Source organism: Melospiza melodia, chromosome Z (genome assembly GCF_035770615.1).
Source record: "Melospiza melodia melodia isolate bMelMel2 chromosome Z, bMelMel2.pri, whole genome shotgun sequence".
Classification (NCBI taxonomy): domain Eukaryota; kingdom Metazoa; phylum Chordata; class Aves; order Passeriformes; family Passerellidae; genus Melospiza; species Melospiza melodia.
This window is the reverse complement of record NC_086226.1, coordinates 37,740,235-37,982,047: the sequence shown is the minus strand read 5'-3', so window position 1 is coordinate 37,982,047 and position 241,813 is coordinate 37,740,235. Positions and strand designations below refer to the sequence as shown.

General features: G+C 37.6%; 4 protein-coding genes across 4 annotated transcripts; 2 read left to right on the top strand and 2 right to left on the bottom strand.

Moving 5' to 3' along the window:
- Positions 1–23,490: 23,490 nt before the first annotated feature.
- ARSB (arylsulfatase B) lies at positions 23,491–85,072 on the bottom strand. The gene is made up of 8 exons (XM_063180489.1): positions 84,755–85,072; positions 81,828–82,014; positions 79,387–79,577; positions 78,639–78,846; positions 54,606–54,849; positions 46,842–46,912; positions 24,814–24,942; positions 23,491–24,269 (listed from the first exon to the last, which is right to left on the bottom strand). Exons 1-8 carry the CDS (start codon positions 85,064–85,066, stop codon positions 24,004–24,006), a joined length of 1,608 nt encoding a protein of 535 aa, XP_063036559.1. The 5' UTR covers positions 85,067–85,072; the 3' UTR covers positions 23,491–24,003.
- A 5,356-nt stretch (positions 85,073–90,428) lies between these two features.
- DMGDH (dimethylglycine dehydrogenase) lies at positions 90,429–129,853 on the bottom strand. Its single transcript, XM_063180488.1, has 16 exons — positions 129,818–129,853; positions 127,874–128,039; positions 122,996–123,094; positions 121,694–121,858; positions 121,052–121,256; positions 114,267–114,515; positions 112,849–113,047; positions 109,403–109,572; positions 109,084–109,237; positions 108,019–108,184; positions 105,458–105,588; positions 103,393–103,610; positions 102,367–102,524; positions 101,075–101,134; positions 91,930–92,064; positions 90,429–91,187 (listed from the first exon to the last, which is right to left on the bottom strand). Exons 4-16 carry the CDS (start codon positions 121,781–121,783, stop codon positions 90,972–90,974), a joined length of 2,151 nt encoding a protein of 716 aa, XP_063036558.1. The 5' UTR covers positions 121,784–121,858; positions 122,996–123,094; positions 127,874–128,039; positions 129,818–129,853; the 3' UTR covers positions 90,429–90,971.
- Positions 129,854–130,197: 344 nt separating this feature from the next.
- On the top strand, positions 130,198–147,448 carry LOC134431666 (betaine--homocysteine S-methyltransferase 1). The gene is made up of 8 exons (XM_063179766.1): positions 130,198–130,328; positions 134,069–134,201; positions 138,041–138,159; positions 140,175–140,366; positions 140,939–141,086; positions 141,930–142,112; positions 145,775–146,003; positions 146,477–147,448. The coding sequence occupies exons 1-8, from the start codon at positions 130,290–130,292 to the stop codon at positions 146,649–146,651; spliced, it is 1,218 nt and encodes a 405-aa protein (XP_063035836.1). The 5' UTR covers positions 130,198–130,289; the 3' UTR covers positions 146,652–147,448.
- A 29,983-nt stretch (positions 147,449–177,431) lies between these two features.
- JMY (junction mediating and regulatory protein, p53 cofactor) lies at positions 177,432–241,096 on the top strand. Its single transcript, XM_063180929.1, has 11 exons — positions 177,432–178,530; positions 195,638–195,811; positions 209,188–209,338; positions 211,159–211,328; positions 216,675–216,840; positions 220,133–220,320; positions 227,999–228,085; positions 230,596–230,691; positions 231,929–232,475; positions 234,068–234,378; positions 237,606–241,096. The coding sequence occupies exons 1-10, from the start codon at positions 177,691–177,693 to the stop codon at positions 234,373–234,375; spliced, it is 2,727 nt and encodes a 908-aa protein (XP_063036999.1). The 5' UTR covers positions 177,432–177,690; the 3' UTR covers positions 234,376–234,378; positions 237,606–241,096.
- Positions 241,097–241,813: the final 717 nt, after the last annotated feature.

Genomic DNA, 241,813 nt, shown 5'->3' with positions numbered 1-241,813 from the left:
CTGTCGCAGCCGGAGACAGAGGCTCTGGAAATAGCCCAAATAACCGCTGCCCGCCATTCTGGCGTTTGAATAACCAAGGTCCAGGGGTTCTCCATCTGCCCCGTCCTACATACAGGCTGAGAACGGACCGGGCAGCCCAACTGGCAGTGTCAGACCCGGTACTGCCTATTGCACGTCGCATCACAGTCTGCCCCACCGGACCTAGCCATAGTGGATGCACTGAATGGAAAGCAGGAGTGGTAAACAGCAACTCGTCCTATCCAAAAATTCCTCTTGGTGTAGACCTTCAGAAATACAATTCATATTGCAAGAGAATGTCTAAGAAGTCTACAATGCTTCTGTTTTCAAACTTTTCCCCCTCAGAACAAATAATTTCCCACCGATACCCCTTTAAAATCATATTTAACACTCTTCCAGTTTCAAAGCAACACTCTGATGACCCAGGCTTTTCCAGAACTTTGTAATTTTTAAAGTATCTTGAGATGTCTAATGCCAAGCACATACGTGTCTACAAGCTGTGACACTTATTTAAAGCATCTGCAGGGAAAATTAAGGTTTAGGCTTGGACATGTCTCTGCTTGCCTCTGCTATCCCACACTGTTGCACCCCTGTGTAATATGCTGCTCGTTATAAGTGGATGACAGGTGTCTAACTTCATATAGCTCATCTCAGTGTCAGCTTCACTTGCTAGATTGGAACTGGCTTTTGCAACAAATAAAACAAGCTGCTAAGTTGGTCAATAAAATAAATCACTTTGGGTATCTCAGAGACATAAATGAAGTGCTATACCAGTGCAAAATTTGATTTGCTGCAGCTTAAGCTGTCCTTCTGAAAAAAAGTAAGGTGCTGTTTTTTCACTGCTATCAGAACAGTATCTTTCAGAAACACTGGATCTATTTGAAGCTATAGCTTTTGACTAAATTATCTTTTTACTGCCATGATACAGAGCAATCAGTGCAGGCTGATCCTGTTGACTGCTTGGGACTCCAAAGTCTTCAACTCTGCAAGAGCACATTCCATCTGACTGGATTCCATTGCTGGATCTGTGCTTTTTTAATTGGCGTCTACTGCTCAGAAAATCAAAAGCCAGAAAATGATCTCCCAGGTACATAGGCTGAGGAAGAAAAAATAAATACAAAACTCCAAGAGTTATGTTCCTATGCCAAAAACAAGAAAAACAGAAGCAACTCTCTTCGCTTACTGAAAACAGAGCGTATGCTTTCATGTCTGATTATTGTCCAAACTTCTGTCCTTACATTACTTTTCCTCTTTCTGGACAAGTCATCAAATGAAACATTCTAAAAAAAGTTTTATTAGAGACATTTTTGAATGTTCCCATTAGAGAGTCTGAAAATCCATTTGCTACAAAATAAGGGTGTCTTTGTAAAGCTGAACTTTCTGTGACCTTTGAGAGCAGCTACTTTAACATACAATGGGAGACAACTCAATAGGTCTGTCCAAAAATAAACATCTCTTTACAGAATATTTTAACCCTAGAGACTTCACACAAGTAGCGTACTGACAGCATTATTCAATAACACAAACTTAACATATTAGTCATATTAGTTTTCAGAAAGCTATGAGGCCTTTTGCATTCCAGTTTTGGAGGGCACTTTGAGCGAACAGCCACAATACATAGGTCTGCTGCTTTTAGAACAGTTTTTTCTGAAATAGATACATGCTCTATGCTGTTTCAAAAAGATAGACCCATGATACTACAACAAAAATGTGAAACTAAAAAGTATAAAGTCTATATTGCAAATATGCACACGGCAAACATCAGTTTTCTCACTATTAACTTTTTAAAAGATGTATCTATTAACTCTTAAAAACATAAAGTTAAATGCTAATTGATTTAATAAAGCTTAGCTGGAATGAAGGGAAATAATTATTAAAGCATTCCTACTATCTTCACATATGAAGTCAGCTTTTAAACATAGACACCCACATGTGTCCAAATCACAGTTAACATCACAGGAATTAACAGACTGGATCTAAAGAGTGATGTTGTGACGTTTGCTGCAGTAGTGGATCCAGTGGCAGCTGCAGCTTTTTCTTCCTTCTCCATTAATTGTTTAAAAATTGTTTGCTATTTAAAAATACACAATAGGGACAATTACACAGTGCTGCTATCAGTAAATGGTAGTGTGCAGGCTTAGCCACTGGATAAATAATTACTAATGGGAAAGATGACCCCTGATAATAAGCAAATAACCTATGGAACACTAATAAAGTTTTTAAGAAACTTGTTACTGACTTACAGCACTGCATGTAACACAAAGGGCAACCGTGTCTTAGAACATTTTAATTTGGGCTAACAGATAGTCTGGACCTCATTGAATCCTGTCTGGTCCATAGCACATATTGTTACAGGTACTCTTTAGTATACTACCTGGATGCTAAAAAGAAAACTTGTGTGGCAAGCTCAGTGCATTGGGTTGTGGGGCTGAACAAGTCCGTGACATAGAGACTTGTTCAGCCCCAAAACCATGAGCGGGCAGTTTTCACAAGGAGATAGGAAGCAACACACTGAAATCCCCTGATGCAGTCTGAAGGCCAAGGATTGTGACCCTGGCAGATCTAAGCATAGCATAAAATTTTCTTAATTTGAACACTTCTTTATTTGGAATTGGTGTGAGGAACTTGGTATTTCCTTCTATCCAAGTAGTGGGGTTTTAATGCTAACTAATTATTATATTGTCTTTGATGTGCAGCTCTAAACATTTTTATTTAGCTTATCTTAAGCCAAACTGCACAAACAAATAACTCATCACCAGAACTTAGCACTTATGCATTATCCAAACAGGAAACAGAGATGTCAAAGAAGCACACTTTGGATTAAGTAATATATGAGATGAAAAAGATGATATAATATTTTTTACTCCTGCTCACAGATCTTTCCAAGTATTAACTTCATAGGCATTAATTTGTTTAGTCAGTTTTCCTCCCTAAATTTTGGCTTACTTATAACCCCAATAGTAATAAGTGATCTCATTTTGCTTGATCAATTTACATTCTCCATGGACTGTTAGAATGAAGGATTATTTTACCCTGAAATTTCCCGAAGTTCACCTGAACAAATACAGCCTTGGATGTGGCCCAGAAATCATTCTCTGAAGGTTGTAAGAATAGAATATAGACAGGACAGACAAAACAGGATAGCAGAAAGTACAACCAAAGAGACTACGACATCCAAATAACTAGCAAATAACATACAGGTTGGAAAGAAGAACAGAAATTATTTGGCTCAAAATTATGTTCTCACTTAGCCTTTGAATAGTCACTGGAAACTATTAAAATATTGGATAAGACACAAAAATTTATATATAGAGCCTACAAAAAGCTAAGAATGAACAAAGTGAATATCATGTGTACATACAGGAATTAGTAGTTAGGCTAAAGAGCAAATCAATCTCAACTTTTTAAGCTTCAGATATATTCATACTAAATTTGTTCCCTCGTTGCACTTACTCTTCTGTTGCTTTTTGTTGTTGATATTTGGGTTTTATTTTTTAAGTGGCTGTTGTTCCAAAATTTTCTCAATGTGGAGGAATGGAATAAATGTTAATATTCTATTGAAATGAACGATCTGATTACAGAAACACAAAGGGAAGAATTTTTTGGAGTAAAATAATGTTAAAGAAAAAGCTGCATTTGGAACTTGTTCCAAAACTCCAAGGAAAATAGGAAAAGAGGAGGTAATAGGCAGAAGATGGTGGGAAATATATAAAAGGGAGGACTCAGCTCTGGAAGAGTGAGGAAATTGAGTTGGGACATGGGTGTTATTTTATTGTGGGTTTTTTGTTCTTCTACCCAAAAGAAAAGTAAGATGTAAAACATCAGCTGAAATAAATCTTCGAGAATGTGTCCTTCTCAAGTAACACTTGTTTTGATTTGCAGCTTCAGAAATTTCAGTTTTTCTAAGCACTTAGCTATGATATTTAATTTTTCAGTAGTTCATTGCTTTAGCATCAACCAGTATATGGTGTTACAGAGAAGAATTTATCTATCTACTGTATAGCTGTATCAGTAGGGACAAAAAAATAAAAAAAAAGGAAGACATTTGAAGAATGGGAAAACCCATCTGTTCATACTGGAGACTTCAGGAGCAAACAAGAAAAGAGAAGAGGCTGCGGTTAAGCCAAAAAGGTCATTCAAAATTATCACTTAATGTTGTAGACAATGAAAAAGGTGCAAGAGCATCCACAGTGGATAACAGCAATACTATATTGAATGTATAGATTTCAGAGGAAAGGAATTTTATAGCTCAGGTAAAAAATAAAGTTAATGTGAGAATTGTAGCCGTAGATAAAGAAAAATTACTACCTCAAAGTTGTTATGTACACAATCAATGTACAGTATCTAGTCTTACCGGGATGTGATGACCTAGGGAAAGATCAGTGCTGAGCAGCAGAAAGCGTGGAGATGTCTGCAGAGAGAAAGGAAATAGGAAGAAGGTTTGGAAGGAAGGACTGGAAGCTGTCTTAAATCATACTGAATCTGAACTGATTACTTAATTCCAATATACCCAGAGACACATCTTGAGATTTTCATCTCTACAGAGATGAAGGAGAAAGAAGTCAAGGGTGACTTAGGAAAGCTAGTCTAATAACCTATTTAGATAGGAAGAATAAGTGAAAGGGATGAAGGACGGGGCTGCTTAAGCCTCCGTGGGAAAGTGATGAATAAAGCACTCTTCCAGACATACAGACCAATGCAAGGCAGCAGCAGGCATTCATCAAAATAAAAACAAATTGAAAAAATAAGGTCAGTTAAAACAGTGTCTCAGAGTCTGAGACCTTTAAAAAGAAAGAAACATGAGAAGAAACAAAGGCTTGTGGTGGGTGTCTGAGATATCTGTTGACCCTGGCTGAGTATTCTGGGGTCTCACATTCCATCTCTGAATCAAGCTTGGTGTTTTGGGGACACTAATTGGTAAACTAATTTGGGACTCTGCCAATGTCGTACAATAGAAGAATCTACCACTGTATTTTAAGAAGGCTTAATTGAATGCAGACACTCAGACTCACTGAAGGGATCCAGATTTATCACTTTGCCTAATCTCTATTTTTGAAACACATATTATTGTAACTAGTATGTAAAAAAAAAGCCGTCTAGCCAAATAAATGCTGCCTGACACAACAGCAGTAACAGCTGTTTTATCTCCTTTCCCATAATTTGGCGCTGTAGGATAGAGAGTATTTTAAAGTGCACTTTGATGCAGTAATTAATGCGAATTTAAATTATCAGTGTCCTTTCAACTGAACAAACCAAGACATCCATTAGGTATAAATAATTAAAGAGGTTGGGTTTTAAATAAGATAGTCAATTATTGAAATTCCCACATTAATAACTAGCTATGCTAATCTGTTTCTCTTCTAATGTCCTCAGGAGTGCTGAGAGAAATCACACACATTCAAATGACTGAGAAGGCTACTACGCATAAAACATTTGAAATTACTCTATCAACTCATATATCCAGTTGAAAAAAGGCAACTCTGATACCTTCTTCAACTACTAGCTTATTCATCCACAAATGAGGCATTTTCTAGGACTTTTTCCAAAATATCCTACAGTTCTACTGGCTATGTTACAAATTATAAAAGGAAATAGCGTAGTGCTATTTATAGGAATTATATATCTCAAAAATGTTTAATGTTCCATTCATCAGTGTAAACATCATTAGAGATAAATCTCAAAGATTGTAACATTGCCAATTTTTCAAAGCAACTTAATACTTGAAAAAATTGCTTAAGAACTGGGAAGATTCACCCAAACTATCCAAAGAAATTCAGTGAAACAGTCTTATTACTCCATATTCCCAGTTCTATAATAAATGCTTGAAACATTTTTCAGAATTAAAATTGGCATTTCTAAGAATTCTGACTTAGGAATAATTCAGAGATGATTACACTTAAGTTTCCTAAGCACCACAGCATGTCAGTGAGAACCAGAGCAGTACAAATCAGAGCAGTCATAGACACCCACTACTCCCGCTGGCAGTATGTGTTGGTTTTGAGCTAATTTCTGCACATTCCCCACATTCAATGATAGGAAGTGGATTCCTAACATATTTTATGCTTATCTGGATGCTCAGGATTTTACACACTGATCATGGCATTGCCAAGATCCAAAAGAAGGAACAAACAATGATGCAGATTGTTTTTTGTTGGATTCCCCTTTGTTTTGGTCTGGTTTGGTTTTTGTTGGATTCCCCTTTGCTTTGTTTATCCTGTAGACTATCGCATTTCCACACCTTATACTCTGATAAAACTGTCCTTACAGAAGATATAATTATGCCCTCCAGCCCAAGAGTGTGAATTAGTAGTTTATCCTCATCATCTATTAGTAGTTTATCCTTGTCAGCTATCGGTAATACTGTAATCTTTTAGGATGTTTTTGAAATCCCTGTCTTGTCTCACGTGGCTCTAGTTTCACTGTTTTCCTTTCCTGCTCCTATCACAAATGCATCGAAACTCTTCTTACTTCTAATACTGATAATATAAAATGATCACATCAACCTCTAAAATAGGTTAAATGAGCTTTCCAGGCAATGTAAAAGAAGGATAGAATTCTCAGGGTAAACTCTGCAGTCTTGAATCAACTTGGCCATTGTTTCAACCTTGATCATTGTTTCTCCCTGAGAAGTCTTTACTTTCTGTTTTCAGGCTTATTGATTATAAAGCCAAATTGGAAACCATGCCGTGTAGGACTTTTGCCAGCACTAAATATTTTGGTTTATCCATAACTCTGAAAATAAATTAAAAACAGCAACAAAATACAAAAGGAGTTGTTGTATGTTTAAATTTAAGCTTCCTGAGAAGTAATTCTTTTACCATCTGCTTGGACCTTGCCACAAGCTATTCCAATACGCTCAATATTTAAATGGCCCCTAGCCTTGGGAGGGCATATTGTACAGCAATATCTTTCATTAGCATAACGTATTTAATTTTTCCAGAAAGTAGTTAGCACATCATATATAATTTAAAAAGAAAAATAATAATAACATTAAGTCCATTTTAGCTATAGAATACCTGAAATACCCATCAAATATGAATTTTAAATTATAATCTTACAAGTCAGACATACTCTCTCTGAAAAAAATCTCCGACAGCATTAAAACATCCTGTGGGACTACATCATGTTTATGTGAATGGCCTCATAAAAGCACTAATCTGACAAGTGACAGATTAAAGAGATTCAGATGTCCTAAGAAGCCTGGAGGCACACAAATTCAGTGTCTTTCAAAGAACAAAAAAGATATTTACATACATACTGGCAATAATTTGGGGATGATCTTTTAATGTGGAGGATCACATACAGTCTACATAACCTGGGGAAACCTGGATCTTGCTAAAAGAAAATATTTGTGAATTGGAAAAATGCTGTTTAAGGTTGAGGCATGTATTTTTGATATGGCCTGCACACTAATTGACACCAGTAGGCTTTTCTTCGTCAATCACTAATCACAATTATGTACTAACAATTACAATGTAGCAATTTCCTTGTAACTGGGCAAACTACGGAGTATTATAATGTTAACTTCCTCAGCACAAGGCCATGTGTTCTGAATTTCAGCAGAAAAAAAAATGGAACATGTACAAAGAGGTTTAACCACAATTCTTAAAAAACTCCATCACTTTTGAAATTAGATTTCATTGTTCATTGCAGCACACAACACTAAATTTAAGTGACCCTTAATATTAGATACTTTCAAAGGATATATACACTGAATAAATTATGAAGATAGAAGCATTACTGGCTTAAAACTAGCAAACAAACTTGCTGATTTTACCCTACACAGAAGAGAACATATAACCTCAGAACTTTTTCAGAACTCAAAAAGGAATCAATTAAGAAACCCCAAATGTGTGTCAGCACACTTAACAATTGCTCCAGTATCTGTAGCTTTTAATGACACAGTAATGAAATATTTTTTGGGATAAGACTGTTAAGGCAAACAAATGCAATAAATGCTTTCTTTTAACATAACCCACTGAACTGTCTTCAGAAAGATGATAGTTCTCCATGAAGCTTCTTTGAAAGTATTGTGCCTTTTCATTAAAAAATGGCATTTCTTTAAATAACACTCTGACTTTGTACTTCAGCTTAATAACAGCTTGTATGTATAATTAAGGCACAAAAATTTCATCTAGTGTTTTGGCTTTAAATTCCATGTGATTGGGCTCACAAGGTTGCATCAGTAAAGACTTGTGTTCACCAGAACTCTGGCTAAAAGAAAACCTTAAAAAATAAATTTAATGACAGCAAAAACCCTGCTGAAGCATTTATGGTATTCTCTTGTATGAAGAATTTTCTTTCTCCAATTATTTACTGAAACCTGAATCAATCACTTTGTTTGATATGGTATCTCTATATCAACTTTAAAAAAAGGTGAAAATCGTACCCAATATAAATAAAGGAGACCTATTTAGGAGCTTTTGCTAAAAAGGCTTTTGCTAGAAGTTGAGGATTCTAGACAACAAGATGCTGAATTTCTTTAGGGATCCAGCCCTTTACTAAAAGACACATTTCTCACTAGTATTAGCTTTCCTTTTAATTAAAGACCATCATTCTTGTAGCAACTCCTTTCACCTTATTGCTCATTTACACTTTAGGTATATATCTGCATGTTAGCATGAGAGATTTGCTGGGATCTCTAACTCAGGATTCTACTGGTCACATCATAAAAACTTAGAATTTGAATCATTATCTTTAAATAGGATGATGGCCCTCATGGAAATTACACTTATTTTTCATAGCTCTTAAAGTCATCTACACTGCAAACACTCTTAACAAACACTCTTAAAGCCATCTATACTGCAAACCTACATCTTGCTATAGGGTGTGTAAATTTCTGTTCTATGCCATTGGTTTGTGTGTGTTCAGGGACAACCATGTCTGCTGATGAGTCAATTGCCTTGTGTTTCTGCAAAATAATCAAATAATCTTTCTCCCTGCTAATGGTCAATTCTGACTGCAGCATAAAACTTGTTTCCACAGTATCTATCCTTGTTAAAGACAAGATGCCTTGGATCACACACTTAGAAGCACAACAACAGCCTTTTATTTCTCATAGATTCTCTCACACACTAAGTTACACTTCATCTTTAACTATGTTGTGTGTAAGTAGGAAACTTTAAATAGCATTTTTATGTTTTTGTCTCTGAAATAATTAAATTACCTGTTTAAGAAGTGATGAATGATCTATATTAAAACACAAGTGAAAATAATTAGCTGGAGATAACATTAATAAAACATTACAGTGATTAGTCCTAGGAATTCATGCTTTCCTTATTTGAACAGAAAAGATAGAATCAAAACAATACTTTGGAAACAAACAATACTGATATTGCAAGGACATTGCAATTATTGAAAATAATTAGGAAAGAGAAGTAAGAGCTGAGAATTAAAATACCACAACTGATTAAAAGTAAACATTGCTAATGATGATAATTATAGGGCTACTTAAGAGAAGAGGAAAGAGAAAGGAAGAAATTAATTACGGAGAAAAAAATAAGGCACATATTGACCAAGAGTATTACATAGTTATTAATGCATGCTTTTCCTTCAATTGCAAAATATCCATAAAGAGGTAGTAAATAAAGAAAATTCTAATTTACAAAACCTAAATAATAGAAATTGCTATTTCAGAGTATAAGATCTTACTGAGCTATTACCTACACCTTACAACTTGGTATCACAGCCAAATTAAATAATTATACATCAACAGTAGTTCACAACATAGTACTAAGTAGAGAAAATATACGTGGTGGCCCCCATGCAATAACAAGGCTGTCTGACTGTCCCACAGAAACCTTTTAAAGATGGGGTTTTGCTAGTTGAATACATTTTTTAAAAATTGCAAATTTCACCTAGTACTGTTTCTCTTAACATTTTTTTTTCTAGCCTTTTCTTATGTGGTATTCACGGAATGGATACACAAGAAATTGGTGGGTACATTTGAAAAGTCACTGAATGACAAGTAAGCACAGGTCATATTTTAACATCAAAATTAATTCAACTGATGATCTTTCCTGGGAGTCACATTTCATTATGAATTGTTGCAACAACTGGAGCACTTGGAGAAAATCCTAAAGGAGAAAATTGGTCACTATAACTTAGTAAACTAAGAAGAATTACACTTTTTCTTTTGATGAAGTGATGCATCACGCTCTGTTGGGGAATTCACAGCATGTCCAGGACACAGTGCACAGTCATTTGTAGTGCTGCAGAAACAAAGTCAAGGTACAAGGTCATTAAGAAGTGGTTCCGTGAAGCAATTTCTGACCAACTTCTGACACTGAAAATTAGAATTGAAGTCACTGTCAATATGCAGAGTATATATTCTGGCCTTGAAACAAAAAACCCCTGCCTTGTGATGTAACAGCAGGAAAATTAATAAAACCCAAAGTTGAGGGTATATCAGGAGCTTTTATCTGCATCCTCTACTTACCACCTGTATGCCAGTCTCTGGATTCACACTTGTGGAACAGTCACTGTTCCTAACAAGTTAAGATTCTTGTGGTTTTGGCTATCTGATTTCAATCAAAACATGTGACTCAGAGCCAAATCGTGGTATTTTTTAAAGCGATTGTAGGCCAAGTGGTCTTCAGGAAGCACAGATAAGAGTACATGCAGTGAAAAAAAGTAAGAAGCAGCTTTTTATTTCTCATCTGTCATATTAATTAAAGAATTATAGTGGCCCCGAACCTCTATTAGTCCTATTCTAAACATAATAAGTGAATCACTCTCTCTTTAAAAAACAACGAAAGAGGAAACATTGTTTTATTCTTCATAGTCTGGTCATAAACAATGAAATCCAGTGAATAAATATTTTGCAAGTCATGGGCCTATTAGAAAATTTAAATGACAAGTATGTTACTTTTCTTATGTAAATACAGAGGAAGAAGAAAAGTGGATTAACTCACAAGAATAAAAATCAGGTGTTTTTACCCCCATACTTGGGGAAACCATATTTATTACCAGAGAAGTGGATGTTCTGTACCAGAATTTGAACAAGTGATAACCACAGCTTGAGGCACAGATCCAGATTTAGAAAAACTCAATAAATAAAAGGAGGTTACATATTTAGGCATGTAGTGAATCCCCTGAAATGTGCTCAGCTCCAAAATTAATTTTCAGTGGAATTATTCTGCATTTAGAACCTGTAAAAGAAAAACAAACATAATAAAGTGTTCAGCTAAAATAACTTGCAAATAACTGAATGCATAAATCCAAAACCTGGGTTAACAGGGTTGTACAATAAGTTGAACTACATTCAGCATCTTTATATTGCTTTATTTTTTCTCATAATGTTCAAACTAATAAACTTCAACTATATAATTAAAATTCAGTGTTACTGATCATAATTCATCATGCTAGCAATTTTAACTATGTAATTAGGATTTCCTGCTGATTTTTTCCTGATTACACTATTTCTTTGTTTAAATACAGCAGGCATTTATGTCTCTAACATCTTCCAGAGCTGCATTAAAAACTCCATATCAGAGACAGCAAAGAATGCATAAAAGAATGACCCTTAGCCTCATAAGTCAATGGAGAAAGTTGGTATCACCCTCAGCAACAGCACATTCTGTCAGCTCATCTGAAGTTGTCAATATCATCACATTTACGATAAGATGCAATTATGGCTGGAAGATTCCCACAGTCCTGCCAGATTTCTCAAGGATATTAGCACTTGTATGATTGCAGTACACAACAAAGACATTGTTAAAAAAATCAGTGCATCAATCAGGAGGAATTTGGAGACTTTGAAGTTTAAAAAAAAATAAAACACCAGTATGGGAAAGAGAAGCAGCTACAACAGTTAGGTGCAATTGTGTTTGTCAGGTTTAGTTAAATGACACACTCTTGGATAAGAGTTTCATTCTTAATTTGTTAGCAACATATGTAGAAATAAATTTTCCTTTTAAAAGAAATTCATTAATATCACTAGTTATTTGAAAGTACTTCAGCTTTATGTGATCTTTTCCCACAAGGAAGAACTAGCAAAATAGAATGGAACATTAATCACCATTAACCATGAGTCTCAGGTTTCTAATTAAGGGAGTGCAGAGCCTGAGACTGCACTTCCTTAACACTGTTGCCAGTGTTCCTTCCTCCCAGCAGCTAATTTCAAAGGGGTGTGCAGAAAGTCTGATGTGTTGGTTATCTATGAAGAACAGGGTGTAGTAAATGCATTCTCTTCTAAATTACACTCTGGTTTGTAGGCAATGCATAAACTTCAGATATACACAATTCACTAAGAGTGACCATGAAAAATACCCATATCATATCCTAGGAGTAAAAACATCACTGCGCTGGAATTTACTGTTGCAACCTCCTTACAGTAAACATAGGGAAATGTACAGGCTTTTATTTTTCTAATTTACGTTCATATTTTCTGTCACTGTTCGGGTGCAGATCCAAGCTAAAAGTCATATACCAGAGGAGTCAGCTATAGGTAGGTACTCAAATTCAAAGTGTAGAATTCACCAAAACCTTGCTATTATTTACCCAGAAATTTGTACTAGCTGCAGGAGTGGACTTCTCAGAATTTCTTCTGAAAGTCCAGAAAATATAATAGTTTTAAGAAATGTTCCAAAAATACTTATCTCTTAGGATCTTTAACAGATAGTCACAGAAATCACTAGAGAGGTTCAATATATGTGGATAAAGTGCAGCACATATATAGAAAGCACAGACAAGAGCAAAAGAGATTTCCTAACTGCTGTCCTTACTTCATTTGTTCCTGCTACAAACAAGTCTTATGGAAGTTTACACAGTTCCAACTGAGTTTGCAGTTTCTATCATGCTTGAAAATAATCTGATTTTTTCAAATAGCACTGAGGTCTTCCAATGAAGTCAGAGGGCATGCTGACACCAGCATGAACTTGAACAAATCCTTAATGAGAACAAGCAGCCAAAGCAACTAGATAATTTTCCTAGTCCAGAGTCCAGAGTCTTTGCAATTCCTACTGTAAAAATACATATCCATCACAGAAAGATGCATAAACAGAGATGATAGCAGCAAGTAAAACTGTGTGTCAAGATGTTTGTTCTTCCAAGTGTCTTACAACATATTCTACAACTGATGCAGCCATGGTCATTGGATGAGCAGGCTTATGTGCCGTTAGGACAGAAGTGTGCTTGAAGAGACATACTGTGCTTACAGAAAAATTGTATTTTAAAATTGTACAGTTGCCCTTAACCATAACCATACCATCAGCAGAGAAATAACGAGCCTGTCAGAAAGAAATTACAGACTGAGTAGAATTGAGTTACTCACTCTGAGCATGAAAAGATCCAATTGTTACCACTGCATACATATGCAGAAGCATGCCATCACCACATGATTGCTAGAGACCAGATATCAAAAAATAGAAAAAAGGGACTAATATCTTTCTAATCGCTGCATTCTTATTGGTATGAACAAGCATAGATCTGTTGGCTACAGTCAAGCTGTAGCAGCCTCTCAGTATGAAGATATTGGCTCTTCTACGACTTTTTATTCCTCATGAGTTTGGAACAATAGGGCTGAAATCAGAGAAACGCAAAAACATGAATTCTCAGTGAAACGTGCATAACTAGACAATGTGATGAGAGCAGGAACTGACAAGAGAAAGACCAGGTCATGAAGTTTTCAGTTTGTACATGCCAACAAATCATTAAATGTGCATGAGGATTTACAAATGCTACATGATCTGAAAATCTGTTCTGCCTTTAAGTTTTTGGTTTACTGCCTTTGAGAGGAGAGGAATGAAGAGTGTCAGATTACAAAGTGGAATTCCTACTGCTGACCAGAAAACATTGGATTTCCTTGTTCGGACCCTAAGGGAAAGAACAGTAGCCACTGTTATGGCTTTTTGGAAGTCAATTCCTAAGCAGTAATGTAAACTTAAATATGGGCCCATTTTAAAAATACAGAAATCTCCCAGATTTACGGGGCTCTCTGTCTCTGTGGGCTTTACTATGGGTCTACCAAAACCAAATTCTATTTGAAACGTATTTCTTTATAGGGTTTATAGCTGTAATTTATTCCTTATTTAAAAACTTTCGGTTTTTGAGCAGAAGGATGAGAAAATGGAGATCATAACATTTTCAATGCAGTAAATTTTATTAATGACTGCTCCTAAGGTCTAATCTGCAGGTCTGTTTAGAGACTGAAGTTCAATGAATAAATGTATGTTTGCTAACTTTCTCTGGAGTCATATCTAGATAACACACAATGAAAAAAACAAAAACAACATTAAGCAAGAATAGAATGTTTGTAATATGCATATATATGCATATTTTAATATGCATATAATATGCATATATTTAAAAACTGGTTATTAGCTGAGAGAGTAACTCAGCTGAACTAGAGTTATTAGCTGAGAGAGTAACTTTCTCCTCGTACAGCAGTGATATAGATTAAAGGTTGTCATCATATTTTCAGATTCATGTTCAAAATAAGCCATGATTCCACTACAAATATAACTTACTCAGTGAACAATAATCAAAGAGTTTTCCCTGAACTAAAACAATTATTCCAGTTCATATGATAAACAGGAGCATGTAATTCTGCTCTACAGCTTGACTGGGTCAGATTATAACGCAAACTGGAACCATGACTGCACTCAGGCTGAGTGACCAACGCCCTAAACAAAACTTTTCCAAGCACACCCCTATCTGTATTTCTCACAATATCCTGTCCTCTCCACCTTTTCACACGGGCAACTGAGACACACGGATGTATCTTAATCATTAATTAATTCCATATCTTCTGACGACAGCTCATGGGCAAAGACCTTTCATGAGCACTGCGTTCACTTGAATCTATGGCATTGAGTGAAATTATTCTGACTTTCCCTTTGATAATTCAGAGATCTATGAAGTAATCAGCTCCTAAGACAGGAGTGGAAGGAAATGGTGCTATAGGTGCACTGCAGTTGTGTGTGCATTTGGGGCTGACTGTTATGGACCTAAGCAATGCCAGATCTTGGCTGTATCTAGAATCTTGATGATTATCAGTGTATTATGGTCACTTATTACCTGCATAATATTTAGGATAAACAAGTGTTCCTAAATCCTTTCTTGTATTCTCGTGCATCAGCAGTACATTCATGACAAGCACAATGAAAATAACCTACAGATAAAACCAGCCTTTGCATTTAAAAGGAGGCCATTACTTATTTGAACGTCATCAAATAAATGTCATTATATAATATTAAGTAAAAGGATGGATAGTGGCTGCTGTTAAAAACTCTGCTTTTCTCACACCTAATGATGCTTACACTGATATAGGCTCTGAATGAATTAAACAGTGTTGTGATAGCAGGGTCTGAGCATCCCCACTGCTTCTGAAAAAAACAGATACTAAGTAATTTAATATCGGTATTTAGAACCACACGGTCAAAATATAAAATACAGAAATACAACAAACTTAGACAATGTAGGAGCTTGCTTTGTTTGGATTTGGGGTTTGGATTAGGTCCACACATTTAATGCATGTTTTGTCAGAAGTCAAATCTGAAACGCATAACTCACTGCATAATACAAAAATCCTCAATGATATTTGTGGGTTAATAATTATACTTGCCTCTTAACACTAGACTCAGTCTTTATTGCCAGGAATACAGATTCTTGCTATTATACTTACAGTCTTTATTGCCAGGAATATAGATTCTTGCAATTATACTTAATGCTATTAATAGTATAAACGTTTGCATAGAAACTCTTATGTTTGTAAGAAAATTCTCTCCATTTTAGAGTGTTGGAATAATAATTTTAAAAAATTCCTTTTAAAATTTATTTTCCATCGCCTTTTCTTTATCAAAAAGTACATACAGAAAAAGGTGAATTCTAAAAAGTTCTCCACGTTAAGCAATGTACATTATGTTCTTGTGTACTGTGGGCAGAAATAATTACCAAAAAATCCTGTTGTTAACAAGCAATTATAACTCAAAGGAATTTCAGACATCTTATACCTGCTGCCTCTAAGAGACAGTCTCTCAGTCATCCACATTCCTAAATGTTTCTTCACAGTGGGCTACTTTCTAGGGCAAACATAAACAGAAATGCAATTGTTCTACTCTATTCCCTCCTACATTTTTCAAAATCCAGCTGGGATATTTTCATAAGTTTCCTTTGATATTTTAAATATGTCTATTTTTTACTCAAAGGCTATGCCATTTCAGCTGTTCTGAACCTTTTTTTTTCTAATGCTGAATTTACAGCAAAAGAAAACTGTCAGTAAATTCCTAGCCAGGCTTCTCCATTATATTAGTTTTGGAGCTTTAGTTAGAAGCAGAGTCATGGTAATGTATATGTTGCTCTTATCCAGTTGTTTAATATACCATGACCATGCTCTCTTCATTATAGAGTAAAGTCAAAACAGAACTGAAAAGGCAGGAGAATGACTTTGTTTCTACAACATTTCACTGCTGGGGCTGCGGAGTATGACTAGACCAGACTAATAGCCACTTTGGGATTAGTTCAGACAGAGCTTTTTCCATCAAGTATGACTTGTAAAACAGCATATTTGAAAACAAAGCAAAAGGGACAAGAATTAAAGTGAAAATTCAGTACATCTATAGAGGCCACCTACAGGGCAGCAGTGCTTTCATGGCTCTTGTTCTGGCAGTTACAATGGTCACAGCCTTTTAAAAAAGGCTCCTCTTACCACACACACAAGGGAAAAGGGGAAAAATTATGATCTTCCAGGATTTGACTATTTTCCTGAATAACTGTACACTGATGAGCAACATCAAGAAAACAACTTGGAATCACAAAATTGCCCAGACTATATAGCTAAAAAAACCCCAAACTATTTTTTACTGTAAGTACAGTTAAGCTGGAACTGAGAGTATGTTTGCTAGAAGCTAAGTCCACACTTTGACTCAATGCTGTCAACATTCATCTTTTCATTGTCCAGACAGACTCATTAAAGTTTTTTCCCAGTGAAGCAGGATAAATGTGAAGGGTAAACTTAAGGGCTCAGATGTCCTTGAATAAGCTATTTCTGAGTTTTCTATCCAATAAAAATCAATGACTCCTAGTTCATGAGTGTGCTTGGAGAATGTACACAATCAAGAAAGACTTCAACATCCCTGGTTAATAGGGCCATTGAGTGATGTTTCTGGCAGATTTGCAGGTCCCATGAAATTATTTGGGCAGGCCACAGATGTCCTGATCAAAGTTTTCCATTCATTACCATGGGCTCTATGCCCAAAATTACTCAATAAGCATTACTGAATACCAAACACAGCTTACTTTGTTTGTACGTGTATTCACTGTGTTCTGACTCCTTGTTTGCTTGAAGAAATAGCAAGAATGCATAGCTGAAAAGAAAGACAGGGATTTTTTATTTTTATCACTGTCCTGAATGCCAAACTCTGGCAGCCCAGAACTGTGGCTTTGGTGCAGTACCTTGTTGTGGCTTTTGAAGATTTGTCCAAATAAACACTGCATTCCTTAGATCCAAATCTAGCCATTTGGACTATACTTTCTTTCCTAACTATAGTCCTTCAGACAAAATATAACTGCCTTTATTGCTATTGAGTTTAGCCAGGATTAGGGGATCCACATCCGGTAACTGCTTTGATGATGGCAGCCGGCAGTCACTTCTCTGAAACTTGGCAGCAGATACGTCACCAACCTTTCTAGTATCTCTGCGCCCCACCCTGCTAAAACAACACTCTCAGGAGGGAACACTAACACAAGAAGAAGTACTGCATCATCCTCCTTGCCTCTGCTAACCACGGCATGCAATTATCACAACGGCTGTCACTGTTCCCATCCATGGCTGGATGGCTGACTCATTCCGACTGCTCTGTGCCAAAAAAAAAAGTTTTTACTGTTCCTTGCAGCAGCTCTGCCCGATGTAGATGAGCTCATACATGAATTGCAATGCACTGGAAGAAGATGGGAGAGCACTGGATTCAGAAGCAGCAGCTTGGAACCCCAGGAAGTTCTTCACACCAAATGTTCAACCAGGATCTTCTCACATAATAACCCAGCTTGAAACAAAATTGAGTCCACTGCCTGCAGCTGACAAAGACAGTGAGCTGAAAGAGTTAAAACATCCAGCTGGAAACCCGCTGGCAAAAATATTGCTTAACCTCCTCAAACTTAGAATTGGCAGGGTTTTTTTCCCCTTCTCTTACCAAAAGCACTACTTCCCCATTACAAACCTCAGCTTATTTATAGCTGAGAGACATGAAACCTATGGGTCTGCTTGGGGTGGAGCTCAAAAAGGGACTGCCAAGGGAGGGCTGGGCTGCAGAAATGGTCCTCTGACCCCTCCACCAAGCTGAGGTTAATGTTATGAGAGCCTTGGGGTCTAGCTGGAGCAGGGCCTGTGGTGGGCTGCCAAAGGAGCAGGTAGGCAGGAAATTCTCCCTTAATAACTGCAATATCTTGGAAATGGTTTGGTGTTCCTATATTTCGGACAGCCCTAGCCTGTAGTTAGATTCTGGATCTCCTGGTAGTGCTTGACATGACATGTTCTTCATTTGTCAAGTAATCTTTCATTTTGACTTTAAGCGTTTTGCGATTCAGCTGCCTCTTTGTCATTTGGGTATCTCTGGACCCAGGATTACAAACATGGCTACACACATGGACTGCATGTCCTTGTGTGCCAAACTCCAGCACACGTGGATAGCAATGCTATCAGTGGTTCTATCACCATCAGCCCTTACATCCAAACCTGTCTGCAATAGGGTGGCACAAGTTTAACAGGATTCTCTGTGTAACTTGGTGCTCACTAACTGTTTGTTAAGGAAAGCATGGAACAGTTTTGGGTATATTGCTACCATTAAACCACTGTATCAGAAAGTAGGATGAGAGGCCATCAAGGACTGGTAGTGGAGTTTAAAATCCACACAGACCACAAGTGTTTAAACTCTGGGTTCGTCATGGGTTCTTCAATTCAGAGATTCTGAAGAGGATTAAACTCAGATCTTAATCCAAGACCCATTTATCAACCTTAGGAAAGTTGGACAAATTATTTTCATATATTGAATACATGGCCTTCGACTCAGGAAAAGATCCGGATCTTCTGTTTTGTTTATAAGATCATGCACTCTTTGACTGTGTACATCTTTTTTACAAGTAAGCAATGCAAAATGAGTAGTCAGTGTCAGCATTCTTCCTCAACTTGGTTACCTTTCTGAAGCTTAAGAAATTTCTAAAGCATAAAGATTAAGACTTTCAAATTCATAATGCTCAGATGTTTGCTAGATTAAGAATGAATCTGAAATTGGAAAGGGATGAAATGAAGCTTTATTCAGAGTTCAAAATACTTGCATTTTTGAATGTTACTCAAGTAACCACAAAACATATAAAGAATTCTCTATTTTCCAATTTGAAAGAACTTAAGAGTATACAACTCTTTGCCGATGCCAATCTAAATGTGTCAGCCAGATGTTTTTTTTCCTTAACACAGTTCAATTCAAATGTTTTATGAAGGACCACCCATGGAAAATAATTAGACAATTAAAAAAATAAAAATTAGGTCTACTGTAGCTGAGAAAAGAATGAATCTTTGAATTTTAAAACATAACAAGAGGAAACAGAGGATGAATTGAATACCTGTGTGAGACATTGATGTGTCACAGTCACTTCCTAGTAAATGAAATATATAAGTTAGAATATCAGCAAGACATTAAAATGCAGATTGCAGGACATAGAGAAAAAAGAACACATAAAAGCTCTGCTTACCTCTGAAACTAAAACTGGAATTTTTTTGATCTTTTGTAACTTCATCTAAGAAGCTGAAATTGATGGGAGTCAGGGACATTAATTATTGAGTTTTTACAATTTAGGTGACTTTTTTTTTTCTTTTCCATGAAACTAGCTATCAGCATAAAAATCCCAGTTAAAAATACCATTAACAGAAGTTTCTACTTCTGTGGGAAAAACGTCTTTCCTCATGTAATACAAGTGCTGAATGCTGAAGGACAGACAGGAATGTCAGCCAGAAATTTCCCCCACCCCCAAGTTCAGTCCCTTGTTATTGCAACAACCACATCTTGTAATGCCTACTGTAAATGAAAATGTTATATGTGATATTGACTGAGAACAGTTAGCTTTCTAATCTTACGTCTGCATTTGTACACAGGACACTAAATGAACATGCACGACGAAAAAAGAGAGGATAACACAAATACCTTGGATCTATTTGCCTTACTTACTTGGGAATACCTGTCAATGTCTCCATTTGCATTTGATTGCACAAATAAATTGTACCAAAACATTCTGGATTAATAAGAACTAACGGAACTTCTGTTCTTTGGATGATTTATCTCAAAAAGACATTTGAAGGACAACATGTATCATTATGACACACACAAAAATAGTAAATCCAAAGGTCACAAAGGTAATGTAACACTTCACTCTTTCAGAATCCCATACTTGAAACCATGTTACTAACTGTACGCTACAATTAGAATATGGAACTTGCAGTTGCGCCAAACAGGTCAGTTATAAACTAACATAAATAATTGTATCAGTATAAAACAAACGGACTGCAACTGCTAGAAAAGGGAATTGCAATAAAGGTTTTTTGGAGCTACTGAAGGAAGATCCAATCTTTGTCAATGTGATACAATAGCTTATAAGAAGGTTTTGTTGCTTACATTTTCCCTCCCTTGATGTGGTCAGCAAATAACAGAACCTAAGCCTCAGTTATCATAAAGAATCTTCAAAAGCTCAAAAGAGAAATGCTGCTGTACTCTGAAGCCACGATTGTCATGGTCTGATTGGATCTCTCTAATTTACAGAACAACCTGGTCTGTAAATTATGAGCTTATGAGCTCATTAGGAAAGGAAAGAAACACACAAATCAAACAAAGGCTCAATCTCCTTCAGACAAACAAGACTAACATGGGAATTCACTGATTCGTTCCTTAATTCATGAGGTTTTTAACTCACAAGTTGTCTAAGTCATAACTTAAAGGATATAAGCAGAATACTCGCAGAGCTGCTGCTGAGAGAGCTCATCCTTTCTCCTCTGTCACAGTACAGGCCTCCCATTATCCCATCAGGAAGCATGAAAACCCCAGCAGATTGGCTGATGCTGGATTATGCTTCAGAGGTGTTTTTGGGCAAGCTGTCATGTTTGCGACTTCCAGCTCTGACGTTTGGTCTACATGATTCCCGTAAGTTAGTGGATTCTGAAGGAACTGACCATCAGTAGGAAGCATTATGTCTGTAGCAGACGAGTAATGTCTTCATAATGACCTGAGCCCCTCCTGTAGGCTTCCTACGTGTTGCTCTCTCAGATCTCACAGCACTGGTCCCAACAACAGCAGGTCTCAACAAATGAGCTGTGTGTTAGCTAAAGCCTGAGCAGGAACTGAGTGAAGAGCCACATGACAGAAAGAAAAGCCTAAATGTATTTCATGAAATGGAAGGAGATATGATCAGGTGCCAGTTTGGAAACTGCTTCTACAGAATGTATAATGTTTTTAATTTAATATTTTAAATAAATTAGTTCATATGAAAGTTGCTAACTGTAGTATAGTAAGAGCTTTTGTCACAGCAGGTAAGTTTTACCAATGAAAATAGAAATTACCTGGAGGCAGGTAACAATCAGATGATTCTCCCAGTGTCTAGATAAGCTGTGGAAATGCATGTCTGTGTGAATACCAACAGCTTAGAAAGTATTTGCAAGGCTGGGCACTATGCCCAAGGGCCCCAGTGGAAAGGCTGGTGCAACCTAATGGAAGAGAAACTGGTTTTTGAGGCACTGAGTGACTGTTTAGAAGGTGAGGACCAATCTGAAGAGCTTGCCTTGTCATATCCTGCTGCAACCATTTGCTTTCAGCCACTGATGGATGAATGGAGAAGGAAATTGAAACTGTTTGAAACAGGATTCCATAGGAATGTATCCAATTAAACGACAGAGAAAATATATTGTCTATTATATGAGAATTACTTTTTCTGAACCTACATTTCTCTTTGTCTTCAAGGCTGAAGATAGTGAATGAAATATAATAGGGAAAAAACCGGATATAAAGGAGCAGAAGTGACAAAGGAGCGAGAGAAACATAAAACTCTTTGGGAGAAAGATAAAAAGCTGAACAGGTTTCTGGAGAATTTTATCTTCACTTCCACTCATAGAAAAAACATCAAAGGTAGAAAAGACAAGCTCTCAAGATTAGATTTAAGACAGTGTAGTGGTGAATCAGCTGTATTAGAAAGCATATGCATTTTCAGCTTTCTTGTTTCATCTTTTTTTCAGACTTCATATTTTATTTTTTTTTAATCCACAGATTTTTTTTCAAGCCTTTCTCTTCCTTAATCTATTTGCTAACAATTAGCATACGTCTCCCAAGAGAAAATTGGGAAGTTTTGCAAAATTTTAGTGCAATTTATATGAGTTGGTCCTGGAGCCAGGAAAAAGGCAATTAGATTCCTGCTTTCTGGAGATGATGACAGATTGAGCTCTGCATCCTGAGAACTTAGCCAAGGACACTGAGAAACAGTACCAGAACTCAGGGTCTGAGACACTAACAGAGAGCTGGCAGGTTATCTTGCATCAATTTGATGACTAACTGAGAAATGTTGCTTGGCTTGGTTTCTTCATGGCTCTGAGCCCACTTCAGGATGAAAACAGACTCCACTGTGGTAATAAAGACAGGGTACTTACCAGGCAGATAATAAAAGTAAGGTTTTGTTCATCACAGAATCGTTGAGCAATTCTTGCAGAGAGGGGCCTTTGGAGGTCACTGGTTGCTCCTCACCACCTCTGCTAACCGGGTCAACTTCAAATTTGATCCAGCTTCAGGGATAGAATTGTTCTCCAACCAAGGACTGAAGATGCCCAGGATTAGGCTTGCCACATTTCCCATATTTAATTAAACTCAGTGTGTGATTTTTTTTTCCTTTCCTTATATTGCATTGGAACTCCACATGTTCCCTCTGTGCTTTTCATCTTTGTGCGCCTCTGAGAAGAGTCCTACTTCCTCTTCTCTATGCTCTCACATTAGGCAGTTGAAGGTAGCAACTTCCCTTCTTCTCACCACCATAAACTTACCCATTTCTTTATCCCTTCCCATGATCATATTCATAGTTCTCCACTGAACTAACTCCAACATGCCAATACTTTTCCTGTATAGGGAAGCTCAAAATGTGATGCTGTGCTGTAGCAGTGATAGAAGAGAATTAAGACAACCCCTAGCTGCTGGCTACATTCTCTTATATGGAACAACAATGAGTTACTTTTCTTCACCTAGAGAGAAAATGGCAACTCTTGTCCTAATTATTGTCCAGAAGAATGCCTAGATGTTTTCCCCATGAAAATGCTTTCCATCTGGTCATGGCCAAGCATGAACTCCTGAATGCAGCTCGTCCAGCCCAACTGCAACTCTAGAAATTCATTAAATCTTTATTCACCCATTTTTTCAGCCTGTCAAGATCCTTCTACCTGACAGCCCTGCAATCCAGTTGATCATCACTCTCTACTCTGGTTTGATACATTAGAAGGAACAAGAAATAGAGATGTTGTTGTATTTATGAGGTTTTCTTTTTTTACTCTTCCCTTTTCTGGATGGAAGTACATGCAAAAGGCAAAAAATTTTATGCCAATACAGATTTATAATAACTTTCAGCAGAATTTGTCTTCTGGACAAACATGAAACCAGCATTCAGTATACTCCACAAGACTAATTAATTACGGATGTCCCTGCTGCCATGATTCCTGACAAGGAATTCAATTCCTTTCAATTTCTTTCAAGGAAGGAGGCAATGTTTATCTTCTACACTAGAAGTATATTCCAGACAAAGCATATTACAAAAAAACCCCAAACATTTCACATATAATTGTTGGGAATGAGAGAGTGGGAAAAGACTGAAATAAGATTCCCAACAGATCAAGAATAAGAAATACTGAATTATTCAAAGAATAAGCTCACAGTTAGCAACAGCTCATTAAAGACAGTACAAACTATGTCACTAGGACTCTGAGTCCATAAACCAGACTCTGCTACAGAGGTTTTATGCAGGGTGCAAAATGCACTATGCCCAAGGACCCCAAACCCCAGTTGCTGCTGGATCACAGGCGGGATCCTCATCAGGGTAGAACACAGGCACTGAACGTTTGTGATAATGCTGAAGCCGTGAGAGCAGTTTTTCCACTACATGAGGGTATTTTTCAGACACGTCATTTTTCTCTTCAGGGTCATGAACAATATCAAACAGCCAAAGTCTCTTTGTTGATGGCTCAGACGACTGAATCTGTGACTCATTGTACAAGGATGGTGGAGGGAACCAATGACTGCAGCCTACAGGAACAGGAACAGACCAAGGGTCACTTCCGAGATACAGAGCAGCAGTGTGGAGACACAGTTTTGCTACAATTGATTAATTCAGTAGGTCTCTTGACAAGCTCCTGGACAGTGACAGTTGCTGCAGACCTTAACTTTAGTTCTGCACCAGAGTCTCTCTAGTGCAGGGCTACCTAAATACGAGTCTCATTTATGCAAAAAACCACTGCACCACTGAGATCCAAAATTCAATGTAACTTTATTTCATATCAATTAATTAATTCAGTGGTCCTTCTTCTTGGATGTTATAATCCTTATGGATCCCTTCCAACTTGAGATATTCTATAAGTTTTTTCCCTACAGTTTAAGTAAGTTGCAGACAAAATATTTGGAAAATGAAAAAAATACATAGTTTGTATTTTAGAAGTGCTCATTCTAGATCTTTGCATGGGGTCAAAAACCTAAGAAGTTAGGAGAATTTCTATACATATGAAACAAAATTAAATTGTTTGTGGTGGGTGGGAGATAGGATACACTGTACAAAAAGGAGGTATTTTGTTACCTGGATATCCAGTTAGTAACTTCCATTTTCCATGTCTTATTGCCGCATGTATAGATATATTGAAAAGTGAATCATCCCAAGGAGAAGAATTGCTCTGTGGTAAAGATGTCCTCTTATCAATGCCAAGACCTTAATCAAACAATAAACTAAGTTAGGAACATTGCATATTCACAAGGTAATTTTTAGAACTCTGTTGGAAAAGAAAGCAGTATCACCCATTTATTTTTCCCTACTGGATAATTTCTTGTATATATATGCAAAGATCTGTGCTATGAATCAATGGATGCATTTAACTCTGAACTTGAACTCCATTTTAAAAACTTGCCAGTGGTAAGTAAAATGTCACAGCTGAGTTCAAATAACTGGATTCATTTTGTACACAGGTATTATATGTGTATCTCAATGTATCTGTATTAAGAACACTCAAAATTGGAATTGCTAAATTTGGTCATACAAGTGCCTGAATCTTTTTCCAGGGAGGAATATAGGATCAAAAGATCTCCTGAGGTCAATGTTACTACTGCAAATTCTCTTAGGTCACTTCAGGGAAGAAGTCCCAGGTTCTGACCAAAACAGAGAGCTGTCCCTTTGGGCTGAGCTGGCTGTGTTCACAAAAATCAGCAAGCTTCTTCTTTGGCACATCTTCATACTGTCTCTGGAGGAGCTGTGTATGATGTGTTCCCATATTCTGACACTATTGAAAACTGAAATGTCAACTATGCACACATTCCCTCTCACTAGAGAACCTGAAGCTCCTTATAGGAGGGAGCTCAGTAAAAATAATTAAAATGCATTGTCCAGGGATGATTAGGAGTCCACTTTGCTATTGAAACCAACAGGCAGGAAGCAAGTCAGACAGACAGCCCAGGAGCATCCAAACCAACTTCCATGTCAGCCTTCCTAAATAAAATAGGCATTCAAGACATAACATCTAGAAGTCTTATATTAACTGTATCAGCTGATAACAGTTTACCAATGACTACCAGAAGGCAACTTTAATCAGACTAGAAGACACATTCGAAGATGGAGAAAAACCAATGTTGATTTTCTAGCTTCTTTCCAAAGGAGATGGTTTTCAATCAGTTTAGGGAATCTGAAGGACTCAGCTGACAGATTTTTTTATGAGAATCCATGAGATCTACAACGGTCATGTAAGAGCCAATAGGAAGCAGAACTAGGTATTTCTAAAAAGAGTAAATTCTGCAGAACACAGTGGAGCAAATACACATCTAATGGAAAGAAGAACAGAAATTTGGGAAAGGAAATGCTAGACACAATTTCTCCATTTTTTAAGAAGGATTTGCAGAGTTTCTATTTTCTTGCTGGACTTTACACTTTGAGTTTATTTTCTTTAATAAACAGATTTGTGCATACCCAAGTTCCCCATCTACATCAGACTTGTATAATGTTCCCAGATTGTAAGGATATAGGATGAGGAATAAGGATATAAAAGGGGCTACTTTTTGGAGTATGCATACACAGACTGGGGAAGACTCAGCTCATCTTAGATCAAGAAGCACTGAAGCTGATCTAAAATAGAAAACAAACCTCAAAACAAGGAAAACCTCTTAAGTAACCCCAGCAGAAGTTCTTCTGGAAGATAAATCCTCACACAGCCATGTGATCTCCATAGAAAGTATGAAACAGTTTAAAGATTAATTCTGCTTACTTTTCAACATCATTGTGTTATGTGTTTTTTCTGTCATTTGCTTTGCTACTCCTCCTCGACTACTCCCCTTTGCCATTTACTTTCTTAAGCATGATGAAAGACATTCGGCAGGTCAAAAAAGAGAATCATGCTTTTTAAACCTTATGTCTCAAAACTACAATGTCAAGGCTTGGTCTAAAGATAAAACTATGTGAAGCTGCATTTCTGATTTTAAAGTTTATCATGAAGAATATGCTTCTGCTTGATGAGCTACATACAGTATATGTGGAACTACAACATTAGACAAGATAAACTATTTAAAACACTTCAAATAAATGGTATGAAAGATTGTATTTTTAGATATACTTTGCAAAACATCCTTAGAATGCCATATATGAGACTCAAAATAAGATTTAAGGAGATAAAATAGTTTTTAAACACTCTGATTTGGTCCAGGTAATAAAACTATACTCCTAAATGAAAAAAATGCTTTTACCAGAGAATGAAGCTCAAGTTATTTGGTGAAATACGGTGAAATACAGCAAACTTTCTTAAAGAAAAATGGATAAATTCCCTCATGTTGAGCTGTTATAAACAGAACTCTGTCAGTCAGGTTAATTCACCCATTGCAAGCACTTGTTTTGTGCCAAAGAAATATACTGTCTATTATTCAGGGAAGTGCACTGCTTTCCAGACAGTACAAGTCAACTTTCATCTGACTGGATGTATTGGTCATGGAACACAGACTGACGTTTGTTCAGATGCCCTCTACAAGGATACTTACAGGACTGTCAGTTTATTACATTACATAAGCACCAGACACAGAAGTATTATAAGTTTATAATAAAAATTTTGCTTGATATGAATTCTTTTCTTCCCATCCTATGACTTGCAGCTTAAACTCAGATATTCCTCCTCCTGCATTTACCCATCTTCCTCCTTCTCTTCTTTTACAGGGATGGCTTTTCTGATTTCGCAGACTGAAAAAGTCATATTGGTTTTGCTTCCTTTTCAAGACAAAATGTTCACTCCCATAACATCTAAGCAGGTTTTTTTCTGCATTTGTTCTATATTGTGGGAGAGGTTTTATTTATTTTTTTCCATTATGGTTGACAGGAACAACGGCCCTGTGGACTATTCTGCAGTCAAAGGACAGATGCCTTTTACTAAGCTCTGTAATTAAGCCAGGCTTCATAGGTCTGTATACTCTCCTTACAGATTTATATATTAAAAAATGTGATGCTTTTGCCTGTGTAGAGGCTAAACATTTTACTTTTTTACTATTGGATCAGTGTATCAGTGGCTAATGAAATAAGCCATTGTTTTTACCTTGAAAGAAAGTCTCACAGCCTTTCCCATGAACTTTATTATTGTCAAACAGAAGCTACTGTTTCCTGAAGCTCAGCTTTGGAGCCTCAGCAGCAGCTATATTTCTTTTTTAAGTAGTCTCTTGGGATATGACAAAACTTGTATTAGTTAAGAAAGCAGTGACCTTTCATTCAGATATTTATTTCCAAATATTTAATGCTAAAATGAATTATTCTAATTACTTCAGAGTAATTAGCATTCAAACAGCTTTTATATCTCTATAGTAAAAGAGATATAAATGTCTCTCAGAAGACGTTGCCCTTGGCAGATGATTTTGGAGTTTATAGCATAGTTCCAGATATCCTTTGTATTGACAGTCTTAAAAATGGTTTCAGGATCAGATTTTTAAAGGAGTTGAGGTGGCCAACTCTCACCAACCAAAAGTAAATACTTTAGAAGTCTGGCCCTTTGCCCTTTACAGAAACTTCAGTTTAGTTGTTTTACTTTTGTTATCATACATTGTTTCTATAAACATATATATTTCAAATTAGGATGAAAAATCCTATGTAATTTTCAACAGCTAACCTGCGACTTCAAGAAACCTAATTTTTTCAAAGGCCAATGTCATTAACTCTGAAAAATCTACACAAGATGCTCAGAAAGCATCAGTCAAAATGTGGGCTACTTTTGCAGAAATAAATTGACATTTTGATAATTTGAATATTCCATGGCATACTCTTCAGGCAGAAAGTTGGAAAATTTACTACTCGATAAGTACATAAGTAATATCCTGACTGTTGACCAGAGAATATCCTGGACCTGGAAAAGTGAACAATCTTTCAGTGCACTAAGTCTTGCTAATGCAGAAATATAAGTACAACAAAAGGGAAAGTAATGAAGATGGCGGGGAAAAGCCAACACTCCACATATATAACAGCATGTGCTCTGAACTAGCTACTGCTATTTAGGGAAGTGTTTGCAAAGTTTAACCTTTAAACTTTGTTGCAAATTTTTACCTTTAATGAACAAGTATGGTACAGAGGCTGTCCAGAAAAGCAATCCCAATACTAAAATTGGCAACAAACAGGACACTATGCCACCACTGAGATCCTTCTTGTGCCTCACATGGTGCACTGTGCAGTTTTGGCTCCCATGTTATGAAATAGACACAGAAAAGCCATGCAAGATACAAAGACCTGGGACAAGGAAGACTAAAGCTATAGAACAATTTCCATGTGAAGAATGACTGAGTAAATAGGACTCTTTATCCTCAAAAATGGTCAATAGACAAGAGAAAGGGCAGAGGTCTAAGAAATCGCGTGGCCAGGGGAACCTGAGTAAGGAACAACAAGTCTTTCCCAACAAGAGCATTGAATAAATTAAGATGTCATGTATTGAAAATAAATGATAATATATATTTCCTAATTATAAACCAAACTCAGGTGTGGAATTCCTTTACGTGGAATGCTGCGGGTGCCAAAAGTTAATGCAGGTTGCATAATGAAAGGATTCACAAAGCGGAATAAAAATCCCTCAAGAATTATTATTACATCCAAAATCCTGGCCTAAAGATTAAGAGCAGGCCATGGGGGCCACACAGGAGAGGTGTATTTATGCGCTTGCCCTCATGCACTTTGTGCTATATAACTGCTACTCTCAGGACAATGAACTGGACAGATTTTTGGTATGGTCTTACACAAGATGTGCTACCAAATTACTTTCAGTTCAGAAGAGGCAAATGAAAAATTAACAAAAGAGTGCTATATCGAAGTACATTCATACAACTTTTATTATATTAATCCCTGTATGCAAGGATTAATATAATAAAAGTTGTATGAATGTACATACAACTGACCTCATTCAGTATCCCATGTATACTTCTGATTTAAAACAACATTTATGTTAGGACGGCAGCTCTTCCAGAAAAAACCCCTGTTTTCCTACATATTTTTGCATATACTTACAGCAACCTTCTGCTTAATTCATTAGTTCAGCTATCCAACTGAAAGGGTCAAAATTTCCACCAAAACTAAGTAGAGAATCAGAGCACCATAGCATATCTCAAGTAGTAAAGGACTCATACAGATCATAGACTCCAACACTCTTCTCCTCACAGGACTACCCCAAACTAAACCTTGTGACCAAGACAGTTATGCAGATGCTCCATGCGCTCTGACAGGCATGGAGCTGTGGCACTCCCTGGGCAGCCTGTTTAGGTGAAGAGCCTTTCCATAATGCCCAGTGTGAGCTTCCCCTGACGCAGTTTCGTTCCATCTGCTCAGGCCCTGTCAGCAGTCACAGAGAGAGGGGATCAGCACCAGCCCCTCTGCTTTCCCCCTTGAGGAAGCTGCAGGCTGCCCTGAGGTCACCCCCAGCCTTCTCCAAGCTGAGCAAACCAAGTGACCTCAGCCACTCATCCCAAGTCTTGCACTTGAAGTCTTCCTGCACCTTGGTTGCCCTCCTCCCTATGTATATATGACTCAGATTCAGGTTTAACTATGATTTCACAAATCCATGAACACCATAAGTAATTTTTAGCACATCCTCTAGTTTACTTAGAGTGCTATTCTTTAAAGGAGGTGTAGAATAAAGCAATGATAATATTAATTTGGACTAGCAATGACTTCCAATGCACAGATCAGTGTGTGCAGACAGGTCAGTTATTTCCTTAGGGCTGTTTTTTCACTTACACCAGAACATAAATCAAGAGGACAGTAATTGAAATAATGGATTCACATTGAAATCAGAATCTGACAACTACATTATTTCCTGCTTTATTCATACAATTTTAAACTTTAGAAAAGTCCCTACAGTTTACAGAAATGTTACAAGATGACAGGTGTTGCCATACTGAGGTGTGTCCCAAAACATGGTTACTAACAGAAGATTCAACATAAAACAGAAAAGATTAACCAAAACTTCTTACTTGGCCTGGCAATCTGTTTTGCACTTCACTTCCTAAGCATAGGGAAGATCATAAAAAATGCTGCAATGTGCTTAGCCCTGTTTTATTCCTCCACACCTTTCATAAAAGCTCTCTGACCTCATTCAGTGTCCCATGTGTACTCCTGACTTAAAACATCATTTATGTAAGGAGGGTAGCTCTTCCAGGAAAAAAAACTGTCTTCCTACATATTTTTGCATACACTTACAGCAGCCTTCTGCTTAATTCATCAGTTCATCTATCCAACTGGGCAATGATTTTTGGAGGTGGAAAATAGGAAGCAAAATGTTTTCACATTTCTACCCTTCTGATAAATGTATGCTTGAGAATCAATCATCTGTTTCTTGGCTCATATAATCCTAGTTACCTACCAGAATCTTATCTAAAATTAAAAATATGAATTTATCTGACTACCATGAAAATCACAAAAATGTCTGAAATCCATTTATTTTCTGTACAACTCAAAACCTTTTAAATTCTTCTTCTACTGCCGCAAACCAAAACAACTGCATCATCCTTTCATGCCTGCAATGCTACATGGTAATAGAAGAAAAGAAGGGTTGATCCAGTTTTACTGCATTTTACAGCTTTAGGTGCCTATCAGAAGCTCTCATCTTCCTGTGTGGAGACTATAAATCCACTTTGTTTATCTGTTTAAGTCTTTTGATGTTTTCAACAGTTTCACTGATAATCTCTAAAATATTTAATATTCAATCAAGTGCAAATAATAGAAAAAAGTTTTCCTAATGCAACTAAAACCAAAATTAGTACAGACAACAGCAAAAAGCCACTGCAACATGGTAGGAGGGCTGGAAAATTCAGACCCGTAAGTTTCTTTGCAAATATTTCCTATGATTCACTTCAATCCTTTGCTTTTTACTTTGCTAAGCAAATAGTCCAAGTACCACGTAACTGCTATTTATAAAAACGGTTGAGGATAGTCCCCACCCACATTGTGCAAATTCACAAATCAAAGAAAATAAAACGTACAATCTGACCTGCTTTTTAAAGAAAGGCTTGCTTTTATAGTTAATTTAAAACACAAATTTTTGGTAACATTTTATTAAATATAATTAGTTTCATAAGTGTATACCCATTCAAACATTGATATCTAGTTTTTAACTGTCAGAAGGAAGAAGATAAACTAAATAAAGTGTAAATCTTCAGCCGTGATTTAAAAGAAGGACTATACATATTCTATATCAATATTAATGGTATTTTGCAGGGTCTAATAAACATAGATCAATTACTCTTCCCATTCCTCTAGCTTTCCTTCTTTCATCCACTGAGACCAGCTCAAGCAATTGGTAGAAACTTAAAAGTATGGCAACATAAATAGAGAGTACATCTAAAAATAAAATATACTCCCTTCAGTGTATGATTAAGATGATGAAAATGACTGATGTTGAGAACAAGTTTTCTTGGCTGGTAAGAGATCAAAGAGTACACAGTTCTCTCTAACATGCCACTTAGCAAGGTCCTGACCACAAAAGTTAAAGTGCCCAAAATGCTTGAAGCATGCTGTATTTCTGTACACTGTGGTCTACAATACAAGCATGTGGGGAGGCAATGTTGGGTACTGAGGAACAATTTTGGAGAAAGACAAAGGAATGTTAATTTATTATTTATTTGTGAGCCAGAGCCCTGACCAAAGAGTAATCTGAACAGCTAAGTGAATATCAGAGTGGCCATGCCTACAATTTTCCAATATCCTACACAGTAACAAAAACATTCTTTTATAAGCAGCTGCATATAATCAGTGTCCTTTAAGGAAAACAGAAGCAAATGAAGCTTCTACCATTATTTCTTCATCCGCAAAACAAGGATGTTAGAAGTTATCTACCTTTCTCAGTACATTTCCCAAAGGAAAAATGAAAAATATCAGCATTCTCTGTAGTTAAACTTCTATTTCTGATAATATAATGTAGCAGCAGTATGACAAGGAAAATAAACACAAAAGGCTCCAAGCTTAACTGCAACCTGCTTGACAGCAAAGACTGAAAAGTCTGTATTAAGAAAAGCCACCAAACCCAGGGTGAATTAAGATTTTAGGTGGCTCACACTCTTTGCAGTCTAAATAAAAAATACATCTGAACAAATAGTAAACAGGTGCTACTGCTTTGCAGGTGTAAATCACATTAAAGAGCATTCAGCCCAAGTAGAAATATCATCATTACTTCCAGGGACACAAGTGTATGGACATATTACGCTGGATGTCTCAATAGTTTGCAGCCTTGCAGTTTGTAGTGTCTACTGCACAAAGAAATTCCCTAGATATTTCCTTATTACTAAAATTTTTCTCTGTAGTTCTCAAGACGACTATTTCAGTACAAAATTTTGTCTGGCTATGCAACATTCCCTAGAACATTTTTGGTTACTCCACTCCAGTACTTGAATAACAGATAACAGGATCCACATAGAGCAAAAGTTTACTTCTCATACCACATGACCATGTAGGTCAAGAAACTAAGCAACAATAGGAAAAGAGAGAAAGATTCTCACGTGGATAGAAAAGCACCTAAAAAAACAGGAAACAAAACCAGTTTCAATTTCACACTGGAGAGACCACCACTGGTTTCCTAAAGGAATTTGTGCTGGGACGTGTAGCACTAAACATATTCCAAATGACCTGGAAAAGCAAATGTCATCCTGTGAATGATGACAAGTTACCAGAAGCTGGCTGCGAAGGATGACAGAAGGCCTCTATGAGGCTGGGTAGTAGGCATTAATATAGTTAGTGATTTTTAACATAGATGCAGGTAAAATGATGCATGTGTGAAAAAATAATCTGAAATTCATATAAACATATAAAATGATGGACTTTGTGACTCTCATAATCAAGAGTGAAACCCAGGAATCACAACAGATTGAGCTGACACTTTTTTAGAATTATGTCAGAGTTGTACAAAAAGAGAACTGAGTGAAAGGAATTATTAGAAAAGGACTTGTTAACAAAGCAAAAAGCCCCATGCAACTGGAAAATTGTAGTTTTGGTCTTCCGATCTCAAAAACAAGACTGAGAAAGTTCAGAAACCACTTGCAAGGTTAGGTGGTATGCAATCCCTTGTGAGTAGAACACCTCTGGTAGATGTACATTCTACTTAATTAAATTTGCATTTTCGAAGGAACTCCAGGGACCATGTTGCTTCTGCTCCCTCCCATCCTGTATAACATTGGCCAAATGCAATCATATATCAAAACTTTATTGTTTAAAATGACAGGGGATATATCATTTAAACATGCAGGCCAAATACTTTGAGTACTTTGAAACTAACTACATAGTAAGTAGTAAGTTATCTCATGAAGTATCCTGAGTGAAATCCCATGACCTAGGTAGTTTTTAGTATTTTTCAGGGTAACTTCAGCCTCTACCTGGCCTAACTAGATATCACCTACAATACAGAGTGGCACTACTGCACAGCGTGTAGCCACAGTGAGGAAAAATCAAACATGCTGAAACTCCGAGTGAGACATAAATTCTGTACTTAGGAAATTCATTGTCTGCTTTGGCTGGAAACGGCCATGTTCCAATGGGACAACATTATGTTTTCTGAACAAAATGGATTGGTGTTTTATTTTTTGAACCACACCAGAGATGTTTCACAGAAAATCTCCATGTTATTCTATCACTTTTAAAATCTTTTAATTACATCTCAACTATCAGAACAGCTAGGACAACTCTCTGAGCTGCCAGTCCCTTGACATCCTTAACTCCAGGTTATAAAGGTGATAAAAGAGATTGCATTTTATCAGTAAGCACAACTGTCACTCAGACAGCAATGCAACAAAGCCCTGTTTGTGTTCAGAGACTCTTGGGGGGATCACTGCAAGCGCTCATGTTGTCAGGCTTATCTCAACCAACAGAGGCTGAAGGAACACACACAGAGCTACAGGCGTGACAAGAAGCTCCCATCATGAGCTTCTGTCAGACACAGCCCCAGAGCGAGGGACACAGCCATTACAAGACTGCACCACACAGCAGACAGCAAGAAACTACTGAACTACAGAAACTAGCGCTGGCTGTCAGGCAGCTTTGGGGAATGAAATGGCACTTATGCATATTTTACAAAAAAAAAAGATATTGTAAATAATTTAAAATAATTCAATCTTGTGCATACTGGCTATCAGCTCAGTGAAGACTCTCACTCTTAACAGACAGGCTTTCAAAAGGTAGTGTCACCTGGCAATGGTAAGTCCCAAGGCAATAAATTAGATGTTCAAATTCTGCTGAGATTAAACTGTAAGACATTAAAAATTTTTCCTTATTTTGTAAAAATGTTTTTATTAGAGAGAAGTGAACAACTCCATATATCTTGCAGAGTAGAATTCTGCTTAATAGTTGAACCAAACCATGCAGACTACTTCCACTAGGACTTAAAACCAACAAGCAGTAACGAGTATTATTTCCATAGTAAGGTAATGTATATGTCACCCTGCCTCTTGTGATCTGACTAGTAGGCTATAAAAACCACAGAGGAGATGCCCAGACAGAAGTCTGGGACTGGCAAACCAAAACCCACTTATATATGAAACGTAAACAGAAAGAGACTATTTTCTAGCATTTTTATTATCATCTTCAAAATCAACATACTATTTTAATAATCCAGTGAAATCCTATTGTATCCACCATCTTGTATGTATTGCCAGAAAAATGGCAATTGAATCATTCTCCTACCACTTTCATTAAAAGAAAAGCTTCTTTTCTTAGCTAAGTTATCTGATGCCATTATCAAGATTTAAAATTTTAATTTACATGTTGTCCAGTGAAGAGAAAAAAGAAAATCCAAGAAATTAAAAATATCACACATGATTACTTTCCTAACAAGAGACAATGCAAAATCCTTATAATCATCTTGCCCCACTTTTGTGCTACAATGGCAGAAGTGTAGGTAAAAAAAAAATTCAAGAACTTTCTTAAATATTATCAAATTCCACATTAAAATTACCCTCATGACAGCAGACTTCAGCCTCTTAGAAATCTCACCACATGCATACACTCAAATCCTGTGTGATTGGCAAGCTTCCCATGCCTTACTAATGCTCAACTGTGGAACAGTGGGAAGTCAGAGCTTCAAAAAATCTACCCTGAAACAAATGGGAACCTTTCCATTAATTCTGCTGGGCTCTGGTTCAGACTGGTTAAGCATCAGCAGTAACAAACAAGGAATTTACACCCTACCAACTCCTCTTAATCAAATAAATGAAGCTAAATTCCCCTTCATCCATACAGTTCAGTAGACACAAAATGTTTTCCACAAAACAGTCATATGAAAGGCTTTTTGTTGTAAATTTTTTTGTTGTTGTAAATTTGCATTTGCAACAAACACTTCTGGCAACAACACATAAGCTTCAATCAACTCCTCAAATATAAGTGATTCAGAAATCAAAACAAAAGTGCCAATACATGATTTACTAATTCTCAAAAGAGTTTAAGAAAATAGGAACACACAATGCCATGAATTATACCAAAAACTGAGCCTTATGGATAAGGAGATTAAAATTAATTCAAGAGTAATTTTCCCTGCTCCAAAACCCATGTCACCATGCACTGAAGTTCTAAAAAATCAAGACTGTGTTTACTTAAATATATTTCCCTGCAGCACTGAAACAGCAGAATGAAGGCAGACCTCAGGTAACAGGTAACCAAACACTTTGTCCTTTACATGAACATGGAGCCACACATGGAAACACAAAGTCAAGAAATGAACTATAACTTTATTGCAGTAAAACTCAGGGAGCCACCCAGTAACTTTTCTTTGTGGTTAGCACTGCTTTCCACAACCACATCTTCTGAACTTTCCTCCAACAGCATTTTTCCAACTGTCCAATAGTTTTCTCCCTGAGGAAATTCCCAGGCCACACCAAGAGCACTAACCAACTGAGTTATTCCCTTTGTTACAAACAGTTCTTAACAGTGACCTCCCATCTTCCAGGAGAGATTTCTCCCCAGCTCTGTGGAAGTCTGTACTTTATGTTTCACATCATGTAATAAATACAAATATTATTAATGACAACACAGAAAATAAGTGATGGCATGACCGGATGGGTTTGGGTTATTTTGATTTCCATTAACACCAATTTTGTACATAAAACTTTCAATTTATATAAGAAAGCAAGGAAAGTTAGTGGGTACACCATTTGTAATGAATTCTCAACATTCTACTATCCTGAAGTAAATCTTACTTCAATGATATACATGTTTTTGAAGCATTCAAGAAGCAAAATATTCTGTAGGCACAGTGTGGTTTTCATTTGCAAGTGATCTGGCCTACAGTTTGATTTGCAGACAGTCTACAAATACTTTACAAATACTTTAAATCCCAGGTCTCTACATTACACCATAAAAACCAGAATGGTACACAAAAAAAAAATCCGGATTTCCTTTGGTATTTCCCAGTTTTTAAGTACCTGGATCTGGGGAAGAGAGAAAATGTTGCAGGAGAGCTGAATGAAGGAACAAAAGATCAGAGAAATAGATTTCATAATACACCATTTCTAGTGAAGGCCACTTCAGCAGTTAAAAATTGGTACCATCTACATTGTTCATCTGCACACAGAATATAAGTAGTATGGACCTACAAATTGTGTCACAAATGCCAATGGATTTCCATTCTGTTTTAATTTCTTGGCTTTATGTTTTTAATTAAGCACCAACATGCTCATGAACATGAGATACTTTTTTCCCTTCTGAATTTCAGGAAACAATATATTGAACATGACTGAAGTTTTCTATTATAGATTCTAGACCACAGGTTACAATATCAAGAGAAGTGCAAGTACTACATTTTTCATTTCCACTTATGAATATTGAATCAAGTCTCTTACATAGCCTGAAAATCTGGACTCTCTCTAATGTAGTAATATAATTTATTACTAAATTCCCTAAAATCTTAAACCACTCAGATGAATTAACTTCTCACCTACAAGATAAGACTACATTTTCAAAGAAAATTTTATGAAGAAATAGAAAAGCTAAAAGACAAAGGTCACAGTTAATATTTTTTACAGTTGGAAGATAAACTTGGACTTCATATATCTTTATTTATAAACATAAGGTTTTTTAAAATGCCATATTTGTTTGCTAACAGCATGAGGACACATGACTGTTCTCCAAAAATTTATAACTCTCCATTTATAACTTTCTCTCCTCTACAGCTACAGAAGCAGAAAAAGTCTTTAACACATCTAGAAAAAATTCCCCAATGAAAATTTTACCTTGACCATAAACAGAAAACTCTGCACTGTGTTTCACTTGTATTAACTATAAATTTGGTGGTGCTATACTGCAAGTTTAGTTTTAGCCTTTTATACAAAGGAAACTTCATGACAAGAATTACCTTTTGCTAGACTTGATTCTGTGCAGCAGCCTGTCACTTAGTTTTCATCAAGAAATGCACAAGACAAAGCAAATTCCTTCTGGTGTTTTAAGAATTTCTCCCTATTGCTTTGGCAAAGAGCATACTGTTATCTTAGCATTAATACAATTCATATTCTTCCAGCAGCTGATTTAGCTTGTGAATTTGGCTCCCCTCCAGCAGACTGCTCAGTCAACCGAAGTATAATCAGCTCTGGCTAAAAATGCCAGTCTCACTATGATCCGTTTGATACCCTCCAAATTATCATAAGGCCTTTATTAATAACTGCTGAACTTCAGCAAATCTCAGTCAAAGAACTCAAAAATGAAATTAGAGTAACTTTTCACAAAAATGCAGCAATTGTTTTTAATTTTGTTGGATAATGTTACAAATGTATAGACTGTTCTTTCTAAGGAAATATTCTTTCATAGGATATATGATTTGAACCAACTTCATCGTATTGTCTCTGAATTACCTCTTACTTACACAAGTAAAATCTTGGGAAGGGATGGAGAAATGGGAAGAGATGGAGAAACGGGCAGGAAAAAAATGTTATGGATACTTATCGTAACATTCAATAAAGCCAAAATTTAGAACTTACTGTATTTTCAAAAAATACACACAAAAATACACATTTAGACTCTTCATAAACATAGTGGAAAAGTTAAATATGAAAGCCCCAGCAGGTCACTTAGACTGTTTTAAAGAAAATATATATAAGAGTATCTTGTTTGGGAAAAGACTGTTTTTGTTTAGACACTGCTTGTTGTACATTAACAAACCTTTAATTATTATATTCATTAGTGCTTCTTAGACTTTTGCCTTCTTATGAAGCACCAAAGACAAAAAAATCTCATGGAAATCAAAGCTCAAAATTACAAGGTAGCTTTGAATAGCACTGTTAAATTAAGTAACATTTTCCCTCTTCACAATATAAAACAAACACTTATCAAAGGGAGAGCGGAACAAGTCCTTCGCAGCTATTTCTAGGCCTGCTGCAGTCAGTGGATTGCTGGTTTAGATGACTGTCTATACTACAGCAGACAGAAAATTCTCCTCACCAGAAAGAAGGTCTTGCACATATTTTGAAAAGGCTTGAAGTCACTTGAGGCACCTTCTTCCATCTACACTTTTATGTCTTCACCCAGATAAAGTAAATTCATTTTTGCTCTTCTGCTCAGTCTTCTAAAGCCGACAATTTTTCCTTCATATTTGTAGTGAATAAAATACTTATTCTACAGTGTTGTCTGAAAGATAGCTCATAGACAGTAGAAAGTTATTTTTCTATTTCAGTTATAGAAATAGAACCTTTATATTGGCTTATTCCATTTATAAGGTGCATTTCTGAAGCTACACAAGTATCTGTAGTTCTGATGCCTTAATTAATGTGAAAGTTTGTGAAATAATGCCAGAAGGAAGAACAATCTTGGTACAGCCACTTTGAAATGCAGATGACTCTGTGAGCTTACAAGACCATTGCATGTAGGTACTTCGTACTGATTCATCTTTTTTTGAACCATGATGAGTAGAGCAATTATTTCACCTCAAAAAGGAAACTCTGGAAATGTCAAGAGCTCTTCCAACCTACACTGTGACAATGAATTAACAAAGAAATAAAGGGCTTTGCACCTCACTGAGGAAAGACATTTTGTGACCTTTCGCTGCTTTATGGCAATAATGGGTTTTCTACAAAACTCTGAGTCTTTCTCTTATTTTTATAAAATAAAAACATTTGAGGAATAGCCTTGACCTTAATCTTGGGAGAAAGAACAGAATACTGATCTAAAAAAAGAGGATGAGCCGTGAGACACTATAACTTCCTGACATCTTGTTGACAAGGAGCAGAGCTGTGCTGCACACAAACTTATACAGTGAAGCTCACCTATCTTAATTCACTTAGTTAAATGCTATGAAGATCTAGATCTAGTATTATTACTTCTAATGTCATTTTTATCATAGCAACATTTGATTCCAAAGGAAAGATTTATACTAGAATATCATATTCAGTATCTCACCTTTCAAAATACATATTATATTTAACTTCAACAAGAGTAGACATTTCAAGCATTCACCTTCTCTTTTAGAACATATTATTTCTTTTCAAAAATACCACACCATACAAACAATTGAGTTAAATCCAGAATCATCAAGGGCAGCAAAAACTCCCAGGGCACATCAGCTAGGTGAATCACTTATACAGTTACTACATTCTTAGATAACCACAGAATAAAAAAAGAAAGTTATTCTAAAAAAGAACAAACTTAATTATAGTCTAGAATGTTAAACATTACAAAAAGAGACAGAAAAAGGAAATGTTAAACTTTCACTTCCAATGGGAAAATAAGGGAAACAAAAATCAAAATCTTACTTTTTCTAGGAAACAAATTTTTACTGACTGTACAGAACTTACGACTTATTGAAGAGAAGTCCTGTTGTGATGGCCTTATATGTGAAACACCCTGCATCACTGTAAGAATGCTGTGTTGAAGGTAAAAAGAACTGAACAGCTACTCTAACAACCTGTGCTCTGTTAAAATATTTCAGGTTTAAGGCTCAGAGATATTTAATTTGAAAAATGTAAGCTACCATTTACATCAAGACTTGCATAAAAACATAAAATGCTAGCATTATGTGCAAATAATTATAGAAGACAATGAAGCATAAAAAAGCAGTTTAGAGGGATTTCTGGATTGATACTGTCATGATACTTGCATTACACACCTAATCAAGTGACCTAACATTTCGAAATTCTAAAAAAGATTATCTACATCCCAGAGGAAACATGGACATTAGTATTTATTAGGCTCACCAAACATGCAACCCTCTAATATTAAATACTGCAGAGATGGATGGCTCATGCTAAGATGCAGATGGGCTAAGAGCCAAAGCAATGCAGAAGCACAGCCCAAACTTCTAAACAACCTAGATCATCAGTAAAAAAACTGGAGAAAAAGTAATTTCTGTCCTACAAACTCTCAGGAATCATCTTTTACCTGGCCAAAATGAGTAATAAATGGGACATAGAGGACCCTGGAGTGTCTACTCCTTAATTAAGATGAATCATCATCGTATATGTATGGATATAATACATAATGCTACAGGCATTATAATACAATTTTAATATCCACAAATGACATATCAGTACCAGAAGAGAAAAGATTTCCCTATTGTAATATATTATATGTTCATTCTGCATAGAGCAGATCTAGCCCTTTATAAGCAATCATTTATTTTGGCAATTATTAGCGCAATATATGAGGTAATGCCTTCTTTCAAATGTCAAGGAGAGCAATGTAAAAACTGATTAATTTTGCTCTAGGCAAATAAAGGCTTGGAGGAAAATCACAAAATGTTTTTACAAGTTCTCTGTTTTGGATGTCTCCCTCTGAATAGACATATCTTCTAAATAAATTGACTACAATTAGTAATCCACACTGTAATTATGCCTTTGAGTTTTAGTTTACGGTTAAGTCTGGAGTTTTAAATGAAGGTAAAAGTTTTTTCAGCCTAATCCAATGCCACCCAAAAGATATTTATTTTGAATACATCTTTCTAATTTAAATAAATTCAAGTTATTTTTGAAGAGAAAGTGATGTTACACATGTAGTCCACAAGATTTTGTGAAAGTCACCAAATTTATTAATAAATTTAGCAAGTCAGATTAAAGCTAATACAGTGTGTACTGACAGATTCTGATTAACAACTCTGAATTAAAGGGTACATTTCCTTTCAGCATGTCATTTAGTTTTGATTCTCAAAATAAAATTGACTTCTGTGGGATATAAAGTTTCAATGCTGCTTCAAGACAGGCCATCTAGCAATGACTGTGGTCAAAAATAGGTTTGGTTTAGCAGTTAGGGGAACTGAGACTTAAAACCAGTTGGGTTTTAATTTAGCTGAATCACCAAAACTTGATGAAATGCCATAAGGCTGTTTAAAAGATGAGATCTTTCCCAATGGAGGAGCTGATGTCATCCGCACAGCTGCCAAACCATCAAAAACTTGGCTATGTTTTTATTTTTAAGGAAAAATTCACAAAAATGGGACAAAACAATTTTGATTCTTTTCTCTTCAAATGTATGTAAATCTGGTTTTTTACTTATGCAATTTTTAGGTTACTTTATGCATTGTATTTGTGCTTTCTTAACCTATACATTACAGAGAAAATTATACTTTGAACATAATTTCAGCTTTCTGTTTTTAATTTTCGTATTTTACTACTGAATCCTTAAACCTAACAGAAAATATGGATGTTCCAGACCCAAATCTGAAAGACAGTAAATTTTTCATAGCAAATTTACATAATGGTGAACTCTCTAGTAAACTACAAGTCTCCACTGAGATCAGGCAATTGAGATGTATGTTCATCACTTCTGAAAAAAATCAACAGTGTGATGAAGAAACAATCAGAAAGATGAACACAATGGCTTTTAGTAGGGAGGGAGAGAAGCAACCATCTCTGAGGTGTGTGGGTCCAGCTCCATCTGCAGAGCTCACCAGACTGGTTTAGCAAGGCTCAGCCAGAAGATGTGGTTTCCCACTCCTTCCCCATGGGGTTCTTGTTCCAGAAGCAGCCAGACTAGGAGGGTTGCCTCCCCCTCTGCCTCCCCTCTTCCAACCACACACCCTCCTTGCCCCACCTTGGGTTGCCGCTGGCATCCATCAGCCCCTCCAAACTGCAGATTCAACCCACATGACAGAGGAAAACCAGGCTAGCAAGTTGGATCAGTTCACAGAGGTATCCAAGTGCCAAAATGAATGCAAAATAAGCACCAAGAGTGTGTGTCTGGGAAAGGGGAGGGGAGAAGGTAAAGCTCATCCCCAGGAGAAACCTGTTGGATCACTTAATCATGTATCATGAAACAGAAACCTCAGGGTTTAATTTCAGAGCCAAAGGAATCAGTCTCACTTGTCCCTCAAAACTCCTTCTAGTCTTTGTGCCAAAATGAGCATTTGGCTATCCAGCATACATCCAGAGGGAGGAAAAAACGGATTATTAAAATCTGAACCAGTATACTGACCTGGTTCATAGCCCAGCTCTGTGAGTAGTTTTGGTGACCCACGAGAAAGGGGAGCAGTGGTGAGGCACTGTGGGAGGCAGGATATCCTCTGTGGTAGCAGCAGCAGCCTACTAGCTTGAACTCCATGAAACTACTGCCTCTGGCTGAGGTTCCTAATGTGGTCAGAACTGATCTCAGCTAGTGAGTCCTGTGGCCAGACCCTCTATCTGCTACCAACCACACACTGATCCTCTGCTGCTCGTCACACAGCTACAGGGCAGGTTGATTCAGCTCACTGATGTGGTAGAAACCTTTCCTCCTCTTTTGACTGGCTACCCAAAACAATCTGAAAGCTGATCTAGCAGAAAAATCATCTTGTTACCATGTGATTTCTACATCTAACACAAGTGAAGGAGGAAGGATAGAGGAAAGGGAGAGGACAGGCTGGCCATCTTGCAATAGCTCACCACCAGAGAGGCTTTGTAAATACCAAAGGCCACAACCCACCCTCTTTTCATCCTAGTTTTGGAGATCACATCCTAGTTTTTTATTCCACTGTATGCTCTTACGTGAGTACATAGTTGCAGGTCTGCACCACAAACCAGATCAGTTTGTAAAGAGAAAAATTTGCTTTTAACTCCAACCACTCCACTGGGCTGCCACAAGTCAGAGGGAGGCTACAGGCAAGGTCTGTGGCCAGGGAGAGAATTGCCTTTTTTAGCACTAAAGATGAAAAAAATGAAGTTTAAAACACTGTCCATGTGTGTCAGACCACAGGAAAAGTTTATATTTCAATGAAAGAAGTCTGCCTTCTGAAAAAGATGATCTACTTGAAGGAGTCAGTGAAATAAGACCTAAGCATTTTTTTGTAAAATGGAACTGCAGACAAACTATTTTACAGTGTTTTTCCTCTTGTGCTCTTTACTATTAACAATAGGAGACTATTAACAAATGCAGTACTTGATAAAAGACTACTGCAGGGCTACAGTGTTTGCCACTGAACATCAGGTCCTGAAAAAAGGTAAGCAGATGCTGATCGGCAGATTCATCAGATCTGCTGGAGTAAGCCCAGCTGATGCTCAGAGATCAGAAACCAGCGCTCAGTCTGAGAAATTGAATATACACTGTTACCCCACAAGTGGTAAATAAACACACAGCCCAAGGTCAGTGCTAACAGACCACAGCAGCAGAGACATTGCTAGCTCTGCAATTAAGACATCGCGTCTTACTACTTTAATTTAACATGCTGTTGAAAATTTGGCTGTAACAGTTGACTGGTCACTAAACTAATTAATGTCTTTTGCACAAATTCTTCCTTGAAGAAGTGCTTATTTTGGTGTAAAAAAATCTGAACAGAACAAAGCTCAGTTTTCCTGTTTCAGTTTAAAAACCCTATTAATTACATAAGGCATCCCATTTTTCATGCTACTAACTATATTTATATATATATAAAATAATATTTTTCTGATAGAGATGAAGATAAATGCATCCATTAAATAAAAATATATTATGGTGAAAGAATGTATACATTATAGACAAAACCACTCAAGAGTTCAGGAACACTGAACTTGCCCTGAGTGCAGGTAAAATAGTAAGTTAATGCTCCACATTTGCCCAATTACAACAGTACTGTCTTCTTGCCTGATTAACCACAACAACCTGAAAACTCCTTTTTTGGTTACATTTAACAGAATCTTGATATTTAATTGAAAAAGAAAGTATTAGAATAATAACAATATTTCATCTGACATCAGATGATTTAGGTGATGTGATTTTTCAAAGCAGACTAGGACAAGAGAAAAATATGCATAAACCAGAGTTTAGAAAGAACCCAGCAAAACCTGCAAACATGCATTTTAGCACCACAGTCAAAAGAGTACTCCACTGTCAAAAAAGTTATGACATGGAAACAAAACAGTCAAGGAAAGAGCAAGACTGCAGAGTGACACAGTTAATCATCTTGGTGACATAAAGAGTGCATGGACAGTTTAAGATACTTAAAAAAAAAAAAAAAGGAAACCAACAAAACATGAAGAGAACTATGACTGCTGAAAATCTGAAATCCTTGTATATTCCAAGTTTTGTGTCTCACTAATCTATTCATAATAGAGACACTAGCATAATTTTTCTAGATATTAATTCTAAACTTACTATTCAGTTTCAATAAATGAAAAACAGACAGCAAGTAAAAATCAGCTGACTTACATACATATCCAATTACTCCTAATAACTCAGTCTTAAATAGAACTCAGGCCTATTAAATAGAAATTTTAATCCTTATATGACAAAGCATAATTTCACTAGGAGGCACAAAGTAATTTGCTGAAAGAATAGGCCTGTGCTGAGAAGAGACAGGGAAACTCTATATGGTGCATAAGAACATGTTGGCAAAGAGCTCAGTTTTTGTTTTTAATTACTGCAGTTTTGAAAGGCACATAAAAACATTGTAAATTTACAGGCATGCATATAACCTCCTCTGTTCCTGATTCTTCAAAACTGCATCTTATGCAGGAAAAGAGTCACACCAACTACAGCTCCTGACCCCCAGTCCCACTCGCCCACATTTCACACAATGCACACAACTAAGGACACAATACATGTAGCAAACAGTGAATGATCATCAGAGCACTGCATCATGGAAGCAGTTTAGGGCCACATTTCCTAAGAGTTCAGGTTCCTGAAAGTTCCTTTGCTTGTCCCCCATCTGCTTAATCCAGGAATTTGTCTATTCATGCAACTCAATCACAGGCTATTCCCACAAGGAAAATACTGTCTCTGAAGTAGGCCTGAGAATACATCACCAGGGCATAACATTGTACAGGAATTCTGTGACTCACTGAGCATTTTCTGAAGGGAAATTGGAGGAGCTACACCTTAATTCAATCAGTATGTAGGAACTATCTGCAGGCAGGGCTGCCCAGTCAGCATTAGATAGGGACAATGTTGCTCCTTCTCAGAAAAGCGTCACAGAACCAGATGTGCATGGCACATGGCCATCTTACCCATTTCCATCCAGTTATTGCAGCACAACATGTATTTGTCTCGTAGGCAACAGATCGCTGTCTCCATTGCACTGCTTTTTCTCTGCCTGGATTTACTTCTTCATATAATGAAATACAGAAATGCTATAAAAACACTGGAAGGGACCTCTTCCAATGTTCTGTATTAAAAAAAATGTCTGCCTGAAAAGCTTGTAGGCCTTAGCAAACTAGTAATGCTGAATCATAAAACAGATGGTGCTGAAAAAGAGCTACAGAATTAGCAAAGTTCAGCTCCAATTCATGTGATTGTGGCATTAGGGATCCAACCCACATGATTATGGAACAAAAGCAATCACACAGCTTGGAACTTCTCAGTTCCTCACAAACTCAAGCTTTCCATTTGCAAGGTCATATTATACAGTTGTATCAAGATGTATTAGGGCAAGCAGTTCATTTGGAACTTTGGAGAGAGGGTTTTGAAAGGGTTGTTGGCAGTGTGCCTCACTGTGCACCTCAGACACACAGCTGCTCCTCAACATTTCCATGTTCCAAAGTACTTTATTCATTACTCAGCAGTGTTTCAGAGCTCTATGGAACAGGAAGCCCATGCTGATCACGTTGAAGAATGTACACCATCCAGGGGATGATGTTTCTGTATTTTAAGGCTATTTACTTAGGAAAAAAAAGCATCCTACTGTATTTTGTTTCACCTGGAAGAAAATACTTCACTTACGGAAACAAGAAGTGTTCAGAAGGTAAACTGTGTGTTTAATAAATCTTCAGCATACTCACATGGGAAATCGTCCACAAACATGGGGTCTATATTATGCAGCAGTTCCACTCTGGGAGAAGGTCTTCCTTCACTAAGAGAGATTTCAAAAGGAAAGGTTAATCACCTTCTGTAGCTTATTAGGATTCTGCATCCTTTATTTTAATGTTTTTGTCATCTTAATAGAGAGTGAGCTCATAACTTCGAATTTATTACTATCAACTTTAATCTGAATACTCCTTCTGAGCAGCAACAACCTTTGCCTCTACAAGTTTTCCTTAACTTCAGTGGTGTTTATTTAGATTATTCATAAGTTTACTGAGTACAGAATTGGCCCTACCAAAGCAGGGTTTTACAAAAACCAATTTTAAGAGTCAAATTTCACAGCATAAGCTGGCATAGCACTTGCTATGCTCTCTGCTTATCTGAACAAGTGCTGGAAGCGTTATGGCTTCCAGCATAAAATACACCACAAGCATTGCTATCCCACGAGAAAACCGCCTTTGATTTCTAATTGAGGTCACTAGGATTATTTAGATACATATAATCTTGTTGTGTTAAAAAAGAAAATAATCCTTCATTTTCTAGCCATTCAGTATATAGAGATGGTGAGGAATAAGCCTCTGAACTTATCCATAAATTTTCTTACCTAAGTAAATCCCATACCTAAAAAACTGAGTAAATGAAATTTACTCCTTATAAAGGGCAACATGAGTAGGAAGACATAATTAGAAAGAAACATGTCTACACAAGGACACGACAATAACTTATTATTTGACAGTGAACCTAAATACATCCTTTCAAAAATTTCCAAATAATTAAAATTGCTTTTTCTTTCATTAAGGAGCTTAACTTAAGACACAAAAAACTCAAACAGGGCCTAAGCTTCCTGAAATTAAGAATAATAACTCAGGTAATATAAAACTCATTGGAGACATAAGAAAAATTATAGTTATTTTAACTATTTAACTATTTTATAGTTATTTTGTATATTATTAAACAGTATTTACCTGTAAGTTAAATTTTGCAGTAGCAAACAAAATAATATTTTTCTGTTACATTTCTAAAAACATTTCTGGATGATACGTTTTGAGGGAATACCAAACTATCAAGAAGAACTAAAAGATTAAATGTATTCATGTAATATAGTATTGTAATTAATACAGAGGAATTACGTTCATTAAGCTACAATTTTAGTAATTCAATGTATAGAAACTGCCACAAAAATGGGTTTTCCCAAAGTGTGGGTGAAAGGCTAACCGTGCCCCCCGCCCCGCCAAGTGTATATAGTAGTCACACTCCTAATTTAAGAAGGTTTGGCCTTATTTAAACAAATTTTATCTTAGATTTAATAAACTCTATGTGCTCCATTGACAGATGTGTTCAAGTGTGCCTTTCACCATCTGTTCATAGGTAACAGTAACAAGAACCAGTGAGCAAAAGTTAAACTAGGTTTCAAATTTATAGCCTGTGATTGACTCTGCAATAACTGCAAAAACTGGGCAGGTTTTCTTTCAGTTTCTGAGCTGTATCTACATTTTCCAGTATATTTTAAAAGAAAGAAACCACCAGAGTTATGCTAAGTAACCCAGTATCTTCTACCAGAGTCAAATACAGCACAATTAAGTAACTTACTCCTATTTACTTCTCATCTCTATATATTCAGTATTCCTACGGTGCTGCTCAGTATTCACACAGTGCTGAGTGACCAGCAGGGCAGGGAGGGGATTCTGCCCCTCTGCTCTGCTCTGCTCTGCTGAGACCCCACCTGCAGGGCTGCATCCGCTCTGGGGGCACAGCACAGCAAGGACAGGGACCTGCTGGAGGGAGTCCAGAGGAGGCCACAGAGATGATCAGGGGGCTGGAGCACCTTCCTTTCTGGACAGGCTGAAAGTTGGGCTTGTAAAGCCTGGAGAAGAGAAGGGCTCTGGGCAGCCCTCACAGCAGCATTTCAGTGCTTAATGGGGGCCTACAGGAAAGACGGGGACAGACTTTTTAGTAGGGCCTGTTGTGACAGGACAAACAGTGATGGTTTTGCACTGATGGACAGTTGATTTAGATTGGATATAAGAAAGAAATTTTTTATGATGAGGGTGGTGAAACAATAGTACAGGTTGTCCAGAGAAGTAGTAGATGATCCATCCCTGGAAACATTCAAGGTCAGGTGAACAGGACTTAGGGCAACCTGATCTAGTTGAGGATGTCCCTGTCTAAAGCAATGAGGGTTGGCCTAAATGACCTTTCAACCAGCCTATTCTATGATTCCATATGAGTCTATGATTATGCCAAATATATTCATAGTGTTCAAGCAGACTGAAGGTAACTTCCTTTATAAATTTTAACATGGACAGTGGATATTATATACTAAACATGGCTATTTACATTACAGCTGATAGAATGCAAAAAAATAAAGATTATACTTGTATTAATGTAAGTTTTCCATGCAGCAGTTGCCATTATTATTGAATACATTTTTGTTCTGGGATAGAATACCGTTCTTAGTACCTTGGATGTGATTTATATGTAATCATCAGATTTACTCCCTGAAGCTTATGGTGTCACTGCATTAAGCTCCATGGAGCTACTACAATGGTACAGCACTGCTTTTCAGTTTGAGTGCTACCCCAGTAATTCTTGTTGTACAGAGCATGGATATTCATAACCAGCATATATCACAAAACAATACCCAAAGAATTTGGCATTGCATGTTGAAAACACCACCTGCCTCACAGCAAAAAACATCAGGAAAAAGGAAAAAAAACATTCCGGAGACAGCAGATAGGAAATTTATGCCTGTAAAAGAGATCCGTTTCCCTGGAAGTGCTTTAACTCTGCCCTCCTTTCCATTTGCAAAACCCCCCAGAGAGACAAATGCAACTACAGATTCACCTTGGCAGATGTTCTGCAAGAGTATTTTGCATCAGGAATATAGTCTAGCCAGGAGAGCTACAATAACAAAGCAATAATATTCTCTAGGGAAACCTGCCTTTGTATTTTAGTAACTGCCTGGGTAACCATATCTAACAACGCTTTAATTTTAGAATATTTATTTTTAGACTTCAATATCCTAATACGTCATCCCTCCCCCTAAACATAAGGAACTTTTTATATTGTCTGGTTATTATTCTACCCTGTCAGATGGTAGAATAATTAAGATATGTCCTTATTATTTAATTAAATAGCTAAAAGCTGCTGGTTTTCAAAACAGTCCTCTATGTAAGAACAGCTTAATGAAAGCATGTGGCCTAACTTCAGTGATGGTATGAGAATCAGCTAGTTCATTCTTCTGATTTGCAAAGTTCTTAAAACATACCAAAAGCCTTATTATTCCTTAGAGATCACAAACAAAGATCTACAAGCAATCTTTTGCTTTTGTTTTTAAACAGCCAGAAGGTGTCCTTGGCAAGGAATCCAAGGTTTTTCAGGGTAAGTGTGTTTGTCTTGCACAAAAACATTCTCAGTGTCACTAAGCAAAATCTGAGTCTTTATAACCTTGTCATTTTCTCTAGGTCTTATTTTTAATGTTTTCCTAAAATGATTATATTTCAGTATATGGGAAATGAACATACTCTCAGCTTTACACTGCTCTTTCTTCTGTATTAATTTATATCACAACGATTTTTTTAAAAACAGGTGTTTGATTTCTAAAATAAATACTCCCATTCAGTAGAGAAGAATTCAAGCTGATCTTACTTCATTTACTCCACCCAATCAGTTATGATATTTCAACATTATAAAAGATATTTCAACATTATAAAACTTGCCTTACAAAATATATAAGACTTTAAACTCTCTGCTTAATAATAAGCTTTGAGAAAATAATAGTTACTTGTACTGTATTTAATCCTGAATCTCTCAGTGGCTATCATACCGTGTCATGTGGTCTACAATTACATTTTTCTGTTAACGCAAAATAAATACTTTCTCTGAGCATGGACACACTAGATATTCAGTGCTGAAAATAAAGATGTATCAAAAAAATGTATCAACCAAAGAAAAACTACTTTGCCAAGTGTCTTTATTTCAATAGAGTAGTAAGCATCTGGAGAACAGATGTTTTTTAAAAATGCAACTGCCTTTTGTGATACTTGCTTGGAAATATGCAGTACAATTTAGACCCCTTGACTGGTTGCATTTTAATACCATTCTTGCTATTCTCAAATGCATTTTTGTAAAATCTATCAGCGATATTATCACCATATTTTCAGAAATTACTTGTAATACATACAGGGTTTTAGAGCTATATTGTTATCTTACCCATGATAACCTAAGGCAAGATAGTAGGGAAATATACTATGATTTATTATTTATTTATGAACCTTTATAAAATATTGATACCTGAGACTGGAAAGATCTGACAGCTATCTAAAAGTGGGTTGACACAATGACATCATGCTAAGTTATTTGCAAAAAGAAGTGAAAGACATCAAAGAGGAAGTTACACTTCATTTCAAATGTACTTGGAGAAAATAAAAATTACATAGTACTGGTTTAATTACATGCTGCAACAAAATTTTGCAGAGAAAAATAGTCCAAGATAGGTATGGATGGAGAAAGAGTGGTAAAATCTGCATGTGAAGACAACATCATAGACATGAGAGCAGGGAAAGGGCTCTTGTAACAACCCATGTTAATGACAACCTAGACCAGCATGTCAGCACAGCCCCAGCACATCGAGGCCAGTTCCACTGGACAGGGGCATCTGGAAGCTAAGCAGTGATGGCCCTCAGGGACTCACAGAGGTAGTGCAGGACACAGATGCAGTATCAAAAGGACACAAACAGGCATGACTGGAACCCCTGTGCAGTTACCAAACCTACGAAGAGCACAGAAGAAGCTTGAAGGACTTCACACCTGGCATCCCTGGACCTTTGTACCACAGCAACAGATGCTGGGCCCATGGGTTCACAAACATCATGGTGTGGGGATGCCAGGTGGATGGCTTGAAATCCTCTGCCTCTGTGTTTCGCTGGGCAGACTTTGCACTACAAGTACTTAATATTAATTGTTGTCATGTTAATGTGATTCCCAATTTGGACTACCAGTCATTTAAAGTCATGACAGAAAGTTCATCTTGGTCTAGAATTTCAGAAAGCATTTAAAAATTTATGTTGAGTTTCTGTTTATTGAATATATATTCCTATTTCTATAGTATATTATATTTATACATAGCTATTTTCAGTAGTATAAGATTTATTATTTTTGCATGATATGATTACACTTTTAGTATTAAATGAACATCATATTAAGAACTCATTTTTAAAATACTGATCATTAATAGACAGAGATCACTGAAATAGATTAAATATTTTTTGAGTCCTGATAATATCTGCACCATCCCATATATTCTTTTGAATACCTAAATCAAGGTTCCAATTTTATGATCTTTTTCCTTTTGATTACACACATATGAACCAGTAGGCTCAGGATTAAAGTGTCCTCCCCCAGAAAAAAATCACAAGAAGCTTATGCATTTATTTATATTAGACTGTACTGAAAAAAAAAGAGATGTAAAACAGTGATTAATTTTCCTTTTTCAAATGAGTTAGAATCTTAGCAAGTTATGATTTCATTCACTGTGAGTCATTTGGTCCCAGAAAAACAACATATTTGAGCTTTTCATCAGATATCACCAAAAGGGCACTATGCCTTTATTGTTTGCTATCCAATATTCAAGTGACCTTTTGAATTATGGTCATGAAATTTAATATACTCATTTATCCCAATTACATGGGAAAATCATGTGAAATTTGACATTTTGGCTGCAAGGTCAGGCAAGGAATAGCCTAACAGTTAGAAAACCTGACTTGTTACCTGTCTAGACAGAGACCCTCTCTTTGACCCACCCAAAAACACTGGTAGTCACCTGTTCCCTGGCAGTGCCAGTAAAGATTGCATTCATTCCCTTTACAAAGACAGAAATGCAAATGTCAGCAGTGTGCTGGCACAGTTGTACTTATCCTTCCCCAACAACTCTCCTGCTGATGTAACCTGATCTGAGAAGATGAATCCATTGCAAAAATACATGGTTGAAACTGAACTTGAAGTAGGCAGGAATTCTAATGGTAGCTGGAAGAAAAGTCTATGGTGTAGGTGTACTCTGGATCTTGCTGATGCAAAGTTTCCCCACAGAAACACTAACAAAGTAAAAGACTTTACTTTTTCTGGCTGGATGGGAGTCTCCATTCCTTCCTGGCAGTTAATGATCCTTGGCCTCAATTATACATATCGTTATCTTCTTCCACTTGGGAGAGAGCCACACAGTACACCTGGGCACAAGGCCATGAGCTTCCTGTAAACTCCAGCTACTGCAGAAAACCACCCCTTAGCTCTTTAGAAACACAGGCAACACTAAGAATTAAATCAAGATTACCAGCTTCAAACAGGTAATGTTACAGGTATAGACAAACCAATTCTGAACTCAAGACATAGGGTTTAGTTCTGGGAAGGTGTAGGGGGTATGGTTTGGTTTTGCTTTTCATTTTCATTCCAAGATCCATATAGATTGATCCATGGATGGGTACATGGGTTCAAATCTGCCTACTCTAACTCTCAATTTCGCATCTCAGTCCCTAACTCAGACAGCACACCTGCTCATGCTTGTTTAGGAACTGCTTTTAACTCTAGCAATTCCCAGTCTAGGATACTAAGACACACAAAAAAAGAAGGGGACAAAAGGTGATAACACACATAACATAGTATGATCTACCTGCTATAAAAGCAGAGCAAAGGCTACCAAAAGAAACAGAACACTAATCTTCAACTGAATTGCGTGTAGGAAATGGAATTGTTAGTCCTTTTATTCTGCTTTAGCAGTGTTGAACTTTCCATCCTAATTATTTTTATGTGAATTGAAACTATATTCAAAGAACTACTAAAAAATATATCCTCTAAAAAGAAGAGAACAGGATTTAGCTCTATCAATGCATACATTATATGTAGCACAGAAAATGAAGAAACAAAGGAATTTAAACCAACACAATTTTTGCAAAACTAAAGGCTGGTCACAGAACTTTCAAATTCTGCAGAAACTTAGCTTTTAAGGACTTTGTAATCCTTTTTAGGGGAATAAAAGAACATTGAAATAACCCAGCTGGAGCTATGTTGCCTCTTTTTCCAGTCATCTAAGCATGTCTGCACTGTGCTTTTGAGTATTTCAGCTTGCTTGAATCAGTCACACCATCACAACCTTCAGGAACCAGGTCAGGTGTACTTTGTACTCGATCTCAAAGGCTTTTCAAGACACTGGACAGCATGACACAGGTCTATGCAAATGGTTACACTGTGAGCCAGCCTGACAATTCCTGTACTGAGCTAACAAACCATCAAAGTGAGATCCATGTTCAGTGAGTTTAATGTCTGCACAGATTTCCCACATGTCCAATTCCAGATGCATACTGCAGACACACCTAACTGAGCTCTGTAGAGAGCAGGTTTGATCCATAAAATTTACTAACTTGTAATCTATGCTGTGCAAAATCAGTTAGCCTACTTCAAGATCACAGAATGTTCTTGAAGAAGTACACATGCCTGTGAGCTGTTGTGTTCATACTGAAAAATTCAAAATACCAAGTTAAAGCTGTATGAAGGCTTTGCATCTGCAACCAGAATTCATTTGCTACCTGGATAATTCTCTCATAGATAGCACAATTGACTGCATTTATACCTTCCCTCTTTTACAGGAAATGAACAGGTTATATTTCCCTCCCATTCCAGTTCTGTTTCCTGGGCTGATTAACTTCTTCTCATACCAGAATGATGACGTGGTGATTTGACATGAAAGTTACCTGATAGCGCTCCAAACATCAAAGCCATCCAAAGGCTTAGTGCCATTGGTATGTCCACCGGCCAGGTGTACCAGCGTTGGCAGCCAGTCAGAGATATGGATGAGTTCATGACTTTCTACACCTTTTTGTTTCAGCAAAGGACTTGCAACAAAGCCTACACCTCTCACTCCTCCTTCCCAGAGGGTCCATTTTCTCCCTCTCAGTGGCCAGTTATTCCCCCCTGCTAAAGTTTGTCCTCCATTATCTGAAAAACAAATAAACAAAAAGAATTCTTGGTAAGAAAGAAACAGAACAATCCTCCCCACAACACCTTTTTATCCATTTGAAAAAAAAATATTTTCACAATACAGCTGTGTCATGTGAGTATTTGCATACTGCTGTTAGGTGTCCATATAATGTCAAACATTCAGGGCCAAGCAACAAACATATGTTACACTTTAACACCTACAAATTACATCAATGAAAAGCTATCACTAGGCAGAAATTATCCTACACTAGAAGACAGGAATTTAGAAAGACTGTGCTAAGAATGACTTCTGACCATGATTCAAAACACCATTAGGTATCCAAAGCCTTCAGAACCAAAGACTTCAAACATTTAGTTTCAACTAATTTAAGGATCACAAGAAGAGTTGCTATCAATGCCATCCTTAGTACTCAGAACACACTGGTTTCCAAAGCAGTATACTATGCTTAAAATAGAAACCCGTTATTCCAGTCCCAGGACAATACTCACACACCTAGTTTTAAAAGCAGGGGGTTTTCCATATTTTTAGGCAGCTACACATAAGGTTAGACAAAACAGGGCTTCCTTCTCCTCAGACAGAATGATAAAGCCCTAATGAAATTAATTTAAACTAACATAACTAAAGTGAGTCAGAAATTGAATTCTTGTTTGGTGAGAATAACATATAAGGTGGTTACAGAAAAAGCTGAATCCCCACGACTACAGAAATATCTACATGAATTCAAGATGGCTCAGGGTATGCTCTCCTTTTTAACTCTCTCTGACCAAGCTTGCACGCTTAGGATAAAACCCAGATCCTTGAAGTTAAGAGTAATGATTCTTTGAATTTACATCAGTACTGTTATACAATTGTTCCTGCCTAAACCCACTGTTATGTTCTCAGAAGTGTCATTGCTGGCAATTCTGTAAAGCATAATTTTCCTCTATTTTAATGAGGTGAAAATTACTTCAAATAATATTTGCTGAACTGACATTCAATACAATTTGACAGGTTTGTATTGTATTTTCTAATTAAAAAACTTGAATTTCAGGGAAGAAACAAGAAGTCCAACCCCTTACAGAAGAACTTCACTGTAACCAGAACAAAATTATCTTGCTGGTTGACAAGAGTTCAATAAGCATTTGGACATACTCCTGGGCACATGGTGTGATCCTGCGGGATGGTTCTGTGCAGGGCAAGAAGTTGGACTCAATAGTGCCTGTGGGTCCCTTCCAAGCCCCTTTCAACTCAGTATATTCTGAAATTCTATTTTTAATTAGGAATCAAGGTAAACCCCCACATCTTTCTACTGCACTTTTGTTTTACAAGGGAATAAACCACGGATATCTGTGAAAACTTTGAAAGGCAGAAGCCTAAGCTAAATGAAGCGCTTGTCAAAAAAATTTATTTGAAAAGTGTTAAACATCCTGTGGCCCAACTAGTTTCCAGTTGGGTTGCCCATGTTCCTGCATTTTTGGATTAAAAAGAAATTAATGAAGACTGTTACTGTTATTTCTTGCACAACAATGTTCAGCTCTGAGATCTGAGAATTTAAAGCAGTTGCTGGTTACAACAAAAACGTAAAAAAGAACTATGTCAGACCACGAAAATCAGTTTCAACAATTCCTTCTTATCGTAATGTAAACAGGAATTCTTGTCAGAGATACTCATGGGACAGTTTTCAGTAGGTTTTAACCTTTGGTGGCCTTAGAATAAAAGGCATTCGACTTTTAATACAGGCACGCTGTAATAGAGCAGAGTTTGGACATACAGAGGAATCAGAACTTAAACATTTCACATACCTCCTTTGTATCACAAACTGCTCACTGTCTGCGTCTGTTCAATAGCAGTACAAGAGAATTTTTCTAATTCCTGATTATCAGCAACAAAGTACCAAGGAAATTATAGAAGTAGGTGGTATTTCTGAAGAATAGGGAGAGAGAAATTTGCACTTCTCAGGTTCCAGTCAAATCTTTATGTTACTTACTTTTTCCTTGCTTTCTCTAAAAACATTCACATTCTGCCAGTTTCTCTACACAATAACTTCCCTGATAAAGGGAGTCTATCTAACATACATTCTGAATAAAATTTGTATCTTTTATTAATAGTATATCAAGTTTAAAAGAAAAGGGAGAAAAATTGTTTTTATAGTTGATCTGATATGCAAATTAAAAAACAATGAACATATGAAACAAGGCTCATCCCCCTAATTTGGTTGCTCATTCTCACATTGCTAAAACATTACTTTTTCCTTCCTTAGGAATTTATGTTCAAGTGCTCCTTCCTGCGTAATTTCTTGATTGAGTTATCAAGAAAGTGTTGAAGGAGGGAGAAGGATGGTTGATTATTAAGGTCTGCTTCCTCTCTAGGTAGGCAGAACGTAAATGATGCGTCACTAGCAGCTTGCATGTAAGCAACACCTTCAACATAGTCTGAAATGTTATCAAGGACTTCAAATACCTACATTTTGTTAAAGAGGAGTTGGTTACATAACAATGAAAGACCCCAATAGGATCTGTATTAATAAAATATTAAGCTAACTACTGAACAATAAAGGGAGAGGGAATAAACAAGAAGCGACTGGTTGCATGGAGTACAGACCTGACAGAAAGTCCACTCAGGACTGTAATTGCTGTTGGGATCTTGGTTTTACCTCCAGGATAATGTCTGGACAGCAAGAGACAAGATGGGCATCAGCTCGGTGTGTGTGTGTTCGGGTACATTTCCTCTAAATCAAGAGCTGTGGATGTATATATAGATGCCAAAAGCTTGCATGGGTTCAGAAAGTCAGGGAAGAAGTTAAAGTTGAAAAAAGTATATAGTTCCTATATGAAAACACATGACCTCAGTCGCAGGAGTTTCTTCAGCCACAAATGCTGAAGATTTGCAAGTTTTCACAAAAGTTTCCTAGACAAGTGCCACGAAGAATTGCCATAGTGAGAGGGTTCCTGGCTAGACAGATCCTTCATCTGTGGAAGCACAACCATTCTCATTTTCTCCCAAATAAGTTATTCCTTACTAACTCCTTATGCTATTTTACCCATCCATCTCAAACATGGAAATAATTCCAAGTCCAAGTGGAAACTCACATTAGTTTAAAACACATACTTAAAAATCCACCTGTTTGTGAGACAAATGGAATCATTGCTCCTTCATGTTCTACACTGGCTTCATATCCAATTCTAAATCCATTTCAAAACAATATTTTCTGAACTATTTATCATACATTTTTGTAACCATTTCTCTCCATGACTTACCCTATCTTATGTCAGAAGACAGTCTCCAGAGCAAAGCTTTTGGAATTAAGCTACCTACACCTTGTGGACCCAATTTATAAGATTGCTTAGAATTAAAGTTTCAGCCTTGCTACTTCAGCTGAAAACACAAGCCTCCCCCAGGCATGATACTTCATTATTTCTTTGCTGGAGACAAATATCAAATATGATTTTCATTAAAAATTCTGAAATAGTGTGGAAAATGTAGTGAATGTATGTTTTTTCTTATCTGTAGAATAATTTTTGCAATTACATCAACATTGTTTAGACTACAGCAGTACCCACAACACACTAGGGGTATTAAAAATCATAAAACTAACCAGCTCTTGTCCCTGAAGAAATGATGAAAGGGGAGTGAATAAGGCTGTACCTAGAAATTAGGCCACCTGACATAAGTATTATATAGCAAATTTATGCAGCTCTTTCTTTAACAGAAGAATCACACATTTTTAAGCTTTATTCCTTGTTTGCCTTGGCTTGCTTTGAGAGATGTTTAGCTACCATAGTTTCCCACAGCATTAATCACTCCTATTATGTATTATTTTAATGAAGGGGGTACCTAGATGCTTTATTTCCATTCTCATTGAATTTTATTTCCATTCTCACTGAATTTGCTTCTACAAGTTGAAATTTGTGGCAACAAATGAGAATATGAGGAAAAGCCACTCTCACTAATACAAGAATGGGCTGAAACAGAATTTTTACCACGCATCAGCACCACCAATGAAAAAATGCACAGCACACATATGCTGGGTAAATGACAAAACAAGAGAATAAAGGAGAGCAATGGAAGCATCCTGGCTACTTTAAAAGGTAGTTTCCAACAAAGCTGAATCAACACCAGCTTCAATGGAACAAGCAGAAACAACAAAAATATGTCACAAAGTATCTCCATCCCAGAAAAATTAGGTGAAAATAGGACTTATTTTCGACACAGAAAAACAGAGAATATAACCTATTCTTAAAATGCAGGTGATTGCCTTTTAAACTAATGTGGTTCTCTTATTAAAAATAAAGAAGAAGAAGGGTTACTTTAAAAACTATACTTAATAAAAACCTTTCAACATAAGAAAATCAGATGCAAAGTAAAGCTTGTGTGTCTTGAATATAAATACAACTTTAAAAATGAAGGCAAATGTTCCTTCTCACAAACATCTGCTTTTGTAATTAATATTCATTGTCACATACATGAGAAAGAGTTTAACTTGCTAAATCTGTAATTTCTAAACTGTAAGAGATGTTTTGCAGGAGTTTTTAAGGGAATCAATAAACAAAACTATACAGCGAGGCCTTCTGTTTCTCCCAAATACTTCTCTGAAGAGTTGCCAGCTGCCAAACATTTTGACTAGCAGCGTATTTATACAGTGATGTGGGATGTGTGTAACTAGCAAGCAGTTTAATGAATAAGATTTCTTTAAAGAAGAGATGGACAATAAAAACCATCAATTCTGAGAGCAATAACTAACAAAGCACACATTCAAGTCTTTGGATGGACTCACTTTCTCACAAAATTACCCTGAACTGAAGCTACAGTCTGCTTTGCACTCTAAAGATACCATTGGAAATAGATGCTCACAACTATGGGGAAAGCTTTATATGGGATTTGTACCTCACTAGACAGAAGAAAACCAAAAAAAGGTAAAAGTGTTGATTTAAGAACAAACTCTGACAAATGCCCTTCCCAGGATCATGAACATCTCTTGCCTGCATGCATTCATTGCCAAGAAAAATTCACAGTAGTTACTGAACTCAAGAGCAATATTGACAGCATTAATAGATTTGTTTAAGCACCAGAGATCACTTCTCTGAGAAATTCAGTTTGGACTTATCAATGGGCTTGAAAGTTATTTTTAGGAAAAGAAACAAAATGAAAACAAGTACTGTAATACCGTGTAAGGCCAGCTTTCTAATAAAATAAGCTTAATCTCCCCCCGTTGTTCAGATTAAAAAAAAAAAATCCATTCTTGCCTATGCAGTGGAATGAAAAACTTACTAAAAAGCTATAAAGAGACTTTTATGTTTTATTTTTTGGATAGTGGGCAAACACAATAATAAGAGCTTCCAAAGACCACCTAAATACAGCATAGGCAACACCCTAGCTTCTCTACCATGTGGACATGTGGGCCAAGCGACTTCCTCCTGACTTCTACTGCCTGCACATGCTATCTCAGCAGCTTTTGATCACAATCCTGCATCACATTAATGCTTTAGAATAGACATATTATTTTCTCTGCAAATAGACCAGAAATTAGTCTTCATTTAAAGATATTCCTTGGCTGGTTTGTTTGTAAAGTCTTAGATAGGGCTTAAGTGTGTAGCTTAAAGGTGATAAATAGTACATTAGAATTTTTTGCCTTTTTTTTTTCCCCAAAAGAAACAATGTGTTGTCTTGTACAGATACTTATTTTTGAAAAGACCAGGCCTTGTTTCAATTACACTACAGGAAAGAGAATTTTATTTTTCTTCCTAACAGAGCATATGTTTTTTGTCTCCCTTGTGACCACTCAGGTTGCTGCATTCTTCTTTGAACCACAACTGAGCTACACCCCACAGTCCCGTTGACATGCCTGGCAAATTGTTCTAGACAAGCTCTTCCGAGAGGGCTTCCTGGAATTTCTCCAAAGATTCATCCAGCACTGTATTTGGCTGTTATTAAGCAGTTTTCACTCCAGTACTTCTCTTCATTTTGCTTTTTTTTTGTTCAAATAATAAAGAGCTACCCATAAGTCCCCTTACAAGGAAAAAAAAAAATCACTCCTGCTCACTACTTGAGTCAGACAGTAGGAATACTTCACAAACATACTCATCATTTACATAAACTGTCTTTAACTTCAACTCATTCTGCACTGTCCATTCTGCAGAGATGATACAAGTGTGTTTAACCATGTGATACATATTATACAAGCTTAATTACAGTATTAGAACTTAATTTAAAGTATATGTCCTAATAATCTTAATTCTCAAGGTTAATTTAACAATGGTTTTTGGCATTTGTATGACAAGGAGTAATATGGAAAATCTTTATGAAAATAATTTTAGAAAATACAAAAGTAATTATTTAATTCCTACTAGAACAATAACAATCTCAAGGAAAAAAATTCTTTTCCAGTCAACAATCCAATATGGTATTTCCAAACTGTTTTTCTCTGTATACCTCAGTGCACAACAAATTCTGCATAAATTTTAGCAGTAAGTTACAGAAGACCATAAATGCTTGATATCACACACACACACACACACAAAATTAAACATGTTAAATGTTTTATGTTACTGAGGTTTGCAAATTTAAATGCTTCTTGGATACCTATATTCATTTTTTAAAATAGCTATCCAAAATTTTAATACATTTGTATGTATATAACTCCTATACCCACTGAGCAAAAAATAACCAATCAACATTTAGGATTTAACTGATTAGGAATCAGTCAAAAAAGAAAAAAAAAGAAAAGGTGAGAGAAATCAGGTGCAATGAAGTGCTGTGTGCCAAGAAAATCTCTGACTGTGAAAATACTTTACTATCCTATTCAGAACACATCCCAAATATATAATTTGAAATAATAAATCTGCAAGGGCAAAGAAAGAAAAAACTTTAACTATCTAGAATTACATAAATACAATTAGGTATTGTGAATCAATTCAGTATTTATTTATCATGTACTCATGATAACTTTAATCAACGACTAGAGTCTTTAAAGATCTAGTATAACATTTCTGGTTCCTGGCTACCAACACTGAGGTCTCCTTTCTCCTGAAAATAATTACAAAACACTTGCCAAATAATCCTTATGTACCTACAGTACTTCTCAAATCCAGTATCGGTATGCCTCAGTTTTTTTTTTTTCTGTTTTCCACCTGTACTTTAGCTCCTAGTCTTTTTTTGAATTGATTAATTTCTCTAAAACTGCACTAGAAAACTCCCATGCTCTTTGATCTCTCCTCAAGGGCCCCTGCAGTAAGCTGATCTAGCACACATCTGTCTGATATGCAAACTGTGCCAAGCTCTGTTTGAAAGCCCTGTCTAAAGCCACACAATATTTTTGAAGTGAGTACAAACCAGAAGAAAAAAAACAACTTCAATTTATTTTATAATGCAGGGTACTTCAATATGTTATCAAAATAAAGCATCTTCAAAATTAGGAAAAAAAACCTTTTAAGCTTCTGCTACTCCTGAAACAAAAAGCTGCTACCATCCTAAAGCCATCAACTGTACGTAACCTAACAAGAAATATGTGTATAAAAAGTTTGAAGGGGAAATGTTGTCAATAATGACTCCCGTTCCAGTTTCTTGTTTCTGATTAATATACTAATGGTTTTGTGAAGATAAGAGTGAAACTAAGGTAGTTTCTCTTTGCTAAATGGAACAGAATCTCTCCTATATGCTCCCTCATTGCATTAAAAAAAAAACTGTTGTAACTCAGAAGGATTTTCAGCTTCCAAGTGCATCCCCCAATCCTCCCTACCAAACAGAAGAGACATGTCCATATGGTAAACAGACAATAATAAGAGGACAGGATAAGGCTGACATATGACCAAAAGTATGCTGGGAAGCTCTGAATTTTACACATTAAATTTTCTAAGGGCAGAGACTGTCCAACAGCTGGCAGCACCTAGGTGTTTTCATTCAGTAAAAGCATTCAGAAGTTTATTCTGCATACATTTGGGTTTCTTCCTCTACTTCTGGAAGCAGCATGACTCTCTTAGAACAAGTCTAGTGCTATTATCAAAATAATATTACGGATCTAATTAGAAGTCATATTTATAGCAGCTTTTGGAAGAAAAAAAGCAGGAAGTAGGGATGCTTTTACTGTGCTTACAGATACACTTTATAAGCAGCAACCAGTCAAAACCACACATCAGAGGTATGGAAAGATCTGACCTCAGACCTGCTACATTTGTACTTTAGGCTGCAAGTTGTAATGGAAGAAAAGAGGATGCTATCCCAACAGTGAAGACAGGAGCTGGTGGAAAACTAGTTTCATATTTATTGCTGATCAGAGCCATACACAAGAAAAGATATCACTGACTTCACATGAAGCAGAGGTAATGAGGTGCATACGGCCCACAAGGAGACTGATAACCATAGGGGAGCATCATTTCACTTTTCTAGAGTGTCATTTGAGGGAGAGAGAAGAAATTACTACTTTGACCATATAAGCTTTTTGCTTTCTTTTAAAAAGAAAAAAGAAAAACAAAAAAGAAAAACAACCCAAAACCCCACTTCCAGGGATAGGAAGCTGCCAAAACTTAGCATTAAAATGCAAACAGCAGAGACCTAATCTAATATACAGGCATTAAAGCCCCAGGGTTCTTCCCAGAACCCATATTTTCCATCCTAATATCCTGTACCCCCTTTTTCTTGGAGTTTATTTGAGAGGAAGCTGCTCTGATTGCTTTCTGTCACTCCTCTGGCACACAATAAACAGAGCAATCTGGAGTTAATTTAAGCCGTTTAGCACATCAGGATACAGCTGGGAAAGGTTTTGAGAGAAAGGCTGGGGAGAAAGAACAGGGCTGCACACAGTCCAGCCCAGCCTGTACACAGGAAGGTGGTGCAGATGGGCACCTTCCAACACAATCACCTGAGGACAGGGAAAACTGCCCCATGATGAAACTCTCCAGTCAGCACAGGAACAGCAGAAACCTTGGTGCAAGGAATTTAGAAATCCATTCCTAAAAGCAGGAGTGGCAGGGCCACTCCTTCACATAAGGAGTATTACAGCTGATCCTTGGCCATCCAGTAGTAACCCAATCCCCCCTCTGTGTCTACCACTTTAATATTTCACCCTCTATAAGCCAGATGTCTTTTTTTCTTCTTAAGTTTAGACACATGCATTGGTTTTACACTGTGCAAAGGATGACTTGATTCCGGCCATTGGACAGATTTACATCTGTTTTTTACATCACTTTTGTTTGAGTTCTTAATCTCTCGGGGCCCTTGCTATATCCAGAATATATTGACTGAGTTCATTACCAGAAAGAAACACATACCTGCTGGCAAAATAATATAAAAACAAAACAAAAGTCTTTATTTATTACTTACCACAGGGGACATTTTTAAAAAGTGCAGCATACACCTTAGGAAGAAGTATGCGTCCATATACTAATTCTCACACCGAGCACATAAACCACAAAAACTGAAACTCTTTACTCCAAAGAGTGAAGAAAATAACATTCTTTATAATACTAGTCTTACAGAGGGGATGAGAAAGGCTAATCATTTTGTGATCAGTTGTAACAGTTTTGCTTGCTGTAGGCTGTGTCATTCTCTGAGAGATTTTGATCCTGAAAATAAATAGGTAATTTTATTGAACAATGTGGAAATGCAACCATTTTCTCGTCTTGTATAGGCATGTCCAGCATTGTCTAAGGCTCTCCCAACAGCCACCTCAGCTTTTGTTAAATGCAACCAAGTTCGCAGGCGAGGAAAGGGGTTATTTTATAAGTTAATATGGTGATAGAGAAACACAAGTAATGGAGAGTAATGGAAGTTTACATAAATAATATCTGTTCCCTCTAATGACCAAAGCAGGGTTTTTAAGCAGTTTCCATATATCCGTTCTTCAGCAATGGATTATGTTTTCCAGGCAGGGAATTGGCAAGTAAGCTATTTGCTGAATAAGTGATTCAGAATATGTTTTGCTTGTTATTCCTTTCTTTAACAACTTTGCTTGGTTACAAGAAACAATGGCTGAATAATATACCGCTGAATCTAAAAAAAGGATGTTAAGCTGGACAAAACTGAGCCTATATTCTCCAAAAAACAGAAAAAAATTGCATTTACAGCTGTGCCTTATACTCTCCTCTCTTTCATTCTGTCACATCAATGCTACATTCAAGAGAGTAACAAGAAGGAACACTTAAATTCAAAATTTTTAACTTATTAATGATTATTTTATTCCAACTTTGTTATTTTTTCCCCCAGCTACATGCCAAAACATGCCCTCTTTAATTACTCCCATGTTTGAATCTCTGCAATCTGCCTGCACCACGCTAGTTCAGTAAGGTCACCAGCAATTTCCTCTTGGCAAGATCCAACCTTTCTCCAATATCATCATCCTTGAACTTTCTGCCACTTTAGATCATATTTCCTGAATCCTGAAGTTGTGAAATCTCTCCTCTTGGCAACATCTAGCCGTACAGACCACATTCAGTCCTCAAATATACACTATAACTCTCAGACATTTTTAAGGGGAGCTGTTCATATGCACAACAGAAATGACTGTGAACTTCAACAGAATAGTCAAATTGCATATTTTGCTCTTTGTGGGCATTATAGTTTTAATGGTTTTGTGCCTAATGATCATTCCCTAGAAACATTTGCCCTGGAAACTCTATCCTTTACAGGGTAATTTTTTTCTATTTCCATTCCCAAAAGTGGGAAATAAGCAGAAAAATCCAAAATGCACTAACAGATTCCTCTGCTCAAAGACAGTATTTCATTATACACAGAGCTTTAGGCCTGGATGGTCAAATGATTCACAGTACACCCATACTTCTGAAATAGGCAAGTCCTATCATTTTCAGAAGACATCTTGTCTTCTTTTCTCTGTGAATTTCTTATCTAATATAGTGATATTAAAGCTATAAAGCACATGTGCTTTGTGATTTAACCTATGCTTGCCAAATTAATTTCTCCACTATTTCTTGACATTTCTGATGCCACCAGCAGTCAGAATTTATAACCCCATTTATATCACTAATCAAACCACCCACATGATCCTTCCTCAGCCTGCTTAGTCTGACCTGCATTAAGAAGTATTAAGTCATAGGGTAGGTCACTGCAAAGGAGGCGTGGCTAGAGGTGATGGTGGCATCTCAAGTGGTGAGCTCCCCTAATCTCCACATTTACAGCTGCAGTTTTACCTTCCTTGAAAAGGACTTCTGCCCTCATGAGTAACCACTACCGGACTCATATATTAGTGAGTCCAGAAGTCATATATTCCCTCTACTCCCACTTTAGCAAGGAAGTTTTACTAAATCCTATTTCAGATTTCTCTCGGGATTTCAGAATACTTGACCCATTAAATTAGGCAAGGTCTTCAGGTCCATGTTTTCCCAAAGCCTATCTCCGCATTTGCCTTAGGCTGCAGGAAGGCTCTGACTGAACTAATTTAAAGAACAGAGGTAATTAAAACCTCTCAGATCACACAAGGGGTAAACAATCTCTGAAAAAGGCTGATATGATTGTAAGTATGTTTACTCTTCACACAGTTATGTCAAAATTATCTAGATTAATAAATTGAAACCACTGTATCTATTTAAAATTCAAAGTACCCAAGGTCACTTGGAGATAATCACAAGAAGCCACATGCAGGCCCTGAGCAGCTGAGAGACCTCAGGGGCAACAGACTGTGAAAAGAGGCACCTGTGGGCAGAAAAAGCCCCTAACCTAAACCTTAGCCCCATACATCAGCATCACTGTCTACACAGCTATTCTGCTGCCTGAGACATGCACTTTTCCTTTTAATTTTTTGGGGGTTTTTTGTTTTGTTTTGTTGTTGTTGGGTTTTTGTTTGGTTGGTCATTGTTGCTGGGGTTTTTTGCCTTTGTATTCTTTCTAGTACCTTTGACTTTCTAATGAACTGTAACAGATGGTGACCAATAGTTTCTCTCTCCTAGTCAAAAATTTCTAAGTAATAATTTTTTTTTAAAAAAAGGCTTTGCTTTTTTAATCCTGTGAAATCACTGGAACACATTTTGATGGCAGCAGAATGTGTGATACATTCAAGAAGGCAGATATCAATTAATATCCTCTGCAGTCAGAACTGCAATTATTTACAACATTACAGATAAAAGTAATGGAATGCACCTTTTGTTTTTTAACCCCCATGAGTAACAGTGTTGAAATAGTGTTGAAAAGTAATAGTGTTGAAAAAATTTGGACTTAACCAAGAAAACATGCAGAGGATATCTTTCTTTATATCCACTCGTTACAAATGCTAATTTGATTGTAAAATGTGTTACAATGCTTCTGTGCAAATAGAAAGTAGACTTAAAGCAGACTTAGAGATTCAACTATTAAAACTCTCACTCGGTTCTGCATACCAGATGTCAGCATATGCTACCTCACTGTTGATTTGATAAAGTATACTCTTCCAGGTCATCAGAAGCAGTACAATGCTTCAATACATCCAGTCCTCTGCAATGACCAGTAACAATCTTCTGCATAGCCTAAACATGGAGATCATCGACAATACAAAAAGTCAGTAACGAAAAATCTGCACTACATTTGCTGCGTTATTTGGTTTTATGTGTTGTAGGTTAAAGCCATTTACTTTAAAATACACGTGAAATTACCGCTGCAGACTTCTGTTCTTCCCAACTGGTTCAAGCTACTCTGGAATCTTAACACAGAATTCAAGGTCAGCTCACTTCAATGTACACAAAGCTCTGGCTGTATTTTAACTTGAGAAAACACAATTGGAGGTCAAATGTAAGAGCAAGCACAGGCAGCATTCCACACGGCAGCAGTGCTCAAAGTGCAGATAAAAGAGGGGGTGTTTCTTCCTGCTTAAGGAGAAATGTAAAGATAGATGCTGTATTGTAAGAGACAGATACTCCAGTCATAGGAGGCATGTCTAGAAACAGAGATTTCAAATGGGCATAAAGAGGTTTAAAGAAAGCAGAGAAATTATTAAGACCAAGCTGTAAGAACTGAAAAAAAAACAAACAAGGAACCTTCCAAAAGGAGAGGAAATCAGCTTATTAGTTTCAGTGTTAGGATGAAGAGAGGAAAAAAACCTACAGTGGACACTGCAGTAAGAGCTCTCCAAGCCAGTTCCACATCAGACATTTATTTCATCTGATACACCTACCTGTGCCAAATCTTAGCATCCACTGCCTAATAACTAACATGCTCATGGATTTCAGTGTTTCTTCTGGTATTTCTGACTCAACAATCTGTAAAACGTATGGCTTCCTTTGCATTCAGCACATGTATATTCTGACCATCTAAATAAATTCTGCTGGTTTTACTCTCCCATTAATTAAGGCAGAGAGTGAAAATCTTACTCTTTTAAAGGACACTAAACTAATATTGCCCACCAATATTGATCCATTGCTCTATTCTAACAAGAAATAATGGAAAGTTAAAGAAAGAACAGTTGTGCAGAGCTTTTATTTGGAAGTTCTTACATTATTCTGTAGAGTTTAGCCTAGCAGCATACTTTAGTTCTGGAATATTCATAAATATATGAAACAGATGTACTAACCAACCCATAGTTTATATGGACACATATGAAAAAAAAAACAGGGAAGGAAAACAGATCCAAAACATCTCAGCAGGGATTCAAATAACCTTTTTCAGATACTTCTCATTTGACTAAGGCCATCTTACAACACCTGCAATTTCTCCCAAATTCTTAACCCAGACCAGACAACATTGCATTCTTCTATCCCAAGTGAATCAATGATTGATTTTCCCTGTGTTTCTATAGGGCTGTCACTGATTGACAAAGTAATTCCATAGGAGAAGAAATATTTCTAAATAAATACTAAAGCTTTGTGTCAGATGGTTCTGGGTTGTTTCAAAGAGTATTTATCAGTTACAAAGGAAACCTAAAAATGTATGTATATAAAAAAATCAAACTTTGCTTTCATACTATTAAGCAATTATTTTAAAAATACTGAATTAAAAAATTGTAAAAAACAAAGAAATTACATTTTGATAATTTTTGAACTGCCTTATATAATATAATGTATTGACACAGTTCTCAGTCCTAAGAGATATGAGCCAGGTAAAGAGTGAAGACAGAATCCTCAGTTTTAGGGAAGCAAACTTTCAGCTCTTCAAGAAGCTCATCAATAGGACCCCCCTGAGAAAATGCCCTTGTGGACAAGGGAGCAGAACAGAGCTGACAGAACTTTAAGGACATAAAGGGCAAAAGCTCCTGAACCCCAGGCATAAGAAATCAGGAGAAGAAGGCAATGACAGAGTCAACCTACTGGTAAAACTAAGGGGCAAGATGAAAACATATGGGTAGTGCATTTCACAATGTGGAAGTGCAAACAGGTATTCTGGGAAGAGTATAGGGATGCAGTCCAAGGCAGGTATCAAGGTATGGCTGGAGCTGAGCATGCCTTGGTAAAGGACACAAGAAGTAATAAGGGCTTTACAGCCAGGATAGAAAGGTCAGGGGAATGGAGTTCTCCCACAACAGAGGTGACTGACAAACTGGTAAGAAAGAATGAGGAAAAAGCTGAGGTATTCAACAACTTTTTGCCTTAGTCTTCTTCTTCTGACAGTCTCTTTTCTCACACCTCTTGAGTGGATGGACCACAAGAAAGACAGCAACTGTAAGAGAAGATCAGGTTCATGACCACCTGAGGAATTTACATAAACCTTCAGGACCTGACAAAATGCATCCCGGAGTCCTGAAACTGATAGTGTTGCCAATTTGCTCTCCATGATACTTAAAAAGTCATGGCAGTCAGGGCAAGTCCCAGGCGACTGGAAAAGTGAAACATGGTACCCATCTTCAAGAAAGGTAGGAAGGATGAACTACTGACCTGTCAGCCTCACCTCTGTGCCTGGAAGGATGATGGTACAGATCCTGCTAGAGTCTGTGCTAAGCCACATGGAGGACAGGCCTCCACGGGACAGCCCGCATGGCTGCAGGAAGGGCAAGTCCCATCTCATCAGCCCAAAGGCCTTCTAAAACAAAGTGACTGCATGTGGACAAGGGAAAGGTTACAGATGTTCTCTATCTAGACTTCTGTAAAGCCTTTGACACAGTCCCCCAAAACATCCTTCTCTCCAAACTGGAGGGATGGATTTCACAGGCGGGCCACTCACAGCACAGTGAATTTGCTATATGGTCACATTCAGAGAACCAGTCAATCCCTCAAAATCTGGACATAGATCAGTGATCAGTGGTGTCCCTTGGGGTCTGTATGGGGACCAGCACTGATTAATATCTTCACCAATGATACAGTGGGACCAAGTGCACCCTTGGCAAATTTGCAGACAACACCCAGCTGAGTGGTGCAGCTGACATGCCTGAGGGACAGGATCTCATCCAGAAGGACCTGAACAAGCTCTGGGAGACAGCCCAGAGGAATCTCACAAGTTTCAATGAGACCAAGTGCAGGGTACTGCAGCTGGGTCAGAGCAGGCCTGGTACCAGCACAGGCTGGGCATGAACAGATCCCAGCAGCCCTGCCCAGAAGGAATTGGGGGTGCTGGTGGCTGAGAGGCTGGACATGCCCCAGCCATGGGCACTGCCAGCCCAGAGAGCCACACGTGTCCTGGGCTGCATCCAGAGCAGTAATTGTTTCCTACATTTTATGTATCTCATGCTCCTTTGAAAGGCTGGGGCTTTAGGAGCAATCCTGTTCTTAAACTTAATCAGAACCACATGGAGGTCAGTGTGATGGCCCATCCAACTGAAGCAGAACTGGAAAGTATATTAAAAGTTAACTAAGAAATTACTTCATATGTAACCTACAGAGTTTAAAAAGCCATTTTAATGTTAGAGTCTTGGTCAATTAAATGATTCACACTACCTTCAATATTTCTACAAATCAGATTTCTGAAGTTTGCAACTACAAAGAAACAAAAGGTGTAACATGCAAACAACCTCAGACAAGTGAAAAAAATAGAAAGTGAGACAAAACCTCTATTTCTATACCTTTCCTCCTGTTGCCTATTTCTGATGGGGAGACTACGGAAGAGCCAAACCCCGTAGTTTCATTTACATTAAGTGTTGTAATCTCTATTCCATAATGTAAATCTGGACTTTGTACGATTTTTGCTTTAAATACTATTGAAATTACAGAGGCAGTAACAGCTAACATTAGTAAAGAGCAAAGAATGGCAACCACAAGCAAGAGTGATTCAACAATTTAAACCCTCACAGGTATTTAGCAGACATGACACCACCACATATCATTTAATGTGTATTATGTTATTTAAAAATGAAGTAATGTATACAAGCAGGAGACAAGTCTACTTAGTAATTAATAGGTAATTCTTAATAGTCATACACAATTAATAGGTAATGCTTAATAGGCGTGCACAATTAATAGGTAGTGCTTAATAGGTCTACACCGTTTTGAATGAAAACCGCAATCAGTTGTCAGTATCCACAAAACAAGCAGACAGCTAGTGCTTGGTTTACTTGGGCCTTTTTTAGCTTTTTGTGTGAATTTTGCGTACGTGAAAGGGAATTAAATAGCACTTACTAGTGCCAGACACAATATGAGCAAACATTAGACACAGCATCAATATACAGCTTGTATATGCATCTCACTTTTGACCTCCAACATTCTTGCTGAAAGTCTAGATCACAGAACAGGACTTCAGAGCCCTTTGTCTGAGTGATTTAAGCTCATGGTTCTGAGTCACAGTAAACAGACACCCCTGCCAATAATACTGGTAAAGGATCACATTTGGGGAAAATTTCTCCCCTGTGATCTTCACAGCATAAATAATGCTTACTCTGTACAAGTTCCAAGTGCAGAACTCCCACTGAGGTTTCATTAAAAAAAAAAGAGTACAGAATACACAACAGAGATCTACACTGTGGATAGAAGACTTGCAGCATGAATTGGAGAATAACTTTGCCCTTAATTTGAACTCATGTTCTTCCCTTGTTCCCCACATTGCATCTGAAAGATCCATGTGTAGCTGTGTTTTCTGGTCATGCTGCAAATATGAATGAAGAACAATTGCACCCCCTCTGATGACTCATATGAAACATGTATTTCCAACAAAATGAACCAAAATCATTAGGTAAGACCAGCTGATGAAGAAACATCAGTTCTATACTTCACTGTGCTGATGTTTACTCACAGTGGGAAGAATAACCTTGAACATTCAATTTTCAATGGCAGAAATGCCACTTTTTCTTCAAGAGTGCTGACACATTATTGTATTTTCAGTGCTTGATACAGATTTATTTGCGTATGTGTGATGGAAGCACTACTGAGAGCTGTTCAATTAGAGGGACAATAAAAAGCTACACCTTCTAATATAAAATTCTGTTAATGCAATTCTTATTGTACTTTAAATACAACCATACGGGTTTTATTTTCCATCAAGGGTACATAATACCTTTCCTGCATCAGAGCACTGTTTACTGAACAACTTAGCTGAGCATTTACAGAGAAACTTTTATCGAGCTGTGATCGTATAAATCAACCTCTATGGTTTTTTGCAACTCACCAAAACTGCCTCCTTATTCTCCTGACATTACCAAAACTGGAGGGGAAAAATAAAATTGATCTCATGGGAAAAGAAATTGATGTACACAAGCTTCCACTACTTACAGATTTAGGCCTACAAAAGGATAATTTTTTTGATCCCATTGAATCATTTTTTTTTATTTTTTGCTTCTTAGTACTTAGAAATACTTAGTGCTTCTTAGTCTTCATGATAACAGCAATCCTAGCACAGTCAGCTTCAGTCAAGTGCTTTCATTGTGAGCAGTCTTAGTAAACAGGTCTCAGTAGCTACAGACCCTGTTGTGTCAAGGTCTACACCAGCACACACCATCACTAGACATGACAGAAACACAGAAGGAAATTTTAATCCAAAACCAACAGGAATAACCTGACAAACTGTCTGCAGTTTGTCTGCAGTTTCATATGTCTGCAGTGAGCAAGTCAGACAAGACACTGTCAGGAAAACTGTGGATTTGTCCCACTGACAGGAGAAGTGACCACTTTTTGGGTGTAGAAAAATTCTGACAAAAAGACTAAAGACTTCACAAACACTATTATGGAGAACAAAACTAGTATAGTTTAGTTTAATAGTAATCATTTAAGGCAACCGTTTGGGAGCTGTGGGAAATTATTAAACATTATTGTTAATACACAATACGAGCTGTTTTCAGCATTCATCTCATTCTGAAGACGAAATTACTAGCATAGCAATTAACATGCTTAAGTCAAAGTTTTATGCAAAACTGGGCTGTTTGCAAAATTCTGGGCAAAATTCACTTCCAAGTTTCATTTACAAATGAACTTCACTTCAAGCACTGGCATCTGCTAAAAACAGGAAGAAAAATTCAAGATTGAACTTATGATGGATTTTTTAACCATGAAGACAAAAAAGAAGCTAATATCTCTGATATGAAGTTCCTCTTTGTTCAGGAACTTGGCTTTGGAGTGTTAGGTTTTGCATGGAAAAATCTGGGAGGGTTGGGAGGGATTAATGCTAGATGGAATGGAAGATAAACAAACATTTCCTACAAAACATTCTGGGTTTTCAAAGGATTTTAAAAGGGGAGGGGCGGAGGGAGTCAATATATTGTCAGTCAACATCTTTCAGTATTGATTTTAAATCCATTCCCACCATAATATTTCCACCTTTGATAACATATTCTCAAAAATGTAGTCTCATTATTATTGTCTTCATCATATGACAGAGAATGTGTTTTTTAATTTCTAAATTATCACTCATACTTTAAAATGGAAAAAGCCTGAAAACAAAAATAGAAGTCGGCACTGGAGTACAAAACACCAATCACATGCACCTTTCACTGTCACTGACATGTAACAATTCTAACTGATGCAAATACAGGGAACTGTCAGAACCTCTTCCTGATAAAAATAAGATTAAATAAACAAGAAACAAAAACAACAAAAAAAATTGAGTAGATTAACTCAAATAACTAGTGTGTTGAAGGTGCTTGCAGCTAAGGCGCCTGTGCTTTTTTCCACTTAGGATGGAGCAGATGCTGAGGCAGTAGATGGCTAGGCATGTTACTCACTGAAAACACACCAGACCTCTCAGAAACCTCTGAAAGAACAATTAAAACAAATCTTCAGATCTGCAATGAAAAAATCTGGGAGTACAACCTTCAAATTAGCACCTCAGACATCACAGACACAGAATAACTACTCCAGTCAATTGACTTGGCCAATCTGTAGGCTCTCTGAAGTCCCTTATAAGCAAAAGTGAAGGAGCAGGAGTTCATTTTTGAACAGAGATATCAAGAAGATAAGAAAACTCCCTTAAGGAATCAGTGAAAGTCAGATTCTTGCCTTAAAGAAGGCATTGGAAAAAGAAAATCCCAGTATTTCATTAGTCAAAAGCCACAATATGTGGGCTGGAATGAAAGGGAAAAAAAAAAAAAAGAAAGGAAAAAAAGGGTAATATGAAATTTTGTGGGGGAAAAAAACCTAGGGTTATGATAGAGACTGTATAAACATCAGTAAGTATGTCCAAAAGAATCTGTGCTCTTATTAATCATAATTCTACAATGATAAAAATACCATCTTTTGGAGTGAAAACAGTCATCACTGTCACATGCTCCATTATGGAAAGGATTTATGTGGTTTCCTCTTAGCAATGTAAACCAAGGCTTGAAAGGTTCCACGTGTTTTGCTTTTCAAAGCCCTCTTATGGCAACTACCAGGCATTACAGTGCTAATCCACATTCAAAAACAGCAAGAAATACTGGAAGAAATGACTGTTGCTCCACAGTGTTTCAGCATAACTAAGAGCTGAAAGTTTGATAAAGCAAAGAATAGCAGCTTTAATACAGAACTGAAACTATGGGTCATATTCCTTTGCTTTAATGTTGGCATGTTCACACCAAAATTTCTTGTAATACCTTGCAGAAACTATAATGAATTGTATTCACAGCAAAACCCTACTTCTTATCTCAAATCACAGTTCTTTTGATGCAAAATTTGGACTCAAAGCCCATGTTAATAGTTCTGAGCCAAATTTGTACCATTTTAATGCTTTTTATGACCTTTATTTTAAATCGAGGCTCTCTTCAGGGACATTGGTAGTTACAGTCTCCTGTAATTGCTAAAAGGAAAAACACACCCTATCTCATTATTTTTGATTTCAAGTGAACAAAAGGCCATGTGCACCCAATCCTGCTGCATTCATTTTTCATCTGTTTTGTTTAAACAAGCAATTACTTTATTTTCATAAATGATCTCATTAGCACAGTTACTTGTATCTGCAGTGTAAAAAATACTCCACAAAAGAAAATTCTACTTCATATCAAACCAGTCAAGACTTTTCAAGCTACTACTTGATACACAAATATACCACCACATGCCATTGAACCTGCTCAACTTTTTCTTATTTACTTGTAGAAATTGCCTTTCTGTTGAAAAAGACACCTCAAAAACAGGGTTGATTTACAGGACATACTGATGGAGTCAGACTTTGCTAATGACCACACATAATGAAATTACATTTTTATCCTGCTATCTCCATCAGGCCACTTTAAAGAGGAACTAAAGTTCTTCTACACAGTTCACAAGACTGTTTCAAAATGTGCAGTATTTCCTTTTGTCAGCTGGAATGTTTTCAGGGCAATTCCTCTTGAGCCATAACAAATAGGAATAAATATGAAAGAATATAATAATAAAAAAAACTACCACAAGATCAAATATTACATCGTATTTTATGGGGATTTTTTACTATGTATCCAGTAAAAAGAAATCTACTGTTTGAGGTCAACACCTCACAGAGAGGTAGTCAGAAGACTATGTTTGTTGCAATGCTACTTGCCATAATACAAAATACAAAATGACCACCTGTAAATTATTCTTTGGGCAGGACTTTTAAAGCACGGAGAGATACAAACATGGAAGTGTGAATTTTGGCCTCAACTAAAAAGCAAATAGCAATGAATCTAGTAAAATGTACCATAAAAGTAGGGCCTTCTTTTTCCTCTACAGACTTTCAACAACACCTTTATCAAAGCACACAGCTAACCAAATAGAGAGTGCATTTCTCTTAGAATGGTCTGGGTTTGAAAGGACCTCTAAAAGTCATCTAGCCAAACCCCCCTACAATGAGCAGACTTCTTCAACTAGATCAGCTTATTTGGTGCCCCATCCAACCTGACCTTGAATGTTTCCAGGGATCCACAACCTCTCTGTGCAACCTGTTGCAGTGTTTCACCAACCTCATTATGAAAAATGTCTTCCTTATATCTAGTCAGAATCTGTTCTACTTCAGTGTAAAATCATCACCCTTTGTCCTATCACAACAGATCTTGTTAAAAACTCTGTCCTCAAATTTTTTATAAGTCTACTGTCTTCAGAGCCTTCTCTTCTCCTGGAGAACTCCAACTGTCTGTCCTAATAGCGAAGGTGCTCCAGCTCTCTGATAATTTCTGTGGCCTCCTCTGGACTCCCTCCAGCAGGTCCCTGTCCTTGCTGTGCTGTGCCCCCAGAGCTGATGCAGCCCTGCAGGTGGGGTCTCAGCAGAGCAGAGCAGAGGGGCAGAATCCCCTCCCTGCCCTGCTGCCCACCCTGCTCTGGATGCAGCCCAGGACACGTGTGGCTCTCTGGGCTGGCAGTGCCCGTGGCTGGGGCATGTCCAGCCTCTCAGCCACCCCCAAATTCCTCTGAGCAAGTATGATGATTCTGTGTCTTTAACAGTGTTCATTAAACTTATGGATAAACTTTATCATTCCCTAGATTCTCCCTTGCAGACTTCATTGAATTCCTTAAATTGGTTCTTAATCCCACAAACTGGGAAGAACTTTCTTGGAAAGAGTTCTTGATAATAAAGAAAGGTGTGTGTGCCCTGCTGCGTCCCACTAAGCTAAAAAAGGGTCTCCCAATGCCAGAACAGCACTTGGGGCAGGAAGAGGCACTTTTCCAAGCAGACATGTCCTCAAGACCTGAAGGTACATCATACTATAATCATAGGCTCATATTATAGCTACCAGTGCACAGCAGGACTCCCAATTCCAAAGGACCTGGAAGCTGTGCAGGGAGATCTGACACAGCAGAGCTCTCTGCAAGAGCTGCTCAACTGTAGAACCTCGCATGTCTCTTTTCAACCATATTCTAATGTTTGTTCTGAAACACGCCACCTGAAAAAGCACTAACAAAATACAGACAAACCAAATAATTTGAAAAGATTTTTCCTTTTTCTGGTCTTTTAAAAATGTTTTATGGTTTTAACACTTGGTTTTTGAAACTGAGTTCTTATTGCATGCAATGTTTTATGCCTGTAAAGAATAACTGCGTGAAGTAAAGAGAGAACACTGAAAAGACCCAAATCACTGGCCCCTGTGCTGCTTGATTTAAGTCCAATTTCCATGCATTTTGATCACATTAAATTTAACTCCTGGAAGTTTAAACTGTCAATTAACTCAAAATAAGTCCCATTAGATAGAGTAGGCACTTGATTCTCCTGATTGTTTGACTGTTGTTAAAATATACCTGCAACTGATTGCAAAATAATCACTGTTGAAAAACAGGGTACACTGTCACAATTCAGAAAAAAGAAATGCTTAATAAATGAAAAAAACAAATTCGTTTCTTTTTAATTCACTCACACCTTGTAATTCTAGCTCAGATGTCTTTAAGTTTTTAGTTTTATTCCACAACGTACTGAATAAACATTTCTGAAATAACTCTTCCGAGCTCCAGTCTCAGCAAAGACTGGATTTTTTCCATATGGAATAAATACTGGTATAGTTTTCCATATGTCTTTGCTCATTTTCAGTTCCAAATATAAAAACATTGCAAACAGAAATAGGCGTAGATGAGTTATCAAATCTTGATGGAGCAAAATCTGGTCACAAATATAACATCATAAGGCAAACAGGTTTGGACTCAAAATTAAACTCCAAGATCCTGAGTGCTATAGGAAGCAGTTGCTGAATTCAAAACACATAAGTGCATTTTCATCAAACTTTGGTTGGTTCTTTTTTTGTTTTGCTTGTCTGTTTGTTTCAGTTGTTTTTGTAGTATTTGAAGTGTTCACAGAAAATTAATTTGCCATTATGACAGCCCTAATATGTAAAGTGTGGACAAAAGAACAACTGTATGCATTGAAAGGCTACTTCCCATTTCCAACCAAACAAGAGTAAATATGTTCCTGAAACCCAGCCAAGCAGCTGTATTTCAAAAAAGTTCTGTTTCTTTCTTAATTTGGAAACAAAGGAGACTGCTTTGCAATGTATTATTTACATTACTCTAATAACCTAGAAACCAGATCATGTGCCTGTACATACAAAAACTTAGATTGTAATTTGGCTGACTAGACTGCTCATCACATTTTCAACTGTTTTATTAACAGACCTTTGTTTCATGGGACTAAGATGCCAGTGAAATACTTCAAAAACGACAAAAACTACATGACACCTTAAAGTGAGGGGAAAAAACAGTTTTAGCTTCAAACTGCTTGCTGTCTGGCTGTTTGTGCTTCATGAAACACGCGGCAATACACAGACAGGACAGACTGCTTCAGAAGAAATAGACAGCTCTCAGTAAGGATTTAATTCTGACAGATCCTCAGTAACTACAGTGTCAAGTATGATGCTTCTAACTCCACTGCACTCCTCAGATTTTATAAAGGTATTTTTACACCACCAGGAGCATCCCCCATGCGCACAGACACTACTTCGGAGTTGTTTTTGTCAAGCTTGAGAAAGCCCTAAGAGAAGGGAGAGAATCTGCTGTTTCATGTAAACTCCTGCTCAACTTTCATCACTCTGATGTCATTAGAAGATATCCAGAGGAAAGACAGAGGGGCCAGATCTCTCTGTAATCAGCTTGTTAGGAAAGTTATTACGGAAAGAATACTTGAAGGAACTTACCAGTAGAGAAAACAAAAACTGTGTTGTCCCAAAGACCGTATGCTTTCAGAGCATCAGTAAGATTTCCTACCGCTTCGTCCATAAGAGTCACCATTCCTGCATAATGGCGCCTTTTCACATCTTTTATGGAAGAATATGGTTTCAAGTATTCTTCAGGGACCTCAAGAGGTTCATGCACAGACTGAAAGGCGAGATAGAGAAAGAGGGGCTGGGGTGGAAGGGATAAAATGGAAATTAGTTGAACATAAAGTACTAAGTGCAAAAGTTACTGCAGCAAAAGCAGACATCTTTCATCAACTGTGCAGGTAGGGCCTTTTGATTTCTTCTACAACTTCTACATCTTCCATTCTTTGCACATAAACTAAGAAAGCTTTGAAAAATTACTTTTGGAAAGCTGTGCAAAAACATCAGGTCTATCTTTTCTTCATAACATAATTGTTAACAATTTCTTTCTATTAAACTTCTCAACTTAAGCTTTCCTTCTCTGTTTAGAAGTGCAAACTACTTGCTCAACCATTTCTAAAAATGTATTAATTGTATTAAAATAGAAGAAATGGAGAAGGGTAGCAGGCCAGGACCATGAAGACAAAGCCGATTTTGGAAGCAGGTGAATTTTACCACTGCCACTTCTCACATTTAGCTCTATGCACCTATTGAATAGCCCTGAACTGCAGCTCAAACACAGCTCTCTCTATTAATATTTCATCAATGTTTTAGAAACATTCTTTAATGCTGAAGTTTTCTGTACCTTCTCGGTTTTGTGATTTGCTATAAGATCTATAGCTCTTTCTGTGAATAAATTTGTGGAGTACACATTTTTAAATCCAGTTGCAACTTCTTCTCCATCTCGAAAGTCCAGAGCACAGCGCGTCACATTCTTTGCTTTGATGAGGACACAGTGGTCATGAGTATAATAATCCTCACTGCCCAGGAGATAGCCTACGACAGGAAAAGATGTCAAATGAGCAGGCCAACACCGTGTCACATAAACACATACATCAGGAGGAGAAAAAAGTCAAACACAAATGTCAAAACATTAGTGGTTTCGAGCTAAAACACTAATTCAACCCTGGACCACCTACTATGAGACCCCTGACACGTCTAAGTAGTTCCACATTTAATACCTCATAGGCTTTTCATTGCTAATGCCAGCATTACTTTCAAAAGAAATTAAATACTTTGAAAGCAGTTTAATGACCTTTTATTTGTACTTTGATGTCCATGAGCACTAAACTAATGCACTAGGAGCCAAGGCAGTGATCTAGCTGTGAACTAGTCTGATTCTTAGTGGTATGATTTCTATGTTTGTATTTTGATGTAGGCTTCCACCTCTATTGGAAAGTTTGGAATTTTAAAATCCATTTATTCAAAAACATCCAAGCATGAATCATCTGTGTCTGCTGTAATGCAATTTCTGATCCACTGCTGACACCAGCTGGTCATGAAAAGACACTATCACTTAGAGATATCCAAAAGAAATTAAGTAAAAATCCTGCATGTATGGATTTGCTCCTACCTAGGGCTAGCCTGTTAGGCATGGAGTGCCCTTGTGTTTTAGCAGGCACAAAAAAAACTTTTCAAAATCATTTGAATCTCAAAAATTACATTTGAAATGAGATTTTAGATTTCTCCCCCAATATCCTGAAAAAAATGGATGAATCTGAAAAAAATACAGTCCTGTGTTCCGCAAAAAAAAAGATCTTGGGACAAAAATCCAAGACTGAAGAAATTTACTTGAACTAGCAGCTGCAGCTAGTAATTTCTGCAAAAACAAATGTACAGAAAAAAATAAAGTGATTTTAAATAAAATATAAATGTCTATGATATTTTTAGGAGAATAAAATGGTTAGTTTTTCAAAAGGTGAAGTGATTTTATAGGCAGATTGCTTACATCAATGTACTCAGAGGCACATGTTCCATTTTTTCCATTTTGAATGCCCACTGGGCGAGAGTGCATCAAGTGTGCCACAGAATCAAACATCCCTAATCATAATGGATGCCTGCTGGAATCACATGAACATTACAGGATATTAAACCACTATATCCTCGGAAAAATAATGTCACATTGGGCACCCAAAAACAATACACAGAGCCAGCCTATCCTCAGGCTCCTGCATTAAAAGCCTGCTCAGTCCCAGGGTGAGATTTCAAAACGAACAGCAGCCTATCTGCACCCATGCCACCAAGGAGATCCCAAGCTCCTGTGGAGGGATGGGAGAAAGCACAAATGCTTAAGCAATGAGAGCCATTATATCCCAATCCACATATATTAGCTTAATTCAGTTGTGAAACCATGGCCCTGAGCTCCCCAAAGAGTGAAAAGAAGTAAACCACCTAAGGGGACAGTTTTTCCCACCTCATGTTTGGATGAACATAATTTATTAAAGGCACACACAGAGCACAGTCACATTCTTCATTTAAGCTGCAGGTTAGACAAGAGCAACACAGGCTTCTGCATTGAAATTTACTATTTTGAAATTCATCATTCAAGGAAAGTGTCTCAAAAACAACCAAGTGGAGATGGACCTCTTTGAGCTCAGTGCTGTGCAGAATGATGCAGAATGAGACATTTGATAGCCCAAGTCATATACCATCCGTGACACTTGTGCAAAACTAATAAATTGATACTGGGACAGGAGCCCAAACCACACTTGGAACAATAAACAATGCATAGCTATAAGTTGCTTTGCAAGTAATGCACGCAGACAATCTATTGTTTAGTCTGAGAGCTTCACTTCCTGAGTTTTTGGATACTACTTTATAGAGGCTTTCACACCATCTCATCACCAGCTCTGGAAAACCAAAGCTACACAAACTGGCTGTAACCCCCCCTTCCCTATTCCCCTGTGCTGCTGTAGGTAGGAGACAGAGAATTCAGAGCAAAAAGTTAACTGTGGGAAGGAGGGAGGAGTGAGGGAAAATGGAAAGAGAGAAATGCTTTACTTGGAGCCACACAGTAATTCTGATACTTTCTTCAGTAAGTTGTAAAGCCTGAGCATACATTTAAGGCATTATCATTTTTTAAGCAGTGGTACTTTGGAAATACGCATACCCAGATATGCGTATTTCCATATTTCCAGTATGCTTTACTTATAAATCAGCAGTAAATCCGCCGCTGTTACAAGAATGGGACAGTTTCTCATCCTTTTCAACACTGCATTTACTGCCCATACTAAATCAAACTATTACCAAAGTAAGTGTCAAATCCTCTGCGAGTTGGAAGGCATTCTTTTCTGTACATCCCCAAATGCCACTTCCCCACCATGTGAGTAACATATCCCGCCTCTTGAAGTAGCTCTGGGAGGAGTTTCTCATCCAGTGGCAGACAACTGGGCTGGCATGGCCAAATTATCTGGTGTTGTAAACCTGTGTGGATCTTGCAGAGAAAAGAAGTGTGAGATATCCCTTACAATGCAGCCCACATGTTAATTTATAAGCAGGGCAAAAAAGAAGCACAGCTGCATTAGAGATTAGGATTATTTTTAGGGGTTCTTCATTTTACCAATGTAGCACTGAAGATGATGAGGAAGCTGCAGGTGGAGGGTAGGGGTTGCATGGAGGAAAACAAGAAAATAGCTCTGCAAGAGTTAATATCTTCCCAGGCATAAATCAAGCACTTTAATCAGCAATTTAAAAAACAACAAAACAAACAAACACACACAAAGCCTTTTATGCTTTTAGCTAGAAATCTAAGAGGCAAGAATTATCATAATGGTCTGTTTGAAGGCTAGGGACATCTCAAGATGGAGTGAGAGATTTTAAATGGGATTGAAATGGGCAAAAATGCACATGGCAGGTGAATCTATCAAGCTTTTGCCTGTATCAGAGAACAGTCACTGGAGGAAAGGTCGATAAAAGAAAACTATTTTTCTATTACTCTTCTAAATGGCCATTAATATACGTACTTGCATATTTATTTGCATGCTTCAAATGAGTACAAGCACTATAGAAAGCATTTGGGTGGGGAAAACTTCACACTGACTAGATCTGACATTCAATAGTTCTACTAAAGTTTCCAGTCTTACTAAGTGATGAATTTTGTATTTGTTTACAAAACCATCACTGATAACAATAGTTTGAGTAGTATATCACATCTGATACAAGGAACCTCCTCAGTTAATGATACTATAAACTGTTTTGTCAACTCTGTCTTCTCCACAATCAAAAAGGCACTTCCCTGAACCTAGACCTGCAAACATACATATACAACTACATATATCTTGTTTATATATTAAACATTTCTAGCAGTCTACACGCTAGAATCTATGCGTGTATCAAAGCACAAAGTCTCCAAGATCCCCTGGAGCAGCTAACATCAGATTTTATGACTTCACTAAGCAAACCAGTGTAGCAAGCTGCAAGATTAACGTTCAAAGCGTTGCTTTGAAATTTAGCAACTCTCTGAACTGACTTTTGAAACAAATAAGCCATGAACTTAGGCAAGTGGGTAAGGCCCTTTTCTAAAGGGCCTACTACTTCCTCATTTTCTTTGAACAAGGAGGTTCCAAAAATTAAATTATAGTGTAGCTTTTCTATTATACATATAAAACATTTAAAATATTTTAAAATGCTTTATTACAGAAAGTATTAATATACCAAATGCACAAACTAGCAAAGCATTGTAACTTCTTGCACTGTATCTGGAAAATGAGAAAAAGGAGAAGGAGGCAATAATAATATAAAAATATCTATAGCTATCTTAGACCAATACCATTGCTTTTCTTTCAGACGGATTGCAAGGTCACTACCAAAATTTCATCTCCAGATTTAGGTTACTTTCCCAAGTTTCTAAGCAACTGTTAATCATATCCATGCATAAAACAATTTTTAAAAGATCCCACATATTTGCTGCATAATAACTGCTGCATTGAATGTCTCCTCTATTAAAAAAAATAAAATTAATTTTCTAATATAATTTTTATCAATTGCAAAGTGGTCAACATGAAGATTATTAAATTATCAAGACACATTATGGGATGAACTTAAATCCAGACTGAACTATAGGTGTTTTCAAAGTTCACTTTGAAGATGTGATGCAGCAGTGGCCACTTTCTTAGAAAGCACATTCAGATTATGATATTTTAAAAATATTCACTATGAAAAAAATATTTTAGGTTATTTAATAGAGCAATTCAAGGGTTGGTAAAGATAATGTAAATTGCTTTTTCCTATCATCATTATCCATTCTTCGACTTTTCAGGAAAGAGACAAATGTTGCTTGGAAAGAGTGTACCTAGAACAACATTCCTGCAAGAAGAGACAGCGTCCCCTACTACAGGATGACATTTATTTTCTTTCACTCAGAGCAGTTTATTTGGCAATCACTGTGGTTAACATGGATGTGCATGACTTCTTGAGACAGATGGGAAGTTCTTGAAACACACTTAACCCTTTGAAAGTTTCTTCCCTCTGTCTATGCTGTGTGTCCTTACTTTCTTTCTCACCCCCCACTCCTCAGGTTTTTGCCAAAACTGCAAAAAGAATAGGAAAGGACAGAATGATATCAGTATTATAAAGCCCAAATCTTACACCTGTACAACTTGGGGGGGGAAGATAAAGAAAGGAAAAAAAAAAAAAAACTGGGAAAATCAGGATAATCACTATAAAATCACTATGAACTTATTTAGACACCCAGACTAATGACCACTCTGTGCGCACTCCATCAAGAAGGGCAGAACATCCTGTACCAGATGGAGGTGAATGTATAGCTACTGACGCATTTGGGCGCTGCACTGGAAATATGCAGCAAAAACCGAACAAGTAATGCTCATCTGCTCCTTTCTGCATCTCTACCGGGTTATCCAGTGGAAAAATATCCAAGAGACAGGCGACTAGGGCAAGGATATTTTCCACGACAGCCTGCCGTGCCTGTTAATCCAACCGAAGCATAGTGAGCACCTCGGCTTTTCTGGAACAGAACAATTTGCACCGATTCCATGCTCTAGTTTACTCCCGAGCTCGCAAAGCGAAGTTTGCAGTTTCAGGGCAGCTGTTTCGGCAGCGCAGCGGCATAGAGACCCAGCAAGCCCCAGCGGCACGGGAGCGGCCAGCAGCGAGCAGGGAGCGCCCGGAGCACGCCGCGGGCAGCACGGCCGGGCTGCGAGCGCCCGCCCTACCTGGTAGCGGCCCGACAGGAGCTGGCTGCGGGACGGCGTGCACAGCGGCTGCGTGTAGTAGCGCTCCAGCCGCACGCCGCCCGCGCCCAGCGCGTCCAGCCGCGGCGTGCGGATGGCAGAGCCGTGCCAGCCCACGTCGCCCCAGCCCAGGTCGTCGGCCAGCACCAGCACCAGGTGCGGGGCGGACGAGCGCGCCGCCGCCGGCTGCGGTAGGCACAGGGGCAGGCACAGCGGCAGCAGCCGGCTGAAGCACAGGCACAGCAGCCGGCTAAAGCGCGGGCACAGCGCGCCCAGCCGCGCCATCCCCGGCATCCCCAGCATCCGGAACTGGGCCGCGGGCAGCGCCCCGAGCCAGAGCTCCGCCCGCCGGGCGAGCGGCGCGGCCCACGGGGCGGGGCTCGGGCGGGGCCCGGGCAGGGCCGGGAGAGCGGGGCCGGGCCGGGAGAGCGGGGCCGGGCCGGGAGAGCGGGGCCGGGCCGGGAGAGCGGGGCCGGGCCGGGAGAGCGGGGCCGGGCCGGGAGAGCGGGGCCGGGCCGGGAGAGCGGGGCCGGGCCGGGAGAGCGGGGCCGGGCCGGGAGAGCGGGGCCGGGCCGGGAGAGCGGGGCCGGGCCGGGAGAGCGGGGCCGGGCCGGGAGAGCGGGGCCGGGTCGGGAGAGCGAGGCGGGGCTCGGGCAGGGCCCGGAGAGCTGTGTGAGGCCCAGGCAGGGCCGGGAGAGCTGGGCGGGGCTCGGGCAGCGCTCGGCCGGCGCTGCGGGGGAGCGGGGTTGGCGGCTGCGCGCCTCAAGAGTGGGAACGGTGCAGCTTTGCGCCGATGGCTTTTGGTATTAGCTTAAAAAAGAAATTGTAAAGGTTTTGCCGGTGTTGGCGAAGTCTGCAGCCCGCTGATGCTGGCGGTCCCTTCTAATTTGTCTTGCTTCATCTCCGATATTAAACACCCGGTTCAAACCTCGGAGCGTTTCCCATGGGAACCCGGGAACTATGTGCAGGCTTGTATCTCAAGTCATCTGTTTCTAATGAAATCAGAGGAACATGATGAGGACAGGACAGACTGCATTCTCGTAGTATTATCTAAACTGTTACTTCTTCCTTCATCGGGGCTCATCCGTCTTTTATACAGCTAGGCTACAGAGCTTATTCTGTGTGCAAGCACAGTAAGGCAGGGGCAACACACACACGGCTTTGCTGTCGGCCAATGTGCACGACAGGGAAAAACAAGCTGAAGATGCAGCTGAGGGGAGCGAGGCGGCGATTATTCCTGTTGGAGAAACTCTCCTGTCAGCATCAGCTGCTAGTGCGTACACACACACACACGCACACACACACACACACACACACACACACACGAGAGAGACATGTGTGTCTTCCCTCCCCCTTCAACCCCCACCCCCCTGCAAAATCATAAGCAGCCCGTGCTTTTTTCTCTCCATTTTGTCATTTCAGATGAGAAGCCTGGATCGAGGTCTGGCTGCAAGATGGTGCTTGTGACTGTTACAGTGTAGGAAGGAAGTGAAGTAATGCAGAAATAGCAGTAATGTCAACGGGGCTCTTTCTTCAAACCATGTAATTGTCTAAAGCAATATTGCAATCTACCTTAGTTATAGCCTTGATGTAAAATTTAAGAGAGTGAAAGGACAGAAATAGCTGTCAGCTCTGGTCAGTTTTATTCATCCAGGGAATATATATAAATTTCAGTGTCCAGTGGAACATCAACCATATATTTCCCATTCAGCTAGAAATGTGTATTCCCAATATAGCCATTTGGTAACAGGCAAAAGAACAGTCCACATTAAAATTTTTTCTTCTTGGTTAGAAAGCCAAATATTGAGTATACCAAGTCTCTATAGGGAGAAAGTTCCTGCTTGTTTTAATGAAGTCTAGTGGATAAGCCTATGAAGCTACAAAGCTGGGTTTTTTAAAATCCCATAGGTTTCCTCGCTGCTTTGAAAACAACAGCTCTGATGAGTCATATCAGCTTTTTTCTGCAATGAAAATGTCCTACAATCTACAGCCAGTACTGGAATGAGAAGCAACAGTACTGTCCTAAACCCAGTTTTCTCCAAAGTAAATTCCAGGACCACTGACAAACTGGTGTGTGACTATGAGCAGTATTTTCTTTCTTGAAATGTGATTCATACTGTTTAAAAGCTGCAAAGTTCTGTTTTCTGTTGTTTCTAGTTCAGATCCCATGACCAGTCTCAAATGTCTCACTGAACCATTTCTTTTTCTAACTTCTTCCATGTCCTTACTACAGGTAAAGTTTCATTCAAGTGTTAGCACATTCCCACAGAAACCCTTTTTGTTCACTCCAAGTAAGTTCTTTGAAAAACTGCACAGTGCTGGTGAAACCAGAAATTTTGAAACAAAATTCATGATTTCTATTCACCTTTCATATTTTCAAAGTTATCATGGTGCTCAAATGCAGCTGAATTCATATTTCCTTGCAGAGAAACATCAAGAGTTATGTACTCGTTGTCCTATTCCACTAGAACTGGGTAATCTTGTTGCCCGACCATAGTTAGAACATTACATTGAACTGTCTTAAATATACACTGCAGATACTGCACAGTCAGTCTGAATATTGCCGCCTGTCATATTTTCTAGGATTTTTGGGGTTTTATTAATTTCATTATTAGTTGAGGGAATTGGAACCCCAATCAGAAAAAAACTATTTCTCTCAGACAGTATTCTCTTGAATCAAAAGAATAAATCCAGGAAATCGCCTATGTTTAGTCTCTTATGTTTCAGTTTGTCTTTTCTGAATTTGGGGCTGAATAATTTGGACATTGCTTTGGGATCAGTGATTAAAGAAGTCATTAGCGTGACACACAAGGTTACAGTAACAGTGTGGATTTATTATGCTGTAAAAAGCATGACCTGGACTCTTTTTGCAGTAGCATATGGAAACTTGGAACAAAAATTCAAGTGGTTATAGTAACATCTACTCTGGTGTGCAAAAACTCTGGACATGGGAAAATATAGGAAAACGGGGAACAAAACTGTCTGAGAAAACTGCTTTTTACATATCCTGATTTGAGTATTTCAGAAAATTTTCTAGATGACCATCATTTTTTCACCTCATTGCCGATGTGTCTCCTCTGTTTACCAATGAGGCGAGGTTGAGAAAGACTCTAAAGAAGTCCCTGCCAATTTTTCTACACTGGTATTTCTGTTTGATTGGTCAGAAGCCATCTTAAAACTCAATACTTAAACATTCTTGCTCTTATTCACTTCCTCTTGCTGTGTCTTGGCACAAGTTTAGGCAACATCATATCTCAATCTGTAACGAAAAGAAGTGACAGGAAACTACAATAGCTGCTGAACACTTCCCCCACTGCATTTCTTCAGGTTTATGTACTTTTTTTCTTTTTAATAACTTTAAAGGATTGACTTATGTATGTGAACCTGTATGTTGGCGTGATTTGTAAAGCGTTGTCCTGAAACTGTTTCATTTATCCGTGCTGTGCAGAATGCAATGTTGAGCTGTTCTGATGGATATTCAGTAAGCTGACTTGGGTGTCAGAGCAGTAAGAAGAAGCCAGGTCAACTAGGAAGCACTTTCAAACATTGCTATCACAGCTACAGCACCTCTAATTCTCAGCAATCCTTGCTTAAAACTAGTTGTGATGTCTCTGCTCCTAATTAATTGTTGAAGAGAAAGGCATTCTTAAGAAGTGACAGCAACAAGATATTTAATTTCCCTTACATGTGGTCAGTGATGAATCCGAAGTTGTTTTAATCTTGTAAGTTGGCTGCAAGAAAGGAACTATACTGCCTTGACCCAGAAACAGTTAGCTTATCTAAATCTTGAAGTTAAATGAAACTTAGAACCATGGAATATGCTGATTTGGAAAGGACCCACAAGGCTCATTGAGTCCAGCTCTTGGCCTTGCACAGGACAACTCCAAGAATCACCCTCTGTGCCTGAAAGCTTTGTCCAAACACTCCCTGAACTCTAACAAATTTAGTTTCATGACCATTTCCCTATGGAACATGCTGCAGTGCCTAAAAACTCTGTGGATGAAGAGCCTTTTCATAACATCCAACCTAAACCTCCCCCAAGTGGGCTTCAGGCCATTCCCTCAGGTCCTGTCACCAGTCACCACAGAGAGAAGATCACTGTCTGTCCCTCATGATGAAGTTCTGACTTCAGCCACTCCTCATGCAGCTTCTACTAATTAGCCAAGGCTTGGTCTTGGTGTGTCTTGGGTCACAAGACCTGTCAGTGAGAAACTCCCAAAGAAATCTGTGTCTGGGCTTGTATAATACTAGACTGTAAAATGAGAGAAGTCTGCGTCAGCTACACATAGAAATTAGGGGTTGGGAGGTTACAGCTGGAAATGCAGTACAAGCTGCTAGAGCGTACAGGTCCTGAGTTCACTTGAGAGTAGGAATTGTACCTGCTATTCATCCCTCTTTGCTCAAGCTGCAGAAAGCCTGTCCCCTCTGCAGTCAGATTGATCCAGCTGATGTATTAATCTTTCTTCTGAGTCAGAAAAGTCAAAAATCACAAACCTGATTCTGATTGTCAGGCTGGGATATGGAGGCATTGTTGAACACTTTTGGCATAGCAAAGCTAATTAGGAAAGTATAGATGAATCTGTCTCAGAGTAACTGTTCCACTACACTTCAGGATGTGGTGTCTAGTGAATTTGCCTAATCTTGGAAAATACTAAAATTTAAAACAATGTTTCTAAGCATTGTTCTTTTTCTCCACAGTATAAATAAAACCATATAACATTGGGTTGTACTTCAGATTTCTTAAATGCTCACAGAGCCATAGTGGTTAAGTGCCTCGTTACAAACAATGTTATCTTTAGGAAAAGCAACATTTTGATAGTTCAGCAAAATTGAACTCAATCACTTCTGAAAGTATAACAGACAATAATTTCTGAATGGATTTTTTCACTCCAGATAGTATGACAGGCAGAGCTCATATATTTAATTTTTACCTGCTTTATAAAAGATATTCAAAACACCACAATATAATGTCAGCTTACTTTATCAACAGTGACTGTTCATTACTCAAATTGTGTTTCTCCTGGTATATACTATTTATACATTTGCTTCTTTGCTGAAGATTTAGAGGCACCAACTCTCTTGAAGAAAGTGCATTTTGGACATGATTTATACATACTTTGACAACTTTTATCTATAGCCTAAAGGACACCTTTACTAAGTTGGAAATTTGACATTGTTGTTCAAAAGAATTGTTGAGAATATTATTGAATTCCAAATGAGTGTTTTATTACTTTCGTGTGTTCCCATCATACACACTATCCCAATGCTACTTACTTAGGTTATTGAATATTTAACACTCAATAAAGCTCCTTTGCTGTGAATTTAATTATATTTTTCATTGCTAATATTTCTATGTAATAACATATGGCTCATACTGTTGCTTCAATCTATAATAAACAGTAAGAAAAAACTATCTTTGGTGCCTGTCTAGTGGTTCAGATTTAATACAGTAAATCTGTAACTTAAGTTTTGTTCAGAAACTGAGCAAAAATGTACTGTTTCTTGTAGCATATTACATGTAATGTGCCAAAGGATTTATGTAAAATAGTGAAGAATGGGCTTCCTATAACTGTTTCATTGAGAGGAATGGGATTTTGATCTTCTATGAGAATTTCTGCCAGGCTGACTTGCAGAGAAAAAATGCCCAGAATTCAGCTTACCTTTAGTAATGCCTTTATTATTTTAATGGTTAATGAGATGTCTTTCAATTCCTTATAAAGCATTCTGTGTAGAACTAGTGACATGCTTTTATGGTAAACTTGCTATTCATGTGTAAAAAAGACAGGATAAGCTACTTTACCTCAAGGGCAGGCAAAGGAGGAACTGGTAGTGTGAGGGAGGGGGAGGAATTTGCTATTGGACAGAATCAAGAGCACATTTCTCATATGGATTAACGCAGATCTGCCAGCCAATGTGGGAGCAAGCTGAATCAATGATGTGCTCGTTCCCTGCCACTTTCTGCTCTCAAGTGCTGCTGAGAAGCAGAACACACAGCAGCCCATCAGCTCTGCTCAGGTCTCTAATGTGAACAGCACATACAGAGAATTAGGAAGTAATGCCATCGAATTTCTCACTCATGAATAGCAATGAAGATCTTGAGTTTAGTAATTAGAAAATGTGAGTAGTTTAATTCTCTTAATTTTATGCATATTAATGGCACTATTTCCTACTGCACAATTTGCTGTATTGTCATCTGTGTTTATGTTTTGGGACTTTCACCCTTTCTCTGAAGGCGCATTCTTGTTGGTTCAGTCAGCACCAGTGGCTCCTGTATAATGGTTGCTGGATAATTTTTACCTAGAAGTTCAACTTCCAATTTCTGTCCAACTTTGCTGAGTTCCATGGGAACATATGCGAAAGCTAGACTCTGCTGAGCTCCATAGCTGAAACATCCAGATGTGGTATTGCCAATTACCTGAAAAAAACCAGAACCAATTGTATTTATTTTCAAGATGCAGTGGATTTTCTGAAGAAAAAACAAAACCAAAATAACAACAACAATGAAAAAAAACCTAACCAAAACAGAAAAACCCAACCAACTAACCAAACAAAAAAAACACCAAACTCCAGCCAAGAACCCAAACAACTAGATATCTCACATTTTGGTTTATACACTTCAGACATCATGCAAATTTCAAGTGTGTCATGCAGTTCATAATATTCTCAACAGAGAGTAACACCACCTGAAACCGGGAAGTTTTTGCTTCTTAAAAAAATACCCTGTTCTTATTATGTTCAATTAAGTTTTCACTGGAACATATACAATACACATGCATATGTTTATTATCTATAATAATTTAACTGCTAGTGAGTATTTCAACACAATATGTGCTGAAGTGTGGAGTCCCAAACTTTGCTGCTTAATTTCTTTTGAGTAGCAAAAGTGTTTTCTTAAAACAGCAGTGAACTTGCAGAAGAAGAGAATGGATGACAGTACATTAGTCTGTTCCAACCCTAGTTTCAGTGACTTGACAGCATTTCACATCTTCTCGTAGGTATTTAGTCTTTACTTCTTGCTTGAAGATTAGTGTGTTTATCATAGCTTCAAATTGTTCTGTGCCAGTAAAATAGAAATAATGCATTCACACTTGAAACACAGAGATTCTGTTCACGGAGAAATAAGACTGATTTTTTGCAACATAAACCATAGTCCTTGCCTTGCCATTGTGCCACACGCTTTCATTTCCCTCTGGATCAACATTATCTGTTTCCAGCAAGAGATATACCAGTCGTCGTTTGAGCCCCTTTTCTTTAATCTGCTTCAGTGCTTGCTTTCCTGTAAAGTCTGCTGCCTGAAAAAATACAAGATAATGATAATATATGTTTATTTGGGTTCTCCAATATTTAAATGTATCTCAATGTGTTTGGCCATCACATGAGTATTCTGTATGAAATATAGATGAAATCAAATCTTTAGCAGACAGTATATCTTGTATCTTGGTATTTTTATACTGGTACATTATATCTTGGTAACTTTATTCTGTGTTTTCATTTTCCTAGATCTCAGCCTTTAATATCCATAATTCCAATGTATTGGAAACATATACATAGTGAGCTGTGGTAAAGACTAACTGCCCAGTTAAGGCTGTAAATCAGAAGACTGTACGTCAGTTCAGTGTCTGTGAGAAGTGAATTCCAATACCCAGATCCTAAAGTCAGGGCCTTGCTCTATCAACACGCTTCCTTTTGAAGCCATCATCAATTTATGACAGTAACCTGCCAGTATTCCACTTTGATGTCTCTGCCAGGCTGCACAGCTGGTAGTTTACTCCCTATCCTTGTTTTAAGGTAGGTACATTTTGTTTCCGTATCTACTGTTATATGGGATAATGCAGCATCTTTTGTAAAGAACACTGCTATTGTCTGGAGTCCCCTTTTTCAGTCTGCTTAGAAAGGTACAAGCAGTTTCTCATATTTCCAGAAGAAGACTGCACAAATGAGTGACTAGTGTGGGGGTAGTCATTGGCAAGTTTCAGAACCCTCAAGGGTATATAGGACAGTATTTACTGTATCTGATAACATTGAGCTTATTCTATCACAGGAACATTTAGGTAGGAAGGGGCCTCTAAGCTCATTGAGTGCAATCTTTCACCAATGACTGCCTTGTTAACTACAGCACAGCAGAAAGTGTCATGTCCAGTTGTTTCTTGAACATCTCCAGGGATGGTGACTCTACTCCCTGGACAGGCCTTCCCGATGCTTAACAACTCTTTCCATTAAGAAATTCTTCATGATGTCCATTTTTTCTCCTATGGCATAGATCAGACAGAATAAATGAATTGTATTTAAACTAAAATGCAAATACACACAAGCCTCCCCAGGGGCAGAAATATAACAGCAGTTACAAAGTCCACTAGCTTTCAAGCCTTTGCTTCACTTGCAGTGAAAGTCATTTTAAGGCAGTTGATCTCAGGTCTGAAGAAGGAATTATATTAATTTGATGAATGTTTAAGGGAAAATAAATACTATTTCCGGTAATGTACTTTAATTTCAGTAGAGAATTATTGCACTGTCAGAATTACAAGCAACATGTATGTGGAATAGATATTACACAGTTAGTTCAGTCTTCTTTTATTTCTTGAGGTCCATATAAATCCATGTGTATGCTCAGAAGAAATTATTTCAGTGAAGAGTTTTTGCACTATGAAAGGCTAGGATTTGTAAGCACTTGTGAAAAAAAGCTTATGAACCAGTTAAGGAGCAGTTAGTCTGAAAATCAAGGTGACTCAGCAGGGGATAAAGCAGATACTGCACATAAAGATCAGAACTGACACCCTTTGGGGTAAAAAAGCATGAAATACAGTTCAGATCAGAAAAAATACTGTGAGGATTCATTTTGGAATATAATGTCGAGATGCAACTGCAAAATATAAACCAAAGATCTAACACCAGAGAATAACCAGCTACTGGTAGCTCCATCTCACTTTTCTGCTACAGGGTAGGTGCAACTGTAGGAAACACCTACAATTAGAAATGCAAATAAGACTGTATACCATAGCATGGCTCACAGACTAAAATGCTTTGCATAGCAAAGAGAAATACCAAGAAGTAAATATTCTACAGGGATACTCAGCATTTAATCAATTCCTTCCTATTCATGCTAATGTAATATCAGGTATTTAGTCACATGGAATGTAACTGTGGAACTAAATGTAAGTATTCAAATGCAATGTTATATCCCCTAGGTATACCACTAGAACAAGCAGCTAGCAGGCTTTAGAATCTACCTAAGCATGGATCATTTTTTGCCTATTGCTTGCAGATATAAAATTAAATCCTTTCCCAATTCATTTTAACTTGGCCAAGCTTTTGGCCACCTGGAATAAACCACTACATAGCTATTATGCTACTTGAAGATGCACATGGAGGATTTAATGTAAAGGGCTTGTTCTTTGCCATTTTCTGTTCATTGAAGGTTAAGAATATTCCAGTCTCTTTAGAACGATAGCTTGGAAGAATAACCAAGATGTAACGTAGAATTCAAACTCTACAAAATACACACCTCTCATATATACACACACACTGCAAAAACTGTGTGTATCTACATGTATAAATACATAAACAAATGCATACATTCTTGAAGACTATATGAACATGCACAAAAATGTTTGTGTGAAAATACATGTGCATATATAATGCACAACTGCCAGTCTATATGCACTTTTAAATATTCAAAGCGCCTTCTTAAATTCCAACTATAGGAATCCAACTATTTCAGTTTACTTCTTTTACAGTTCTTGAGTACCCATGGCAATTTCACATTAAAGTATTCCCACCATTATTTATTTTTTCTATTTAAGTGTATATGTCATAGGATTTTTCATTCCGATCAAAACAGAATTTGGAAGCTGATGTGTTCAACCTCAGTCTGGCTATTTTTGGTAAAAAATGCTTCCTCTTTCTAGGAGAAAAATAGTCAGTTTTCATACTGCTTCTATTTGCTTTATCTCGTCATGCAAAATATAATGCAAAAAAAAAAAAAGAATTACCAGTATAATCCTATAAATGAATATAAAATCTCCCAAAACCAACAAAACAGAAGAAAAATAAACAAATGAAAACACTGAACAATTCCAGCCTTGAACAAATATCAAATTTAAAGCTGCTCTTTGCTGTCAGAGTTTAAAAAAATTATATCATGTGTAGGAGCAATGCAAAATCTTTGTACTAAATGAAGTTAAGACAGTCCTAAAAATCCATAAAACAGAAAAGACTTTCTATTACTATGGCACAAATTCCCAAAGCATTAAGCTTTGGCAGATGTAATGGTTTTAACATAAAATAAAAACACTTCTTAGACACCAAAGATAAAGACAATATCTACTGTTTAACTTCATTCAATTTGAGTGCAGTTCACCAGATAAAAAGATGGGCTTTTCCTCTTAATTTGTGTGTTAGATAAGTTTTAGATAAAATTAGAATGAAAAATCATATCACAAAGACAAATCAGCCATATTTTTAAATAGCACATAACTAAAGGGATACCACTGATTAGTTCATCTATTAACACACTGTATATTTGCCATACTTTTCTTATCAGGCTTTTACTTTGTGTTAGTTGCCATGTGTTTGATAGCACAAGATAAACCCACTGTCTTCTAGAAAGATTTCACAAGACCATAACCAAGGTGATTTTTTTATGCACAGTGAGGTACCTTGAGGAGTTTAACTTACTGTGTTTCAAATGCACCTGGCTTTCAATGGCACCCCAATCCTAATTCTAATTCTCTGCAAAAACCTTTTCCGGTTTAAGGGACACAAAGGAATAGAAATTATCTATAAGCCTTTCAAAAACTTTTTTTTCCATGTTTCTCAGTCTGTGCAGTTTATCAGAATTAAGTTGAAGTGTCTAAAAAGAAATATGCTATATCTGTTACTTGCAGCAAAGATATACAACTGTCTCAACAAGGAACTGCTGTAATTTATTCAGAATACCATTTAGCACTGTGGGCATAGAGCCAAATTATTAGCACAGAGTGACCCAACAGAATAAGGCAGCACCAACAGCTGCTGTCATCTATTATAACCATAATGTTACAACACTCTGGAGGTAGCCTCTATACAGGATTATGAAATTTTTTATAACTAGATGCTCTTTAATTATTTCAGGGTAACACTCCAAATGATATCTGCCTCACCAGCCTGATAAATGAAGACAATTTTTCTTCTCAGAGAGCAAATATTTGACAAGTTTCTTATTCTGTAGCGAATCAAAGCTACAACTTACACCACACAAAAAATTTTAAGGGAGGTGGTCATTCTGTATGTTATGGCACCTGCACCCGTGCATCTTTCACTCAATCCACCTAAGCTCTTCTTGTATGCAGTCAGCTCTAGGAAGTTGATACAACAGAAATAACTGATGAATTATTTTGGCTAAAAATCCCTATCTAAGTGCTGCTTATTTCTCTACATGGCCAAAGAAACACACCTAGGGAGTCACCTAGGTGTGCATTTTATACAGATAACAAAATCTCTGCAGATTCTTTCTAACATGTTTCCTAATCTGTATAAATTTATGGAATAAGTTCTCTGTTTTCTGACCCTCTGGACACCAAAAGATGTAATGATAGAATACAGTTCTACTCACTCTTGAAATTCAATTTGAAAGGGGACAGGACTTAGGTGGAAAAGTACACTCAGCAGATTACAGACATAATAAATGGGGATTGAAAGGAGGAGGAGGGGAAAGAAGTACCATGCCCCATCTCAGATTTCCTATGCATCACTCCTTTTTCCTGTCCCCCGGCTCCATAGCCCTTCTTCAGTAAAGCCTCTGCTCTTTTTTTTTTTTTTTTTTCTTCCTCCTCTTCCCTTTCTTGTGTGGAGTAAAGCTGGCACGGAACACAATCCTATTCCAGGTTATGGAGTGAAGTCAGTGACCACTATTATAGTCATTCTTCTCAGAACAAAAGGGATGCAAGCTGGAAAAGTGAAGCAAGGGTAGACAATGGCAATCAGGGGGACCTGCAAGAATTCTTGGAGCTCGGGCTGTTCCACACCAGAACCATGGGAACACAAGCTGGACAGAAACAACTGAGGGGCAGTTTTGGTAAATGGCCAGGAGAAAAACAAATTACTAGAAAGAGGAGGCAATAAAACTGTAAATCTAAGCCTGCTATCGAAGAAATAAAAGAGTGGAGGCATATCCTTAGAATAGCTCATCCTTGTTTCCTAAAAGATAACATCTTATATATTGTTATGTTGGAGGGTAGGACAATACTCCAAGACTGAAACTTATCATTCACTTCCCAATATGAAGCTGAAGGGAGTGACAAAACTTCTTTCATAATGCATACCAAAGCAATTGAATACTCATATGTCTAACAGATGTAATAGTAAAAATCACAAAATGTCTAAGTGAGAAAAAGAGGTAGCACTTGTAACCTGAGAGATGCGCTAGAATAGTCATAAGTAAAAACAAGAGATTCTGGATATAGAAAATCTGGAAAGAAGTTTGGAATTAAGAACAAAAAACCTGCCTCAGTAAATAAAGAGGGCTGAGGCAAAGAAACAATGCCTCGGGAAACAGTAGTTTCTTCTAGTGGAAACAGACGAAATATGAGTTAAGCACTCAGATCCTGACTTACAAGAGCACACTAGAGAGAGTTCCTAAGTGTTTCCTTAATCTACTGAACTTCTTTCCCAAGCTCTGCAGCGAGCGCGACCAGGAGATGGCAGTCTTGGATACAGCAAAAATACAAGCACAAACACACCAACAGCCAACTGCGGACTTGGAACTCAGAAAAATCCTTCTGACAGAATTAATTTCCGTGAGCTAGTATGAAAGTTTTTCACTCTAGCATCAAGCTTCATAGGATTTTCTGATCTATTACAGTCAGTAGAAAAATAAGACTATTTAAGCATTCAGAGGTGATATCATTGAGTACTCAAAAATCTGAGCAAGTGCAAATGTATGGAACAGTATTCTTGGATGCAGACCAAAAAGAATTGCAGATTGTCTTCCTTAAAGATATTCTGTGTATTTCCTGGCACAGTGAATAACATTAGGACTCTACTAAATATTTTGTAGCAGAGTGCTTATTAATGAGATGAGGCTATCTAACAACTAATTAACTAACTTACTAAATGTAATTGAACAGCCAAAAGAAAGACAACAGGTGTTGAAAAAACCCTAAACCATTGACAGAATTTTGTTGCAAAATTGTGAAAGCATTTTATACTCTAAATTATAAATTTATTAGGTTATTGTCCCTCCACTTTAGTTAAATTGCAGCCCGTCCTGCTCATCTGTGCAAGGAAGCAACTAACACTAACATTAGTGAAACAGGGATTATCAAGCAGACTCTAGAGGAAACCACCTAGAACAAGGCCTCAGAGTTACTGACAAAATCAAAGCTGCCAAAAAACACTGTGGAAATGGGTTTATTTATTGCCAGGTTATAATTTAATACCCTGTGAGATATTAAAGGAAGTCAGCTTCAGCTTTGAAGAGTTTTTCCTATTATTCCTGACAAAAAAATTACTAGCCTGTCTGTATATGAAGGTGATGAACACTAAACTTTCTAAACACAGAGACCATCAGGATTTTGTGAGGAATTTACATCTCTTCATATATATTGCCCATATATATGAATGTCCTTTTGTAGAAATTAAAATTATTTTTGATCATATTACCTTCACTGGCATCTGGCTCTTCATCATTTTAATCTGTTTAGAAACTGTTTTCATTTTGCATGACACACCATTCAAGATTTGCTTATGCTGAAGTATTTTCGCAACAGTTTTGTGAGTATTTCAGTTGCTTGTTGCACAGTAAGAAGCACTCTAGTTTTTAACCGAACAGTCTTTTGGTTCTGATTTACACAGAAATCAGCACTTTCCCCAGCTGGGGGCACATGCTTAAAGGAATAATCTTTGTGAGGCGCTGAACAGGCCAAAATGTCAACAAGAAGTATTTAATTATCTGTTGCTTGTAATTTTTATCTCATTTACCCTTTTTTGAGGGGAATGTTTCTGCAACAAAAGAAACAGGTACAAAATAGTGTTTGGCTTGTGTTGACTCACAGCTGCCTGTAAAGAATGGTGAGGTCTCTGCTATGCCAAATGTGCAACAAAACCAGAGGCATGGAACTGGGACTCAAACTGCCAAGAAGCAGAGTAAATAATCTTACACTGCATTTCATGCTACAGTGTCAGAGTGCTTCCAATAGCTGAATTAGCTCAGGTACCTCTGAATTGTCAACATATAGTCACAACTGCCCTCATTTAAGTCAATAAAAAAACATTGATTATTTCCTTTTTCGCATTAGTTCAGCAAAACTGGCAGATGTTTCAGGCTGACACACTGCATTTCTGTGGGACATTCATTCATGCCCATTTATCTGCAATGTGAGTAGCTGCTCTGGAGAACTTCTCCAACCCTGCATTTCAACCATGCAGAGTCTGCAGAGCAACTAAAGAATCAAGTGCTTCTTGCACATTAATGCCTGCCTATAATCCACATGGGTATCTTGGCAAGCAACAGCTTTCCAACAGCTTTCCCTGCTTATGGCTGCTTTCCTACTCAAACTAAAGGAAAGGGAAAAAAAAAAAAAAAAGAAAACATACAGATGTATCAAAAGAAAGTGGAAAGAAAAACAAGTAAAAGTCATATTTTTTTATTGCCTTCCTTTCAATTCTACTAATCTCTCCTCTAGATGGAAAGGCCTTGATTTGTAAATGCAACTTAATCCTAAACAATTCTGTATTTCCCTTGCACGTGTCACTTCCTCAGATTAAGGCAAAATTATACTACCCAATGGAGAGAGCTGTAACTCTCTGTAACATGTAGGAACTGCCATTTACATCCTTGGGAACACCCTGCCTCAATCCTGCATAGGTTTAAGAACTTTACCTTCTACAGACAGGTTCAACAGTGAGAGGAAAAACATCTTCCTGGGCTTGTTCTGTTATGTTCAGTGAAATTGTTTCATAAATATAAAAGCATCCTTTTATGTTTAACATTCTTTCCTGTGCAAAGTTTAAGATTTGTTTTTATTTAGAGGTGTAACTTAAAGTTTGGGATTCTTCTTATCAGTTCTACAGCACCTCCATATAAAAGGGCAAAAATATCAAGGACTATTTATTATCTATTTATTGCATTTTCAGGTATAAAGAGAGCATAAATAATATCAGCTTGTTGCTATAAGACATTGCGTCATTGTGACGATTAAATGTTTTGCAAACATTTTCTCTTCTTAAAAGAAGAAAAATATATACTTTATATTATATACTGTATTTGTATTTATATACTGTAATTTTTTAACGTTAATTTACAAATTAATTGAAGCAATAGATTAAGTCAGAAATAGCCCATCATTTAGGACACCTCACTTGCAATCTCTAGGACCAGATTTTTCATGTTAGAAACTTCAAATCCATTGTGGAGGCAACTAATGTTTGAGTTGATAGCAGCAGATGGCTTTAGATCTGCAGAGAATGTGATTTCACCAGATTTTGAGGAAAAGTCCTCTATTTGACAGAGTTAAGACATTTAGTTTGTGATTCATTTGGACCAGGAAAGAGAATTACAAGCTTTTTTTTTTTTGTATCTATTAGACTAAAACAGAATTTTAATTGCTAAAATATTGATACAAAAAAAGTGAGGTTGCTAATTAGAGGAGATCGAACAACATATTTACTTTTTACTGCACAGTTAAATTCAACTAGCTTAATTCTCTAACCTTCAAATCAGGTGAAAACAAGTTATGAGCAGAGGACGCCTTCAGAAATTCCATGAGCAACTAGTTATTCTTTTAACCAGTGTACTAATTTATCTAATATTTAACTTACTGTTGTCAGTTGTCCCTAGCAGTTCTAAAAAATGTACTTTTTTCAGTAATTGTTGTAGCAGAGTGGTAGCCAGGGAGAAAAATTCTAGAGATACCTGCTTCAACAAGAATGAATAGGTAGAATATTATCACAATATGAACAGGCTTGTTCAACTTCTGTGTGTGTATATATATATATATGTATGTGTCTCTGTGTGTGTGTGCAAGCACACTCTATATAGTTACAAAAGTGCATGACTAAAATTCTCCTCTGAAAATAAATCACAAAGAGTTATTTTTCATGTAGATAACATTTAGCATTTACAAATTTCTGATCTAATGTATAATTTTGACAGCAAGGAACATGGGGAAGATTTTTTAAACAAGTTGCTACTTGTAAAGTAATTATAATTATAGTCATTGATTTAGTAAATGTATTTTATTTTCCAGCCAATGGCATTTTGCATGTTCCAACACCTAAGGAATAATCATGGACATAATAGAACACTTTGAAAATAGTAAGACATACCTTGTTTAGCTTTACAAAATACTCCAGTCCAGCTTCTAAGGGATTAGTGTCACAGTTCATCTGTTAAAAGATATAAATTCACCATCCATACATTACAGACCATCATAGCTTTTGGATTGGGCATTTTTCATTCTATACATCCTTCTATTTACTCCTGTGCCAAAGTCTTCCACACTGTGCATGCACAGCTTCTGTCGGAGTACACTGCAAGCTTCCAGCATGGGATTCAGATAAGGTATCAATTAACACACACAATATGATATATAGATGTGTAAACCAGTCATCTAAGTTTCCATATGCAAAGTAAACACTTTTCAGAAAGAAACAGGATTTTCCATCAAAGCAGAATGCAACCTCAGAAAACTGAGTAACTGAGGTATGCACACCATTTGCAACACAGCAGAGTGGCTTAGCCAGAGAGGGAAATAAAACACAAAACCGGCTTCAGTCACCACCTTCCCATTAGGTGTAGGGGGAATAATTTCTTAGGAAGCTCTTGAAGAAAGAATGAAAATAACTAGCACAGGGCAAACCAAAAGGACCCCTAAATTCCCACAATTTCAACCTCTTGAGTTCTTTCATTTCCAAAGGAAAAATTTAAGGTGAAATGAAATTATACTGATTTACCCCAAATTCTCTAGGCCTTTTGAGTAGCTCTTTATTATAAGTGAGCAAATTCTGCAGGAACAAGGTAATGGGAAACAAAAAAGTTCCAAATACATTATGAAGCAAAAAAAAATTTGCTTCTCATAACATAGTTGTTAGAGAAATAAAACATGTTGAGCACCTGTCAGCCAAACCTTTGATTTTAAAATGCTAGAGCTCAGCAAAACCATCATAATTATGTTATACACCAGAGGAAAACCACCCATGAATCAAAATAAGTGTTTCTTTGCCAGCAGTGCAATGGAGTATACCCATTGTTTTTATTTAGAAAATCACCAGTAAGAAAGCAGCTTTTCCTGCTTGAGGAAAATTTTCTTCTCATGCTAAACAGAGAAAATGGTACAAATAACAGCTGTGCTAACTATGACTAAAAACTGCATAGTCATAACAAAATTAAAAAATAAAACTAAAAATCCCCACCAACACAATACCTCTCACCCCACCAAAATAAAAACCAAAAACCCAAACCAAACTAAGCCATACCAACAAAAAAAAAACCCAAAACAAAACAAAAAACAAACAAAAAAATAAAAAAAAAAAAAAAAAAAAAAAAAAAAACCACAAAAACCACAAAAAAAACCTCCCAAACTTCCAGAAAGAATAATGAAGAAGTTATACTTCCTGACCTCTGCTCCCCAGGCTCGAAAACCCTTTTCCAGCCTCAAAGCATTTAGAGCATATGTTCCAAAGTCATCAATTCCCTCTTTTTGCCCAGCTTCCATGATTGCACTGTAAAGAGGTACAGAATCTTCTTTTCTATGGTAGAGCTCCCAGCCCAATTCTCCTGTTACACAAAAAAAATTACTATTTTAATCATCTCAGCTAAATTATCCTAATAAATACACTCTTGTCCTCAGTCAAAAGTAAGGATCAATGAAGTTAGTGTTAAATCACACTCTAGGGTCAGTTCTATCATATAGCAAGTCTAATTCCCAGCAAAAACTACCAGGATTTGTGCCCTACAGTGGTACTATTATTCGAATGTGAACTGTTAACTGAAAACTGTGGGTAAAAAAACTATCAAAATAACTGATAAGGAAAGGTCACGTAACCAAGTCGCAAGGATAAATAAAGGACATTTATGAACAGATGATGACTTGGCAAGTGAACAGCAAATGTAACTGAGTGTAAATAAGAATGAGTGTATTTAGCATATTTAGCACAACAGAAAGAGAATATGAATTGCAAGTATTTCAGCTGCTTCAGAATGCTCTCAATTCAGTCTATTACACTCAAAATTGATGTAAAAAGTAAAAAAAGTAACTCAGAAAGCCAAATATTAAGCACTACAGCACTACATTTTCAAGGCACATTACAAACACTAATATGCGGTAATCCAAAAACAGTTCTTGACGTTGTTTTGCAGCAAATACCAAAGAGGTTATCAGAACTGGCCTTTTGTTCTGCAAAATAAATATTTACACTACATGGTATTTCTAGAGAAAAAGGTCTTGGAAAACTCAGCACAGACCCTGACCATATCCTATTTGAAAATCAATGTACCATGATGCCTCCCACACTTACGTGTAAGACGCAGCAAACCTACTTCTCATGTATACATGAGAAGACTTAGTTTTCAATATAATTTTAGTGACATTTATTATTTTATTCATTGTCTCTTTCCTTAAGTGTATGTTTTTTCCATTGCTTACCTGTGTAAGATATCCTAATGGCAGTAACAGCGATATTGGAAAGTTTCAGATGTCTACACTGGAGAAATTTAAATGAAGCATCACTTAGGTCTTCATTTGTCAACTTCTGGAGGACCTGTCGTGCATATGGACCTGCTACACTAAGTACTCCCATCTCATCTGTCATGTTTTCTATTTCAACCTTGTATCCACCTTTTGTTATTTTGTCTTCTATCCATCTGCATATAAAACATAACACTGATGTTACACTTCCTATGAAAAAAACTGAATTTTATAAGATTTTACTAGGCATTATTTTTTGTTAGTGTTCATTTCCCCAGCAGCTCCCAGTTCCCGACTCTCAAAACCAACCAAATATGTGCTACATTAGATAGACAAATCCATTGTTGATGTCAAACAGAGTTTTGTGGTGAGACACATAGGAACACAGGGATCTAAGATAGAGCCAGGAAAGAACAGCATTTAAACGGGTTAGAACAGTGTTTTCAAGATAAGAGAAACAAGTGATCTCCTACAATGACAACAGATTTGGGCTTGGATCCAGTATGTGTTAGTAAAATGTTAACATACAGGAAGAGTAAGGAATAAACACTTTGAACATAAGAAATCTCTAAATAAATATCTGTGACAACAGAAATGTACAAGCAGGTTTGTTGCTTCCTGAATAGAGTATTCAAAGTATTGGCAGGAAATTCAACTAGGATTTAATAAAAACAACAGCTGTGAATTATCTTTCAGGAAGCTCAGACAATAAATAAAATGGGTATATTTAAAAATCTTATGGAATACTAAATTTTTAAGCAGTATTGTAGGATTTCAGGCCTAGGCATGTAACAAACACGACTGCAGAAAATCTGTAGAATTAAATACATTAGATCTGGCTCTGCCATTTGGTTTCTGAATGTGCCAGTGCTCCTACTGATTCCTGTGGGGCTGTTTTGAAACAGTACACTATTCTTTGCCTGTTAGGGCAGTGAATTCCTGTCTTTAATGTGTTGATTCATTTTGATTGACTGACTTAACAGTAACATCCAGTAAGAGCACTAGAAATATCAATTCCAATGCTCATCTATGAGAGGTAATTTAGTGAAGTCATCCTGCTCTTTTCTTTTCTTTTCTTTTCTTTTCTTTTCTTTTCTTTTCTTTTCTTTTCTTTTCTTTTCTTTTCTTTTCTTTTCTTTTCTTTTCTTTTCTTTTCTCTTTTCTTTTCTTTTCTTTTCTTTTCTTTTCTTTTCTTTTCTTTCTTTCTTTTCTTTTCTTTTCTTTTTCTTTTCTTTTCTTTTCTTTTCTTTTTTCTTTCCTCTCCTCTTTTCTCCTCTCCTCTCCTCTCCTCTCCTCTCCTCTCCTCTCCTCTCCTCTCCTCTCCTCTTCCTCTCCTCTCCTCTCCTCTCCTCTCCTCTCCTCTCCTCTCCTCTCCTCTCCTCTCCTCTCCTCTCCTCTCCTCTCCTCTCCTCTCCTCTCCTCTCCTCTCCTCTCCTCTCCTCTCCTCTCCTCTCCTCTCCTCTCCTCTCCTCTCCTCTCCTCTCCTCTCCTCTCCTCTCCTCTCCTCTCCTCTCCTCTCTCTCCTCTTTCTCTCCTTTCTTTTCACTTTGTGAAAAGAGCCCAAAGTAGAAGACACCACCACAGCATCAAGAAGACTGCACTGCCTATCTCTCTGGGCCAGGTCAGTGCCTCTGGGGTCATTCCTGTTAAGAGCCAATTTTCTTTTTTGCGTAACAGAACACACTAGAAAGGAACAGCTATGCTGTGTTACATCATGCAATGCCTAAGACAAACAGGTTCAACAACAAAACAAGAACTACCTCCAATAAAGTATATTACATAACTGTTAGCAAGTTCTCCATCTTTTTACATCAGCAATAATCCAATATCCAACTGCTTATACTTCAGAATTCAAGTCAACCAAGTTTCTAAGAAACTAAAATCAATAAATAAGACGAATACTCGTGAACTTTGTGAAAAATTTGTTGAGTAATAATTGAGAATTTGAAACGCAGTAAAAATTTTTCTGTACTTATGTGACTGTATAGAGCTATGTACTTACTGCATAAAAAAATACACTAACCTCAGATCATGGAGTTCGGACCCTGACCCAGTTACAAGCATGAATTCTTCAGGATACAGTTGAGAGACAGTTAGCTCAGCATAAACTTTTCCTCTTGGTGTTAACATATGGCTTATATTTGTGGAACCCACCTAGAGAGTAAAATTTGTGATTATTAAGATTGCAAAATAAAACCTTTGAATTCTTAAACATTATTAAACATATGGTTATTTATCTTCATTTGGAAAAGGATTTTTGAATGTTTGTTCTGCCATGCCTCAATAGGAGTGGAGAGAGACACAGCTGGCCAATCTCAAGCTTTATAGTAGAAACTTAAGTTTTTCTTTTATAGAAAAAATGGAAATTTTTAAAATAAGTTAAATCAAAACCTTTATAAATATTTTCTAATTATGCATTACACAAGGCATTCTTAAGCTACATTTGTTTCATCCAAATAAAAAATTCTCCATGTAATTAACATTAATATTCTTTTTCAATCTTGTGAATGAGGTTTTAGATCTCAAGGGAATAACATATGCTTTTCCTCTTACTATAAAGAGAGAAACACAGAGCTGGCTTATGCTTTTCTGGCCCTGATTTATGAATGCTTTTCTATTTTTTGTAGCTGCTGACTATGAATCTATATGTCTGCATATTTGAAACAGATTCCATATAGAAACTCAATCCCTAGAGTCAAAATTTCAAGTAACAGTTACTTAGCAGTGACCATAAAACACATACATGTTCATACATATATCATACTCAGAAACAGAAATGTGAATATGCCATAGCTGTTGTGCTGGCCTGGTTCCAGAGGCAGAATTTAATCTCTCTGCTTTAATCATTCTGCTCTCACCAAAACTTGTCAATAACCCAGTCAGCAGCCAGATTCTATACAATGAACCAAGCAAGGAAAAATATATTTCAGATATTAAGATTATTTTTCAGACCTTATTACATCAATTAATTCTACCATAGTTATAGTTAGGTATAGTTATTGGCATATTAGAGGCATACAGTTGAATTTTCAGGACCTGATGCTGGTCACTCTCAATCCAATTGCAATGCAAATATATCTCTGGTAACTCCACTGGATTATTTTATGATGGAGACAAGCATCATGAATGGGGCTAAAAATCAGGCAGCTTAAAAAACAGCTGGATTTTGAAGTGGACGCATAAATTGTACCTTCTGCTTTGCCACCTAACTTTCCCTTAGCATTGCTGATTAAACTCTGTAAAAAACATTTGGTTTGTTCTCACAATTTCTTGTTTAATCTTGATTTCCCTTTACCCCACATTCACATATTCAGCAAGTATTATCCATGCCACTGATGACTCAGTTCCTCTGCCTCTACCCCAAACTAGACTGAAACGTTCAATTCAAATTGTTATGACAAAGTGAATAGAGTAAAAAAACATCACTAGATGAAAATTCAAGTTCTTTTTTCTCCTAGGATATCAATCTTGTGCCTTCCCACTGAGTTGATTTTAACCTTTCAGATGAGCTTATCTATCTTCAAAAACTATAGTCTCAGCATACTTGCTGTTTCCCTGTGTTTTCTCCCTTTGGTGTCTGGAGCAACAAAAACTGACACCTACTGCAAATACTTAATGAAATTCTGTGCTGAAATGACCAACACAGATCATCCTGCAACTGCAGGGTCAATTCAGAAAGGAGCAATCTGCTTGCTGGAGGAGTATCTCTAAAGTTAAAGACACTACATGAGAGTGTTTGACAAAGTAGGAAATAAAAAGGACTCAGGACCACAACCTGATGACCAAGAAAAAGAAATCTGGGTAGTCTGTCACAGCATGCCATTTTTGAGCACAGGATCTATGAACAGCCACACTTGAGAAGAAATGATACATGTGAGGTGAAGTGGAATCTTCTGAGTATTTGCAACCCTGCCTGCACCAGGCAGCCAGGTATGAAGCAAAGTATGAGTAGAGGAAAACAATGGGTTTCATTTGAAAAAAAAAAGACAAAACTTCTCCCTTGGGAACTCATTCAACTGTGGTCAGGCAAGAGCCCCTTCCACTGTTCTGCTCTGCTGCTCAAGCTGCCACCTTAAAGCACAATTTCAGGCAGGCAGCTGCCAAGCTATTCTATTGTAAAAAAATTCCAGGTAGGATTCACTTGAATTTTTCGGAAAAATATTTGAAACACAGGAGGCTATCTGTGGACATAAGGAAATATTTTTTTACTATAAAGTGGCTAAGCACAGGAGCCAGTTGCCCAGTTAACCCAAAAACCATCTGAACATACTCCTAGGCAACGAGCTCCAGGTGATGCTTGTCCAACAGGGGGTTTGACAAGATGATGTCCAGAGGTCCTTTCCAACCTCATCCATTCTGATTCAATGATCTCTGCCTAAAGGTACTTCTATGTGGGGCTAGTCTAGTATAAACTCCATTTGTGTGCTTTTAACTGAGAGCAATACATCTGACACAGAAACTTCTCCAAAGGATCTGTGTATTTGGTATCCAAGAAATATTATTATAATATTATGGTTCATTTTCATATCTGAAACAGAGCTTGTCTAAGTTGTACATTACAACAGTTATCACTGTCCCATTTACCTTCGGAACAACATTTGCAAATAGATGATCAAGCAGTTTAACAGAATCTGTGCCTTTCACTTTAAACTTGCCAAATGGTGACAGGTCAATCACACCAACTTTTTCCATAACCTGTTTGTACTCACGACCTACAGGGTCAAACCAATTTGTGCGCCGAAAACTGGGTCTGAAACACAGCATTTAGACACATAAAACACAATTTAGAAATTTTGTGCTCTTTGCAGCAAAACGTAGTCTTCAGGTTTTTTTCACTTTAATAATCATCCAAAAAAGATTGACTTTCCTAGTTGTAGGTAGCTTACCCAATATTTTCTTTAGTCTAACACAGCTTGATAATTAAAATCCTTTACCAACACAGAAAGATATGGGTTAACATTATATCCACCACTTTGTATAATAAACTGTGAACTGTTCAAATGTTAGAATAAGAAGTGGGCTGTCATGAGTAAATTTACAGCATACTTTGTCAATGAATCATTTATTTAAGTTTGAGGTGTCGAAGGCTTTATTTCTGAACAGCAAAATGTGTCTCTTTATTCCTTTATGAGCCTCATTTAGATTAGACTCCAATATCTCACAGAAGATATTTATTTGCTGGAGATTTCCTGATGCAGGCAGGTTAACTAGGTAAGCAACAATGGGGTGGGGGGGGGGGGGGAAGCAAAGAAGATAGGGCTTCTCCTCTCCAGACACTTACACAGAGAGGAATAAGATTTTTCATGAAAATATTATACTGTGCTGCTGATCAAATATTAAGAGATGGAGAAAAACACACATTGATAATGAACAAGTTGTTTTCCAAGCTCTTCCTTGAGCTTGGTTGCTTTCTGGTATCTCAAGCCTAGAACAGATACAAGATACCTTTATGTGTGTTTTGAAATATCTTCATTATCTGAATAAAATGTATTCTAAACCACGGAGAAAGTAAGAATGGAAATTAATCTAATAGATACCTGTTGCTGCAACGAATGATAAATGCATGCTTCTCACTAAATTTAAATTGACTGCCTTTTGCTATCAGGACAATTTTTTAGGGCAAGAAAAAAAAATTAATATTTCATTTACTTGTATCCAGTCTCATCTCCAGGTTTGTAGAACCAATGAGGTTGCTCCCATCCTGCATGGAATCCCATTGAACATTTTGACTTTAGCAAATCATACAGCCCACTAGTTCTCTCTGTTGGTCTCCCAGCAAATCTTTCTTCTTTAGGGTAACCAACTAGAGGGAGGGAATAAAAAACCAAACCAAAATCACCAAAAACTATGGCATGCTAAGATCATGATCCAAGATAGAAAATACATCTATTAGCAGAGAAATCTAGATACAGGCTTTGCTGGAATCTATCTTTAGGATATAAATGTATTTTTAAAAATATCTTCTTACCAATGTTATTAAAGCCATAAGATTCTCTTGCTTTGGCTGCTGTGTATTCTGTGGTGGTCCACTTTCCATAGCGGTTTGGATCTACTTCTATCAGGTCAAATGGAGGTTCTCCCTCAAGGATCCAGTCACTGAGGTACTTTCCCATGCCACCAGCATGTATAATGCCATACCTTAAAACAGGAAAAAATGTCCTGCAGTGCCAAGTATTTAATATTTTGCTTTTTTAAATCAGTACTAACATATACTACTAATACAACCCCCAAAGTATTTTGAATTTTTCCCTCTTTTTTTTTTAATTTGTTCTGCTTTGTTCTCCTTTCAAAAATTAAATTCTATATTAATGGATATTTCCACAGCCCCACTGTAGAATGTCATTGGTAATGTACAGCAGTTGCAGTTTAATGACAAATAATCATTAACACCAAATGATTTAAATTTTTTTAATACCTTTTAATACCACCATGTCTTCAAAAAAATTGCCAAAATAACCTTCCATCTAGAATATGTCTAAATTAATTCTTAGTTGTTTGTGAAATGCTCCCATGAGCACAAAAGAAAAATCCTTGAATAAACAGTAAGTCTGTCTCAAATCAAGTTAGATTAACTTGGAGCAAACCACAGACACTTATACAGAATAATGAAGCTAAAAACAACTTAAATTGCTGGTCATTAACTTTGCAATCTGAATTCTAAGTCTTCATTTAAAATAGGCAAGGGCTTTACCAAGAAGAAAAAAAAAGAAGTAATCATTTCATTCTAATGCATATGCACAGCAAGAATGAATCCATAATAGCAATGATATGAATTTGATATAGTATCTTATCCATTATTTATTTATTTATCTAAATAAAATAGAAACATAAAAAACCTGAGTACACTAAATAATTTTGCCAGCTACAGTCAGTACAGTGCAATTCAGCACAAGCCTTCAGACTCAGCAGAAACTTCTATCACTGCAGTGGATGCAGGAAGGATGAGTGCTTATGAACTGCCACTACAGAAGAGTTAGCTGTTGCTGGTGCTAATTCAATTAAGCAACTCTTTCTTATTCATGGGTACAAACTTTGGTACCATGAAAGCTTAAAATGCCTTCAAGTACAGCTCCAGATGAAATCTTAGGCAGTTTAAGTCTTCCTGTGCCTTTCACTGCAGCCAAAGGCAAAGGAGATCAGCAAAGAGATTGGTGACAGACCAAACATAATGAAGACCTTTAGCTTCAGCTGAAGACTGCTGAGCTGATGGCAGGGCAAGCCCAGAAGCAAGGCAGTGCAGAGGAGGCTGCCCTGCTACTACAGGTACAGCACTGCAACTGGACTGCACTTTGCAGTTTTGCAGCACTGACTGTGCAACACATTGATTTTGGTGCTCTTAGCCAGGCCCACATTATCAGAGATTTTACATTACACAGGGTGCCCAAATCCCTCCTCATCTTAGATAAGAGGGAGCTAATTGTGTATATGCAACCACCGGAATTCTGCTGCACAAGAATGAAATATGTATTTCAGGGATAGGATTTTTACAAGTAGCTATGAAGAGTGGTACAGTGTAGGAATCTCAGCCTTATGATTCAGACAAAACTTCCTTCATGAACTTTAACTATTTTTCCCCAGTTTTTAATCTCTCCTTCCAATCCCTAACAGATTAATTCCCCATTGTACCTGTCACATTCTTGCGTCTTACTTATGAGGTGCTGTGTCTCACCCACTTTCAAGTCTTTCCATTCCTATTCCTAGGAAATCTGAGTCTCTGCACACTGTGGTACCTTTTCTAGTGTTTTTGTCCCAGGTTATAGAATGGTTTCACTGCTGTGAATTAAATATTTCTGAATAAAATCCTAAACTACTCTCGTTAATATTTTAAAAACTTTAAGTAACTAAAAATGGGAAGCATTGAGCAACCTTAATAATAAATAGTGCTACAAGCTCTTCTAACTATATTTAACTTCTTTTCATGTTAAAATGCCTAGCAAGCTGCTAATTTTAGATAATAAAAATCCTCTAATCTAAAAGCACTAAGTCCTCTGTCACAATGTCCCTGCTAGCTGACTGCAAGATAAGGATTTGCTAATGCACACAAAAAATTACAAGACTTGTGGAACCACTGCAGTGACCCAGAAGCATAGAACAGAGTCAAAAGTCCCTGAAGAGCAGACAAAGTAATCCAAAGACAGCCACATAACTGCAACCCGTGTCTAAACATTTTGAGATTAATCAAACTCCCGAAACAAATTGTTTAAAGAAAATTAAGTAGTCTTCAATTTTTTACACATGGAATTTGATTCTGCTCCCATTGACAACAACAAAGAAAACATGTTCCAAAGTCTGACCACAGAGTAATGAACTTAAACAGTTGCTTTGGTGAACAAGGTCTAGGCAAACCGCTTTTGTAACTATAAGTTCTGCAAATGTTACTGAAAGATAACATTATTTTTTTTTAAAATCCAAGCAGCAAAGGTGAATACCTTTCACAATGAATCATTGCAAAATTACCAAGCTCTTTTATTTTGAGAGCCTCAGAAAGCATGTTAGTGATACTGCCTTATCTTACAATCAGAGGGTTTGTTTGTTTTGGAATGAAAGAAACCTGGAAAAAGCTGAGCTGGATTTTGAACAGCAAATTAGGCAATTGGAAAAACAATGTAAACAGAATGTGTTCAATAAGATCTGCTTGGAATTGTATTTGGTTCATTCTATCCATCTTGAATCAATGGTCAAACTAAGACAACTAAAGAGATGTTGATGTTTTAACACTTCCTCAAGTGCAGCCATAATAAATAAGATGTAAATCACATTCAAGAAAAACACCATAACGGGTGGGAGAACAACACCAGTAAACCATATATTTCTATCGTTGCACTGCCCTCTTTATTTAATTTCCTCCAATACCCAACAATGTAATTTTTCAGCTCCACTTTCAGCAGTCAGAAACACTGGATTTGTATTCCTAGAGCAGTCAGTCACACACTGCACTGGAATGTCTTCCATTAAATAGGCTTCAGTTCTTCACACAGAACTGTATAGTGGACACTCATTGCTGTCCAACTTCAGAAACCAGATTTACATACAACAAACAACTGTGAAATATAGTGCAATTAAAAGCAAGAAATAAAATTAACTGAAAAGTATACTTTGAAACACAGTATTTTTGTCACTTTAAATTGCTACACAGACAGTAAGAAGTACTACCATTTTGTGTTGCTTCATAAAGTGTCACAGGTATTGGCATCCAGAATAAAAGGAGGAAACAAAAATTACTGAGAGTAAAGAAATAAGAGAAAAGGATGATCTTACATTATAGAGGTTGTGGTTATTAAGATTATTTACAATTACATTTTAACACAAAATACGTGTAAAACAACTCCCAAGCCCATAAAAATGCACAAAGCTTGAGGTGACTACCATTTTAACAATTTGATAGACAAAAATTGTCACAAAGTACTTACTCACCCAAAACCAATGGCTACCCAGTAATTTCTGACACCCTGATGTGGTCCCACCATAGGAAGAATGTCTGGAGAATAGGTGATAGGGCCTGAAATTGTGTTTACGATGTCTGCTTTTCTCAAAACAGGGACCATTTCCATGGCAGCCTCAATATGCTCCATTATTCTGTCTAAATCAGACTCAAAAAGTTCTTTTCCAAATCCTGCACAAGTAATTGACTCATTATATATACTTATTTACACAGAGAGTACATACATTTTCAATACAGCTATAGTATCTATATAGAAATATAGGTGTCTATATCAATACAGCTATCTATATCAGTACAGCTATCTATATATAAAAGTTTTTTGATAATAATCAGTGCATGTGTTCAAGCCTTTGCCATCCTACATAGGAAAAATAGCATGCATAAAAACATAGTTACCTGCAGGACCAAGTTTATTTGTCACTGCAATTATACCATCCTTTATACATATTTGTTTAACCCTAAGGTCATGCAAATTCAACAATGAAGTACAAAGGAAGTGAAGATACACAGAAACTTTCTTCTACATTAATAAGACACACTTATTTTTCTCAATATGCCAATAATTTGAGGAGGGGGAAAAAGGTACTTCCTGTATCTGCTTATGATTTCCATGAAATCATACAAACTTCTGGGTACATTTCACCCCTCAGCCTGGACTCTAAGCATGGCTGAACATCATTATGTGGAGGCACTTGATGCTACTGGAGACAGTAAGATCCAGAAGCCGTGACAGGGCTATCCAAAACTGAACCATCTTAACTGCCCTTCCTTAGGAAATACTGCATTTTTTAAAACAGCAATACTAATGACTTTGTATAATTTCTTGTCTGGAAGTGAATGGAAAGCTGGAGCCTAGATATAACACAACAATTTATAATGTTTTTTAGTAAGCAGCTGTATGACACAGGACATTTTTGTATTCTATACATATCTACAGCTCTCTTGCACCGACATCCAAGCACAGCATTTTGTCTAAGACATTCCTTTGCTGGTCTTATTTGACAATCACATTATCTCGGGGGTATCAATAAATATCCAGAGCCCCTGTCAGCATGCTGGAGAAAATTGTAAGAAAAATTTCTATTCAGGCAAAAAAGGCTATATAGTGCAGATTTGGTGACTGCCTCTAATTTAAATACACAAGCACCTCTTCAGGAAGTAGGGTAAGACTACATTGTAGCAGGCTTTTCTTACATTACATTTGTATTTCTGTTATCTTTTTATCACTAGAGTTACAACTATTCTTTGAAAAAAGTTTTTGCATTACAATCATGCATTGCAAATATTTTGTATTTTCTGTCACATAAGGCAGCATGACAGCCTGGGATTTATGCTCATTAAAATGTGTGCTAGTGCCTATTATGTTTAAAGATTTAATATTCTTAGTCACCTGGTGGGACTCCATTTGTTACCCATGACTCCTGGAGCTTCATTTTCTCCTCACTTTCATATGGACCAAACAAAAGTCCATCCCTTTCTTGCCTTAGATAGTATGATCCTTCTAAATCACGGATCACGGGCAATTCTGTTTTTAGGGCTTTCACTTCAGGGATAGTTGATGTTACAACATACTGATGATGAACAGGTATTAGAGGGTGCTGCAGGCCAATCATCTTGCCTATGTCACGGGCCCAGAAGCCTAGAGAAGAAAAAAACCAAAATCAAAATAGAAATATTTAAACATTCATTTCAGTGAATGGAAAATGACAGTAAAATATTTGCAGTACACACTGTGCTTTTATGTGCAACAATTTTTTCCCCATACTTCTAATTTTCACTTTATTTTTCATATTACTAGCATATTTTTCCTTCCATAATTCCATGTCCTATTTTCCTAATTATATTATTATATATTATTATAGTATGCACATATCAAAATATAACTAGTAAATTATAAATTAGACTTCTAAAAGTTCAGAAGAGAATTTAATTAACAGTTCCAGAAACCCCATGGCTTATTTCAGCAAAGTAGGTCTGCAGTGTACTCCTAACAAAGAGACACTTAAAATCCGGAATAAATTAACTCACATTATAAGTGTGAGTTAATTTAACATGAACCAAGCCCCTTACTATCAACCAAATGAGCTTGCATGCTTTAACAGCACCTTAGTTAAGTGCTAACATCCCAACAGACTAAGGCAGTACTTTTCAGGCAACTGACCTCAGGAATTGGAGTTTCTCTCCTCTTTCATATGCATCATGTGACTCACATTAATTAATGTCTCACACAGCAATCAATTCATAATGATGCTCGTACTGGTGAATATGCAAGTGTGCTCTCCTACAGCCATCACATTAGAAGTTCTGATACAGACTCTGACAAGAAAATGCAAGCAACCATTTCCCTGCCTCTGCAGCTGGCTCAATATCCTTCATGCATACCGTGAGAGAGAAGTCAGAAAAGACCTAATTCTCCTGTGCTAAGGTTAAATTGGTATGGCACACTCACTTAGTGAAGTATCTGTGTCAGAATGAATGAGTGGAAACCACTTCACTGCCAAACACTAGTTTGGGCTCTGCATCATGGCTCTCACATCTGCTATGAGGCTGGAACAGAACAGACTTGGGAACCAGACAGGTACAACTGACTGGAAAGGCAGCTGCTCTCAGCTGCTTTGAATATCCCTCAGCCCCACTCTCCTGACTTTTATATCAAGGACCAGAGGTCTCAAGAGTGGGAATGAAAGGGGGAAATCCAATGAAATAAGAGTTTCAGGGGAGTTTTCACTTTTGGAGTGAGGGTTGGACGAAGACAAAATGAAAGAAAATGAAGAGGTAGCAGGGCCTTCCAAATAAAAGGCTGTGTGCCATATGGCTCCAAGCAAAAGAAGGCAAGACAGCCTGGTTCCTGGGAAACCAGCTGACTCCAAACTGCTTAAGACAAAATATCTCCAGCAAGATTTTCTACCTAACACAGCTGTCCCTTCTCCTGGGACATAGACTTCATGTGCCCAGCTTAATGTGCAACTTTTCCTTCCTTTTCTTCCTTTGGTTAAGAATTTTTCTTAACCAAATTCTCCTACCTCTCTCCTCAATTCCATTGTCTCCAAGACCTGGTCAAAATTTCTCAGTGCCCCAAGGACACTAAAAGGCATAAATGAGCTTAAATAGCTTCACCAGGGATGTCCACCCATACCCATGGGCACAGGAGTCCCATTCCAGGTCAGCTCAAGTCCTTCAGAACCTGTCTGAGCTGGTTTGATTGTGTGTCTGTTTACAGCTCTGTCACAACCGTGCCCGTGCCTGGCCATGGAACATATTGATCCAGACCCTGATCCGCGGACTACTTCTCAGCTTGACCTCAGCCTAGTCTCAACTCTACAGTCCTGCTTATTGATTGGCGGGCATCATTTGACCTCGGTTACCGTCACCAGACCCGTTCCTGACCTGTGGTAACATTCCTGGCTCGGCCTCAGCCTGGCATCATCACTACGGATCTGACTGTGCCCCAACTCCACAAGTCCACCTGGAGGCCTGGACCGCGGGCTGACCCCAGCTGCAGGCCCTGGGCCTCCCCTGCTCAGTCCCCTGTGCCCTGCCGGACAGGGCCCTCGCTGGCTCGGCCACCCTCGTTTCCCTGCTTGGCTCCCTGTCCTGTGGGGAGCAGCCAGTTCATGCCGCTTGCTGACATTAACTGGGAATATGTCCTCTCACCTCCAGCATGGCTTGAAGCCGGGACAATTAGGAAAGTTGAATTGGGCTGTGCTGGCCTTGTGCCATTCCCCTGTGCCAGGATGGCTGTCAGTCTCTTATTTAATATTACAAACCAGCCACAGGGCCTAACACCCACAGTTTTAAAAAATTGCAAAGTTTCCAAGGAAAACATTTTCTGTGGTTATTCACTTAACAGTTACTGACAGCCAGGTAAGGAAAAGCAGCAGAGGAAATCCAGCACCGCCTTGAAGAGATCTGTTCAGGTAAAAGCCCTTGCCCAGTAAATGCTAGAAACTAGCACCTGTTGTAGTCGTCATATGTAAGGCTTTTGCTTCTAAATGGCATCTCAGCATTTGGAGGAGACTCATTGCCAGAACATTTGTTATGTCAGTTAGATTGGTTGAGGGGTGATTGTGCCATAGAGTGACCCAAAACATCCTTTAAGGCTAATGAAACATTACTTATGTTCTCTTATACAGAAGACAATGAAAAAATTTGAATAAATCTGCATTTCTAGCACATATGCAAGGGTTTCCTTCATTACACAGGACACATGCAAATGTGGATTTAAGTGGCAGGTAGCAATCTTTAGGGAGCTCCTTTTGATTTGGGCATTTCTATGTCACCTACAAATAAAACTATTTTAAGGTAAGGTGAGCTAGTGATTCACAGAGAACAGAAAAAGTTAAAGCAGCAGAAAATTAGGTCTTTGAAAGAGCTTTGTTTCTTTCTTAATAAGAAGAAATTTCTTAGCAATTAGATTTTGAGAATAACATTACACACCGAGCCAATTTTAAAGTGTTTTTCAGTAAGAGACAAATAGTTTAGGTTTGTTTAAAATAAAATTTACAGCACTATTATTCTAAAAAAGTCACACATGATAAGTACTTTTTAAATTGCTTAAAATAACAAAAGGTGACATTTACTAAAAGAAAAATACTACAGTTTCTTTGTTTAAGGTTTTTGAACAAAAACAAAAATGGCAAAAAGAAGAATACATTCTCTGAAACAAAATTCTAATTGGAAGCAGATGTCAAGTCATATCACACATAGTAGAGATAAATGAAGGCATCTATTATATCTCTAGGACATTTGTGAAGATTAAATTGTAGACACTGCAAACATCTGATGCTGAAATATTTAGTGGTAGTATTACTTAACATATCTGCTGAAGTATGTCATCTGACCATTTCTTGGTTTTGAAAAAGAGAATCTTCTACCACTATATATAAATGCTTGTATATATAGTGCATGCATGTCTGAAAATATATGCTTATATACACACACCCACACTGTATATACAGACAAAATTCACAATTTTTGGAGACTTTAATCAAACATTCCATTATAAATAGGCTGCAAATAACTTCAGCAGGCTCAGTATAGTTGCTTCATGTCAGGGATTATTTATTAGGCATCTGCTTTCCTCTAAAATGGAAATCTCACATAAGGAACAGCTAAAGATTGGTTGGAACTAGTTTGTTCCAGTTCTGCAGCAGATGTCAGTTGCAGGGTGAGGCGGGGAGGGGGAGAGGGAATGTAAAGAGCCTTCTGATGTATTTTTCTCTGCAACATGAGCCTAAAATTATACAAGTCATGATCTGTAGTGGAATGAGGCAAGGCTGAGAAAAAGAATTAATGTTATCTGAGAAAACATTTATAAGAGATATGTGTTACACAGTATTGATTTTACATCATTAGCCAGAATGTTAAGCAATATGTGCTTCAAATATTCATTTTGGCTGAACAGTTAACTACACAGGAGAATTAGGTAAATACATTGTTGATTTAAAAACTCATTAAATAATAAAAAAAGACTTATGAAAAGTCCACAAGAGTGCATTCTAATATTTGCAAATAAGCTCTGAAAAGCATTTACCAGAAAACCCTGCCTAATATCAACTTGATATATTAGCCAAAGAAAGATAACTATACTACAAAAATATAAGAAAATTACTACATCTGTGATACTTCATCCATATGATGCAGAGCAAATAGGTGGGAATAATGAGTGTCTGGAAGTTTGTGACCTAAGTAAGTCTGATTGCCAAGAGAGCTGCCTTTCCCTTTCATAATCTTTGATCTGTTCCAGACCAATATATCCACACTGTGTAACAAATGATATAAGGATTCTATTTGTAAGAGAGCTTGTGATTTTGTAACTGAATGCTGTTCCATAGTTCATGCCTGAAAGACATGAACTGTCAGTCCAAAGGCAATCAAATATTGACACCTCTCATTTTCCAAGTGCTTGACTTTGTGATTTACATAAAATTTTTAAAATTTGGTTTCCCTGTTTGTGTGGCTGATTGCCTTCTAAAAAGCTTACTAAACTCTTCTAGTCCTCTTTCTCTCCAAAATTCATTATGTGGCACTCATGAGCAAGCTTAGAGCCTCAGAGTCTTGTTATTTTAACGAGGCATATAGCAATAGCAGGTGATCACCTATGTATGGAAAACATATATAAGAAAGTGCACTTTTCCATGGGCTTTCCCGTACGTCTTTACCAAAAGCCTGGAATGATTTAACATAAGACAGGGTTGTCTATATCCCTGAATCTGAAAGAAAGACCTCTTAAGCACATCCCCAGAGAGTCCAGCTGTTTGATCCCACTGTCTCTAAATTTCTCTCTCTTTTTTTAATGCTATCTGAAATTCTACTTTTACTCCAGTCCTTATATCCTTCTTCAGCTATTTTGTCACCATGTGCTAGTCAGTCTCCCTCACTTGTCAAGTTCTGTCCCAGCAGCCTTCTCTTCCTTCCAATCCACTCCTATCTACCCTTCCATTTCCATGACATATTTCACCCGTCTTTCATGCTTAAGCAGGTCAGTTTTCCACTCAGTTTCCCATACTTGATACCCATTGCTTGAGTATCCTTACTAATAATTTCATCTGAAAAACTCCTAGCTTCAGTTTCCTTAATGAAACAAATCAGATATCTTCCAACAATCTCTCTGGTGTCATCCCTACTGCTGCCATTCACTCCCAGTTTGAGCTTCCGTATTCATTAAGTCCTGTATCATCTAACTGTTCCACTTGTTGCCAGTGCTCCTAAATACTCCCAGAAATCTTTCCAAGGCATTTTTCTCTCCCAATCTATTATCCTTCCTGTCCAATTCCTTCATAATTCCCATTGTCACCGATGGTATTTTACCCCCCAACAAGAGTCTCTATCTCACTTAACCTCATTTTATCTGTCTTGCACTAAAAATAGGTGCTTTTTTTTTTTTTTTCTGTTCCACTGTAAATATAAAGAAAGGAATTATAAAGGTGTATTCTTGCTCTCAGTTCACTTGTCCCATCTGAGTAAGAAAGTCAGCTTGGAATATCACAGCTTCCAACTGAAGCCTGATGATTCACTGCAATGGGAGGTATGTGGGACTAATGCCCTAAAAATGCAGATATGATCCAGTTTGAGGCAGAGTCAGCAAAACTTTAATCTATATGGTAGATATTCAGCATGTTTTGAAACAACAGAAAACAGGAAATCTTCTTCTACGAAGCAGAAAGCATGCTTCACATAAGACTTTTCACCAATAACATATTTTTCTACACTTGTATAAAGCAGCGTAATAATAAATGAATAAATTTAGATTTACTACAGGTTTTCAGACTTATTAAGTTGCTAGGAAAATAAACACAATTCCAAACAACACTTGCCCAAAAGTTCTTTGAAGCAGAAACATCAGTTTGGCCTCTTTAACACAATGAAGAATAACATTAGTATCTGTAAATACAAGCTCCCCTGAGTTAGGCAATTTTTATGACATACAAAAAATGCACTGTTAAGCCAAGCACGTGTTTAAAATGTGACTCAAAAGACAACAAAAAAATCTTCCATTTCAAGGGTATGTGGATAGAGTTAAACCTTGGAGAAAGATCATAATGAAATAGGCAAGGTCAAATTCTCAGTCTCTTAGAAGAAACAGTGAAGTTATTTGTATTTCGTGTGTACATTCCTTCTGCCTCCCTAGGTATGTTTCATTAGGTTTAAGAGAAACGTTCAGTTCACCTATTGGGCACTGGAACAGGCTTCCCAGGGAAGTAGTCACAGCACCAGCCTGACCGAGTTCAAGAAGTGTTCGAACAATACTCTCAGGAAAATGGTGTGACTCTTAGGGATGTTGCTATGCAGGGCCAGGACTTGGAGTCCATGATCCTTGTGGGTTTTTGCAACTCAGGATATATTCTATGATTCTGTGACTCTAGACCTGGACTCTCTCCTACACAACTTATTGTAGACCACTAAAGGTCTCTTTTGCTACAAAAAACCTAAGAGGGCAGTCTGATAACTAACTGCTGGAGACAAATCAGGGCAAATACTTTTAATGCCTATTCAAGGGCAATTAATATAAGAGCTAAATTTTCACCATACTGTGATGAAATATGTGCAAACCACAAACCAAGTGAATGTTCAAGAACATAAATATTCCTTATACGTGTAACCCACACAATTCAGTACAGGTGTTAGCTAGTATGTAAATCTGAAAAGCACTCTAAAGCTTATATTAAATCTTACCTGCAGTATTCACAATTCTCTTTGCTTGGATTATTCCAAGTGGAGTTTCAACTTCCCATGTCCCATCTGATCGGGAGTTCAGATTAGTTACTTGCACAGGATAATTTAACTGAGCACCATATTTTCTGGCTCCTGCAGCCAAGGCCATAGTTAGAGAATAAGGATCAATATGACCGTCTCCAGGGTTATACAGGCCAGCTAAAACCTAAATGGACGTAAAATCCCCCAAAATGAAAAAAAGTAACATTTATCAAAATTAGATAGTTAAAAAAAAAAAAAAACAAACTACTTTCTTACTTGAATACAGTAAACTTCAGGAAGTTTTCAAAATATATAACAATTTTACCCAACCTAACAATGGCCTATGACAGTCAAATTCCTCAGATCTCCCATGAAATCAAAGGCTGCAATTCTTTAATATTATAATATTATAGACACGGTAATTAATAGTATGTACTCTAACACACAGTATGCATAAAATTCACAAATTCTGATTTTAGGCTATGATACATTTTTTTTCCAATGAAAAACAAGAATCTGTTGCACAATTTGTAAAAAGAAAGGAGACTCTACATGTATATTTCTGACAGACCAATATTTAAGTGCAATGGAAGTTACATATCATAAAACTAGCTTCTTTACCTTATCCATGTTCAATAAGGGAAATAGTTCCTGCACTTTCTCAGGCGTGATTAAATATTGCTCTGTTGGGTGCCAACCAGCACGAGTCATTTGGTATTTGAATTCATCCACCCTAGTAGGGGTTGAAGCAATTCTGATACTGCCAGGCTGATGAAACCCCACAGGCTAAATAAAAAAGAGAAACAGCAAATTACTGAAAAAATCTTTACTGATTGCCATATATGTGTTTTTTCTGTGCTAAGAGGAGTCTACAGGAATTTTTCCACTAACATCATTAAGAAAAATGGAAGTAAACTATGGGCCCTTGAAGGAAGAGGCCTTGGACATAGACTCCTAGAAAAAATATTTTTTCATAAAGTTATCAAATTAGCTTCCTAACTTAATGCATACTATCTTCAAAACAGTTAAAAGAAGTCCTTATTGAATGCCATGATACATCTATTTTACTTGATATATACATCATATATACTTGATATATGCACTCACACACTTTCAAAAGTAGAATCAGATACTTCTCAAAAATAAGTATATATGATATACTTTACTTTAAAAGATGTCATTTGCATGACTTCCTATTGAATGTATTTAACTAAGCACCTTTATAAACACAATGAAAAAACACGCACTGGTTTTGTCTTTTTAATAAATTAAACTTCCTTACAGAGCTGGACACTGAAAGCTTACTTTTCTTCACCTTTTCATATATATATATATATATATATATATATATATGACAAATATTAAAAATATATGAAATTTGTTGACTAGTAAAGTGAGGTTCATTCAATTTCTGCTGCTGTCCAAAACAAGCGCAAGTTAAGTAAATGAAATCTATAAGGTTGAGAGATGCCAAATGAAAAAGATGACTCCTGTGTTTCTCACATATCCATTCCTTAAGTCACTAAATAAAAACGTTGAAAGGGACACAAAGAATTGTAGCAATCATCTCAAGTAGAAACAGCATAATATCATATGAATTTTTAAGTAGACATATTTAAGGCAGGAATGTATCATAATCAATCTGTTCATTCCAGATTCCTTGTACTATTTTAGCTCCTTTATCAAGTTAAAGTTGCAGACTCTCTGTTGTGTCTTGAGATGTTTTATGAGTACCATTTTCCTAAACTGCAGAGGGATCTGGGAAACTATCTACAAAATGTAGTGACTGGGTATGAAGAAGAATGTATTTCAATAAAAAGATGCTACTGCTACTTCACACCATTATCAACTATATTTTTTTGTAAGACTATTGCTACAGTTGATATTGCTCTGAATTAACACTTCAAAGGTTAAGGGGATTACCTGTCCTGTCTCTTCTTCAAGCTTTTCATAGAGTTTGATGCTGTAAGCATGGATTTTCTTCAGGTTTATTCCAGGATGAAAATAAGTAGTTAAACCAGCCTCAAATAAGAAATAGGAACAATAGATTAGAAATGCAGTATTCTTGCCTTCCTTCCAACTGTCATCTAAAAAGGAACTGCCAAGATACTGTAAAGAAAAACAACACATGGATAGAGCCAACTGCTACAAAAATAAAAATAAAGTATTTTCTGTACTTAAGCCATTTCTGTTTTCTGCACAGGTGTTTTCCCATCTGTCTTTTCTCACCAAGTCTGCCAACCCATGATAGTGTTTCAGTTGTTCTGTCCTATCTGATATCTCAATTTATATACAACATCATAGTGCACCAGATTATTGAAATGCCCAGATAATCCAGTGGAAAAGAGTGTAAAATGAATCACTTGTCAGTATAATATTTTACAGTTCTATCTATAGTCTATTCATAAATTTCACTAAAAGTATTTTTGGCAATTTTCATAACAATCTGAGTTTAAGAAGACAGAAACCTACAGGAGGGAGATTCATCTAGTAAGGGTCCCATGAAGAACAAAGCAGGTATGTTGATTTCAGGAAGTCCTTGGGTTAAATTAGTAGTCTGGAAAAAATATTCCTTGCTCATTTCTTATTATCATATTGAACCATTAGCATCATACAGGACACAGCTGAAAACTAGATATTTGACTAAATGTGATTTTTATCTCATTTAATACGTGTGTACATGCTGTGAGCACATTTATTTAAATTACCTTAGAGTAAGCCCCAGGGCTGTTTCACTGCTGAGTTTTTAGCTGAAACTTGTCTGTTTATCAAAAAATAAAGGGCCTTTTTTCAGTGTGTACAAAATGAAGAAATAAAATAGGCATTGAAATATTTAAATTTCCTTAGCCATTAACAATGTCTAAGAACAATTAATTTACTTCTACTTGCAAATTTTGTTATCTCATTTTGGTTTTTCCTGTATTCTTTTATTTATGTAAACATTTTCTGGCCTTCTGTTATTCTTCCAAATGTAGTAATAAATCTTCCAGATGTAAGGAAATTCCATTTTAGTGGTCACTATTAGTGTTGTCATTTTGAACTAAATGAGTCACAAATCACTTGCAAGTTAGCTACAAACCCATATCTATTCAAGAGATTTAATTGCAAGGATTAAATAAATACTTCAATCTCTTACACTTTCAAGTGAAGAAAAGAAGTTTAAATGCACTTAACATCTTTTGGGTTGAGATAATAAATATTTCTGATTTCAAGAGTGCAGCTGGCAGACAGCTATAACCCAATTTCACCAAATAAAAATTAAGATAATAAAATAATAAAATAATTTTAATGAAACAAAAAGATTGAATGGGTCCTTAGGAGATTTCTCTTAAATTTCATATTCAAAGCAGGATCAGCTACAAGATCAGACCACATTTCTCAAGATTTTTTCCAGATTCTTTGAGAGTCTTCATAGACAGTGGCTCCTCTACTTTCCTAGCTTCATATGGAACTTTACATTTGGCCTTGATAAATTCCATAAAACTGTCCTTTCATCCTTGCAGTCTGCCTAGGTCCCTCAGCATGGTTGCCCTGCCCTTGAGTGCATTGACTACTCCTCACAGTTTGGTGTAAACTTCGAAAGTGGATGAGCATGTGCTTCATCACCTACTCCATATTACTGATAAAGACATTAAACAGGATGGGTCCCAGGGCAGATTCCTGTGACATTCCACTTATTTCCAGGATTAGGGTAGAATATGACCCATTCACCCTCCAAGCCCAGCCATCCAAAGAGTCTTTTAACTTTCTAGCTGTCCGGCCATACATAACATCTTCAGCTGAATAAATGGATCGTGTGGGACAGGGTGTCTAAAGTCTTGCTAAAATCTAGGTAAGTCTCATCCACTGATCTCCTCATGTCTAAGAATTCATAATATTCCATAATAGACAGCAATCAGTTTTGATCTGACATGATTTATTCTTCGCAAATTTATTTTGACTCTTGCAAATCACTTTTTTTTTTCCTTTATGGACCTGGGACTCACTCAACAATTTTCTGAAGAACCGAACTAGGGGTAGCTGACCTTTAGCTCCTCTGCTCAGCCCTTTGGCTTTTTCTAAAATTCATACACCTGTCCTTTGCCACATCTCTGGCACCTCCACCAATTTCAATAATATTTCAAACGTGATACATCTGCGGCCTTGCCATGAATCAGCAGCATTATTGGAGGCAGCCAGTCTGCTCCAACACATGAGCATTTGCCAAATTACTCCAGTAATCCCTGATTTGGTCCTCATCCATCGCCTGTAGTTACTATCCTCCTTTAAACCAGAGGCAAGAAGGCACTGAGACCTTATGAGTGTAAATTGTGACTGAATTACTCACATCATTCCCTTATTTTCATTTTTTCAGCCTTTTGCTATTAATGCAGGAGAAGAAGCAGTTCTTGTTGCTTTTCATTTTCCTCACAAATCTTATATTTAGCTGAGGCTTGGCTTTCCTAACATCCCCTTCACATACACAGGAAACTTTTCTAAATTGCTGATTTTCAGCTTTTTCCTGCTCTGTCGCCAGTGTACTGCATTTTTCTCTAGAACTCAGTCATGAATTTGCTCTGGCCCAGCTGCTTTCCCAAGGCATCTACATGTTTTCCTGAATTTCAGTGTAAACAATTCTTGCAGTTGAAGGAGATTTTTCTCTAGGCTGTACTCTATTTTTCTAAAAGATTTTGTAATTGTACACAAACAAGATCTGGAAACATAATTTAAAGAATGGCAACTTTGCTATGAGAATTGACAAAAATATTTTAAAGCATTTCTATTGTTGAAATTTTTAAATGCTGAAAAGTTCGTGTTTTGTTCTATTTCAATCTCTTTCAGACTTTATTCTAATGCCATTATTAAATTAGCTTTCTGAAGGAAAATGTTATTAACACTGTTATATACTAAACTCTCTCTTCTTGTAAGTGTGACCAAATTGTAACAAGTTATTATTTGACTTGCGCTGTGCTTTACTGTCAGCAGCAAAATCAATGGCATGTTTCAAGAAAAAGTATAATATAATATAACATGTAATAACTCACTCAGTTACATCTTTTGGTAATATAAAAATGTGCATATTTGTTGTGCTGTCTTAATAGCACACATGAGGTCAGTCAAAGTTATCTCAGACTTGAGAAGTGAGAGAAAGTTTTGGCAGCAACACTAGCAGGAATATTAGCTATCTGAAACACGATCCTGAGCTCTGGCAGGACCTTCCTGGACCGTCTAAGAGGTAAAATGTGGTGTAGTGCAGCAACATCTGAACCAGACTTTCAACATTTGTGGCTGCAGGAAATGTGCTATGTGCCATTCCACGTCTTAAGAGTATGTGTAATTGTCATCTGTATTTAGTGTCTGTATTTAGTGTCTTCTGTATTTTGTGAGGAAAACACTGATAAAGACAGAGTATCTGGTATAACAAGGAACTCACTGTAAAAGTTTTGATCTTTCTACTCATCTGAAACAGACACCACCAACTTTTTCATCTTCAGACAAAGTCCTCTAATAGTGAGTTCAATGAAAAGAGACAATGAAGAAAATGAGAAGATACCACGTAGTTATCTATTTTAACATGGTCCATAACTATGGGTTTTACTGTGTTAATTGCATCAAACTCCTTCTAAGAGGTGTCATGGGGCGTCTCTGTCAATTTTGGTAGTGCAGGCATTTTCTCTGCTGAGCTCCAGCTCCTTACCTTTGAAACTGACCCTCACTCAGGGCTCCAGTGTTGCAGTCGCTAAGAAGTCTGGGCAAAAGTACTGGAGGAAGGATTGCTTTAATACTGCTATGAGCAGTGAGTTAGGGTGAGTGAGTGTAACTACAAGAACACGGGAAACATTCAGTAACAACACCATTCATGATTCTGGTTCCTTATAGAACTAGGGGATTTTTATTGTTTTTCACAAACATATTGTTTTGTATATGCATTGAGCAAATAAAATTCAGTCTGTGCCTCTATTTCGTAGTTATGATTCAATACACAAGATGCATGATCTGACATTTTACATGGCATTGCTCTGTTTGCCACACTGTTGTATTGTACAATTACTGAATGTTGCTTCTTCTTACTACACACAGCATGGTTTCTTTTGCTTTGTTTATTGAAAGCAAGTAAAATGAAGTATACTACTTATACACTGCAGGCAATGATATTTTTTTTTCATTTCATTTTTTAATATTGTTCTCTCAAAAACCCCAAAGAACACAAAACATCTGCACTAAGATGAAGCACTTCAGACTTCCTTCTCTGGGAGAAGTATGAGAATACAAATAAAATATAATTAATTAATTTGTCCTCTGAAATGTAAATTATTGCATAAATGCTCTGTTGTATTAACAGAGTAGATCTAGAGACATCAAACTGTTGGGTTTCTGCTCTTTTATGTTGCTACACACAGAGATAATCTCCCAATTTCAGGTAAGAATAGCTGGAAATAAATGGGAAAAGCATCCATTACTGTATCATTGTGGCAAGCTTTATTTAATTTTGTTACATTACCTCTCCAGATGTAGATTCAGAAAATATGTAATTACATAAATGCACATTGTGAACCAGTATGACCATGTGATTACCATTATTAAAGGAGGTGTTGGTACCCTGACATTATTACATGTATGTCTTTTAGTTCTTGTCCTTAGAATGCAGACAATATGCAGGCTTAAAAAACCCAGAATGTATATTTGTTACCTTTGCTCCTCCAAGATTTTATGTAATGTCAGCAATGGCACGAAAGACAGGGAATAAAGGTAAGGAAACTTCCACTACCACTGTATACACAAATGACTGTTAATTTGAGACACGAACAAAACATTTCTTACTGCATGCCAGGTAGATCCTGCAGTGAGCTCAGATTTTTCTAGCAGAACAACATCTTTCAAGCCAGCTTTAGCCAAGTGATAGGCTAGACTCACACCAACACAACCACCTCCGATGATCACTGTGTCTGCCCTGTCTTTCCCTAAGGAAGGAGATGAGGCTTCTTTACTAAAAAAAAGAAAAAAATTACAGACAGTTAGAAAAAGTCAATCACACTTATCTCCATTTCTTTTGTTTACAGCTTCAACCATAATACACATGGGTTTCTACTTGGGAGTTTACACACATAGCTTATGACCTAGCCTGTTCACTCATATCCACTTTTAAAGTAAATGTTGTTTGAGCATCATATAGGGAAACAGCTGTAATAAAAAAGAAAAAAAAAAACAAAACAAAACCAGAAAACAACAAAAAAGTTTGCTGCCACTTGCAACTTTAGATATCATTTATCCAATATACCCTTACATGTAGATCCTATTTCTCAAAAAGAAGCTGATGCATAACATGACAATGTCAAAACCTGACTTTGCCAAAGTACTGTAGTATGTGCAACAAATAGGCTTTAAAAATACTTACATAGTAAGTCCCCTTAATAAATTTCTAAAACCAATGTCAGTAGACTAAGTCAGTATACATGTTCATGAAGAAAAAAGCTGGATATACCGTCTATTTTGCCATGTTCACAGATTCACAGAATATTCTGACTTTGGAATGTACGCACAACAAACATCAAGTCCAACTTCTAAGTGAATGGCCCATGCAGAGACTGAATTCACAACCCTGGTGTTACTTGCAACATGCTCTAAACAACTGAGCTATTCCCAGAGTTGGCATCTCCAACTTTGCTTAAGAAAAAAACATTATAGAAACAGGTTTTTGTCAATGGCTCACACCGGCTGCTCCACACTGTACTTTCAAAACTACTTGAGTTCAGCGTAAACCAGAACTGCTGTCATAAGCAGCCCTATTCTTCTGCAAGTTAAGTGATCCTCCTCTCTACTGCCTCATTGCCAAGCAGCAATGTGGAAATTTATCACAAATTTTTAAGAAGCAATTTTTTTGGATGTGAGACAAGGTAGCACATGTTATGACAGCAGCAGTTCAGAGTACCATGAATCAACAGTATCTTTCTCTCCAGTTAATCTATACTCAATTTTATCTCACCTCCTCGTACACTTTCAACTTCTCTGGCAACAGACTTTCTAATGTATAACCAGTCTCCCACGTCTCCCACTCAGAAATAAAGACTACCCGTTTTATGTCTTATGAATGGAGATCTTATAACATTTTAAATGCAGTTGCAGGCAGAACATGCACCACGCTTGTACAATAAATGGTGGTGAATGAAAAGTAAAATAAGTGGGAGCATAGGACACCACAGCTGTTCTGTATTTGGTGCACCACACACACACACACACAGGTTATTTTTTCTGATTACATATTAATTTTTGCAAGTTAACAGTAAGCTGTTTAGCAGCCAGATGTTCGGCACTTACACCAGCTTCTACTGACTTTTGAGGCACAGGGTAATCAAGGTAAAGCATAAAGACTTTTCTTATTGTTCTTTTATGCTGTGGATTTGAAATCTCCTCATGTGCCTTTCAGATTTTTAAAACCTTTGCCCAGGAGCCTGGCAAGAATCCGGGGTTCGCCTTCCCAGTGAACTAAACAGGTCACCCAGATGTTTGATCGTGCCAGTTAAAACCGGTCTTTGTTTGCTTATCGGTATGGCCCAGAAGACAACAGAAGGGACCTTGCTACACCAGGTCAGCCCCGCACCCCGGGCTGGCTCCGGCTTCGGCGCAGCACTGCGAGGCGCAGAGAGGCACCTCAGGCCACAGGTGCCGCAGCCGGAGCTGGCTCCCGTCACCAGCGGCCCTTCTGCGCATCCCGGACAGCAGCGGCACCGTCCCTCTGCCCGCGCCCCCCGCCCGGCCCGCACTCACCGCCCCTGGGCGCCGAGGGGCCCGGGCCGGCGCGGGGGCCGCAGCCGCCGCAGGGCTCCCCGCAGCACCGCGCTCATCCCGCACACGCAGCAGGGATGGAGAGCGCTGGCTCCGCGCCGCTCTCCGCCGCGTCCCGTCCCGTCCCTGCCCCGCCGAGCCCGGCCCTCCCGGACGAGGGCGCCGGACCGCCCCTTGGAGCCGGGGGGGCAGCCGGGGGGGCAGCCGGGGGGGCGCCTCCGCGCCTCGGGCCGGGCGGGGCAGCGGGAGGGAGCGGAGCTGCTCCGGCCGAACCAGAGCGCCCCGGGCAGTCAGGGGCCGGGCCGGGCCGGGCGGGGCGGGGGTACCGCCCGCAGCGCTGCCCACCCCGTCCCGCCTCCTACTGGGGCTATAAACGAGCGGCCGGAGAGTCGCACCGAGGGAGTGGAGAGTCGCAGCGAGCCGTCGAGGCAGCCAGCGGTCCTGTGCGAGGAAGATGCTGCCGATCAGGAAGACCGCGAAACAGGGCAAAAGGGTAAATCTCCTGTTTCCCTCCCTCGCGCAGAACCGGCCGCTGCTCCCCGCGTCGCGGTGCCCTCCGCCGGCCGCCGCGGGCGGGCGCTGCCCCGGCTGGCAGGACGGGACGGTGCGGGGCAGCAGCCCCGCCGTGGGAGCCTGGCAGCGGGCAGGGCTCCGGCAGCGGGCAGGGCTCCCCGCCGCCTCTCCCGCCTCCGCGGGGTCGAGTCCGCGTAGAGCGCGGGAGCCGCTTCTTGACTGGCGCGACCCTCGCCGGTTAACCTCCCTCTAAGGTACTCGGTATCTCCGCAGGTAAGGCGATCTTGTGAAAACGTAAAATAAAGCCATAGTAATTGTACCTGTTCAGCGTCGAGGCGTTAAGGACATTTGGGCATCGTTATGAGACAGATAAATTAGCTTGATCTTAACGCAGTCACAGCCCATATAATCTTGGTTTCTCTGAACACATAGAATGGAGCCACCAGAGTACAAAACCATTTAGTGTAACGCTATTTGATACACAAATCAAGCAGGACTTGCTTTAAAACACACTTTAAAATAGTAAATTAAAATAGTAAATATTTTAAGGACAACCTGTCATTGGATGAGGTTTCTGTCTCCTGCCTGCTCTGTTTAAAAGGTCCAGATTTCTCACTCCTTGGTTAATATGACTGGTGTTTGTATAATATCAACCCAAACTCCTAGGTATGCATGCCCACTACTCCCCCATTTAGCTAAAGGAATAAGCAGGAAAAAGTTATCCAGGCACGAGCAATTCATGCCATTAAGACAAAGCTATGAACAATATCTAAGTCTAACTCTCTGACATACATCAGAACTGGTATCCTGTGCTGCTAATTGACAAGGTCAGCAGAATGACATATTCTGTCTTCTATTTAAAGAAGGCAGAATTGCCATTAGTAGGGCACATCTTTCTCAGCATGGGTTTTACTCATTTTTATGTGTAGAGCAAAAGAGCAGAAAGAAATGGGAAGAAGTCCATGAGCTCTAGGTCCTACAGGTAGTTTGATTATAAAAGAAGAAGGTATGGGGTATTTGTTCTGCTTTTTATTTTTTGGCATGTGCCACCTAATTTCAACATCAAGCAGAAATTCCCCCTACAAGCAATGGATTTCGCTTTAGGGCTTGAGATGTGAATAGTTTTTTCAAGATTTCTTTTCTCTCTACTGATGAAAAGGTGGATTATAGGTTGACCAAGCAGGATTTTCACTTAGACAGTACAGTTGCATGCCTAAAGGTGGCAGTGGGAATATCTTCATAGGGGCACTTCCACTCACGCTTTCCATGTATAGGTGTATGGACCATGTGGTGCAACTTCATTCATAGTAGCAAAAGTAAACCAGCAAAAGACAGCTCAAAAAAGCCTTGGATAGCTTTTTACATATACTGTTTTTTGTAATTAAACACATTTTTTTCTCCTACCAGATCACCTGACAGTAGAATATTGATCAAGATTAGACATAAGCGCACAGCAGTAGGTCTCTGAACAAAACAATGTTGATGCTGAATTTTGGTTAGCTGTATGGTGGTTAAATAGGTGGTATTTTGCACAGTATATAAAGTAAAAATGGTGTGAAGAGTAAGATAGCAGACCTATAATAAAGGTTATTTCCATTTGAATCCAGCATGAACCTCTCAAACTAACTCAAACTTTTATTAAGTATTTTGTGCTTTGTATTTATCTCTCCTGCCATTAGATACCCTGGCACTAGACTTAATATCTCACAATATGTTAAGGTGCCATGGTCTATTCAAACATGGCTTATGTTGCTTCTGTGTGCCAAAAATGAAGATTTGTACTTCAAAATGAAACAGAACTGTGAAGAAAAACTGCTGTTAAATACTAGAAGTGTCTTTTTAGAAGAAAGTTCTCTTGTATTACATTTAAATACATAATATAATAGTAAATATAATACCTATATATGATGTCATTTTGTGTCTATTACTCAATGCTCAGTTAAAAAACAACTGAGGCTGCCTTTACATTAAAGATTTCATTTATTCTGCATGCCTCTTCTCCGCATATCAAATTTCTGAAGCAGGCTTCATCTACAAAAGATTCTTTGGCAGACAGAGGAAGCATGGACTCAAGCAGTGAGCTCTTGCAGGCCCCATTTGAGACATTCTGTTATAAATGAAAGTAGGTTTACTGCAAGCACAATCTTCACAAAACCAGCTGACATTTACTCTAAAATTGTTTCTCCCTGATTCTGTGGAAACAAAGATAAAAACTTGCACACTTTGTTGAAGTTTTAAAGTCAATGGGCTCAATATTTTGGCAAGTCCATAGTGGAATCTGATGCAGAGGTTTGCAAGCCAACACTTGGCAAAGCTCTGCGCAGCAGCACTGTACAGACCAGTCCTGCCATTTGCTGCAATGCCAGTGCCTCAGCCAAAGTAGGTGACGCTCTCAGCCAGGCTTTGTGGCCTCCAAGGAGCCTCGCCCTGCTGTGCATGGTACTGAAACTGGCACAGCTGGCACGCTGCTCCTTACTGCTGGAAAGGGAAAGGCCTTGTTCTTATTCTGCCTAAACAGCAGTTCTGAGGCATCCTAAGCGTTTGTCTTTGTTGGATATATGGCATGAGAGAATTGTGTTAATGAAAAGGACGCTATCAAGAAAGATAATAGCTGAAGTTTGAAGGGTAATTGTAAAAAAAACATGCCCACTCAGCATGAAAATCACACTCAACTCTATGTCCATAAGGCTTTTCTTTATCCTACTCCCTCAAACTTGTGTTGAAATGAGGAAAACTGTGGATGGAAATTTCAGTCCTACCCTTGGTTAATTCTTATCCTTTATTCACTACATATTTATATGTAGTCTTCATTCAACCACTTCGTAATATAGATGGAATTATGGTTGCCATCCAATTGTAGAAATCAATCCTACTCTAATAGTAGGTACTTTTTAGAAGTTTTGAACAAGGCAATGAAGCAATTAAAGGAATAAAAATGCAATGTATTTTAGGACAAGCCAGTATCTTTTTCTCATGTTTTTCAGTTTTACGAAAAAGATAATTGCCATTTTCCTTGCATTAGTGTGGAGTTCAAGGGAGAAGCAAGGCTTATCTTACATAGGGTTTTGTAAGGTTTGTAATTTGGCACTCTAAAACATTTCAGGGCTGTGCAAAACCAACAGGATTATTTTTTGTTTTGTAAATCTGGGTAAGCAAACCCAGGCCTGTGAAAAGACTGTCAGAAACTGCAAGTCAGCTTTCTGAGATGTGTCTTGTTTGGTAGGAAACTGTTGCATGCTTACTTTTCTGTGGTGCCTGTTGTGCCATCTGGAGTCACAAGCTGCTTGTGGTAAGGCTCTGTGAAGGTGGCACTGGAAGCTAGAGAGCAGATGAGCTAATAGTGAGATCAGTGTTACTAGTGTCTTATTTTAAAAAGTTTCTCCTGTATTTTACAAAGAATTTGAGATGGCGTGTTACTTTCATAGGAACATCTCTGGACCACTGACTTGCAGTTCTGGAAACAATATCTCTGGAATAGACAATATAACTAATAAGAAGTTTTATACATAATATATGTGTGCATATTAAAGCCTTATGCTGCAGAAGAGCAGATCTACCATTCTTTAATTAGAATTTTACAAAGGAAATTTATTACTTTTTGTTATTGTGGCAAAAATATTTCTGCTAGCTCACAGATATTTATGTCTGCCTTGCAAATACAGGAAAAAGCCATCAGATTGAAGAACTGTAATTGTTAACTTGCCCTCATGCTTTCTCCAGGGTATTCTAGAACGCTTGGACGCTGGAGAAATTGTGATCGGAGATGGGGGATTTGTCTTTGCTCTTGAAAAGAGGGGATATGTAAAAGCTGGGCCTTGGACTCCTGAAGCAACTGTAGAACATCCCGAAGCAGGTCAGTTTTACTGGGAAATTATATTCCTATAGTGAATGTAAACAATGTAATGGTTGGCTAAGTAATAAATATATACAGCTCTTAGTAGATTTTTAAATAGACGTGTTCCTTGACACTGTAGAATTGCATGAAGAACAGCCTAAAACCAGCTCATCTTTCCTGTTTTACTTGCTCTAACACTGGCCAAAATCAGTTTGCTCTGTAAGAATGAGTAGTGCAAACATCTACTGATACCTCTTCAGAATGCTCTCCCAATCTTCAATAACTTGCATCCCAGGGACTTTTTCATGCAGATGTAGTTATATTTGTGTTTAACAACGTTCAGAGATTTCTTTCTCATGGATTTGTCCAGTCTGTTTTTGTGCTGATCATTTAAAGCTTCTCATTTAAAGTACCTTACGAAAAGGAATTCTGCAGTTAACTATCGGATTTGTTTTGTTCTAGTCATTCATTTATATTTATAATCTAAAATAGTTTTTTTATTAATTCTTTCAAAGACATGGCAGTTTTTTAATAAACATTGTAATGGGAGTATTTAATGTTTCTGGCTCCACTGTAAAATGGGGAATGATAAACCTGATAGGAACCTAAAAAAAAACATTTAACAGAGTAACTCTCTTAAAGTGGACAGAGAGAAAATGACCAACTATTTTATGCCTTCCAGTGTAAAGACTGTAGTGTTAATCATAAATAGTGCAGAAGTGGATGGTATTATCTATTTATGCATGCTTCGTTACAAGATAGCATTTGCCCTAATAATATGATGTGTGCTTAATCCCACAAGTCAATTCAGAATATCCTGGGGAAAAAAATTCTTTCTTCTAAGTGTTTTCTATTCCAAGTTAGTTTTTTCTGCTATACAGGAGAAGAAGGAAGAGGAGTAGAAGGAGAGATACCTTAGTTCTCTCTGCTACATCACTTTGTACGATTCACCTATTTATTCAGCCTAATATTTCTCAGCCTTCAAATGTCACTCATGTGTCACTTAGCATCTCTAATTTAGGGTTATGGGCAGCTTTTGATAATGCAGACCTCCAGGAAAGGTTTAAGGATGGATGACCTAATTTGCTGACTCTCATCTCCCAAAGAGACATTCTATCATCTCTCTATTTCTCTCCATGTCTACCTCTGTCTGGCCCTGCATGTTCCATTTTACGGCTCATAGCACTTGTTCCATGCTCGTCCTTTCCCCTTTGCTTGGTATTTTTGCACCTCAAAAGCCCTCCCCACTCTGCACATGTCTTTTATAGGCTATTTATAAATCCACCCTTCAGGGCAAATCTGCTAATTTCCTTTTGTGCAGTGGGGCTTCTTTCCCTCCATGCTTTTGCTCCTGCTTGCTCAAGGGTCATGTTACTTCTAAAGCAGATGTAATAGAACACAAGGAGCAACTGGCAGAGACAGTGGGTGTAAAAACCATACAGCTACCAGAGCTTCTTGTCCTTATAAGGAAAGGAAACGGAAGGAAGTTCTGAGACGGCAGGAAGGAATTAAAAAAAAAAAAAAAAAAAAGAGTTCAAGGCCATTAACTGTATTAGAGAGCAGGGGATTTGCCAGACTGGTAATTGTAGAAATTAAGAGATCTATATTTTTCTTCTGAGACAGATTAGGGATTGCTCTGTGCTGAGCCGTAGGCATGGGTGCTTATTGCTCCTATCTCCTCACAGCTTGTGTCTGTGTCTTTTATGTAATGTCCAACTCATGATGGATTTAAATGAAAAATTGGCGTTACACATCTGACTCCTAAAATGCATCAAATTATTAATAATGCTTTAGCCTCATGTGTGACTTTTATTCTCATTTCTCAAATGCTGGAGGAAGCGTGCTGGAAGTCGCACAAGTAAACTACAGAGTGGTTTGGGTTTTTGATATTGCACAGTGCTGTGGGTTTTATAAGAACAACAGTGTATTCTACTGGTAAAGCCTATTTGCTTGAGGTTGAATGAGATCCAGGCTGATAGTTATAGCATTATCGTTTCCCCCAAAGTGTATCCCATGTCTCCTATTCACAACCTGGTATTTTGGGGTATGAAGTTCCTTAATCACATGTGTTAGATTTCATTTTCCTACTTATGTCACCATCCATATTCACAAAACCCAGGCCTTCTTCTAGGAATGGTCTACTATTGAAATGTCATAGAGCATTTGTGAAAACATTTGTAGATTTTTTTTTCTTTTCTTATTTCCTGACCAGTTTTCATCAATGCTTCCTCATTCAGGAAGATGGAAAAAAACCCACTAGAAACACAGAGTCCTTTTATTTGGGATCAGTGGCCTATTGTTATGATGTAGGAAAAAGAATACTCCCAGCATTACAACTTTTTTGTCCCTTCATAAAGATGTGAAAGTGAAATTTGATTCCAGACATTCAGGCAGATTCCAAAATCTTTTTGAACAGTACCTCTGCTACAACCTATGTTCCTGGAAAGATTTTTGTGACTGGTGGGCAAAGAAGCACTGTGTTAAATCACCTGTGTAGTAAAAAAACAAGCACTTTGAAGTTACCCGAGGCAGCAATTAGAAATAAAATACTGTACCAGTAGAGACAAGCAAGGGACACTGCAGCGATCCTTCATTGAAAGCAGACATGCTTGCATGTATGCACATTAAATCTAGCAACACAAAATGCTCTTTGAGCTTCTCTGCTGCAGAAAGCTACGTTTGTTGCAGAATATGCGAGTAATTTTATTCTCGCTACAAACTTGCATATTTTTTTTAGTGACACAAACTGGGTCTGTAGACAATGAGTTGTGATAAACTAGGACTTCAGGAAAACCTTTCTAAACATCTGCCATAGCAATTGCAGTGTTCTTGTGTGTCTAGGTAATAAGTATCTTGTGTACAGTAAGTAAGGAACTCCTGTATTTGCTACAAGCTATTAGGCATTTAACTCTGTTTTACATGATCAGTAGCATTCTAGTAATTATTGTAACTATTATTCTGTGGGTATATATAAAAAATCAATTAACAGTTCCTGTTCTTTTGCTGTTGTGGCAATTGAAGTATGCTGCTTACAGCCAGAAAGGCATGACTACCATTACAGAGCCTTTTCCCAAAGTCCTAATGTAGGAAATTTGTCTATTCAAAGTAATGGTAACCTTTCCTTTAAAAGGATTGTTGTTGATGTAGTAAAATCATCATGTGGAGACATAATGATGATTGTGAGTAATTTGTGCTGTGAGTCACTTTTCTGGAGCAACAAATCTTCTTTTAAGTAAGGATGTATTTAGCAAGATAGAGCTTTGGTTTTGGCTGACTATACTCTTTTAAAATTTTGCTAGGGGAGAAACTGAAAAATGTAGAATAGAGGAGGCAATGAAACACTGTAATCTTCCATATAATTATCATGTCCCTTAATTTGTTGCTATGATCCTTTCTTCTGTTTTTTTCTTCATAATATGTAAGCTAAGAGAAGATGGCTTTTTCATTTGAAGAGCCTTTTGTCTGGTGTCCCTTGTTATGCTTTCACATTATTTTGTCAGACATCAGTTATCCCTTCCTAAATCACTATACAAAAGCTCTATCAAACCCTACATCTGGGAGATCTGAAGGACTGCAGAAAATAGAGGATTGTCAAGGTGGCAGGCAAAACTGAATCTGCAGCTAAACTATATAGAAATCTTCAGTCATTCTTAATAGTAAAGAATGAAGAAGAAAATTTTCTACCCAATGTTTTGATGGTGAGAAGAAAGAAATTCTATGCAGACTCAAGTACTGCTTCTAATTTCTCATAATTGGTCTTCTAGTAAACACAATGTCACTTATTTTGCAATAACATTACATCAACAAACACTGGATTTGGGGATAACACACTAATAACCTTGTCTCTTAATTTACAGTTCGTCAGCTTCACCGAGAATTCCTCAGAGCTGGATCCAATGTTCTGCAGACCTTCACCTTTTATGCCAGTGAGGACAAACTAGAGAACAGGGGCAATTATGTAGCTGAGAAAATAAGTGTGAGTAAACCAGTTTTGGAGATACAAAATAAGTTGATCAATTTCAAAAGGTTTAGCAAAGGTATTATCAAGTTTGTCCTAACATTTTGGCTATATTTGAGGACTAGAGAATGAGATTATGGAATTTCAGAGTTTGAAATAGTAAAAAAACAAAGTGAAGTGACAAAAACCCCAAACCAAAACAAAAATCAAACACAAAATTGGGAAAGGATGAAGAGGGGAAGGAGAATGCCCGCATTGTATTTTTCTGTATTTTTATCTGAGGAGATCGGTTTATGGAGTTTAGGTACAAAGATTATAGAGAGTACTAAATGCACAGAGAGCAAAACTAAAGAGAAAATGGAGAGGTTTTAGAATCCAGAGAAATTACTGAACTGTAAAAATGGTGAAGAATCTTAGAGAATAATGAACAGCTAATGAGAACAAAATGTTTTTAGAACCACATCTTCATTAAGTAGCAACTAAAGTAATCCAAGCTATACACTGTATTCAATATTCCCCTCCTCTTGTGTGAAGGTACTCAATATTCCCCTCCTCTTGTGTGAAGGTAATTTTTACATCAGCAGAAGTACCCTGTCAGTGTCTTCTTACCCCCTACATAGAAGAACTGTAGGATTCTGTGTGTGTTTACTAGACACAGGCTCAAGGCCTAGTGGAATTCCTGGCCAAACATTTCTATATAATACCTTTGATACTAGAATGTTTGGCATTGAATGGTTTCTCTGATCCTGTTCCTTTGGTCCTACTGTACATTCTATCTTCTGCAAACTAGAGAAAATTCTCCAGGGCTCAGGGAGGAAGGAATAGCTGTATCTGTGAAGATATCCTCAGTCAGAAATTAGAACAATCTGGACACTAGGGAAACACTTGAGGCTTAATTGTGTTCATCCCAAAATGTCATATGACCAAATTTATCTGAAATGCTGGACCTTTTACAACACTGAAATGTCTGAAGTGGTAGTCCCAGAAACACAGTAACCCTGGAACAAGCCAGTGCTTCAATTCTTGCTGACGTGCAAAATTATAGAGGCTGGAGAGCACCTGGTGTTTGGATAGCATTACATCAAACATCTCAAAATTTATTTCCTGTCAGTTCTAGAGTCAGGTTGCTCCAGGATTTAACTAATTTATGGTTCCACCTCACAGAGTTCCCAAAGATGTAGCCATGCACAAATGCAAATGGAAGACAATCTGTCAGCAACCACTTTAAAAATCAGCTGGGTTTTTGAGGCAGCCATGTAAAACTTCAGCAGAGAGAAGCTTATAGACTTAGAGACTTCTAAATAGTCTGTGGACTGCAGAGAACCTGCTGTAATCAATACTTTTCAAATACCACAAATAATGATTCTTTTTCCCAGATTTTTTTTCTCAGTTTAACGTCTTTTTGAGAAGCTGTTCTGGTCACCCCAATTTAGATATAGAAGGAATATGACTTCCAGTCTTGGTGATAAATTAGCGATATTTTTCCCTTTTTTAAGTTGGCAAGTTTAGTATCACATAATTAATGCTTTCTTTCAAAAAATGTCTTAAATAACCCTGTGTGAATATTATATCGTGGGTGGGAGGTTAATTATCAGAACAGTAAAATATATTTTAAAAAAGAAAAGTTAAAATTTTCATATATTTTGTTTTCCATTCAAAATTTCAGAATGAAAACATATGCTTAGGTGTAACTAACTCATTTTGTGAGAAGCAAAGAAAATTCCACTTCACACCAAATATTTGGTTTTTATAGTTATTTTTGTAAGATCTATTAAAGGTAATGTATTTTGTAGTATTTGACAATATGATAACTTAGAGGAGGCAAGAAATTATTTTTCTAATGTTTGTTGCTGTTTAAAAGAATCTTATCTCCCTAATCAAGATAACTCTCAAAATCCATTTGATTTTAATTACATTTAGTTTAAATTTACCAAAAATATGAAAAAGCCATTATGACATCTCACTATTTTTGTCCTTCCAGGGTTCTGCATACCTCTGGTAAGATAAAACTAACAGATTCTATGTTCACACAGTGCCACAAAGTGAATGAAGCTGCTTGTGACATTGCAAGAGAAGTGGCTAATGAAGGTGATGCTTTAGTGGCTGGGGGAGTCAGTCAAACACCATCTTACTTAAGCTGCAAGGATAAAACAGAGGTTAAAGCAGCCTTTCAAAAGCAACTGGAAGTCTTTATGAAGAAGAATGTGGACTTCTTAATTGCAGAGGTAAATCTGTAAAAATAAGTATGTGCCTTCAACTGGCACAGTGTTAACTTTTAAGAGTCTAGCCTGTTTTAGGAAGTATCCCTACATGTTTCTACCTCCTTCAAGATTTTCTGCTGTGCTTTTATCTCAGTAGTATCAGATATTTTTTTGTACGTCTGCAGGTGTTCTAGAATAGGATCTTTGAACCTCATTCCTACCTAAGTCAAGTAAAATTCTGTACAAATACAAAGACAAAATGTTGCTGGGATCTGGACTAATCCCTATTTCTTCAAGTACGTGGAAAGCAACCTAAGACAACTTTTCTAGTTGATTATACGTCTTGGGTTAATCCTTGATTAATCTCCCCTGTGGGCATTCTTGTTCTGAAACAAAAGTAACATTATTTTTAATTTATTTTTACTCACTTTTAAAAGTCCTTTTTTAACTGTGTGGCCAGTAAACTCAATTGAATTATGTTAGTATAAATCAGAAAATTATCAAATCATTGTATTGATGGTTAATTTGGGGTCTGGATAGGAATTTTTATATTTCTTTGCTGAGAAACAAACTCGCCTAGTTTTAATTTTTTTCAGTATTTTGAGCATGTTGAAGAGGCTGTCTGGGCAGTTGAAGTTCTAAAAGAATCTGGAAAGCCAGTTGCAGCTACGATGTGCATTGGTCCAGAAGGAGACATGCATGGAGTGTCCCCTGGACAATGTGCTGTCCAGCTGGTAAAGGCTGGTAAGAATTTGTTTTAATGTGCCCTTTGAAAATATGGAAAAAGTTCCTAATTATCTAAATAAATAGAGGTGTATGCCAAGTAGGTAACTTCCCAGTTGTATCTGATAGGAGTTATGACTCTGTAGAAGTCTTTATGTGTACTTTACTAGAACATATGGAAATACAACTATGAAATACTTGATTATCTCTATGAAATGGGTAAGAGCAGTAGCCATAGAAAACTGATACTGAATACAGCAAAATCCTAAACCTGCTCAAATTTCATTGCAGACCCATCCCCAAATTCTAGAATCACAAGCACAAAGCTGCTTTTGATTCTCTGCTCTTGTTTTTGCACACAGCTGAAGATGAGAAAATTAAGAGAATGACAAAATTAATAATATTGTCTATGAAAGGCTGTTTTCTGTGGAACAAGGGGAAGGGCAGAAGAAATTAATCAGGGGCATGATGGATGAAGATACACAAGTTTACATATCTATCCCAAAGCACTCTTTTCCTTTCAAATTATAGTTGAAATCCAAAGGTAGAACTTGTGTTAGAAACCTGCCACGTGTGTCCATACGTGGCTCTACATAATCAGACTTTACTGATTAAACACTGTAGGAGGGTAGAAGAAAAAACATCTGTAGAACATGTCAATAATCATTAGAAAGGTAAAGTGGAGTGTAGCTGAGATGTAAATGGCATGATCAACCTCAGGAGAGTTGTGCCTGGCTGTAGCACAGCTGCCTTGTTTCCATAGCACTGGTGTGAAGGTGGACAGCACTGCTTCTAGAGTGCTGTGGAACTTTCATCTCCCACTTTCTGGGCAGCTGTGACTTGAAGTTACTTTCCTCCTCCTAGGTGCTTCTATAGTTGGAGTCAACTGCCATTTTGATCCAGAAACTTCCATCGAAACTGTGAGGCTGATGAAAGAGGGCTTGCAGGCTGCTAAACTGAAAGCCCACCTGATGTGCCAGCCACTTGCTTTCCATACTCCTGATTGTGGAAAGCAGGGATTTATTGATCTTCCGGAATTTCCCTTTGGTAAGACAAGGGTATATTTTTTGTTGGTGGTGTTGCTTTATTGGCTGTTCCTGGCTTTTATTGCTTCCAGCTTTTAGTACAGCTGAAGCTGCAAGGTGTTCTTTTATTCAATATGATGAGTCCTAGTTATCCTGTCTGGCATATCCTAGTTATCCTAGTCCTGGCTTTTCCAGACAGATCAATAAAAATAATACCAGAGTAAAGATCATCCACATAGGGAGAACACTTCAGTAGTATCACAGCTGTATAATTATGATGAGACGAGTTAAAATGCCACAATCTAAATTAATTTTAAAAATATTCTTCCTCGTGCTATAGAACCCTGTTCAGGACTGCTATAAACAGTCCAAAAGGCAGCAGCAAATGTAGTAAAAAAGCCTCATTTTTCTGGGTTGTGATATGTATCCCACAAGTCCTACATTTACTTGTGTAAGAGTTTAATGTACAATGCAGTACAATTGATATAGGAGCATTATTAGTGCACTCATAATATTTAAATCTTGTATGTGTGACTGTTTAATGTACGTGACATTAGAGAGACACCAGAAAGGGGACTTTAGTATTGCTAATAAATTAGCAGTTTGGAGTAGAAAACTCCATGTATGCTCAGGAGAAACTCTACAAAAACTGGGAGAGTTAGCCATTTAATATTTATATAAGGCTTGTGTATTTAGGGCTTATTTTCATGTGAGTATTTTGTCCTATAACATAAGGGCAAAATCAGCTTAAACATTTTAAGGCTGATTAGAAAATTCTTTCATTTTCAGATAACATACACCCTTCTTTTCAAGATCAAAGTGAATGCTCCCAAAACGTTCACAATTTGAACTTGCAGCAAAAAACTCTGAGAAGTAGATGTGATTTTCAGGAAGTTCGTTGTTCTTCTTCAAATTCCTCTCTTTATATAAATGAAGGAAAGAGAATAAAGCATAAGCCTGGGGCATTCATTAAATGGTAATAACATGTCTGAGTCCTGAAAATATCTAAGATGTTTAAAAGTGTTAGGAACTCATTTATGCTATTCATTCCTTCATATAGTTCCTCTGATTGCAGGCAGGGAAAAAAAAAGTCAGATGCAGTAAGCAATCAAGTGAATGGAAGGATTCACTCTGGTTTGTTATGGTTCTTGGCTTGTGTGCTATAAGCAATCTGTATGACATCTCAGCATTTAGAATTTCCATGAATAATTAATTGGTGAAGACCTGCTCTGTGAGTGTTTTCAAAACCCTGAAGTAGTAATTGATTGCTTAACAGCAGATAATCTCTTCAGTAAATCATTTTTAAACTGACCAAATTACCTGATTTTCATGAAGGCAATAACAGGGATATTTAGATATCTGAAGAGTACATATACTCTGAAGAGTACATATACATATACATATATATCTGAAGAGTACATATACAGGGCAACAAGATCTTAGTTTCTAGGGAAGCATTAGTTTGTCAATATGTTGTATTGACAAATTCCAGCAATTAGATGCCAGAGAGATTTATTTTTCTGTAGATCTGTTTCCATTTTTCTATATTTTCTCTTGTGTTTTATTGCAATTTCTCTGAAATGTCACTGGTTAAATAAGGACAATGTTTTAGAAAGAAATGACCTGGTCACTGAAAGCATACCGAATTATCTCAAGGGTAGATATATTGAGGGGGCAAATCAAGGAGCATGTTACAGTTTTTCTTAACCAAGAACTGTTAAGTTAGAGATATTTAATTCTGAATAAAGCCAAGAAAAGTATTGCATTGACAGACATGGAAAAAAATAAATAAAATGTTAATCAGTTTTGGGAAGGAATCTCTCCACTTTAAAGACAAGGATGTTGTGTGGCACACTATCAAATGCTTTGTGGAAGTCCAGGAAGGTGACATTCATCACTCTGCTCTACCAATGCTATAACCCCATCACAGGAGGCCACCAAATTTGTAGGCATGGTTTGCCCTCAGTAAAGTCATGTTGGCTGCCACCAATCACATCCTCATTTTCCATGTACCTTAGTACAGGTTTCAGATGATTTGATCTAAGGTTTTTCTGGGCATTGTAAGACTGACTGGTCTCTCTTTCTCTGGCATTTCCTTTTCTGCCTTTTTAAAAGTGTGGGTTATGTTTCCCTTTCTCCAGTCACTAGGAACTTCACTGGACTGTCACAAGTTTTCAAGTATGATGGACTGTGGCTTAGCCACTTCAGCTGCCATCAAATCAATGCATCTCATCAGGTCACATGGATTGTGACAGGGTGATGGAGATGACAGGGAAACAACCTATACTGTTCCCCTGACGCTTAGTTGCTTATACAGGTGTATGTTGAGTGCACAATGATGCATTCTTACTGTTGATCATTTGTATAAATTTTGCATTAGCCTTTAAATAATATATGAAAGAAGAAGAAATAATGCATTTGTGCTTCTGATGCTTTCTATCACATCTGCAGCACTGTACAAAAGCTTGTTTTTATTTGAACAGCTTTCTAAAATTCTTAATCAAAGTTTTCCAGGCCACATTAGTCCATCTACTTTTCCTTTGTCTCATTTTTCCCTCTGAGAGCAGTAATTTTTTTTATAAGAATCTTTAGTTGTCTCCCTTCTGCTTTTTTATTTGTAAACCTGATTCTTAACTACAAAGTGGACTTAGGCTATATCTGCTTTGTATCAACTTCTTGCATGTTAGACATTTTTGGGACAGGACATTGGGACATTCTTCAATCCTACTCTCCTTTGTTGCTGGAGCCTTACTACCTCAACCACAGCTTCTCTGCCCAGCAGTGTTCAGTGCACAGACATGATGCTGCACTTAACTGATAACCATGCTGGTTCACATCCTGCAGATGTGCATATCCATTGAGAAGTGGGATGATTTTTGTCTTTTTATTTCTGTATTTTCGTTTCTTAAAGTTTCTTCTTCAGTCCCCATTCTTTTCTTTCCAGTTATGCCACTCTTGTGCCTCCAGCTCCTTGAGGTGTGCTTTTCACTTTTTACTCCTTATTTCCACAAGTCTACTCTCTCAGGTCTCATTATTCCACCACAATGCTCAACAAAACTTGCAACAGAGATGGCATTCTAACTTACCTACACACAGAGCTTTCCACAAGGAATGAGGTGTTTTGAGGCAGCAAGCTGCTCATGACTGGGATTATACCTAAGGGTTGGTCTAAGAAATAGCTAAGATCCCAGCTGAAACAACTGGCTGCCAATATCAGATTGTGGAAAAAAGTGCAAAAAGCATTTCTGAGGAATAATTACCAGGATTATTCCTGTGCCAGTAGGCTGATACCTTCTCCTTTCACAGATCAGTGTGTGGAAATCAGTTTTCCCAGGTATTGATTGTTTATTAGGAAATGTAGCCATAACATTGAAAGTATTCCAATTCTTCAGCTAAGAACTCTGCAGAATGGGAAACATGATCCACCTCAGAAGATACTAGGTGCTGTTTTGGCAGACCAAACATGCTTACAAGCACTGGTCAGTGGAGCACTGCAGAAAAAGCTAGCCTTCTAAAAGTTTCAATCTCTGATTCTAGGTCAGACAGTTTAAACACATACATCTACAACTACAACCACTTTTGCAAACAGAGTGCAAGTGTTTCAACAGCATGATTTCTTACCAAAACAATGGATAAAAATTGAATGGACTATGATGGAAACTTAAGATCTTAATGTCTTTGCAGGTCTGGAGCCAAGAATTGCCACCAGATGGGACATTCAAAAATATGCAAGAAAGGCCTATGACTTAGGAATTCGTTTCATTGGAGGCTGCTGTGGATTTGAGCCATACCACATCCGAGCAATAGCTGAGGAGTTGGCTCCTGAAAGAGGATTTTTGCCAGAAGCTTCTGAGAAACATGGTAGCTGGGGTGATAACCTGAGCATGCACACCAAACCCTGGGTGAGAGCAAGGTATGTATATCTGACCTGGAAACCAACACACCTTTTGCAAAGGCTTACATTGCTCCACAGAGCACATTGGCTTAGCTGATATGGGCATCTAAATATCACTGTAAAAATTTTATAGTTAGAACTATATGTTTTGTGTTTAATCTCCAAGAATTAAAGCTGACCTAAGAGCAGGGAAAGGGTTGAAGGAGAAGTAGAGGAGATCCTGTGAATGTAATTAATGACAATGAAAAGGAGAAAATTGTATGTCAACTCCTAATGGTGGCTTTCTTACAGTATTCCTTTCAAAGACTGAAAGATACTTTTAAAGCATGTAGCATTTAATTGCATATTTTCATTCATACTTCTATATATAAATATAATGTCCATCTTTACAAGTTAGATGACCCTTTGCAATTGTCTTTTAAGTCACATTTCCTTCAATATATTATGAGGTACTGGTAAAAAAACCCCTGAGTTTCTTTTTCCTTATTTAGGGCAAGAAAAGAATACTGGGAGAATCTGAAGCCTGCTTCTGGCAGGCCATATTGTCCTTGCATGTCAAAGCCAGATGGCTGGGGAGTGACCAGAGGAGCCAAGGAGCTGATGCAACAGAAAGAAGCAACAACTGAACAACAGCTGAAGGAGCTCTTCCAGAAAAAGAAGTTCTAATCCACTGCAGTTATATAAATCTTAAAATGATTTATCTGCAGACCATCTCATGCTTCAGAAGAAAATCTGTGAAGATGAGTACTGTGTTGATTTATCAGTTAAAATATAATGAAAGAGACAAAATGCAGAAAAAATGTGATTACATAGGTCTAACTTTGATAATGAAATCCTTCTCTGGACAAATAGTTTAGAGAATACGCAGTAAAAAGTAATTTTGGATTCTCATAACAATTGAGCTTCTGTTAGCTGAGTGCCATTAATTGGGCAGACAGAGAAATACCTGGAAAGTCATACTCACCTGTGAAGAAAGAAAAAGCCATCTATAAATACAGTGTCAACAGACTTCGACTCCCACGTCTTTTTTCAGTTTGTTTTATAGGAGCATCCTCAGACCTCAAGATTTGTTGAGAACTAGTGCAGGAACACACAAACTGCCAATTATTTGTGGTCACCTTTCTTGGTTTCAACAGAACAAAAGTAAACTAAAAAAATATATCTTATAATTGTTATCAAAACCTAAGGAAAATTAGATCTTGCAGGAATTTCTTATATGCAGAGAGCTTTTAGAAGAGAAAAATGGCAGGTAGACAAAACTCAGTTTTTGTCTTAAGGTACCATGTACACAAGATTTACTCTTCTGGGGATTAAAAGGCTTAAGAAATTACTCTGCAATCTGAAGAAATGTCAAATGAATTAAAAATAATATAATGAAATACTATTGTATTATCTTCACACCTTAAACTGTAAAACTGCAAAAGCTATATTGTATCTCCAGTAAAAAACTAATTTTCAAATGATACAGCTTATTTCTGGAAATCTTGCTTTAATTACTTGGTTATCTTAAAACAGTAGGTTTCTAAGATATAACTCCCATTTAAAAGAGCAGTACACATGTTTGGGGTTTTTTTGTTTTTTGGGCTTTTTTTTTATCTGATTGATTCACTCTGCAATCTTAGTTTTAACAAATGAAAAACTCTGTTAGGAAATAGATCAATCCATTCAAGTTTAGAAAACCCATGAAATTTGTACACTGATTTGTTTTCAAACAAGACAAGGTTTTCATACCACTATATTTAGAACTTGTAAAGCCCATATTTCCATCATTCATCTTTGTAAGTACCACCCAACTTCAATTTCTGTTTAGAATGAATTTTCACCCATCCTACATGAAGGCAACTACCTTTATGAAAATCTCATTCTCACAGTCAGTGTTGAAAGATGTAGTTAGACTACTTTTCATGTATAAGCTTATTCCGTTGTTTCTATATAAGCTTATTTCCTTGTTTCTATCCATGCTGACATTCTGCAGTTCAGGAAACACTTACATAGACAGCACTTCAGTGAGAAACTTAATGCATCCTTTTCAGACTGTTATTGGCAGACAGGTTTAAGCCTGCCTTCCCCAGGCTTAAAACATATTAAAACACTTACTAGTTAGAAATTTGGCCTGAAGGACAAAGGCAGACAAACCAAGAAAATTGATATTTTAAAATGCAGATTATTTGGAAAGCATCTGAGTATATACTTTATATGCTTTATAAACTCCTTTTCTTCCTAAGTGATTCTCATCATTACCTCTGCAGAGAGTGAATATTGCAAAATCTATAAAACAGGAATGGCAGATCTTCGATCATCATCAAAATGCATGTAGCATTAAGAACATATTCTTGATTAGGTGGCTTAAAACAAAGGCTACAACCAGTACAGAGGTGTTTTGAACAATTATTACCTGTTTAGGGACTTCTTGTTGCACAGAATGCTGTTTGACCATCATACACTAACTAAATGAGTAGCTGGGCTGATTTTTTGGAAACTGTCATAATGTGCAAAAATTTGTATTGAAATGAGTGACTTCACAACACAGAATACTGAAGAACCTGGTTAAGAAAATATGATTTTTGAATTTTCGATATCCAGTTCAAAAAGGATGAATTTTAACATATTATGATGAGAAATACTTAAATGCCATTTAAAGACATGGAACATGAGAGCTGGCCCAAGAGCAGGGTGAAACAAATATTCCCTGTTTTATTCATATCACAGGCTGGGCTTATAAAGGAAGTTCCAGTGGAATGGAAACAATTTCAGCGTGCTTTATTGATCACTAATAAACTCAATCCACCAAGAAAACCCAAACTCCACCCAAAAAAATCCAACACCGCTGTCCTCAAAAAAAACACCCCAAACCCAAAAAACCACCAACCAGCAAAGCCAATCGGGCTACCGATTTCTTTCCCATTTGTTTCTGTGTAACAATTTAGGCATAAGGAAACGGTTAGATTTTCACATGTTTCTAATGGTTAGCTACATGACTTGTTAAGGAAATAAGAAAAGCCAACAGCATTGTCCTAGGAAATGTTGTTCCCTGGAAAGCCTTTCTGAATACTTTAGGAGGTGAAAGGGGCTTTAGAGGGCTAGCTCCTGTATTTAGTACCCTAAGGATCATTTATTTGTAGGGCAAGGTGTTTTCTTAACCTGTTTGGAAATAAATCTAATGATGCAACTTCCATGACAACACCAGGTTAGTTCAATGTCTACAATCACAGAAACACAAAATATTTGGAGCTGGAAGGGACTCCCAAGGATTGTGTTTGGTTACTTCACCCTTAACAAAATTTTCCTAATTTGAATGTTCCTTGGTGGAATTTATTCTCTCTTTATTATTTTTCATTGTTTTTCTCCATTATTTCTTTACAGATCATTAGAGACATGAAGACATGAAGAATCTCTTCCTTTGCTAAAGTCTGTTGTACATTTGAAGATTTAAATACGCTCCTTGTTTGTCTCTCAATCAAACATACCCAGTTCATTCATTCTTCCCTCTAAGTCTATGATTCATCATACATCCAGAAATCACCTCCATCAGATCTTTATCCAGACCTTGCTATCTCCTATGGTTTTTTATCTGTGAGCTGAAGTGAAATGATCTGAATATCAGAAGTACAGATCCAGAAGTGAAAAGCTAAAGTCTTTGACATTTCTAAAATATAAAGTGAATGTCAGGCCAAGAGGGACCTGGACAAACCATACACTTCAGAAACTGCTAGCTATTTGCACTACACATTAGGAGATGGCTACATATTAAGTAAGCTCTGAAGTTTCCAAGGATTTCATGCAAAAAAGAAGGCCTAAAAACCTGCTGTGTAATGGTCAGTTGCTGGTCTGATTTATCTGTAAACCAAAAAAATGCAAGGAGAGTGTTGTAAAGAAGGAAAATTGGGAGTTAGTAACAAAACCTACTCTAGTTTGCAGAAAACACAGCTTTTTTCCCCCTGCTCTTTTGAAAAGAAAGTTTTCTAAGACTTCTACTAAATCTGACACAAATTTCTTCCTAAAGCAGTTAATGGCTCCGCTTTATCTTTCGACTCTATTCACAAATGCAATGGCAGGTTCAGTGACATTTTTAAAATCTAAATGTCGAAAGAAGTGGATTCATGTATCTGTCTTGTTCTGCTCCATTGATGTAAAAAAATATTGAACATAAACTAATCTACTTTAATCCTGCATTTAATTAAGTATAGACACCAGTGAAATAGGACAGAATATTATGGTAAATAATATAGGGCAGAATATTATAGTAAAATACATTATTTCAGCAGCTTGCTCTCTTACAAAGTTCTTTGTTACCTTTTTCTTATGTTCCACTTTATTCAGATAGATAGTATTTGACACAAATTTTATGAAATCATAATACTGAATCTTGCCAGTGTGTGTACTTTTCCATGCACAACTCCTGAGAGAGACAGCAAACAATTACATCCATACATTAGGGAATCTGAAGATGGACTTCCCATATATTTTGGTCAACTACAACTCAGAGCCTCTGTGTCTAGTAAAGTTGTGTATCTGAAAGAAAAACAAATTTGGGTAATAGGACTTGATGCTATCAGACTGGAGAGTAGGAATTTCAAAGCAGATTGAGAAGGGTATGTTTGGAATGGGGAGAAGTATGACTTAGAATTGACAAAGCAACAGCAAACATGCATCAATCAAACTAAGCATTACAAGCTTTGCCAGTTGTCACTGGGTGGTTCAAGAATGTTTTGTGGCAGTCATTTGCAAACATTTGCATGTTATTGTTTCTGTGCAATTGAAGAAAGAGATCAAGTGGCAACTGTAACACGAGAAGGAAGTTCTCTATCAGTTTTTATTTATAATCAGTCAATCAAAAAAACAAACAAAAAATAGGTCAGTTCTAGCCAAGAGAAAAAAGAAGAATACTTTAGGTCATACTTTAGGTGAAGCAGTGCTATTTTTCTGCTCCATGCAGCAAATTTTGCATGTTCTTTTCAATTATGTCAGCTGTTTTCCTGGAATATCCTGCTGGCTCTTCCTACAAAGGGTTTTATAAAAAAAGCACTTCACAGGAGCATCAGAGTATTACAGACCCATGGAGAATCAAAGGTGTATCCTATGAAGGCAAAGGCTTTTTTTAAAAAAAACCATGCTTTCCAGTATATAATTTTTTTTCTCTGATGTTTTCTGTATGATGAAATCTCAGTAAATTGTACTTAACAAGCGCAGGCCTGGAGCAACCTGTGCGCACACTGCCTGCAGGTGGCTCTGTGCACGGCCGCAGCGCTCGGCAGGAGGGGCCCTCTGATGGCTCCTCACATCTGCGCACACGGACACAAACCAGAACAGCTGCTAATTCCAATTTAACTTCACAACAGGCTTAATTACGCCTGTATTTGCTACTTGACAAGGAACTGTCTTCTTTACAAGAACTATAAAAGCTAATTAAGTCTCCAGTTGTGCAACATTTTAGTATTATTTTACTTCCTCAATAAAAGGACTGACTGGACTAAAGTTTTTTCTTGAAAATGGCCAGGTCTGCTCTCATCTTAACAAAAATCAAATTATGTACAGTGTAGACAACCATTTTAAATTATAGAGAATGGACAAAGGAGAGAAAGGTTGAAACAGGGACAGGACAGAGGCAAAGAGGCACTGTGTGCAATATTAAATGAGGTACATCACTGCATCTACCACACAACCAGGCAGAATTTAGATGTGATAGGCATGAACATCCATGTCCTCTATAGACACTGCTTTCTGCAAGGGTATACCTTGAAAGGCTTTTCTCTGTTATTTTGGCAAAACTGCCCCATAACTGAACAACAAATTGAGGATATATTCTTTAAATCTTCTGTTTTTCCTAATGCTTCTATTCATATGAGAATTCTTGTCTCAGACAAATCATTGTTATTCCACCCTACTCTCATACTGCTACACCTGTGTTTAATGTGACTGGTTCTGCTGGTTCTTCCAGGCAGACAGGACTCTTAAAGATAATTAGTATTTGCACCATTGATCTGAAAGACAATTTGCTGGGGGTTTTTTTCAGACCTGAAGCTGTACATGCTCCAGTCAGTTCACAGTGATACCGAGGCACAAAGGGACACAAACAGGATTAGCTGTTTTGCCTAGGAATGAAGCAATCCTCCTGTATCATAATGATGCACCTTATCCATCCTGTGGGAATATAAAACTTCCTACATGTGGGAATATAAAACGTTGCAAAGGTGTGAGAGCATGGCCAGGACAGGCCATACTCCAGTTACTTCTGGCTAGAAAATTAAAATAGTTTATCAGTTTTGTCATGTTATCCTGTGGAAGAATGGCCGCATGAAGTATGAAAGTAGTAGGAGTATGAAAGTAAAGAATTAAATTAAATTCTTTACTTTTATGCTTGACAGAATTGTTACAAACTGCCCAAGGTGTAACAACATAGTAAGTCAGACTTTTGGTTTTTATGTGTAATTTTTACGAGAATGCTTAGCTTAGAGTGTCCTGAGGTATTACTGAAAAGCTGTGTCTGGAAATTGTCCTCAGCTAAGGACAGAAAGGACATAGATAGGAGTATGTCCAAATATTAATTGCTAGTATTTTTCAAAGTGCATGCAGAAAATCATTTGGCTGAAAAAGGATTTGGCCCTTGGTTCAAATCTTAATGCATAAGCTATGCAGAATTCCTCTGCCAACCTGATTAGCTATTTTGTTCTCATATGTGGAAAAAAATAGGGATCTAAATCACTATTCCCTTGGGTTATTAACAATTGGGCACATCACACAGGTGAGCATCCAATGCTGGCAGACCAAAGGGCTTCACTCCAGACCTGTGGGCTGGTGTGAGTCCCTGCAGCCAGGATCAAAGCCAACAGAGAGTCACATAAGGTAGCTGGAGAAAGCAGAGGTACTAGGACCAAGAATATATTGTGTTCACTACTGGATATGTCTTTACTGTTCATGGACAAGCTTAATAGTCTGACTAGAACAGGATCTGTTTTATCAGAGTGTCTGGTTACTTATGTATCTGAAGCATACAGAGATTTCTGAGCAACATAGCCTATTCCATTAGTCAGCATGTTAGCTGTAATAAATCCAACTAATAAATCAAAGTTCTTATCATTCTTTTGTCCTAATGTCCTGGCCTCCTTTCTAAAAGTAGTGCCAAAATGTGTGCTGTGCATGTGACAAACTCACCTATTAATTCAATCTTACAGGCACCCTACAGCCATAAATGGGGCTTTGCAGACACTTGTGGGACATTCTTCAGGTTTTTTCTACTCATGAAGAAAAAATACATTAAAATTCCATAAACAAGAAAAAATCATGTTCATTTACAGGAGAACACAGTGAAACCTTTGCTATAGCCTTCAGTGATCTGATGCATGGAATTCATTAAAATAATCAAATGTACAATATTCACAGCTCCAGACTTCCTTACACATGAAAACCTGTTCCCGTGTGAAAACCTGCTGCCCCTCAGTGGCTTCTAAAGAAATCAACAGAACAACATCATCGAACATGCAGAACAAGGAGAACCTGCTTAGAATCTGCTCCTGTTGGCTAAGAATAAATTAACATCTAATTATTATAGCTAACTATTTGGTTAATACTAAAGAACAGTCTGATGCCAAGGAATAGTTTGTAAACAGTGTCTTGATGATAATGCCACTTTGTTCTGCTTATTTCCTGAGCTTACCTCCTTCTATCCAAACAATGTCCGTTGCAATTCCTGTAGGGTGACAACAAACTTCAAGTCAAATGTTAGATATAGGTCTCACTAGATCTGGGAAACTTCAAGAAGGTACTACATTAGAGAAATTTTGCATTTCAGAAAACTGGGCCTGATGTTTAGAAGCATCGAGTGTTCTCAACTATGGATTAAATATATGTGACCCAGCACTTTCTCTGACACAAAAAAAATGTTCATTCAGCAAAGGAAGTAAGACTGGGATTCATCATCTGAAATAACATCTAGTCCCTACAACCACTAATAATTCAAATAAACAACAAGGATGTAGCAGAAGGCTATGGTAATGAAAGTGTAATTCATCTGAAGAAGCTTATATAATTAGATTACATTTATATAACCTCCCTTCTTGCAATATCTCTGTGATTCATATTCCTTTAAAGTCCTTAATTTCACAGGCACCCAGTGAGTTAAAAAAATACTGACCATCTATTTTACGTCTGGGAGGCCAAAGCAAAAGAATGAACAGGGGCAACATTCAGACTGGGTCATATAAATTTACTTCACTATCATAAATACTTTGTCCACTAGTGCCTCTGGAAGCTGGATCTTCCAGTTTTGTATAAATAGTGCTCTGAACTGCTGCGTGGCACACTCTTATAGGTAGATGCCGTGGCAGTTGCAAAACCAAAGGCTTGTACTGACAGCACGCGGTCTGACTCAGGCCCTAAAGAGCTTGTCCATTGTCACATTGAGGCTGAAGAAGAACAGAAAGCTGTCTTTGGATGCTTCCCAAGTCCTGCAGGTCAGGCAGGAAAAATCTGGGCAAAGGAGGATTTCTGAAAGTAATCCTTTAATGTAATGGCTGTTTAGGCAAGTCAGAGGAAAGCACAGTGCCCTTACCTGGCTTCATAATGTCCCATAGGAGCTTCTGGCAGATATTCACAAACACACTTTGCTCTGGGATTCCTTTATCCCAAGATCTACTTAGCTCCCTCTCTGCGACTTTCCCCCCCCCCCCCCCCCCCCCCTCTTTTTAAGAGATCAAGAGCTTCGTTTTCAATTCAAGTGAAGATGATTATAATTGATGTGAATTATGCAAAGCCTTTTGTTACATTTTCCATTCTGGCACATTCAAAGCCTTGGATCTGAAACACCACTCTGTATTGCTGTTCCAGGTCTCAATCTATAGAGCAATCCCATTTCTTGTTTCAGAAATTTTTGTCTGGTGGATCATATTAGTAATTATGATTAATAGGAATATAAGTCACTACATTTAAATTTGGGTCAGTGGATGAATACCATCAGATGAAATTGTCCTTTAGTAAGTCCTTTGCAATCCATAAATAACCCTGATGAGAACATAACAAAGGCCCTTTGTGTTATTGCAGAGTGGAGCCAAAAATGTTCTTGAAGCAAAGTTTGTTTTCAATATAATTACATACAGCTCATACATAAAACAGCTTCTTGTGCTGAAGCCAAAAATGTAGTCTTTTAGATGCTATGAACATCCTCATCTACATTAACAATAAAAACAAATGTATGGCAAGATCATTCTTGTTTCACAGGTTCTTTTTATTCTGTTTGATATATTACTTCTAAACTGAGGACACAGTCCTGCAAGAATCTTACTGCTGGCACAAATATCTGCCTGTACAAACAGCCTTGAAGCACTGGGAGTTCAGTCAGTGAATGCAGGGCTGTTTTGCTGTCTTTTGCAGTACTGCCTGTTGCTGATCCTGACTGAAGACTTAGTAATCCTCAGAAAATGTAGCAAGTATATTTTAAAACACTGCAGTAAAAGTTGAAAGTAAGTACCTAGGGTTTAGGTTTTCTTATATTGTGATGCATTCAAACTTTCCAATCAAAGTTAGATGGTTTAAATTTTACTTTAGGAAACTGAGTATGTTCTAAGCCACCACCATCAGCTGAAGCATCCTGTCGGGATGGTCCATTTTAAGACTCTTCCACAATTAAATAATCATTCTGTTTGGCATGATGGAGACAATTTTGAATCCCACAAGTTTGGTGGGACAACCAGACAATTTTCCCTGCAAGGAAGTACCATAATTCACCTAGGAAATTTTGTTCCTTAGTCATTTGTCCTCACATCATGGCACCCTTCTGTGCCACAGCATAATGACGACAGAGTCAATGTCAATAATATCCTAATTCTCCATTGAGTTGACTCATATATTTCAGCATTTAATCTTTCTTTTTAGAACACTAGTGGAAAACAAATTATGATTATCCACAGTGCTGTCTCACTCCTCACTAGCATATGTTTGTCTGCCATTGCAACATCTGGGTTTGTATGGTTCCAGGAAGAATCATTTTTTACAGAAAAATTGCCCCTGTACAGACATTTATAGTGACCCATCCCATCTTCATCATTATTCCCACTGAAAGGACAGAAGAGACGCAATGGCTATACTACAGTGAGAAGTGGAATGGACAGAGAGAAAAGGACAGAGGTAGTTGGAATACTTCATATAAACGTCAATCTTCTCTGCTGGGGACAGGTCAAAACCCTGGAGGCTTTTGATCAACATAACCAATATTTGTGCATATTGCAATTTGCTTTGCTAAGAAGGCATGATCCAGATGCCACAGTTGGAAAATTTCTCTTACTGGTAGAAAAAGATTTTTTTCCATCTTAGTTTCTGAGTTCTTTTTCCAACAGGCAAATGACAGTTCTGATCCTGACACAACCTACACAATCAGAGCAGTATGTAGCTAATATTTCCACCAAAAAAATCACATATTCAGAGAGCAATAGTACTATGATTTTTCTCTTTCACTTTCTTGCAGCACTTTGGGAAAGGGAAACATTCTTACAATAATGCTATTTTACTGTGACATTACCTGGCATCTCTCCAGGGTGGAGCTAGTGCTTGAGCACCACCTCTGACAGAGAAGCAGGATGTAATAGAAAGTAGTGACTCTACAAGAGGGCTGCAGTACATTATAGTAGCAGCTTTGCCCCCTCCACTGCTTTATTTCCATTTTCTCACACTTCACACTCTACTGGTAGCAACAACTGGGAGCAACAAAGGCAATCAAAAACCCTTTTGCTTTTCCCACACACATTTCCCTGACACATTGGTCAGACTAGCCTTGTTGCAAATAACAATCTAGATAAACACAGCCTGGAAATCATTGCATCATTTAGGTTGGAAAAGCCTCCTAAGACCATTGAGTTCAACTGTTAACCCAGCACTGCCAGGCCCACCATTAAACCATGTACTTAAGTACAACATCTACCCACCTTTCAAAGACCTCCAGGGGTGGTGACTCAGCCACTTCCCTGGGCAGCGTGAGCAGTTCCAATGCTTGACAGATGAAGAAACTTTTTCTTAATACGGAGTTAAACTTTATATCATCGTGTTGTGATGTCAACAACGACAACACAAAATTGTAACACAGGGCATAAAATAAATCCCTCACTGTCCCTTAGGTTTCTGGCTTTGATAAAAGTCAGCAAAACTCTAGAATGCATTTTTCTAGTGGCACTCAAAGACAGAATCTAGAAAGAAACAAGATAAAATAATATATATTATCTAGGCATATCTGACCTAAAATTTAAAAACTGCCTGCTCATTACCTTGCAGAAAATGAAAATGTAAATTCTAAAAAAGAAAAAAAGTGAATAAATACATAAAAATACAAGGTTCGCACCCACGATGGATAATATCATTACATGGAAAGCATAGCTTTGCCTTTTCCATGGTAAGAAACTATTGGTTTATTGAGGCCAGGATTGAAGGCACTTGAGACAGTAGGTCATGTTTGGACTCAGGTGTTTATTATTTCTTATCAGTGAAACAGTCTCACAACTATGAATTTGGTAGCCTTTCATTAGAAGGCACAAAATGGCTAACAATCTCTCGTTACAAGGTCTTTTAAGACTAAACTATGCAATTAAGAACTGACACCTAGATTATTTTCCCTTTTAACCCAATAACTGATCCCACAGAGCCCACAATGCAATTCTGTCCAATTAAAAAATGCCACCCAAAACCATGAAAAAGAAGGAAGAAGAAGATGAAGAAGAAGAATGTAAAGAAGAACAACCTGCCTCCAGCCTAAAACCTCCATCTTGCTAGATATTTATTTCTATATTCTAAAACCCCAGACTTCAAGTTTTCCACCCTGTGACATTACACCCTTCTAACTAACCACACACCTGTAATCCCAGTGCTATCAATCAATTTTGGAAGTCTTCTCCACAGCCTCATATCAATTGCAGTGTTCTCTTGTGGGTCTGTGCCTTTAAGCACAGAAAGTTTAAAATTCTTACCATCCAGGATTCCAACAGTAACATCACAAGGGAACAGATTATTTTACTGGTATGACCTAAATAGACCTCATCACCAAATAGAAGATATGCCCCAAGGATTAATATACATTTTATATTTACTGCTAAATCTCTGGAAATAAAAGAGTTAAATAACTGCTTGTGTAAGCAGTTTCAAGCTATCTTATAACACGCAGTGACAAAAAAAATACTTCATATAAGATCCAGAAGAAAACATAAATCCCATAAGGAATGTGTTGTGTTAAGGAAGGAAACTTCCCTATACACAATTCAAATGTCATAAATAAACCCAGGCAGAAAAGGGTTCCAGAAGAGAAGAACCTACAAAACAGCATTTTAAAATTTCAGCAGAAAAAAAAAAATTGAAAAACTAATAATAGATTTTGACTCTTGAAACCTTAAACCATGGGGAGAGTCTACCAAAGCAGAACTACCTGCAGCAAACTTTGAGGTAATGTGGCATGTATTCTCAACACACTGTGACCATCTATATATCTATGTAAACTGGTAGCACACAGGCAGCCTGGATCCTAATTCTATCCTTAAGCTTGTAGTTCAGTGAAACTTCAGAATTAAGTAATGAAAACATTTATCAAATGCACTAGACACCTAATGGGAAAAATTAGAAAAGCTGACCTGAAATTTTTACTATAGAACTTCATTCAAGTATGCGGCATTTATTTATACAATCCAGTACTCAGTGAAGAGCAAGCTTAGTAGTAGAACTAAAATAGGAAATACTCCATATTCTGCCATAAAGAATATTCCATAGTTCTCCATCAGCTAACTTCCCAGTGAATTAGCTTTTGTTCTGTGGGCAATTGCTTTGATGAAGTTGCTGGCACAACAATTATCCTTCATTCAGCTTATTTCAGGAAACAATTTGGAGGGACCCTCTTGTTCAGCAATGGCTAAAATAGCAGCAAATCTGTCACACAAGGACTGAGCCACTGAGGGTGGGGCAACTGTTCAACTGTAGGGTCCCATGAGATCTCCCCAAGTGTGGGAAAAGTCTCAGATCTATGGGATTGATTTGAATGCAGAATAATGTATATGAGTGTGTGTATGCATTCACACACAAGTGAACATGTGTTTTTAACAAACATAGCAGTGAAGGGAATCTCTGCAGATGCAGACAAACAAGTTGGCAAAAAAAAAGCAAGATATAGCCAGCAAAGGAGTGGCAGGAACAGGACTGTGAACAAAATCAAAGCAGCTTTTGGGCTCTCTGTGCCATAAAAGGCTTCAAACTGAGAAAAGAGACATTTGCTTCTGTTACTTGAGTTCAAATATACTCAGAGGAATATGTTCAACCTCTTTAAAATCCCTGAATTGCATCATAAAATACCTTGCTGCATCTTCATTTTCTTCCTTTAGTGGAAATACCCTGAAATACTTTCCAAACTGATGAAATATTCATGCCAATAATGGTGAAACAATATTTAGACAGAAAATTTGCAAAGCTGTACAGGAAGTGGAACTAAAATCAGAATCTGGAAAATATCTGCAACTAGTTTAATTTCTGGGGTTTGGGTGTATGTTTTTGAAATTGAAAGAAGGAATCCTTTCAACTACTTGACTTATGAAAGTTGCACAATGCTATGTCTGTACTTATGTTCATTGAAAAAAAATTAGGTTGTAATTCAGTTTTTATTTAAACATATCTTGCTGCCTTCTGTAGCAGCCAAATTGCTGCCTCCAGCATGATGTTTTAGTCTTGCCTGCTCCTCCCTCACCTTGCCTATCAGAAAGCAAACCGAATGCACATCGTGACAGTGTCAAGGAGAACAGAAGAGGCTGTTACTGACTGAAATTACTATATTGGAAAAGAAACTATACCATATATATACTACAAATGAATTGCGGAATTTTCTTTATTTCTTTAAAAGCAAACAAACAAACTAAACAACCAAACAAATCAAAAGTTAAAAAGAAGAAAGAAGTGATTTAACAGATGTATTACCCTGTATTTCAGAGTATCTGTACTGTTCCAAACATCATGTTTTTGATGGAAATCCAAAGTTATTACATGCTAAATACTGGGATATACTCAAAATATTACGTTCCTCCCTGTTGTAATTGCAAGAGCTTATAGAAGATTTAAATGATGCCCCTTTCACAAAGATGACTCCATATTAGAATCAAAATGTCTCATGGGAACTGGGAATTACAACTAGCAATCAAATCCAACTCCTGTCATGAGCAGTGCCAGTTGCAAAATGAAAGAAAATTGAAGAAAATGGAAGTAAAAAGCATGCAGAAAAGAGCTGATCAAAGATGAAGGCACAGAAACCATTGCTTTGATTTAAATGTTAGTAATACTTCAAGGAAGAAAATGAGAAAATACCTCTGTGATGTATATATTCAGAGGCCAGTAGGAAAACCACTTGGAACTATTAATACATGGGTCAACATTTCAATTCAATTTCATCATACACCAAAAACCCTTTAAGCCAAGATATACTGTCTAAGGAGAATGTAGTAGGGAAAATATTTTTTTCAATCCAAAAATGTAGTTAGATTTTACTTGGGACACTCAAAGGAGGCCAAGTGACAAATGATGGAGATAGACAGCAAAGAGGAAAATAGTAACTAAATTAGGAAGAGAAGAAAAGTAGGGAAAGTAGAACAGGAGGAAGGAGCAAAAGAAACTATTTAGCTCTTGTTGCAGCCCCTGAAAGCTTTTGTGTTCCACATCTCTTTGACATTTACTATGATCTCCCCAAGGATCTCTGTGTTGCACAACTGTAGAGATCATGAAAACATATTTGCATCACAGAGTATCCATTTCTCAACCTTCGTTTTTCTTAACTTGCTTCACACCTCCATCATTGACTACAATCTGCTAAAATTATTTAAAGTGCTTTTCTGAGCCACCAATCTGTCTCCAACAAACCTATCACCACAGACTCCCACCCAGCAGTCTCCTGCTCCTCTACTTCACCTTCCATTTCCCTCCAGGCTGCAGCTGCTCTTACTGATAGAGCTCATAAGTGGTAAAATATATTCAGGTGTCTACATTGGAGAAACTGTTTCTTTCAAGACAGTAGAAAACCTAATTACAAAACAGCCCCTAGCCCATAGTTAGGCACCAATTAATTCTTCTTGGGCTCCAAAAGCCTTTCGTCTTCTACATCGAAGGCATAAGAGGTCGCATTCCTCCTTTGCAGTTTACAAGTCATAGTATTCCAGCAAAATAAGTTTGAAACTGCTCAGTATTTACAAGAAAAATGTTTATATTATTTAAAAGATTCAAAAACTTTCATTTTCAAAATGAAACAAGAATATTTTTCTCTAACTTCTGAGAAAGAAAATAAACAAAAACACAAAACCTATTTTCATTACATTTCTATGTAATGTCACTGAAATATCTTCTATTTCCAGCTCAAGGGAAAAAAAATAAAATTGAAAAAAGTCTTTGGTTTTTCTTGAAAATATTTTTATACTAAATCATCTGCCTTTTCCTACAAACTCAACAGAGTGAAAAGGCTGGACCTCCCACCTAGAACGTGGCCTAAGGAGGTGAAACATGTCTCAAGTTGTCCAAAGCACAAAAATCCAGCTCAGTTGGTATGAAGAAGATATGCAATCAATCTGATGGGAACTATTTAGTAGACTGCAAGATGGGAAATTAAATATATTAAATGTAAGTGAGAGTACATGTGCCACCATCTCAAGAGAAATGCAAGGGTTGGCATCCTGTGCGGAAGCCCAGCCAGAGCAACTGTTTTGAACTGGGAGAAAAAAGGGACATAGAGACATCAACTGGTTCTAAAAGAGATACAAAAAAAAGAAAACTAAACAAACTTTCATGGATTTTTAGTTGGCTGGTTGGGTTTTTTTTGCAGCCAATTAGTGAGACACTGGAACACGTTTCCCAGTAGATTCCCCATCCCTTTAAATGTTTAACCAAGGTTGAATGGAACTTCAAGAAACCTGGTGTAGAAGAAAACTGGTGAACCCAGTGTTCAAGAAACCTGGAGTGGGTCTGTGTCCACAGCAGAGGGAGGTTTGAACTATATGGCCTTGAAGGTCTTTTCCAACACAACCTCCTTTACAGTTGTGTTATAAAATTAATGTTTCCTCCCAAAGGAATGAAGACAATGGTTAATAAGGGCCAGTTGACATTTACCCTCTATCCATTCCTACTCAAATAAAAGTGTAATGGTTCTTTAAAGAAAAAACACTCAGTGGCATGGCAAATCACGGTATTCAAATAGTTATGAATGGCTCTCAAACTGTAATTGGAATAGCATCTCAGATAATCTGAATATCTGATTTCCAAAGGCATTTGCTTTGAGAGAAGCTCAGAAAGGGAAATAATAGTCAGGAAACATCAGAGTTCAGCAAGCTGTCAGTGTTATCTACATAAGTCAAGAAAAAGATTAAAGAAGATTAAAGCTTGAAAGATCTCCAGGTACCTGTCCAAGCACCATGAAGAGACTGTGTGGCAGACAAGTACATCCACTGTGACCCCTCTGGGACTTTACTCAGCCCTGAGAAACACCATGACTAGAGCAATGCCCGGTGTGTGCATGATACTGACTCTTCCTCCAGCTTCAGCAAATGCAACTGCTGAAGACAACTTTCACTCCTGCCATCACATCTTTTTACCAATGTCTCTTTCACTCCCCAACATTTTCTTCATTCTGGATCACTTGCTATGCCTTCAGCTTATGTCTTAGTTGGCTAGATCACTCTTTTTAGCACCGATGCAAGTCTAAAACAGGCAGAGTAAAACAATGCTTTTGAACAGCTCAATGCTCGTAAAAGCCAAATCTTGAAGTCACTGTGTCTGCTCTAAGAACAATGCCATAAATGAAAGTCAAAGCAGAAACAGAAGATATATTTTCTAACTTGGGTTTTTTCCTCCCTTTTCCTCTTTGTGTGTCCATTCCCTAATTCATCATTGAGGAGGCAGATTCAGGCTTTTACCACAAAAGTAATAACATCAACTCCAGCTACTTCTTCATCCAAAAAGAACAGTTACTACCATCTTTAATACCACCTAAAAGGCTGCCAAATACAACAGCTTCCATTATTATAAAATACAAAACAAAATTAACAGCCACTACTGCAGCTATTGAGAAGGGAAGTTAGAAATGTGGTCAGAATTTTCCTCAACTCCTTTCCTGATTTTTTTTGTCTTCTTTGTGGCTAATAAAGGTTTAAACTTCTGGGATTTGGCTGGATTTTTGTTGGTTTTTGGAGTTTTTTTTAAGTCTGGGTGCTTGTTGACAGATATTTGGGTGTCTCTGAATGGCCAGACTTTAATTATGTAGTATGTGCAGTGGGTCATATAAATAAATACCTTTTACCCTCCTGACTCAGTTGCTCCAGTAAAACAGGCAAAACATTTGTAATTAACACAGGATGCCACTATCATGTCTCTGTCCCTCAGTGAGGACTCTATAAACGCTGTGTCATTGTTTCTTCATTATTTCCTTCATCCTAGTGCTCTTCCTCTCACAGCTTAGCTGCCAATCCCTGGGTTACCCCCTTGTTTTTACTGCCTTAGGAGCCTCAACCATGTCTGCTCTCCCTAGGCAAGAAGCTGCTCCAATCCTGACATCCATTACTGAAGTGAAAGGCAGTCCTTTCTGCTAAAACTCAGAGTCTTCATTTTTGATTGTGAAAACCTGAGAAACACAAAATGAGGTCTGAGGGCCTTTTTATATCTCAGGTTGTTCATATTCTTGCCTTCAAGATTCTGGTTTACAGCTAAGGTATAATGGTTACACTGCAGTTCTACCCCTCCCTTTTGCCCTCAGCAGTCACTGCAGCATCTCCAGTCCTTTTTACAACACCTCCCTCCTTTTTACAGATTGTCTTTTGTGTAGCCACCTTCCTTGGAAAGACTCTATACATGATGGGCTTCTGGGCATCCATTCTCTCAATTTACTATTCCCTATCACAGATTCCAGCCAAATATAGAGCCAAAGCACTTCACCCACACTTGAAATGACAGAAGGTAAATAAATCACACACAAGGAAACATCTTCCCATCAGAAAGAAAACTCAGTGGTGTAGTTTACCTAACAAGACTGAGAAATCTCTGTTGTTGGACACATCAGTAAAGAGATGGCAGTCTTCTGGCAAGTTATCTTGTGAGGAGAGAGTTATCTGCAGTGGATTACATTCTGGGAGAATGGATGTTCTATGTGATTTCTTGAGACTCTTCCACACATAGTTCCTAATTTTGCAATAAAAGTAGGAATATCTGAGTACTGTTCAAGCAGCCATTTAAAAGCTATGGTTAAATTGCATTAGAGCTGAGCACTTGGTAACAAGTTGCTTAACAAAAGAAGTATGTTGCCACCACCTACGGCCTGGTTGCAGGTTGCCTTTTAAATACAAGCCTTTTCCCAGATCCTTTCCCCTGCTTTGTAGTGCCTGCTATGACTGCATGACAGGAGAAATAGCAGGAATATTTGCCATACCACTTGGAATGGATAATATTCCTTTCAAGTCAGGGAGGCAATTCAGAGTAGTGAAGCAAAGCATGTAATTTCTGGAAAATATTAGTGTAATAACAATGAAGATTTGAGGGATTGTGGAGACTCACACTTAAAACAGATGTAATAAGGAATTACAAATCGACCACATTGAAGGTAAACTTTCAGTGAGGGGAATGGCATTGAAGATTCCGATGTTGCACAAATTAAAAATAATGTGCTTCAGGAAATAGGTTTGGTAGCATTCAGATTACTCAGGAAAATTCCAAACGCAATTTATGAAATTAAAATGAAGGGTGCTAAACAAAAGCACCAAATGGGGAGTCTCCTGTTACTGATGAGATCACAAGGGAAACATTTGTTCCCTGAAAGAAATGATCAGTGTCTCACTGGAGGAAAGGTAAACAAAAGATGAGGTGATAGAAATTCTTGATTCAAGATGTTTAAACTCCCCTGACATATCCAATAAAATAAGAATGCAATGCAGCTGACTTGAATTAGTTGCAACTGGTGAAGTTCTTCAGTTGGTCCATTTCTGCCACCAGGTGGATTCAAAACTTTGAAAACTATCAAAATACAGCATAGATTAAAGTCCATCAAGTTTTATAGAAAACAGGGAGCCACTACAAAAATGCAGCTGTTAATTACAGAGGAATCATTGATATTTTAAATAAGCAGAAACAGAGTGATCAATGCAATGTGTAAATGAGTTTTCTGTGTTGGTAAGCAAACAAGGAATTACCAAGCAAAATGAACAGGGCCATCTTTCAGTATTTAATAAATACAAAATTACATAATCAGAAAATCAAAGTCTGTCATAGTCCTGTAGACAATGTAAAGAGGAAGTAATAGAATTTAACAGCTACTGATCGTATCAATCAACAATATTTTTAAAACACATTTTTCTCCAACTTCATTTGTCTAATAAAAGGCATATCTCAGTCATTTTAACCATTGTTAGACTCTTTTTTTATAGCTATGGTTATAAAAAACTGAATATCTCCAAAAGGAATAAACATACAGAATACAGCTTTGATAGAATTAAACATAAAACATTTGCCATGGTATGATGACAAGAAATTACCAACAGGAACTTTAATAACAACTCTGAATTCTTTAAATCTTGCATCAACAGCAAAGGATGTTGAGATGTGTTTGTCATATAATGTAATTCTAAGAATAAAGACTGGCTGGAAAAGGTGTCAGCTGGTAATTAATGACAAGCACATGACAAATCTTTAATAAAAGCTATTCCTATGGATGACCAGTTTCCATGCAAAAGCAAACAAGATCACAGTCATAAAGCAAATATACATTACCATAAGAAAAGTTGTTTTTTATGTGATTCTTTTACACATGCTATATAATGTTAAAATATGTATGACATATTATGTTAAAAGTAAACTGGTGACTGTCAGAATGTGTAATAACTTAAAGAGTCATTAAGTTTCATTTCAGTAATGTCAGGTATGAAACAAATTTACTGAACAGATGCTGAAAGTAGGACTTGGTAATATGAGATGCAGAGCCTGAGCTGGTAACTCTGAAATGAGAGTCTTGTACCCCACTGCTGGGTGTCTGAGGTGTCTGAGAAAAAAGGCTTACACAATCACCAGCCATTACTCTGTGTCCCTGCCACTCCACACCTAATAACACTTGAATGGGCTGGCCAATTCTTTCATTTGAATTGCAAAATAGTAATACATGCTGGATGAGTCAAAGTGATGAAGAATCCAAAGTTAAATCAATTTTAACAATTTGAGTCACAAAATTATTTGTACTGGATTAGACCTCAAGAGGTCATCTGGTTTCCACTGATGACGTGTCAATGGGTAAATTCTTTTTTTCTAAGTTAAAAAAACAAAAAAAAAATCCATTAACTTGCATATTTATATGCAGAGCTTATGCTTTGTATCAGCTGACTGACCAACTAAGACACATGTACTAGTATTAACATAGCTCTAGGTGAGTCATAGCACATACCTATGCTTACCCAGATGGGATGGCACCCTGGCAAGTGCTGGATGAGTTAGGACATTGAATTGAGGATACAGAACACAAATTTGTAAGAAAATAGCTTTGAACATTATATTACTCATGGAACTAAATTGTGTGCCTGAGGCATAAATGTAAGAACTGAAAATAGTATGACTTATTAAATGGGCTACAGAACAGTAGCATAACATCTAATGTAGGTAATCTTCTAATTTCAGCTTAAAACACCACGTTTCATTTACTTTAAAAAGCAATTAATTGTATGGACATTGTTTCTATTCTAAAGGGCCCACAATCAGAAGGTGAATTTCTGTGCAGAGTTTGAGATACTGCTTGAGGGGAAAAATGTTTATTTCTAAAAATGAAAGCTTCTTCTTCTCATTTGCAAGGCTGATTTTCTTTCAGATCATGTATTCACCAGCAATTACATGAAAGTAGTAAAGACTCAAAGAAACCACCACCGTCTGCAAATGCTGAACATTTTTCAAACTTCTGATCAAGACTTCTCTCCCTTCTTCAACACTTGCATTTAAATCACAAATCATAGCTCTACATGATCTCTCTCAGACTTTATTACTCTTCAAAATCTGATCATCTGACTCTGAGGAGGGATTTTATATATCTGTTGGGAAGCAGGAAGGCCCCTCAGCAGAAGATCTGTACTTGTTTTTTACAGGACTGTTCTGCTTTCCTCAGTGCAGGCAGTGGGATCACATGGCAATTTATCTGAGGATGGAACCAGATGAAGATACCATCTGTTTCTTCCGTACTGTGTAACTGGATCAGACTCAAGTATGTAGCAGCTGTGGGTGTAGCTATCTCTATAGACTGCAGCTGATGCTATCCAATACTTCTCCAGAAAAGTTTAATCAGGATGAGAACTTCTTTGGAAAGTCAGTTAATTGTCAGGCCTTCTACTGCTGCATATAGGAGAACACCTTAGATCTCCTAGATGTAGTGTCCTGTCTTGACATGCTCATATGAACACTCAGGAGGAAGTCTTCACTGAACATCAGCAGCATTACAGAACACAAGTTTGTGCTGTTGTGTAGAGTGTTTCCACAGTAATCTGGACAATTTTGTTGCAAGAGTTTCTCACTTGTGTATTCCTTTGCCCAGCAGGTTGTCTTCTGTCTTGAACTGTCTCTGATCTCACTGGATCCCAAAATGCTGGAACAAAAATGTGCCATACTATTACTGCTACCAGTAGCTATTCCTGCTGAAAAGCTGGTGAGGCTTAAACTTTACTCTGACTTGTGTTTTACAAGATGACAGAATTTCCAAACACCCAGGAAAATAGCTGTGTTTAGTAAGTATCATAGAAATCTAGTTATTTTTTATGTTCTAAAGTCTGTTAGTATTGGTGTTTACTTTCTGTTTTAGCTTCTGTCCCAAGTCTGCCTCTATTTTAGCATACTTGGTTGCTCTTTTGGTAACCAAACCCAACTTTTTTAAGATGTTCCTTGTCAAAGGAATATTTAAGTATGTCTATACCAGAATCAGAGCTGTGACTGATCCCTGCACAGACTTATACAAGGCAGCTTTAACAGAAGGATGTTGGATATTTAGAAAAGTAAAGCTGAAATAGCAGGGACATTACAAACAGAGAGACATACTGTAGTTTCTGTGGTGAGTCTAGCAAGTGAATTAAAAGGCAATAGACATCCCTGAGAGAGAGAACAAATAATAAAGATCTCTAATTATTCATGGTCTTCCCTGACCTGTATGAAAGCTGGGCAGAATGATACACATCATAATGTCTTGGGGAAAAAAAATACAGTGAGTTTATAAATATAAATCACAATTTATAAATGATACTTCTTAGTATTGTAAACAAAATAAAGAAAGCAATAAAGATTAATGGAACAGGAAAAGGCAAATTCCCTGTCATTTCCTGAAGGTATTGCCTTGATTGACATCAAATTCCTTGTCTGGTAAGTCCTCTTTGAAATCACAAACATTGCAAACAAATCCTGATGTTTTCTTGGATCAGTGCAGATTTTTGTCATATTAATACATTAAATTTACCAGGTTTGAGCTAAGACCTCTTGTGTATTGGCTAGAAATGTAACACTTACCCCATAATCATGTAATTGAGCCATTGAGGTCCCTTATTCGATATATACTTGGCCTTTTAGAGAAAAGTATTTAGAAATTTTACAATCCAAACTGTGACCGAAAGACAGCATTGGCTGTGCTTACAATGAGTCTGTAAGGCTCATCTGAGCCAACATATATGCAATGACATAAACTCTACAGAATCTTGCATAGGTCAGATTGCCTGGAAATGTACTGGAAATACAAGTCATCAGTGCTCAATTTTCTTCCCTCACACTACAGAAAAAACAGCTTAAACATTTATGGGATGTGCCAAGGATTACACATGAGAAAGATAAGAGGTTGCAGTGGGTTGATGTTAGCCGTCAGGTGGCCACCACAGCTGCTCTATCACTGTCCCTCCTCACCTTGATGGAGGGGAAGTAAATATGATGAAAGACTTGTGGGTCAAGGTATAGACAGGGAAAAATCACTCACCCATTACCATCATAGATAAAACAGACTCAACTTGGGGATGTTATTTTAATTCATTGCCAATCAGATGATAAGAGGGAATAAGAAATAAGGACCAAACTAAAGACACGTTCCCCCCACCCCTCCCTAATTATTGGGCTCAACTTCACTCTGATTTTTTCTACCTCTTTCCCTTAACAGGGGAAGAGGGAATGGGTCTGCAGTCAGCTCAACACAGATTGCTTTGCCACTTTTTCCTCCTCACACTCTTCCTCCACACCCGTGTGGGGGTCCCTCCCATGGGAAACAGTCCTTCATTAATTTCTCTGACACTAATCATTCCTACAAACTGTGGTCTTCAACTGCCCCAGTATGATTCCCTCCCACTGGGTGCAGTACTTCAGGAATCACTGGGCTCTCCATGGCTCCAGCCCAGGCTCTTCATGGGCACACAATTCCTGCCAGCAAACCTGATCTAGTGTGGGCTCCTCTGTCTATGGATCCATAGGTCCAGCCAGAACCTGCTCCACTGTGGGCTTCCAATGGGGGTTACAGCCTCTTTTGGGCATCCACATACTCCAGCTTGGGATCCATCACAGGAGGCAGATGGATCTCTGATCCACCATGGATCTCTATGGGATACAGGGGCACAGACGTTTCACCTAGTCTTCACTACAAGCTGAAGGGGAACCTCTTCAGTGCCTGGAGCACCTCCTGTCCCTTCTTCTTCACTGGCCTTGGCATCTGCAGAGCTTTTTCTCTCTCATCATTTCACTCCTCTCTTAGGCTGCTGTTGCTATTGCATAGTTTTATCCCCCTTCTTGAATACATTATGAGATGAATGGCAGAGATGCTGCCACTGTCTCTGATGGTCTTAGCCTTGGGCATGGGCAGGTATTTCACAGAGCCACCTAGCAATTGCTCCATCAGACACAGGAAGCTTCTCACTGAGGCCAACCCCTGCAGCCCCACTACCAAACCCCCTATAAACTCAATATAGAAGCCAAAAGCTAAGTGGTCTTGAATGTACTCTTTTAATCCAAAAGACAGTCCAGAATTCTTCATTTAAATAATTTTCCATACATTCAAATAATTTTAGCACAGGCCTGGTATGATCTTGCAGACAGAGAGATTGATCTATCAGTGTATCAGAGATAGACATGACACCTTCAAAATATCTGGACTGTTTTCTTGTCATTCGTTCCACTAATTAACCAGAAGGCAGACTGTATTAATGGCCATAGGAGCTATAATTTCCATTTTAAAGATTTGTGTAGGTATTTTATCTGCTGTAACTTGATGGCTGTTCTGTGGTTTGTGGCTACCCCTCCTAGTTCCAAACGTTCTTGATTGAGTTGAATTGTGGATGTGGCTAAACATATTGCTTCCTCTTTCCTTGAGTAATCTCTTTCAACACTCCACTACAGTCTTGATACTGCTGCAGAGATGAATACACTGTATTCAGAGCCAAGCAGGCATCTTCTTTATAGAGAAATATTTTAAGATTCCGCAGGAATTACTTATGACCGCAGTTTTTCACTCTTGTCCTCGAAGAAAAAAAGACTTTTGAAAAACGTTTTTATAAAACTATTTTTTAAAATAATAAGATATTAAGCACAACAAAAAGTATTTCTAATGCCAGAAATATTTATTTCATTTTTATACCTAAGATAAAAATTTTTTTCAAAGACAATTTTGTATTTATCAAAGTTTAAAATTGTTCTTTCTGTCATCAGGACAGTTTTCTGTATCAGCATGTACTTGCATATACAATATAAGAATAGTGTTTCTGTTAAACAAACAAGTTGACAAATTGCTTTGTAAACCACTAGAAGAGCTGCAAGAAACACCACTCCCAAACAATCCAGCTTCCAAGAAAGGGGTCTTCCAATTTTCTCTCTTGCTGAAAAATATTTTCTATCTACCACAAAGACTACTGGTATCTTTAATGCAATTTAGTAAAATTCTTACTACTTAAGAGTAAAAACTAGTTAAATGGCACCTTTAAGGGTTTTTCATCATCTGATCTTACAAAGAGGGATTCTTGAGTATTATCAACATTATATTAAATTAATTCTGCCTTTTATTTGTACAGAGAAACTGACCTTGCCAGTGTATTTACTTGTTTTACGAGAAGGGAAAAGATTAACTTTCATGAACCATTATTTTAAAGGGAAGGAAATTATTTATACTTAAACTACTGTGCTCTCTCAGCAGTAAGCAAGCGATTACATTACACATTCAGTTCATCACACATTTATAAAGCTTACCATACAGTTATAATTCCACATGTTCTACAACTGCAATAATACTTGCTTGCAGAAAGTTCCTCAGTTTAGAGCCAGCATAAATACCCAAAGTATACAGTTGTGCTCCATAAAATGGATGGGCTATCACATGCACTGTAGCTATACTGGTACTGCTGTACACTGCAAATCCTTGTCCTTGGAAGCTACCTGAAATGTTTTCAATCAAAACATTTCAATCAAAGCTGTTAGGGATGGGCACTTCCAGAATCTCAAGTGCAGATACAGCTATAAAGTATGCTTTTGGGTGGGTATTTCATTGCTACTAAGACATCACAAAGCCAACAGCGCTTATATGCAGCTAGTTTCTTGTCTCACTTCACACAAACAGAATCACAGAAACACCATTAAAACTTTTGCCAGAATAAAAGAAGGACTCCAACCAACAACAAATAGATGTTGCTCTTTGGCTTGCCCACACTAAAATTTGAATCACACTATCAACAGAAAACTATTAAAATGACTTGTCCAGCATAGCAATGTTCAGCACAACACTTAACAGCAATTTCAGGGCACCTAAACATAGTCCTGATGCTACAGTTCTTTGAAGCATACTACTGAATTAACTCCCCCTTTCATCTCAATTACCAAAAGAAAATGCATTAACTGAGTTAATTAGTTAACTGAGACTCTATAGTCTTGTATTCAGGCAGAAATCACTTTTCTATAGCAGGTGTTTGGAATTGATCAAACCTTAAACCAGGCTTCCCAGATGAGGCCTTGTTTCTCATGAACATTTTGTACTACAGCTACTTTATCTAAGGTGGTCAAGGATTCAGATCCAGATGGGTATAATTTCAGCGCAGCCTGCAGCATGCTGCAGAAATCACAGACCATGTGCTGGAATGCTTGTATAAACACATACAGGAATATTTCTATTCCTGTTCAGAACATCAGCATGCAAAAGACAATTTAAGCAGCATTAGATGAGATCACTTTGCAAGGGTTCAGGTTAATCAAAGCATTTACACCTGGCAATTACTAATCCACCTCACACATGTGCCAGTAAACATATATGTGCAGTTCCATAGGATTTCATTCCATGGCCTGTTCACGTTTTGCATTCATTATGTATGGATCTGGCTAGGCATGTCACCTTTTCTGCCAGATTTGGACTCTTCATTTTCCCTGTTCTCCCAACACCAGCCTGAACTGAGATCACATTGATAGAACCAGCAAACAGAGGCTCAGGGAAATGATACTGCTAGGGAGAAAAAGCAGAAAACTCCTGGAAATTTGCAAATCTACTAGTTGCATTATCACTTGTTCAAGATTTTATTAAATATCACTGCCCAGGGACAGCAATGACTCAAAGTACTCCCTACCTTAGTACTTCCTACCTTAAAAGTTCTGTCACTTGACCCACTTCTTACAAAGAAATAGGACATCAATTGAATTCCTAACTTTACATTTCAGCTCACTTGTAACAGGACTCTTGCGGCCCTCTCTCATGGTTTGACAGTGGCTGAACACCAGGCACCCTAGAGAGCTGCTTGCTCACCCTCCCCTGCAACAGCTGGGCAGAGGAGAGAGAAAAATTTAACAAAGGGTTCATCAATTGAGATAAGAACCAGGAGAAAACGCTTCAAGGGCAAAACAGGCTCAGCTTTGAGGTACAAAGTGAGTTTATTGCTAACAAAATCAGATGACAATGAGAAGTAACATAAGCCTTTAAAGAGCACCTTTTACCCCCAACCCCTCCCTCCTTCCCACTGACAGGGCAGGGAGACAGGGCGTGGGGGTTTTGGTCAGTTCATCACCCGAGGTTTTCTTCTGCTGCCCAGGGGGAGAAATCCTTCCCCATTGAGGCCGTGGGGTCCCTCCCACAGGACACAGCTCTCTGTGAACTTTCCCAGCATGGTTCCAATCCCACGAGCAGCATTCCTCCCCAAACTGCTGCAGTGTGGTCACTCTTCCGTGGGGTGCAGTCCTCCAAGGACAGGCTGCTCCAGCCTGGAAGCAGGGCCCCCTCTCTCCACAGAGTCTCCCCCTGGACCACAGCCTCCTCCAGGCATCCACCTGCTCCAGCACGGGCAGCTGGTGAATCTCTGCATCCCCCATGGATCCCCATGGGCTGCAGGGGCACAGCTGCTTCACCATGGTCTGCACCATGGCCTGCAGAGGAATCTCAGCTCCAGTGCCTGGAGCACCTCCTGCCCTCCTTCTGCACTGACCTTGGAGTCTCCATGTTGTTTCCCTCACATGTTCTCATCTCCTCCTCTTCTCTGGCAAGGAAAAACTGTGCTCACTTTGTTTTGTTTTTCTTTTTATATATGTTATCACAGAGACATTACCAACACTTCTAATTGGTCCAGGCTTGGCCACCAGCATGTCCATCCTCAGAGCCACCAGGGATTGGTTCTGCCAGACATGGTGGAAGCTTCTGGCAGCTTCACGCAGAAGCCACCTCTGTGGATCCCCTGCTACCAAAAACCAGGCTGTGCAAAACCAGCACACCCTCAAAAAGTTTTGGCTCTATTAACATAATAAGCCAGCTTGTTGCTACTTCCGAAAGCCCTCTTGGTAAGGTAAGCACGCCTCTCAGGCATGCAGTTTCCATGATAATGGCAGGATTTCCATGTGCTGCAGTGTCACACTCTCAGCAGCAGCATGGCAGCAGCAGCAGTTTCCTTTCTCTCCAGAAAGTTTTGGGTTTTTTTTCAGAGACACTTGGCAATAGTTCTTTCAGTGGCTGCAAACTTACCATCTTTTTAAGACATGTGAATCAACAACTCAGGTGGATTGAGTGCTACCTAAACCACTTTTTTTTTCAGTGGTGGATGGTCCAGTACATCCCACCACAAACTGCAAGCAATCTAGGTCTTTTAAAATGAGGTTTTAATTTTTTGCTGGTTTATTCAGGAACAATCAGTGATGTTTTTCCTTTAACCACCCTTAAAAAATTCACTAACATCTGAAAAGACTTGTCTGTATTTTTATGAATGAAGAGTTATGGATGTTCCCCAATATAGAAGCTGCTATGAAGGCTACTCAATGCTTACTGATAATGTAATTTTAAAAGTTATTTCCTTGCAGGTCCCTTTCTGTAGGGGTACAATTTTAGCAAAGTATGACAGCTATTGAGACCTGATGCCATGGCTTTTCTGTGCCTGAAAAGAGGCTTATCAGAAACTTGATTGTGGCCAAGTGATTCCAGACTAGTTTTCAGCCAGCTCCTAAATGTGACATTTACCTAGTTCTTGCTTTAAATCATACCAGTTTTCCCCTCTGCAGTCTGAGAACAGCCAGAAGATCTCAGCCTCTGCACTAGTGTACCTGAAACAGACCAGGAGTCTCATCATTTGTCTGATGAAACATATTCGATCCATGTTAAATTTTCTTAAGCCTGGATATGTAGGGAGAGATATATATTGCTGCATCTTCACTGTTTTTTCTTTAACACATTAAAAAGACAAAGCTGGCCTGCTGATTACATCCCTCACATATAATTTTTTTTAACAGAATAACATAATCACAGAAGAGTGAGGGTTGGAAGGGACTGGAGATCACCTAGGCCAAACCGCCCACCTACAGCAGTTGTGAAGCAACACATCCAGATGAGTTTCGAATGTCTCCACAGTGGGAGACTCCACCACCACCCTTTATACTTAACAGAAAGATACTATATTTTCTCCACCAATGTATTCTTTGCTTGCTTGAATGGCCAGTTCTGGATGGGTTATAATCAAATATTTTTCACACCATTTCACTGGTGCTTTGGTCTGATGCCTACATTTACAGTAATAGGGAAGAACACTCCAATCCAAGATGTACAGAATATGTCGCCCTTAACCTTAAGAACAGAGATAGTACATCTTTGGGATGCTGAGCCATTGTCCCCTCCTTTTTTCTAACAGCTAGAACTTTCAGAGACGTAACCTCTATTCTCCTGCACACACGAGGTTGCTTGGTTAATGCCCAGAGAATGCCTGAACTGCCAGAGGCCCTTCTCAAATACTTCAGCCTCCAGGGACAGGATGATAGTCAATACAGTAACTTTAGAAAAAGGTTGTGACTCATTCTGCCTTTCCTGGCAAAGTCTAATGAAATTTTTTTATTTCCTCAGTGTTTCCTCTAATTTGGAGCAGGACAACAATATCACCGATGGGCTGTATTTCGCCCAGCTGAGATGAATTTAATTTTCCCTACAGGAGCCCTCACAGTGCTGTGCTTTGCACTGGTAGCTACAGAGATGTTGATAACACACCAGTGTTTGGCTTCTGCTGTACAGTACTGGCACAGCACCAGCACTGTCTTCCCAACATTCTGCTCCCTGGGGGTAAGCAAGATTTTGGAAGGGGACACAAATAGGCCAGCTGACCTGAACAGACCAAAGGCATATTTAATACCATAGGATATAAAACATCATAAAGCATAAAAAATGTAAAATCTAGCAAAAGGAGGAAGAAGAAGGAGACATTTGTTATTTATGTTTGCCTTACAGAGCAATGGCTACTTGTGCTGACGTCCTGCTTCCCAGGAAGTGGTCCGACGTCACTTGCTGATGTGACATAGTGAATAAAATCTTGGTATTTTTCCTTGACTTGTGTGCATAGAATCTTTAGCATTTGCTTAAGTAAAATGCTCTCAACTCATAAAGTGTCTTCCATCTTATTCTCTGTCCCCTGTCCAGCTGAGGAGGGGGAGTGATAAAGTAGTTGGTGGCTACCTGGCATCCAGCCAAGATCAAGCCACCACAGTTCTTTTTGTCTTCCGATATGAGGCAAGACAATGGCAGTTTTATATCATATATGCTATCATTATAGTGGTTGTTATATAGCAAGCTCCCCTGCAGAACACTAAGTTTGTGAGCTGCTTTATTTTGTGAAGTTTAGGAACACGTTTACACAAACAATGACTCTGTCCTTTGCCCTTACATTGATGGCTTTGCCATGCTGGGGGAGCTATCTTATGGGGATGATGAGGGAATACATCTCAATTTCTCTGACCATGATTGATGTAGATGGTTTTATTATGCAAGCTCCTGCAGTCCTTGTTCATCCCCACAGTGAGCTGTTTAATGCTAATAATTAATACTGCTAGTATATTACGGGATTTGGGTAATCTGGTGTTGTCCTGATGTAATGGAAAACAGAAGATGCAACAGTTAAATGTGCTGAAGTGCTGCTTCCCAGGAAATGCCCAGACATCAGTTGCTGCTGGTGAGTAGAGAATGAAATGTCTTTTTCCTTAGCTTGCATGCAACCTTTTGCTTTTGCTTCAGTGAACTACCTTATTTGAACTTACTGGTTGTTTTCTGTCCTACGTTTTCTCCTTTTTCAGGGGAGAGAAAAACTGAAAATGGGGACTGATAAAGCATCATCCAGCAAAGGTCAAAGGTCACCTACCATATGGGCCAATGCATATTGTCCACCAATCTTATTTTTGATGCAAATATTTTCAGTTTGTTGTAGTTAGAAGTATTTTTGTTCACTTGTACATAAGGATAAATGGGATATCCTAAAGTGCACCAGGAAAGAGCTTCCCTTGAGCTCAGAATCATTCAAAACAAGCTTGTAAGAATTGTCTCTCCAACCACACTGAAACCTACGTGTTTTGCAATAAAATTGGCAACCTGGGAAAGCACTACAGACACTGAAAATTCCCAAGGTGTGAGTACAAAACGCCAGGTCTCAGTGCAGTTTCCTTCAGTTTTAAAAGTATGTAACTGCCTCAAGACAGCTATTTCGGAACATGCCCTTGTCGCCAGGACTCCTCACAGAAGCTACACGCTATTGCAGACTAAACAGGAGTGCACGCTCCTTTTGCACGGCGTGCCGCTAGGCGCTCCCGACGGCTGATCTTTAAACTATTTTGCTTCAATGGCCAGTCAGAAATAATGCACAAACAGCCACCGAACCGCTCTCGCCCGACACTGCCTCCCTCTCTCCGCCCCCGCTGCTCCGTCCCCTCACAGCCCCCACCGCACCGCCCCCTAGCGGCTCCTCCGCACGGCGCAGCGCCAGGGGCCCGAGCGGCTGCGCTGGGGCTCGGAGCGAAGGGGCGGGGCGTCGCCCTACCACGCCTACCGAGGTAGAGCGAGCGTGGCGGCTCCGCGGCGCGGCCGGGGCGCGAGGCTCCGCCCGCCCCTCTCCGCCAATGGGGGAAGGCGTTGCGGGGGGCGGGGCTGCAGCAGGCCGCGCGGGGGGCGGGGCCAGCGCGGAGTTGCCGCAGCGCCGCCGCTTGTAAACAGATCCCGCCCCACGTGACGCGCGTGCGGGGCTTGCGCGGGGGCGCCGCGCATTGTCCGCGTTGGTGACTGGCGGGACCCGCGCGGGGAGCGGAGGAGGCGATTCCCGTCCGCCCTTCCTCCCTCGTCGCTCCGGTGGGGAAGCAGCGCACCCTCCCCCTTGTACCCCGGCCGCTAAGATGGCTGGTGGTGGGCGGTAAGGCGGTGCGGGGCTGCGGAGCAGCTGACGGGACGGGAGCGCGGAGGGCGGGCGGCGTGTGCCCGTGTGCGGAGTCGCGCAGCGCCATGTCCGCCTTCGCCCTGGAGGAGACGCTGGAGGCCGACTGGGTGGCCGTCAGGCCGCACGCCTTCCAGGAGCGGGAGAAGCACAAGTTCGCCTTCATCGTGGCCTGGAACGAGATCGAGGGCAAGTTCGCCATCACCTGCCACAACCGCACGGCGCAGCGCCAGCGCAGCGGCTCCCGTGAGCTGCGCCGCGGCGGCCCCGAGGCCGGAGCCGTCCCCAAGGCTGGCGGCCCCGCGGTGCGCAGGGACCCAGGGCCACCCCGGGGCTGCGCCCATGCCCGGGCCGAGGCGCTGCCCAAGAGCCCGCTGCGCCCCAAGGGCAGCCCGGCGCGGAGGCCGCAGCGCGGCCCGGAGGCGGCAGGTGCCGCCGAGGAGATCGAAGTGCTGGAGCTGGGGAAGGAGGACGTGGCCGCCGCGCTGTCGCTGCCGCCCTCGCCGCCTCGGGCGAGCGAGTTGAGCGCTCCCGACGCGGAGCCGGCGGGGGAGGAGTGCAGCTGGGCCGGCCTGTTCTCCTTCCAAGACTTGCGGGCCGTGCACCAGCAGCTGTGCTCGGTGAACTCGGAGCTGGAGCCTTACCTGCCTGCCTTCCCCGAGGAGCCCTCGGGCATGTGGACGGTGCTTTTTGGAGCACCGGAACTATCCGAGCAGGAGATGGACGCTCTCTGCTACAAGCTGCAAGTTTACTTGGTTCACAGCTTGGATACCTGTGGCTGGAAGATCCTTTCGCAGGTGCTCTTCACCGAGACCGACGACCCCGAAGAGTATTACGAGAGTCTGAGTGAGCTGCGACAGAAGGGGTACGAGGAGGTGCTCCAGAGGGCCCGCAGGCGCATTCAGGAGGTGAGGTTGCTGCGTGGTCCAGATGCTCCCACTTTAGTGTCGCATTTAGTTTAATCTGTGCCATCTTTTTTAGTCGATTTTTTTCTTGTTGTACTGTTCCTTAGTGAGAAAAATGGGGCTTAGCCTTTCCAACGTCCCTAGGGTCAGGATTTAAGGAGGTGCAGATTTCCCGACTCATCGGAGTGTGTGTGGCTCAGTACTTTTTTCCGTGCAGTCAAATGTAGATGTTTGTAAATAAATATCCGATGGATTTGGCAAGGTCTTGCTCCCATATTTTTGTTATTGCGTTGCCTTGCACCAGGAGGTGTTGGGGGCTGAATTTTTTTCTGTTAAATGAGAGCAGCAACATGTGGTGTTTATTTTGATAGTACAGTTTAGGCATTTAAGACCAGAAAATTCCAGGTTCATACAGTGGTGCTGAATCTGGTATTTATATAGCAAGATTATGTTCTCCAGTGGAGTAAGGGGTAAGTACAACTTTTGTTCAGCTGAGATGCTCCTAGACTTGGAATTTAAAGAAAAAAGCAAGCTGTCTGGTCCTAGGGGGTATTTGCTGTGTTGCTGTTGGTATTGTCTGTCAAGACTTGGGTGTTACAGGACGCTTGTGTCTTTCTTAAACCATATACTGTTCTAGACAGAGTAGTTGAGGATGCCCATCTAACTGACTTCTAGCATCAGTGTATGAGAATTTTTGCTTTATCGGCCTTCGTGGACTGTATTGTATGAGGACCCAGATTTCACAGGTATAAAATGAGAATGTTACACTCGTTTTTGTGCGTTTTGTGGCCTTCGTCCAGAATATACCCGGATCTATCAAGGTGTGACTATGAGTATGAGTCAGGCTACACCGTGCTTTATTTTTACAAACATCATCTTAGTTCTGTTGTGGATATAGGTCAAGTTTGGCTGCTTCAGCTACCCACGTATATCCTGCCAATATTCTTTTGCAAAATGTGTGGTGGTGATTTTTTTTTTCCTTGATGGAGTGTGAGTATATCCTCTTGCTCTCTGATGCATAGTTTTGAGTCCATAGAATTCATGCCAAGCTTTTCCTTTGTGACTGGAGTTACAGAGTATGAGAAAATTGTAGTATCCATGATGTAATCACGGTAAGAACATCCAAGTGTAGCATTGCCAGGTAGTTTAGTTCCAAACTGTTCTGTTAGGGTATGTAATTTTGATTTTTTTTTTTCATGTCTATTTCAAGGACTTAATTAAATCTTGCTATATGGTCTACAATTGGCAATTTTTTGATAAAATTCAGTGTAGAGAAATCAGTTTGATAAAATTCAGCAGTGGTTTTAATCCACAGACTATGAAAACATATTGTCTTTCACTGGCTTTTTAAGCTGTATGAATGCTTGGGAATGTATGCTTAAATTAGATTTAGTTTTCAATTCAGCAGTTTTTACAAGGAGCTGTGCAGGATAAGAGAAGTTCGTGTTAAGCACATGAAATTTGGGAGCTGGATACCTAACTCGAGGGATGTGGTGTTTTTGAGGAAATACTAGTTAAGAATTACTGAGCAAGAGCTACTTGTTTCTGGGGGAATCTCAATTTCTATTTTGCCAGTACTACTGGCAAAAATAAATTGGTTCTCTAAGCTACATAATTTTATTCTGTGTTAATGTTCTGAACTTGGTGCAGGTAAAATGGCAGAGCCTGTGTATGTATTTGACTACTGTACAACCCTCCTTTCCCATGATAATCAGTCTGGTAGTGTACCTAAAGTCAATACAGCTGTACTTCTGTCAGTTGTGTAAGTCGATCCTCCTTTAATTAAGGGTAGTTCATGTTTAAGAAAAGAAACCAATGGAATGACCTGCTCTTTCCCTCTTGGCTCTCAGGTTTCTCTTTTCCTTACCTGTTAGGGGTTTGCTTGGTCTACAGGAAATGTCTTCCTTTAAGCAAATACTGATGCTCCTTGTCATTGCAATTCTAAGGAAATGAAGCAGTGGATGATGGGCACTGCTTGGTATTTTTGAAGTAAAGATTTTTGTACTTTAGAGAAAAAACATGCATTCAGTAGGTTATCTCACATTTTACTTTTCCATCTGTGCTGGAATTTTGTCAGCTGATAGCAGGAATGTTGGATCCAAGGATTTTTAAATAATTTTTCAAATTCTTACAAGAATTTTTTGGAAAAAGAGGAAGTGTGTGAGAAGCATTGGTAACCAGAATGGTATCTAGGAGGAAATGTGAAGCGTCTTCATTAATGTAAAATTGTGCAACTCCCAAGATTTTGACTTAGCATCTTAAAATGTGACTCTGTAGTTTATAGTTATTTAATATATCTCTTACATTTTCTAGGACAAATTCCTCTGTCCAGTTAGACTATTACTTAAGAAATGCTTGTAGTTTCTGTTGATTTGTATTCTTAAGTGAGCAATCAAACCTCATGTTCATTGTTTTAGCATCCCCTGCTTGGACAGCCATTGCTTTCCATAAATAACACACAAGCCAGTTTATTTTCACAGCAGTTAGTAATCGTTGCTTTTTGTAATAGTAATTTTTATCTCAGTCCAAATTTTAGGCCTTTAATAAACCATAAGAATGTTGCAAGTAGAAACAGATCCAAGATGAGTAAGTACAATAGTTGTAGAGGAACTGTGTGACCTGGGATTAATTTCTTCTGCCTGATTTGCAGTTTTGAAATAACATTTCTTTTATTTTTTTTCAAATAAAACTTAATAATTTTGAAATAGTTGAGGAATTTATTTAAAGTAAAAACTAGTTCAAATAAGTTTATACCTCTTGAAAAAAACCTTCAGGTACTCAGTTAAAAGATAAAAAGATATTATTTCAACAGAGAGTATACCATTGAATCCGTTTTTGGGATTCCAGCTTCCTGGACAGTATTTCCAAAATACTATACTTTGTGTCAGGAAGACAGAAAAAGTTTGTCACTGTACTCTTGGTCCTGCCAGTTGCCTGTTTATGTTCTTCCTACATAGAGAAGAGTTTTTCTAGATTAAGTGTAGATGTTTGTAAATTTCTGTGAGTTTAGTAATATCAGTAATGGTGCTGTCTCTCTTTGTCCATTCTGTGTTTTCAGAAGGCTGAAGGTTGTCGTGTTTTCCTGAATAAAAAATGTTGTTAGTGTAAACTGTCATCAGGAGGGACGGGTGGCTTAGTCATGCCCCAAACATATTTCATTGTGTGCTCTTGCATAACAAGTTGACTGTGTGGGAAATCTATCTGTATGTTACATGTCTACTTCAGCACCTTTGAAATACCAGCTTCTGGGAATGTTCCTGTTCCATACAGCTCTTAGTAGACCAAAATTTGGTCTATAGCCCTGGTTGGGTGAAATTTATTGGATGATAGTCTACAGGATCTTGAGCACCAGGTATAAAACTAATCAGAAGCTTGCTTTGGTTTTCTTTTTGCTTTATAGCATCTATGAATTCCAGTGTTTGCAGGTAGACAAAGACTCTTTTGTATCCCCATGCTGTGTGTTTTATTTTACATTTTTTTTAAATGTGAAAGTTCAAACACTTGTAAGTGCCCGATTAAATTCTGAAGTAATTCTGAAAGCATCTTCTCTTCAGTGGCTGACTTTAGACTGCCATGAAAGTGAGGACCTACTGCTATTTATAATCTCCATCTCGTGTATGGTGATGTATTTGCTAAGCATGAGAATAATTCTGCTTGGTTTAGTTTTCCTTTGGTTCAAAGAACTAGAAAGGCGAAGGAAAAATAAATCTATTTTGTTACAGTAACAACTTGTATGAGAAGAAAATGTAGCATTTTTGATGGAAAGCTATATGGTCACTTTATTTCTTTCATAATCATATTTTTTCTATAAATTACTTTTGTGTGTTCTGAATGAATGAAATATGCTTGTGAAATTAGAGGAAGCGGCAAGGAATTGGTTCAGTTACATATAATGGAATTTTACATTTGTTACTTATCAACATGTATTTCTTCCATATTGTCACTCATTTCTGTTACAACAAAAAAGGTATGTATTATCCAATAACATTTTGTTTTGTTGAAGCTGTTCCAATATTTTAGTAATCAATAATATTCAGGGTTGTCTCAGTAACTAGAAGAATTTCATTTCATTGTTTTTGGCTGTATGCATTCAGTTCTAAAATAAATGTTTATATGGTAGGTAGTGGGGCACTATAACAAAAGTGGAAGTTTTCCAAATGTGAGGTGACTGGATGCTGTTCAGTGATCTGCATCTAGACACAATAAGATTTAAAGAGAGTTTCAACATCAGAATCAAAGGTAATGCGAAAGTAAATATAAAACATGACAAAAAAGTATTCCGTGTTCCAGTAACATATAAAAAATGTTAGCAACAGTAGTGTTTCCATCGAAACCAATGTAACATCTTTCTATGCAAGAAGAAAGAATAACTTAATATTGTATATGAACTGCAGTAGTTAGGTTTAGAAGATACATAAGGTGTTTCAGGAGGGAACAGAACACTGGTTTGAATTTATCATTGGGAGCACAGAAGATTAAAGTAAGATACTGGGGATTTTTTTTCCTATTGGTATGAGGAAAGCAGAGTTAAGGCTAATGCTGGGCATTTGGGAAGTCCAAGCTAGTCTTGTTGGAATGCTTTTTTCTGTGTTTATTATTTGTAGAGTTAACGCTTGTTTCCACTAACACAGTTTGGATTATAAATCCATTGTAAAGAAGCTGTTTAAGTGCTGAACTGGTACTGTAAGTTAGTACTGACCAAAATATGTCAGCAGCTGTAGGGTAAACTCTGTAGAACTGGCAGGTAGCCTCAAAGCTCTTTGGAGACCCCTACATGATATTAATGCTCTGGCTGGTCTTGGGCGCTTGCTAGAGGAAGTTGACAATGAGTACTGCAGCTGTACCTGAAAGTCAGAGTGGCTGAAACAGTGTACATTTCTTCAAAACATGGGAAACTTATATGTTTTAAAAAGAAAAGGGCATTGACTTAAAAGATTAGATCATTCTTGACAGAATTTAAATCCTAGATAAAAAGTAAGGTGCATTCTGTGCAATATAGCAGTATTAGTAACCCTTGTCTTAATTTTTAGACCTGAAGACAGCAGCTTGCAAGTCTAGTAATTAATTTCCTTATCCAAATACCTGAAAAAGAAAAAAAAAAAACCCAGAAATGCAGTATATGGTCTTTTAAACTGCCTAACGTGGGATTGGGGAACCATTTATGTCTATTACTTGGGGGAGTACTCTGATACTGAGACCATTTAATTTGATATTCCCCTAGTTTCCCTAGATATAAATTTTCCTCTGTTTTTTGTTTAAAATTGTTGGTACATATTTGTAGTATTTTCATATGACAGAATATTTTGAAGAGGTGCAAACAATCTATGTAAGATATGTTCTGTACTCCACTGTGCTGCTCAGGATTCACAACTTCCTTCATTTCTTAGCCTTTAGAGATTATATTGGGCTGTACTTTCTTTGTGCTTACCCTTGTCTTGTGTATTTTTTCTCATTTTTTCCTACCATTATTTTCTTTGTCTTCAATTGAATGCCCTCCCTTCAAGTAAATGATGTTTTAAACTGCTTTCTTAAGCCAGTAACATTTTTTTTCTCTCCTTTTCTGCCTAGCATAGTATTTTTACCCAGGCAGGTGTTGAATTTGAAAGCAGATTCACTGTCATAGTTTAATCTCTTTATTTTTCTGTAACGTGACAAGACACTGTTTACAAATAGTCAGGGACGGTTGTGCTTTACATATGTAAATATTGCTACCACAAACCTAAAGAAGGCGGTGAGAAGCAGAGATTTTTGGAAATTGCTGCATTTTTTGGTTTTGAGGCTGTGCTTTTACATTTATTTTTTAATATTATTGGAAACATAGCATTGCAATGCACCAGGATATTGCTGTTATTGGAGAGGACTTCTGCTGAATTGAGGGCTCAGTCCAGCTAAAGATATATCTGCCAAACTATTTTTGCAAGAGATGAAAACCTTGTTATTAGAAATATGGTGGAGAGAGAAGGAAGCTAGGACAGGAGGAGATGGAAAATTATATTCTAAGGATACAGAGCATCTGTGAGTTAGTCAATATATATATGTATATATGAGAAGACAGCTTCCCTGGCAAGCCAGGCTTTGGACATGATCATCTGCAGCCATTCATTGTAGATGTAAATAGAATGTGGGTGATATATCCTCATGACACCACTCACCAGTTAGAAAACCTTGGGTAGATACTGCTTTCAATTCAAAACCTTTCAGTGGTAAGACCCTGTGTCTGGGTTTCTTTTCTATCTATGCTTTTCCAGGTGTGGTGTTTTTGTAGGAATATCAGATGTATGTCTGTGAGTCTTTTTGATTACTAATGACAAACATTATCCATTCAGAAAAATTTGAACACTTGGACTTTTTTTGTTAAGGATTTGCTTCTGGAAAGGTCTTAGAAAACACTTCCAGTCATTCAGCAAACACTGAAATTTTTTTTAAAGGACCTTGAGTACTTCTGATTTCTTAATTAAAAATTTGGATTGTTTTATTTATTTATATACTGTTACAATACTTTCCAAAATGTATTTGTGGCAATTGGTTCTGACCTTCTTTTGGAAAAATGCTGTGATATTAGTGTGAGGGAACTGGATGGGTTTGGGGTTTTTTCTCTGAAAAATGTTATTTAAATAATCAATTAGCATTTGTTTGTGGTGACTTGCAGATGATTTATGTGACTTTTCACATAACAGTACTGCATCATGACATGTTTGAGCTACTTTAGGGATAGGTTGTTGTAAAAGATTTTCAATAACTTAGAATAATAGATTGTTATGTTAGGAGGAACCTTAATGTGTTTTCTAGTTTGACCCTATGCTTAAAATACAACTAGTTTTGATTAGGGCTTGCTTTTTTTTTAAAGGAAACCTGAAATTTAAAAAACACTATGTTTTATATCTGTTGAAAGGAAATATTAAAAAAATGAAGAAGAAAAAGAAGAAATGAAAAATATATGAATGTATTAATTAAGTTGTGAAAGTTTTGAGGGGGAAAATCTATAGATCAGTTCTAGAAGTTTCTAATTTTGTAATTTTTCTACAGTGTAAATAGCCTTGTGACTTCATTTCCGAAATTCTTTAGCCTTCAGTAATGCGTTACTTGTTCACTATCATATGTTAAAATTTTAAATTTTAGCATTTTGTCACTTCAGAGTAGTATAATTCAGAAAAAAAAATCATGTATGGGAGGAGGTTAAAAAAATCGCAAACTACTTGCAATATTGGAAGTCTTCTGGAGGAGTTGAATGAGTAGGTAAATGGTGTGTATAATTTCAAATGTGTTTTATCATGCTGCTTTATCGCACATGGATTTTATTTCCCTTAAACGTTTAAACTGAGTATCCGCTCCCATTCATTTCTCCCTAAGAACAGGAATAAAACCAATTCAAACAATTAGCGCCACAGAATAAAAGTCTGTGTTCTCCTGGTGCTAATAGAAATTGCTTTTGCCTGAAATACTGTTCTGGTATGAAAGTGATATAGTAGCTTGTAATTTACTGTATTTGCTGTTAAGGTAGGAAGAAAAATATACATGATTTGGGATCTAAGGATTTTCTTCATATCTTGTTTAGCTTTTTGTTCTTAATAGTGGACTGTAAATATGTTCTTTCTACTGGGCTTTTTTTTGGACGTATTCAATTTTTAAATAAAATCCCTATTATTTCAGCTTAGAAGCTTTAAAAATTGCATTTAGGAAGGCAAAATGCTATTTTCTTAGGTCTGCCTTTCCATGATTGCACTGTAGTATAAGGCGCCATAGAGGCTGAACTCTACCAGCATTGAAAGAATTCACAGAGGGCCATTTGAGTTACCTCTCATCTGTCACCCAGGCTTAAAGGTGGTTCATCATCTATGTTGTTGAAGGGAGCTGAAGAACTGGATCATCAGCTTGCTGGCGTTGACAGGGGGGGGATGCTATTGCTTTCTGTCCTCCCCGTCAGCTTTGTGTTCCTTCCTGTTCTGCTTCTAGGTCCTTTCAGTATGCTGATTCAACTCAATAAACCTCAGTAAATTACTCCTAGAGAGACCACAAAGTAGTTTTTTGCCAGACGCTGAATTAGTTTGTTGAAGGATCTGAGAAATACTAAAGACAGTGAAGTGGAAAAGGGGGGACCTGAGAGCATAAGGAACATGGAACTGGAGTAGACTGGGAAGAAGAGGGGCAAGAGGGGATGGCAAGAGGAATCTTCTCTCAATGGGAGCAAGCTATTGGGTCAGCTTTAAAAAGTAAATTCACCCTCACAAGTGCTTAGAATCTGGTATTGTCATAAATCTTTTCCTGCTTTGAATTCAATTTTTAAAAGTCTTAACAGTAGACTTATCAGACATTTGAGAATTATTTGCTACCATGCCAAATGCACTGTAAAACTGCTAAGAGTACTAATTCAGTGCTGCTGATCTAATTCCCATGAGCTGACTTCACAGTGAAATTGATTGTACCTCTTTTTTTCTTCCCATCGAATGTTCTTTGTTTTCATAAAAGAGCATTTGCTGTTTATGGCAGGTGAGTATTTGACTAGGCCTGTGTCCTGACATGGCAAATGTTATATGAAAGGTTTTAAGACTAGCACTATAATACCTGCTAACTAAATGTATTTGTTCTATGCAAATATTAGTTTGTTTAGATAATAGTCAGTTTTGATGCTTTTGAGTATATTGTCCTGACTAACAGCATAGTTCACAACAATAGAAGAAGACAGTCTGTGGACCAAAAGTTAAAGTATTTTATGGCACAGCCTGAACACTTATGTAATGCATGTTCTCAGTCTTCTAACCTGCATAAAAAAAATACTTAGAACTCATTAGGATATGTGTAAAGTAAGTTCTTTGCCAAGCCTTTAGGGTGAGGTGTTGCCTAGAAGTCTTTTTGTTCAGAGTTACCATGTTCCAACCAACCAGTGATTCGTTAGTGACTTTCTTTTAATTATTTTGCCCCTTTTCAAAGGAAAGTAGTCCCAAAATACCATAATAACTCTGAAATACAGATCTAAACAGATCTATTTCATTCATGAAATTGTGTTACAATGTAAATACCTATTTGGGTGTTACTAACAGGAAAAGGAAAACCTACCACTCCTGTACCATGACTGCTCCCATGCAGTTAGCCCTTTGCTATGATTTCTGTGGCTCATCTATGGCTATCCAAGTAATATACTGAATTCAAACTAATACCTCATAGTTCTGGACACTCATTTAACATGGCAGTCTGACTAAGGAGTTGTACAGCCACATCACACAGTAAGGTAAGGTGACCAGACTAGTACCAGCTTAAAAAAGCACTCCATGTGGTGTTACATGTTTGTCCTGTTTACAGAGAAGGAGATGCATAGTTTTTAGGTGTTGACATTTCCCTTTTGAGCTTTCAGAAGAGATCTAGTTTGCCATACATTGTTGTCAGAGCTGAGAGCTTTATGCCTGAGCTTTGTGATTTTCCAACAAGTTATATATATGTACATATAGTCCTGCTGAGATTTCTATTTAGAATTGCATGTGGGAGGAGAGAAGTTGCATTGTTCAGTAATGATGCATACATGGAAGTAATGTTTTGGCTCACTTGGCTGCATTAAAATACTGCTTCAGTTTTTCTTCCTCAGTTCAGTTCTTTTCTTTATCTGTGGAGTAGTATTACGGGTAGTATGTTGAAATGAGGTGTGTTTTGGTAGGCAGTGTAAAAGAGCTAGACAAAGGTAATTGTTACTGTCCAGGAGCTGTAACCTGTGTATAAGGGAGAGTCACTGATAGGAGTGAAAAGTGGCCAAGCAATCTGTGCTGGTCATAAACTCCTGGGGTGTGCTCTTGCCATGGGTAGATGTTGTACATCAGATGGCCACCAGAGCTGCTCTGTGACTCCCCTCCTCAACTGGGCAGGGTGAGAATATGATGTGGTTGAGATAAGGATAAGAAGAAATCACTCACCAATTACTGTCACAGGCAAAACAGAATCGTCTTGGGGAAATTAATTTCATCTATTGCTGATAGATCAAATTTTGATAGTGAAAAATAAAACCAAATCATAAAGCATCTTCATACCACCCCTCCCTTCACCTTGGGCTCAACTTCCCTACTGATTTCTCTACCTCCTCTCCCTGGATACCATAGGAGGATAGGGAAGGAGGGTTGTGGTCAGTTCATCATGTGTTTTGTTTACCACTCCTTCCTCTTCATGTTTTTCCCCTGCTCTAGCATAGGTACTCACCCACAGGAGACAGACCTCCGTGGATTTCTGGCAGTGTAAGTGCATCTCATTGGGTGAAGTCCTTGGGGAACCAAGTGCTCCAGTGTCCTCCATGAGATCATAGGGGTCCTGTCAGAAAATTTCTCCATTGTGGGCTCCCTTGTGCATGAGGCCACAGGTTGTCAGGAGCCTGCTCCAGCATGGGCTGTCTGTGAACTTACTTCAGGGGCCATCCATCTGCTCCAGTGGAGAGGTCTTCCACAGGCTGCAAGGATATCTCTACACAGGTGCTTGGAGAACCTCCCCCAGATTCTTCTTCACTGACCTTAGTATGTGCAAAGTTGTTCCTCTCACCTGTTCTTGCTCCTCTCTTGGGCTGCATTTGTTGTGCCAGCACTCTTTCCCTGTCTTAAATGCATAATCCCAGGGAGGAGTTGTGGTTGCTGATGGATTTGGCCTTGGCCATTGGTGGGTCCATCTTGGAGCTCGCTGGCTTTAGCTCTGTTGGACATGGGGGATGCTTCTGGCATCTTCTCACAGGTGCCACTTCTGTAGTCCCCCAGTACAAAACCCTTTCCGCCCATCTGGAACACCTCTACACACATGTACTGAGGTCCTAGGCTTACTGTGTACAGGTAAAGGACTGTTTTACATAGTGTTTAAAGGGGAATGATGTGGTTCATTTTGTGTTAGTAGCTCTTAACAGGCCTAGATGACACATCTTAGGCAAGTATTCTTAATTTCTTGTGTTTTAAACACCCTGTGTTTTGCTTTCCAATATCTTTGTTGGGTTTTCTTGTTTGCTGTTCCATTTTTTGAAAACATGCAGCCTTTGAGCTTGTTTGCTATGCATGTTTTTTCTGTGCTTTTAGTTTAATTAGTTGAATTAGCTCAGTTCTTCTTTAAACAGCCATTTTAAAAACTACCCAAATCCAGGCAATAACCTTGCCAGTGCATTAGCATACACTTCAATTCCCTGTCTTCAGAAGCCTCTTTGAAAAAAAAATGGACAATTTTTGTGCACTCAGTAGGTGGTCAGTTGCTGTGTTGTTTCCAAACTGTGATTCTGTGAAATTACTATGGAATTCACTTGTTTTTATATTTTTTAAATCTTAGAAGGTTAGACAGATGTAGTGTTGGATCCAGCACTTCCCATGCCAGTCAGTATTAACTAATTTATTTATAACATCCTCCCTCTCTATCTAGATTTTGTGTTCTCTTAGATGATTTCTGCCCTAGCAATAAAATGTACTTTAGATCTGTGAGGGAGAGTCTGGCTTTGGTCTGTTACTGCTATAGTAATGCAACTGATCTTTTTTTACCACAAAGGTAAAGATTATTGATGGCAATGCAGTCATGCAAACAGCTGGATATCCTGGCAAGTCTTAATCTCTTAACTGTGATGGGTGACATTTAAGTACAGGACCACATGTTTGTAAGAGCAAGAAAAGCAGTTTGCCTGTAGTGAAGATTTCATGTAATTGAGTTTTCTGCTTATTGTCAGGACATGTAGGAGTATATTTGCTTTTAACAACAATTTCTTTTGTTTGGTTAAAGATAAACAGTTCTAAACATCTGCTATGCAAAAAAAAAAAAGGTGCCTTCTAAGTTCAGTTGCTAGAATTTTGCATACAGATTTTATGTATTCTCTAGCTTTACTTCTTTATAACTCATTGTCTGAACGTCGTTGCGTACTATTGCCAGTGCATCGTCAGGAGGCTTGAGTATTTTACTCCTAGGAATGCTGTTCTCTGGAAAAAGGATGGAGTATCTAAAACTACTCTTATCTGCAGTACTGTACTTCTCTCTGACACCAGCTATCTGCCTGTGAAACTGAATATGCTTCAATTTGAATCTTTAGAACTCTTCTTGGAAATGGCAGGTAATACTGCCAGGCTTCTGAGAGCCTAAATTCATAGAAAAATAGGGTGTTCTGTAGTTATTTCTGAAGTATGAAGGAATTTAAGAAGATACTGAAAAAATATCTCTATGACTGATTTTATCTAAAAATGCTTATGAGTCATATTGCAATGTTTTTATAAAATATGCCAAAAAATAGGAGTAACAGGGAAAGTTTTGGGAGTATTAGCAAAGGAAATGTAAGACTTGACTCTTCTATGATTAAATTAAACTTTGGATTATTCACCCAGTTGAGGTCAACCTGCACATAATTACACTGTCTGTTGTAATGCTTTTAAAGCTTTTTGAACAAAATAAAAAAATAGAGAAAAAATCTTTGTTATGTGGTTCAAATATATGTACTGTTACATTAAAAAAAAAAGTGTTTCCTGCTGGTTAGTGTGTATCTGCATAATAGTTGCCGAAAATATATGGATTCATTTAGTTGTGAACAATGTAACATCTGTGAAACATTATTCTTAAAATAAATGCAGCATTCAATGGGTATAGAGCTAGTCAGGCCTGTACAGGATGTTACTCTGCTCTCCTCCACCCACTTCTTCAAATAATGTAGTTAAAAAACTGTGAAAGCCAAAAATTCATACTGAGACTGTTGAAGTAAATGAGCAATAACACTGAATGTCTGTGCTGAGAACTACTCCTCACTGGGGCATAAAACATGCCACAAAAATTGTTAGTGTGTTTTATGCCAACACCTTGAAAACTGCCTGGCTTTAATATTCTGGGTTGGTCTAGACGCTTGGCTAGGTACTCATTTAGTACTGCCTGTGTGAAAATGGGAGCATACAGAATCAAACTATCTGTGGGTCTATGGAGAGTGGGGTTTTCATTGTGACATTTAATTCTCTGCTAGTCACAGCATCCCAGGTATCTAGTTGTCTGAATACTATCTGGATAGCAGCCAGCTAAAAAAAGGCTTTGGCTTGCTTTGATCTGGAGCAGGAAAGCTCCATCAGACTGCGTGACAATGTGAGGTGCTCTGTGCAGCCAGTTTTACACCATCTGTTTCCTGTGTCGGTGCCCCTTCCATACTGGTGGCAGTGAAGCACCTGGATTCTTCATCAGGGTTAAAAGCCTCCGTATAGAAGTAGAATCAAAGCCATTGGTCTTCTGTTCATACCAGCCCAGACTGTTGAAGCCTTGGTGGTTGGTACGTACTCCAGTTCCAAAATGTGAGAGAGAATAGTTCTGTATTCCTTTAAACCACTTATACAGAATCATTTAGGTCACAGAAGACCTTTAAAATCATCAGGTCCAACCATTTTTGTAGCGCTGCCAAGCCCACCACTAAACCTTGCCCCTAAGTGCTACATCTGTGCATCCTTTAAAAACCTCAGGGCTGGTGACTGAGCCACTTCACTGCACAGCCTGCTTCAGTGCTTGACAGTTCTTTCTGTGAAAAAATTCTTCTGCTGTCCAATCTAAACCTGGCACAATTTGAGGTTGCTTCCTCTTGTCCTGTCACTTGTTGCATGGAAGAAGAGATGATCCCCACACAGGTAAAAAAAAAAAATATATATATCAGTTGAAAAAACCAGTCACCAGTAAGACAAGCTCTACGTTTGCGTTAGACAAGATTAGGGAAGAGGGTTGGCAATGGTATTTCCAAGTGCTGTATAGCTATACTGTCTTTTTTCTCTTTTTTTAATAAACTTAGAGTTGTCTTTTATAGTTAGTTCATACAGTTCAGGTGACTTTCCCTAGAAGCTGATCTACTCTTTTTGGGGAAGTTTGGATATTTGCTTAAATACATCTCTTCAAGTGGGTTTTAAGGAAGCTACTGTACCATTTTGAGAAGTGCTGTATCTAGAAATCCCATTTGGGTTTTTGTAGATCTTTCCCTTCCTCTCTTCTCTTGGGGAAGCACACATTGCAGTAGGGCACTGTAGTTTTTCTGCTTCCTGGTTCCTTGGTAGCTGGTAGGGTGAGCAGCTATTTTTAACCAGAAGGAGTCCGATCTTTTGATTTATTTAGGCTAATCTTGTAAAACTTATTCTCTAGACAATTCACCAGTTCCATGAAAGGCACCTTAGTGCTTTTTTTGTAATGAGGGTTCCAAAGCTGAATACAGGATTCAAGCTTTATGTCCAAGGTTAGTGTTTCTTGTGAAAATAGGGTGTGAATAGACGGATGGGTGTAATGAGGCTGTATGTAACAAGTAGTCTCAGGCTGATAATTTTCCTATCTGTTTTGAAGAATTCAAGAATACCCCTATTGAATAGCTCATTGATCTTTACATTGAACCAAATAAGATCATACTCTTTGGTTTCTAAGTAATTTTTCTTACTTTTTTTTTTTTGGAACTGCCGAATAGACAAAATTTTGTTACCATTTTCATTCAGAAAGCCCTCATTAGTAATAGGATTCTGCTTGCATCATTGCCTTAGAGATGAAGAATGGAAGCTTACCTTGTGTTAATAGTTAAAGAGTAAATGTATGTATAATTCTGTATTAATTGGTTATGAATAACCTGCCCTTACTTCTGTGTTTGGTTTTTTTAATTGAAGGTTTGGTATTTTGGAAGGAGTTGAGAATTAGGATTTGATTTAGGTTTTGGGTAATCCCAGCAGCAGACTAACACAGACAAGACCATGAAGTTACGGCCATTTGCTTACCATTTGTATGCACAGGAATGTATTGATAATTCATTATTTTATCCCTGGTGTTTTCAGTGAGAGACATAATTTTTTCAGAACAGCCAACTAGTTATAAGTAGCTACTAGTTTTTAGTGTTCTTAAGATGTCTTTGTACTATTCTGATAGTCATAAAATTGGGTTGGTCATCCATTTCTTGGCACTTTGACTCCAGCTTAGGCAAAGTTGTGCCCATCTACCAAAATATCAGAACTATTAAAAAGGACTTAAGAATGGTCTGTGAATAGAAAGGAAAAAGCCCTTCCATTGTATTGTTCTGTCCCTGGAATAAATGTACCTAAGATTCCCTGTTAAATGATTACATTTTCTTGAATTGTCATTTTTTGTTGCCCGCTAGAATTTGTGTCCTAGTGGAGTAGTAGTGTTTCACAATGAAACAGAGGTGCAAATTTATTTAATAGTAAGATACTAATAGCCTAAGCAACTAAAAGGAAACTGTCATGTACTGGTAGAGTTTCTCCTTTGTGCCATGGGTGGCTTGAGAAGAAAGATTTAATACCTTGATGGAAGTCTGATTATAGCTTTGGGACTGCAGAGGGATTTCTGGTTGTGCTCCGGGAAAGTAGGAGAAAGCTGGTATATGGCAACTCCCTTTTAGGCCCTAGTGGCATGAAGTGGAGCTGAGGAAGATGGTGCATTCTTAGACTAGATGGTTGAAGCAAATAGTGAGTTGGAATAGTGTGAGATTCATAGGGACTTAAGGCATGAATCCACGAGTATCTGGGTTTCTGTAGTTACAGGTTATGTTATGTGTGTCTAAGACTGAAAGTTAATAAAATGTTAGTCTTACAGACTGCAAGCCCAAAGGCTTGTCTCAGTGAGAACTCAAATGCTACAAAATGCTGTGTGCTACTGGAAGAGTAGAAGAGCATAGGCAATAACTTTGTGACAGGAGCAATTGTCTGTGTGAAATTGTTTAGGTAACAAAGCAGTTTGCTGTGTGCTGAAGTTTCCTCCTTGAGAGGATTCTCACATGTGTTGTACATCCTCTCTCCCAGACCTTTCTTCTCTGCTAAACCTTAAGTGAAAGCTTTTCCTGTCTTCTCATGGAATCTGATTGTTGCTTTAATGGTGAACGTATGAATAAAGCCACTACAAACATCTCTGCTTTCTGCTCTGCACCCTCTCTCAAACCTTCTTTAGTGCTTCAAAAGTGGAGCTACAGAGATGTTCTAAAACAAACTTTCCATTACAAAGAAAGACATTTTTCATACCCATTCTGGTAACTGAAACACAGCTCACTATAGAGAGAAATTTCATGGATGGTTAGCATCCAACTTCAATGAACAGATAGAAAATAGGATGTATTTACACCACAGTGTTACTAATCTTTAAATAAACTTGGACTGTGAATATATGCTTTTGGGATGATAATATAAAGGGCAAGAGACTTTGACTTAGAAAATTATATAAGAGGGAAATTAATTTCAGATAATCTTGTCTTTGTAAATACATTAACTACTCTACATGTCTGTATGAGATTAGTTTTTATTAAACAAGTAAATATTTTTTTTAGACATGGTGAAGGGTTTTCAGCACCATGTGAAGTCTGCTCAGGCAAATGCCCAAAATAGATGCAAAATGAGCATATAGAATAAAAAAATCATACATCATAGCTGCTTTGTACAAGTGAATTTTCTGCTTCATAAGAACTAAAAGATAGAACAGACAGACTTCGATGTTGTATTTTCTTATATGAATTAAAGTCATTTTATATTAACATCTAAGTATTTTTTAAAGATAAGAATGCTTAGGTAATTCCCATTGTAAAAGTAAAATGAATGAAAGGTTCATACATTTGAAGTTTTGTGATTGAACTTTCTAGGAAGTTTTGTTTCATATGGGTTACTCTCTGTCTGAGCTCCCACACACGGATGTAGTGGGAGCTGTGTGTATCCAAAGAACAGACTAACAAAAAACTGCAAAACCTGAACACCAACATTCTCAAAAATTTAGAAAGTTGAAAATGCAACTTCTCTTTCTGTCTCCTTGTCTGTCACTCAGTTTCCCCTGCTCTGTTGCCCAAAAGTGGGAAGTGTCTGAAGTAGCATACCTGATCACTACATTATAAATTGTTAAGCTAAGTTACTTTTTCTGTTTTCTTTGTGCTCATATTCATTACCTTCCAGAAATCTTTGGAAATTAAAATGTCAGTCTGAGTGTTGCTCAGTTAAAGTTATCAGAGATGTGCTCATACTTAATTAGCTGAATTGAAGATGTGTTTTGGGGACTAAAATTGTTTTGTTTATTTGTCTGGTGATTTTGTGGGAAGGGGAAGATGATACAAAAGGATAAGTTAAAAAAAGTTTTTTGAATTGCTTTCACTTTTATCAGGAATGTTCTGATATTTTCATTAAAACTTGTACTTTTTCTGCAGCTTCTGGAAAAACATAAGAATACAGAAAGTATGGTAGAGCTCCTTGAACTGTACCAAATGGAAGATGAAGCCTACAGTAATCTTGCAGAGGCCACCACAGAGCTCTACCAGTACTTACTGCAACCATTCCGAGATATGAGGGAACTTGCAATGCTTAGAAGACAGCAGATAAAGGTAGGGTAAAGACAACTGAGATACTTATTATTTGGGAAGTTCTGCTTTCTAGTTCCTATTTACTAGTTCTATTATGCAGTATATGAAGTGATATTTTTCCACTCAATGCTGACCCTGTTTTTCTGGGCTCTTCACTAACATGAGTGTTTTTGATGAGTGAGAACGTCTGACATATGTAGCTAAACACCCCCTGTTTATCTTGCTGTCTTACCCTTCAAATACATGGCTGAATTAAATAGGTCAAACTTAAAATTTTATGGTTGAGAATATTGAGTAATATATAAAATACAAAGAGATGTGCAGTATTTATGCTATTGTATATTCTAGAAGATTATTTCAGGTAACTAAAATGAAAAGTAATTTCTGTGTAATCTGGTGAACTGTGAAAAGTCAGTAGCTTTTTTTCTGATGTTGCAAAAATCTTAAACTCATGGAACATAAATTAAAATACATAATTTGTTGTAACAATTGGACAGTGTATTTTCCTAAGAGCTAAAAAAGCCATCTGAAGAATACTGCATTTTGGTAAATTTGTTCCGGAATTAGTATATTTGAAAGTAATTCTAATCTTCAATGCTTAGCCAGAACTAACAAAGGTTATCTTCGTTGCATCTTGGATGTACTTTTGGTAAAACTATTAGTTCCTGTGTAGATTATTAAGACTACAGCCTTCTGATTCTAAGCTAAAATTTTATTTCATTTAATCTGTATTGTAAATGTCATTTTATCTCAGCTTGATACCTTGTTCAGTTAGCCAACAATTGTTTTACTGTTTTCAGCTTAAAAATAGTGTTCCTCTCTGGTTTTGAGAAAGAATGAGGGAGATAAAAGGATTTATGATGTACTAGTTTTATTTTGACATATTGTTGTGAGCCTAAAGTAATTTTTCAGAAAAATCAGCAATCTTAAAATAACTCATTTTATAATGTGATGATGTTTTAACTAAAAGTGCTTTTTCTTCTCTTGAATGATGTTACTGCACAGAGAATTGGCATGAGTATTTTTTTCAGACATATGATACAGTTGAAGCCTATAAACACTTCATTTATTAATATGCTTTCTTCAAAGCATGGTGAAATAATTCCCATTTTATTGGAATTCATAGTAGAGAAAAAGATCATTTGCTTGTTCTTTTGTCAAATAAGAAAAGTAAATATTACAATGAGTAGATATACATATTAAGAGTTGTGTTGTGCTCTGTTTTGATCTTTTTTAAACCTCAGCAATGTCTTGAATTCCAGTTTTAAAATGCATAATTTAATACTCTTCCTGAAAGATTAATGTTGATAAACTTCAGAGGTGTGTGCTGTGGTTGATTATTTTAGTAATACATAATTTCTTCTGAGGTACATTGTGTTCCCATCTTAACTTGGCAATTTATGAGTTAAAAATCTTGGTTGTCTGTATAATGCACTAGAGAAAGATGCCGTGTCTTGTTTTTCCTTTCATCGTTTGAGAGAAAGCAGTACTTGTATCTATGATGACAAAACATATATTATACTGGGTAGCTAGGGTTGAAGAAATGTTTTATAAATAGAACTTGTGCATGAAATGTCTTTTATTAACTGGCTGCATATGTTTTTCTGGCAGGCTTTAAGTTTCAGACCTTTTCTGTATTAGGTATCTGTTTCTGATTTGTGGGGAAGTTGTTTTTGTTTGGTTTGTTTTTTGGGGGTTTTTTAAAGAATTTGGAAGGTTTTAAGTTTTTTAATCAGCTTAATTTTGTCAGTTTTCACAGTGAGTTTAGAAGGAAGTTAATTACATCACCCGTAATCTTTGGGAAGAGTGTTTTCTGATATTGGAGCAGGACATAAAAATTGGAATATATGTCACATGGTGTTAAATTTCTGCTGTTCCTGTGAAATTTTAAGGAAGAGACAAGCCTATAGGAGGCAGGGGAAAAACAAAAACAAAGTTCTGTCTTCAGTGGAAGCTTACTAGAGAGGGACATCTGTATTGTACCCAGATTCCTTCTTTGGGGAAAAAAACCAAACCAAACAACAAACAAAACAACTCAGAGTGAAAGTTCATAACAAGGTTAGAAACCATGTGGAAGCTTGGAAATGGAGGTTACTGCTGCCCATTTTAGACATGATTGAATCTTGTTTCATTTTGTATTTTGATCGTACACTCATTTTTCAGGGGTATTTTGCTTCATTTAGTGTAAAGGATGGAACATTTAGGTGTGTGAAGAGTCAAAGCTATGAAGTAATCAAATATTTCTGGATTTGAAAAGCAGGATGAAAAAGGTATAAGATTATGAAAGGAAAAAAAGCTGGGTTATTATGAAATGAAATGTCACTGTGGAAAAGTAACTTCTAATGGCATTTCTGCTTAATTATGGGCTAGTCATGTGACCCTAGAACAATGTGTTCAGTAAGTGATATGCTTGTCTTTTTCTGGGCTTCCAGCATCAGAAACCTGATTTTGTTTATATAAATGCTCTTTATATGTAAGTGCTGCTCAAATCCATGGGGACTTCCCTCCAAGCATGTCAAGATGCTTACCGGATACCATGCGTTCTTGCAAGAGCTGAGCATTACAAGCACAGCTGTGTTTTGGACATAAATCTTTGTGTGTATAATATGGGAACGACCTTGCTTCCCCCAAGGCCTTTATGAGGGACACAGAAATAAAAGCCAACATGTAATGAATGGTATTATCAAATTGAGAAATGTCTATCAAAGAGGCAAGTCTGAACTCATTTCAAGATTAAAATAAAGATTCACTTACTAGACATACTCAGTGTGTTTATTATGACTGTATTTTGTAAGGTAAATGTGAAAAGTTGTATTTATAAGCCAACCAAACAGTTCATATGTTCACTGAATGCTGGAGAAGGCATAATAAAGGAATTGAAGACAGCATTATATTTTTTTATATACATAAAAGCTGGGCTGGATTTGTATAGGCATTTTCTGATTTAATTACAGACTGTTACTGATTTAGTTGTAATAATAGGTAAAGACATTCAAGCAGCGAGTTCTAGCATGGTAATTTCACTATATGCATTACTGGCCCTTCTGATTTCACCTTTTCTTTCTGATTTCACTGAGTAGTATATAGGCACCAGGCAAGTGAAGCTTGATACTCAAATGCTGTGTTACATGTTTTGGGCTCTCTGTATAATCTTCCAAGAACTGGGAAGGCAACTATGAACATAAAACCACAGCATAAACAATGTTCATAGATTAATCTAGCATTGATGTTGGATTTTAAATGGAATTTAAGATACTCTTTTTGCTAAGAATCAGACTACTTGGCAACTAAGAAAGGATGTTAAATTGTTGATTCTAAAAATGTTTCACATTTGTGCCCACAAATTTTTCCTTAATCAAAAGAAATAATTTACCTGTGAAAAATTGCTTATTTTTTGTGTGTGCAGAACACACATTGCCATAGCAGAAAAGTTGGAGGTAGTAGTCATCAATAGCTGGAAATAAAAATGCTAAGTGTTTCTGAAATTTGGAGAAATCAGAGTAGGTACCTCTGTTCTGGTGCCTTTGATTTCAGAAAGTTAAATCTAAACTTTGTGAGATCCTCCATATATAGTGGTGTGTTCTTCAGAAAGTATGTAAGGGAGCAATGAGTTAGTGGTTGATAGCTGGCTGTAGAACTACTGGCCAGGTTACTGTAATCAAGCTTTAAGTCCTGTAAGACTAAGACATGAAGTTTTCTTTGATACAGGATACTAAATCTGGTAAATTAGAAAAGACAAAAAAATTATTTTAAAAAATTACTTCATGAACTAAACCTCACTGGCTTTTTTGTCTGTACGTCTGCGTTCACCAGTCTTCATGCAGTCAAAGAAACTACCTTGCTACTTAGAATTTTTATGGCCTTGTAGTTGTGGACGGTACTTCAGTCATGATGAATAGGCACTGGGTTTGTTCAAACGCCAAGTGAAATCAGTGGGAGGCCTTCTCTTTTCATGCTTGAGGGTTTTTTGGATGTCCTTGATATTGGACTAAAGATAAAATGTAACAAATTGCTTCACATGTAGATGCCAACAAAACTTCAAAACATGCATTATTGAAGGTCTGAGTTGAGCTGGTTTTGCTTAACTGGAAAATGATAATATCTCATGATGGGTGAAAGCTTAGAGCCACCATTATATCTCAGCTCATATTCAGGAAATAAGCACCCTGAAAACTTACTGTATGTTAAATGTATGAAACATACTTGTAGCTTCATTGCTTATGTGTTAATGATTTTTCCTTGCATGTTAGTTCACATGAATGTGAAGAGGTTTTAATGACTTCAGATGCATTAATATTGAAGTCTACCACTGGAAGCTAGAGATTAGAGCAGTATATATGTTGATGATTCATAACATCCTGCTTTTAAAATTTTGAAATCTTTTATTAGTCTGTCTGAAAGTTTGCTTCCCTCTCAAGCTCACTTATGAGAATTCTGGTATATTAAAAATACAATTCTAGCTCAAACTATGTTTGAATTCCTTAATATATCGTGGTGAATTGCAGTTGTGAACTTTATAACTAATTTAACTTTGATTTATGCAAAATTAAGTACTTAGAAATAAATTACATTGTATTGAACATGTAAAATTTTGGTTAAATAATAGTTTAATGAAGTATGAAACAAGTTCAAGGGAAAAGAAATCTAGAGATGAGAACAGCTGGCAAAACTGAGAGAATTACTTTTAAAAGTACTTACAGAATGTTTTGTTTTAAAAGTCTCTAATCACATAAAAGTGTTTTGGATAAACTGTAAAACATCAAAGGATTTTAAAACTTTTTTAAAATCTATTTGCAGCTGAATGTGTGTCCTCACATCATTAGGAATAGTATTTAAATAAACATAGCTTTTGAAAAACCTGTAGACTGGAGAAGAAATCTAAGTTTATGCAAAATGGTCAGAAACTTCAGGGAAATTACTGCTTGCTTGTTTGAGAATATGCTGCAATACGGTGAATTATGCTAATTGTCTTTATAGTTTGATTCAAGAAGATTGTATGTCAGTCTCTCTTTACAGTCTGGACTATAAATCCTCTAGACTATTATATGAACTCAGAACAGAATATTTTGCTGACTTAAAGTCAGGACCTTATGGACTTTCTCAAAAAGAAACTTGTTCCAAAGAGACAATCTGATAGAAAGCAGGCTGGTACCCTAAGTCATTTAGTGAAACTTAGTTCCTGGTAAGAGGTAGCTGGCTACAGAACTGTGGTGTGTGTCTGATTGGTTAAATCTGCTTCTCTGCAAAATGAGTAGGGTACAAGACTGCTCTAGGTATTCAGCTATAAAAGTGGTTAATAAGACTTAGAGAAAATTTTGATTATGTTAGAATGCTGAAAGGTTTGTTGTTTAGTTTTTTTTTAAAGTCGCAGTACAAAAACCTAGTTTGGATAATAAAATGGTAGGTGAAATTTCAATAAGTAAAAATTAATGCATGTGCAGAAGGTTGATGACAACCTCCAAAAGGAGATATGCATATTTATGTGCACCTAATTAACTAACTACTACTCTTTAAGAAAAGTGTATAAGATTTATCTTGAGTTTGCTGCCAAATGCAGCAAAATGGTGCTTTTGCCAGGCACCAAATAGGAAACATCTTTGGTGTACATTCATGGTATATTTGTGTCTTGAATGTCAGAGTTTTAGTTTCTTCCTCTCAAAAACATACCACAGTATCAGAATAATGGCAGTATGGAGTGTAATAGTGTTTCCCTATTAAGCATTCTCAGTGCTAGACCAGAGTAAAAGATTGGATTGCCTTAATTTGGAAAGCATGTGATTTATCAAAGATATATAAATCATGAATGTTAAGGGGTGGAAAGTATAGAAAATAGGGGTACCTCAATGAACCTTTGGTGCTTTAAAACCTACAAATAAGGCAGAAACAAACTCTTAGTACACTTTACGTGCTCTGTGGCAATAATTTCCACAGTTGAACTCTGGACACCAAATATATGTGTGTACAAAAGGAGAATCATCAGTGGCTGTTAATGATTCAGATTAACCATCAGCTTAGCAGGCATGTAAAAGAATTTAGGAGTTAGCCATGTATCTGTACCTTGTCTTCATTTTTTTTTTCCTCAAGTGTTAGTAATGGAGGAAATAGTGCAGAAAAATGCAGAATCAGTGTATCAATTCAAAAAGGCATCTTGATGGAACTTGGAAAGGCTGGTGCACATGCAGAAAATTCTAAATTATGTGTCCCTGAGGATTAGAGTCAAGGAGGGTGAACCCTAGAAATTTATGTTGTTGTTTTGGCTTTTTTTTTCCTTGCAGTGTTGGTGATAGGGAAAGAGGGAAAAGGAGCAGACTTTGCAGATGCAATGTTATTCAAACTGTGGAGGTCAAGGAGAGGGACCGAAGGCCTTCAGAGGCTGAAAAATTTGCTGAGAGTTTACAAAAAGATTTTTTACCTAAATATTTTAATTGCTTGAAATCTAGTACTTTTCAGTACTTCTTTTCAGTAGCACTTTTTCAGTAGTGAAAAAAACCTTTTTTGTAAGCTTTCATCATATTTTCTAACTTCATACTGAAACTTATCAGACTTTATTTGCTAGTTATTACAGTTATTTTCGGTCTCTACGTTCATGGCTATTTATATGTCTTTAATCTGATTTTTTCTGGCTAGTACTTTTGTCACTATTTCTCTTTTTTCAGTATATCTATATATAAAAATTGTCAACCATATTTTGATGAACTCTTGATATATATATGCACTTAACATTTCATGTATTGCATATATTAAGGTTTTTTTAACTGAAGATTTAAAAATCCATCCAGTCATTTTCATGCACAAACAGAAACTGGAAACTGTCTGGAAACACTCAAGCCCGCTTGCCTTTGAGTTAACTTGGCTTAAACAACATTTTCAAATAACTAGAAGAATATGTCTTCTTAAAAGTATATTTTCTGAAAAATCATTCGTTTTGAAGGTGACCTCTCTTTTAGTTTAGGTCTCAGTTGGTGAAGCTGAAATGTATGGAAAGGTTTTATGCTATACAGATGAATGAGTAAGGAAGGCATAATGCTGGGTACACTGTTTAGCTTTAGTTCTGTCAATTTCCAATATAAAATACTGTAGCTTAGTGTTCCTAACACTACCTCTTTACATAAATGCTTGTGTGTCTTGGGAAAAAACACCAGTTAAATAAACCCAGTCTTTCCTCTTATACTTGCCCTAACCTACATCTTCTATGATTTTTCTCTTCTGACTACGTTTTAGTTTTTTAGCATTCTCTTTCATTTTGGAAAAAGCATTCACCACTGCACTTCACAGTAGTATGACAGTATTATTCAGTCTTCTTTCTGTATGTCCTAACATCTTGTTACCTTTTGGTTTGTTGCTTCCTTTACAGTCTCAACTGAATTGTATGTGTTGTTCTCCTGTGTTTTAAGATAATCAAAACTCCTGCTGTTTGTATTTTAGTCCCAGGTGCCAGATATTTTGAGGAATCTAGACCATGCAAACTAAATGGGGTTTTATGTATTAATATGGAAGTCCATGTCCATATTCCTTAGGGTAAAACTGTGAAGCTCTTTTCAAAGCAGAATGTTTTCACCTAATATATTTAGAGCGGTGTGTACAGATTATAACTTATTTGGGGAAATAGTGTTGGGTTTGTGTTAACAGCTGGGAGCACAGTTAAATTAAAAACAACAACCGCAAAAGTTAGTAGGACTAACTTTGAGAAGTCTCTGACTAGGTGCTGAAATGTGTGTTTTCTGGCTGCTATGTCTAGCAAGCAGTGGTTGGACTTGCTTGTTTGACCTCTTGGAGAAGGCAGATAGCTGAGCCTTTGATCTGAAACATGCTTTCATGTATAAAACCATTTAGCCATTTCCATTTTCTGTTTTGCCACTGTCATCTGCACTACTCACTCAGCTTACTTTTTTTTGTTCTTATAACTAACTGACCTGCTGTTACATGTCACATTTTTCTCCTTTTCTACCTATTACAAGTCCATCCAGGAGAAGGATAAAAAAGGGAGCTGGAGAGATGTGGCATGTACCTGCCTGAGTTATTACATGGCCTGGGCCAACTCTTACTTCTGTCAATCTTGTCCGTTGTCCAGAAAAAAACATAGAAAGTATTAAAGACCTTCACTTAGTAGATGTATATTATATGTGTATCCCATCGTTTCAGGCCTGTTGCTCGTATTTTCTCTCAATAAGCTTACTTTAGTTTAGTCATAACTTAACCATAATTTGCCAACTGTTCCAGAGAAGGATATTTCCAGTACAGGATTGCCTCTGTTGATCCATCCTCATTTGCTTATGGGCTAGTTTAGAAGCCTCCTTTCAGTTTGTTTTCTCTGAAGAATGCATTTGTTCTCCTTCAGAAACATATCAATACAGTGTTGAGACGCATTATTTTATGTTCCATTAGTCTGAAGCAATAACTGATGAAAATAGGTGTTTGTGCGATGTGTTGAAGTTAATGGCTTCTGCTGTTTCTATCCCTTCTTCTGTCTTTTGCGAAAACTACTTTTGTAAAAGCTGTCATAATTTTCTTAGCTTCAAAGCATCATTTGGAGTAAAACTTGTAAAACATGTAAGTGTACAAAAACAAGCTTCATCACTGGGGAAAAAAATCATAGCAAATTTTACTGTGAAGCTTGGATTCCTCTCAAGGAGAATATAGGATTTTTAAAGGAAGAATAGTTGGATTGTTTTATTGGTAAAGTGATGAGTAGAAGAGAAACTGTAGATTTGGCTTCTCATCTAGTTGTGCGATTAGAGACTTTTCTGTAAACCTGGCTTTCTCCAAAACTTTTGAGTCCAAATGAGCAATTCCAGGCCAAAAGCTCACTTTGAAAAAATGTTAGGTAACTGCAAAGCCTTTTAGGTTAGGAAGAAACTTCAACTACATTAGACTTTCTTAATTTTTAACTTACTTAATTAACTAATTTTAAAATATAATTAAGTCAGAAGTAGATACACAATTTTACAGGAAATGTCATTAGATGACAGCACTTTTGAATTATTCTTTGCCTTCTTTTAGTCATATTTAACATGGATGATGGTAATTTAAAAATTATTTGTTTAGTCTCCAAAATGATATATGCTCTTTTTATGAGCTATAAAAACTGATGATGCTTGCATCATAAAGGTGAGCAAAATAAAGCATAAACAGGTTATGCATGTATTGCAAACAATAATGGAATGCAGAAGCATGTTAGAGCTTCCTTTGATTCCATAATGAGAGTTGTTGTCTTACATCAAGGCGATTAATTATTGAAGAGAATATAGAAAACAAAGTCTTCAAGATTCACAAGCCTGTTCATGCTGATGTTTAATAGTCCATGGCTACTCCCTTTTCCTGTTTGAATTCTTAGCTAGGACAAAATGAGGGAGTGGTCACTTCTGTCCTGGAGGTGTTTGCAGGTGGGGAGAAAACTTGCCATTTCATAAGCATCAAACTCCAGAGGCATGTTCCTGATCTGATCTGTACTTCTCAACTTTTCCCCCTGTTACAGCTGTAGTCTTCATTTAAGCTATCTCTTTCCCCCAATGGGCTTACTTTCTATTTCCTGTGATAACATATGCTATGAATAATTTCTATCTTGTATATAAATGTACCAAAGTAATATTTTTTAAATGTAATATTATGATTTAGTATATATTTTTATAGATTTTCTCTAGTGGCATTTCGTTGGACTGAGATATAATGCCCAGACAGCTGTTTGGCAAGGGGGATCATATATTTTTCACCCCCATGTCTCTGTTTTTCTCTGGAGATTCTGTGTCCTGCCCAGGATGACAAGCATAAGTTTAATTAATGACCAGTAGATTACAGTAATTCTCTAGCTAGGTTGCACTTGAGAACTGGTAATTCTTCTAAGTTGTTGGTGCTGTCAGGATGTGTACTCATAATATGGCTATCTTTTTTAATATGTTTTCCCAAAGTGTGCCAGGTCCATGGCTAAAAGTGTCTTTTTGTATGCCCTCCATCTTCTAGTTTGTCATAGTTATTTGGTGTTGATTGTAAGGAATGACTGTAATTACCTTTGGAAAGGTTGCAATCAGTATTTTCTTTTATACTTCAGTTTTTTTTATTGTTTCTTTTTAATAACTATTTTTCATTTTTACTTTTTGATGGCAAAATTGAATCATGTAGAATGAAGTGGCTGGGTGGGAAGAGATGGGTTTTCCCACAGGGAGCATTGGATCACCTTCAGGCCACAGTGAGTGGCGCTCAGAAGGCCACGGGGCGTGTGTGTCAGGCAAATCCAGCAGAGCAAGCTTGGGCAGGAACATCACAAGCCTGAAGTAAGAAGCAGGGAGCAGTAGCCAGCTAGATCTGAGGCACCAAAGGAACTCCTGGAGTTTGCTGCCACTCAGAAAGTCATTGACCTAATAGAAACACGGGTGGGAGCTGTCTTCAAGGAGGCAGTGCAGACTCTATTATTTGAATACTGTTTTGGAGTCACCTTTTGACAAGTCTGCTTTTCCCAAAATTAGATCCTGTCTTTCATGTATCTGAAGAGTAACGAAGATCTTTGTGACTGAGAATTGTTACTCCAGCCTGGAAGCTTGTTTTGAACTTTCTCATTTGGAATTTGTCACCTTCAACCTCAGTTCTCTCAGGCTGTCATAGCTGTGGAGAGGTTGTGACTGTGGTAGTCTGGTCCAACAGCTTCAGAAGTGAAGGGAACAAGCTTTTCAGTTCAAGGTTCATCCTTAGCTTCCAGCCGTTCAACTTTATTAAGAAAGCATGTGGGATATTTCACCTGTCAAAGATAGTTCTCCAGTGGTACTTAGATTCTGTCTTCACCTTTAGATTGGATGCTGCCTTTGTAGTAGTGAGAGCCTCATTGTTGGTCATAGTTGAACCGTGACCATCAACTAAACCCCACACGGCTGGAGGAGCTCACTCTAGCTCAGTGGTGGTGGGAAGAGAATAGGTGAGAAGACTCATGAGTTGAGATAAAGTCAGTTCAATATGCAAAGCAAAAGCTATGCACGTGAAAAAAGCAAAACAGGGAATTCATTCACCGATTCCTATGGGCAGGCAAGTGTTCTGCTATCTCCAAGAGTGCCGGGTAACAGTGACTTAGAAAGACAAACACCCATCCTACATTACCTACTTCCCTCAGCTTTACTGCTGTGCACAATGCTCTATGGTATAGAATGTCTCTGTTGTTCAGCTGGGGTCAGCTTTCCCACTTGTTTCCCTTTACTACTGGGAGGAACTCCCAATCTACTCACTAGTGGAATGGGATGAAAAGCACAAAAGGCCTTGTCTGTGTGTCAGCACTGCTTAGCGGTAGCCAAAATATCCCTGTATTACTAAGACTGTTTGCACCACAATTCCAAAACAGAGCCCATACCAGCTAAAACAAAGAATATTAATCTAGCCAAAAGCAGCACATCCATCGTCCGTTATTTCGTGTCTTCAGAGCCAGAAAGCTAACACTCTGTGTGTGTATCCCTTATCCAAGCTGCAGAATGCAAAGTCCAAACATGAACGTTAGCTGTACCTTTGATTTTTTTTTTATTCTACTGCAAGATATTTAAGAACTGTTCTAAGACTTTGACTATCTGGCTAGATGTGTAGGTGGGCAAGCATGAAGGCAGATCAAGTAACATTAGGGAGAAGTTTCTATCCATTTTATCTTTCGGGGGCTCCTTTCACGCTTCTTTTAAGCATACTACTGTTCCTGCAGCCTAAAGGCAAGTTGTTGATCTATTCTTCTTCATGCAGTTGAATAAAGCCACGACTTCTTGGGTTTTCTCTGTGTTGCTTTATGAGTACCTTTAGTGCTAATTATGATATATGGATGACATACTTGGGATTGTGGATAATGAAAAGATGCTTCCCTTTTTTGTTATTTGTAAATACTTGCTCTAGGGAACAAAGATACAATTATATTATCCAAGCATAAAACTCTTTAGCTTGCACCATGTGTGAATGATATTTGGCAGACAAAACTTTATGAAAAAATGTTACTTTGAGGCTTATTCTCCTAGAACTCATGCCTAATAAGAATGTTATTCACATTATCAGTGATTCTTTGTCTATTCAGTGTCGAGTTACCTCATCTCTACCAAGGAGCAGAAAAGGATGACTTTTAACTGTGTTGCTTTTTATCCAGCTTCACAAATGAATTAGCTGTTTCAGAGTTCTGTGTAAATGGAAAGCATTAATTTCACCAGTGAATAATTCACTGATGTGTGTGTGTGTGTGTGTATATATGTCTACAGTTCAATATTTATTTGGAAACCTCTAACATGGTGCATACCTGCTCCATAGAATGACATGTTACAATGTATCTTGTAAGTGTTATTCACTTAGCACTTGTCCGCATTATGCTTCATCTGTTACCTTTCTAAGAGTTTGGGGGAAAAAAATAAGTAGATGCAAATATCTTATTAATGTCTTCGTGTTTTTCAAGAAATGAACAAGTATTTAGAAGGCATCTATTTTGTTTTACTTGTGAAAATCATCCGTCTGAGAGACACAGACAAGTGGGTATGCAGAAGTAGGTCCTGAACAGTCACTTTAAAAACCTTTCACTCACAATTTGAGTGGAATGGCTATTTAGACCAAATTGAAGCTCTGTGAAATCAAGATTAATACTTGAGGCACTAGAACTTCAGGTTGAAATATTCAGGGATATACAAAGCACTTTTGGTTTTGTTCAGTTTTGCCTGTACTATTAAGGTGTCTTTTTGACTGATAGATATGAAAAATTTATTAATAATTAATACTTTGATATTGCATGAGCAGGCTTAAATTTTTAATTAAGATACAAGATATGTAGTCTATTGTTGTAGTGTGAATGGTGTGTAGAAATTTTCAGGTTTGGGAGAGAAAGCTGTGTATTTATTAATTCTAAAACAAACTCCAAGTCTTTTATTGGCTTCAGATACTGGAATCTCAGAATAAAATTGCCTTGATCTTGGCAATGAAAGGATGTTTGAGCTCCCAGGCACTAGGAAAATATACTTTTTAAAGTCATCTATAACAAAGAAAAACTTCTAAAATGTTGATCCTCACTTAGCACTACCCCAGGACAACCATGGTTGCCAGCTTCATTCTGATCAAAGAGCATTTATTTACTTCAGAATGAAATAGTCCAGGCTGGAAGAAAGCCTGAATGAAACATGAAGCATGTAATCTGCAGGTAATAAGATACATAATAAAAAGATGGTGACAAATCAAGCTTATAGGTGGGGGTTTTATGTGTCCAGTAAGAACAGTAATTATGAAAGATGGATGTACTTTTTCAAGAGGAGGGAGTGCTTCCAGAGAATTTTTTACTGTTGAGTAGAAGCTGTGGGTGGTGGTTTTATCTCCATTTTGTTGCATTTTCGTTCTTAGCCCTGAAACCGTTTGCTGTTGGCAGAACAGCTGCAATTAATTGTATTTTTAATTATGGGCTGATTTATTTACAGATCTCAATAGAGAATGACTACCTGGGCCCCAGAAGAATTGAGAGTCTGCAAAAAGAAGATGCTGATTGGCAGAAAAAAGCTCACATGGCTGTGCTTTCTATTCAAGATCTTACAGTTAAATATTTTGAAATAACAGCTAAAACACAAAAAGGTAGTTATTTCCTGTCATCCTATCCATCACATAAAAAATTAAATTATTTAATGTTTACTATGCCTATGTTGTACCGTGAGTAATTTTTTTCATCAGTTCTTCATGAGGAAAATGCAGTTATCACTCCTATTTGTTTTTTCTTGTGTGTCTGTTTGAATCTTTCACTTGTAAACCTTTTCAGAACATCATCAGCAGTGAACAGAATAGAAATTTTAGGTAGAAGTTTTACGGCCACTTTCTCAATGTAATTGTATTAGTGGTACTCTGTATTTGCAAAGGATTTAGGAACATAGAGTCCCTGGTGGATTCGGTTTTCTGTATTGGATATGGCAGACCCTCATACTAAATGTTAATTGTCTTTCAGTTGATTTCCTTTTCTAGTCTTCCTTGCCTTTCAGTAATTTTTTTCATAACTAAGCATTAAGCAGCACCTCAGTTTAACTACCCAGTGAAAGCTACTCTGTTGTTCCAAAGCCTTCATGGATATAGCTTTGGCTTTTCTGTGTTTGAAGAGTGTGATGGTTTCACTGAAAAGTGGTACAGTAAAGCGAGGTCAGATGACTTGGTATGTACACCCATGCTCTCATCCTTGTACCATTTTAACTTAAATAACCAGTTTAATAGGGCAAACAGACCTTTTTCTAGTTCACTGACAGAGTTTGTCCTGGTGTCCTCCCCTGCCTAACTGCAGGTCCCTGTTTCTTTCTTTGCCTTGGTGATAGGGATTGTGCAAGATCCACAGGAGAAATCCTTTTTTGGTTGGTGGGTCTCTTGTCATCTCTGTACATGACTGCTACATCTGACTGAAGAGATGCAGGGCACTGCAAATTTACTCTTTTCAGTGACCACCCAAGTTAATGTGAAATTTCACCTTACTCTGACTGGATGACTTAATAGGTTAGAGCATGTTGGAATAAATTTAATTAGAGGAAATTCTAAATGTACTGATCAGCTTTGCTCCTTTTCTAGTATGACATAGGCAGCCAGTAAGATACACTACTCGTTGACAATGCATATTTGTAAAAATTTACTTGTTGTTTTTGTTCACCCGATTTTTATGTACAGCAGTCAGGATTTGGGGCAAAACCAGTGGAAAGTGACATGCCTGAAGGCTGATTACAGTGTAGATCTTTAAAATACAGGTTGCTTACCTGTTTTTTGTGTTTGGAGTTTTTCTTGGCCTCTTGCTGATGCAGGGTAGTCTTACATACCCAAATGTTAACAGACGGCAGAGGAAAAACACATGAAAATGTAAAGGTGCTTCTTATTACCTAAGAACAGCATGTAATAGCATGCGCTGACTTAATGCCACCCCTTTGATTCAATTACTTTTGTGGCTTTTGCTTTGCAATGCTAAGTGCAGTGTCACATGACCTGTATATTAACAGTGGTGACAATCTTGTATGTGTCTGCCTAGATGTTATCTGGGGCCCAAGAATAGTAAATCTGAATCACGCAAGGGACTTCTGCTTTTTGAGTTAAAAGATAGATGTTGTTTTAATGTCATGCAGTGTTCTTACAGAATTGCACTTGAAGTTAAGCTGAAATATTTGTTTTAAGTAGTATTTTTTTCAGTCTTCAGATTGACTTTAATTTATGACTGTACTATAAATGTTATTAAGGTAAGCTGGAGACTTAAGTAGCTGATAATTGGTGGTTACAGAAGTGGGGGGAAATTTGGGATCCTGTTCAAGACCAAATAGTTGTATTAATGAGATTTTTATGAAGTACAAATGTGTGCATTTTCTTTGCAGCGGGATCACTAGTGTTTGAAGAGTAGACTAGTAAGATGCCTGCCTCTTTTTTTTTCCTTTCTATAGCTGTGTATGATCGAATGAGAGCAGACCAGAAAAAATTTGGTAAGGCAGCATGGGCAGCAGCAGTGGAACGTATGGAAAAGCTTCAGTATGCAGTTTCTAAGGAGACTTTGCAGTTGATGCGTGCTAAAGAAATCTGTTTGGAGCAGAAGAAGCATGCTCTGAAAGAGGAGGTAAGTTTTCATGCCAGCAAGTAGAAAATTAAAGCACACAGAAAGAAGCAATGTTAGACAAATGATGTTGCAATGTAGGTGTGGTGAGTTTTGTGCCACTTACGTATGTTTTCTGCTCACCTTTTCCTGGTTAGTCAACCAGAAAGACAGTTTTTACTGTAAATGTTTACAGCCATCCACTGGGCTGAGTAAAATGAAGATAAAGGATAGGACACAAATTGGCTGCTGTGTAATCTACAGTTTAGCTCTGAAACATGACCACTTTTTCAGAAAAGCTCTGACATTCCATATGGAAGGTATCTAACCACTAGTAAATATATAGGTAGCTGGATGGTCGTGTTGCACTCTTCCTCTGCTTACCTTAATTACTAAGGTAATCTTCCAGAGGGGGCTGTACTAGTTACGGTTTTCCTGAGGAAAGAGTTCATGCATGAAACTGTGCTTAAATGCCTTAGCAGGAAAAAAAATCCACATTTATTGGATTTTATGATGTCTCAAAAGTAACAGTGTTTCAAATTCTCTTTTAAACTTTGCTACCATATGGATGTTTGATGCAAAGAACTTTCTGTCATACTAATATTAGTGTGTGTTCTAGCAATTAGATGATTGTTTTAGGAGAACTTTTCAAACGTTTCAGCAAAATTTGACTAAACTGATGGTGCTGTTATGAAAAGGTTATCCAGAGAGCTCACGACTTTAGCACTGCAAAGGCTGGTAGATTTGTAAGGCTGATAGACTACGTGTCTATTTTGGGAGCTTCTGTAGAAGACAGCTTAAACTCCAGGGAAGAGAGAGTACATGCAAGACTCCGAGCACAAAAATACGTTTACTGCATTTCAGTGCTCTTTAGATTTGGAAATCCAAGAGTTGTCTGAAAACCTGAGTTTATCAGGCTGTTGTCATTCTTAGTCAAGAGTTGATGAGTCAATCCAGCACAACTAATTGGAAATATATTGAGTATTCTCACTTAGAGTAACTGTGCATCTTCTTTTTGTGGCACATTTATTTTTTTCCCTGTTGAGACCTGTGCATTTTCATAGAATGAGATCTCAGTCTGGTAAATGAGTGAGTGTTTGATCTGATATGCTCAAGTATTAGGGGCTGCACAGGAAATGTGCACAGGATGTATACTATCCTTGTAGTATACATCAGGATGAAAGTGAGCTGTTAGTTTGGGGCTTTTGGGGACAGAGAAATAAGGAATATCTAATGGCCATGGTGCTTTGGGATGGTGTATTACAAGGTATAGAGAGCTCTCAGTCTGAGTATAGTCATAGGGAGATAGCACTAACCAGGTTCTGCTCTGATACACACCATGTCTTCTGAGAATGTAAAAGGTTTAATATAAAGAGTTGAATGTGAAAAACTTGACTGGGAATGCCATCTTTGCAAAGAGTGGTGGCAGTCTTATAGAGATAATGTTTGTAGAACTGAAATACCTCCTGGCAAATCATTTAGCTACTATATTCTAGAAGATAAAAACAGGATATTTGTTTGAAGATACTAAAATGCTTAAGAAATTAATACATCTGGATGTTAGCTGAGAAAAATGACAATTCAGAACAAAGACATGATATGACTTCACTTGAGGAAAGTGTTTGTGTTCAGCAGGATGTCTATGGATTTTTGAACATATAGTCTTGGAAAAGAAATTTTTTGCAAGGGCATATTGTAGTAAAAGAAGGGGAAATAGCTTTAAACTGAAGGTGGATGAATATTTTCAGAAGAAATTCTTTGAACTTTGAGGAAGCAACACTGGAACAGGTTGCCCAGAGACGTTGTGGATCAACATTCTGAGAAGTGTTCAAGGCCAGGTTGGATGGAGCTCTGAGCAACCTAGCCTAGTAAAAGGTGTTCCTGCCCTGTGGAGGGATTACAACTTGATGACATTTCAAATTCCTTCCAACCCAGGCCGCTCTATGATTCAATGAATGCAGCCACTCTGATTGGTATAGAGGCAACAACAAATACTGTGGAGATTAAATTATTTTCTTTCATTAGTGCAGAAAGTTGTGACATTACAGGAAATTGAACTTGGATCTTCCCAGTTTAAAGTTTTTGTTCCACCAGTGTGGTGTTTTAACCCCAGCCAGCAACCAAGAGCCATGTGGCTGCTCACTTGCTCCCTCACAAGTGGGATCAGAAGGGTTGAAAGCTAGAAAACTCATTGAAGTAAAGACAGTTTAATAGGGGAAGCTAAAGCCAAACATGTGAGCAAAGCAAAATGAGGATTCATGTCTTCCCAGGGGCAGACAAGCGTTCAGCCACCTCCAGGAGTTCAAGGCCCAGGTAGCTGACTTGGGAATATGAAACTCCACTAACTCCTAACGTCCCTCCCTTCCTCTTTCTTCCCCCCACTTTATATACTGGATGTGATGTCACATGGTCTGGAATATCCCTTTGGTCAGCTGGGGTCCCCTGTTCTGCTTGTGTCTCTTCCCAACCTCCAATGCACTTCCGTCTTTCCTGCAAGTGACCATACAAAAAGCATATAAGGCCTTGGCTCTGTGCAAGCCCTGCTCAGCAATAACAAAAACACCTCTGTATTATCAACCCTGTGTTCAGCACAAGCCCAAAACACAGCACTAAAACAGACACTGAGAAGAAAATTAGCTCTAGTCCAGCCAAAACCATCACAACTGCAGAATGCTGCCCCTACTGTTCCCATGTTAAATTTCTTTGTGTTTCTTTCACAATGTTGATCAACCTGAGAGCTACCAAGGATGCAGAAAATTAGTAGTACAGATTAGGTAAAAACTCATAAGACTTGCTCTCAATTAAGAAAAGAAATTTTTAACAGCATATACTGAAATATGCCCAAAAGTGATTCTACTGTTTTGAATTATCACACATTATGAGTATCTTACATGAAGTTTTAACATAAATTGTTGAAATTCAAGGTCTTTGTTTTACTTTTTCATGGGGAGCCATTATGTAGCTAGGATATCTGCCCATGAATCATACAGCAGTACTAATTTCCCATTTCCTTTGCACCTGAAAGCTGAATAAAGTGGCGGGGTACCCCTAAAACAGAACAGGTAACTAACATCATCTGTAGTGTATGCTCTTTGTAGGGCAAAGTTGCAATTGTCAGATGCTAAGGTCCTATATCAGACAGATACTAGTGCAACTGAATGAAGTGCTCAGCTGTTATAACTTGGTGAGCTGATACTTTTGGAGATGGTCTATGTGTGTCTTTATGTCTTTATTCAGTTTCTATATACATTGAGTATTTAAATTTTGGAACATCTGTTTTTGAGAAAAAAAAATATGGAGGTTTGAGTAATTTTCACAGTTCATGGAAAAAGGGTAGTTCTTAGGTGTGGTCACATTTTACACTACCTTAATTTAAAAAGAAACAGACATTTCCCACAGTGACTTTCCTTACCCCCAAACCCACTGAATTTTTGCCTTTTTACAGTGAGGAAATCCTTGGAAAATGTCAAATTCTTTGAAAAATGCTAATATCGTGCCTGAACAATAAACATTATCCATCTTGTATGGAAAATTGGAGAGTTCAAGAGAATCAGTCCTTTTGTCTTGAAAAGTACCGTGTGGTTCACTCTAATTATGCAATCAGTATGTCATTTACTGTTCTGGTCAAATTAACCTAATATGGATGCAAAGTAATAAAATGGCATAACAAGATATTTTTGTGTAACAAAGGACTAGCATATGCATGATACATTAATGATTGTGAGGTTTCTGTGTTCACTTAAGGACTTACTGGAGTTTTCAGACTAATAGTTGATATATGAAAAATGCATACAGAAGTAAAAAATATAGCAGAAGAAACTTAAATTAGAAGTTGCAAGAATTGATTAGCTGATCTTCTGTCTAGCAGTCTTATATGGAATTAAGTGTAGTACACAGAACTATTTGTGTTAAATTGAGCTGTGAAATCCCTGTCAATGGATAATGGTGCAGTTGCTAAAAGCTTACATGCTAAAAAAACCAAAAGAGATAGGACAAATGTATTAATTAAGTCTAGTAAGTCTGTTTCATATAGGAGGCAGCAGTGTGGTTTAAGTTGTGCTACAGGTTGTGCTAGAGGCTGGTGAATTGTTTTGGGAAGATATCACTGCACTGCCTGTTTTGTTTCACTGTCGTGGATTTTTGCAACATTTTCCCAAAACAGGATATTGACTGAAATGGGTCATTGGTTTAATTCATTACAGATACCTTTCTAGTTTACTACAGTCATATTTAAATACTCAAGGAACCCATTTGTAGCTGTTCGTTACAGACTCAGTTTTACAACTTGAAGATAACACCATAATGTACAGAACATGCTAGCAAATATTTTATTAAATGTATCACTAAATAGGTTGGGTGTTTTTGCTTGGTAGACATCTCTCTGTAATGACTGACTGTCTATAATATGAAACTGGACATTTCTTCTGAATAATGCGGTAGACAGATCACAAATCTCTATTAAAATTTACCATTACTTTCATCCACTATCTGAGAGAAACTGTCGTATATACGTAATTTGAGCAGGTAAAGAATTTGGCCCTCACTCTTCTGCATGAAGGTTGTAAAAGTGTGTGAATAACACAGCCTCAGCACATAAGATTCCCTTATATGCTGGTATTTCTTACATAAGATCTGAATGGCTGACTGTATTGAGCAGATAAATCTTGTTTGACTGAATGAAAGAGAATGGTTGCAGTTCACTTTGGTTGTGTGTTACTTTTCTATTCAAACATATAATACAAATGAGTACTGAAATATATATAAGTATTTTAATCTGTGTTATTTATTCTCCTGTGAAGGACTCCAGAAAGAACAGAACAACTAAATTGTCATTACAGGAGGATCAGTGCATGTATTTTGCACATCCTTTCACATCTTTTCCTCCTTTTACAGGTTTCCTCCTTTCACATTTCTCCTTTTATGGGTTTAAACTGTAGCTTTCTAGATGCCTACTTCCAGACTTGGGATTGAAGATAGTAGAATTCTAATTTAATTATGTACCTTCAGGGAATCAAGTGGTAGAGTAAAAGAATGTGTGGAGTGTTTCACACTATGCACTGTATGACTTGACACTTGACAGTTGCAAAGTGTAATTCAATGCAAATTGAAAATTTGCAAATTGCAGTTACACAATGTAATTCAATGGCTTTATTTCATTGCCATGTAGAAAAAAGTCAGTTATTAAAGGCATCTTAAAGTGTGTGTCTGATCAGGACATATCTTAGGGACTTGATGTGTTCAATTTTAACATGTTGCATTTACTGTACCGGACAGTATCTAGATGTAATAATAAAATCTGTGGTTTTGTTCTCATAATTATCTTGGAGTTGTATGGTTTTTGTTTGTTTGTTGTTTTCTCTTTTTATTTAGATGCAGAGCCTGAAAGGTGGTACAGAAGCATTAGCCCATTTGGACCACTTAGAAGCTGATTACTATGATCTACAGCTTCAGTTATATGAAGTGCAGTTCGAGATCTTGAAATGTGAAGAGCTGCTACTGACAGCACAGCTTGAAAGCATCAGAAGATTGATGTCAGGTGCTTCATTATTTCAATTAATACAAATCTGTGAAAGATAATTTTCTTCCTAGGAGTCCACGGAAGCCTGTGGGAGTGAAATGAGAACAGATTCTTTGGCATGTGAAGAGATGCAAAAGTACTGTTAAATTAAAATTTACACCTGTTTATAAGGCATATACATACACATAAAGGAGTTCTGGTATGGTTCTCATTGCCTGTATTTGGAAATTTGCATATAAGATATGCAAACTATGTATGCTTGAAGAACTAAGATGAGGGAGGAGGAGATGCCTTAATTACTGGACTTGTCTGAAAATACGCAATATGCATTGATATTGCTCATTTTTTGAAAGTGATGGGTTTTCAAAAGCTATATCTGCAAATGGGATTCCTTTTGCTACACTTGAAGCTCATATTGTTATCTCAGATTCAGAGCAGCAATGAAAACCTTATGCTTCCAGAACTATCCTACTACATCTCATGTACTTAGAAACTGTGGAAAGAGTACATGTAAATCATACAGCATTTTTCAATCCAGTTCTGTCCTTTAGACCTTTTTATTTTTAATGTTTGTATTTAAGCAAGCCTTGTTTTGCTGTTTTTAAGAGTGTAGGGGTTGAATAAAAAAATTTGCTATGGATAGAAAATTGTCCTAAGAGAAGTTTGAAGCTGGGTTGTATTTTGAGTTGCCACTGGAAAAGGAGAAAACAAAGGTATCACAGATTTGTCTCACTGTAACAATTATCTCCACCTTTATGGCTTCTGATGGAAACAACTATAACTGTATGCTTGGAACATAAGTGTTGGAAATTTTGTAAATGAGTTACAGAAATGTGGCAGCTTTGACTGGGTAGATAATTAGTGCTTTTGAGGTAGATAGATTTTGGACTGTGAACTCAGACATGTAGTTTTGGTACTGAAGATGTCTGCTCATTTATGAACTGAAAGAAGTCCCCTGAATGGGAGATAGAGAAGACGTGTATCAAAATCCTTTGTCTTTGGTGTAGTAATAGTAAAACATCTGGGCTGTCAGAGACTAAGCTGTAAAAATGTCACAGGGCAATATAATTTGTTATTCATGTTTTCTCCAGAAATCTCAGAAAAGACCTCAGCCCACCCTAATCCAAAATAAAACCCTCAGACACCTAAACCATCACCCTATTCGTTCCCTCATGGCAACAAAACAGTTCACCATTCTGGCTTCCTTTGCTATTTTAAATTTGTAAGATACTGCTTAATAATAAATCCAAAACTATCCCGTAGGACAGAAGATGAAAAATACAGTTCCTAAATGTCTGGGAATTGTTCAACACGTGAAATTACCTTCTCAGGCTTTCCTTAGGTAGATAGAACAATTAATGTGAAAAATAATGTGATGTGCAAGTGACTACATATGTTTCAGACTATTCAATACCAAATCTGAATTCAAGCATCTAAAACATTTAGTGGTCTTTCAATATGTGTTGTTTCCTATGACATCAAAAGAAAAGCATGGACTGTTAAACTTTATTTTTGAAGTGTGCTGTGATAGTCAAGTAAGAGACTTTGATTTTGCACATCTGTATGATTTGAAATTTCATGTGTGTAAGCCGAGTAGATGCTGTTGCTTCTCTCTAGTCTCTGACTGTAGTGGTTCTGCAGAGATAATTCAGAGAATTCTCGACTGATGTTTTGAGAGCATGGTTTGAATTTACTGCAGTTGGCTGTGACCTAGAGGAACATCTTCGTAATAGATACATCTTTGATAATAGATTGTCATATTATGAGCAGCACTAGTCATTAAGCAAATACCTGCATTGAAATTGAAAAAACATGACTTTGTTAGGTAGAATTTACAATTTATGTTACTCGTATGAAGTATGAGTATATTCTTGTCAAAACGGTTTTGTGATGAATGAACTTCTATATTTCTGGTTTTAACTTTGCGTTAAAGTCCTGTAAAGCAAAATTCAGGTGTAAATTCTCCCATTTTATAACTGCATGGTGAAATATAATTATCAGACATGAGTCTTCTTCTTACTCAGTGGTATCTCAAAGGCAGTTCCAGTGACTTGACAGTTACATGTTGGTGAAGTGTTACAGGGTTTTTATTTTTTAAGTGTGAGTGCTGAAGTAAAGGGACTGTTTGGTATATTTTATTAGCTTTTCTTTTAAGGTGAATATCTTGCTGTGCTTTATTGTCTGGTCCTGCCATGGCTTCTGCTGAGCTGAAATCAGCATGGCAGTCGGAATTCTGGTTGCAGCAGAGACTGTACACACAAATTACATGAAGTGACAACTTCATGACAACAGCTTTTAAAATGGACTCTGTACTGAGGAAAATCCTGTGCCTTTCCCCAAATAATCAATTAGCTGAGGTAGGAGAAATTACAGTCCTTCTGAAAGTAGTTGAAAAAAAAGTTTGATGTTGCTGTGGAATAGACACTTTACAGACATGCCACCTGCATCTGCCCGTTTCAGACAGCAGTAATGCATTTCCTTCTTGCTGTATGACAAATATATCCTACTTTGTATGCCAGTGGAATAAGAATAAGAGGTCTTCACTGCTTCTTCATCCCAACATCTTCAAGGATTTATAATCACCACACTTTCCTTCTTGGCAAGAGATGAGAAGGCAGCATTTAAAGATGAGCTCAGTGTTATTCCAAATGCTTCACTCAGGAAGCTAAAAATCATGAGTGTTGATAAAACTATTAGTAATTACCTCCTTTTCAGGCCTATAATGCTTTGAAGGATTGCCTTGAAATTGCCCTCCCTCCCAGGAGTGGTGACTGGGACATCAAAAACCTGTGGGAGGATTTTTGGTGTCGTGTTGTGTGAGTCCCTTACATGAAATTACAAGTTGGTTGTAACAGAAGAATCTCATACCGAGGACTTCAGATAGTCTTGTCTATCCTGAACTTCATGGTGAAGACTGGAGAAAATTGCTACACACCTTGGGTCCCTTGTGAGACCCAAAGACATGCATGGGCATTGTGTTCAAATTAGGCTACACATTATAGCTGTATGTTTAAAATTGCATTTGTGTTTTAATACTCTGAGCTTGCCTGAATAGCAGGCTGAGCTTCACTGGTATTAATTTCTGTCCCTCATAAAGACCTTAAAGCTGCACAGTGCCTTGCTGTGTAATGCTTTTCCTCTGACCTATTGATTTTTGGTAGTAGTCCTCTGAAAGGGCTGTGGCATTCTTCTGCATCATATCTTGCAAGTCAGTGGGAAGGTTGTTGTTGAAGAATACAAAATGTTAATCAAATGCAAACCATTGATTTGATTTTTTTATTTTTTTTTATTGCTGACATCTTTAAAACAGAGAAGAGAGATGAAGTGGTGTATTATGACACTTACGAAAGTATGGAAGCCATGCTTGAAAAAGAGGATATGGCAACATCTGTACACTTGCAAAAAGAGGAGCTGCAAAAGTTACAACAAAAAATCCGCCAGCTGGAAGCAAGGCGTGGACGTATTTCAGCCAAGAAAGCCTACCTCAGAAATAAGAAGGTACTGTTTAATTGCCTTTTTTTTAAACATAATTAGCAAATTTAATAAAACTTCAAAAGGTTTCCTTGCAGATACAAATTTTCCAGAACTCTTGTGGGTTTCGTTCAATGTTTGCTAAAAGTTGTTTTGCAGAATACAAAATAAAATAGCATGTATTATTATATTGATACATTTAAGATTCTGTTTACCTTTCTTGTAGCTGTAAAGGAACCTTCAATTACTTTGAAGTCAACAAATAGAAATAAGTTTATTAAATAATCAGAATACTTTTGTGCAGGAAGTCCATGCTAGAATGAATGTTTTTAGGGACATTAAAAGTATCGGCATAGTTTTGTATATGTTTGCCGGAAAGAAATTTCAAGTGTGTTTCTCACTAGTGAATTCTATTTTCATTCTCTTACCATCCTTTTAAACTTATGTCATGTGTTGTTGATACTCTGTGTTTGGCAGATCTATATGAAATGCGGTCTGTATTCTTAATTTATAATTCTGGGTGTGCTATTTAGGTCAAAGTTTTGGGAGACCATTGTAATAATTGTTAGAAAATCAATTCCACCCCACACTATGTGCTGTAAAACTATGCAGAAATGTCAGTTGACAGGCCTCATTCTGGTTTAGAGTGATTGGTCAGTTTGGTTGTGTGTTTGCAGTCATGCCCTTTATGTGAAAATGACCCCTTCATATAAAGAGTTCTAGCAGATTGACAGTAAACCATTCAGGTTTTGCCTTCCCTTCATAACTAATATATCTATTTCTGTATTGTCATGGTTTGACACTGGCACAATGCCAGTGGCCCCATGAAAATTCCTTCTCCCTGGTGTTTACTGTGAGATGGGACCAGGAATAGAGCAAAGCAGGCTCCAGCTTAGGAATAGAAGGAAAAAAACTTTATTAACCTACAATATATAAAAGAAACACACAAAACTCAGGATGAAAGCCTTCCAAACATTCCTCCTTCTCCCAAGCAAGTTCCCAATGCGTCACAGTAAGACAAAACCTTGGACTCTCGTTCAGTTGCCACGCCTCAGATCACCAACTCTCAGTCCATCAACACCCTTCAGGTAATCAATTCTCAGTTCATGAAGAGGAGTCCTTCTTGTTCCCGTGTCACTCATGGCACCACCTGGAGAACATCTGCCATCGTGACCTCTTCTGTCCATGTCCAGTGCTCTCACCGCTGCACATGGACCAGAGCTGCTTCTAGGATTTTCCTTTTAAGGATGCTTTGTCCAGTTCCAAAAAGAGCACAGTCTCTCACTTTTGGGACACCGTCCCCCCCAGATTTCACCCCCTGGGGCTGAGAGGTCTCAGTACTGAACTCTGTTGCCTCTCAGCCACTGCCTCCCCCTGGATATAGTCTCTGTGTCACAGGAAACATGGTTCTGTCCATGGCTATACAAGAAAAGTCCAGTTAAGGCCACTCCATCATTTCCTGCCCCCTAGTATTCTTCTCTACTCATTCAACTGCAGGAGGATCAGCATTTGCAAGGTTTCCGTCATCCGAGAAAAGGGTTAAAAATCTCAGGCTCTGCCTGTCCAGAACTCCCACGGCTACCGGGCACCCCCCCTTCTCCTTCTCGCAGGTCCTGCTGTCAGATTTCAAGGTGGCACCGGCACAGACACCGGCTTTCTCTCTCTCCCCGCCTCCCTCTCTCTCTCTCCCTCTTCTGGGGGCGGAGTGGGGAGAGGGTGGCTGCCCGATGCCTCTTGGCGCTCTTCCACTCTTCCATCCTCAGGGCCAGGCTCACCTCACCCTGCCCAGCCGCAGCAGCTGGGCACGGGGGAGGTCTGAGCTCTTTCCCCACCGGAACCCAAGAGAGATTTTCCTGGGAGTTCTCTGCTTTTAACCCCGGTATTCTCAGAGGCGTATCCATGTCCCCAGTGGCCACACCAGGTGCCAATATTCAAATCTGAGCACCTATTGGTTTGACCACAGCATCCCAAAAAACTCGCTTCCTCTCAAACCATGACATGTATCTAAATCTGAAGCATAACAGAGCAAATGAAAAGCTGTTTATATATAATTTTATGTATTTTATTTTTTGTATTTTGTCAACTGCTGCCTGGTTTCTAGTTAAGCCAATATGGAGAAGACTGCAAGTGAAGTATTAGAAGAGAGGTCTCCTGTTAGCCGATTATGTGAAGTAGCTTGCTTTGTCATTGTGTTTGTTTTACATGAGTTTGTAAAGAGAAAAGGTATCAAGAATGTTGTTAGTATTTTAAGAGAATTTACCTGTCGTGTTACGCTAATGTACACAGGCTATAGTATAATTAGATATTTTCTCCTGGATATGAGAAGATATTGCTGGCACCTTACAAAGTAGACAAACCTGTTTAAAAGTGATAACCTGTTTGCTATTCTCTGCTTAACTTATTGGAGCTCACAGGTCAAGAAGAAACTCTGAAGCAGGAGTAGAGATTTTTTTAGCATGCCCATATATCTGTATAATGAACTAATCACCTTCAGTGGCTCATTTGTTTCAGTGTTGTGCTATGATAGAATACCTTTTTAAGCTGAAGGAGTTGGCTTTGGCTGTAGCAGGAGTATCAGCATGCCTGGTTGTGCACTGTGACGAGATGCAGAGCTGTGTGTGATAGTGTTGCTTTTCTGCATCTGCATGCAGGAGTGGTACACTTAGATCTTGTCAACATTGTGCTGGGATAGCTGTGGCTATACTGCTTTCAGGACCTGAGGTAATGTCTCCATGTGGAACTTGGGCATCATACTGCTCTCAGAACTAGTTCCAGCTTTCATACTTATGTCATTGCCCAGCATAGTATTCTCTGCAGTTGAGTGCTGTAGGGAGATACTTAGCCTCTAAGAAAAATCACAGAGTAGAACAATGTGTGCTTAAACTTACAGGAGAAAATAAATTACCTTTATTTGAGCAAAAAGAAAGGGCAGAATCAGTTGTGTGCCATTGTGTAGCACTTGTCGGGCAGAAAAGAATATGGCCATTTTTTAGCTTCTCACTGCTGGATAACACAGAGTCCTTCTAAGCTTTATGGCAATTACCTGGAAATGAGAGCTCATAGATTTGTCTCATTTCTTTAAGCAATCTTTGCATTTTCAATGGCCTTTCTAGTGATACTGTAAAACATTCATTAATGTTATTTAAGGTGCCTGATGTGAGTACTTGTATTTGTGGCTAAAAAAAGTGTTCTTGCTCTGAAGTATTGGTAGGTTAAGTAGGCAGAACTGAGATACAGATGGGATACAAAAGCAGACTGTAGATGGTGAGAATGAGGGCAGTGATGACTGAATGCTATGTGAAGAAAAGTGACTTTTTGAGGGTGAATATGGAAAGTACATACTGTGTGGTAAATCTGTGTCTGTCTCAATTAAGAAACATTTATAGTTGAACTGAGATGAGAGTGTGCTTATTGCTTTTCAGATTGTGTTCCTGACTTCGCGTGTTTCAGCAAAGTATCTTAAAACAGGCTTTTAAACTGGTGTTCTGTTTTGGATTGGGTTGGTGAGATTTTGGTGGCAGATTGGTGGGGTTTTTCCTTCTTTTTTGTTGTGTTTTTTTTTTTTCTTAAGCTTGTCAGTTCTGTAGATGAAAACAAAAGGTAAGCTATGCATTAAGTGGTGTATAGGACAGTCTTGCGATATGTTTAGAAATTACAGTCTTTTCTCATTATCAAGATTTTGGCAACTGAAAATGCCCTTAGGAGAATGTCTCCTTGCTAGCACCAGATATCAGGATTAAGGAAACAATAGGAAATTTTTCTCTGTCATCAGTTTTATTTTTTGGAAGAAGGTAATTTCATCATCCAGGTATTTGAAAATTTTTCTATTGAGGAGATAACACAGTGAAAGGGAATAAATTACTCTTTGTTGAGTAAAATGATTTGTAATTTAAATATAAGCTTCAGTGACTGTAGTCTGTATTTTGTTTTTCAGATATTCCCTCCCTAATTTTGCAGATGATGTATTAGTTTTTCAGAGATGTTGTCAAATAATCGTATGAAGCTTTTATTTAGAAACTTTCATTAAAGGCTTATTACAAACATAATTCAGTCATGACTCTTGAATAACTGAACAGGCATTTTAAAAATTCACGATTTTACGGGGTTTGATATTTTTCCACTGTAGTACCACGAGTATAAACTCTTCATTCTCTTTTTAATACAAATCTCTTTGCATTTGTTGAACAATCATTTCCTAATGTTCTTTTGTGTTTATGACAGTAAGTTATTAAAAAAAAAATTTTAATAGCAGTTTAACCTTTTTTCCCCTTACTTCTAGAGAGCTAGCTGTAGATTTTTCATGCAGGAAATTGCTATTGTTATGCCAGTCTACCCCCTGCTGGCTGCACATTAGTATTAATTAGATAATCATATGGAACAAGCAGCTGATTTATTAGGGAGCTAGATTTATAGCAAGGAGTCAAGGTGAAAAAAAATGGTATAGAATGTATCTCGAAAACTCTGAAAACACAAAGTTGCGATGAAATCAATTACTTTGCACCCAGAAAGATTATTCCTTATCACAAGCAGAGTGGGAGAAGCAACTGCTTGGTGAAGCTGTTTAGGGTGTGTTCATAATGTGTGCTTTCATCTAGGAAACTTCCTCACGTGCTTTTGTGCTCATTTAATAGGACATCTTTAGAAAGCCACATTTTAAAGCACAGCCTGTGCCAAAATAGGTGTTACGAAGATGCAGTGACAGGTGGGAAAGGCTTATTGGTATTCTGTTACTAACTTCTATTACAACAACAGCAGCATATATGCTTATATGAATGCTTATAGTAAAATATGGTTTCTGCACATGAAAAGCTAGCCTTTTAATTGGGATGTTAAAGCTGAACGCAGGGCTAACTGGAACTAGTTAGATATAATACTAATGCAGATCTCTTTTACATATATTCCATGTTACTAGTCTTACACATTGTAGTTCATGCAGTGACAAAGGTTGAAATGGTTCCTCAGCTCTCCCTTTTTGTCTCTTTAATAGAAGTACAGCTTGACACTGTGAAATCAGTCAACTGATTAAAGAAAGAATGAGTATTATCTTGTTGCTTTCCCAGTCCCATACAGTTGATCAACATATTTCTTGAGGTGTTGCTCTCACTCGACATAATTTCACAAGGAGGTGGTAAAATCATCCCTGAAGGTGTTTGAGAAGTGTCTGGATTTGGTGCTGGATGATGGTTTAGTGGTAACAATGGCAGCGCTGGGTGGACAGTTGGACTGAATGATCTTAAAGGTCTTTTCCAAACTTGACGATTCTATGATGTGACTGCTTCCCAGTGCTTAGAAGTAAGGACTGCTTTGCATGTGCAATAGACCTACTCATACACACAATTATTATGTTTGGTTTTGTTGTTTTGGTGTTTTTTGCAAGAGTTCATTGGTATATATTGAACTTATCATCTGCTGTAATCATCCAGTTGGTTTTCTTACAGCTGCCATTTGGGTGTTTTTAATTTCATCCTTTATTTGACGTCCCTTAATCTTGCCTACAAGTAGAACCCTGCATTTCTTCCTCAGAAATTGCAACCTTTCCTTTTTTTCTTAGACCATTTCTGTAATTAATTAAGATTATTCAGATTTCTGACCCTGTCCTGCAACATGTTTTCAGCCCCTCCTAATTGTTTTTATTATTTCATGTCAAAGAGATCTAATTACGTTGAAGTAAGTTGTTTTTTAAAACAAACTCAGCACTAAATATGTTTTGGTCAGGTGTGTCCTCTTTATATAATTAAAATATCTTTCATTATTGCATTTAGTCAGAAATGTTTAAATACTGATGCTAAAGTGAATACATTACATAAAATTGTGCCCCCTGAGTATCTGAGACATGTCAAAAAACCCAAACCATGCTTAATTTAAATTTTCTCATTATTTTATAATATTTGCAGCCTAAATGAAGAATAAACTGTAAACTAGTTAGGAGTATTATAGAAAGTTGTTTGGATTTTCTGTTAGTATTATGTTGCTTGCTGTGTTTTTGAAACGCAGAGATGAAGTATTTTGTACTTTTTCAGCTACAAATTAAATTGATTGACTGTTACAGGATTAACTCTTTTCACCAGGACCTCCAGAAAGAAATACAAAACCCAGATATGTTTGGCTGTATATATGTGTGGACCTGTTAGAGCAAGTCCAGAGTAGGTCCACAAAGATGATCAGAGGGTTGGAGCACCTCTCCTGTAGTGACAGGCTGGGGTTGTTCAGCCTGGAGAAGAGAAGGCTCTGGGGAGACCTCAGTAAAGCCTTTCAGAACATAAAGGGAGCTTATAAGAAAGAGGGAGAGTGCCTTTTGACATAGACAGATATTTTACATGGACAAGAGGGAACAGTTTTAAACAAGGAGAGATTTGAATAGTTGTTAGAAATTTCTTTACTCTGGGGGTGGTGAGCTGCTGACACAAGTTGCCCCAAGAAGTTGTGGATGCCCCATCCCTGGAAATGTTCAAGGCTGGGTTGGATGGCACCCCGAGTAGCCTGGTTTAGTGGAAGTTCCCTATCTGTGACAGGGAGGTTGGCACTAGATGAGCTTCAAGATGTCTTCCCACCTAAGCCATTCTGTGATATACCTCTGATAAAAGTGAGCCAGTATTTGCACAGAAATCTTTGCTTTAGTCAGTTACCTATATACAGCAGCAATATTGATGATTTTGCTTTCCTATACAGGAACACTGGTTCCTTTTTTCATGTGATCAAAGCGTGTCCATAGACAACTTGCAGAACAGCTTTTTCTGCATTTTTAAGCATCCAAAATAGTGAGGTTTCTTTATTCCTTTCCCTCCTTATTTTTGTGCTTTACTTCATCAGCTCCCTCAAGCAATGCTTTTAATGGCAAAGCTCTTTTCTGAACCTACCCAGAAAGTCATACTAAATGATACTTGAGAACCCCATCAGCTCCATGCTCTATCTGGAGTCACACTTCAAACTGCTAACATTGCACCTTCTTGCACAACTGTGAGATTTGTTTATGACTGTACGTCTGACTTTGTTCTAGTTCTGCGTGGTGTTTGTACCAGGTCTAATTCTGTTGCTCATACTGTCCAATTTCCTGGCCCTCAGTATCATCCAGTGAAGTTGTCTGTCTACTTGAAGTTTGGCTGTTATCCTCTTTGTCAGCTGTTGTAACATGGCCTAGTTTTTTGCTTGTTTGTTTTTAACATATTCTTATTTGCAAACAGTGCAACAAATTTTTGTTTTATACCAGGTGTTAGAGATGTGAACTTAGTGGAATAAATGAACATGCTGAATTGTAACAACTTGATTCTAGCCTGTGCTTTCAGAGAGTACATGGAAAAGATGATTTGATATCTGTAAATGGGAGACTGTCTATTTGCATAAACAGAAATATGTGGTACATTCAAGAGTTCGTTATTTTCCATGGGTGCAAATACGTGGGGTTAAACAAGGTCTTTATGAAGTGTTGACAGATTGGTGACTTTTGCTACTCTTATATTGGTCCTGTAGAACAGACTTTCCAAGCAGCTGTCACTTGGATCTTCTCTTTTGATAGTTAAAAATAATAGATTTGGGGTCATCTGACTTGTTTTTTTTTTTTCAGTTACAGTCCATTGTAAGTTAAATGAGCCTATATAAAATAGGCTTTGCAGTTTCTATTTTTCTACCTGCCATTTGCTAAATATGACATAATGTAACTCTGTATTTAAATTGCATGCTTTATAGGTTGTGGTTTGTGTCCCTGCAGGAGATCTGTATTGCAAAGCATAATGAGAAGATCCAGCAGCGTCACCAGAGCGAGAAGGAGTACAAAATGCACCATACTGTTCAGCTGGTAAGTTTGAGTTTTCTGCTGTTGAGCTTAGCCTGTCATTAATAGCTGGCATTCCTCATTATACATTAATTAGGGGAGCATTCAGATTGATGGCTCTTCCAAAAGATGCTGTGTATCCCTGACCTTTGCACCATGCACAATTTCTGTGTCATATTATGCTGGCAAGGGGGAGTATATAGTTGTGTTAGGAAGACATGGGAACCAAGCAAGTAGAACAGTTCTTTATGCTAGATTGACATTCTGAGTGTTTTGTTATGTTTATCATCATGTGCACATAAATGATTCGGAGCATCTCTGAATGCCATGTTAGCTATGCTGATAGGAGCAAGGAAATCACACGTATTTATTCTTGAATCTTAATAAGCTTGGTTACTACTTTTCTTTCTTCTACAAAAGCAATTACTGGAATTATGTTGTGTAAACCTGTAGTTCCAGATGGATGCTCCATGATTTTTTTATAGTCTTGTTGCAGAGAATAGACCAGCTGGACTCTTATCCTATACCTAATAGGCTTATCTTAAGGAATATTCAAATTTTGGACTAGGTCTTGGGAGCTGATATAGTATCAATATTTGATAAAGATCACTGACAAAGATGCATTGAAATCCAAGTCACTTTAATTCAGGCTTCAATTAGATTAGTGAAAGTGATTCTATTTCATCCTTATGCATTTTTAACATTGATATTTTTGTCCAGGAAGTCAGCTGCATAATTTATTTTGTGGAAAGGCTACTTGTCAAAGTCAGTATGTATTGGTATATTCTTTAAGGAATTGAAAAAAATTTTTTTTTTCATCAGTTCTTATGATAAGGCAGAGGAAGTTACTGTGTGGACTGTAGGCCATTTATCAGTCTTACAAATAAGACTTGACAAAGCCAAAGGACTTCATTGTCTCTCAAGTACTGCAGAGCTTTATATTATGGTGTTGCTTGCTTGAATGATATAAAGAACCTTGGCTAATTTTTTATGTTTGTGTGGGGTTTTTCTGGTAAAAATGTGACTGAAAAATTCTAGCATTACAGTAAAATAGGTTTTAAATTACTGGATTTCATTAAGAATTTTGAAAAGAGGGAGTCCAAATTTGAAACCAAATAAGAATTGCAATTTCACCATTTTACTTAAAAGTGAAACAAAACCAAATACACAAGTCGGCCAAAACAAACAAAAAAAAAAAAACCAAAAAAAAAAAAACCTTGATTTTGAGACTCCTTCAGGAAAAGTTTGGTCTGAATGCATATGTAACATTTAGGTACAGTGATAGAACTACTTTTCTTCCTTTCTTTATGTTTCTGTTCTAACTTCTTTGGCCATTGTTCTTATTTTCTTTTACCACATGCTTTTCCTTCTCTTCATGTCTTTCTGTTTTCTGTCCTTACTATTTTTCAGACATGTTCTCATCTTTTTCTCCCTAATGCATCTATACTTCCTTCCTTCCAAATCACAGGAGCTGGCTTTTTGTGAAGGACACCAGCCACTAACTGACTTATGAAAATGGCAGGCAGACACTGCTTTTGTGGTGACTGAATGAGTGTAAAAGGTTCACAAAAGTGATCAGAATTTTTGATTATGAAGATAAGCTTTCAAAAGTAATATTAAATGCTGTGAGTCATTTTAAGAATTAAAGCTACTGGTTTTGCTCAGGGTTTTTGCTTTGTGGTCAGCTGTTACATCACTTTTCCTGATAGCTTCTGAACTTGCCTGCAGTGAATTTCACCTTCTGGTAATTAGCTTCCATTTCCAGTAAATTTGACTGAGGAGTGAGTGTTTGTTTCAAAGGTGCAGTAACTCTTGCTGAAATTCTGTAAGAAAGAGTGATTAATTAAAGGAGATGTACCCAAAGGTATGTTTTCTATGAGGTAAAATCTCTGCACAAGTAAAAACAACTGTACCAGGCATGAGGAAGAGTGTCAAACCTTTACTTAAGTGCAATTATGTAAAATCAAGCTGGATTAAGTAATAAAAGCTGGAGTAAATACAAACTTATATTTACTGTTGTAAATGTAAGGATGAAAACATTTACTCAATTTGCTTGCTGTTGGGTTCAAAACTTTGTGATGCTGAGTTCTGTGAATTCTTGTACTTTGAGAATACTAATACAGCTTGTTTAAATGGACAGCCTTGTGATTTGGACAGTCATTTTGTTATTAGAGTGAGGGGGAAATGATACTGCTTTGCTCTCTGGCTAATTTATATAACTTTAATTCAGTGGGACATCTCTAAGTATAGCATTCTGTCACTTGTTATTTCTCATGTCTCAAAGTAACAAGTCTACCAAGTGTTCCTGTTCGAGATTGAAACATTTTTTCCTGTTTTGCATTTCTTTGACAAAACAAACCAGGAAATGTATACTATTTTTTAAGGGGAAGTCAGAGGCAAAATTTTGAGGTTATGTTCATTTGAGAAGTATCTTTTTAAGTAACTTTTCACATTTAGAAGAAGAGGTTTTTTCCTATTGAAGCTGAATAAAGCACCGGATGTAATATTTACATGTCTTCCATATATTTTCTCAGAAACGAGATCAGTTGCAAGATGAAGAGGAAAGAAAGAGCTCCTGGGTTAGTCAGGAACGACAGAAAACCCTGGACAGACTTCGTACATTTAAGCAGGTAACGGAAGAATAGTTTTTCTTTTCTGGCTGTTTTTTTTCCTAAAGAACTTCTCACTCATTCCAGTAGTGGCATTCACTTTCCTATTAGTGATTCTTTTTCATTGTATAATTAACTGGCCTTTGGAAAATTCCCAACAAAATATGGCATTGGTGGTAACAGATTCCTCTAGCTGTTGCATTCCCAGTGCCATAATAAGGTTCTATTTACTCTTGCACCTATACCTTGTGACAAGACAATTGGCAACTATTCCTGAGAAGTATAATCTAAACAGTACTTCCCACAAAGAGCATTGTCATCTGACCTGGCCCCCTGCTGCTGATTGCTAGAATACCTGCCCCTTCTTATTACAATGGAGGCATCAGAAAGTGCATAGAAGGTGGAACGAAGGGGAAAAGGAATAAGGAAAGGACTGAAAGTGAAAGAAAACAGAGACTGTATTAATTGGTGAAGACTTTTTGTTGTATACATTAAAAAAATAAAGGTATGAGAAGTTTCTTTGCTGGGAAGTTGTCTTCTTCAGTGGTATTTCAGAGTTACATTCATGTCCTTATTGTTTGCAAGGCTCTTGAATTTTGTAACTTCTGTAAAATGAAGCAAATTTACTTATTTTAACCAGCAATTGTTCATGAGCTGACTTTTTCTATTAACATACTAAGGCTTTAGGCTATTGCTTTAGGCCTTCCACAGTTGTACAAAAAATATTACCCCTGTCTTTCGGAAGCAGCTTAATTTTTTGCTTTAAAAAGACTATGGATGAAACTAATATGAAAAGACTGATAATGACGCAGCAAATTTAAGAAGTAAATTAAGGCTAAAAGTTTTTGATGTTCTCAAGATATAGCTTTTAAAACAGTTTGATTCACATATAAGGCCAGCGTATTAAGTCAGGACTGGTCTGCACTTGCAGAGGGAGCCATTGACCAGGTTTAGAAGAGGAAAGCAAGAGGGAATTTTGAATTTTAGTTTCCAGTAAAAAACCAGTTTTGAGTGTGTAATCTGATTCTTAGTAAATCGTAATTCTAAACTATGTATTTCACTGATTAGGCTAATCAAATCGTGGCTTAAATAAGAAAAAAAATTACAAATAATTTTTTGCATAAAGCTGGGGATATATTTGCCTTGCTTTTGCATACAGAGCAAAATGAATATTGTTTGTCAGAAATGACAGGTACATAAAATCTAAAATAGTCCATTGCAATCGCTTACGTAATTGTCCATACCTTATTCACTTTAGCGGTACCCTGGGCAAGTAATACTTAAATCAACCAGACTGCGGCTGGCTCATGCAAGAAGAAAATGTGCAGCCAGCTCAGTGCCCTGTGTTGAGCAGCCTCAATCTTTGCCAGCAACCATACAAATCCAAGAGAAGAGTGAGGAGGTGGAATTGGAAAAAGCAGTTCAGCCTTTGCAAGTGCAGGAATCCACAAGCTTAAAACAACTTCAAGATGTTTCCTTGCCTCCTAATGGTGTTACCTCTGAACTGCCCTGTGTTAGCACTTCTCCACTCACCAGTGACCAGCTTCAGCCAGAGACTGCTACTGGAGTACAGCTTCCACCCCCTTTGCCTCCACCACCTCCACCTCCACCTTTGCCCTCCAAGGAAGATGCCACCAAATCCTTAGAGAAAAGTGACAGCTTTGTTAAACGTCAGAGTGTGGAGAAGGGAGTCCAGCACTCTTCTGGTGTCCCACCAGCACATCTGTTTGATAGCAGTCAGCTAGTCAGTGCCAAGAAGAAGCTTAAGAAGACTGGTGATATAGAGGGTTTACAGAGAAGAAGAGGTAATGTTTTAATTTCTGCCTATTTAATGTAAAATTTGTTGTTATTAGTTTAAACATTGCAGTGCACATCAGTTCATTTTTTAAATTATTCTGTAGGAAAATGTATGCTGTGATTAATTTATTATTAATGGGAAAGTTGTTAAATCCTTTTTAGCTGAAAGATGCTGGCAACTAGGGCATTTACGACAGCGTGGCATACTTGTTCAGTGAAAACACTTGTGAAATTGAGTCTACATTATCCCATGTTAGACTAGATAGAAAATGGACCTAAATGCTGTTGAAAAGAATATTTATGTATCTACTTACTGCTAGCCCTGTAAATATTCTGTGTTTCACCTGGAGATGCAGTGTTCTATTTAATAACAGAATAACGTTAATTTTTATGTGGTCCTACTGTTTATTTTACTCGCATTTTATCTTGCATTTTTTTATAAAGCACCTATTGTGTGTACAGTTTTGTATGCACCATAATATGACAAATATAAATTCAAATCAATTATTCCTCTTAAGAATATTGTTCCTGTCTGCAGCAGCACTCTACTCTACACTGAGATGTTCCAAGTTTTTAAGTGGCTTCAGAAATTTGTCTCTCTATGACAGACAGGGACTTTACAATCTGTCCTCCCTCCTTCAAATGTGCAATACTGTATTCTTTTATATTTCTCTTTTCATTGTGTTTTTTCTGTCTTCTAGGCCTTCAGTAGGACAGAGAAAGCTTATTCCTAAATGCATAACAGGTTTTAAAAAGCATATTGTACAATATACAAAAAAGAACCTGGAGATACATACGTATTGATAAAGAGGTGCTGCACAAATTACATGCTAGTGTATGCAAAGTGTTTAAACTTTATTATGCTTTATTATAATGCATTCTCTGAGGTGAAGATATTTCCCACTCATGGCCCTTACAAGAGCAAAAGCCTGATTTTTTTTTTTTTTTTGCAGAAGACTAGTTTCAAAATTAGGGATAAAGAAGGGATTTGCCATAAAGAACTATCTCTGACTTCTCTGTTTTCTTTACTTATAAAGGAAGACAATTTTTATAACTGTGCTGGGACTAGATGCCAACAAATACATGAACCCAAAGAAGCGACAAAATGCATGCTCTTGCAATTGACTATATTGCTGCTTTCCTTGCTGGCTTGTGGAAATAGTCATGCAATAGGTGAAAATAGCCTAAAAATGCAAGTGGAAAGAATGGATCCCACAGTCCAGTACATAAGACATGTATTCATTACCTGAGTTCTAAAGTAAAAAAAAGTGATGCAGTAAACACTTTCATTATGTTGAAATCCTTGCAGTTTATTTGACTTTCCTGACTGCAAACAGAAAAGCCACATTTTTCAGAAAGTTTTTCTTCCTGATAGGAAGTTAAGTGGTTACAAAAATTACAACTGTCTGTATAAACCAGCTTTGCCCTGGTAATAAGGAAGATTATTTAGAAGCTAAAACAGTATTGGAGCTACCATTATACTTGTAGTATGGGACTATCATATTCATAGTATGCTGGCACTTTTTGGTCTTGAGGAAATAAAAATTTAAACTGATAAAATTTTGTGAAAATAATACAAAGGTCTTTTGATTTGCTGCAGTGAGTTCCCCGATGGATGAAGTGCTGGCTTCCTTGAAACGTGGCAGCTTTCATTTAAGAAAAGTTGAGCAGAGAAGTCTCCCTCCTTTTCCTGATGAAGATGATAGCAATAACATCTTGGCACAGATCAGGAAAGGAGTGAAACTGAAGAAAGTACAGAAAGATGTTTTGAGAGAATCCTTTACAATTCTGCCTGATACTGACCCTCTGACAAGGAGCATCCATGAAGCATTGCGAAGGATTAAGGAAGCATCTCCTGAGTCAGAGGATGAAGAGGAGAGTTTGCCTTGCACAGACTGGGAAAACTAACCTGTAATTAAGCTACATTTAAAGATAATATTTCTACAACACTTTTTTATAACAGTAGCAGCTAAGCCTCAGGTTGTGCATTCTGGGAGACTTAGTAGGAATGTGACTAAACTGTCTGACATCCAGTGTGATAAAAATGCACATATGAATTGAGCATCACTGACTTTTCAAAGAATTTAAGGTTTATAATAAGGAAAAGCTCTTTTTAGACAGTATGTTAGCCTTTTACTGTTCCAGTACTTCTGTTGAATATTGACAGGATGACTTCATAAAAAAGCTCGATTTTATTTAGTTAATTTGAAGGGACAGTTCCCAGTTTACCTAAAAAGTTTAAAAAGCAGCACAATCACTCTGGCACACACCTTATACTTACTTGCTGATTATTTCTAGCCTTGTAAAAATTGGGTATGTCTTATTTTAGACTGAGTAACTTCTAAGTGAAGGACAGTTAGGTTTGAATGCTGAACACATTGAAATCTTGTGGGTTACCCTGAGATTTCTTATGGCCTGGTTTCAGTCTCTAAAATCTAACTTAATTGAATTTTCAGACTGTAAACAGTAAATATACAATTTATACCTCTGCTGGTCATATGAATTCCATGAACTTGCATTAATACTAAGCTACAGTGCCTGAAAGTACAGATATCTGACTTCAGCAGATGAAATTAATGATTTCAGAACAAACCAAAAATCAGCAAGAGATCAATTTTCAAAATAATTGCTGCATCAGTAGCACAAAGATATTTGTGATTACAGCAGCAGCATAGGTTGCTTCTCTGTGGTGGCTCTCTCATGTTACACATGAATGAACTTGACTATCAGTGAAGGTTCCCGCTAAACCTAAAATCTGAGAAACCAGAGGCATGACAGTCTGAAAAGAAATTAAAAATCTGTTTAGAAAGGCTATTCAAACAGAATGGAAGACAAATATTTGTAATCCTTGCAACACAGTTAGCAGTAGAAAGAATATAACTTTTTTGAATGTTCACAATCCAGCATTTCTACCCTGGTTAGTTGTTAACATAGCTGGAGAGTGACTGTTGGTTAAGTGCTACAGCTGTTTAAAAACTGATTCTGACTTGGCACATCATCTGCTGAATGTTCTTGTGATGATGAAGTACTGTCTCAATTGGTTGCATTGGTGTGGTATTTTCAAATTTTAATATTTTAATTTTTTGAAAAGGAAAATAAATGCTGCGTTCAATTCCTCACAAACTAGCCATTGGCCACCCTAATGATTTCACACTGTTTAATTATCGCTTGCTCCTTCTATTCCATACCAAATGTACTGCTAGTTTTGGAGTTGAAACTCCAGGAGTGGGGATGTGCCTAACTCTTGCTGAAACTCCAAGTAAAAATGATTTTTCTTTCATGTAACTTCCTTCAGTCCTTGCATATTGAAAACTCCCACTACCACAACTCTTCAGAAATCAAGTGACAGCTATAAGAAAAGACATGTCTTGGAACTAACTTGGCTTTCCTAGTACAATTGCAATTGGACTGCAATCTCATTTCCTAGATAACAGATCAAATTTAAACATTGAGATTTGATTTTGATTTTAGTAAATCTGTTTGACTGTTTAGGATTTTGTTTGCATTTTTTTTTGCAAAATACAAAGAAATTTTCCAAGACTGACTTAATTTTTTTAAAATTAAATTGGTTGACCTCCTAAGCATTTTACACTGGAAGTGTGTCTTAGAAATATTCTGTGGTCATTGCCACACAATGTAAATAAATGTTTTTCTCTGCTATTTGCAGCCCCATAAAAGGAGTTCATAAGGCAGGTTGAAAATCACTGCCAGGTGGTCCCTGGTTGTTGTCTCTTTTTTACCTGTCTACATCCTGCTGAAGTCCTGTGAAATCATTTAGACCGAAAAGCAGTATTCAGTGTCAGTTCAGTGCCGGGAGTATGTGCTCCTTGTTCTTTACATATCTGAGGCTTGCTTTCTCTTACCATTGTTGTGTTTTATTACAAAAACAACCCTGTTAGGATTTTTTTTTAAAATTAGATTATTTAACACATAATAGTTTAGATTGAAAAATGGTTGTAAAGAACAGCTCAGAAAATTCGGGGATATTCACTTCATCAAAAAATAGCTCAGAAACAGCAGAGATTGAGATGAAGCCCTTGAAAAACGCAACTGAAAAAATGCTTTCCATATAGATGAGCATACTTGCTTGAAGATACAGACTGGTTTACTAGCATTCATCATAAAAGAGCAAAGTAATGAAAATCTGTTGTAGAAATAGCAGGCTGGTATTTTTTACTGTAAGGTTATCCACTTAATATCATGCTTTAAGACTGATCAGCTGGTTTTTAACTTGTGCTACACATGCCGAAACAGTAGCATAGAGATTTTAGGTTGAAAACATGTTTACAGTAGTGAGTTGGCACACATTTTTTTATGAATTATGCTTAATTACACATATGTCTGTATAGGCTAAGTTTAATGCACATATTTGCCTTACAAAAGGAAGGCTAAATCTGATACAGTGATGTATATTTCTTAAGTACCAGAAAGTTCCTTGATACATGTGAAGGAGGGAGTGTTAGTAGTGCTCAGTGAAGTGGTTTCATTAATTATTGAAGTTTGAAGACAAAACTAACAGTAACTAATTCTTGCAGGAGACCTAGTAATTTCTTGTATTTCCTGTTCTGTGAGTTAACTTCTACATAAAGTTATGGCTAATCTTTTAAAGAGCGGTTCTTTCCAGACAGACACTCTGAAACATGTAAAAAGATACTGAGGCATTCTGTATATTGAAGTAGCTGAGCAAGCAGTACAAATATGTAGTAGCTTCTGTATGAAAAATCTGAGAGATTACTGGTTAGCAAAAGTATCCTGAGAATATCTGCATATGAGTATATAACAGTGCACCATAGTACACTAAGAGTACTGTAAGTAATGCAGAACCTGAGTTCCTGTCAGTGGTGGACAAAAGTAACAGATAACAAGGGAGATTTTGTTCTCTGATGCAGTATTTTGTGCCTCTTCAAACTCTAATCTGTGTTAACTGCCAGTAATACCAGAAGGCAAAAAAAAAAAGTCCTGGTCAAATGCATGTTCTGGCTCCAGAGTCACTGTGTCATTATCCTGGGAGCAAAGAGAACCTTTGCTCAGTATATTGCCCTGCTCACTGTATTGCATATTAGAATTGCCTAATATGTTGATAATATCTGTACAGCAGTTTAGTTTTCAGATGTTCCTTTTTCTTTCTTTCCAAACAGGTGCTTGACAGCCGCCAACGTGTGAAAAGAAACCCCAGTTGAAGATTAACTTTTCTTCTGCATTTTTGAGAATTCAGAGCCAGCAGTTATGACCATCAATTCCACAAGAGGCTTTCTTTGGCAAAGAAATAGTCTTTCTTTGGCAAATAACTCAGTACTTGGAAAAAAATGGCCTGAAATGTTAATTTCAGGTCACTTTTTTCTTTATTTGTTCAAACAAATTCTGGTTGGGGCACAAAGCGAAGTTGTTAAGACATGCATTTTATACTATCAAGAATGCCCAATTATTAAGCACTTTTTATATTTGCATTAGTAATGTACGGCCAGTTAAGTGAGGGGGCCATTTTGAGCTGGGAGACCACTTGCTATTAGAGTAACTTTGAGGTTCTAAACCAGCTGTAAAATGGCCCCTTCACTGCACTGAATATCTCATGTGCTTGAAAATTCAACGAAATGGCTCCCTGCAGAGAAGCTTGCTGTGTAGCAGTCTGATATTCCAGAAAGAGAATTCCTAGTTGCACTACAGTAGCTGAAATTCAGTAACATGCAACTAAGACTTTTTTTCTTCTTAGCTTGAAGAAGCATACATCAGTATGAAAAGCAACAAGTGACCACAGCACAATGAGAGTTAAGAGTTGAATTCAGTACATATTCAAGAATGTGTTTGTTTCCATCATGATATATTTAGTAAGACATACTGCAGCACCTTTTTAGAAGGTCATGTTTAGTCTGACATCTTTTTAAAGTAGACATTTTCATGCTTTTAAAAAATATTTAGCTATGCTGAACCAAGTTAGTTATACTTTTATCATTTGTTATAAGAAGCAATATTTTGTAATTTCATACTTAAAAATATTTTTCTCTTTTGGTTTAAAATGGCTTTTGATTAGTCTAAGCAGCCTTCTTTAAAAAAAGATCAAAGCACTTAAGCATTCTGATAATTGAGTTGTGAAAATCATGCTATTCTTGCTGGTTTTCATTTTTCCCTTTAGTGGCTGCGAAAATGTTTGTATTTCATACCCAAAAGCCTACTGGCTGAAAAAAGTTTCTTTTGATTCTGACTGTTTTATTTTTAAAGGAGAGTTACAACTTCCTCTGCAGTGAATACTTAGGAGTAGTTCTAAACCTCATGACTAATGGCTGCAGGCAGCTACTCTTACGATACCACAGTACCAAGAGGTATGTCAATACAGAGATACAAGTAGCCTTGTACCACCTAAAAACCTCATGTGGTATTAAAAATCAGCCCATTACACTTCTAGGAAAGCTGAATTTCCACTAGAATTTTGTTTTTACTAGTGTAACATACACTGTGTTTGAGAAATACACAGTCCCTGTCCTTTGTGTTGTGTGGTCCATTCACTGTTCCTCTTTTGACAGATAAACTACTTTATGGGGATCTGGGTTCTTTTAAGTGGAGTTACTCATTGCTGCTGTCATGTAATGGAACACGTACTGTGTTAACATTTATAACAGGGGATTTCACGTCTTGCCGTTTACTTACAGAGAGAGGAGCAGGAGACCTTACCTTAGCAATAGGCTGTGTAATCTAAAGGAACCTCAGCTCTGGGACCCTTCAGTCTATTGAAGATGTTTTGCTGTGGCTGTCCAAAAATTAAAGCTCTGTCAAACATCTCGGGAGGATTTTCTTAACCATGTTGCCTTACTTATAAAGTTAGTGAACATTGATTTTCAAAGCACCTATGAGCAGCGTTACTGTAGAATTATATAGATTTTGCTGTGTTAGTTGCTAGGTCTCTATTTTTCAGCTGTGTGAAACACCTGATACTGGCTTCCCACAGGCCTAAAACTTCATGATGCTTTCTTCTTAAACTTATTCTCCGAATTCTGCGCTATGTGGTATGATTGTGAGCTGTCTGATGCTGTGTTCGTGCAGCAATAGCAGCACTTTCAACGTTCATCATAATCATTCGACACTGCCTGTACCATCAGCTGTTTTGTTCTACATTTGTTTGTACTTTCAGTCACACCACACATTGAAATCAAGGTAATCAAATAAATTTTTGGCTGTAGCACAAAACAGAACTTTGATGTGAAATGGTAATGCACATTATACATTTCATCTGAAACTTAGTGCTAAATTAAACAAGGAACTTCTATGTTCATTTTTTCCTATTTTCCAGCCTGCGGTTTCATTCCTTAGAGTATGCATACAGAACACTAGCAAAATTTCAAGCCGAGGAAAAATAGTGTAATTTTAAAATATTTGTGCAGTGGTTCCCTTGCACAACACGTTTGTCTGCAGTTTACCACTGTGTTGTTATCTAAATAGCTCCATGCTGTACTCTACTACAGTTTTCAGATATGTTTGCCATGTGATCTGTCATCTTTGCCTTGAAAAATGTGTGCATGATTGATGAAAATTACTCTTCTTAATCTGTTTCATATTTAGCTGAAATCTTAGATTTCTGTAGTAGCTTAGTCTCAGTAGAAATGGAGTTCTCATATGAGCATGTATTTTAATGGCACACAAAAAGTAGTTGTTATGCTGAGCATAGTAGTATGTATCAGTTCAAAGCTGCCATCTTCTATGTGGAAAATGAATGAATTTTTTTCCCTCATCCTACTAAAAAAAAATCCTGAATTTAAATCTCCATGAGTCACTAGATGTCACAATTTCACGTAATTTTCACTTTGATCTAAAAATTGTGCATATGTAGTGTATACAGGCTGATGCATAAAAGGTACCATCCTCTGCCATGTGAAATTTTCCAGTGGGATGGCTACTGCAGAAGAAGGGGAAAATTTAGTGTATTTATAAGAAACTTAGGGCAATTATGACAGTCCTGCGTTGAGATCAGTTCCTCCACAGCTGAGAAATGCTGTAATAATTGTGAGAAATCTTGGCAAGCATCACTAAGGAAAAACACGTAAACATGCGCAAGGAAAAAGAGCCTCCATAAAAAGACCTGCCTGTTGATATTTTTCATTTTATTGTTGTGGCTGCATTGTTCTGTTGCTAGTTATTTATCTTAAGTAGTTTGTCAGCTTTTCGGCTTTTTTCTATTTTTAGAAACTTATTTCTTTTTTGAAATTAAAAGTTTTACTATGCTATAACATCCAGTGAAGTAAAGATTTGGGATGCATAATGTTTATTGTACAAATGCTTATGTAAGGATTGAAAAACCTTTTATAAATGGGAACAAGAAACCAAATCCTCGGTTTCTGCTAAAATAACCAAAATGTAAGGTAAACAGCAATAGTCTTGTTCAGAAATTGAATTTGTATCAACAAGAATTTCATGTTCTCATTCATGGAGGTTTCCAGATCCTTTACAAATGACCAATAGTCTTACTCACTTTACTGTATTTTCATGTTAGTTATCTGTGTAGGGTAGATGAAGGCTTTTTTTTTATTCTTTTCAAACATCACTTCTAAGTTTTGCCTGGTTTTGTTTGGTTTTTCTTTTTTTTAATCTGACAGTCTGCATTCTACACCAGACACTTGTAAAATAAATTAGTATGATTATATATTGTGTACTTTTGTGACTGAATTGGGGATAGAACTCAACATACTTCACTACATTATTTGTAAAGAATCATTTTGAGTATAAGCACTATATTCTGTACTGTTTAATAATAAAGTAATGATAGATGCATTATTGAAGATGCAACTTATTGAGAAGAGGAGGCAGAAACATTATTGGTTAATGTTACCCTTATTCCATTTGTTGCACTGAATTTCAGGAGTGTAATTTGTAAATCAAGTTTGCTCATGCGTGTAATCAGATTTTATTTTCATTGTAATGCTTATGTAATTAAATTACCTGAATGTATTTCTGGTAATGATTTCATAAGCATGGACAATATGTTGTTGATGTTTCGCACTACAGAATTAATGTTAAGAACAAGCAAAGCTTCTTGCAAAGAAAAGGAGTAACAGAAGCACCTTACTGGGAGAGCATGTTGCATGATTTCAGTCTTCTTGGAGCTGACAGTAGGTTATCCTAAACTTGACTGCAAATTGCTCTTTGGTGTAATAAGCACATTAACATTCTGCTATCAATGCTATCAACACAATGGCTATTTTTAACCTATAAATATACTGTAATTTAAGTTTTCCTACAAAGTCAATTTATATTTAATTGCTGCCTAATACATAAATACTTAGAATTTTTAGGAGGGTCAAGGGAGGGAGGGCGGGCATGCCAATATATTTGTGGGAGGGGCTGTTGCATATATGGGTCT

Excerpts from the sequence above, each read along its gene's own strand:
- DMGDH (XM_063180488.1), bottom strand. The coding sequence starts at position 121,783 with ATGACTCGTGCTGGTTGGCACCCAACAGAGCAATATTTAATCACGCCT. Across the intron at positions 105,589-108,018 it reads TTGCAAATGTTGTTCCGAAG|GTGGGTTCCACAAATATAAG; the intron begins GTAAATGGGACA and ends TTTACTCTCTAG. Across the intron at positions 91,188-91,929 it reads GCGTGTGGCACAATGGCAAG|GTAATTGGCAATACCACATC; the intron begins GCAAGGACTATG and ends GGTTTTTTTCAG.
- LOC134431666 (XM_063179766.1), top strand. The coding sequence starts at position 130,290 with ATGCTGCCGATCAGGAAGACCGCGAAACAGGGCAAAAGG. Across the intron at positions 138,160-140,174 it reads ATGTAGCTGAGAAAATAAGT|TGCCACAAAGTGAATGAAGC; the intron begins GTGAGTAAACCA and ends ATGTTCACACAG. Across the intron at positions 141,087-141,929 it reads TGTCCAGCTGGTAAAGGCTG|GTGCTTCTATAGTTGGAGTC; the intron begins GTAAGAATTTGT and ends TCCTCCTCCTAG.
- ARSB (XM_063180489.1), bottom strand. The coding sequence starts at position 85,066 with ATGCCGGGGATGGCGCGGCTGGGCGCGCTGTGCCCGCGCTTTAGCCGG. Across the intron at positions 78,847-79,386 it reads CAAATCACAAAACCGAGAAG|CCCCTCTTTCTCTATCTCGC; the intron begins GTACAGAAAACT and ends CTTCCACCCCAG. Across the intron at positions 24,943-46,841 it reads GTTTGTGGACGATTTCCCAT|GTCTTGGCATTGATAAGAGG; the intron begins GTGAGTATGCTG and ends TGTTTGATTAAG.
- JMY (XM_063180929.1), top strand. The coding sequence starts at position 177,691 with ATGTCCGCCTTCGCCCTGGAGGAGACGCTGGAGGCCGACTGGGTGGCC. Across the intron at positions 178,531-195,637 it reads CCCGCAGGCGCATTCAGGAG|CTTCTGGAAAAACATAAGAA; the intron begins GTGAGGTTGCTG and ends CTTTTTCTGCAG. Across the intron at positions 230,692-231,928 it reads GACTTCGTACATTTAAGCAG|CGGTACCCTGGGCAAGTAAT; the intron begins GTAACGGAAGAA and ends TATTCACTTTAG.